We start from the raw sequence: 268,803 nt of genomic DNA on the forward strand, positions 1-268,803 counted from the left end.
AAATAATGTATTGTATTCACTGTGAAATGTTTCTGTAATACTGAAGGAAAGACTGTTTCTGAAAATTGTAATTTAATTAGGATTTGTTATCTCATGAATTATTCAGAGAGGTTCCTGAGAAGAAGACTTTGATATAGTGTTTTCCTAGGGATGTAAAAGAAATAATTAAAAAACTTAATCAAATCTAATTGAAACTGAAGAAGGAAAGCAAAATCACAAGAATCAGAATGGAGCAGACAGGATAAGGTACAATGCTAGGAAACTTCCATGCGACTTTGAACTGTGCTGTTTTGTGGTGGAATTTTAAACTGGAAGTAGCTGTTTAGATATCTTGTTCATTAAACCAGTGCAAGTCCTATGAATTCTGCCATCATGTAGATGATTCTGCCAACAGCTTTGGAAGAAATAAACAGGAAATCTTCACGCAAAATGCGTGGTTGTGTAATGGAGAAGCCAGAAGAAACCACCACCAGGGAAATGGAAGACAAAAAATCCTTGGTTTTCCTCTGTGTTTCACTGGCAACATGCACCTAGGAACCTGGATGTGGGGATTAAGCCAAAACAGGTAAGACTAAATGCTTTAAGATCCCAGTGTAAACATTACGGTCTTAGCCCAGCACCTCAAAAGAGGTGCTGGATCAGTGTGTCAGTTTTCTAGAATTGCTTTTATGTGGACAAACACATATCTGTTTAAATTATGTCCTCCCAGGCAGAGGGTACTGCAGCTTTAAAACTGCAAGGAAAAATAGCGAAATAGTCTTGCAGTCGGTTTAGCAGTAGATGTGCACCTATCAAGGAGTTTTTTAAATAAGCAGGTGCTGTCATTAGAGACCTCTGTGTGGTGAATGCCAGGTGGATGGCTGTGCACAGAACAAGGGAAACAGCTTTTTCTTGTCAATATTTGGTGAGAGAGAGCTGGGAGAACGCCCCCTCCCTCCCCTGAAGTTTGCATTGCATTGCGAAACCCTGTGAATTCCTTGCTAGCAGCCGTGTCAGTGGCACAAGGCAGTGCCCCAAGCCTGGCAGGATAATCTAAAGGGAATGCAGCTGAATTGTGATCCTCTGCTATATAAAAGGGGGCGGGTCACTCTGCTCGTTCCAGCTCCTTTTCTGTCATTAGGGCTGCTGGAGCACCAACCACATGCAGCTGGCACGCCTCTTCATTGCCTCTTATATAATACGGGGTTTCACAGGGCACCAATGTACAAATAAAGTCAAACATTGTTGAGGCAGACTCCTTGTGTTACTTGTGCTGGGCTGGTGCTCACTTTGGGCTGCTCTCACAAGGCTTATCTGTGGCCCTGTTTGAGTGAAGTTTGGAAGGTGGGCAGGATGGCTCCCAATGAGGCAGGAGATGAGCTTGTTTTCTTTGTGAATGGTAAAAAGGTAAGGAAGATTCCAGCTTTCTGTCCAGCTTGCTCCTGAATTGATTACTTACTTTTCTGGTCATTTTTTTCCTCCTCTTAAGTTTTCTGATAAGAATATGTGTTCCATGGCTTTTAAATATTAAATTGTAAAGACTACATATTGCATTGCTAAATGGCTTTCTCTCTTCTTTGACTTTACCTTGTGAATTATTCAAAGACTAACACAATTACATAATATTCCTTTTACATTTTAGATTTGTTGGCATTAATTTACTATAATTCTGATGTAAGTACTTTTAAATAAGTATGCACTGCTTAATATAGACATTTCTACTAGAAATAATTTCAGTATTTACAACAGATCTGGAAAATTTAACTCAAATGGAAGCATTCATATATAATTCATATGCTCAATAAGTAATTCTAACATCTGGTTTTTGAAAGGGATTTAGAAAAATGTTTATTCCCATTAACTGATACTGATTCCTGGCAATCACCTGAGAAGTGACTGTGTCTCACAAGAGGCTGGGGTGCTCATTGCACATGATGAACATATTTGAACAGCTTGTCCCAGATCCCCCTTTCCTCAGTTTGGACTTTGCCTGGCTAGCAAGGCAGCCTTGCCTCTTCAAAGGCTTGTTACAAAAGTCAAAGCTGACTCTTTGACCAGCTACCAAGTTAATTCTGTTTCTGAGCTCAGCTCAGTGCTGCCTTCCCCACCTTCCCCTTGCCTAGACACTTGAACTTGTGCCAAAGCAGCTTCCTGCTGGGAAGAGGAGGGGACAGGGTTGCTTATCCATTGGTGTGGAGCCAAGAGTTTGCAAACCTTCCTTGAGCACTGCTTAGGGGTAAATCAGGTGGTATACTAAGTTTAGGCTAGACAATTAATTTTTTAATCCCTTGAGGGATCACAAAATACTCTCAGTTGGTTAAAAAGCTCTGTGCCCTGCTTTAGAGACTGGCACAGGATTACTATACATTTTGCTTTCTTTTGGTTTTTCGCAGTAGTTTAATCTGGATGAAAGTGTAGCTACAATTAGGGGTTTTAGTTCTGAATTTGTATCCCAAACTGGATTGGAATTAGAACTTTCCAAGGTACTAGTGGATTTGATATTAATGTTTTGTTTTATTGAGACATTAACAGTTTACTGAGGAACAAAGATTATCAAGTGTGCAGTAAAATTTAGTCATGAAGTTGTTAAATGTAATCTGATGTAGAGCCCAGGCTTGTTTCTGAGGTTTCATAGAGAAGGATGACAACTAAAGCTTTGCTCACACAGATTAGTAGTGGTTCATATGTGTTAATTGACATATCAGCTGTTCATTGTTTTTAGAAAGAGATGAAAACTTGAAGCTTCAAATTAATTGTAACTAGCTAATTGAGTCTGGTAATTAAAATTGTGGCACAGGATGGTCTGTGAATTTTATCTGGTGAATTTTCTGCTGTGGCGGATGCAGGTGGCACACCATTAACTTGTCTTCTTGCTCTGTGAAGTTTTTGTAAGATGCCTCCTTTGTGAACCTCAATTTGTAGAGGGTGAACTTGGAGCTCCTTAGGTCTTGCATTAGGAGGTTGCCACAAATGTTAGGCAATCCAGACCCTGATACAAGCCAAGTGTCCTGTCTTGTTTGACTTTTTTTTTTTTTCCTCCCCTCTGGTATGCCCTAATGAGAGAGAATTGTAGTTCTGATGCCAGATCAGCTGAGGTTCAAAACCAATAGGCCTCTCATGGTAGGTATGAAGAGTTTATAAACAAATTCCTACATGCAGTCACAAGTGGTGCTTCAGCACTGGCTGGTGCTCAGTTCTTACAAGAGCACTGCTCTGTGTAAACTGTTAGAAAAGTCCTTCTTCCTGGAGAAAGCTTTTTGCTAACACATGAGAATGTCTCTTAGTCAAAGCCCAGAGCTGGCCTTGTGGGTCTCTCTTTTATACACATGGGATGAGGTGGGGAGGGGGAGAAATGGCAGCCTAGGCCCTGAAGGCCATCAGCAGAAAACAACCTGTTCATTTTGGATCTTCTGCCTGTCCTTGCTATGTCCTGCAGGTAATAAACCTGCTGTGAGTGATGCTGGCCTTGTTCCATTTCAGCAATTTTTATGGAACTGCTGTTCTTGTTTACAAAAGCCATTTCTCAGAGCTGTGTGCATATGTAAAGGAGTTTATCATAGTGTGATCTTGGCAGCGTGGCTTAAAAAAAAAAAAAAAAAGTGATGATTAATATTACCAATGTTACCAACTCATTTGAATGTCAAAGCTCTCTCAGCATCCTTTCCCACTGCCTCATTGAGCAGGCAGTTCTAGTAAAGGAGCAGATCTCACTTGCTCTACCCAGAGCCTCCAGTGGCTTTTTTTTTTTCTATTCCTTTCTTTGTGTGTGTTGCTAAAGTGTCTCAAGTTACAGCCCGACCAAATGCAGGTTTAAGAGAGAGAATTAGACTCACGGGGCACTCTGATCTTTGGCAGTGTATGTGGAGTTTATTGGGACATTGCTGCACATGGAAGGAGTGGTGGGAAGTGCCTGCAAGTGCAATTCTACTGAAACAGCAGGTAGAAAGAGGGCAAGGGGAGAAGCAGGCATTAATACCTTCTCTCTGGTGACCAGTGGCAGAACCTGAGGAAACAGCATCCCTCAGGGGAGGTTATGAAAAGGTTTTTCACCCAGAGGGTGTTTGGACACTGGAACAGGCTCCCCAAGGCAGTGGTCACAGCACCAAGTCTGACAGACTTCAGGAAGTATTTGGACAATGCTCTCAGGCACCTGGTGTGATTCTTCCGGTGTTCTGTGCAGTTGCAGGAGTTGAGCTTTGGTTTTATTGGGTCCCTTCCAAGTCAGTATATTTTATGATTCTAAGGTAGGACATGGCTCTATCCATCTGGGATCCTGACTAAATACTCCAGCTGATTCACTGCAAAGAGTGTGGTAACATGGCCAGTGGGAAAGGTTATTGCTGTGTGAATTCATGCCAGCTTGACATTGCAAATGGGCTGCTGACATTCTGTCACTGTACAAAACAATGTGATAAGAGGTGGTTTGTAAGACAGGGACATGGATTGCAGCAAATTCTTCTCTCTCACATTAGCCCAGTCTGCACTGTTGTCAAGGAAAAGTCTCCTTTGGAGCAGCTGAGCATACTTTACATTCAGGACTGTTTATTTTCAGCACCTGTTTACTTCACTGGGCATATAGCTTGGCACACTACTAACTCAAAGTTATCTTAATAGTCTGCCTAGACTAGAATGCAAATCAGCATGCTCCATTTAGAGCTAATAGTGGCAATTTTTCCTTGGCTTACAAGTCTGTCTCATGCATATGTAGCATGTAATTTTAGTTTAAACACGTGGAGTCAGTATTTCTATTTCTATTCTGAATGCTAAGGGAGGATCTATGCTGGAAGCCACTTTAGATCTCTTACCACTTCCAAAGTCTGTGGGTATTTGATTGCTGATGGGACCAGCTAAAATACTGGATTTTTCTGAGCTTTGTGAACCTCTGGGTTCTATATAAACAGTGACTTATGAGCCTTCAGTGTGCTGGTTTAAAACAGAACAAAATGTTCTCATGACCAGTAGCAAATTTACATTGCATGGTAGTATTCAGTTTGTTCATCTGTGTTCTAATCCTTTTTCCTAATAAATTAATTTGAAATCTCTCATTGACTTCAGGAATAACACACTGACAGATTTTAAGGTCCATGGGGACCTTTACATGTGTCTGGTCTGACCTGCTGTGTGGCAGTCTGGTTAAAACCTTTCACTTTCTCTTCTTGCAACTTAATGAGTGACCAGAGATTAGTGATTGTATGGGAGCTTGTCCTTCAGGAAAACACCTTCTTCTCATTTATAGATCCCAACTGATGGAAAATTTAGCATGTTGTTTGGTAAACTAGGAAAGTTTGTTTTCGCTTTCCTTCTATTCCTCTATTTACCTTGTTCAACTACTGTTCCCTTAATCTGAAAACTCTCTAACTTTCTGGGAATAATAATTTAAATATTATGCTTTGTGTTGTAAAGGCAAAGTTATCTGAATTAGCGAGAGGTGGGTAGAGAAGTTGGAAAACAACATATTTATTGAGATTGAAGTTTTGTACATAAAATTATGGGGAAGTGAGCTCAACATTTTTCTGGACTAGTCCATGCACTCTAAAGGTGTAAAGAACTGCTTCAGAACCTGCTCTTGTGGTACTTACATGCACAAAGAACTTTAGGGCTAGGCTAGGCTCCCTGCTGAGGTGGATCTGAGTATCTAAAATTCCTAGAATCAGTAGGCAAACAGACATGTAGTACAAACACAGCAGTACAGAGTAAATTTGTTGAGAGTCATTTGACTGTCTGTGCCATCCTAACATTTTCAACAATGTTTCTTTCTGCATTTGATTAATAATTAAGCTGCCAAATGCAGAAAATCCAGTTTTAAATTGTTGAAATATGGCTGTCAGTCTGATTCAGCTGCAATATAACATTTGATTAAAAAAAAAGACAAAACAAATTACCAAACAGTAATTACCAAAATGGAACTATTTCTTTAACTGCAGTATCTGTTGTCTATCCTACAACCACAGAAGGCAATGGATGGAATTCAGTTTCTTTCTGTACAAGGACACTAGGGGAGGTGAGCAGGAACTGTGGTATTGAGCTGTGATTTATATTGTACTGGGCATCAGACAAGACATGTTATCCCCACCCACAGGGCTTTAAAATATTTAAGAACAAATTACAGCAGGAGATTGCAACAGACCATTGGAGGAACAATATGTTGGAGGACAAACCAGCATCAACAACAATGAGCAAAAGGCAAGAACAGCAAAAAATTCTTACTCTGTGCTCAGCAAGAGAGACTCATCAGCAAGCATCCTCTCACCAGGAATCTGAAGTGAAGAGAAATGACTCCTTGATCTCTGATGTGTGAGATTTGTGTGAATCCAGGATGTTCTCCAAACTCTTACCCATATCTCCCTCAGATGCCTAGTCTCGGCCAGAATTGCAGATATACAGTCCCAGTGGAGTAGTTTGAAGTGACTGAAGTAGCAATCCAGGGCTGTTGGCTAGAACAGAGTAAGGGTGTGGATTGTCTGGGACGTGGTGGGAGACACTTTCTGATAGAGTTGAGCAAAGCTTTGGATTTGGGACTTCACACATTCTTACATCCCTAAAAGTACATGGAGATGAGTGGTTAAATGAAAAACGAAGGACTAGGCCTGTCTTTTATTTTCTGCTTCCTAAAAAGAAGCCAGTGGGCCAAACTTTTAATTGCTTGCTTTGAGTACATAACCAAGCACTTCTTGGACTCTTTCAAGAAAACCTCTTGAGAGGTTTTTTTTTTTAATATAAGCACAGAGTAGTCTTTAACCATTCTGAAGTTTCTTCTCTGTGTCTGGCTATCTTGGAAGCTGCTTTGGAAGGGTTTGCAGTAGCCATTGGCATAGACATGAGGAAGAAACTCAGTGTGACAGTGGGAGTTGCTGGGGCTGGCTCTTTGCCTGTGGAATGGCTCTGAAAGGCCATTTGTCCACTCGCAGTCACAGGGATGTTTGGAATTTCCTTCTCATGTCTGTTTGCCAAGGTGCTGCAGAGGGATGTATGGGCTTACTCTGAACTGGATGATCATGGAAGAGCCACTGCGTGCTTTTGTTTGTTTCTATGTGTCCACGAGGTGAGGGAACAGCGGCACTCTGCTCTGAATAGCGGCAATGAGTGCTGCATGATCTACAACATGACAGTCCCAAACTAGAATGGACTCTTTCCTGTAGATCCTCCCCAGTGAAGGAATGAGACATGCAAAAAGTGACCAGTTGTGTTTTGTAGCAGCAATTTTATCAGTTAATTCTAAACGAGTGAACTCAAACAGGAAGTATGAACCATGTCTCTTTAGGATAACCCTGTCACGTGTCAAAGGCATAAAACTGAAGCAGGACAGAGGCTGTGAAGGCTTCTTATCAGTGAAAAAAGAAAGTAAAAAAATTACTTGAACAAATGACCCCTGTTTCAGTTTGCCCTTCAAATTTGGAGTGATTAATTCAAATAAACTGTAACTATTGTACTTAGGACTTGCATAAAATAAGAGACAAGAACATGATTATATTCTGGCACACAGTGAATTTGGACAAGTTTCTTGAGACTTTATTAATAACAGGAAAAGGGGAAGACAAAGCCTGTGGCAAGGGCAGAACTTTGATTTCTGACCACTGGGCAGAGGTTAAAGTAAAATGTTTTATGTCTAATGGATAACTTCTAATAGTATGGATGGAGGTGGCTCAAAATATGCAGCAAAAATTTCTCCTTTCTTGGAATTTTGTATTCCCACATTTAGGATAGCTACTTTTGTAATACTGATTTATTTTAATGCTACAAGGGAAGGAGAAACTTCAGAGGATTGGTACTTGCTGTCCATCCTGCTTCACTTGTGTTGTCACATTACAATTTCCACTGTTGGGTTTTTTCTCTGCAAAACCTATTACAGATGCTCTTTCTGTCATTCTGTTTATCTGCTCAGTTTCTCTGTTTCTTCCAATAGTAAAAGAAAGGACAGAGTTCAGTTATTCAGGGTCAGTAAAGAGGAGACACCGTTTGGGACATGTCAGGAACTCAAGATTTGAGTGCAAAACACAGTTCTTTCTCTTCTCACTACAAAGTCTCTTTGCTGTTTTTTGATGAAGGGTTTTTTCAGATTTGTCTCAATGTGCCATGACTGAAAAACTCAGATGTATGTAATGCATATACTTCCCTCTGACACAATAAATTCAAGGAAACATTGTGTCTGGGTACATGACCAACATGGCTGAAATAATCAGTGATTTTTGCTCCCTGCTTTGGAAAAGAAGTTGCAGAAAGGCCAGCTTTCCCCTTGAAACATACTTATCTATGTTGTAAAACATTTTGTGTTTATCAATATCTTTCCCTTCTTGCAGGTGGTGGAAAAAGATGTGGACCCAGAAACAACCCTGCTAACTTATCTACGAAGAAAATGTATCCAGTGCCAGAAAATACTGCGGAAGGCCTTAAATGCCTACAGCACTTCATAATTGTTTACTGTTCTCTCACTTCACTACTGGGTAGAGCTTTTGCATAGAGTGTAAGAGGGAGAGCTTTGCATTGTCTGGTATTTCTTGCTAGCAAAGATTACAGCTGCTATTCCAGGCTTAAACAATAACAAATCTTAGATTATATACTTTACATGATTTATTAATACTTTAAGGAAAAACCCGTAAGTTCACAAAATTATAATAAGATGGAAAGGAAGCAATAATGAGATGGCAATAAAATTGAAGGAAATTTAAGTTTGTTCCACACAAATGACATTTTCTGGCCAAAACATCATATTGGCTAGCTAATATCCCATAACTTGATAATTCTGTGCTGTTTATCAGATGTCTCAGAGGCAGGGGTTCCTCCCCACATATCATGGGTGTGTTCACATGAGCAGACGCAAGCAGTCACATTTCACCCCTGTTTGAAACTCGTCAACTTGTGAGTCAGAACAGCTGCAGGAGCTGAGTGGCTATTACTGTGATGACCAGGCTGGCTGTACCAGGTCTGGTTCCATAGGTTTCATTCCATGTTTTCTGAGTTTTTGTCTGGCCGGCTGGGTGTGTACATCTGCCAAACTGTTCACAGCTGTGTTGGTGTACCCATACCATGCTGCTGTGTTCCATTTGTCTGGGAGCTGAAGGAAGTATAGGGACGTGAATCACACTCCTCTTGGAGGTTTCCAGCAGAGCTATCAGCAGCTCTGTTTATCTGAGTATACCATAGATGGATAAAGGTCAAGAGGAGATGTAAGTGGCATGACTCTTGTTCCTAGGTGTGCCTGTCTTACTGCTAGAACTTGTGTCTAAGCTTGTAGATAAGTAATGCAAATAACTTTGTAAAGAGAGAATCTGAGCTCTTCAAAACCTGCTGATCTTCTACATGAGCATTCTGTTTAGGGTCAGACAAATACTTTGGGAAACATGTTTTATTGAGGCAGTTTAGCATTGTTGTCAAGAGAAATGTTGGATGGTGTGGGAAAGCTGTATTTCTGCTCAATGATTGTATGAAAAGCAGTGGTGGCTTTAAGGACATGGTTTAATTGTGGACTTGGCAGCATTAGATTTGCATCAAAGACATGGTTTAGTGATGGACTTGGCAGCATTACATTTATGGTTGGACTTGGTGATCTTAGAGATCCTTTCCAACCTAAATAATTCTATGATTTTCTAGAAACAGTCAGTGCCCTACTGTTTGCAGTGCAGTCAAGATGAATTGAGTTCCCTCTATCACAGTGTCTGTTGCTTTTCCAAAGGCTGTGTGATATAGGGAAAGGCACTTATTATCTCAACTCAGTGTGTCCATTGCCAATGAAATTAGTTGAGTTTTACCCCATCAAAAGTCTCTCAGCATTGGCCAATCCTCATTGCAATAAATAATAGTGCCTAATTAGCTTCTAATGAGTGAAGGAACCTAAGCAGAAGTGACTCAAGGAATTATCTCCTGAACTCCCTTTGCAGAACATTTGATGTAATTCCTGATTTTAAAGCATGACCATGAGCTCAGCAGTCTGTGGAGGAATCTGCTTAAGCCAGGCCATACACTCTGTGAGCTCCCAGGGGTTCTGTGCATCTCCATGAGTTCTGGCTCTCAGTGTCTCCCTCCTATGATTTTATGGGACCCAGGCTCCTGGGGAGTGTGCTTGGCTGGTTTTGTCCCTCTCAGTTGGCAAGCTGTCAGAAATGGGGTGACCAGACCATGACTTTTGAGATGCAGGTAGTTTGTGAACAGTTCAAATGCAGCTCCCAGCCAGTGCTAAACTGTGTAACTTGTAGGCCTTAGATACTGCCCTGCCTGGGAGCCTTCTGGGTTGTAGGAGTCATCAGGTGTAGGAAGAAGTCAAGCCCCATCGCTGAAAGGTGATGAAAGAGGATGTCACGGTGTGGCTGCATGCCTGAACAGCTCCTGCTCAGCAATTGCCAGTGCTTGATCTCCCTTGTGTCATTTCCATTTCTGAGTCATGGAAGGTGAACGGGGACTGTTGCAGTTGAGGATATTTTTTATTTCTAAGAGTGTGTTGGAGTGTGGGCTGAGTCCTTATGAGGGGTTTGGGTGTTGATCTCAATAGTTACATGCCCAGGTTTTGAAACTTCGCTTATATTAAATTATTAAGCAGAAGAAATGAGTGATTTGCTTCCAGCAGGAAACTATTGCTCAGCCTTGATTGATGACTTGAGCAAGTTCCTGCCAACACTTTTTGTTTTCCTTAATTCCTGTTCTCTCAGTGGGCCTATGTGGAACCAAACTAGGCTGTGGAGAAGGTGGATGTGGTGCTTGCACTGTTATGATATCCAAATATGATCCCTTTCGGAAGAAAATCCTGTATCCTTTGCAATGTGAACTCTGCAACAGAGAAATAAAATGGGGACAGATCCAGGTTCCTGACATACCAGACATGGTACTATTTTTTAAAAAAAAGTTATATAATGAATGTTTCTGCCAAAACATAATTTTTCCCTTTCAGAACATAAGCTCAGAAGGCTAAGATATGAAAGTATTTTTCTTAAAGCATTGCACAATGTTTATAAGGAACTATTTCTTTGTGCCCTGCAATATCTGCACTGATTCTAATGTAACTTTTTCCTGTGACAAACTATATAATGGTTATTTTGATAAAATCTTTATTGTATTATGACAATAATCTCATTTCTGTATGCCAGCAGATACGAACTTTTTTCTCTACTTGTACTGTAACCTTCAAAATTTCCTGAGACAAATTTTCCTCCTGTTCTCACTTTAATTAATTGAAAGGGGAAACAATGGAATCAAAACCAAGGGGAACTCAGAGAGAATGAGACAGAGGCAGGCCTCAGTTTAGTTTTACTGTGGGGAACAGAAAGCACTGAAATCTTTAATATATTTGGAATAATGCTTGGCGATACTATAACTTGGATCCTCTGTGTGGTTCTGCTTAATAACATGGCCATGAATAAGATATCTTTAGGGTCATTATTCTGTCTTGATAGAAATGAAATAGCTACATTGTTTTGGCAACATTATTCTTTTACCTTCAATCTAGATTTTTTGCTCATGTTTGCCATCTAGAAACAGCTTTCTAGCTAAAAGACTGAGAACTGCAGGCTCTTAAACTCACAAGCGTCCAGCTGCACGATATTTTGGTATTTGTAGTCTGCCCCTGCAAATTATGGGTTCTTGTATGGGTGCTGTATTTAACATGCAACAAGAATGTTTAAAGTTGCTATATCTAGGTGAAATCCTATGCCCAGATCAAACTGTAAGGGAAATTGATTAGAACTTTGGATGCCCGGGTGCTGTAGGATTTGGCTTGTAAGTAATTCTTGTATCACATCTACTTAAGTGCTCCTATTGTGTCCACTGCTTCACTGCTCCTGTTCCCTTTTTCCTTTGAGCAGCACTGTCAAATGAAATGACCTTAATGTACTGTTTTAGCCACCATAGTGCCAATGCTTGTCTCTTCCCTATCTGTGCCCTGCATCACGTGGCTGTAACTACTGTTGAAGGCATAGGAAACACAAAATCCAGGCTGCACCCAGCCCAGGTAAGCTATTAATATTGGTAACTTTAAAACCCTCTATGCATGTCTTCTTTTGCTATTTAAACCTGTTCCAGGACACTGGGACCTCCACCATAATGCTAAAGCCATGAGGCTGACTCTTCACATGAGCAATCCATACTTGCAGGAGTGGCTAAGTGGCAGAATCAAACTCCTGAGACAATGCTACAGCTCTGTTCTGCCCCTAACAGGTTAACTCATGCTATCCTGGCTGAATTGCCAATGCTTTTGTCCTTGGGCTGCATGACTGTATTTGGTTTGCATCCTGGTCTGTGAAGGCTGATGTTGTGAGGAAAGCCAATCTAATGACCTGGAGCTAGGAAATCTGGGACAGGTTTGGGCTCTCCTATGGCCTTCCATGAATGACTTTGGTTTCTGATCTTGCATAGTTAGGAACCCTCCCTGCAGTAGTGAAGTAAGTTTTGGTTCAGTGATGTTTCTGGAGTCTCAAAATATTCTTGGTGAGAAGGAGTGACAGGAATGTGCATCCTTGCTCTTCTAGCAAGGTGTTACAATGCGGACTTGCCTCTCTTTGTCATAGACCTGCTTCCTTAAGGTAAACTGTGATTCATCTCAGTTTGCACAGTGGGTAGGACTTGTGCTAGTATCTGAGGGAGTAAACAACAAAGTGAAAAATAAGTTTGATGTGCATGATTGGATGGCAGTCAATCTGGCCCTTGTTCATCTTTTCTCTCCACCCACCTGAAGATTCTGACAGCTAAGTTTTGAAATTCAAACTCAGGTCTTGGCAGGTAGCCCAAACCTTCCTAGCATGGCAAGGTGAATCTGAATCTGAAAAATTCCCGATCTCCTTGGAATCTTCTAGTGGCCCTCAGTCACATTTTGAGTTCAAAACCTAGGTGCAAACTTTCCAAGCTGTTCTCCTCTTTGAAGGCTTTCTCACAGATTAATTGACCAGAGAACATGTGATAATCTTAGCTCCTCTGTGATACTGGGTTTTGCTTTTAACAGAAGTGTAATAGAAACAAGCAAAACAATGAATTCACCTTGATATTATGGGCTAATTGTGGTTTTTACTTTCTCTCAGGAGAGAATAGCAAAAAGTCATGGGTCCCAATGTGGCTTTTGCACTCCAGGTATTGTCATGTCCATGTACACATTGCTTCGGAACAACCCCGAGCCCCGCATGGAGGACATCGAAGATGCTTTCCAAGGTAATATTCATAGCCCTGCAGGGGTGCAGCCTGTTCTGCTTTTATTGCATCTGCTTCACCCAATGGGATGGAGGTGCACCATTATTTAATGTATTTTGTTAAAAATAGCTGATGGTGGTGAGGTTAAGAAGTAGCTTTTGCACTCAGAGGCCGGCCAGGTGCTATGAAATGAACGTCATAGTTTGTAAGCAGGGGCAAGTGGCCTAAGTCTGGGATTAGGAACCCACTAATCTTAACAACAGACCAAAAGGTGGTCTGTCATTGAGGGGCATGAAAGTGTTCTTGTTTATTCATTGTTGTCACAAGAGCCTGCAGAGGTGACAGAGAACATGTCCTTGAGTCAAGGACCAAGACAGGAATATGCAATGATGGAGTGGGGCAGAACCCAACTGTGTAAATCCTGTGAGAGGCTGCTGTTGTTGCTGAGGTTAGAGTCATTACTGTACTTCCAGCAGTGATCTGAGAGGAATGATGATGCAGGAGAAAGCAATCTCTATGTAATTCAGGAGACAGACTAGTTGGAATACTGATAAAACTCACACAATTAAGATAAATAAATACTGAATAAGACAGATTGAATTTGTTCTAAATGAATTTCAGTTTGAATTTCAACACAAAGGAATGGTAGGGTTGTTGCAAGGTTCCTAATGAAATTTTGTTCCTCCCATTTTTTTTCCTTAGCTGTATCAAGATTTGATATGCTTTTGTGAGAAACAATAGAGTATTTTAAAAGAAGAGAAGTTTTTTAGCCAAATGACCCAAAATTCTTATCCTTTTGCTCTGGCAATGCAGGGAACTTGTGTCGGTGTACAGGCTACAGACCCATTCTGGAAGGATACAGGACATTTGCTAAAGTAAGTGGCTTCAGATGATATTTAAAAAAAAAAAAAACTGGAGAGTTGGCTGTCTTTCTCTCTGTTACTAAAATATGTCATGAACTCAAATGGGGAGGAAGGAAATAAATATGCTCCAACAACCCAGCTCCAACTCTTGACCTCTGTGTATGTGATTCATGTGTTAATAATTCAGATAGAGTAAACCCTTTACTCCCTCCACTTGCTGAGGACATGTAAATAAGATCCATCTGATGGTCCCTTTTTGGATCACAGATAATCAGGTTCTGTAATGCTTTTCTGTAAGTCTCAGAAAAACTCTCTCTCTCTGCATAGTGCAGCTTGCAAGCTGATCCTGGTGTAGACAAAGAGCGGAAGGTATGGTGCACTGGTAGGGATATGCTGTGGAGGAATCTGGTGAGGAATTTGCTTTTTTGAAAGGTCAGCTGCAGAGCAGGAATAGCTCTGGAAAGAAGCTGAAGTCACTATTTTATAGCTCTTGCCCAGAATTCTTCTGCTGCCTTGGGTGCGGTATGAAGCTTTGGCATAAATTTTCTCTAGTCCCTTTGTACCTGAAAGAGTGCTGGAGGCTGTGAAGAGGAGTAGGTCGTTATGTACTTCAGTGATTACCAGCTATCATGGGTCTACACTGGCACTAAATATCAAAAGGAAAGAATTTACAGTGATGCCCATGAATTTGATTTTATTATCCAGAATTGCAATCAACAAAAGAGAATACAAGCAGGAGTGAGATCCATTACAAATGGTTGATAAACCCAGCTGATAAAAGCCTACTTGGATTTCCAACAGGCTTTCCACAGTGTCTCACCAAAGGCTTTTAAAGACAATAGGGGTTAAGAGGGAAGATCTCTGTATGTCTGAAAGAGTAGTTAAAAGGCAGTAGAGGAAAAATGGCATATTTTTGCAGTGGAGGGGGAGGTCACTGTTGTGGAGTTGTGTTGGGACCTGTGGTGGGAAATAAGGCTCTTGCACCTACCCCTAAATGTGGTTTAAAAGAATGTGAGTAAGGATATGAGAAAATAAGCTAACAGATATAAAGTTTGGGTAGTGAAGGCAGGAACTGGCTTTGAGTAATTTCTGAAGGATTTCATGAACCTCAGACACTGGAGAATAGAATGGGATACAAACCAGAAAACACTGTCATGGCTCTTCCTACACTTGAGTACTCTGTGCAGTTCTGCTCCTCTCCTCTCTAACAGGGTATTGCAGAACAGAAGAGGATTCGGAGAACTGGAACAAGGATCACACCTGGGGCAATCTGACTTCCATACTGGGAAGCACTGAGTGCCCTTCAACGTGAAAAGGAGATACCAGGGAGAGGAAGGGACTCTACATAGCACAAACAGTAGTTTCTGTTGACCTCTAATAGAGATCAACAGAATTGTGATTAGAGGTGGAATGTGAACAGGCATCTGCTATTTCCTGCCTCTCCCAGTAAAGTATCATTTCAAGAAATGAATAACAGGAGTCCGATCAAAAACAAAGGCAGATGGTCTCTGTGGTAGAGTATTGGTACTGTATTGTATGTGCTTTCAGCCTTCTCTGGGTGTGTCCTCACAGCTCCAAAGCTAATTGTTGAATGGTCAGAATAGTTCCAAACCAGAACAAGAGGTTTTTCAGTACAGTGGGCACGACACTGCAGGATATTGCCTTTCATTGGCAAGAGGAACACCTATTGGTGATTGGCACCTTCCTTCTGCTTTGGATATTTCTCTCAAGAAGGGATCAAACCTACTTCATTTTCTCGGAATCAGATTCCTTGGAATCTGCACATTTTTTCTCAGAACAGTTTTTATTCCCACAGGACATGAATGGCTGTGGCAGAGTTGCCAATGGCACTGGATGCTGTCGTAGTGGGAAGGAAAATACCATGGTAAGCTGAGTGTTAAAACCCATAACCTCAATTTTCAATATAGCATTGGAGTTTTAGTGTGTTAACACTTTGGAGTGTGTTAGTCACCTCTCTGGCTCTGCTGTGGTGCAGATACTCAGAGCTCTATGAGCTGTTTTTGTTGCCTGTCTCTTGGAAAATGCCAGGACTGTGCATGTCCTGATGAGCATGATTGGCCATCAAGATGTGGGTTTTAAAACAGTGGTGTTCCTTCTGAGTCTGCAAGGAGCAACCCTTCTGTCAAATAGCATGGTGACAACAATGTGTGACCAGCTTCTGGTGCATTGAAGTGATACATCTTCCTGTGAAAACAGGTCTAAATTCCCCACTGTGACCCTTCCCAAACTTTGCAGTCCAGTGATGAATGAAGCAGTTTCCTCTCTGTTCCAAAACTGTAGAATTAGAATCTTTTGGAATATCTGGAGGGGAAAAAAGTTAATCACATTGTATGTATTAGCCTAGGTACAAAACAAATGAAGGAATGGAAAGAAGAAATTGGTGCTTAAGGTAGCGTGAGTATAAAATAAATTTAGGAAGCAGAGAATATAATGAAATGCATTACCATAAATTTCCAGGGAGTTTCTGGGGATTGTTTTTTAGGACAATGTTGCATGGAATATTCCAACATTTAAGACTGCTTGGAGTCTGTTCTTTCAAGCAGTTTATTAATGAAGAATGTTAGTGCAAATTTCTGAAATCTAGGGATTGATATGAGGACTATATTCTGTAAAATTTGCAATGTTCTGACTATGTTTAGAATAGCTGAAGTGTACTTTTTTTCTTCTTCAGAATGGGGGCTGCTGTGGAGGAAAAGCCAATGGTCCAGGCTGCTGCATGAATGGAAAAGATGACAGTGTGGTAAGGTGCCTCTCAACTAGAACTTTTCCCTGTATTTCTGATGCTTTAATGTCTTTGATCTGGCTTGTTGTATGCCCAAACCCAATGCTTTTATTTTAGCAATATTTATGCAGAGCAATTTAGACTAATTTATATTTTACGGTCGGAAGAGCATACCTCAGAAAAGGTATATTTGACATGATTTAACATGCCAGTGTGAAAGGGATGTCACTTTTGATTGACTAAAACATATTAGTGTGTTCAGGGTTGAGGATTCTGACAAGACATGCAGGAGAATTAGAAAAATATTACTGGAGAACCTTAAATGCTGACTCAGGTGGCATCATTTTGCTGTGTTTGCCATATTTTGCTCTATGAAATAGTAACAGGGATTTGAGTTGAAAGAGGAATGAGTTATGGTTATATGTGGAGAGCTTTCTCCTCAGTCATTAGCCATTTGCATTTTTTCTGTCACAGACAATGACATCCTCCAGCCTGTTCAATTCTTCTGAGTTCCAGCCACTGGATCCTACACAGGAGCCAATCTTCCCACCAGAATTAATGGTAAGTTCATTCAGAAAGAAATAGTAGTGATATGTTGGTTTAGTTGTTCTGTGCAAGGTTTGAGTGACTCTGTCCTGAGGAAATGGCAGGAAAAAAATGGCTGCTAATGAGTGAAAATGCAAGGGCATGAATCCTTCCTGTTTTATAAAACAGAAGGTGTTTGAGCCAGGGTGGTTTAAAAGAAATATGCAGGCCAGGTGCCTGCTCCAGCTGTCTGGCTTTCTTTCTGGTTCTCACCATATGTCTCTCTGCTCTTGGGTTGCCTTCCTTCCCAGTCACTGCCTGTCCGGGGGTAGAACAGAAGCTAAAATCCAAATGTCGATTTACTAGGTCAGATGTGAACTTCTGCATTAAATACACATATAGCTGAGCATGTCTCCCTGTGTCCCCTTTATAGCGTAGGAAGAGAAGTAGGAACTTGTGGTGGTTTTGTATGGGAGGCGTTCACAGAAGTGCCGTAAAGTTTTTAGCTACTGGAAAGTTGTACATGTTTTCGTGAAAAACAAATATTAAAGATGAAAGAAACTTGGGAATTTTTTCTTTCTTTTCTGATTGGTAAAGAGGTAACAAGGGCTAGGCCATGGTTGGGTGGTGTTTGCTGCAGGCCCAGACCCTTTTCCTGGGGTTTCTGCCCCCATTTGGTTTTTGGGTAGGGGAGGGGAGGCCACAGAGCTGATGTTGGGCTGTGGCTGCCATTTCTGACACCTTGATACTGCTGAGTGGGACTGAACTGGACCCCCTGGCCCCTAAGAGCAGCCCCAGGCTGGGCTGGCTCGGCAAGGATTCCATCACCATTAAAATTCACCCACAACCACCAGGCAGGGCAGAGGAAAGGCCATCAGGCTCCCCCTGGCCACATTTCCCACCACAAACTATCAACCCCAGCCGGGTCAGATAACCATATACAAGCCCTGAACAAAACATTAACTCCTTCAATGCTTCAATCCTCCCTCGAGGGAGAGAAGGAAAAAAATGCAGACAAGGTAAAGGAATTCACAGAATGACCCGGTTGGAAGAGACCTTAAAGATTGAATCCAACCAACAACATGAAGGCACCGAAGTCAGTGAAGAATCCCCAGATAGGAGAAATGAGGAGATACTTTTAGTTTTAGGCTGAAATTCTCTTGTAAAGATATGAAAAAAGACTCTTTTTCCTTACAGCACATAAAGGTATAGAGAGATGAAAGTATTCAAATTGTAGATATTGAGCAAAGGCCTCCATACTAAAGTAAGCAAATGTTGAAGTAATTGTAATTTTATGAAAAGTTTAAATGGAGAAAGAGAAAAAAGTACTAAAGATCTTGTGCCCTTAAGAAGAAAATAATTTCAGAAATAAATAATGAGAACTTTTGCCTTTAAACAACTAATTTTTAAAACAGCGCCCCATAAATTGACATGGCCCATAAACACAACTGTGAGAAAAACTTGTAGAAAATGAGAGGAATTTCATGATTGCAGATTTCTCCAGACAGCTGCTATTCATAGAGAGGACCGCAAGGAAACTGTTTTCTTGTAGAGAAGTCTCAATAACATTAACAAAAAAGACTTCTCTCCCTAAGTAAACTAAAGAAAGACTATTTTAGAAGTAGTAAACTGATTTTGTTTCTTTACATTGTCATTGGGAAAGAAGAGATTGTGGGGGGAAGAGAAATGCCTTAAAGGTTTTATTCTAATTCTTATTACTCTTCCTTTTAGTTACTATTAATAAACTTTTCTTCATACCCTTTTAATGTTTTAAACCTACTTTGCCTTTCTCCTAGTCCTACCTCACAACAAAAAATGAGTACACTAATAATTAACCAACACTAAACCCACCACACTCTTTAATACATAAACCATAAAATCTCAAATTAACAAACCAAAACCACTACAGGGTAGTATACATAGAATACGTATCTCAAAGAGTTGTCTTTTCAAAAAACTCCCCTCACCATAGTAGGATTAAAAGTTGGTTGGCTCACAATGACATTAAAAGTTAGGTGACATTAGTTTCTCTTCATGTTTCATTCCTGTCTTTTTCAGGGATCCTCCCTGCTAAGCAATGTGTCCCAGCCAGGAATCTAATCCAGCACATGATGCATCTACAGCTTCCTTCACATTTAACAACTGAAATTCAATCATTAATTCTGCTGCTGTACCCAGCTTAAATGTGTCATAAACTACAGCATGAGTAGGTTCTCTTAGACCATAGCATAAGATAAATTCAGCTTGAGATACGGCTCCTCTGTTTCTTCTCCTAGATGTTCTCCTGCCCAAGGGTTGATTTCACATTTTCTTCAGTCACTGGGTGAAGTTGTTAAAAAGGGAATCAGAACCTGGCCTGGCAGGTTAATTGCAATTCATCAGTGCTAAAGCCTAACATTTTTGGATTGAGATGAGAATGGAAAACCCACTGAAGCAACTGGAGCCATGGGCGTGTGCCAGAACCTTGGTCAGATGGAGCTTGCTGGCACTGATCTTGCTAGGGAGATGTAGCAGCAGGATGCACCTGGCAGTACCAGGAAGGGAAAACTTTTGTCAGCATGACTTTCATGACTGCTAGCAGAAGGATGGGAAATGGCAAACTGCCAACAACAGTGTGGATATCACAGCCCCCTGACAGTAACTCCTCTGATATGGAGCCCAGTGTGGCACAGGCATGGGCAGTATGTGAGCAGGGATTCTTGGCTCGATCTAGGGGCTGAGCTCTCTCTGAATTCCCTCTGCAGACTCAGAGTAACAAACAGCAGAAGCAGATGTGTTTCAAAGGAGAGCGTGTGATGTGGATCCAGCCCACAACTCTCAATGAACTGGTGGCTCTCAAATCCCAGTACCCCAGTGCCAAACTCGTTGTGGGGAACACAGAAGTGGGTAAGAGAAAGAGCTGATGCTTATTATGAACAGTTGGAAAACCTTCCATTAAGTATTTTTGAGAACAGTGCAAATGGAAACCTCTTTCATGTCATAGCTTTTAAAAAGCTATTTGTTTTCAGGTTGTATGTAGGAAAATATTTTCTTCTCAGGTAAATTAATCTCACAGTGAATGTTTTTCTCCATTCTTTGTTGTGCCAGGTGAAAAAATGCTAATCCAGATCTCCGAGCCTTTGTGCTGTTTTGTGTAATTTTGAGAAGAGGGGAGTGACACAGCATAAAATGTCCCCATAATCAAATGAATTCAATTGTGAAAGCTGCATTTTGAAGGACTTTTCAGTGAGAAAACTCTCAAGACTTGAAATCTTACTGCCTTCTCACACCAAATAGATACCTTTGCAAACATAAGTGCTGATGAGGCGAGTTGAGACATATTTAGTAATTCTGTTGTCTTGAACACTCGTTCATGAAATAATTACTAAATATTGTAGGGTTTATTGTATTAATTTTCCTTTCTTGAAGGATTATGTACGGCAGTAGCCATGTCACACAAATACCAAACAGTATCTTTTCCTTAAGGTATTGAGATGAGGTTAAAGAACCTGCTGTATCCAGTGATAATAGCACCAGCATGGATCCCTGAAATGAATGCTGTTCAGCACACTGAAACAGGTGAGCAAAAAAGAGGCAGAACATCTGTGAGGTGAGTGGGGACTCCATGGAATAATAAAGAGGGTGTGAAGGAAAATCCCTAGATTAAAGATTGTTTTCTGTATGCATTATACCTTTCCCATGCAGGAAATCAGGTGACTGATATGTAAAAAAGTGAGCTGGGGATATTTAGCCTAGAGAAAAGGAGGTTCAGGGGTGACCTTATCACTTTCTGCAACTCCTTGAAAGGAGAGTGTAGCAAGGTGGGAGTCAGTCTCTTCTCCCAGGTAATAAGTGACAGGATAAGAGGAAACTCCCTCAAGCTGTGCCAAGAGATGTTCAGATTGACATCAGGAAGAATTTCTTCACTTGAAAGCATGGTCTAGCACTGGACTGGATTACCCATGGAGATAGTGGAGTCACCACCCCTGGAAGTGTTCAGGAAACAACTGGATGTGACTTTTAATGCTGTGGTTTAGCTGATGTGGTGGTGCTCAGTCAGAGGCTGGACTCTGTGATCTTTGGAAGTCTTTTCCAACCTTAACAATTCTATAATTCCATTGCCTTTAGCTTTGTGATGGAAATGGGTCAGCCTTACAAATAGAAGTACCTAGGACAATTTAATGCATGTGGCCCAATGTCTGGTAGGATGTGTGGAAACTGGAAAGGGAGATGGAGTTCACTTCTCAACGGACAAACTAATACCTAAAGGAGGCCAATATTGTTAATTATACACTAATGCAAAAGAGTGGTGTGTTACTGTCATGTGGGAGACAGCACCAGCATGAGCTGTGGTTTAAAAGTGAATTTTGTTCTGAGGATGTGATGTTTACATGCAGTGCATTCTAAATAGACTGGTGTAACTAAAGGTCTTATTGAGCTTAGTGGCATCTAAGCTTTGCAGACACAGTAACTGTCCTTCTCTACCTCAAACTTTTGGAGAACAACAATTCGTTTCCTTTGTTTGTTTACAGGGGTCACCATCGGCGCTGCCTGTACCCTGAAGTCAGTAGAGGAGGTGATGAAAAAAGCAGTGGCAGACCTTCCTCCGTACAAAACAGAGATCTTCCAGGCTGTCCTGGAGCAGCTGCGCTGGTTTGCAGGGCCACAGATCAGGAATGTGGCTGTAAGTGACTCAGGAGCACCAGGGCCTGTAGTTAAAAGCTCAGTCTGAGGAGCTGCCCTGCCTCAAGCAGTGTTGGTGTGCTCCGTGCATCTCACAGTAGAATCTTTGCAAACCTTGGGAAAGAAACCAGCGCACAAAAATCAGCCCCAGAAAGTGGTGGGGTCTCTCAGCTGGTGTCTGTGCTGCACTGATGTCATACATCTAGCAAGTGAGGGAAACATGGCAGTTGTCCAGGTCTTCCATTGCTGTTATCACCAAGTGGGGGGAACTGTAGTGAGATTTGACTAATTTAGCAAAAAAGGTTTTTAGCGTGCTGGACAAACTTCAAAGAAGCAGGTGTGCATATATTGCCGTGACAACTAGGGCAGTCACAGTGTTAATGTATCAGATCTGGCAAATTGTCCCCTAGTTTTAAAGGGGAAGGTGTGTTCAAACTCCATGTGCTCTAAGAAAAAAAATATCAAGCAAGCAGCTAAACCAACCTACCAAACAAGAACTTTTGCTCCACGAGACACTGTGCCCATGCATTTGTTTTGGAGCCAAAACCTTTGGTTCCTGATTGTTACTGAAAATACCCTTTTTAGTTTCATGGATCCTCCCTTAATAGCAGATACAGTGATTGAATTTTGGCATGGTTGTGCATATGAGGTTTGAGCATAAGGTAGTCTTGATGCATTTACAAAACACTGTTCTAAATCTGTTTCAGCCAAATGTTAATATTGTCTGAGACAGCATCTGATTTCGTGGGGCTTAGGTTTTCCCAATTAAAGACCAAAAATTGCTTAGATTTTTAATAATTATCTGATGCGTTATTTTCACTCTAGGCTATTGGTGGGAACATAATGACAGCAAGCCCAATTTCTGACTTAAATCCTGTGTTAATGGCAAGTGGAAGCAAACTGACTTTGGTATCAAAAGGTAAGTTACTTATATTTCCCTGTGGCACTTAGGGGAGTGGGATAGTCAACAGCCCTCTGCCATGGGTTGTTAGGTCAGGCCAGAACTTAAAAGTGGAAATTAACATTATAAGTCTGAGTCTTGTGTTTTCACACTTTTTGAGCCTGACGTCCTAAAGCTAGACCTAAGATTGACTTCCTAAAGAATTTTGAACTTCTGTGCCAGATGGAATCTCTGGTACTGTGTATACACTTACAGGCATGTCCTTGTGAAGAGCTGGTTGAAGATGTGTACTAATGAAAAATAATAGGTATTAAATAGTTTCTGTAACTGTCATACTTTTATCCTTCTGGTTTATTCAGATAAAGACTAAAACTTGGGTTTTTTTTCCTAAGAAGAAAGCCAAGCATCTCAGTTTTTATTTGCTCTTAGGAAAATTTTTTATAAAGAGGATCCTTTAAGTAAGTGGATTGTCCAGTCAGTGGACTGAGTACTTATTTGTGTGCAGTCTATGGAAAGGAGAAAGAGGGGGATTTCATTAGAGTGTTGGAAACTGGCTCACCTGGAAGCGAAGCTTTAATTAAATAAAGAAGGAAGGAGGTCTCTTTGGTCAGTTCATGTGCAAAGAAAATTTAATATGTAGACAGAAGCTGTTATAGATTCCATAAATACCAAAATAAATGTGAGAGAGATTTTCCTGATTTGGTGAGAGTGGAAAAATGAAATCAGATATCATATCAAGAGTGATTTGTGTGGTTTGAAGGCTTTTCTGCACATGCTCTTGCCATTCATAATTTATTCACCATTGATGTGCCTTTGCTCTACAGAGGGCAAAAGGACGGTCACGATGGATGAGAAGTTTTTCACTGGCTACAGAAAGACAATAGTTAAGCCTGAAGAAATACTTCTCTCTGTTGAAATACCCTACAGCAAAAAGGTAAGTTTGTAAGAAAAAGCTTTACTGTCTGTGGAGCTAAAATGCTGTTATTTAAGTGTTGTTTTCAAAGTTAGGCACCTTTTTCCTGACCAACTCCCAAATGCTTATGTAGTCCCAAGTGGACCAGGAAGCAAGTGAATTATTTGGAGAAAATTCAGCAGCACACTATTCTTCACAAGCAAGGGGAGCAGGGCTCTATGATAAAGTATGGTAAGCCCAAGAATTTTTCTACTGCAGGGAAGAGAAATTTCACTTTATTATCTGAACCTTTTTGAGTGCATTTGGTAATGATGAAAAGTGTCAAAATTATGTTCCCAGAGGTAGAAGTTCTGCTTGAAAAGCAGAACAGAAAAGGTTTTAGCAATTTCAGATGTAAAGTGAAGTTAATGTGCCAAAGATTCCTGCTTAATTCCTGTAAGCTGATATGGGAAATGAAATGGGGAAGAGTCTGTATGGATAAAAGGGAAGTTCAGTTTATGCATTCATGTCTTGCAAGATGTAAACCACAAGGACTGACTGTTAGGGCATTTTGGCTATGTGGACTTGCAACTTCCAATGAGGCTGCACAACTTGCTTCAAATGGAACAATGACCACTTCTTGGCTGTAGCATCATAAACCACAACTGATTCAGTGCCTAAGAAGTAAAACTCCGCTTCTTCCTTTAGGGCTGAGAACATCAGACTGTAATTTTATGCTTGTGAAGGTGCTTACCTTCTTAGAGGTTGTGGCTCCAGGTCATAAGATGCAAGGATTTGCAGTATGGTGATGCAGTTTCTTTATAAATGGAAAACACTGATTTACTTGAAATGCCATTGAATTATGGGAGAGAACTAATAAATCCCTTGTCTATCCTCTGAATTTTTCCTATTTTACTACTAAAGGAACAAAATTATTTTATGGTGGGTTTTCCATCTATTTCTGGGCAATCCTTCTTTGGACTTGTCATAAGAGTATCACTTTTTGCCAAAATGAGAAACATGGTTGAGGTTGCCAATGGAAAACACTGTATTCCTCCATCTATATAACAGCCTCATGGCAATTTCACAAAACAAACAAATGTTTACAAGCAGCCCTAGGTTATATGCAGATGATTGATCTGAAAAACTGAAACAACTTGTGAACTCTCAACTTCATGGTTTCTCGGCTGATCTTTGCTCACAAACAAGGAGGCTGAAGTTCTTCAGGGCATGTCTGAAGGTGCTGGCATGTCACACATGTTTCGTTTGAAACTGATGTTATGCCTTGCATTCTTGGAACTTGTCACACCAAGGGTAAGACTGGCCAAACAACAGAAAGAATTAACATGCTCTGTCTGCCAAGAGACCCAGGCAGGCATGTGATGTGATGGTTCAGTTACCTACAGTCCAAGTGAGAAAAGGTCATGAGTGCCTTTCCTCCCACAGGATGCTGAATGAAGAAAATTAAGGTGTCCTGTGAGGAGTGAAGGCAATAATGCCCTCTTGTTGCAGTCATGTTATTGGAAATCTCTTGATTACACAGTAAGAGGAGGCTGCTTTTTTGCCTTCTTGAAAGCCAATTGTTTTAACAAGCAGAGTGGCAGAATGTCCTTGCTGGAAGGATGCTATTGATGCTCCTCTGCTATTATCTACTGCCTGCTGAGTAATTAGTTGAATTCAGGAAATGAAGCACACCCTTCAGTTATAGCTGCAGTATCAAGCCCTTGATGCACAAAAGGGGCCTCTTGTGAAACTGTTGCCATTGTCAAGAGGAGAGAAGTTGTTCTATCCAATAATGAAAGGATTGCTGTCCACTTCAGATTAGAAATTATTAATGAAGCAGACTGCTGTGCTGTGTGGAGTCACTTGGCTGAGCTATTAGAGAAGAAACTTGTCAGAAAGCTCTCCAGAAGGGCAGTGCAAAGACATCAGATCTGATTCCTCTCGTAGTCTGCAGGGTGCCTGAACAGCAATTTGTCCTCACCTGCTGTACAGGCAAGAGGACTGACCATGGTGTGACTCCAGGGTGTCACCATAAAATGGTGCATCCTGGTAGAGTGTTAATCTCATATTTAGAGCTACTCTTTATAAGAGAGCTGCTGAGTTTTGTGCACTACAGCTGCTGGTGCATTTACAAGAATTTCCTCGCTCTGTGGAGACCAGGATAGTAACTGAGAATTCTATTTCCTGTAACAGGTTAAATTTTATTTTATTAATTAGTCTGGTCTACTCTAGAACTGAGACACATTTGTGATTACTGATTTCAGCTCTTGCAGATTTCAAAGACTTCTGAAGGAAAGGGGTTTAGGATATGGATTTTACTGATGAGACTTCTAGTTTAGCACCCTGGGAGGAAGAAAAACTTGCTGAGAAACTGTAATTTTGTTTATGCACAAACAATCTGTCTTGGTTCTTCCTCTTGAAATATGGAAAAATGTGACAGGCACGAGCAGATCTCTGTCAAAGCTTGTTTCCCCCACAGTCCTAAGTTTGGTAACAACCACTGAACTGATACGTTAGAATTAATCATTGAATTATATGAAAATAAACAGTGCTGCCTGAACAAACACATCCTGCTTGGCTCTGCACAATGAATCAACCAGATACTGTTCCCTGGAATAGCTCATGCACATAGAGATAGGTTAAACAACTTGTCCACATTTACACTCCAAAGCATGCCAAGGTAGAGGATACAGAAATATTTTCCTGTTTTTCAGGGTGAATACTTCTCAGCTTTCAAGCAGGCTTCTCGTCGTGAGGATGACATTGCTATTGTGACCTGTGGGTTGAGAGTCCTGTTCCAAGATGGCACAAGCCGAGTGAAGGACATAAAACTGAGCTATGGAGGAATGGCTCCTACCACTGTCCTGGCACTAAAAACTTGCAAGGAACTCACTGGCAGGTAGGAATTTTTCTGTGATAAAAAGACTGTCTAATGGAACTGTGCTGATTTTACAGGAGCAGTTTAAATATCTAAAACATCCTAAATTCTCTCTAAAAGTACATCAGAGGAGGAAGGGAAAGAAGTATAGTTATGCTTCTGCAGCAGTGTGTTTTGTCTAGCACCTTGCTTCCTCCAGTATGCCTTACCCTCAAAGATCCATGTCATTCTCTTATTCAGAGAGCCATTTTCTTGCCGAATTCACTCATCAGTTGAAGTGGACAGACGCTAGATGTGTTCATGACCTACAAAATTGGGTTCATTTAAAATTGGATGGAAAAATCAGTGCTTTTATCATGCAATAGCTTTGCCATATCTTTAGGGAAGGTAACAGGAGCCCAAGGTGAGAGCAAAGCACACACGTGCTATGAACAGATAGAACTGATGGCTGTTGCTTGACAGCTCATGGGAACAGCATGAAGCTGTGTCAGGGGAGGTTTAGGATGGATATCAGGGGAAAAGTTTCTTCACCCAGAGGGTGGTTGGGCAGTGCAACAGGCTCCCCAGGGCAGCGGTCACAGCACCAAGCCTGACAGAGTTGAAGAAGCATTTGGACAACAATCTCAGGCACACGGTGTGACCCTTGAGCTGTTCTGTGCAAGGCCAGGAGCTGGACTCGATGGTCCTGATGGGCCCCTTCCACTTCATCATATTCTGGGATTCTGTGTCAGAAGAGTTAGTCTGCCCTGGTGAATTTAGATCTGAACAAGGTCTCTGTGTCACCTTTGTTCCCTTGCAGAGACTGGAATGAGAAGCTGCTGCAGGATGCCTGCCGCTTACTGTCAGGTGAGATGGATCTGTCTCCTTCAGCTCCTGGAGGCATGGTGGATTTCCGACGCACACTCACCCTCAGCTTCTTCTTCAAGTTCTACCTGACAGTCCTTCAGAAACTGAGCAAGAGTGGTACTGTGAGTGTTCCTTGGTTAGGCAGATTTGGGGAAGGAGAACCTCTCTGTACTGCCTTGGTGGGGAAGGCATGGGGAGGGTTCAGATTTGAGCAGAGTCCTGCCTGATGATAAAATCAATGCTGCAATAGCTGCCAGAGCTGCTCTACTGCTTGCATGACAGTGACTTGTTTATCTTCCCACTTGCTTCCTCCTGGCACCCTTCCATTGTGGTGGAAGGGTGTAGCTCTGTGGTTCACAGGATGATTCCTGGACTTCTCCCCTTTGCTGCATTACAAGAGGTCTTGTGGCTCTGTGGTTGTTCTTGGCACAGAGCATGAGCCTCGTTTGCCTTTAACTCAGTAGATTATGGATTACCTCAAGTGGGAGATGGAGAATGGAAAATATCCTGAGCTACTAGGGAATGTGAGAAAGGACTTAGAAGGGAAGGTGATTTTCTTTAATATGTCTCTGGCAGAAAACTATGTGTGAGCCTGTCCCTTCAAACTACATCAGTGCTACAGAGCTATTTCACAAAGATCCCATTGCAAATGCCCAGCTCTTCCAAGTAAGTAGCAGCTTTCCCAAGTAAGTAGCAGTGCCAGCATGACATAGATGCAGGCTTTTCTGTAGCTCAAACTGTGCTTATCTTCTTGTCTCCTTGAGTATGGTCATCACATAAACTTTGATAATGCCATGCATGAATCTTGTATTTGGGTCTCAATCCTTTCCTCACGTTAGGATACTGTTCTTTCCTATTATTGCCCAAGAGAAGCCCAAGCTTTCTCTGTTGCTGAGGGCTTTATAAAAATTGCTTTTCCTCCTGTACCCGGCTATATCCAAACTGAAACTCCCCTTCAGCTTTACCCAGTTATAGCCTGCCTTTCTTGGCATCTCTCAGGCTTCACACTCGGGATGAATCTTCTTTCTTATTTCTCTGTTAGTGAACCATTCTCTTAAGCTTTGAGAGTAGAATAATTTCAGAACTTGAACTTTCTTATGCAAGATGTGAAATCAAACCCTTCCCTTCTGTAGCAATTTCAAAACCCAAACTACTTTAACTTCATTCCCTACAGCTCACCTCTGTGTAGTCACATCTTGTGGCATCTTGTTTACCTTCCTTTCACACAGGACTGAGCCCCCATCCCATTCCACATTGAGCAGAATGTCTCACAGTGCCTTTTGCTCTCCCATCAATGCTTCCATCTCCTTCTACCAAGCCAGCAGTAGTCAGCCATATGTTTTACTGCAGGAAGTGCCCAAGGGGCAGGCTGTGGAAGATATGGTGGGCAGACCTCTGGTGCACGTTTCAGCAGCCAAACAAGCCAGTGGAGAAGCTGTGTACTGCGATGACATCCCTCACTATGAGAACGAGCTGTACCTAACGCTGGTGACCAGCACTAAGGCCCACGCTAAGATCCTGTGAGTGTCGCTTCTCCGTTCCAAACGTTGGAAGCATCCGGTGCCCGGTGGCTTAGAAAACATCAATCTGTCAGGGTGTGGGTGAGGGAAAGGTTTTGCTTAGGTGGGAACTCCAGTTCTTTGCACGTTGTTACACGGAGGCGAGCTCTGTGTGTGACAGCTGCCTTGCAAGTCTGCGTCACTGGGACTGTGAGGGAACCAACACCAAACTTTGGGCTTTGCTGAAGCACAAAAGCCCTCAGCCTGGGCCAAACTTTTTGCATTTCCCATTTCTTATACTCAGGAACGCAGGATTAAAAAGGAGCAGGGTAGGAGAGCACACAGAGGTTGGGATGTCATTTTAATCACTAACCAGAGTATGCAGCTTGAAGATTCTCCTCTCTGCCTGAAAAATTAGGTTATAAGATGCAATTCTACCAGCTCTCTTGCTGTTGAATCAGCTGTGGGCACTGGGGTTTGCCTTGCATGGTGCTTGCCTGCACTGGCTCTGATCAAGCCCTGCACAAAAGTAATTTGTGAATTGACTTCAGCTGTGAGGTGTAGCCCTGTTTGTGCTTGGCTGTAGCAAGGTGGACAGGTCAGTATTTGGAAGTGCAGCTGTCTCAGAAGACATCTTGTCTATCCAGGGCATGACTGGTACCTGATTGATAACAGTAGTGAATAACCAACTCCGAAAGGCCAATCCTGGCAGTAAATGCCATCTACATTCTCATCTGAATTTTAATGCTGTCATATTGCAGGACTGGCTGCCCCCACAAACCCTAATTTTGTTTATATGGTGATGGTTCTGCAGGCTCTCATCTGCCCTCAGCTGCTTTGATGTGGGACACTCTGTGTTACACTGGCTCGTGTCATCCTTGCAATGTGCTCTTCATTCCTTAGGCAACACTTCCTGCCTAGTTAGGTTCCTGTCCAGAGCTTTCCCATTGTGGTGTGGGCAGCATGGTGGTCATGGATGCGCAGATGTAGTAATTGACTCCCAGGTTATGAAAGAAACTGCTCTGTTATTCATAGTTAATTTTTAGGTGTTGCAATGTGCAATGCAGACACTTTAAGTGGTGTTACTACCACCAGGGCAGATGGAGAGATAGAGAAGGCATCACATCCATGCCTGTGACCACAACATGCAGTGTTTTCTAGAAGTTGCTGTACACATTCTCTTGCATTTACATTGTGTACACATATTTCAGGCTGCAAGCCTGTAGCATTCTGTAGAGGAAGTAGTAGAATATTTAATCAGGGGACAAAAGTATCTCAACCTATGATTTTGGCAGTCAAAATATCGACTCTGAAAATTTCCACTTCATCCAAGCCAGATTTTGAGCACCAAGTGTAAATCAGACACCAGCTGCCTCTGCATTTGTAACTAAGGGAAAAGTGTTAGGGGGTTGTTTCTGAGCTACTGCTAGAGAAACACAGGAAAGAGAACTTCCCAAAGAAAAATAGCATTTTGAGTTCCTGCTGTCTAGGGGTTCATGTGGGAAAGTTCATTCATACATTTAATGTCTTTTTTTAAAAGTCTGTGGCTCACTGGAATGTATTAACAGCTGCTTTCAGGCACAGTTTATATCAAAGTTTTAGGAATCTAAAGTTGCTGAAAAAATTGCAGCAATTTACAGAAGGCAATAAATCATTCAGTCAGCAAAATCAAAGCCTCAGCTCTTCTATTTACACCTGTTTCTCTGTAAAGCCAATCTACAGAATATTACAAAAGGATCCTGAAAGTCTTTTGTAATATAGTTTTACTAAGTTCTCCATATAAAAATTAAATTATATTGCCCTTTTTTAGTTATTTTGTCACTGCATTTTAAATCTATGTATGATTGAAGCAGAAAAGCATTTTGGTTAGATACTTCTTTTGCTGATTACCGAAGAAAGCCTTTCATGAAGGTTTTTGTCTTTTTGAGCATCACTTCTTTTGCATCCCCTTAAAAGCCCTGAAGCTTCCTTATGATTGATCCTCTCCCTGACTCGCCCATGGCAGATGATACATGTCTGCACTTAAATTTCATATTTATCCATTTCTTGCCTTTATGGCAAGAATCATGGCAGCTAAGAAAACAGTGGAGGCGCAGCATCACTAGCACCAACTCATCATCAAAGAATCTTTAGTACATGTGGCAACTGGATCATGTTCAGATATGTCTTAGGTAAAAGATGTATGACATAGTCCAAAGAAGCAGGATGGTGATCAGTCTCACAGTCAGGATTAGCATTTTCATATAGATCCCAAATTATTTTAGTCTCATATGTTATGCTGTCACAGTCTCACATGATATTCATGTGGCATAGCCAAACTCAAGGAAATACGGCCTGAATTTGTATTGGAATCTCATAATTGCTTACACAAAGAAAAAATGAGAAATAACACTGTCTCTCTTTCTTTCCTTAGTTCTGTAGATGCATCTGAAGCTCAGAGTGTTCCTGGGTTTGTGTGTTTCGTCTCGGCCAAGGATGTTCCTGGCAGTAACATCACTGGCATCGCTAATGATGAGACTGTCTTTGCTAAGGATGTGGTATGTAGCTAAAAACGGCCTTTTTCAATCATGCTGCTTGGGATATAGCACTTTTCATACTGTCCAGTCAAGTCCTCTACCTTATACAGAGATTGTTCTAACTGCACTGGGGTCAATAGAAATCTTGGTGCCAAATTCAGTAAGGCCCAAGTCCCTTTGCCCTGTGCCCTTCTCCTGTTACCTCCACAATTCTTCTCTAAGCTGCAGCCCCCTGGGACAGGCTCACTCTCTCAGCTGCTGTCCAGATTTGCTTGGGATTATTTTCCCTGGGCTGTTTTTTAATGGACTAGTCTGAACAAACTGCATAAAAGGAATAAAGAATTATCATGAGTCTCTCATCACTGCAAACACACACCGAAACTGATGGTGGGTCCCAATCTTGCCTGTAGGTCACCTGTGTGGGTCATATCATTGGTGCAGTCCTTGCAGACACACAGGAACATTCCAGAAGAGCAGCTAAAGCTGTGAAGATTAAGTATGAGGAACTTCAACCTATTGTCACAATTCAGGTAAGATGGCTCAGTTCTGCATCTGCAGTTGGCTTGGGACCCCTTGCTCTCTAGTTCTGTTCTCACACATGTTGTTACTCAACCCCACGTTTTGTTTGTGTTTGTGGGTGCAGCAGGATACTGATGGAAGGAATAATTTCTGTATTTAAATATAAAGAAGGTACATCTTTGGTGCTCTACTGATTTAGAGTACATGAACTTTTCCTGTGCTATTTAAAGCTGAAACAAATAAACCAAGCTTGGGGAGATAATATTGTGCTCAACAGAAAATTGTTTGAATAAACAAGGTTACTGTGAGTTACATTCTTACCCACAGAGGCTTGCTTGTAATATTCTCAGGTGTGACCCTGCTGGCTTCATTGATATCCATTCCCTCTTCATTCTCTCATTTATAACAAGAAATAATAAGGTGTGAAAATGTCTTTTCTAGCTCTGTCACTGCACTGCTTCTCTGAGATTTCTGCAGACCACTTGTCTAGTTTATAAGCTGATGAAATTAATGTTTGGGAGTTCATTTCCTGCTGTGAACTGTATGGACACAGTCCTTAAGTGGTTTTTCTCAAAGCTGAAGAAATTAATATCAACAATGTATGATTATTTCATGCTTTTTTAACTAGAAAATTTGCTAACAAGATCTCCTTATGAGATATTAAAAGCAAATGATAATATCTACACACCATTCATTTCTAGAAGTGAGAAAGGAAAATGTATGAAGCCATTTTAGTGGAGAAATTAGAAACACAGAATTCTAATGAAATGTTTTTAATATTTCATATCATGTATTTTGTAATGTGAATTGTATTCATGCAAGTAGAGTTTGTGCATTGTCTCGTGCAGACATTGGTACTGTCATCTGAGGACACAGATTTTGGGTTGTTTGTGTGATTTGTGGACTAACAAACAACATGTGAGACCTTTGCCTTTTCTGAGGCTTTTAGTTGTTCATTCAACCAGGGAACATGAGAGTTCCAAAAACATGCTGGCTTTTTTTTTTTTTTTTTTTTGGTTTTGTTGCTTGATATTTGGTAGGGGGTTGGTTGTTTTCATTATGGAAAGCTTCAGTTTTGGCAAAAGGAAAACGCCTTTGTTAAAATTCCCTTATATACTTCCCTGCATATTAGCTCAGAAGTTAACTACTTCTGCAGTTCTTATCTGAGAGGTTTCATTTTCTCTTTCTCTCTCCTTTTTTTTTTTTTTTTTTTTTTTTTTTTTTTTTTTTTTTGGTTTGGGTTTTTTTTTTTCCCCCTTTCTCCCACCTTATGGGCTACAGACAAGAGTTAATATAAGTTATAGCTCTGGTGGTTACTGACCTTAAGGTTCTGGGTCCACAATGTCAAATGAGTCACAAGGAGTACCTTAAGATTGTCCAGTTATGGTCGTTGTGAAATTGCTTTGTTGCCAAAAGTTATTTTGTATTGCTTTTAGTTAAGTCTCTTGGCTACTACCTTAGAAAGTGTCTGATAGGTTCTTGTGCTTTTTATCTTGGATATTTCTTCTTCAGTTAGAGAAAGGTTTGATTTCATTCCACTGAGACAAAAATGTCATTGTATGATTCTGTCTCCTAGGAAGCGATTGAGAAACAATCTTTCTTTAAGGATATAAAGAGGATTAATAAGGGAGATGTGAAGAAAGGATTTGAAGAATCTGATCACATTTTGGAAGGTGAGAATAAGCATTAAAAGTACTTTTAAAATAGTATTGTTTCTGACAAAAGAATTCAAGCTGTCAGCCTCCTTTTTTTGCATATGATACTGAGAATAAGGCTTGCAGGACTAAATTAATTCAATATAAAGTTCTAGACTGATATACAAATTTTGTTGTTTCAAAGGGACCTGGATGTTGCCAGCTGAGCCCCCAGAAAACACTCTTTTTTTTCCATGAAAGGACATGTTTTTCTTGAGCAATTATTCTACAAAGTGATTTTTTTTTTTCCCCTTTCCTGAAATTCTTCCCTGTCCAGACCATAGTCTGGCCTAAATCTTATAGACAGCCAATTTCCTTTAATGTGGTGTATGGCTGTATCTTAGGCAAATGGGCCACAATTAACAGATCAGGGCCATGACTGAGACAGGAGATTGCTTCTGACATTTAATTGTGTGTAGCATGATTGGAAATTGTACCCTCAGCACTGCCAGGTAAGATGTCCTGGAAAGAGCCTCATGCAGTGATAGAGAGTTGATTCCCAGTTAGATCATCTTGAGGCATTTTGGGTTTCTATTTTTGTTCTCCTGTTTCAAAGTCTGTAACCTTGTATTTTATCTACTCAGCTAGACTATACTTGAATTATTTTTATTCTTATCTCAGTGGTGTTCTTGAGGCAGTCTTGAAAGGCACCAAATACTGCATTTTCAGAGATGCTGGATCAATGGCATGGTGCACAGACTTATTTTTGAAATGCCAGCCACTTATGTTTTATAATTAAGATTTATAGAAAGTGGAAAGGAAGCCTGTCTGGAATTTTCATTGTGTTTTGTTGTTTTGTTTTGAGTTTTTTTGCTGTTTTTTAAACATTGAACCAGAAGTGTCAATTTTAGAGCAAGTGATATCCAGTGCTGGGCAAAGCATTGGGTTGTCGCTTAACACATGTACAGAAGGCAGTAGATTGAAGACAACATGTGATGGGTGACACCTTATAACACCAATTTTCTAGGAGAGATGTACCTTGGTGGTCAGGAGCATTTCTACCTGGAAACTCACTGTACTTTGGCTGTGCCAAAGGGAGAAGATGGTGAGATGGAACTCTTTGTGTCAACCCAAAACCCAATGAAGACACAGGTACTTCTCATTAACCTGGTGCCTAAAAGGCATTTGCTTCTCAGTTTCAGACTAGATGAATGGTTGTTTTATAGTTGCTCTTATTTTATTCTTCTATTAAAAACCACACAGGCTTAGAGCTGGGTATGGGATCTATAGTCCTTATCCATCACGCTGGAGTCCTGAATCTCCTTCCAGCTGACAGATATTTCTGTTGGTAACACATCTTTGTTAAGAGGGATTACATGCTTGGCCCTTTCTGGAGAGGGTCCCAGCTGCTCAGGAGACACGATGCTTGAATGACACATCAGAAAGAGAGGTGGTGAAACCACTGGCTGTACACCAACTCTCCCATTCCATGAGGTTGGCTATTGGCACCATGCAGTGTCCTTGGCCTGTTTACTGGCTCACCAAGACCATCCAAAAGTCTCTCAGTGCAGTGAAGGTGGTATGGATGTCAAATCCTGTTCTAAACGTGACCTGTGTCTTGGTAATCTCATCTTGTGTCAGTCTTTTCCTGAATCTGGCCCTGTGTGCTGCAGCACTGTGCCTTTTCCCCTCAGAGATCAAATGCTGGGCTTATTGGCTCCAATTGCATCAAATCCAATATTTGTACTGTTGAAATGGTTTCAGGAAGGCAATGTGTTGGCATTTAGTTCTTAACACCAGCTGAGCTCCCTACATGTTCGGTTGTTTTGTTTTTCTTTAGGAGTTTGCTGCTAATGCACTGGGAGTGCCTTCAAATCGGGTTGTGGTTCGAGTGAAAAGAATGGGAGGAGGATTTGGAGGAAAAGAGACTAGGAGTACTATTTTGACATCTGTAGTAGCTGTTGCAGCCTTCAAGTAAGTTTGGGTGTGGAGGAAGAGGTATTTTTTCCTTCAGACTGTCCCAGGCTGCCTCTTTCTGGAGCACCATTTCTGCTGGAACACTTTCAATACTCTGTATGTCTTCTTACTGTACAACTTATAGCAAGCTTGGGATTTCCCAAAGGAGGTGTCTAATGGGTTCTTAGCTGGTAGGAGGGATTGAACCTGCCCAGAGAGACTAAGTTTATGTGGGAATGTCAGCTTTTAATAAGAAAGGGGGAAAAAACCTCCTTATTCTTTACTCCTTTGGTGCTCTGAAAACTCTTGGATCTTAATTTTTTTGCCTTTCCCCCTCACTTCATCCCAAATCATTTTGAAATCCAGCACCAGCCTTTTTTTTTTTTTTTGGTTTTTTTTCCTGTTTAATAGAGGTATGAGAATCTCTTTGTTCAAAACTCTACTATACCAGTCTTGCATCATTATATGTCTCCTCTTCTGCATACTCTCTCTTGGGATTTTTTCCTAGGAATGGTGGCAGGTCTTGGAACCCACACTTTTAAAACTCCTAAAAGCTCAGGGAATTAACCTAGGCTGCAACCATTTGTAAAGAGAAGATCGGAAATGTGTTCCTGGTTTCAGGAGTTTTGCTGTGGGCTCATGTTTAACTGTGCAGGTTTTGGGTGGACATGGCCTCTGAGGTGACATTTCTGCCCTGCCTGTACCCTGCCCTTCGCAGTACTGCCCTTGCTGGCAGAGCTGGAGGGATCTTGCAACACAGCAGCAGTTTGATACAATACCTTTGGACAAGGACAGGCAAAATTAAACTCTGTTTTTAAATTTACTTTATTTTTTTTCTGTTCTGAGCAAACAATCTGGTTTCTTGAATTAATCAGTAATACATTTGCATTCTTTTCTTTATCTCCGCCAGCTAAACCACTGTTTGACATCCTACAGGCTACAAAAATAACATATATGACATTCGCTAGGTACTGGTACAACCTGAAGACAGGCACTTGGAAGGCAAAATTGTTAGAAAATTAAGAACCACTCCTACTCCCTCCCTTGTTTTCCTCCTTGGTAATAAATAAGCAAATAAAAAACAAGGTTAAATTGAAGGGTAGTTAGTACTTAGCATTATTATATAATTCCTATGGCATTGTCTTTTTCAAAGCCAAAAGAGTGCCTTGAGAAATAGTCTGGAAAACAGTGATTGCTCAGTTATTAACATCTATCTGTAAAAGAAATTATGCTTTTTTTAATATAAGAGTCTTTGCAAGAGTTTTCACAAACAGGTCCCAACTTTGGAGATGTTTATTTTTTTTACTCAGTCTTGCCATTTTCTTAAGAGTAAAATATATGAACCAAGCAGTTTACCCTTAACTGTCCATTGGTACCCTGGAAAGACAAAAAGCCTTGTTCTGCAAGAACTGTATTGTGCATTTCAGGCTTTGCCTAAAAGCCTGTGTTCTTTCACAGAACTGGCCGTGCAGTGCGGTGCATGCTGGATCGAGATGAGGACATGCTGATAAGTGGTGGGAGGCACCCCTTCCTGGGGAGGTACAAGGTATGAACACACCTGAGAAGGGTCCATGTGGTCTCAGTGCTGTCCCCTGAGACATCAGAGAGCAGTAAGATATTGTGAAAAAACACTGCTATGGTCGTTTCACTGCTGATCTCCCCTGCTGCAAATGGGCCAGGTCCGATGGGCTGTAGCATTTTTCCTGTTAAAGTGCTACAGAAGTTACTTTGGCTTGGATGGTTCCCTTCTTGTGACCTCAGCATAAATAACTCTGCCTTCCTTGTAAGCAAGACTTTGACCCTGCTGACAATCATATTTCTTTTAGAGGCTCGCCCATTCCTGTAAAGCATCATTTACACAGCAATGTGCTTGGTTAACTTGCATTCTGTTTCAATCCCCCTCCAACTGCTGCTGGTTTTGAAAGCAAAAACCTGTTAAGGAAATTGTGGCTGTGGTAAGCAGCCAGCACTAAATTTAGAAGAGTTCTCTGGAACAAGATTGACACATGCATGAACCCTTTACGGGGGAACTTCCTCAGCTGCTGGCTGTGTCTGCTCCATGCTGCACTGGGGACAGTCAGCCCTCTTTGCCTGTGTGAGATCCATTCAGTTTTTGGAGGCAAGCACAAACCAGAACATTTTGTAGAAAACTGATTACTGAGGAGACACTCTCTTGACAGGTTGGCTTCATGAAGAATGGGAAAGTCAAGAGTCTGGAGGTGTCATACTACAGCAATGGGGGCAACTCTGTAGACCTCTCTCTTGGTGTAAGTAAAATTTTCTGTTGGCTAATTAAGCAGAAGGTGTGTTTCCGTGCAGCCTTCTGCTCTGCCTTCAGAGAGCTGTTGTCTACAGCATTGATTGCACATGCAGCTCTTTGACATGACTGAAAACAGATTTTGAAGGGCTTTTGGAGCTTCTACAAATGCTCTGTGAGCCAACTGACCTGCCTTGGCATGTGCCACATAATTCTTATGGATGCTGTAATAACTTAGATTGAGCAAATGGGTCAGGAATGTTTGCTTTGCATTACAGAGGGCTGTGATGGAAAAGTTGTTGCACAATGCAAGATGGCTGACAGATCCCCAGATCTGGGGAAAGATAGTTCCTTGGGAAAAGAAGCATCCCATTCAATAGGTTGATCAGGGCAGGGTGCCTAAATCAATAAGCTTGTAAAGGACTGGCTAAAGCCAACACTGTGTTCACAAGCAGTAATGACAAAAAATGGGCCCAAGTTCCGAGTTTGTCTCCAAGAAGTTTTGCACTGATGAGCAAAAAACTCTCCTTTTCTGTCATGTGAGTGACCAACTCAATAGCCTAGTGTCTCTCAGGTTTATTCTAGCTCACTTTCTCCAGTCTGCCTGGTTGAGAGCACATACTATGTAATTGTCTTTTTGACTGTGTCTGAATCAGGGGACTGGAAATTGCTCCATGTAGAGATAAGGTTTGGTTGTGTGTAATGTCCTCTCAGTGCTGTTGCTGGAAGAGAAGTCTGGAAACACAAGCCAGAAAGAAGTTCTGGCCCTTTCCCAGTGTGGACAAGAAGTGGATAAAGATCGCAAATCTTGCAGTTCAGTAGTTACTGAAAATGTTTATTTCATATGTTTGCCCTTCCTGCCATAGCCCAGTGCTGAGTCACTTTTCCAGTAACAGATTACTCAATATAGTGAAAAGAAAACTCTGTTTCTTCCTGACAGATAATGGCATTTACAAACAGTTTGACTTAGCATGAGCCTAGGGCCAAAAAAGGACTTTGAAGCTCAACCTGTCCCAGAGCCATAAGAGTCAACAGAGAAATGTGCTTATTGTCCTGTTCAGGAGGACACCACTTGACATTCCATTGTACCTGGGAGGCAGTTCTGGCTGCACTTCAGTGCTCATCCAGCTGTGTTGACTGCACTACTGCAGGGTGCTAGAGAAAGTGCTGATTGTAAATTAGCTTCAGTGCTTCCAGTCTGGTTTTGGCATTGGTGAGAAATCTGACATCCAGTTAATGTAAAGTGTGTCCACCTCCATTCCTTTTCTTCACTAGGTAATGGACAGAGCCCTGTTACACTTGGACAACTCCTATAACATCCCCAATGTCAGCAGCATGGGCATCGTTTGCAAGACCAACTTGCCTTCCAACACAGCCTTCCGTGGCTTTGGAGGGCCCCAGGGAATGATGATTGCTGAGTGCTGGATGAGTGACATTGCTCAGAAGTGTGGCCTGCCACCTGAGGAGGTACAGACCTGCTGACACCTTCCAGGGTAGTGCTGCCTTTGAACAAGCTCTGAGAACTGCATCAGCCACACAAGATTTTTAAGCATAAGAACTTTTGCTTCATTTTTGCTGGGCTCCCAGCAGGATCTCAAACTTGTGTGACAGGATACATTCTAGCATGGATTATCTTCTGTTTAATTAAATTCCTTGGTAGCCTCAATTTTGTAACATCTGCTTTAAGGATAGATATTAAAAAGAAGACAGTCCAAAAGAACCAGGTACTTTAATCTTACTGACAATGTGCTTTAAGTCCCAATCTCTGAGAATTTCCAGCCTTAAAGTCTTAGTTCATGTTTTACCATAACAGATGTTTGTTAATTGTTCTTCTCCTTGGCTCTTTGTAGAAAGAGCAAAGGAGTAAAATCAGGAACCAACACACTTTAGGTCTCATCCCTCCTTGTCTGAAGCATTAAACTTAGCCTGTCCTTTCTGTGTCTCTTTGGGAAGGTGAGGAAGCTCAATCTCTACCACGAAGGAGACACAACTCATTTTAACCAAAAGCTGGAGGGATTTACTCTAGGAAGATGCTGGGATGAATGTTTGTCCAGCTCCAGCTATCACAGCAGGAAGAAACTGATTGAAGAATTCAACAAGTAGGTGCCCTGGAGCTGTCTTGTCACTGGGTGTACCTGTTGCCTACTAACTTCTAAAGTTCTCTTAGCAACTTGAGTGATGTGAAGTCACACCTTATATTTGCAGACTGTCTTCTAAATATTTCTCCTTTTGAAATCCCTTTATGCTCACTGGCAGAGGAAAAGTCTATCAGTGAGCTGGTAGCATAAATAAGGCCAGAATCAGACCTAGCATGATGTGATTTTGTAAATGAACTGTAGCAAAGAAGAGGGAGTCTTTGAAGTCCAGCTAGGAATTTCACATGACTATCAAGGCAATCTGTTTATGCTTCCCTCTGCCTCATAGACTTTTTTAGTTGGTTTTCTATATACAACTGAACAGTTAATAGTATGGACAACTGCTTCTATAATGCTTGCAGAAAGCATCTTCAGTTGCAATTCTTGTTGGAACACACAAAGCCTTTCTTTAATACAAATTAGTGATTAACTCAGTCTATATCAGAGTCAGGTATTTAATTTCCATTTGATGCACAGTCAGAGGGAAGCACAGTATTGATTTATGATAAAAGGCTCATGCGTATGTGAATAATGTTCTTTCCTTGCAGGCAGAACCGCTGGAAAAAGAGAGGCATGAGCATCATTCCTACCAAATTTGGCATCAGTTTCACTGTCCCATTTCTGAACCAGGTCTGTAAATGTCATTTGCCCTTTCACTAGAGAAGCTGGATTTAATGCTGCCTCCCCCAGGCCCTCCTCAATTTGTACCAAGCTGGAGCTTCTTGAAGAAGTAGTAAATTAGTTAAGAAAGAACACACATTTTTCAAGCCAAAATGAGCACCACAACAGTTTCCAGTTTATATTGTCCAAAAGACACTACAATATAGCTGCATTTCCATGGTATTCTGTTAGGTTGATTTACCTGCCTTTCTCAATAGTAGTAACTCCTGTGCTCCTGTGTAGGAGGTGATTTGATGGACTGTCAGTGGTGGTTGAAATTTGAGATGAAGGGTACATCTGTGTTTCACAGGGGCAGGATTGGATTACTTTACCTGCTTTCAGAGCTGAAAATACTGACTGGGGTTTGTTATGTCATTGGAACTTCTAGTGAGTTGGTGAGACTAAACCAAACTCACCTCAACTGTAAACAAGTGACTTCAGTTGCACCAAATAACAACCTTAGTCTAGTTCTAAATGAATTCTCTCTGTAGCCTGCTAAATACTCCACTAGTTAATTTATGATGATTAATGTTCCCTGTTGTAGGCTGGAGCTCTGGTCCATGTGTATACAGATGGCTCTGTGTTACTTACACATGGGGGGACTGAGATGGGTCAAGGACTTCACACCAAAATGATTCAGGTAATAATGAGTCTGGGCTTAACTGAATAAGTCATCTTTTCAGGACAATTACGCTCTCCCTACAGTATTGCCTCAGGCACCTTGACACTTACTCCCTGTGCATGCAGAGAGTAACAAATTGGACTGATTCCTCTTCATTGTTTGAGCAGCAATGCTAGATTTCCAGAGTATTATCGCAATTGAGTATTAGAATTAGATTCTTCAGTTTAAATCTCATTATGTAAATACTGCAGGTTATGCTTACAGTTTAACTATTTTGGCAATTTCAGTTCACCCCATAAAGGTACAATTTCCATCCATTTTATACAAAAATTAATTGTATTGAAAACATATATTTCTGCATATGCTAATGCTTTTGTAGTTAAAAAGGCTCAAGGGAGTAACTAACATTCCTTTGGCAGGAAAACGAAAGAAAAATTTCATAGGGCTTTTGAACTTCTGATTCTTTTAACTGTTGAGAGAAGAATTTAGTCTCATAATAGGGTAGTGAATGTCTGTCATTGTGGCAAAAGTGTATGTGTTCACACACATTCAGTCTGTGAAATTCAAATATAACAATGTTCTGGCTAGTTCTCAGTCACTGGAACAATTCAGTCTGCAGATCTGCAGGGAAAATGAAGTTTATGGTGGGAGAGAGTAGAGGTTGCAGTGTGGGTCCTGGCAGTGCGAGCAATGACAGGCAATGCTCATGGATAAGAAGCGCTGCTTACCAAATGTTTACCTTTGCTTCACAGGTTGCTAGCAGGGCCCTGGGAGTCCCCACCTCCAAAATTTACATCAGTGAGACCAGCACAAACACTGTCCCAAACACGTCCCCGACAGCCGCTTCAGTCAGCGCAGACATCAATGGAATGGCCGTCTATGTATGGGAGCTGAATTATTTAAAGGAGTGGGTTACAAGGGAGGGCTCCAGGACATGAAAAGTTGGCCTGTACTTATCTGTTGTTGCTTAAGGAAAATAACCATCAAAAGGCAGTTCCAGTGTAAGGATGTCTCATAAAGTTACCTGGCATAGCTAGCAGTGGCATTAGATTGTGAATTCCTATATTTTTTCAAGTTATTCAAAACTCTCCTTCACTCCTTTGGCAGCTCTAAAATTAGAGTATTTGGGATTGCTCAAAATGAGCAGAACAAAGCATCCATTTAAATAGCCAGCTTCAAAGTAATTAATACAGCCTTATCTATAACAAATGTATTTTGCTGCATGTATTAATAGCAATTGGTTTGAGAGCTGTGCTCCACAAGCTCTAACTGTTGATCAGCTCAGAGCAAATGTTCTGCTGTAGCACTGGCATGGCCATGGTGGAGTTACCAATGCATATATTTGCTGGGTATGTGATTTTTCCATTTTAAAAGAAGAATATGGTACTGGTCATTCTCAGTTTAAAAGACAAGGGGAAGTGAAACCTGCAAAGTAAAATAATCAGGCTGTTTTTATTCTCTGCACAGCTTATTTGAGTAGGTTGAATTTTGGGAAGAATTTTTTTGTTCTTTCAGTGTTAAAGGATCATCTCGTAAGCTATGTTGAGCGGTCCTGTACAGATGGGGTACAGATGAAGTTAATGTATAAATGAGCAGACTTCTTATATTTTGTGTCATGGTCCAGAAAGTTCTGTGCTGAATTTGGGATTCCTTTCTGCAATCAGTACAGCCACTCTCCTTTAAAATCCTTTTCAGGCAACATTTCTTCCTATGTAGGAAGACATCCATTAGTGAGCTTTGTTCCTTTTTATGGGTTGCCAAAATCCTAAAGGCAATATTGATTTAAATAGAAGGTTCTTTGAAACTCTTAGAGGGCTCTTAATACCATAAGCTGGCTATTCAAATCTTAAAATATTTCTTCTCACTCTCTTTCTAGAACGCATGTCAGACTATCCTAAAAAGACTTGAGCCAATCAAACAGTCTAATCCCAAAGGATCCTGGGAAGATTGGGTAAGGTGTTTGTATCTGTCATGAGACAAGTGGACATTGACAGAGATTGCTTTAATTGGCAAACCACGTGTGCAGGTGTGTCCTCCAGGCCTTCTGCACCTTGCTAGCATAGATTTGAGCAAAGACAGTGTGAAACACAAACCTGGCACAGATTTCCAAGTAGTTAAAACTTACAAGAGGTCATCCTCAAGACATAATTTATTATTTTAACTGAGATTTCTCCACATTTTGGGGCCTGTCTACAACAAACTTCATCAGACAAAAGTCTTGAGTGGTTACGTGTATATTTGTAGTCAGGCTACAGCCTTGGACAGAAAAAAACCTGATTTTTAATGAAGGGATTCTGTAGCATAGACAGCTCTTGTTGAGCTGCCGTTCAGCCCCTATCATGCTCCTTGTCTGCAATATCTCTGTCCCCTCAATGAGAAGAGATGGAGGGAGCTGTAAGGCTCTGTTCAGAGCCAAGCTCTGCTCTTCATCTGAGGAGTTTTGACTTTGGGATTTGGAAGTCAGGATAGAATTTCCCTCACTAAAGTCAAGATGACCTGTCAATTTAACCTTTGTCCCTGAGGCTAAAAGTCTAACTTGTAGCTGAGAGACAAATACAAGCAGCTCTCATCCTCTGCCAGTGTTTCAAGTTCTGCCCTTGGTAGCTGCTGATGGGGCGGTTTGGGGAAGCAGCTGCAATCATGTTTGGCAGTGCTGGAGTTGGGTAGTGTGACAGCTATCTGTCACTGGACATTTTCTACTTGAGGCCTCCTGGAAATGCTTTGTGCAGTTATTTTGAAGGGCCTGGTTGTATGTTTTATTGTTTTCAAACTCTTGTTCATGTTGCCAGATCAAAACCGCCTATGAGAGCTGTGTCAGCCTGTCAGCCACAGGGTTTTATAGGTGAGTGAAAATTCACACTGCAGAGGCACTGACTCGAGTGCATGGATTGCATCCAGGGAAATTCTGGGAAGATTTACAGCCTTCAGCCCCCTGTAACTGCTCTAAATTAAAGCTGCATTCCCTTTCCTACCTGCAAGTGGTAAGCTGAGGTTAACAGTCTTCTGGCTGGGGAGAATTGATTCCTGATGGAGCACAGCTCTGAAGGCAAGTAAATCTGGAGTAGATCTGACTTCATTCCAGCTGACCTTGGCCTGAAGAGGCATAAATGAAATCAGAGCTTTACCTGGGGCTCTGCTCTCTGTCAGCCTTGTGGCCTAGTTTTGCACTAGAACCACCATGGAGGATAAGAGGGGACAAGGATTGTCCTTGAGGAAAATCCTGTCTCCTGTGGCATAAGCAGATACCTGCATTTCCAGTGTTGTTCTCCCACTTCAGACTCTTGCTGGACCCTGTGTAGTTGTGAAATGAGGCACTTCTTAGTCAGCTTTACTGGTAGAGGAAAGCAGAGATCCATCATCTTTAAGGCAGAGGGGTTGACATTAATAAATAGCTATAGTGTTTAGAAAAGCCCATTTAGGGCTAAAATACACTATGTGTTAGGTTTTTTTGCATCCCTGAAACATATTTTTTCTAACCAAGCGGCTTGTCAGCATTTTAATAAACCAGTTTTCAGATAAGGTATAAATAGTCAGACACAAAATTGGCCATGAACTGTGCTTAAAATCAGTTCTAAGCTTAATAGAGTTTCTGCTTCAGCTTGACTATGTTCTGAAGTTTAATGGCCTTAAAGAAACGTTCAGCTGCACTCTAAAGCCAAAGGATTTTCCACTGGATTGGTAGATAATAGTCACCACAAGCCCTGAGATTTATGAGCAAATGATGGCTAAAACATTTTGATAGTTTCAATCAGATTTTGGAATACAGAGTAGATTTAGCAGATTTCTCTTTATAGTTGTTTACACTTCTAATTTCTGCATGGGCTTGACAGAAGGAATGAAACAAAAGTGAATAAGGATTTTGATAAGTAGCAATGTAGTTGTATTTTTTTTTTTCATGGAGTTAAATGTGGTTTTGTTTCTCTTTGTATTAAGAATTCCTGAAGTTGGCTACAACTTTGAAAAGAATGAAGGGAAACCATTCTCCTACTTCAGTTATGGAGTTGCCTGCTCTGAGGTTGAGATAGATTGCCTGACAGGTGACCACAAGGTGAGGGGTCAGCAGTGAAACAGAACAAATACTGGGTGTCAGCCCATTCCTGGCTCTGTCATTGGTCTGATGTGACCTTCAGCAAATTTCTTAACTCCTCTGTTCCACAGTGCAGCGATCCATGAAGTGTAATAAGACAATAATTATCTACCCTGTGGGGATTTGGAGCTTAATGAATGATTGCAGAAGTTATTGGATTTGCTTGAGTAAGAGATAGCAGCACTGTGTTGGCACAAAAGTACAGAAACATCCTGGAATTGAGTTAATCATTAAAAGTAACACTGAAGGCTTCTGGAAAGAAAAAAAAAAAAATTAAAACAGGATCTGACCTAGTTGGTTATGCTGAGCTACAGACCACTGATACCAGCATCTTGGAATTAATATTAACTGGGTCCATTGGACCTCTGAGGAAAACTGCAGTGAGTTCCTTTGAATTACTTTTGGGGTGAACTCAGATTAAAAGTCAGTATGAGAAGTTCAGCTGAGATAAGATTATGTGGGATAGTGTTTGGATATTCTTCCTCACTCTTCCAACCATGGACCAGTTCCAGAGATCTGTGCTGATTTACCCTTTATTCCTGTTTTTTAGAACATTCGCACAGACATTGTTATGGATGTGGGTACCAGTCTGAACCCAGCCATAGATATAGGACAGGTAAGTGAAAAGCATTGCTACTTCCATCACGTTAAAGCAATCACACTGCTCTCAAGCTTTTCTATTTATTATCACTTTCCAGGTTGTGCCTTTGCAAACACACCCTTTTTAATTTGGTACAGAATTACATAGGGAAATATTTTGTTAGGGTTTAGGGATTTTTGGCTTGGATAAGACTGCAGGATATTGTTCAGTTACCACCCCATTGATGTTTGCCAGGCTAAATCCCACACCTGATATTTATAGTCCTATCTGTCAATATTAAGTTTGTTTAATTTAGTGAAAATTCTCCTGATTAAAGAGTTAGGGTAGTGGATTCTGTATTCCAGCTGCTGCTGTGTAGAAAGTTGGACCAGTCACTTATCTTGCAAAGTCTTTGGGCAGGCACAAGATTACTTCAAAATTTTGTGCAGTAATAATCACAATATTTCTTAGCAGATAAGGGTAATAAACCAGGGTTGTTTGACGGACCAAGAGATGAATTGTTAGACGTATGCTTATCTAGCCATCTTAGCTAGCTGGCTAACTCTAGATGTTGATATGGTGTAACTCCAACAAAACTGCTGCAGGATTTGGGATGACAGGAGAGCATGAGTTGCAAAGCTGTGCTGTAGCTAAAATGAAATTTCCTTGAAAGTGATGGTTTTTTCTGAAAGAGAATTTTTTTTTGTTTTGGAAGTGTTCAATGGGAGAAAGGGGTTTTCTGTCTTTGTGGCATGTCACTTTAGGTTTGGGAGTTGAGAGATGAGCTAAATGGAGCCTGTCAAAGAGGCCTTCAATTCCTGTGTCCTTCCATGAATTGCTGCAGGGGATGTGGGGGCAAAGTAGAGAAAGGATGTGGCATGAGTGCAGGAATACAAGTACACAGAGATGGGTCAATGAATGCTTGTGACTGCTCTGGCTGTCAGATACCTCAGTGGGCACAGAGAACAGAGCTGCTTTGTGCAGGGTTGTTCAAGCACATCCTCTTGTCATAATCTTTTTTCTCCTAAAATTTACAGTAGAAAAAACATGCAAAGTTTTTTAGTACTTAAATGGATATGGGAGTGTTTTTGCAGGTGTCTGTCCTGCTGACCTGATAATATGCAGCACTTAGGAAAGCATTTATACTGAAATAGAAGGCATAAAATAGTTTGTCTTTAGATGTTTCATCTTCAGTCCTTTTAGTCTACTTGTCCTTTGATATATCAGCAAGTTCAACTCATTCGATGTTCACCTGCCTGGGAAGAAATCAATATTTTATCATTGATTCCCCCCCCCCCTCCCCGTTGCTTCATCAGAAGATTCCTGTCCTGTGTTTACAGAAAATCTGTTTGCGTGTATTTGTAAATTGCTTCAGCTGCCAGGGAAATGCAGCCACATTTATGTGGGAACACAGGAATTGTGCAAAGATTGTTCCCAGCAGAAGGGACAAGGGTTTAGAGATAAAAAGTGGGATCTGAGTCAGGTGGAGAGGATTGAAAACCCTGGTGGATGTCATCACTGTTTGTCCTTGTGCAGGGAAAAACAACAACAGCAGAGAGACTAACCTTGTTTGGATGTGTTTGTAGATAGAAGGAGCCTTCGTCCAGGGCATTGGGCTCTTCACCATGGAGGAGCTGCGTTACTCTCCTGAAGGGAACCTGTACACTCGAGGGCCTGGCATGTACAAAATCCCAGCATTTGGAGACATCCCAACAGAATTCAATGTGTCCCTTCTCCGTGACTGCCCCAACAGCAAGGCAGTTTACTCATCCAAGGTACGCCTGTGAGGCCTGTGGGCCTCTTACTGCCTCATAACACTGTGAAGCTGAGTGGGATAAAGTCATGATCCTGTGTGTCTTAACAGTTCACCTCATCATGCTGTGGTTGCTCTGAGGTCAGGATGTTTTTCTGTTTCTTATCAGAAATGTGTGTACTGTCCTTTGTAGTTAGGAAGAACTGAAGTAACCTGCACATTGCTGCCCTGGTTGTCCATTAGACAGCACTGAAGTGGCTTTGTTGTGTGAGAAAGCTTGTTTTCTTCCCATTTCTTCTTTAAATGGACTGAAGGTTGATTTAGCTCAGTCTTTCCTCTGATCACACCAGGAACACTGGAGGCTGTTTTAGCATCATGTTTCCTCACTAAGCACATCTGGTTGACTGAGGTTCCCATCTGGAAGGCAAAGCCTCACTCTTGCTTGTACTCTGTCTAGGCTGTGGGAGAGCCACCTCTGTTCCTGTCTGCCTCAGTGTTTTATGCCATTAAAGATGCCATCTACTCAGCGAGGAAGGACTCTGGCCTGACAGAGGGGTTCAGGCTGGACAGCCCTGCCACCCCAGAGAGGATCCGCAATGCTTGTGTGGACATCTTCACCAAAATGGTAACAGCCCCTGGTCTCACAGTCTGCTCCCTGGCCAGCCTGCCCACGGGGAGTGGGCCTGGAAGTCACGGGGGCCCGGGGCTGGGATTAGGGCAGGATGGGGAGGCTGTGTCCCTGCTCTGGTAGATGGGTCTTGTTTTGTGGGTGTTATCCTTCATTTGACTTGCCATCAGCTGAGACCCAAATCCACAGCCCAGCACTGCTAGGGCTCCCACTGTAGGGAGGGCTGCTGTACAGCATCTCTGAAATTCAGTCCATTCCATTCTCCAAGTGTTGGGTGTGGAACAAAGGCACTGACTGCTTGTCCTGATGCTCCTGACTATCATATCTCAGAATCATCCCATATGGTGAGGGCCATGGTGTGACTTAGTGGACTTAGTGGTGTCCCTCAGCAGGGGAGAGGGAGAAAAGTGTTCCTTCAAATACTCCCTTCTTCTGAATGTTACAGCCACAGGAGTCTCCTTAGAGCTGTGGACTTGATCTGAAGGAGTGCAGGAGTTCTCCCTCTCACTGGCTTCTCTTGGGCTGCTCTGTCATAGTGTTGTCACAGGGCTCTGTAGTAGTCAACCATCAGGCCTCTTAACAGAAGTGCCATGAGACAGAAATCTCTGTGTTTGGCAAAACTGGGATAGGAGCACCTATCTTCACATGTACAAAGTCCCCCCACCTGAAAGGCAGCATGGTGGGACATGCTGAATGCTGGACAGGACCCTCATTTGTGGCTAATTCAAATTTTTTTTTCTCTTTATAGTGCCCTTCTGCTGAGCCAGGGACCTTTAAGCCATGGTGTGTGCGTGTGTAGGAGGAAAGCTTGAGGAGCAAACTCTGCTGAAACGGAGCTTACACCAAAGGAACCACAAGGCAGTAGGACTATAATGGACCAAAAAAACCAACCTGTGTTCATATGGCTCACCCACTGATTCACGGAGCTTTCACATTTAATTGTCCAATCATTGTTTTCTCTATAAGAGGGAATTGCTGTCAGATTATAGCTGTGATGTAAATTCAAATGAAGAGTAAGTTGAAGGTGATGCTATCCAGGTGTAATTGAAAAATCTTACAGATTTCATAAAAATTGCTGCAAGGATGCTTCTTACCAGCCAGTGTGAAATAGCAGGGTGGTTGTTTCTTCTTTTTCCTGCTATGGGGAAAAGATGTATCACCTTGTGATGCTGTGCCAAGAAGGACTCAAATATGTTCATCCCAGACATAGAGTCCTCTAGCTGAGATGGTGGAAGGTGTAAGAGGTGCTGAGGGCTGGACCCTGCTGTGTCCCCTTTGCACACAAAGCCAGCTATATTCTAGAGGGAAATGAGCAGGACTTTTGGTGTTGGCTAATGAAGATGGTCTTACCTGTGTAACAAAAGTGTTTCAGAGGAAAATGTGACCAATAACTGATTTACCCGAAAGATCAATGACTGTTGCTTTGTCTGCACCTGGGCTTTAATGAGATTTTTAGTTCAAGTGCTACCTTGTCTTCTCTGATTAAAGATAAAAACTAAATATACCAAGAGTACTTACAGCAAGATGCTGCTTTGTTTGACACAGACTTTTCCCATCCCACACCTACACATCTCTCCCATCCTTTAAATAGGAAAGGACATCAGAGACCTTGGAGTAACAGAAATTTGCTCATTGATGTTCTCAAGGTAATTTATACCAGCCTAAGCAAGGGGCACGAGGAGGTTGGGCACAGCTGGGGATTAGCTAGCTCTGGGTGCCCTCTAGGGTCAATCCCTTGCTGTCATGGCCTTGCCTTTTCAAGACAATTCTTAGTTTTGCTGATTGTAAGAGAATGGATACATTTTGCTACAGGGAGTGCTTGTCTGAAAAATGTGCTGGCTATGTGATGACCTGGTGTCATCTGAATTGAATATATTTTTCATGTTGGATTTAGTGCTGGGCATCCCTCCTGACAGGTTTTGTCACTGTCAGATTCAGCACTGGAGCACCATGTTATATGTGTAGATGGTGTCAGCCACATACTGTGCCTGCTTATCATTTGCAAACTTTTATCTGTTTTTCTGGCCTACTGCTTTTTAAGTATGTCCTTTTTCTCTTTTTGCACTCCCAGGGCCATCAAAAAAGTATGGTGCAAGAGGATGTTACTCCTTATATAAAATTTTGCTCACATACAAACTTCTTAAAATTGGCCTTCATCTTAGAACTGGACAATGTATGCCCAGTGTGAAGTATTTTTTTAAGCACTCCAGGGTATATTGCTTGGAAAGGTGTAGATTTATTTCTCAACTCGAAATATTATGGATCTACCATCTAGAAGAAGGGAATTTGTATATGTGAGTTGCTGGAAGTATTTTGTGCCTGTTGGGATTGCTATGTAATTGTTTTATTAATTGAAATATGATGATTGGTGCTTCTTAAGTTCTGAGGTACTGGGCAAGAACACAATTTTTTTTTCCTGAAAGTTGGTAATATGTAAAAAACTTCTTAGAGAAGAAAATGTGATAATTCATGTGCAGGAACATGAATTATGCAGCTATTGGAGCCTGTGTGTCCACATTCTTGGGTGTCCAGGGAGGGATGCAAAATACTAAGTCTGTAAGGTAGATTGGTATCAGCTGTTTCTGTGAATTCCACCTTGTGGGATTGCTGGACATGCTCATTGAGACCAGGATGAGAAGAGATGCAAAGGTAATGTGTGTTAAAGCCGAGCATGGAGATGCAGGCAGAGTGGGGATACCCAGGAGCTCCCAGTGTCATCCCAGGGGAAAGTTGCCAGTGTTCATGACAGTCCTGCTGCTTGTGATGGTCCTGGGAGATGTTGGGATGTCACCAGCAGGATGAATAAGAGCTCTTTCTCTCCCTGGTTTTGGAGTTTTCATCATTTCAGGATGGGTTTGTGAGTGTCTCGCAGTCACAGTGACTGCCTGGTCAGGTGAAATTTTTTAAAATTAGACATACTAAGTCTGTTTTGCTATTTGCTTTGTGAGTTAATTGGAAGTGCATTTGCCAAGTTCTGTGTACACGCAGTGGTCAGAGCAGGCTGTTCAGAGCAAACCTGTGGAGCCAGTTTTGCTGCAGCATCAGTGAGCCACTCTTTCCCAAGCAGCAGCCCTGGCCCTCATGCCCAGCCCAGTTTGAGGCCTCCTGATACCCTTACCCAGCTGATGGAGAGAGGAAACACTTCCCTTTTGGGGTGCACTGGAATTGAATGTAAATTAAACACCTGGGACGGCAATGGTATAAAATCAGAGTTGCAAAGTAATGACAGCAACTGACTGTTAGGGTGTAGGGAAAAGGGAAGCTTGGAGGCTAATAGCAATTTAAAGAAAGATCACTGTGCTACCTGTCTGTGCTGTGGGACTCTAAGAACATGAGGCCGAGGTTTTCATGTCACCTCTCAATGTCTGAACATTTCATACATTGAATTCCTGTGGAACTAAGTGCCTGGCACCTTAGGAAAGGACTAGGACCCACTGGGGAGAGCTAGCAGGAAGAGGAGATCTCTGACCTGAGGCATGCTCTGCACTACAAAGGTGTGGGGGATCAGCTCTCCTGCCCTGAGTGCACAGCACTGTCCCCTGCCAGGTGCTGTGTCCCATTTCCTCACACTACATCTCGCTCTGTGGGGTCTCAGCTCGCTGTCACTGGAGGGAAAGCTACTCATGAAGAGAAAAATGTTCCTTTTCTAGTACTTTCCAGTGAAATAGAGCATGGATGCAGGACTCTAATTTAATGACATATAATTGGAAATTTGCTGCTTTTCTTTTTCCAGAAGTCTATCCTCAGAAGAGGAACTATGCCATCTTGCTAGACTGTAAAGTATTGAGCACAATAACGGCTCTTCAATAGCAATTACTGCAGCTGGAGAGTGTGTGGGAGTGTGAAAGGAGCCTTGCTGATCTCCTGTTTTAATACTATTAATTGCATGGCCTTCTGTGAGAGAGGGAGGCCAAGATTTTGGTAATTGTTTTAGGTCAGGTCTAATCAACAGTTTTCACTAACATTCTTTAATGAGTGCTGTCAAAATGGTACCATGAATGTATGTGGAATTCTCTGTGAATGTCATAACATTGGAAAATAAAGCTGCTAAATACTCTGGAAACAAGTTTGCTATGGTCAGAGTCTGGCAGGATTTGAAACCTAGACAACTCATCCTTGGTGTTTGCTTGACAAAGGTGGACCCTCCCTATGGGCTGTGAGTCAGATCAGCTCAGTGACCAAGGCAGGGAGAGGGCGGGTGATTGCACTGGGCTGCCCAGCTGGATGAAGCTGTGAGCCAGCTGGAGAGATTGGGCCTCTGTCTGGCTATGCTGGCAGCCAAGTCCAAAAGAAAGCAGTCAGTCCTCATGCTTCTCTGCCAGCAGGAGCCTGTAGTAGCCACATCCTGTTTTCCATAGCAGCACAGTGATGTGTTCTGATGCTTCTAGCCACCTCCACAGGGCCCACCAATTGCTGCCACAAGGTGGGAGGCAGTCTTTCTGGTGCTGTGGCTGGTACCTGATCCACACTGACACTTCCTTGTCTCAGGGATAAGGCACTGAGCTGAATGCTGGCCTTGGCCCACTGGAGTCAGCCCTGGAAGGAGGGGAGCCAAACCCAAGATGTGTGAATGGAGCAAGCATTGGGGTCCCATCCCCAGGGGACCCACACATAGGGGATGAGGCTGTAAAACAGGAACCGTTCACACAGAACAGAAAAGACCAAATGATGGGCTGGGCTTTACCCTCCCTGAGCATGAAAAGAGTGGGAACATTGCCAGTGATTCCCCAGCAGGGTCTGCCACCCTGTGTCATATCTCAGCCTCCAGCTGACATGCTCCCCTGGGAGCATTTCTTGTATCTGAGTGGGAAGATTTGTCAGGAAGAGGCCATTGCCAAACCCCTTGGCCCAACATGGAGCCCAGAAAAGGAAATGTCAGCATGGGCACAGCATGTGTGATGCTACAGTGGTTTGCAGCAGGTCCAACCCACCCTACCCCAAACTGCTGGGTTTATCCCATCGCAGTTCAGTTCATGCAGTTTTCCAAGTCCAGTGCCACAAGTTTCACTAGTGCCTGCTCTTGTCATGTTTAAACATGATTCAACCACATTGATCCCCCATCCCTGGCAGTGGTGTGTCTCAACTCTCTGATGGGTCTTTTGGACTGTGACATGGAAAACCTCACTGCGAGCAGCTGGGAAGCAAAGGCCTGTCAGTATCTTGAAGCACTTGCCTATGGATTAATGCTCCCTGAAACAGTTCCTCAGTGTGGGCTATTTCTGCCAGGTCTCCACGGTGCTGGGATGGTCTGACAGGAAACTGCTAGAAAATGGGAAAGCAGCAAGGTCCCAGCGGTAGAAATGAGACAGCCGCTTCTTCTGTTGGGCAGACAGCTCGCTGAACATCTGCTCTGACAACCACCTGTAGGTCCACTGCACCTGGCTGTCGGTGAGCTCGGGGAGGAGGCTGCCCGCAGGCAGCCCAGCCCGGTGCAGCAGGTGGCCCAGCTCCTGCCTGAGGAAGCCAAACATTACCACATAGTCATACTGGATGAGGCAGGGCCGGCACAGGCTGACCAGTGGCTTCCAAGCCATGCTGCCGTTGTGCGTTCCACTGTCTAGGACTTCCTGGACGAAGCTGCTGAAGGATGGGCTGATGCCCATGCCTTGCAGGAACATGGCGATCAGCCTGTGGAAAGGGTCCCTGACAAACAGCACTTTGGTGTAAGACCCCAGCATGGCCTTTATCTCTGTCTGGTTGAACTTGCTCAGCCGTGTCTCCTTAGTGTGCAGCTGGTGGTAGGGGAGCAGCACTGGCAGAGTCACATTTTCCTCCTCTAGCTTCTCCAAAAGCTGATGCCATTCCTCCACCCCTGCTGATGGCACTTGGCAGTAGAGGAGATCCAGCTTGGTGTTCACCCTCAGACTTGGAAGCAGGGAGGCTCTCTTGTCTCGGTTGCTTGGCAGTGTGCTGACTTTGCCTGCTTGGCTGCAGAAATCTCTCAGTCTCCTTTTCCTGAGCTGCTGGACGTGAAGGAAGGTGTCCAGTGTCAAAGTGAAGCCCTCCTCTGCCTTGGGGGCCAGGTCACCTGGGGAACAGCATTTGGAAATGCGGGTGAGGAAAGTACACAGTGCCCCGAGTCAGACCCCGAGCACACAGTGCTGTTGCAGGGTCTTCTGCAGTTACTCCAGTGAAACGATTCAGCGTGGACAAAATGGGTGGGAGAGAGGAGGCCAGCCCTGTCTGGCAAAGAGCATGGCTTTGCTGGGAAATGGGTTTCTGACCCCATGAACATGTGAGATTATGGACACCCAGACCCCCCTTTCCCCAAATCACCATGCCTGAGGACTGCTCTAAACCACACATTTATTCCACAGGCCTAGTTCTCTGGTAAATCACAATTTTTGCTTTTAACTCCTTGCTTGCAGCTGAACATCACAGAGGTGAGTTTACCAAAGAATCAAAAATATTTTGAGAGACCGGGCAGTACTAAGTTGGTTTGTAGCTACAAATACATGATGTCCTGCAAACCCTTTTGCATCTGTTAATAGGTTAACATCAGCTACCAAGTATATGTGAATAAGGGATTATTCTTAATGGCTCAGGGTGATTTAGGGACCCAAATGACATCATTTCTTGCATCACTCCCATACGTAAATTTTTTCTGTTGTAGATAAAAAGGCAAAAGCAAATAAAAGGCAAAAGCAAATAAAAGGCAAAAAGCAAAGAGAAGTGAGATGACAACAAAACAAATATAAAAGGCAAAAGCGAATACAAAGACTCTATGAGAGTGAGTTTAATTTCTCAAATTTCAGCTTTGCTCTTTTTTTTGTCTTCTTATTTTTGATGTGAAAAGGCCAGAGAGGGTTTGAATGGGGAAGATTAATGCCTGCCTTGTTGGTTTATTTTCTTTAGCAGCAGCACATCTGCCTCATCTGCTCAGCGCAGGCATCTGGCAGCCCTGGGAGACAGTTTGATGGTATGTTCTGTGTCCTCGGGAAGTTAAATATTTGGGGAGGCTCTTGTACAGAGCAGCACAGTTAAAAGCAGAGAAGCACAGTTAAAATTAGGCAAAGGCCATCAGGAACACAGGAAGAAACACAGTGGTGCCTGAAGCTATCCCGAGCTGCTCTTAGACTCACTCAGCCCCAGAATGACAATGTCTAGAAAATCTAGTGATGACTCTGCCCTGGAATGATGGGAACTGGAGGGGAACGATGCATTCTTTAGGCAAAAAATGCAATAATCACTAATGCCCCTGCTCCCTCCTGGCCTTCACAACAAAACAACATAAATTTTTCTAACAAAAGTTTGGGGAGTTCCCTCCAGCAGCCTGACACCTGTTTTCCCCACCACACCTGAAATCAATGACCCCACTAAGAACATAAAGCTTCAGGCCCCCACAGCAAGGGCTTTCTCCACAAACACCGTGCCAAGGGCGTTTTCTGTCCTGTAGGCATTTGCCCACCCAGACCCTCTGGAAGAAGCCCCAGGGCACTTCCCCCACGGCCCAGAATGGCTGCCGGACATGCAGAACCGCCGTGGGCCCCAGGCCTTACCTGCGTGCCTGCGGGCCGGGGTCTGGAGCAGCAGCCTCCAGCTGAGGAAGGTGGCGACGGCCAGGGCGGCCGAGAGGCCGAGTCGGGGAAGGAAGCGCATTTCTGGGGTGTGCTGGGTGCCGAGCGCTGCTGAGCAGCTCGGGACCCGAGGGAAGGGTGTTGGGGAACCTCCTGTTTATTTAAACACACCCAGCCGGAGCTGGGTTAAAAGGACTCTTTGGGCAGCAGCTCGGCTCGGGCAGGGAAACGGCCTGAGGTACAGCAGGTGCCGCCTGCCTGCGTTCACGGCGTGAGATTTTGAGGCAGAATCTGCCTTTTTGTTCGGTGTCTGTGCCATGCCAGGTGACAGTGCTGTGAGGAACAGGCCCTGCATCCCCACTTCTGTGCAGGCAAAGATGTCCCTGGTCCCCTGACACTCCCTAATCTCCGCAGCTTTTGGCACCGAGGGAGGGAGGCACTACTCGGGAACGGTGCTGTGGGGACCAGCCGGGACTGGGACTGGGGTGAGGAAGCAAGCGCTGGGCCACGGGCCCTGCCTCTGTGGTGCTGGGGGGGGGTCTTTTAAGCTAGCAGCTGTGGCAGGGGAGGTGACAGGGCACAGCCAGTGCCACAGCCAGTGGCTGGTCGATGATGAGCCACGGACTGGAAGTTCTGAACTGCTCTTTGTGTCCTTCTGCTGTTTACACTGGGCAGTACAGAGGCCTCACTATACAAAAAAAGGGGGTGTGAGCTGCCATGCAGGCAGACAGACGCGCTGCTCCTTCCTTTCGCCAAGCAGCCGCCCCGTGGGATGGGAACCCACCTGCCAGGAGTGCTTGAAGGCTGTGCCACGGGCGGATTTGCTCTCTTCCGGACAGCGTGGCTTTCCCAGCAGAGGGTGCTCTGTGCCCGAGGAAGCCCTGCCCTGCCTTGCCCGCCGCTGGGGGAGGCGAGGGAGGCGAGCTCTGCCCGCCCTGCCCCGCTGCGGCTTAGCGGATCAACTTCACAGCTGCGCTCGCCACGTTTGTGCCTTTTAAAGCCTTTCTACAGCGAGGAGATGTTTCCTCTAGGTCTTGTGGCCAGACACTGCTGCAGGTGTCCCTGCAACCTGTCCCCCAAATCTGGGAGAATCCCGGTACAGCCAGAGCTGGAAATATTCGGGGGCGGGTGTGAATGGCCATAATTTGCTTATACATTTCAGCAGGGACTGTCCCAACCACAACGCCAGCGAGCCTGAAGTGCAGCTGTAACGTGTAGTGTGAAATGCAGCTGATTTTTATTTTACAGTCATAAAGAGAAAGCAAAGAGACATTCTCTGAGGGGCAGAAAGAAATATTGGAAAACCCCCTTTGCTTTGCATTGCAAGGAAACTGAACTTCCCAAGTTACTTCTGGGTTTCATCTCTCCTCCTTCTAACTTGTATCTGCCATTTAAATGGCGATTTTTAAATTATTTTTTTTCCTCACTCCTTGGGATTTCTTTTGATTTTTTTTTTAAGTGCCAAAAATTTTTATCAAGTGTCTGTAAACTTACTGAAACTCACTGCTGGGCTTCCCCTGTTTGCCTTCCATTCACCACTTAGCAACAGCCAACAAGGTTGAGACTGCAGTTCTTGAACTGAAAGGTTTCCTGCTATATGCTTGTAGGGAGCCAGCAGCCTTTTTTGGGCACAGAGGCTGAGTCAGGTGTGGAAATGCATTCACATCCTACTATTTAATGCAATTGTACAAGGGAATTAGTTGGGGAATTCATATGGAGCTTCCCGTAATTTAGGAAAACCCTCACTGCCATGAACGTGAGAAAAAGCCATTTCTTTTTCTTTACAACAGCAGTAGGATTGGCTGAATAAGGATTTCCAGATTTTTTCCCACCGGTATCTTGAGCAACATTGCCTTGGGCTCCCTTTTTCTCCTCACAGGACGCAAACCCTTTGGAGATACAGGTTAACAAACATCCTCCTCTTCAGCCTTCCCACATTCCTCCCACTTCCAAATTTTGCAAAGTATTGTCTTGTGTGACCATGACCCGTGGGCACTGATGTGAGGGTTCCCCCCCTTGTTCCTCCTCATGCCTGCCTTGTGGGAATGTGAACTTTGCGATGTGATGGCAAACACTGCCTCATTTGGCAAGGGATGTTTTTACACTGTGAGGAAAGGAAGAGTGGAGAGGAAACCTTCTTATCCCTCTTCTTGTTTGGAAACTTGCATATGACATCTGTGTTTTGCAAGCAAATTCAGGCTCATCTCTCAGCAGAAATGTGGGAGCAGTTGGAGGAGGAACAAAGTTCCCTGCTCCCAGAGCACCATGTAACGTGGAAAGTCTCTGGTCTTTGGGAAGGATGGTCCTGAGAGCAGGGCTGCCAGCCTGCTGGCTGGGAATGCATTGCACTGAGTGGACAAGGATTCCTTGAAAACAACCCAAAAAGTCAAGGGTGGGAGTGAGTATTTGTGAATAAACTGGGGGTTCTGCAAGTGGCCTCTTTTCCATCATATCTCTGGGTTCCCAGAGCTCCTCTTTGTGCCTGTGGAGAACCTTGGCTGCCCAGCTTGTGAGCGTGAGGCACACACCCCATCACCTACCCACAGGGCTATCTTACTCTCAGGGATGAGGTTTAGCACTTTAGTGCATGAGCTGGAGCCTATGTGGAAGCTTCAACTCCTTCAGTCTTATGGTCAACTGAGGGCCAACTCAGCTGCTTTCTTGTGGGATTTGGGATTTTCTTCACTCTAGCTCCTGCCAGATGTGGGTGAGCCCATCTGCCCAGCACACTGAATCCATCTCCATCTTCTCCAGTGCTTGCATTCAGTACTGCCACTGTTAGCAGTGGATTTGGAAGGGGGACATTTGTCCTTGTGCATTGGACAGGGAGACCAGGCTGGCTTTGGGCAGGCAGGGAGAAGCCAAAGGCTGCAGGGACTGTCCCACGCAGCAGCATCCTGGGACTGAGCAGCACTGGACCAGAAATAGTTATGCAATGTGGAAAGGAAGGGAAAGCAAGTTCCCATTGCACCCAAGGAGTGGAGCAGGTAGGACAATATTTGGAGTGGTTGTACAACTGTGGCACTTCCTGTTTTCCTGCAGGCAGGAGCTGTGATTGTCACTTCTTATTCAGCTCCTCATCCTGGGAGGAAGACAGCATCAGGCTGTCCAGGGGCAGCAGGATGTTTATGTGGTAGGCTGAGTCAAGGTGCTGCTTTTAATACACCCCAGAGCAGAGTCATTGGGGAAATGTACATTTTAGATTTCTTCTTCTTCTTTTTTTTTTTTTTTTTTTTTTTTTGAAGGCTCATGCATGAACATCTGAAGTGCTTTGCAATTGCCATCGAGCTGTGTGGCCGAATGCCAGTTGAGTGTCATTGTTTTCTAAGGCTATTACACAAGGATTTTACAGAGTGCCATGAACTACTGGTAATTTAGGGAGGATTCATCTAATTAGTGATGCTGTATTGAGAGGCTTTGCTTAATTATGCCATAAGCTGTCAAACTCTGCACTGTCTCAGCCAGGCCCACATCAACCAGAGCACCTAACGGTGGTGGGGAGAGGATGAGGCAGCCACACAGCCTCTGCCATGTGCCCATCCAAAGGAGCCCTCTCTCCCTGCTTTATTAAGGATAAGGGCATTTCCCTGGAAGGGGGAACCAAGGGACTCAATGAGACTCAACATTTTAAAAAATATGGGGTTTGCAGCCATTATCTCTCTGCAGTAGCAGATGGGAATCCCATGGGAAAAAAATAGCCTGTGTCTGGATCTATGTATGCAAGGGAAGAATGCTCATGGGACTAGTGGCCATCACATCCATCCCATCACCTGCCATGAGACCAGCAGCCATCCATCCCATTGCCTCCATCCCATCAACTGCCATAGGACCAGCAGCCATCGCCTCCATCCCAGCATCTCCTCATGGAGCTTTGTGGTGCCACCTGAACAGCACAGGATCTTTTACGACTACCATCTGTTTCTCCAGCCAGATCTCAGCCTTGCTTTGTGTCCCAAGCTCCTCCTGGCCTTTCTCTCTCTTTAGCACTGCATGGGAGAAACCCAAAGTGCTCTCAGACAAACCAGGCAGTGTCCATGCATGTGTGGTAATTTGGAAAATCTAGTCCTTCAGCTTTTCTTTCTCATTTGTTTTTTAATGTAAATTTTGTTTCATGCAGACAGCTCTGCTCTTTGGACTGTTCTTCCCTTTTGGATCCAAGTAAGAGAGGGATCCTGAAAGAGCCCTCAGGAGCCACTTATGCACCCCATTAACATGGGGACAAAGCCTCTGCTCAGCCCCCAACTTCACAGAGATTGGAGAGTTTTTACTTGGGTGGCCACAGCAGCATTACTGGGGGCAGCACAGAGGAGATTGGGGTCTGAAACATCTAAAAATCTCCTGAAAAAGAGCTGCTGGTGGTGAAAAACAGGATGGTGGGAAGAAAATCTCTGTTGTCATCACCCACTGGAACCAGACTTTGATCTCCTGCTGTGGTCCCTGATGGGAGGGGAGGTGTGGGCTGAGAGGAGATGGGCAAAGGAAGAGGGCATCTCCTGGGATTTGGGTTGTGTCTCCCATGGGTCCTCTTTTCCCGAGCCACAACTCTCTCACTGCAAAATGGCTTCCCCAGGCTTCACACCCCATACCTGCCCTGTTTTTTTCAGGAGAGAAGCACTTTTGCTTTGTTTACAGCAGCATTTTTGCCTTTTTGTGTCATTTTTTGTGCTGCTGCCTGATCAGGTGAGGAAAGCTCTCACCCATGTCTGCTGCTGGACATGGGGGGATGGGCTCTCAGGCAGCTTTTGACCTGGGACTGGCTTTTGCTGATGCTGCTGAAAGCTGAATTTGTCTGAGAGTGCATGCAGACATCTGCCCACTGTTCCTAGCCTCTCCCAAGGGAGTGGTGCCCCATGACACTGCAGGCTATCATGTTTTCTTAGTTGCTGGTTGTTTCTATTATTCATACAGCAACTCGTTAAATATTCAGAGATCTCTTGACTGTTTTTTCAGTGGCTTGTGGAGGAGGAGGTGGCGGCATGGCTCGCTGGGGCCACCTCCACACCTGGTTTAGTAGGATGCTATTTCTGATGAGCGATGTTTTCGGGAACTCTGGAGCCTATGGCCCTGACTCCAGACCAGAAGTGGCAGGGGGAAAAGGATTTAAGGTCTGTTTGTTTTACTTTTTTGTCCAGACAATAAGCCAGCAAATACTCCCAGATTGTTTATATTTGGATAAGGCCACTCGTGTCCTGTGAAAGGAAAATGACACATCTACTACTTCTCCTGGGGAGAGATGGTGTGGGACAAATGGACTCCTGGTGTGGCTGCCAGAAACCTCTTGATGCCACTGCTGGGATGTGTGGGATGGCGTTGGCACCGTGGTCCAGATGGGGAGAGCATTGCAAAGGCACAAATGCCTGTTTTTTCTCTGTTGGTGGCATTAGTTTGGGGCCAGATGCACAGGATGGGTAGAGCTTGGTCCCCAGTGCCAGCCCCACATTGCTGCCTCCTTCTCTCCCACTGGGATGTGGGGCTGTGGACACTGGCAGGTAGCCTCATCAGACTTCCCATCCAACAAGTTGTTTTTGGAGTCTGTGGGATGTGAACCACAAATTGAAATTCTGCTTTCCTGTGTTTTTCACAGAAGCTCAGCCCCTCCTGGCATGGCACTGCAGGGGGGAAAGACACGAGGCATGGAGGTTTGGCTGCAGGGCTTTGGGCTGGCTTTGCTCAGCTCCCACCATGCCTAACCAGGACATCAGGTGCCTGACCCCCCCAGGGACACCCAACTGGTCGTGCCTGTGTCCCTCTATCTGTTCTGGCTCTCTCACACCTTCCTGCAGTGAATGGGATTTAGCAGCTGCAAACAGGACTGGACAGAGCCAGTGAGGCAGCCCCATCCTGGGACTGGCAGAGCCCCCTGCCTCAACACGAGCCTTGTTTGAGCACAGGTGAGCACAGGATTTGTTTGAGGTACACCACAGCATCCCCCTTGTCCTGAGGTCAGGTCTTAAGGATTTTGGAGCCTCTTGCCATTGTCCAGCTGCATAGAGCTGAGGGATGCTCTGCCCTCATCTCCTCTATTCCAACCCTCTCCTGCGAACCAAACGCATACCTGAGGTATTTTCACAGGAGCTGAGCGGTCCATCATGGCAAGTCACAACATGAAGGTTCCAAAAACTACCCCAAAACAGTTTCCCCCTTTTTTTTTTTTAATTTGTTAAATCACTCACTTGCAGAAAGCACCGCCTTCTTGTCCCCTAGGGAAAGGTCAGGCAGCAGGAAGAACAAGTGAACTTGAGGCACTATGGCCCTGCAACAGGTCAGGTCAGGGAAGAGGAATTTTCTTGGCTCACAGAGGCTTGGCAGCTCCTGGGATGGCTCTGCTGGCCTCACCCTGGGCAGGTGCTGTGAGAAAGTGCCAGGAACCCACAGCTCCACTGCAGTCTGTAACTCCAGCTCGGTCTAACACCCCCTTTCTTCATGTCAAAATTGGTCAGATTTCTTTTTTTTTTTTTTTATTTCCTCAGGGTTATTTTTTACCTAAAAGTGAAGAAAAGAGAAACCTCTCTTCCTATTGTTTTTTTTTTTTTCCACAGAACTTTTGGAAGAAGTAAGAGGGGAAGTGGCTTTCCTCCTTCATTCAAAGTTGGTAAATGCAGCCAAAATTTGCCTCCTTCTCCTCCAATTATTTTACTTCTATTAGTAAATCTTGCCTGCCTGTAAATTAGGCATTCTGCATTTATTTTCATTCTGTGGAAATAACCAGTCCCCAGCCTCTCCTCTCTATTTGTCTCCCCATGCATGCTGAGGTCCATTTGATTTAAATATTTCCAAACAGGCTGGAGACAAGAGAAGCAGCTTCTTGTCACCTGAAGCACCACATTTCTACAGAATAAAAACATGATGTAATGAATGAAAAGGCCTGGAAACACTGAAAAACCACTCGAGAAGAAAAAAATTGTAAATGAGCAAATCACCATCATTTCACACACGGCCACAATTAAAGAAGCAGCAGAATGCAAGGTGTGGGAACAAATTGCATTTTTGGAGCTCTTTGGAAACAGATTTCAGATGCACTGTTGCTAACTCTTACCTAAGACCTGGCAGCAGGTTTTGCCTTTGGGAGCTTCTGACCCCAGCTGGTTGCTGCACCCTGGTTGAGCATCCTCTGCTCATTCTCCTGATGAAGATGAAGAAAGAGACAAAGATGAGTGATGGAGGGGTGGCTCCCTTGGATAAAACACCCCTCAAGCAGGCATCCTCTGCTTGCTTCAGCCTCTGAGGGAGGGCAAGCTGGCAGGGAAGAGGTGGGAAGGTTCTGCACAATCTATGCCATGTGGATGTGACCCTTAGGGACGTGGCTTAGTGGTGGCCTTGGCAGTGGCAGATTAATTGTTGGACTTGATGATCTTAGAGGTCTTTTTGAACATAGATGATTCAACAATACTTTCACCAGCTGCTGAGTGTTGGGATCAGTGTGGGAGTGGTGCCCCAGCCCATGGGGTTTAAGTGGAGCAGAGCACTAAAATGCCCCTGAGACCTGGTTCTTGGGTACTCCTGAGGCTTTTTTTGGAGTCTTGGCTGGTGGTTTGGTGTAACTCCAGCACATTCCCACTCTCTTACTGTGAATCTCCAGCAGCCCCTTTGCAGAAGACCATGCTGATGTCCCCAGAGAGCTGCCAGTGCCAGCTGCCTCTATAAATACCCCTGGTATAAATTCAGAGAGCTCAGTCCCTGGCAGGCTCAGTCCTGCCTCTGATCATGACGTTGTAGAGTGCTGGGCTGGAAATTCACAGGCTGTAGAGCACTGCCACAAGAGAAACAGCTCTTAATGCTTGTTAGAAAGCTTACATTTCCCTTTTCCATTGATTAATAAAAGTGATGGTGTGGTGGTTCTCTGATACTTCAACATCTCCATTCCCTTGGTCTTATAGAAGTCAAATATTTCAACTTTTGTACCAGAACAAATCATTTTTAGAAAGCCAGCTAAGGCCTGTGTGCATGCCGAAGTGCTGCAGCTCCATGGCAGTGAGCCTGGGAGCTGGGCTGAGTTGTCCATGTGTGGGTCAGACCTGTGGTTGCACTTTCCCTGTTTCATGGAGGAGTCAGCAGGAAGCTTCCCATGGCTGCAGAACACATGGTAGACAGCTCTTGCCCCGTGCCCTGGGCAAGAGCAGCAGTGCTATTTTTTAGGCTGACCTAAAGGGACATTTCTTTACTGGGCTGTCCTTGCCCAGACTGATTTTCTGAATCTTTTCACATGATGAGGTCCCCTGAGAACAGCCCCCGTTGGATCCAAACCCATGAGAGGAGGAGGGAAGCCTCTCCAGCCTGTGCCTCTCTGACAGCTCCCTGCAACCTTAAAGAGTGTCTTGGGGATGGGCTGCAGCCAGAGCTGCTTTCAGTCCTGACTGCCACATTTTTGACATCCACTGCCCCACTGAGAGAATCAAGATTTATTCTTAAAAGGAAAAAAACCATGCACTTTTCTTCTTTGCAAGGAAAACTCTCACTCCCTTTTCCTCGCTTGCCAACAAGAACGGCTTGCTGGGGGTTGAGGGAAACTTCTGCTCAGCACCAGGCAAATGCATGAATTCCTTTCCATGTTCCTCTTGGCACATCTCCTTTTAGCAGTTGAGGACTTTTTCCCTGGTCACAGAGAAAAGCAGGCAAGGAGAAAATAAGAACCGGTGGGCAGCAGAGCCCTTGCCAGTGCTCTTGCTTTCCTAGTGACCCTGGTGGCTTTGGAATAAGTTTTTGGTGTGTGAGTATCCCCCAAGGGCAGACATAGCTGAGAAGAGTGATGCCTTTGCACTACAGGAGACTGGTAATTATTGGCATTGGGGCTCGAAACAGCCTGTCCTGACATCGTCACGCTCCCGTGTGCTGCGGTACAGGAGGGGAGCAGCCCCTCCAGGCAGTCCACATGTGCTGCCCCTCCCTGCAGCTCCAGGGGCTGTTGGGGAGTGTGGGTGTGCTGGGGAATGTGGGAGCTGTGTCATGGGGGAGTGGGAAGGGTGGGAGGAATGACTGTTCCTGCTTATATTTATCTCTCGGTTGATGACCAGGCTCACAAAGCAGCATACGCCTCCCCGGAGCCCGGCAAACTGACAAAAATCTACCTGGGAAGGATGCAAACCCAACCCCCCCCCTACTAAAAATATGCAGGCAAATAGAGATTTTCCAAAACAGAGTTCTGGAATGCTAAACTTGGTGGTGATTCATCGAAGGAGGGGGGCACAGCTGCTTTATTTTTTTCCCTGAAGGCGAGCAGGAACAATGTAAAGCCCTAGTGTTATCCAAGCTATCCCCTCAGCTGGGCTGCCGTGCTTTGAAGCGCCCATCCATAACCCCATAGGCACCGGCTTCCCAAGGCAGACCTGCCACAAAAACAGGAATCCCTTATCGGGCAGCAGGAAATCCTATTTTTACATGAAGTTCAGAATAAAAATAAAAGGGAAATATATGCTCTGTGGGTGCAGGCTAAAATTAAACCTAGAGCTTCTCCTCTGATGGCTGGCTCCTGCTGCTCCCAGGATAGAGACTCTGATGGTGAGCAAGAAGGATCCTGCTGTCCCTGGCTGCTCTCAGTGGGATCTGCTCTGCTGTGGGGCTTTTCTCCTCTCAGTGAGCTCTATGAGTGTGGCTTAAATGAATCACTCGCCTTGGATCAGTGCTGTGGCCAAGGCATGTGCCCTGGACAAGCGGGAAGAGGTTCCTTTGCCTCTTCTTCATGTGGCTCCTTAACATTTCTGCATTTCTGAGCCAATTCCTTCAGTTTCTGACTGCCCTGTAAGCTTCACTGCCCTATGCCCAGCCCAGGCACAAAATTTGCCTGGGCAAATTGACCAAAATTTCTGCATCCAGGTGGTACCACAAGATGTGCTGATGCATCATGAAGGTCTGTCTTGACCGAGTTTCCAGCTTTGGGTCTGCTCCCCCACAGGGAGCACATCTGGTCTGGATTTGAGCATTGCTTTTCAAAGTTCTCTGGGATCTGTAGTAATGAAACAAACCCTAAGCCACAATCCCCAAACCTTTTCCTTTCCTGCAGTCCAACACCAAATTGATTGCCAAAAACAGCACTGTGGCTGTGTGTTTTCATTACCACTGTGATTTGTACAACAAATGCAGCCCATTTGCAGTCATGCTTCTGTTCTTCGACATCTCAGGCCTTTGCCAGCTGAAGCCACACTCAGGGCTTTCCTCTGGGCTGCACCAGCTTCACCAGCTCTCTGGCACAGGGTGGTACTGAGACAAATCCCACAGGGACTGTGAAGGTGGTGGCCCTGATGGCACTTGGTCAGCATTTCTGTAAGGCAACTCATTTCAGAGTTTCCTGTATTGGACCTCGGACCAAAAGGCTTTTTGCTTGACTTCCAAAGAGCAATTAAACTGAATCCAGAAAAGTCACTGGGTTAAATGCATCATGAGGTGCAGACCTCTTGGCTGACCACACTGACCTTTTATGTATATGTATGTATATATATATATATATATATATATATATATGTGTGTGTGTGTGTGTGTGTGTGTGTGTTCAGCCTACCTCCTGTCTGCTTTTTTTTCTTCAACAAAGGTTCACTCTGAGCCTTTGGCTACAAAATATATTGTAAAAGGTTGTTTGCTTGGACTAAGTATTTGAGGGCATCTTCAACCTCCATCTGGAAAGCAAATCCCAGTAAATATTGAGCAGAGCAGCCTGAGTTAGCCAGACAGCTGCAGGTGCTTTAGCAAGGTATTGGCTTCTCAGGTGCAAAGGAGTTTGAGAGCAGAATTTCTTTCACCTGAGGTGGTCTCCTCCTAATGAGTGAAATTACAGGAAGGTTTGAAAGGGTGGATAGAACACGGTGGTCTTGGGTTGCTGCTGAGAGCCAGGCTGTCTAGGAGGAATAGTCCCTGGAGAACATGTAGGAAAATTGGGGAAGAAGAAGGAGGGTGAATGAAGAGAAAGCATTTGGTGATGGTTTTGGATACTCTGGAGTATCTAGGGCTAGAGGGAGCTGCCTGGGTTGTCTCAGCTGCGGTGTCATTTTTAGAAGATGGCTTTTTGGTTTTGGGAGAAGGTAGAGTTGCAGCATTCACCACTGCTCCTGTTTGTGGCTGGCCTGGACAGTTGCATGTCTTGAAATTTAATGTTGCAGCATTGTTTACTTTTCTTCTCATGTGCTGAAAGGAGTTTATGTGGAGAGCTCTTCTCAGCCTTGCCAGCTAATATAGGCAAGCAATTAAATTGTTTTGGGCAGCCCTGTGTGTGAATGAATGTATGTGGCTTACATGCAGTGGGAAGTGAATGTCTGAAAGCCCCCCAGAAATGCAGGTCTGTGATCTCTGCTCCCTTGTGTAAGTGCTTCCCACTTCTGCTGTTTACTGTAAGATGAAGTGATGAAATTTGGCTTAAAGGAGAAGTGATGTGAAATGATGCCCAGTCTGATTTGGAAGAAAACAGTGGCTGCTCTTCCTCCACAGGGTGCAATCTAGTTTGAACGTCACCATGTAAAATTATCTTGCTTATTCTTAAAAGGTTTTGTGCTGTAAAACATCACCTTGCTGTTTTGCCCCTTCACAATCACTGTAAAAACTGTCTAGGCTGCTCCTGTTATGGAAAAGGCTGGAGGGCTCTAGCCTGGCCCTTGTCCTTCCTGGTGTAAGGGGCTACATAGTAGAGGACAAATAGAGCATTTAAAGTTATTGTTATTTAGTTTTCTGAAGTGGACTATATTTTCTGGCTGTTCCTCTTTCAACGAGAGGTGATTTTGGGGGATTAAATGTTAAAATCCTGTGTGGTACTGTGGTGCTCCTGGGGGATATCGTGTATCCACATTTGATGTTGTGTCAAGCCTGTGCAATGCTTTTTCTCTTACCTCTGAAACAGAGAGGCATGTGGAGCCAGGGAAAATAAAGGTATCTGTGAACAGTTTTGGGTTGGGATGGGGACAGGTATGTGAGAGAATCCTCTGCCAAAACCCCTTAGATGAGAGGTTTCCTGAGTAAGGGCAGCACCTACAGGGAAGGGGTAAAAGAGAGGTATTCCTTTATTTGATATAGTCTGTTTGTCCCAGGTATTGAACTTATGGTCTGACCCCAGGAATTGGGAACAGCAGGTCCAAGAGGTGCCCTGAGGTGAGGAAAGGAGTGGGCTTCCCATGGAGGCCTCCAGGATCCCTGGGCTGCCGCAAACACAGGCTGCTACCAACACGATGTGTCAGGAGAACTCGCTGGGGACTTTGGGGTTCCAGATGCAAACCTGTGTCCGAGGTCCCTCACATGGCACAGAGCCGGTTGGCCCTAGGCAGAATGGGCTGCCCATGTGGTCACTCTCCTCAGGCATGCACAGGTGCCCAGAGGTGACAGGAGTCATGACACCACAGTAAGAGAGGTAAATGCAGAGTTTGTGTCCCTGAAGATTTTGGGTTTTTTTTGGTTTTGTTTTGTTTTTGTTTTTTTTTTTTTTTTTTTTTTTTTTGTTGTTTTTTTTTTTTTTTTTTTTTTTGTTTTTGTTTTTTTTTTTGTTTTGTTTTTTTTTGTTTTTTTTTGGGTTTTTTTTCTGTTTGTTTGTTTTTTTGGGTTTTTTTGTGACAGAAACTGTGAGTGTTGCCAGAGTGCAAAATGCAGAACCTGAGAGGCAAAAGTGCAGGGCAGAACTAAAGGTGGGCTCCAAGACCAGTCCATCATCCTGAGGCAGGGACGGACTCCATGTGCTTCTCTCACCTGCTGTCTCAGCCAGTGTACTTTAGTTTCTTGAACCTGGTCCCCATTTCACATTCAGTAAAAAAGAACAAATTTTGCAACAGAACATGTTTAGGGGAGGAGGGAAAAAAAAAAATCTGTCATTCCTTCCTTTCTGAGATGTTTTGAGAGTCAAATTTTTATCAGAGGGGAAAAAAACCCAACCCAAGACTCAAAACAGGAAACTCTTATCAGCTTGCCAGGAAGCTCTATTGCTTTGTGGAAGTGTTACCCTACGGTCATTGCTACTTTCAGTAGCTGTTTGTGAGTAATTTATGGCTTTAAGATGGGCGTCAATCTTCCATGCAAGCAGGGGAGAGGCCCTAAAGCTGGAAGGAGTAGTGGTAGGAATAGAGGGTGGAGGGGAAATACCAAGGAACAGGATTTGTATTATCTCACTACATATATTTACAATGATAAGATTTTCATTGTCTTCTGTAGTAAATTATGATCCTGTTTTTGTTCTGTATTTGGAGCAGGAAAAAGCAAACCCGTGTCTTCAAAAAAATGCACAGGCTTAGTGTTCAGTGACTGTTATTCAGCAGAAGTAATCGAGGGACTTGGGATAATACGTAACTTCTCGGCAGGGGAATTTCTAAATTACTGCCTTATGGAGTTCTGTGTGCTTGACTTCTAAATGTGTGCAGGTATCTTTGTGTAAATCATATAAAAATTTATCTAAAACCTATTAAAGCTTGTCAGAGGGGGTTGTCTGGTTCTCTTCTGTGTCCCAGTTTTGGTGTGCCCATCGCCAGCACAGAGCACTTGCACTTGTTCATGTCCAGAATAATTTATTTAAAAACAGTGTTCCTGCAAAGTGTTTTTGGATTTAAAAATAAAGAAAGCAGTGTTAGGCAATATATTAAGATGTATCTGAAAACTCAGTGTGTATGCACTTAATGCAGAGAGATCAGAAGCTTCTATCCCAAACCTGCCAGGTAGTAGTATTGAACAGTTCTGGCTCTTGGCCTGGTGTTTATTTTTATTTTGCCTTTTTGTGCCCTGGTGTGTCTGTTCTAGTGCATTATTGCTGTCACTCCTGTAGTCACCCAACACAATGGGGATCTTTCCACCAGAGGCATTTTGCATCCCCCAAGCTGTATGGAGCAGGCATGATGTGGAGAAGGAAGTTCAATGCTGCTGCCAGGTTATCACGTTTGTCATGCTGACTGCTGACTAAAGTGCACGTTTGTCTCTTAGTTTGTGCTGGCTCTTTTGCTTAAAAATAAGCATTAAACTTTTGTCTGGAAAGCTGGGCTTCTGGGCCGTGAAGAGAAAAAATGATTTCTGAGTGCATAACCCATGACCAAATTCTTAAAGGCGTTTTGGCAGCAGGGCTGTGCAGAGGAGGTGGGATATGTCCTGGGTAAGTTCACTGTGCACCACCAGTGATGCAGAGCTCATTTCCATGGGCTCTGGCCTTGCATTTGGAAACACATCATGGTGTGCCCAGGCTTTGGGAGTATGGGGACTGATGCTTTTTTGGGGGAGCAATGCATTTCTTGGCATGTCTTGGGCCGTCTTGTGGCTGGAGGTGTCCCTGTGAAACCAGCATCAGGGAGGTGAATCATCTCCATGCTTCCATCTCATCACAGTGAGTGCATTTTGAAACTGGCTGTGACCACTGGCTTTTGGGCTGACATCCCTCTCTTAAAGCAGATCTTTTAAATACAAAGATTCACACTTTTTGTTTTTTCACCCTCCAGTTTTTAAATGATGGTCTTAAACATAACACTCTGTGTCCTGCTCTTCTGGGAAATTGGGTTGTTCCATGATTGGTTGAAGTCTTTGGCCAAGCATTGTTGATACACAAAAGTACAGCATCCTGACTGCAGTGGTGTGTGAACCCATTTTTCTCCTTTAATATGCCCTTATATTTATAATAGGGCATTGGAAAACATTTCTCTGAAACTCAGTAAGCAGTGGCCTTTCTTACTCATTGGACTACATTCAATGTTTGCACTAGCACTTCATTAGGAAATAGATAGCTATTTGCTGGGGCTGTAAAAAAAATCACTTTTCCTCTCCTTGTACCTTATCTTCTCTTCCTGGACAAAAGTCAAGAGCCTCTTTCCTCCTGCCCCTTCCCTCTTGTGTATACAATTGAATACATATGATCCAAGGAGTATGATATGCCAGGTATTTTGCACACTCATCTCTGGGGAGCTGATAACAGCAGCCCATCTCTCTGGAAATCTCAGCCTCTTGGCTGCTCACTCCTGCTGCGGTCAGCAGCCTCTTGCAGGGCCAGGAGGTGCTCACTTCCCTCATCCTTCCAGCAAAGGACTTTGGAGCAGACGATGAGGTTGCATCTGATGCCTTGAGGTGCCTCAAGAATAATTAATGCTGTAAGGTCACTGACACGTTTGGTGGCAGAATTGCAAACTTCTAACCAGCATGGTAGGGGCCTTGAAAGACATTTCCTTGGCTAGAGGTGGGGAAAATGGGCTGCTTCTGACCAGCTCTGGAGATAGTGGGAAGCCAGGTAGGAAGATGGTCTGAACTTCCTCTTTTCCCAGGAGGTCTCCCAGTGGCCCCGGTGATCCCACCAGCCCTGTGTTGTCCCAACTTTGGCAGTCTTTCCATGTAAATCACAGTTCTGACATTCCCATGGCAGTGAGAAGCTGGCCAAGTAAATTCCCTTCAGGGACAAGGGAAAGGGCTGGAGCGGCGTGTGCCTCTCAAGCTGTAAGGATGGCCCACGGCTCTCAGCAGGACTGCACCAGCTTTTGTTCCCCTCTGTCCTCCTGAAAGGAAGTGGTGAAAGGCAGCCAGGCTGCCTTTATTTCTGTGAAATGGAGTGAAATGAGTGAGGCGACCCATTGGAAGCAGATCGTTAGAAATATTAGTGACCTTGCGTGATCTCTCCAGGGCTGGGAGAGGAGCAGGTGGAAAGGCCATCATGTCCTTGTTTGTCGCGTTAGCAGTTTATCATCCATGCTCTGCAGGGCTTGTTTGTCTCCCTTGAGAAGCAGACATCCATGTTTCCTGCTGTGGGAGAGCAGCTTCTCCACAAGGGTTGGACAGGCCCTCCACAGAGGCACAGCCTGATTTCAACAAGCTCTAGTTGCACCAGCCTGTCCTGGCTGGATAGACACAGCACCTTAGCCAACTTCTAGCAGGTTTCCCATGTTTTCCAGCCCCTTGGCACCCTCTTTGTGCCTTTGTCAGCTTTTGTTGAGGGCTGTGCTGGAAAGTCACCTCTGCTGTGTTGCTGGGACCTTGCATGGACAGGCTTTTTTTCAGAGAACAAACAACAACACTCTTGCCTGTCTAGGAAGGCTTTTGGGGTGTCATCATAAGCACATTTCTTCCCCCATACCAAAGTGCACATTGGATGAAGATTTGTACTTCCCCAAACCCCACGTGGGAGAGGAAGGACAGAGAGTGGCCTTGAGAAGCAGAATGTCGCGTTAAAAAAAAACACAGCTGAGAAAAGCCACAACCAAAGCCCAAGACTGCTCCTTCCAGGTTCTCACGAGAGATGTGAAACTCTGCCCCTGGGTCTGTACTGAAATACTACTAAGCCTGAGATGATGTGGTGCTTCTGGGGTTTGACTCAGCTGTCTACAGGATGGAGGCGGAGCAAAAAGCTGTTCAAGCATAAGCTTTGCCACTTCAGAGGCAGCATGTGGTCTCTTTTCTGTGCTGTTCCGCTGAAGCACTGTGCTTGAAGCTTGGCAGAGTCCTCCATCCTCACAGATACGGGGAACAGAGGCTGGGAAAATACTGCAGGGAAAGGTCTGGAGCAATGCAATCAGCAGAGCTTAAAGGAAAGTTTTGCTGCCATACCTCACTATCTCATCAGTCTCCATTCCTGTGAAGTGTTTACAGGGGGGGAAAACCCTACCACCGTAAAGGTCACAGGGTTGCACAGACAGCTATGGCACTGTCAGATCCATGGACTGTGGTTTGGTTGCTGTGGGCCTGGGTGTTTGAGGCATTCATTCCCTTGTGTTGCACAGCATTGCTGTACCTGATGGCTACAGCTAGTAAGGCAGAGCACTTGTCTAGAGAGCTGATTGCTGGGTATGCCACATACTGCCTGCCTTGGGCTGAAGCAGGTTTGGCCCAGGCCTTAAAAACCATGTCCCAGTGTGTCATCACTACTTTGAACCACATGGGTTTTTTGATTAATGCTTTTTGATTAAAACATGTGAGACTTGGGGTTGCATTTACTGCTTGCATGACTTTTTTTGAAAAGATCTCTGCTCCTTGCAGAGATGCAAGACATCTACGGGCAGTAAAACTTCTTTCCTGATTGTTTTCCCAGTCACTGGATTTTCTATTGCCCCTGAGCAGCCTATAAAGCTCTAGACTAGCATTGAATAGCAACCAGTAGATCACCTCCTTTCCCTTTCCAAGGCTGTTTAATTTCAGGAGGAAGAGTGAAGCGTTCAGCAGCTGAGAAGGAAGAAGAACTTTAGGTGTGCTTTGCTATTTTGTGTTGGTGGCTGCTGGTGGGACCTGGGAAAAAAGCCACCAGTTCTTTTTATAGTTTAGTTTGCAAGCTGTGTTTCTTGGCAGAGAAGATGATCATTGGTCTGTTTTTATCCCTTTGGCATGATGCGTCATCAAAGATAACATTAATTAGAGAACTAATCTCCCTTGGTGGCAAATGTTGCAAGTTCTCTAGTTTGCCAAGGGTTTGTTCTATGCTAGAACTGGATTGAGGGGTGCTAGTTGGTATGGAAGCTTAAGCTGCTTATCACCTTTCTGTGCATGCAGAAGAATTGAAATTCCCAACTTGGCAGATGAAGGAACTCTTTACTGAGGGACTGGATATTGAAATTCTAACTAGGGAACAATTCTGCTTCTGAAAACACACCTGTGAACTGCCAGCTTGGACTGCAGCGACACTGCAGTTCTGATACAACTGGAGATGCCTGTGCTGTGGGACGTTGAAGCTTTAAAGATGGTAGGACGCAGGGAATTCCTCCTAATCTGTTGTGAATGGCTTAAATGTGGTAGGTAGGCAGGCAGCAGACTCTTAATTTTGATACTTTTCCACTGCCTTTAGTGGAAGTGGAAACTCTGCCTTGAAAACTCATGGCTGAAGATCAGAAAACAGCCAGAGAGCTTTCCCTGGGAGCTGTGCTTCCTACTGGCTTCTGTGCTGCCATCACCTTATAAGGAGCTTCTGTGAGCCTCATCTTGTTAATAAATGTGTGGGGTGGTGGGTGAAAGCTGTTCAGAGAGAGCTGGCGTTTGCTTGCAGGGAACTTGTGCGGCGTAAGGAGAGGAATTCCATGAACACACCCTTGGTTTGCGCAATGGCCCAGGCAAGGAGGGCGATCTAATGCAAGGCCTATAAATATCTCCCACGTTCACATCTTCTGCAGGCATTAATGAGGCCTCGCTGACAGCTGTTTACAGGACACGTAAGCAGCTGGAGAGGAGCCCATTTTAAACCTAGCAACTCGTGCAGTGTTTGACAGCGAAGGGCTCAGTAGAACGGGCATGCTGAGGAGGATGTGTGCTGTACTCAGCAGGGATTTCTCTCCCTTCAGGCACCGAGGAATTGTTTCAAAGGCCTGCTTTAAATACTGGATTTGTTACTCTATCAGCAGTGCCTAGAGGAGCTGGAAAGCTACACAGCAATTGACTTGCCTGCACTAGCCTTGAACTTCTTCGCATGTTGAGATTCTATGCTAAGCCTTATTTTTCCCCCACCCTTGGACAGACTAACAGACTAGGAGGAGAAGGGAAAGCACAAGGAAGGAAAGGGAAGACCAGACAATAATAGATGCTATGCTATGTTATGAAAACTCCACAAAAATAACTTGGATGTTACTGGTCAAGGTGCTCCTCTGGAGTAATTCAGTGCTGCTTTCCATGAGTGTTCCCACCCATGTGTCAGGCTTTGAAGGACTTGAGGACTTCTGCATCTAGGAAGGGCTTAAATAGTCTATCGTGTCCCCTGATTTACCAAAGCCTGAATGTGTAGCCACAGCTTCTCTCTGTAATAAGCTCTATAATAAAAGGAACATGAGATAAACAATAGCGGAGGTGGAAACTATCAATGATGTAAGAGGTGTAGCGTGATCTGAGGTGATCTTCTAGAGGAGCTTGTCTGCAGTTCCAGATATGCTTATAGGAACACTGTCCCTCTCTGTAAGGTCAAACAACCCATAACTTCTGCTCACTAACCAAAGGCTGCTGTCATATGGACAAAGCATTAAGGCTTAATAAGGGGAGCAACTTAAAAGAACAGTTCCCAGACTTAAATCTGAATTTCATTGTTGTATGAAGTTTGTATTGGAACTTAAGGTGATGGAAAAACTGATTCTAACCTTTTCTGTTTGATTAAAAATCCCTCTGAACTTCAGCATGCTGGCTAAATTCCAGCTCCCAGAAGTAATTGCCTTTTGCTAAGCTACTCACCTCCTGTGAAACCTTATTCAGGGAACTTAGTGTAATTATTATTCTTCCCTTCAAATAAATGGTTGTATAGCACTATTGATCTAATCTGCCTGTCATGTTCCACAGTAGAGAGAATTTCATTTTCAAAAAACTCATATATTAGCCCATATAGCATGTAGGTAGAGATGTTTCTGCTCTAGATTCTTCCCAGAGAGAAGACCAAATGCAGTTCCTACTTAGAGGGGTAAAAAAAAAAAACAAAACCTTTTTGTTCTTCTGACCCTGTGAAAGCTCTTCTGTGTGAGGATGAGTAGAGAAGGACATGAGAGGATCAGAGAAGTGAGTGGTAGTGGTATGTTCACATGATAAAATCCCCCACCCACAGACAGCAAATGAATCGGTTCCTCTGTATTACCTCCTGGGGAAATCTTGTTTGGTAATTGAGAACTGCTCTTGGAAAAGGAAGCACTGTTGGACACAGATAACTGCCTTTGGAGAGTGGCTCTGTGAACTGGCAGGAACATGCACTGGCTGGAGGCCTGTGTGCAGTGCCTGGAGTCCTGGTGGGTTTGGGAAATCACATCCTTCCACAGATGTGGGAAACAATACAGGTGGCTGGGATTGCCCAGGGAGTCGTAACTTGGAAGGGAAAAGGAAAAAAGGGGGTGTGTGCATTTGCAGCTGCTATCTGGGAAGAAGATGGAGAAATACACAGACCTTCTCATGGCCATAATGGAGATACAGGATTCCATGATTTCTATATAGAGAACAGCGTGTTTAAGGTTTGTTGTGGGTCTTTGGTGTTTTAGTGGGATTTTGTTTGATTGTTGTTGGGTTTTTTTTTTTTTACTTTCCTGAAGAGCCTAGCAAAAGTGAAATGTGCTGGATAAAGTTATCTGACTAAAGAGGACTATTCATAACCTGCCTCTCTGGAAACACAGCCTCCCTCGCAGCTGTCCCATTCTTCCCTCTGTAGCAGGGTTGCTTTGTCTTTTGTCCTGCAGGCAGACCCTGGTGCAATCCTATTAAGTAACGGTGTGTTTGTCACTGGAGTGCTGGTGTTTCCTCCTCTCTCCCCACCACGAGTGGGGAAGCTGCACTCTGACAGTGCCAAGTGGTTCCTGAGGGGTGTTGAAAGCAAACCTCACCCAGCAGTGCTGCGGCAGTGCCTCGTGCACTTGACCTGTGCAGGCAGAGCTTTCTGTGCTGCTGTCCTGCTGGCCCTTCTGGGTGAATCCTATGGGAACATCCTGGAGAGGCTGGCACAGAGACAAGAAGAGCAGAGTGTACGGAGCTGTGGAATGTGCTGGCATACCCCAGCCACAGTGCGGGAATAACTGCTGCTACCAGCAACACAGGGAATGTTTCCTGTGTAAGTGAGCCCTTCTTTGAGGTTAGTCTAAAGCACAACTGCAGTCAGGCACTGATAACTAACCTACCACCTACAACAACAGGCCAGTGGTTTGGCTTGTGACCTTGTATGCACAAACAATCAGGCACAAATTTGATTGCTGCTAAAATGAATTTTTGTCTACCTGAGCACCTTGCTGGAGTGTACAGGGAAGACTACTAGAGCTCACCTTCTCCCATCCCCTTTGAGAGAACCAGTAATGTTCTGCTTTTCAAGGAGTTAAATTTCAGCATGACATGGCTGGCACAAGCAATGTGCTGTATGAGTGGCCATCAGACAGTTGTGCCCACACAGAGGCAGGGCTGATTCACGGTGCTCTGCTAATCTCAGCTGGAGTCCGATGGATGCAAATTCCTCAGGAAGACCTGGACAGCTGTTGCAGATGTGTACTGTGATGCCAGTTAAATTGGGAGTTACTGGGTAGCTGAACTGGCATGACAGTTTGCTCAATTTGCATTTATTGCTTTTGCTCTCCACCCTATGATTTCCTCCCACCCCTCTGTCATCCTGTACAGATGCTAAATGGAAACTGCCAACTACTACAGCTCATACCCTTTCTCCAAATGATTCCCCAGGACTATCCTAACTGCTCTCCCTGTCTTACTCCATGCCTCTCACTGTCCCACTCTGGGGATAGCTATCACTGTCATGAACATCTACAGAAAAGAAAGAATAAAGAGAAATAGAATTAGTCAGTAAGATTTAAGACTGAGGTTTTTTGCATCCATTCCAGATCTCGATAAATTCGTAGCATTCTCATCTGTGACTGGCAGGAAGGAACTCTTTCAATATATTCTTTTTCCTACTGAAATGTGGTGATTACCTCTCCCCTATATTGAACAAGATGAATCAGTGGTACAATTCCTCTTGCTTTGGCAAGTATGGAGGTTGTGATTCAACTGCCAAGAGAGAAAGATGTTCCAGATGTCAACCAGTCATTCAGCAGTGCACACCCCAGTCCAGCTGGGCTGATCTGTACATGCACGTTAGGGAATGTGCATAAGGATAATCTCCTCCCTTTGCTGCACTTACAAATAAGCTTTTTTTTTTTTCTTTTCAGCTGCATTTCATTTTGCTGTATAAAGAAGTAGACAGATCTGGCCTTTCGTTTTTAATAATGTCTTAGGACCAGGGTACAAAAAAGGTTAATGCATTAATTTTTAAGACAAGTGATAAATGTACTGCAATAAGCACATTCTACATACACAGAATATATTTCTCTATATAATATGAACACAAGAGATATAAAATAAGTTATACTTATCTTGATTTTTCATCACAGTAGGAGCTCAGCTTATATAAAGTGACAACAGGATTGGAACAACACACTGCTCCAAAGCAACAACAAAAATCAGAAGAGTGCGCGTGCACATGTGTGCTTAGGCAATGAAATAGGAAATTGAGGGATTTCTGCTAAAATCAGGTCTTGAAAACAAAACTTTCATAGAGCATGAAAGAAGTGGGGAAGGTCTCTTGGCTCAGGGTGGAAATTCTGGAGGGGATCAACTGTAACTGTGTGGTGAGAAGAGTGTGTGAAGGCTGACATCTTGTCGAAGTTTGTGGAGGCACAGAGCAGAGCAAGCTCTGCCCAGTGCCCCTGTGTGTTCTGCCCTTGTGATGGATCCACCTGACAGTGTGGGGTTTTTATCTGTACAGTGAGAATGGGGCCTCGTGGCTTTCACTGTGCACAATGAGAGCTAACACATCACTTCACAGGAATCACTGACACCACCACTGTTCAAAGAGCAAACACTACCCATTGGCTGTGAAATGTTGGTGAGCCTGGAAGCGGTGTTCCTCCCTTCCAACCCACCTGATGTCCACCTCTAGGGCCCCCTCCCTCTGCTTCCCTTGGAGTGTGGTTCTCTTGGCTGTGCCTGCAGAACAAATCTCCTCTGGGGACTGAATAGGAGGTAGTGATGACTGGGAACTCTGAGTGCCTGTCCCACAGTGAACAATGAGGAATTCCAGCTGCCCAGTTCAGAGCTCTTTCAGATTTTATTGATGTATTTTTCTTTAAGGACAGGGGAACATTTATAAAACTTGCATCTTAACGGTGAATCAAGCTTCCTAAAGTTCTTAACTCTGGAGTTTAGTATCTAGTATTTTAGTGTGGGCTTAGGTTAATTACGAAGTGCTCTTTATTTTGGCCAATAGCTTAAAGACCTTGTGGTTTCTCTTAGTCTCCTGAATTTTGCAAGACCCATTAAAAGGCAGAAGGTGCAGCCAAAGCTCAGGAGTGATACTGGCAGTTAGCAGATTTCTATTAGTGCCTATTCCACTCTCCAAAAATGCAGCCCTATTCAGGTTTTCTTCTACTCTTGCTTAACAGAGTCTCCTAGTTTGTGACAACCTTTCTTTACCTTCATATTTACAGACTACACATTAGAAAGCAGGGACATAACACTGGAAGAGTTAATTGCATATCATGAAGGATTGGACTTTTTTGTTCTGCTTTAGATTTTGTTCTTCATACAGCAAAGTAGGTACAAATCCAAATGTGATCTCACATCTAAAGGTATAATTTAAGTAAACATGTTTTTCTAGATCTTTTATTTCCCCCTTCACTTTCCCTCTCCCCTGTAACCTTCCTTTCACTCTGTTATTTTCCTTTTGGATGGAGGGAGGAGATGGGAAGGGAGTTCATTTGGCAGCTCATGACCCTCCAACTTGACTTTAATGAGATGATTCGCCAAGGCAAACTCCTCATCATCCAGCATGCCATCTTTGTCGATGTCAGCCAGTTTCCAGATCTTGCCCAGCACGGTGTTGGGCAGCTTAGACCTTACCATCTCCTTCTTGGCATTGGCACCAGTTATTTTACCATCGACAGGCGAGAGCGTGTAGAAAATCTCATCGTACATGGGCTTGTCCCTGGCCACCACCCACTCGGCGTCATCGATTCCTTCTCCGGCGCCTTCTCCGTAGCCGTGGCCGAAGGGACCGTGCAAGGTGCCCTCGAAGGCTCCTCCCTTCACCATCTGGGTTGGCCGCTGGGACTCTTCCTGGCGGACAAGCACCATGAGCTGGGCAATGTCGTTGGCCAGCATGTCTTCCACGGTCTCCAGCAGCTTGCTCTTCAGAGGCTGGAACTTGCTAAAATCCTGGGCTTGCAACTGATCCTTAAAATGGGACAACACAGCAAGAGGTGAGCGACATGGCCATATATGGTGGAGTAATGGTGTACAGCGGGATGCCTGCCTGCTGCTCGGCTCACAAAACCCTGCTACTGCAGAGGAGTGGGGAGTTTGGCATTCCTTCCTCTAACAGCCCTGCTTTCTGCAAGGGAGGGGGGGTCTCCCTGGCCAGCCTTGCTCTTACTTTAATCCTCTGAAGTCCTACAGAAAATGACCAAATAGTTCAAGGCAAACTGGTTGTGTGCTCTTGCTACCTCCTCCAGCCAGTGCTCTACATTCCCTACCTCCTCTGTGCTCTGGGAAAGAGATGCCACCTGGCAAAAGACCACTGTACTCATCACCATGCAGTGCATCTTTCAGATGCCATCAAGACAGTAGCACACCTGTAAGAGGTGGTGAGCATGTCTTTTCAGCATGGCTTGGATTCTGTAATTTCACAGCTAAGCAAAAGGGCTTTGAGTAGGGCCTGCAGAGAACTCTCTTCTAGCTGCAGAAAGACCTACAGCTTTATCTTTCACCCTCTACTCCTTAAATCCACACTATTCACTCCAACTGGATTCATACAGTTTTTTTTTAACACACATTTTAACAAGCAGTGAAGGAGATCTCCTATTTGCTACACCCCATAGATCTCATTCCCAACAATTTAGGGAGAATATATCTTCAAAAATAGGCAAATGCTGTTTTCCATAGGTAACTAGTAGCAACCTCAAGAGCTAGAGCACAGAACAGGTTTTTGCTAGGACTGAAGCCACACAGCAATGCAGCAGTGTCCAGTATTGCTTGAATGTACAATACAAGGCTCTGATCCAAGGTCCTTTGAAGTTTTTGACTTGCGTGAACACTGGGCCAGGTCTCTGCTCTGCAGAACAAAAAGCCTGCTTCTCTGCTTAAAATAGAAAAGGGGCTTTAAGTTTGCACACCTTCCTTTCTCTCTTTCTAGAAACAAAGAGAGAAGTAGAAGACAAATATAGTTCTTGAGGAATGTGGCATATGTAGCCTTTTCAGGACACAGCTTTCCTTTTATTATAAATTGCTTAGGCCTGAAAAATCTGCAAATGGAACCTGGAATTAAAAATAAAGAAAAACAGAAGAAATCATTTGCTGTAAAGTGCTATTCAGGCAAAGATATGAGAAATGAATGTGAAGCTGTAATGCTTCACATGAGCTCTATGTGTAAGAAGTGCTCATGCCCAAATATAGCCTGTACATATTTAAAGGCACATTTCAACATTACAGCAGGCTTTTCCCACAGGTGGCAACAATCAATGTCTGCATGGCTCTGTTGTATTCCCTGCAGTTACTCTAATGCTCTTTCCTTGGATGTTTGCCAGGATGCCACTGCTTACCTGCATCTTTCTCAGATTAGGGAAGTCTCCTGGCGAGATCTGATGCTCCCGTTCAATTCGGGCATAAATATCTCCCAAGTTATTAACAAGCTCTTTCTTTTTATTGTCTTTCCCAAACATTGAGGGCATTTCCTTCTTTAGGGAACTGATGATGTAGGCATGGACCTGAAGGGAATTAAATTATATGGAATGAAGGCAAATGTTAAATAGCACATCAGAAAATTCTTCTCAGCAGAGTATCTGTGCTTAGGACTTGACTCCATCTTGTTCCACCCTGAAGAGCAACCTAAGCTCCTCAGCTTGACTGGACCTATGGATTGTTATTCCAGTGCTAAATGCTCAGCTGTGTGCTCTGTCTGTGCTGAGACAAGGTGAAAACAAGGTGTAGTCCTGAGCATACAGACAGTGACATTCAAATGCACTTTCTGGAGGGAGTGGTGGGGCTTTTTTTCTTCCACTGGGCATGGCCTTCAAGGGAACAGTCCCTTTCCAGTCCAAACATATAGGTTCAATGTTTTAGTATGAATACCAGTCCTTAACTTATGCAACATTGTGGCTTTTTTTTTTTTAATGGTGAACCACGCATTTTTTCTTGAAACGAAAACCCTTGCACTGAAAGCTTTTGAGGGATCTTTTGATCTCTTTTCTCAATTGACGTAGGGCTCTTTCCTGTATTTTTAGGGGCTTCTTTCAGTTTATTTAAAATACTCAGAGATACTACAGGCTTATTTATTGTTTGTGTGAGTCTCGATCTAAGTCAAGTATCTCTCTTGGCTAAGAAAGTTTAAAGCAAAAGACCTAGAGCTTATCAATTTCCTTGGTGTATGATTCTGATACACTGAATTGGTCCTAATTCTCAAGTTGTTACCACAGAGCAACTCCTTTCCAGATCCCTTCAAGTGCTACCTGCTTTGATCTATAGTTACCTTCCTCACTTGGGCCTGCCATGACTGACCCACCAAACAAAGGAGTTGTTTTCTTCCCATATTGGCATAAGGCTTATATGCTGTGCCTGAGTTAAATGGGATGGAAAAAGAGTAGGATCCACCAGCTCTGCAAGCTCAACTGGCCAAAACCACTTCTCCATAGGCTGCATGCTGCACTCAGCCCAAACTGAATGCTTGGGGCTTCTATGCCAACACCTACCTTGGCCAGCCGTGCTCGCTTGATGAGATCATTCAGCTTCCTCAGGGCTGCGTTGCGGGGCAGGCTCTGGATATCCCTGAACAGGTCCTGCTCCTCTGCCTCAAACAACTTGCGGTTGTCGGGGATGAGTAGTGGATGGGACCAGAAGGAGCCGATGTACACTCTGATGACCTCGGGAGTGTTGACGATCTTTCCCAGGGACCACATGAGGGCACCGTACACCCGCATCAGCTGCTGAGTCTCTATCTGGTCGGCCTTGTTGAGAACAACTCTCATCTTGTCCTCGTGGTTCTTCAGGGCCTTGATGACCTCAGAGAATTCATCAGAGATGTCCAGCTTGTGAGCATCAAAGAGGAGAATGATGCGGTCAACCCGCTCTGCGAACCACTCCAGTACAGCAGCGAAGTCATAGCCTGCAAGGGGGGGAGGAAGAGCAAAGATGCAGCAAACATGGGAGTGTAGAGAGCCTACCTGCTGTACTCAAACTATATCTGTACCTAACTGAGGGTAAGCTTGCAAGGAAGTAGAAGCTTGCAAGCTTCCCAGTATAACAGGTAGCTTGATAAGGAGATGAAGCTTTGTCCTTCATGTGGAAATGTCACAGCACACAGTTAAGGACACCTCTTGTCCTCTCCATATTAAGAGATCACCCAAAGAAGTCTTGAACTTGTGCTCCAGATCTTCATTCAAATGCACATCAAGGAGCAACTGCTACTGCAGAAATTTTGTATGTGGAAACAAGAGAGGTCTAGTTTGTGAATGACTGGCCATCAGCATAGCCTACAAAGAAAGCTGGATAATTGCAATACTTGCACCCAGACTGGTTTGAGATGTGTATCTCCACTGCTTAATAAATCTCAGGTCTTGTCTAGTTGTGCAAGACTAACTTTGTCCCATCCAATTCAAAACCCAGCATGCAAATAACCTTCCTTAGCAGAGTAATCATCCTGTCATACCTGCTGCATGTGCACAAAGCCAAATGATTTGTGTTCACTTAGCCAAGAGCTTGACGCTTAGCAGACAGCATTGCTGTGAACACCAGAGGCAAGCACAGGCCAGGAACAGTGGGTTCAAATTTCACATGCCTCAGGATTGCCTCTATTATTAAACATAATAGATTCAGTGTCAGACTGGGTCCACCTCTAAGCAGTACAGGACATACTAAATAGTGTGTGGAGAAGTTCCTAAAACAATAGTAATGACAGCAACAAAATTACCTTTTTTCCTAGCTCTATGGCATTTTTTATCTTACTTTAAAGTCTTGGTGAGAGACTGGTTTCCCCCTGCTCTGTCAGGCTTTCCTATGCTGTGCAACATTTGGGGCTATCTGAGTCACCAGAGTGCTGCACTTTGTTAAGGGAAATGAGGACAGAGCAAATGCTATTTGCATTCAAATCCTTTAATATACTATTTTAATCTTGGCTTTCATGAATAAATACATGATAATTAGTTTGGTGCTCTTTCCTCCTGGTCCCCTTTCTTTTTCTTTCTTTTTTTCCTTCTGTCCTCTCTAAAACCTGGAGGGCAACCAGTGCATCCCAATAATCAGACTGGAACTACAGAAGGGGAGGATAGCTGAGCTCTGATCTTGCTTTTTCATGCTGGCCTTTTCTTACGTATGACTTAGCAAACTGGAGTGAAATCCTGGCTCTCATGTCAGGAGAAAAACCCATGTGAACTTTCTCTTCAGCTGGATAAACTGGTATTAATTTTTTGCCACTGAGAACTTTTATACAACTTCAAAGTGTTATTACTGGGCAGTGTTCTGCTTTGGTCAATTATAGTTTGTTCCTTACAGGAAAAGGGGGTGGCAGAGTGTGGGCATGTGAGGTGTGTGTTCTAGGATGTGGATACTTTGTCCTGCTCTCTTCTATGGGATCTACAGAAATCTCAAATGAAAGACAGATATTTGTCCCACCAGTGTCCTTCTGCTCACTAGGACATGAGTGTCTCCTCTAACAAGAGCAAGCAATGCTGGGCCCTGGCTCTTTGCTCAACTACCTTTGATGCTGAGAACTTCAGAGAATTCAGAATCAGTATTAGCTTTGACAAAGACCTTCTGAGCATTCAATATATTATACAGATAGCTGCATATCTTGCTCAGTCTGTGTGTCTGACCTCAAACACAGTCACAAGTCAGTTTTTAAAAACTGAAATAAAATTGATCCTGCTCGCTTTCAGATATTAACAGCCTATTTTAACCTTAGGTGCTAACCTCAGTTTTTTAACCTCAGGTGTTCTGGCTGCAGGGAGCTCTGCTCCACTTCTCTAACTGCAAATGTGCTGCAAAAATCAGTGTGCTGACTCCTTCCTAACCTGTGCTGGGGGTAGTGGCAGCAGAACAAAGTCGCTGCTGATACCTCACTTCACTTGGCCTGGGTTCAGCCTGTCAGCTGTCCCTCTGCAAGCAGATCAATGGGTGTGCAAACAGGGACCTCCCATGCCCCCTCAAACTTTGCTAAACAGAGGATGCACAGACTTGATGTTCATGTCTGCCAGGGCTGGAAGTCATCTGGCATGGCGGGACAGTTTATTCTTCATACTCAGAGCTACACAGCTTGCTTTTCCATCATGGAAGCAGTGAGTCAGGGTGACTTTATTTGGAGATGTTTGTGCATTTAACCTTGTAAAATCTCATGGACTGGGATGTATTCTTGTCAAGCTGCCACATGTTTGAATTGTACCATAGCTACTTCATTACTTACAAGTCTTTTTCTTGGGAGAATCAGGTGGAAAACAGTCATGCTCTCTAGGCTACCTTGTAATGCTATAGTGATGTCCTGTCACAGATCATGTGGATGGTTTCCCTCTGACAGTAGAGGAACAATCACTGTTACACTCTCTCTCTTGTGTTAATAGGGGCTGGAATGAGTTAGGGAAAGTGTCTGCACCTGACACACAGTCCACCTTGCAGAGATTTAGTGAAAGTGGGAACTGATTATTTAAAAGAAGGGAAGTATAGCAAAAAAAGTGTAACTATAGTTTTGGGGACTACTACTCTCCCAGCTGAGGACCTGGGAGACTGACCTTAGCCTGGGTCTCAAGGTTTGTCCAAAAGTATCTTTAGGTGCTTAGCTCTCATGACTTTTATCCTGTATCAAGCCTGCATCCACAGTGGCACTTAAAAGGTATCTATTTCCTGAGCCTCTCTTTCCAATTAACAAAAAGAAATGTTGCTCTACCCAGCAAGAAAAGGAAATTAATATCTGCTCAGACACCTTGTGTATTCCCAGCTACTACAGTAACATACAACGAATCTTGAATGTCCCTGTGGACTTCATTAAATGTCTAGATTGATTAGCAGACTTTTTTTCCTAGCTTCTTTGCTTGCTCAGAAATATTCTCCTGACAGCTGTCCTGCATATCTCCATTAAAGAGAGAACAAAGCCCTGGAGAGTAACACTAGCTGTTGACTGCTCAGAAACATCACCATGGACTCATTTACATCCCATGCTGGGACAAAAGCCCAACCCACACCCTCCCCTTGTATGTCCCACTTGCTCTGGCTCTGGGGAACCTCTCCTGTTGCTGCCCAGCTGAGCAAAAAACAAGTCTTGTGTGTGCAGTGCTACTGATCTCAGCTGCATTCCTCTGTATGGGGGTTCTTGGTAGGCAGACATTTAAGTGTATGTATTCTGTTCTTAAATGATGGAACAATACAGAGAGAAAGAAGGAAAAATTATCCCAAGTGCTGTAAAGTTCCTTAACATGCAGCATGATGTGGGACAGAGCTCTGTTCACAACTGTCTACTCAAGAGTCACTGACTGTGGTGGTGTTTTCACACACAGTGCCTAGAGAATTGCTACAGATGTGATTCACAGGGTTGACTTTGCAGTCTTGCTTTTAGTGTAGAATAGGTTGTTACTAAAGCATTTGGATAGCAGGATGACAGTGTAAATGGCTAAGGGTAAGCTATTAATAAAGGTGTTTAAAAAGAAGGTCTTAGATTAATATTGCAACATTCAGTTTGGAGCTTTCATTTTTGGAGGGGTCTTCAATGGCACAGAGAACTTGGGGCATTTTGCCTGGCTCTAGCCAGAGCTGGAGGTGTTCAAAACCTGGAAACATGAGGCTCATTCTGTAACTAAACTTAAGCATTACAGCATCACTTTGGTTTCTTCCCTCCTGCCCCTTTTTAATTTCACAGATGCACTGGGCCTGCCTCTTTCTTCTGGCAGTTTATTACTGTGTGAGCTTAGACCAAGAACTGATCTTCATCTGCAGTCGAAGTAGGAGTTTTCCTGGTGTCCCTCGCTCATTCCACTGCAAATGTGTTATGTCTCCCTGCGCCTCCCTGTGTTGTAGGGTGTTGCTAAGGCCTCTCACAAAAGCAGGCAGGCACTATCTCAGCTTTGGCAGTGTTTCAGGGATGGGTGAAGCTGTCCACAGAACTCAGCGTGGTTTTATTGTGAACTTACAGAGTGGCTGGGAAGCCATCTGCTTGCCAAAGCTGCATTAATGCAAAACCATTATTACAGAGATGTTCAGACAGAACTGTAAAGGGAAGAATTTGCTGTTCAGTAATTCCTGTCTGTTGTGCTTGCATCCTTGTTGAAAAATATACTGCATATTTAAACATTCTCTAACATCACTGATGCAGCTTCTTTCACAACCTCCAGATAAGGTGAACGTGAAGAGAAAATTAATCCAAATCATACAGTAGTAGGAGGACAAGATGAACACGATAACAATTTTATTCCATCAGATGTTTTTTTCATGGGACAGGTTTCTTTCTGACAACACGAAAAGGACTCAACAGAGTTAACACAAAGCTGACAAGTCAGCAGGACTGTCAGTGGGTTCAGACTGCAGAGAAAATTATCATCTTGCAGACACCCTGCCACCTAGACTCCATAAGGCAGGCTGGCCTAATGAATTCTTGTCTGTGCAGCATTGGAATACCTGGCACCATGCATTTCACCAAGATCTGGCAGGATTATGTAATTACATTCTGTCAAGTCAGATCAGGCATGATACAGTCTTTATGCTGGCTGTGGGAAGATGGATGATACCTGACCCAGCACAAAATCTGCCTGGCTATAAGATTTTAAAGCAAATTTGAACCAGCAAGGAGTGGGCATGCACTGGTTCAGCATTTCTCACCATGTAGCTACACTGGTTGTTGGTTTAGGTTTGTTTAGTTTGTTTGTGCTATTTTTCTTTTACTGGTAGCAAGTGTACTAGTGATTTCCTGTCTTGTGGAACCACAGCCACAGGTCCTGTGGTTAGTGGAGTTCAGGTGGGGTTGAATGGAAACAGTGAGATCAAGAAGTGCTGAAAACCCCAAAGCTGCTGCTCTGCACCAGATATTTCACAGCTTGCTGTCATTACTGCTGTAAACTGTGCTGCTGCTTTTAGCAATTTACTTCTTTCCTGCCGAATTTTAGTCATGGAAGCTTCCTTCTCAGACAATCAGAGCCAGTCTCCCACTTGACAAATAGGGACACTGCCATAAAACTCTGCCTTACAGAGTGGCACAATCTGGTAAATATTTCATCTCTAGATAACACCAGCTTTAGAAAGATGAGAAGGAAGCTCCTAGTGACTGCCTAGAGAGGGAACAGCTCTGGGGAGATGAAATGAAATGAATGCTGATTTCAGCGAGCTTATGACTTAAATTCTTGTAATTGAATAAGAGAGTTTTGAGGCTTAGTCTAACTGATCACATCAATGTCCTGCCTGAAAGTCCTTCAGCGTCTAGGGAAGAAGACTTATGTCATTGCAAAACAAGCAGGCAGAGCAGGCTGGGCACTGGAGACAGACAGACAGAGCACACTGGAGGGGGAGAATGTGCCAGGAGGGGCAGGTGTTACCCAAATGTGACAGATGGCTGTGAGCAAAGGAGAAGGAAGGTCACACGATGGTCAGAAGAAGAAAATGAGGGGAGGGAGGAGGAAGTTACACATCCCTTTGAGGACACACAAAGTGAGTGGGAAGCTGGGTTGGGTGGCTGTTATGGTGTCCTAGAGAGAGAAGGGTGCTGGGTAAGAGTATCAGAGAGGAAATAGCTGGGACTGGGTGCAAGAACAGTGATTTGAGCAAGTTCTCTCAAGGTGAGGAGCTAGTGGTGCCAGCAAGGAGAGGACCGAAGTGATGACGGAAAGAAAGGGATGGGTACTGGATACACCACACTGCAGCTCATCCTACAACACCTTTATAAAAAGCTGCCATACTCCTTTCTGGAAGTGGCTGCCTCCCAAGGGAATATAAAGAGATTCCAGTAATGCATATCTGTGGGTGTGTTGGGAAGTACACAGAAGGCCTTTGGGATGAAAAGATTTCTTTGAATGTCGCATGCCCTAATTTCTAGAACAGGCCCCAGCTTGCCAATCACTTCTGCCTGTGCCTATACTCAAATAAATAATCTGTCCTGGACCTGCTGATTCAGAGCACTGGGAGCTACATCTTCCTGCCAGTGCTCCACATTTCTTCCTCTTCCGTACCAAGAACTAATGGAAACATTAAATATGTTTTGGAGGCTTTAAGGTTTCCAAAGCAAAGGCAAAAGGACTCAAAGCACAGCAGGTCTCTGTTCTGAGCTAGCAATAATGCTAACATTTACATTAACCAGTACCTGGAGTGCCAGACTGTGTGGCCTTTTGCTTTCATGTTGTTTACTGCAAGGGCTTCAGGGTGGGGAAGAGACTGGGAGCCTGATGGGGATCTGGCTTTATGTCACTGGAAAGTCAATGAAACCTCACTAGGTACCATTCAAATCAGGTGGAGCAAAACTGAGGAGAGCATTGTCCAGAGTTAAGTTTCTCTATACAAGCCTGTTTAACTCCTGTGTATACACAGCCAGACCTTGTCCCATCTACAAGTTTTTATCTTTCCCACTTGTGACAGATGGGCCTGAGTGTTACCTGGTACTTGGGCCAATTCTGAAAACAGTTTCTAGACAGATTTTGAGACCTCAGAAGGTACCTGAATACAGGCCAAGTTTTCCAGAGAAGTCAATGCATAGCAGTGTTGATGTGTAGCTGGGATTCCAAGGAACTTTTTTTTTTACTATAGCATCCAAACATAAAATGAATTCTCCTGTATACATACTTTAAATTTCAGGAGAAATCATGTTTGAAAAGCTGGCCTGAAATGGCTACCAGTGACTGACAGCTCCCAGGGACCAGGAAACACATTCCTTCTCCATTGTTACTCAGGATGCTGAAAGAATGCATGATGGACATAAATAATGCAAATTGATGAGATGCTGATGGCATGACCATCTTCCCTCAATGCAATAGATACTTAGAGTATTTCTGGAGTGCACAGTGAACAACAAATGGACAAGCTGCACAGCTGTTGTAAAATTCAGACTTGTTTAGTAACACAAATTAAATGCTTGCTGTATGTTAACAGGAATAGAAAAAAGCACAGCCCTTTCTATCTGTGCAGCCATTTAATCTTGTTCTTTGCTGTTATATTTTCTGCTCTTCCAGTTCTGGAACTGCAAAATATATCAGTATTTCCAACCCTAATCATGGAGGCAGTCCCTCTCCCCGCCCCCAGTACCAAACAAAATAATGGCTTGGCTTTCTCAAACCCCAAATATAATCTTGACCTTTTGTTTGCATACCGCTTTCAGGTCAGAAGAGTTAGGCTCATGGCTTCACATATTTCTAGAAATAAAAATGAGAACTGTGCAGATTTTCTGCTCATTTTTGTGCTGTTTTTAAGAGGAACTGCAGAACAGCATGCCTGTAAGAGCTGAGCATTTCAGTGGAACAGTATGTGTTAAGTGAGACTGTGATAAAATCAGGCAGGTTGGCAGAGCAGCTGTAATGGAGGTGAACTGGAAAGTCAAAACTAACCAGTGCACTTTCACCCTCCCAGGCAGAGTGAAATACAGAATATAAGCAAACATCACCAGTGGGGAGTATTATAGCAAATATTTGAAATGCCTCCCTTTTAGAGGCTTTCAGGGTGGATGCCTTTAGTTTATATCATGCTGTTGCTAGCACACGTGACAAAGTTCCTCAGAAAAAATATTTTTTGTTGCCATTGTACCCTAAACAGTATTGCATAAAGTGGGAGAACATCAATTCCCTTGGTGTTTGCTTTTCCCTTCCAAGCATGGCTATTTGAGACACAGCCAGGCTTGAGAGCTCTGCACTGCCCAAGACTGTTGCTATTAGCATTTTTCTTCTTGCTGTCAGACTGGTGAGTGATTAAATGTCCCTAGTGCTGAAGCTGCTGGTCATTTGGGAATTTTGATTTCCCAAGAGAAGGGTGAGGCGGGTGGGTAGGGTTTTATCCCTTGGTTATGGGATGCTTCGGCTGCACTGAAGCCAGCAGAATGGAACTGAGTGGAAGGCTGGGAAAATACAGGAATAGTGTATACTGGAAAGCAAGCCAATGAGGAATGATACTGCCAGTCCTTACCTCCTGGCTAGGACCTTGTGGTCACTGCTAACACAGGAAAGGGAGAAGGCAGCACACAGAGAGTGAATAAGAAGTGCTCAGGATATATGCAGGAAGTACTACCCCAAAAGAGGGATCAAACACAGTTTGGCCAAGGTGTCACTGAACTTGGCAGACTTGGATCTGCTCTGCTCAGGGCAGATGTAGGTTGAGGCAGATGGGCAGCAGAGCGTGCAAGGCTCAGCCCCCAGGGATGGCACTGTCACTGAAGCACATGAGTTCTTGTTGCCAGGTGGCTCTATTAGCAGGGCAGACTCACAGAGTGATGAATTATGAGGAAGTCCTCACTCCTGTCCTGGCTCTGCACGACCTCATCTGTGGTCCTCCCCTCTGTCCTCATTTATTTCAGTACAGTCATCCCCTCCTCATTTTCCATCCCAGCAGGCAGGCCTGAGCTCATTAGGTGACACCAGAACAGTGCTTTGCAAGTGGATGGCATTTGTATCATTATCAAATTGTCAAAGCAGACAAGACTGTGCCGCTTTGGTACAAACACCTCCCCCATGGGCATCTCTGCAGCTTCATGCTCCCCTAGAAACAATAAATAACAAAAAGGACACAGAGCAAGGGGCAAGGCAATACAATCATTAGTTCTTTAAACATGGACATAGATTCATGACCCAGTCTGTAAAAAAGATCAGAAGAGAAATGGCTGCCTTCCAGGCAAGAATAATACAGAAGCAGTGAAGGACAGGATGCCCTGGGCCAGGACATCCTGGAAACATTTCCCACAAAGCCTGTAAATGACACCTGTTCATCCTAGGGAGTCTGGCTACCACACCTATGACACTGTGGGTGCCTACCACAAAGTACTGCATGAGTCAGGAGCTCAGTAGGTCAAATCGGTGCAGGCAGCTCCTTGGCTGCACTTTTTACAAGGGCCTGAGAGCAGCAGCAGCTGCTGTGTCAGTGCTGGTGATGTCATTGCATGTCAAAGGGATGTGCACTTCAGCTATGATAGATTGCATCACCCTCAATTGCCTGATAGGTCTAAACCTGCAGCTCTGCTACTGGGAAGCTTCATGGGCTGCTCTGTGGGGGAAGGGGGCTCTTTATGGTCATGCAGTCCTGGAAGAGAGCCAGTGCAGAGCTTTGTTTCCTGGGATTATACAGCATTCCTTGCAGCAAAGCTTGGTAGCCATTTGCAAAGCCCAGCTGCTGGCTGTAGGAGGCCGAGTGCTGCTGCACTAACACCAGCACCCTGTGCTCATGCACACACACTGGCTGTCAAGGGACTGTCAGATCTGTCATCTTTAACAGCAACAAGGCAGTGAATTTAATTCACAGTTGAGTTCAGACAAGTGAAATGCTTCCAAACCTGGACTTGGCCCCTGAATCAATTCTTTAAACCCTGTTCTTTTGCCCTGCTCTTTGAAACATGGATGTAGTAACAGGGACAGCTGCTATTTTGAAATTCAGGCGTATAAGGTGGCTGTCATGGATTGCTAAGCTTTGACAGCGTGGTATTCTGCTAAGCTGACACTGTATAGATTAACTAATGCTCCTGATGTCTAATGGGGAGGGAGATGGACTTGTGATGTTCCCAGTGAGAGGAATTTCCTATTTTTAGAAATGCTGCTGGTTCTCATGGGATGGGAAGGCTGGGAAAGCCTGCCACATCTTTTACATTTTTACTTTCCCTCTCAAATGTATGACAGAATGCTGCTTCACTATCTACTCTCTTCCTTGATATTGCATCCAAGGTACCCCAGTCTGAGGGTCTTAGAACCTACTGCTAGCAATGGGGGTAAGAAAAGCATTCCTGTTCCAAGCAGTTAAGAAACTTCAAAGTCTCTTGGAAAACCTCTGTCAGACTCCCTCCCAAGTGAAATCTGAGCAGGCTGGGAAGGTATAGAAGGAGCAGAAGAATTTTGTTGTGTCAGCATTTTTTAGCCCTGTCTTGTTTTCTGCCTAGACCATGTTACTGCTCTCTCTGCCTCCAAAACCAACTTGCTAATGAGGTCAGCTGGCTTGTAAGCATGGTGGCAAAGGTGTCAGCCTCACCACTTTTTCCTATTCCTCTTCCATGGGAGCTGGGAGGTGACTACTCCCTTTCAAACACCTCGAGATAAGCTCAAGCCAATGCCTGGCAGCAGCCCTTCCTAAACACAGGCACCTCAGCACTCTTTGGACTCTTCCTGTAGACAGAAATTGCTGGAGCTGTCCCAGCCTCAACAAAGCCATATTGACCTAAACCAGATGAAGATCTTGTCCTGTATTTATTGCAAGGTCATCTGACCTGGCCCACATGACCACTTCCAGTCTGTCCCAGATGTAAATGGTGACAAAGCGAGGTCCCACCTACACTGTACTTTTAACTGTTGTGATTAGATCAATTGACAGGTTGTGACAGCTCCCTTGTCTGGCTGGAGACAGAGCAGAGCAAATTCCTGGGATGGCAGGATGATCAGGAGATGGCTGTACTCCATCTGGAGTTGCCTCCTGGCAAAAGGGTCGAATGACCACACACTGTAGTCACAGGGCCAATGTGCCAATTTTCTGCCCTAAGTGCACTTAATTGCACTGGGGGCAGAGAAGCTGTCCAGGAAGAACCTGTTCCACATGCTGAGACAGGCTTCCACTTCTGCAAACATGTACAGCATGCAAAAATGTACAGAATTGGGACTCCCCTTTAGCCTCCTCAGCTGTTTCCAAATGTTTGCAGAGGCATTATTGGCTTGGGTTAAAGTACACCAGTGACTTTTGTAACAGTGCACAGCTGTGCTATAAGCATGTTCTGGCACTGCTGGCATTTATTAGAGTAGCTGCAGAAGTATAGAATTGTTAGGTTAGAAAAAGATCTTTAAGATCATTGAATCCAACTGTAAATCTAGCACTGGCCTCAGCCCATTGATCTGTCCCATCCATTCAGATCCCTCTGCAGAGCCTTCCCACCCTCCAGCACACCATCACTCCAGCCCAGAATAGTGTCATCTTCACACTGGCTGAGGGTGCTCTCACTCCTCTTGTCCAAATCATTGATTAAGATATTAAACATGACTGGCCCCAGTGCTGAGCCCTGGGCAATACCACTTGTGACTGGCTTCCAGCTGGATTTAACTCCTTTCACCACCACTCCTGGCCTGCCCATCCAGCTGGTTTTTCATCCAGGGAAGGGTGCGCCCATCCAAGCCATGAGCAGCCAGTTTCTCCAGGAGAATGTGAGGGAAACAGGGTCATAGGATTTACTAAAGTTTAGGTAGGCAATATGCTCAGCCTTCCCCCATCCAGGAAATGGGTCACCTTGTCACAGCAGGAGATCAGGTTGGTCAAGCAGAACCTGCCTTTCGTAAGCTTGTGTTGCCTGGCCTGATCCATGACGATGATCAGTTCCATGACTGCCAGCCCCAAGGTCAGACTGACAGGCTCTAGAATGGGGCACCAAGACCCACTGGAAAACTGACAGAGAAATTTTTGCAGAAGGAGCAGCAAGAAGTGCCAGTGTATTCTGCAGGAGGGTATTTTTAGTTCTGTAAACAGCTGAAAAGTAGGAAAATGTTGCAATACATGTCAGCATTTGAATTAGTGAGGAGGTTTGGAAAAGGGGCTTGAAATGGGTCCATTTTGACTCACCTATACCTTCCTTTTATTTTTTATTTTTAATAACAAAAATACTTCCTCCTAAGCAAGTTTCTTTCACTGTGATAGTTGTACAGGAGAATTGATTGCTTTCAGTGGCATTTTTTGACTGGAAAATGTCTACACTGCATAATAATTTTTTTTTATCTCCATAACACTTTCTGCTGAGGGGAGGAATGCTTGCACAGCATATTTTTCAACCTTCTCATGAAGGCTGGCACACCTTGGAATTTCTGATCCCCTAGCAGTGCAGAGGTCCATACTGAAAAAAGTTAATGTGAGGATTTTTTTTTGTGAACTGTAGCTGTGCTTTATTGACACTTCTTTGCTAGCTAAGGTTCCTCTGGTGGAAAATCCCAGCAAAACAAACAAGACCTGGCTCTGTGCGAGGTGGCTGCTCAATTAAAACAAAAAAAGAAGTTTCCAAGAAAATTTTCAATGCAAAAGTGTCATAGAACAATCTTATGGGGCAGAACATGGAAATATGGCCTCAGTACTTTGGGGTGGAGGCCTGTGCTGCTGAAACTCAACTGTGCACTGTTAATAGGCAGTGTGCGTGAGAACTGATCTCAAACCTGAATGCTGAGATTACTGCTCTTGGCTTTCTTCCAATGAAATGGTGCATAGCTCCCAGCTTTATCTAAGGAACCTTCCAGAAATGCAAGCTATGCCACCATCACCTTACAGAGCAAGAAGGTGACCACAGAGGTTAGGTTTAAAGTATAAAGATGTTGCCCACTTCAGAGGGTGACTCTGAGAGTGACCTCAGAAGTTCACTAAGAGACTCTATGCTATTCATCAGCTCCAGTTACAAGGGTCTGTAGTGACAGGACAAGGGGGAATGGCTTTAAACAGAAAAAGGGTAGGCTTATATTGGATATTGAGGAGAAATTCTTTACTGTGAGGGTGGTCAGGCAGTGCCACAGCTTGTCCCGAAAAGTTCTGGATGCCCCATCCCTGGTAGTGTTCAAGGCCAAGTTGGATATGGCTTTGAGCAACCTAGTCTAGTGGAAGGTGTCCCTATCTATGGCAGGGGGTTGGAACTAGAGGATCTTTAATGTCCCTTCAAACCCAAATTACTCTAGGATTTTATGATTTAGTGTCCACAGGCTTTCCAGATTCCCTCCTGCAATGAGGAACTTGAGTGCCAATGGTTCTTAAACCCAGTCCAGTCCTGCACTAGATTTAGGAAGCCTGGCCAGTGCAAGAAACCAGGTAGATTACAATGGTGGCCTTGGCTATGGATCATCAGTAAGCCACTGAAAGCAATTGGTTCTGCAAAACAGATAGGTATCACTTGACTCTGATAGAAATCTCTTCAGCAGGGAAATACTGGACTGTGACACAGGTACTGCTGACCTTGTCAGCAGCCTTCCCTGAAAACATCTAAATTCTTGGCAGGAGATTAACCATGACCCTTTGGTCTCTATTTGCAAAGAAATGCTGTAGCTCTGAGAGGCTCCCACCATTGCTTTTATCCACAGCTTGTCTAGTTTGAAGTGGAAATCATATAGACTTCCTTTGGTTTTCATTCCTGTCATTTAGAAGAGAACTGAACTTGGGACTTACCTCTGCTGATTCTCTGCTTTTCTCCAGAAAGGATTCCTGGCGTATCAATGACGCTGATGCTCTCTAATACAGGATTAGGTAGCTGGGCACAGACAAACCTGTGTAGAAAATAAATGTGGTTTAAAAAAATAAAAAATGCAAAACACAAGTCACGATGTGCTGCACATCACAGGCAGCATGGGACATGTCAGATTCTGATCTCTCAAGTCTTCCATTGGAGCTTAGAGCTATTGTTCCTTAAAGAAATGAGAAATAAACTAGAACTAAACACTTTTCTCTGTTTTGCTGCCTCTGGAACATGGGTCTCAATCATGACCTATGACAGACTTTTTATACAGGCTGGCCCCCAAGTTGTGAATTATGAAAATATTTGGGTTTTTGTTTATGTGCTGTTTAGATTTTAACAAGAAGTGGTATTTGTTTTTCTTTGGTTAAGTGTTCCCCTGAAGAGTCCTGAACTCAAGTGAACTGAAATAACTTGCTTAAAAAAAAAAAATCAGCAATTCTGTAGGACTTCTGTTCTCCTTCAAATCTGTCTTAAAAAGACAAGAAGTGTGCCATTATTGCACCATGGAAGTAGTAAAGCATAAGCAGCATGAGATCTCAAGAGCTGGCTCAATCTATCCTCTCGCCTCAAGGCAGGATCAGTCAGGTTATTTGTCTAAAGTGTTCTTCAAATCCCTAACAATGCAGACTCACCAACATTTGCTGTGAGTCTACTCCATTACTTAATAACCTTTACAGTAAATCCTCTTTTTTAATGTCTAATCTAAATTTCCTATGCTATAATGCCCCTCAGTCACAAACACAATTGATGTGGAAAATTATTTCTTTTTCCCCTCTTGTCACAATGCACACTATTGTCACCCTGCTCCCCTCAGTCTTTCCTGTATAGAAATCAATTTGGTGGCTATTTATTTCTTTTTCCTATCTCTTCCACTTCTCTCTAGCTGCCTTTCCAGCTCGTTTCTAAATCCCTGAAGACCCTTGCAGCCTTCCTTTGGGTCCTCTCGAACTGCTTCACATATTTCTTCTTCAGGCATGATGCCAAAAGCTGATGTACTCCAGCCACAGCCCTGCTAGTAGTGAGCACAGTGGATGGATTGCTCCTTATCTCTTAGACTTGACAGTCTGTTTATACATCTCAGTGACAAGTTTGCTTTTTTAACAGCAGTATGGCATTGTTAGCTCACATTCACTTTGTAATTCATGCTTCCCCCTCTGCAGCCCCATTTATGTTCTTTAGCTAGTTATTCCCCATCCTGTATCTATGCAAATCACTGCCTAAGAAGAGTCACTTGTGCTTTGTGGGCTGCAGCTCATCTATTTCAGTTGCTAGTAACAGCAAAGGACACTAAAAGCCTATCTGCTTCCATAGTTCCTGGTAGCATTTCATGGATAGCCTTTTTGGGATGGCATTCCAGGCAGCTCTGAGTGTGTGTGTGTGTACATATGCATATTAATAGTGTGGTGTGACATCCAGGCACAAAAAACATGTTACTGTGGGAGGAGGCAGAACCACAGAGGATGGGGGTGGCACAAGGACCACTCAGTGCAGTCAAGGCAGATGCAGCCCTGCAATGATCTGATGAGTGTCTGGTTCTGCAGAAGCCCCTGCACCTCTGAATTCCTCCAGGCTATGCCACAACCCAATTGTTCTACTCGTGGGACTCCAAGAAGATTCTGTTAAGAGTGAATGCTCATGGGGTTAATGAGTGTCTCCTCCCCTAAGCTGTCAGCTATTTCAGACCACATATTACAGCTTCCCACATCCCCAGCTTGGCAGGTGGCAACAGGGAGCATTTCTTAATGTGTAATACCTCATATCAAAGAGGGGGACTGGCTTGATTATCCTGTTGAGTGCCGGGCACAGCAGCAGAGAACAAAAGGCTCAGGAGGTCATGTTATTCCCTTGTCCTGCCAACCCAGGTTTGCTCTTCATTGTTACAGCCCTGAGTACTCCTTGTAATATTAAATGGGGCAGGGGGATTTTCCACCAGTTTCTCTAGGAAAAGTACTCCACAGGAGATCTCAGATATAAGGTCAGAGGCCAGCATGAGTGAGTGCTGGCTCTGGCTCTTTTGGCAAAGTTAAGGCTGCTGGCCTCCTGTTGTGCCAGCAGAACTGCAGGACCTCAGGGAGCTCGACCTAATTCTGTTTGGGGCCATATGAAGGGAAGAATGCTGTGCCAAACTAGAGTTTCACTACCTCTACAGGCAGAGCATAGGGCTGAAGGAACATGTTATTTACCTCTCCAGCTGTTCAAAACCAGGACTGACTCCACCTTAGCTTCCCAAAACAGACTTTGGGGATGGGGAAATTCTTGCAACCTAGTCAATGTGATATGGAACTTATGGGCGAGATTCCTGAATTTGCTCCAGGCCCTTGGTGCCAAACAAGTCTTCCTGATAACAAAGTGCAACTTCTCATCTCTCTGGAATCTTCCCAGAGGTGGGGGTTGGCCAACAGAGTTGGAGAAAGGAAAACAAACCCTTCTCTCAATGCCTAGGAACAACCTAGGGCAAGAAAAGCAGACAAGAGACAGGATTCTGCAGACCTGCTATCCTCATTTCAGCCCTGGGCAGCCCTATCTCCCAGGTATGGGCAGATGCTCCATCTCCTGGGAATGGAGGGAGGATACAGGCTCCAAGCAGCATAATTTGCTTGTCTCCTAGCCAAATCCTGACTGTACCAGTCTTCCTTTGCTTCCTGGAAAGCAGCAGATCCCAGTCTCTGCTGGAGAATGAGTCCCAGGTAAGGGTGGATGCTCACTCCTGGAGCAGCAGGCTCTGCACCCCACAGGACACAGTGCTGTGGGCTGCCACCTCTCAGCCAAGACCAGCTTGGCCTGTGTGAATGCTACTGCCTCATGCTGCTCTGTTCCCTTCCATTGATGCTTATAGTCAAGTGTTACCTTTAACCATCCCTGGGCAAAGCAGACTTCCCTATCTTATCTCCGCTTAGAGGTGTGGCCCCTGCAGATTAGCTCCCTTCTGCAAATTTCTTGCTCACAGCCTCCTAGCTGAGGTCAGGGCCTAGGCATATATGTAGCAGCAGCAAGGTACGTGCAAGGCAGAGATAGCTCTGCTTGTCCCTAGCCCAGAAGCCAGGCCCACTGGAGAATAAGTGTGGGTGGCTTGATCTGGTCCAGTGGGTGCACCTGGACTTACATCTGCTAAATTTCTGGCCCTCTGAGTCAACTCTTCCGTGTGTTTAATTTCCTAATTAACTGAGCATTGGCATCTGCATTTTCAGCATGTGATGCTCACACAGCTGAGCCAGTCCCCCTTAGCATGTCTTCTCTGTCAGTTTAGAAATCATTACTCCCTCTTTTTTCATGTCAGCAAGAGAAAGATGTCATTAGCTGCTGTGGCTACTCCCTGCATTGCTAGAAGGACTGTACTTATGCTGCTGCTGAACCACTGCTGTGTCCCTCTGCCCAGCTGCCTGCACAGGCTTGACTCTTTCCTCGGGAGAAGGAAGAGTAGAAGAAGCATAACAAGAGCACAGCATGATACAGTGAACTGGGTTAATGCATGCAGAGATCCCTTGCTGTATCAAGAGCAAATTGCATTCAGGACACATCCATCAGGCTAGTTCAGAAGTGTTTGCTTTTTTGCCCCCCATGCCTGGCCTAATGTTCCTTCTCTGCAGTGAACTGTCTGCCAGCTGTGGCTGTTCTTGGCTAACAGCTGAGCTGCTCTGAATTATGTCCTCTTTATCCATGATCTCTGCACTCCAGGCAAGAGGCCTGTTATTCTTTTAGGACAAATGACCGTGCTGCCCTGGCGTGCGGAGTGGGCAATCACCTGACCTAACTGTTGGTCAGGTGCAGGTGTTCTGGGCCCTACGAAACAACTAAAAAAAAACTTCTCAAAGTCTCTCTGGTGAAGGACCACGTTGATGTATTTGAATGATGCTCCTGTGCAGTGATCAGATACTGCTTCCTGTCGCGCTGGTACTGTGAGGTTTTCCGTACAGCAGTGACTCCAGCTAGGTCCCTCTCCTGCCAGCAAGTTTCTCCCCATGCTTCTCTGCAGGCTCTTTCCCTGCCTCGCTGCAGCCTACACCAGCACTCCTGTGGTCAGTGCTGACAGGAGATGCTGCACCCTCTGGACAGTCATTCTCTGAACTTGGGAGATCAGATAGGAGCCAGAGCCCAGCCCAGCTTTCCTGGCTGTTTGGCTGAGCAGCTGCCATGTTTCCAGTGTCTCCCACAGTGTGTTAAGGGAAGGCGTCAATGATGGGTGTAGTCAGTTTGCTGCCTTCTGCAGCACAGTTTGTGCTCATCTAGGATATGGGTGTGCGCTGCAGGCTTCCTGCGAGGCCTAGATCCAAAATCTCCCTATGGTTGGGCTGGGTCTAAGGGATGGAAAGGTTAAATTCCTCATGTCACAGAGCCTCTGACTAAACACCCTGCTACTCTTTTTTACAGGAAACACATTAGAGCAGCCATCAATTTGCACCTGATGTTGTATGTATAAAGCATGGGAATGGAGAGAGCCTGGTTTTGATTACAAATGGAAGAAGCTAGAAATACTGAAGCAGGGGACAACAAATGTAATGAAGATATTTACCTCTAGTCTCCTGTAGGATAAGCTTAAGCTGTGATGTCATTTTTGTTTTGTTTGTTCAAGTAAAATGAAGGTTTGTCACAGTTGAATTTATCAGCCCTTCAGCAACTGACTTATGTGCATCTGGTAGGACTGGACTAGTTTGCATCAGCCATGTGGACGGGAGGAAAAGAAGTGCCTTATCCCTTTGCATTACTTGCTGTGCTGCTCATTAGGTTCTAACTTTACTCTGCAGAACAAGAGAGTTCTCAGGTACTGACCTGTTCAAAAAGGCATTGCCAAAGGCGTTGAGTTTCCTGAACGGTTTTTTGGGATCCACCACCAACGCATTTCCAGGAACGATCCCTTCCACATCTCCTTGCATAACTGCTATAAAGGAGTCAGTTGTAGGCTCTGGTCCAATCCTCATCCCTGGGAAATCCTGCTCCAGCAGGTACCTGTAAGTGAAAAAACAGGGTGTGGGCATGAGACATGAGCTGCTAAGTCCTAAATGAGTTGTACTGAACATTGGAGTGCAATTATGAAGCTCAAGAGCATGGAACCTTCTGAGACTATTTTTAGCACTGTCACTCAATTGTTTGATAAATGTCTTGGTAGCTTTTCTACTTAGGATCTCAACATTGAAAGCTCATTTAAGGTGGATTAAGAAATTAAGATGATTATAGCTGCTGGGAAGAGGTTCTCATTGTGTTGCATCATTTTGTGTACTTCAATCCTCAAGACATTTGGAGCAGACTTAGCATAGCAAAGTAAAAAACAGCAGTTCACCGCAATCACAGAGTTAATCCTACTACACACTACTGTTAAACCACTACAATCCTGAAACCCTACTGGCTCTTGGTGTCAATATCAATTACTTTGCTGCTGCTCATTTCAACAGACTCAAACAACTAATGTGCTTAGCCATCAGTCCAAATCAGTTGCTTGAATGCCAACTTCTCTTGCACTTGACTGAAGTCTCAGTCTCTGTCCTTGTGTGCTTCTGAAATGCAGCCTCAGGCCTGCACTACAAACTACTCAAGCATACTGAGCACTACACACGTGCGTGGGGGAGTATATTCCAAGCTATATATCAAGCTAGATAGCACACTAAGTACAGCATCCCTTACTATTTCCTGAAGGTAGTTTGGTAAATTTTGGGGAAAGATAGTCACCCATGGGGGTTGTAGGGCTTTGAAAAGGACTCTGACAGCATATCCCAACTGACTGTGCCAAATTCAGGATGAGTCAATGGTGTGTGCATGGGACAGTTCCCTTTGGCTCATAAAGGGACCTCCTATACTAGGGTGGATAGATCCCATTTATCGAAACCTTATGAAGGGTTTTCTCAAACTTTCCTATAAAAGTGGATCATTGCTTGAGAAAAGCAGACTGCAGGTAGCGCTGGTGTGTGCCACCTCTCTGGCTGGTGATTACAACACCCCTTCCTGGCAGCCACAGCAGCTCCTCTCTAGCTTGAAGCACCTGAGAACAAGGAGGGGTTACTTCTCTCCCACCAAGGGCTCTGAAAACTATCACCTGAATGTTCTTGGTTCAATTCCCTGGGAAGCTCTTTACACTGCTCAACTACTTGCTAGGTTAGAAGCCACTTGGTCAGACTTTGGAAACTAAGCTTGTGCCTCCTAGATGGCAATTCACTAGTCCCTGATAGACATTGCTGTCAAGCCAGTGGCTTTATATAGATGAGAATTCACTGAATCCATAGAAATAAATCTTTGCATTCACCCCACACAAATACTAGAGAGAAAAGAAATAGGCAGTGTTAACAACTGTCAAATATAGTAAGTGAAGGGCTTTTGAGAAAGGCCCCTTACTCCCGGTGTCAGGTTGCAGCCTTGCTGTAACAACCACTTTTTTTCTTTTTTAGAGGCTTGAAATGCACGGGTAATATGACAACTTTTGAGCAGAAGTAAAAATTAGTTGGGGGGGGGGGAGTTGTTTGTTATTTATAGACAAAGCTTCCCAGGAAAACTAACCAAAAGTCCTGTGTGGAATAGCAACTCCTCCAGACAGACTGTTTGAAAGAATTTTATCACAGCTCCACTCAGCTAATGTTTCAAAGCATTTCTGTGTTTATTTCTTGTATAAGACTTAATAAAACACAAAACGAAAAATCCCAACAAAAGCACAAAAGAAGCAGCTACACACCAATGTTATTGCCTTATGTGCAACAAGTGGTAGGAAACCAGAGAGATGAAGATGTGTACTGCCCACTATCACAGCATTTATTTTAAGTGAGGCCTCTCTGGGAGATTTGGGTGCATTGTGCAGCAGGGTGTCAGCAGCATAAGAATCTCATTGTGCAAAGGACAAATACAAGGATTTTATTGACACTGCCTGATGGGGGGAAGGCACTTCTGCTCAGCAGTGACACAGCCTGCCCTGGCTACCAGAGGCAAGCTAGAAAACACATGCAGTTGTCACACTTGTGGGGATTTCTGGGAGAGAAGAGCAAACAACAGCTGTGGAAAACACCAACCACCAGCAAGCAATTTCCTTTCCCAGTGCTGCATGCCTTAAGCTGAGCTGCTGAACACCTTCAAAGGCCAGGGGGGGTGACTCCCAGCCAGGTTAGGGAAGTCTGCAGAGTATCCTAGGCAGGAGAGGAATAGGTTTTATATGCCCAATCTGCTTTTTAGAGAAATGTCTGGAGTCGGTATGTGGCTGCAAGCATTATGCTGTTTGCCTATTTCAGGCCTGTTCCTGGGAAGGGCCAGGGTAGGAAAGCTGCGTTACTGCCAGCCTCGCTTGGGGTCGCCTTTCCCAGGTGGATTTGGAGATGGGTAAGGAGAGGCCGGGCTCCCTGGGCAGGAGTGCCGCAGGATGTGGGGGAAGGGGCTGCCTGCCCGTGATGAGTCATGCAGGAGCCCTGCAGGATGCCGCTGAGCATGGCAACAGAGGTGATGCTGAGCCGAACGGGAAGAAGGGCAGAGCAAGAGGAAATGGTGACAACTGCCTGATGCAGGCACAGATTAAAGGTTCAGGGCTGCAGAGAGGTGGTCACACCAAAGCTCTGCGTGTAGCCTGTGACAAACTGTGGAGAGGCCAGGACGTATAAATTATTAGCTGTAGGAGGAAGGGGGGGCTGCTACACCAGAAAAGCAAGCTATGTTGACAGTTAGTAGGGCTCTAGTAGGCTTGTTTATTTTATTAGCAGGATGGCTGGACTTGAGCCAGGATTATTTTTAGAAATTACCAAGGAACCTAAGTTAATTAGGAGAGTAATGTTCTGTCCTGTACTCCCACCCTCTTACAGGAAACATAAAAAGCAATAATGTTATAAAGGCAGGCTCCAGTGAGATCCTGCAGTGGCTGTCACATATTCCCAGGGAGAGGTGTTGCCTTGCCCTAACCAGCACTGACTTTCAGCCCCCAACTCTGTGGAAAAGCATCAGCCAAATGTATGCTGAGGAAAGAAATGGGAGTGAGCACAAAGAGATGATACAGCAGGAAGCAGGAATGGAAAAGCTGCATTAGCAATGCTACACCTTTCACATAGCACAGAAAGGCTCAGTTCTGTGTCCCTGCAGGGAGAAGAGGGAACAGCCTGGTTCCACTGAAAACAAGCTACGCTCTGGTCTCGCTTCACTGGCTTGGACCCACACAACTCACCTCCCTCTTCCCTGGCTCAGCCTCTAGGACTGTTTCTCACTGCTGACCTTGACTGCTTTTTTCTGCCATCAGCTCCTGACGAGAGAGCAGCCTAACTGCAAGATGCTGCAGCTTAGGTGCTTCGGAGCCTTGCACTTCTTCCTTGTTCCACCTCAGATCCCCCAAAACAAGCAAAGAGGTTTGGAAGACAGACACTCCTTAGGTAGGTGACTAAGGGTCATATTTTTTTTTTCTTCCGGTAAGGTGTCCTGGGATCCAGGTAAACCAGGACTGAGTTCATTCCATATGACTGCTTAGTGGCATTAAGTCATCTCCCTAAATTGTATGGCAGTACAAGCAGTATGCAATTTAAGAGTGGAATTGATACATAAGGATAACCCTAATTATTCCCCATCCTGACAAGATTGTGGACAGAATGTCCAGAGGCTGTTTCTTGCTTCACCCTACTGCTAAGACATAATGGTTGTCAACCCTCCCACTTCTTCCCCCCACCCCCTCTAACTCCTCCCTGCTCTCAGCTTTAGCTCCCACTTGCCTTCCCACAATAACTAATGGATGCTAATCTGGTGCTTATCCCAGCTCTTTAATGAGCAGTGCCTGCAAGCTCAGGATGGAAGCTTGTCACGAGCAACACGAGGTTTTCTGGCCTTTGTCTGGGAACACACTGGAGTAACAGACTCTCACACTTCTCCTACTGTTAAGAGACCCTGGGGCTCTACTGAAGTTCTCAACTCTCACCTTCTTAGACACTATTTTAAACAGAAGACTTTTCCTTTCTGGAAGGCTCATTTGGCGCCCCAGTGAAACAGAAGCTGACGAAGCTCCTGGTCACTTTTGCTTGACCATCATCTCTGTAGGCTCATCCCAGCCATGTGCCCGGAGAAAACTGGGAGAAGAGGACATGAGGACGAGTGAAAAGCAGCTGTCAGAGGCTCAGATCCACTTGCTGGTAGCAAAAAGGTTGTTGCTGCCATCCCACATGAGCAAAGACTCAATCTTCTTTTGCCTGGAACATGCTCTAGGCACCCAAACTTCCTGCAAAAGGAGCTGTGGCTTACAGAAGGAGGACTTCCCTGAACAGAGAGGAGCAAAGGCAGGAAGTCTCTGCTAACAGCATGCAGGTGAGACTGCAGGGAAACACTGACGCTGACAATCCAGAGGAAAGAATTAGGAGGAGATGCTTTAGTTAGACAGCCTTATCAGGAATTCGGCAATTCCTTGTGTTCAGGCTCTGAGTGTCTGTAACCCAGAGGACAGAAAAAGCTTTCCAAACAGGTTTGGTACTAAGTCACAGAACAAAGATCTGAGGTGGAATCAGGCATTTCTGCTATCCTCTCTATTCTTCAGAGGAGTAACTCCCTTTGCAAACATGTGCAAAATGCTTTTTTGGGTCTTTTGCACCCCTTCACCATCCACCTGACCTGCCTTTTAACTCTCAAACTTTGTTTGCCAGGTACATGCCAAGGTAGCAGAAATGCATTCTGTTCTTGGCTCCTGACCAGGAAATTTAGCAGCAGGAATATTACAGCACATAAAAAAAAAAAAAAAAAGCCCCTGCATTTCTCAAGGTCATTCCTTTAAGAGGTACAGTCAATTTGATTCACCTCTCTCTACTCTCTGCAGTTCCCTCCTTCACCAAGAAATACTGGTAGAACAAAGGGCTGGCTGCCTGTGGCTCGCGTCCAGATTTACACTGGGGTAATTCCACAGATTTCAACACAGCCACACCAGAAACAGGCTGGAATTTAACGCTTAGCTTATGAATCACATAGGAAACACGGACAGCGCAGCTTCAGCTATGATCCCAAGGGAAAGGCTGCTGCAAGTTGAACTAGCAGCATGGCTGAACAGAGATCCCTGCAACGAAGTCCAGCGGAAAAGTTTAACCCTCTCTGCGACAGTTTCACATCATCGAAATGAAAGAGCTGCTGGCAGCTGCTCTTTCTTTACAGTTCGAAAGGAACTTGCTGCTCCCAGCACCTCGCCTGAGCAGGACACAGTTAAAACAGGGCTCTCCTTCTGGAGCCCTGAAGAGGGGCAGGTCTCCCTGCACACATGCTTCTCTAAGTGGGTTCTGAGTGTTGTCTCTGGGCCAATGCAGAAAGAGACAGACACACACAAGCGTGTAAAAGTGACGACTGCAAACCGAAGCACCCCCTTTAAAGCTGCCTCACCACTCAAAAGCTACAGCAAATTGAAAAGAATCGCCATTACAAGGGTCAACCCGGGCAGTGCAGGCACGGAATGACCCGCGCGAGGCTTCCCAAAGCCTTTGTACTTTGAACGGCCGGGAGGGCCCCAGTGACTCACATCTCCACACTCCTGCCCTGCCTGCACTCCTCAGCCCTGCCCTGGGCTACTTTTTGCCACGTCGGTGTTTCATGGGACATCTTACACCACCCTGTGTTTGCGAAAGGATGCTCTGCGTTTGAGTGGAGGTGACTTTTCAATGAAAAGCTGTTGAGAGGATGCGAAGGGGATAACAGAAAGGGCATCAAACGATAGCACAGGTACCAGAGACACGTTCTGCCCCACCTCAGTGCCCGGTCGTCGAGGGTGCAGGCATGCCTGGGAGGGGGGCAGCAGGCAGCGGGATTTTACCTGATGAAGGTGGTCTTCCCAGTGGAGTACTGCCCCACGAGGAGCACCATGGGCTTGTTGTCGAAGTCGGCATCCTCCAGGGCGGGCGAGTGGAACTCGTGGAACTTGTAGTGTTCTTCCAGCGGCAGCAGCTTGGTCTTGTAAAGCTTCTTCAGGCCGTCGCTGACCGTTTGGAACACCTCCGGGTCCTTCCGCCGACGGTCGTCGGTGCCCAGCCAGCTGAACATCTTGTGGCCTCCTGACGCCAGCTCCGCGACGACCACCAGGGCTGGGCTGGCTGCGAGCGCGGGCTAGCCGCGCATTCCCCTCAGGCCGGGCGGGCCTCGCTCCGCTCCGGCGCCCACCCGCAAGGGCCGTCCGCCCTCACGCCACTTGCGCCGGCGATTTCAGCCCGAAAGCGGTCCCCGTGGGAGGCTGAAGGAGCGGTTCGTCCGCGCAGCCCCGGCCAAGCGGCACCGGCGGGCGCCGCCTCCCTTCACGCCGCCGGCTCCCGGCGTGGGCATGGCGCGGAGGCCCGGCCCTCCAGGAAAGGGGCGGGCGCCGGAAGCTGGCCGTTCCTGGCAGGGGCCGCCCGTTCTCCCCGGCGGGTGAAGCCGCGCCGGGCGCCGCCATGTTGGACAGCGGGGAGTGGCCGGGTCCCGCCGCGCCCCCTGGGGGCCGTTGAAGGGAGTTTCAGCCCGGCCGCCATTTTATTTCCTTTTTCGCCTCGAAACAGACCTTAAATAGACTTTATTTCCTTTTCTCTTCGAAATAGACCTTAAATGAACGGTTCACTGAAATGAACCGTGCGAGTGCAAATCTGAGAGGGAGCCGGCTGCTCCTGAGCACTGCCAGCCTCATCTGGGTCTCCAACCTATCACAGAATGGGTCAGGTTGGAAGAGACCACAGTGGTGGTCCAACTTCCCTGCTCAAGCAGGGTCATCCCAGAGCGCATGGCACAAGATTGCGATCAGATGGTTATGGAATACTCCGGTGAGGGACACTCTGCAGCCTTTTTGGGTAGTATGTTTCATGTGTGGTCATCAGCACAATAAAGGAAGTTCTTCCTCATGCTCAGGTAGAATTTCCTGTGCATCAGTTTCTGCCCATTGCCTCTTGTCCTATTGCTTGGTACCGCTAAGAAGAGCCTGACTCCATCCCCTTGTCAGCCCTACTTTAAATATTTACACACCTTGATGAGGTGTGCTCAGTTGTCTCTTGGACTATTGTTTCCCCAGCCCAGTGATTGGGCTGCACTGCTGCCCCTCACTTCATGGGGCTCACAGCTCTGGTTGTGCCTGGAGGAATTCTTCATCTAAGCAGATGAGATGGGCAAATCATCTACTGTCCCAAATTCTTTATTCCTGTAGCAATGAGGGATGACAGGACCGCTGCATAGGTTTTCTAGGAGTAGCCTGAGGATCTGCATGTCCTTAGGGCTGGCCATCAGCTCTGCTGCCAGGCTCTCCTCATCTCCACTGTACAGCTGGGTTAAAGCAGGATTTTTTTTTTTTCCCTAAAATATCTCCTAAAGGCATTTTCACTTCAGTCTATCCCATGGGTCCAAAAAATGTGGCAAGAGGCACTTTTGGAAGCAGTCCTGCCGTGTGGCAGTTCCTGCCCTTTCCCAGCCATTTACAGCTGGGAGGAGCCCACACCTTGCATAAGCAGAGTAAGCAGAGGCAACTCTGCATTAAAACTGTTTCCCCCCACCCCCCACATCCCCCACAGGAGGGGGGACATATGGAGGCTGTGTGGTCCTGTGTGCCTGAACAATGATCCAGGTCCATTTCTATGCTTTCTACTGCAGGAGAAGACACTTTGCTTGTTCCCATTGTGTGATCCTAGGCACTCATACGCTCTCTGTCATGACCTGACCCAGGTGGTGCAAGCAATGACTCCAGGGACCAGTTTTCTTTTTCTGGAAGAACATAGCAGGCTGACTGTATTTTCTGAAGATCAGACTTTTCTGCTTTCCTGCCAATGCCTAGAGCTGAAAGTGGAACTGATGTTTTGAAACCTCCTTAAGACCAATTTCCCTCATTTCTTTAGTTTTATAAATAGAGCCTTTTGGCTTTAAGAATTTGATGACTCCTTTCCAGTGAAAACTCCTGAAAATGAAAGGCCCCATAGAATCCAACATGTTTTGGCAAGAATTACTCATTTTGTAGGAAAAAAACTCGCTTTCATCTTCTAGATAGTTCTGCCATTTAAGGGCTGTGCTCCTCTGATGGCGCTCTGGCATTTCTACAGCTATATATGGAGTCTCTTTGGTGCTTGCTTGTATTATCCTCAGAGCTGAGTAAAGGCCAGACCAGGAAGCCTTTGATTGTAAATCTCCCCAGGCCACCTTGGTGCCCTTCCTGAATGCAGCAAATGGGGAGCAAAGCAAGTTTTCTTTTGTGCTGACTGTCACAGGTATGGCAGAAGCCCAATTGTTCCCCATTTACAAGGTGAGGATATTAATCATTAAACTTCACAAGTCATAAATATGTATATCGGATAGCTAAATGGCCAAAAAAAAAAGAGAAAAATTCTTTACCTTGGCTGAAGAGAGTCCCTTTCCTGTGGATTCACTATCTCCGGGGCAGATCACAATGAAATTTGACAGTCTTTATAGACTTTCTGTAGGTATCTCACAAACATTACACATTTTTGTTTATTTTTCAGTCTGTTTTCTTAGCCATTTGAGACTGACTTCCTCAACAACTATCTTTACCTTGAGGTGTAGAGCTTGCCAAAAACAAAGGGAAGTAAAATTAGGAAAGGAAATTTACAGTGTAATTAGGTTTTTCTTTCTGCCAGAATCAAACTGAAAGTTTTAATCTCTTTCTATTCTTTATTCATTTTAATTTCTTAAACAGAGGTGTTTTAATGGATGGTTTTCTATTGGATAGATTGGTCTTATGGTGCAATCTTTATTAAGTGGAGGGTTTTTTTAGTAATTTACATTTTTAAACTATAGAAGCTCTCTCTTGACTGCCCTCCACAGAAGCCACTCTACTGCAGTGTTCAGAACATATCTCTGTCTGATATTGGTGGGGATCTGCTACAGTTCTCTACTACAGAATTTGTCTTTATCATTAAGATATGATGGATTTAACTTTTAGTTCTGTAATTTCTCAGTTGTGTCCCTGCTTTTGGTAACAGGGCTTGCAGTCAGTTAGCTGGATGCTTACCTTGACCAGGAGAGAGGGGCTTGCTGGAAAAACTTCACTTCCTCTTTGATGAAAGTCAGTGAGGCTGAACTAAGTCATGTAGTATTTGCATACAAAATGAAACCCGGGATTTTGGGGGCAAAATACAATGTTGTAAAACTGAAACTTGTGAAATGGTGACAAATGTGTTTGCTTATCTGCAGCCTTAGGTTGGACAGGTTTGCTTCCTACAAAAGATCATCTGAGGATGGGGATATTGAAGTCACAGAATCTGAAAAGATGTGGTGACTCAGACGGTTTCAAGAAGCTTGTGGGAGCAGTGTAGTTCAGTAAAATTAACTTCCTGCCAGTGCAGTTACTGCCACTGTTTGCCCATTACCAAGTGTGAAACCTGAGGAGACGGTGTCAAAAGTTCAGGTGCTGATGGGTTCAACAGGGAATAACCAGGGTTGTGGGAAAGGAAACAAGGGAGAGGAAGGAGCAGCAGCCCCCTAGAATGAAACCAAATATACTAATTTGATAACTAAGGGAAGGAGAGTTTCCTCTGGTTCAGCTGGATCAAAATTCACAACTGCCTGCTGGTGCCATATGGCCTGTGTGGAGACATAAAATTGTCTCCAGCATAGTCTGTTCCTTTCTTCGCTCATTGCTTTGCCTTTGCAACTCAGAATGCTCCTGCCTTCCTCTCCTGTCCTCACTGCTCCTTCATATTCCTCTGAAATATTTCCCATTACCTTTCTCCTACCATTTTTTGGGTGTCTTGCTACACACACACATGCACATATACATAGTGTTTTTCCCTACCCTCCCTATACTGCTCTTAGCCCCTCATTGCCTGAGGTGGAACGAGGTGCTGGTACCCAGAAGTGCCCCCAAAAATGGGGAATGTGGGGCTGGATAATGTACATCCAATAAGTGGGAAGCATTCTTGCTTCCAGAGAGCTTCCTCCTTAGATCTGTTTGACAAAGAAAGCTGCTTGTATTGCACTCAGGGGACCTGACTGATGGGATGTCTGTAATAGTGCTGGAAAGAAAAATCCTCTGAGCCTTTCGCCATCCTTGCAATGCAGAAGCTTGGTCTATAACACTTGAATGATTTTGTCCATCTCTGCCGTAGGACATACACCTCCATCAAACTTACATAAATGTTCTTTGTAGAAATTGGTACGATTAAATGATTGACAAAGTGTCATGTCCCCGTCTGTTCTGAGAAAAGATGGGGGCTTTGAGATTATTTCCTCTCTGAACTTTTTCTTACCGAAAAGCAGAAATCCTGTTAAAATGTATTAAGACACAGTTGAACATATCTTCCTGTTTTACCTTGCCAGTGATTTATGGAGAGACGTGGATTTTTGTGCTTTGAATAATCAAGTGACAAACTAAACAAGGAAACTGCTGTCCACTGAAGCAATGGGTGAGTCAAAAGGTAGCCTGCATGATGGGCTCACCTGTTGTTTCATGTCTTACATGGAATATTTTGCATTGAGATCTCCAGAATTTTCTGTCATTGCTCAATATGTTTTTTTTCCCCACCTCCTGCTTCTACCACAGTGTTTGATAGGTTAGGACAGGCTCTTGGGGTTATGTATGCAAAGCATATATATACATGCACATAAATACACACATAGGGAAAGATGACAAATATACTATTTATGAGCAGCAGGCATCATTGCCAGTTATCCTTTGCTGTGAGAACACACCTGGAGAAGGTAGGACATCAAATGCCAAGTGCTATGTAGAGGGATTTGGTGGTGGCATTTAGCAGTTATCTCTGGCTAGCACAGAATTAGGATTTTCCAGGGATTTGAAGGGAGTGTAACTCTGTCACCCTGTTAAGATGAAGCTGTCCTCTGGGATCAGATGGGGGTATTAGTTACACAACGCAGAAGCTGCTGCTGTGCTGTTCTTTGGAGGTGTTGAAGGGAAAGGCAAAAAGTTTGTATCAGCAAACGTGGGAAGGATGGGTGTGATGTAAAGCAGCTAGATGAGCCACATCAGCTGTCCTGCATGTCACAGCTCCAACGCTTCTGCCTGCCAAGTGGTTGGCAACACAGGCTGGTGTTTTAGCTACCCCAGATTTTATGCACCCTTGTTCTCCCACTTTTGCTGTTTGGAGTTGGTTTGGCTGATACTCTATCTCTTAAGTATTCTGCAGAGATGAGAAATTTCATCTGTCATTAGAGGGAGTTCTGGGTAGTCAGAATATCTAATGACTGGGATGCTTACAAATAGGATGTTGTAAACTTAAGTGCTAAAGCACAGATCTTGAGTAAATAGGATTTTCATATTTCCACTGATTTTGACGTAGCTAGGACAATTTCCATAGCAAAGGACAGGTATTTTAAAATCTTGTCCAGAGTCTTTAAAAGTGAATCTTTGGTCAGAGAGGTTCTGAAAGCCATCCAGGCATTTTTGATACAGACTTTTTGTTAAGATCAATGGCAGCAGGTTTGCTGCTTGCCCTTGAAAATCTCAGCACCAGAAGGTGCTCATCAAGTTTTGGGCCAATAATCTAAGCACAGGAAATGCAGGGGAAGGTCATCCACCTGCCTCTATATTCATTCATTTAGTGAGAAAACATAGTTCATTGCTTCTTTTCAGGATATTTCTGTTTGCTTTAAAAGCCCACAGGAAGACCAGGAGTCAGCCTTGAGGATTTTTTTCTGAAATACAGCTCTCTGTTTAATCAAAGACTAGAGGTTGTACCTGCAAATGATGTTTTTATACTGTTTTGTTTAGAGACTAATAAAGATTAACAAGGCTTAATATACTCACACTATCATTTTGACTAATGACTACTAATTTCTGTAGCTAATGTTCTGCTGTATTACATGAATGGTTGTAAAAAATGGCCCTGCATCGTTTGTTCTGCTCACCCTAAAATTTATTATTTTGCATGCAAACATTTACAACTCTGTTCTACACAATCAGGAGCAGCTCCTCAGCCCAGATTTGGATTGTCTTTGTTAAATCAGAAGAGCTGAGCTCTGTCATCCCCAGGTTTAGCCCTCAAATTGCCCACTGTCCAAATGTTGCCTGAGGTAAATCCTCTTGTAGAGTGAATAAGAGGCTCTCAGAGAATGAATTCATGGTCCAGTTACTCTTACAAAAAGTGAAGGATTTTCTATGGATTCTTCAGCTTCTCATTTCAAGACTTAGGGATGAGGCATTTAAGATCTTGAGATAGCTCAGGGGAGATCATAGGATGCTAATTCAGTGGAAGGACTTAGATCAGATGGTAAATATGCTAACTAGGGGAATGTGCAAAGAATAGAGATCAAATCCATTTAACCTACTGCCTCATGGCTTCCCTCTAAAGCTTTTAACCTCTGTCTGCTACACTTGGCTGCTTTCCCTTAGAAATTTTAATTGCTGGAAGAGACATGCTCACACTCTGCTCCACCTGTGCAGGAGGACTGATTCAGTCTGGCTCAGTACCACAGTTGAGTGGAGTACAGGAATTTACAGCTGTACCTGGTGTCTGCTCATAAACAGGGCTGTGGCCAGGCAGAAAGTTAAACACAAGGTGGAACACCTGCTGTCTGAGAAGTGACTGCTCATGACACATAAAACGCTTCATTGCATCTTTTGTTTGAAAATTTCCAGGTAATTTGGAAAAGAGTTCAAAACAACACACAGTCAGGTTCATCTGGGAGGTTTTCAAAACATACAAAGTAGCATCATTGACTCGACATGCTCTGTTACAGTCAGGGTCGCTGGTTGAATTTCTTGAAAATAAGACTACATGTTCATGTGCTTTAAACCTTCATTTTTGAAAGCATTGGTTTTTTCATACTATCTTTGGGTTTCAAGACCTGTATATCAAACTCAATTCTTTTTTCAAATAAATTCTAGAGTGAAGTGAGAACTGGTGAAAAGTTAAAATAGTTTTAACTTAATAGGCACTGTGAATACTCTGCACTTCCAAAACCCAAGTCTCGAATATTTGTTCTTCACTGTAGCTCAAAGTGTGCCAATTGCTCTCCACTTCTTTTCCTGGGGAGCAGCAGAATGAGAAATTTTTCTTCATACATGTTTTGTCTCCGTATGTAAAGTGCAGCTGGTCTCCAGGCTGTTTTCTTCCTTTGTTTTCTCTTAAATACGTCTCTGTCTGTTGCTCATGTAATTGCAGTCGTGAAGGCCAATGGCTGTAAAAAGGGAGGGTTTGGGGGGAGAGACAGCATTTTTCATCTAGAGAAAAAGTAAGCAAGTTGTCAGGCACTTAAATTCTTTTTCAGCTCTGAAATGTCTACAGTACAACAGAAAATTGAATTTTCATTTCCAGCGTTATCTTTTGAAGATTTTCTCTTGGTTGCCCTTGAGGGTCAAGCTTTGTGGATCACTTGTAGAGTGGGTTTATAACAAATGAGGGCTCTGTGTGGTTGAACAGTACAATGTGTGGTTGTTTGTTTTCTCACAGGGACTGCTGCTGACCTTCAGCTTTGATGGGAGTAACAATCAACTGGTGCCTAACTGAGACCAGCATCCTTGGGTGCCTGGGGCAGGGATTTTGAGTCCCAAAGAGCTTCCTCTGTGGGGCAGCCTTCCAAATACTGTATCATTATGGCATGCGAACCATTTCTTTAGCTTTGCATCCTGGTTAGTTTTTTCACGGTACTAACTGACTGTACTAACCTTTTTAGCACCGATGGAAGTGATTTCCCTACTGAGATTTTAGTCATGATTTCTCCCAGCAAGGGGTGGTGCTAATCTTTTACATTGCTGCTAATATTAAAAAAAGGCCTAAGACATCACTCTCTGGTGTTTTTAATGAGGGGATGAGAAACATCTGTCTTGAATGTTACAAGGAAAAAAATACTTCAGCATGCAATTTCATGTGTGAATCTGTGGTATTCAGCAAGATGGAATGTGAACTCCTGGGGAACATCATATCATTCTCCAAAATGAGGCAAAAAGGGCAAAATAACTATCATAGGAGTGAGAGTCGTGGCTTTCTAAAACCTAATGTGTTCCATTTTTCTGTTAGTCTTTGTTTTATCTTGTTTTTTTTTTTTTCTTTTTTTTGGGGGGGGGTGAGGGGAAGGGAAATAACTTCATGCTAGAATGTGATTGAATATAGACTGTCATTCATGTTTGCAACATGTTATGAAAATATCCTGGAGAACCTAAAATAGTGCAGAGAGAGACATAGACTAGCCATGTGTGTGGATTCAGAGCTCTGGTAAAAGTCAGTGGGGTCACTCGTCTTGATTTCACTCAGATCTACAGTGATATTAAAGCCTTGAAAATGCAGTGGTAAGTGCTCAGTTAGAATTGGGTGAGCCCCCACTTCTCCTGGGAATGCCACTGTTCCTACCCACCCCTGCTGACTAAGAAGAAATTTTTAAAAGCCAGGATTAAATTTACTTTTTATACTTATTTTAACTGTCAGGAATTCTTCTGAAAAGACAGCTCATCCAAGAGAACCAAGATTTTCCAGCAGAACTGTGCAGTGTGAGATCCCTCCAGAATCCTCAGTGGAAAAAAATTATCCTGGTGTTACTGGAGACATCAGCATGCCTTTTCTGCTGTGCTTGAAAAAAAAGAAGTCACCTGTGCCTTTAGGCAGGAGTATCTTTCAAAAACACACCGCTCCCATCCAGCAGAACTACCAGGCTTTGCTGGAGTCATGCTTGAAGAACAAATGCTTGTTCACAGACGACACCTTCCCTGCTCACATCAGCTCTATTGGAACAGGAGCGCTACTAAAGAAACTGCCCCGAAATGTACAGTGGAAGAGGCCACACGTAAGTGACTTTCAGTGAGTACTGCATGTAAGAGGATGATTACAGATGATAGCCAGCAAATAGTTTTAGCATTGAACAGAACTACTCTTAGACTTTAATTTAGGTGTACTTTAATGTCTCTGGGGATTACATTTATTGCATCAGGTGCCATTTTGGAAGCTGGGGTACATGGAGTCTCATAATTGCCTTTGAAGCATTTGTTGCCCAAAATCATAACCAGCCTTGTTCCGTTTATATTCAGTAACACTTGGAGCAGGCAGGGAGAGGAGGCAAAGGGAGCAGGGAGAGTTGGTTTCCTTGGAGCTCACAGCTACAGTGATCTCACTGTGATTCTCTGGTGACAGATGAGATCCTTTTCCCCAGAGTTCAAGATCATGACCTTTTAGAAGATTTCTGAGTTTCCAGACAATTCTTAGCCATGACCCCTCTCTCCCATGGACCTCATACTGTTATGATGCTGGAGGCTGCTGCTTTCCCAGACAGGGCAGGTGTCTTATCCTCTTATTGGGCTGTTTTTTTTTTTCCCTGCTTAACTGTTTAGTCTACTGTACTTGGAATAATCTTTCCCCAGCTCTCAAGGCTGAGCTTCTATCACAACCAGTGACTGAGCATCAGTCTGTGAGTTGGCTTTAGTTTTGGGACCTTTGTTTTTTACTTGTGTTCACATTTCCAAGGCCTTTGCTGGCATTCCAGGCTTAAACTGAAACATCAGAACAAGAGACACCCAGGTGCAAGGGCTGGTCACAGAGCATGTTCTCCTAACAAAAGGGTAGATAACAAGTGTGGGAGGCCAGGACAGGGTCCTGGCACAGTTAGATAAGGCCTGTTACTAGCAATGCCAGTTCTGCTATTACTGAGCCACTGAGCAGAGTATTGACAATCAGATCCTCCTGAAAGCAACGTACAGAATTATATGAGAATTTCAGAATTCCTTTATCTGTAGGGAATTCTGCCAGGTAATACCAGATAGCATCTCCCAGCTAAGTTATTTTCTAGCTGTCACATTTTGTGAGATTTAAACAATTTCTCTGAAGGATTAGGTTTCTGCAAAAAAAAAAAAAACAAAAAGGGTCAGCATGAGTCCTGGCCTCTGCAAAGCCCTTCAAGTGTCTCTCTGTCCCTCAGATATTGGAATGGACTTGAAACCTTCTCTGTCTCTCAGTGGCCTATTCTGCTGCTCTGCTATGATTGTTGGGGTGTCCTGTGTAGGTCCAGGAGTTGGACTTTATGATCCTGATGGGTCCCTTCCAACTCAGCATATTCTGTGATTCTATGATTCTAAAAAAGCCTTGTGAAGAAGGCTGCTGTTTGCTCTGGATGCCAAACTTTCTGAGCAAAGACTCTCTGAGAATGGATGCTGTGCATCCTTCAGTCCCTGTGCTGCAGAGGAGATGCTGAGGTTCTGCCATTCAGCCTGCAGGCTTGTAGCTTGCTGCATCTATGAGTGATGGCCTGCAAACTGAACACCCAAACTCACCAAGGGCAGGACTTGGTGTCTAATTACTGTGATTGCCTTCTGAGGGAAGCTGTTTCTTTGCTACTGCCTGCAGGGGAAGCCAACAGTGTGAAACTTAGCTTGAGCAATTTCTGGGTCATTCGAGTAAAATATAGTTTTGACACTTAGGTTATTAATTTAACCCCAGAGGCACTTGTGAAGGGAAAAAAATCACCACATTATTTCTCTCTGTTCAATTATTCACAGACCTATTCTTGTCACAGCAACAGGAATTCTGTAGCAGCCATCAGTCTGTAGCTCTATTGTCAGTCAAGCTGTGGAGATGTCAGCCAGGTTGGGTGACAGTTTATGCTCTGCCCTCATAACCTCTTTTGGCTGGCACTTGTGTGGCAGAGCGGGACTGGCAGGTTTGAAGGGTTGTCTTCTAAGTATGGTGTCCATGGGAAGCCATGATGATGCATCTGAGCACCAGTGACTTATGCTGGAGACCAAATTCAATGTAGACCGAGCACAAATGTGTGCCCAGGCTGGTGTCAGGTTAGCCAGAGCACATAACAATAGATTTATACCTGAGACAGAACAATGTCTGCTGGAACAAAGGACTCTCAGTATTTTAAAAGCTTTTACTTTTAAGCTAAATCAGCTCATGTTACTGGCTTAACTCTCTTCTTCTTCTTTTTTTTTTTTTTCCTTTTCTTTTCATTTTGTGCTTCCCAGGCTTTGCACAAAAGTCCTGTATTTTATGCTGCAAACAGAAAGCAGCTTGATCTCTGCCAAGGATTGGTGGGTAAGGAAACTCCTTTGTATAAATATCTATGTATTCTTACACAAGATAACATTTTGCATGGAAGTTTGAATGTATAAAACTTGTCTTGGAAATAGAAGGTATCCATCTCCTCTCTCCACTTGGCATGGTGTGGATGAAGCAATCATTTACTGGCATAGGCTCAGTAAATAAGCTGGCAAGCTTTGAGATGGGATTTGAGGCATGAGAGGTGTCTCCACAAGCTGAAATCACCACTGTGTGTTGTTTCTGCCCATGCTAATAGGAAGTGTTCCTGTGCTCTTACTGGTCTGTGGTGTTGCTGCTTGACAATTGAAGAGAGACCACAGAAGGGCCTTATATTTGGACCTGTATTTGTACCTATTTGTTCTCTTCTCAGCCTTGCTGTTAGAAAAATAATTTTAAGCTTGTGTTGTCTAAAAAGACTATACTGCCGTCTGAAAAACAGGTAGAGGTGGGACTAAATTAGTTTTTGAGTGCTTTATGTCCTTAAAACCAAAGTTTGTTAAGTACAGTATCGCATGTAAGATCTACTGGAAATTATTTTCTTTTCTGAAAAGCTAATGTTTTCAAAGAAAAATGGAAAAGTTTTTTTTTTTCAATAGTGTGCTTTTATAGAGAACAGAAAAAAACCCACACAATGTTGGTAAAACACAGAATGTTTCTGTTGACAGTTATTGCTTGCTAAATTTCTTATTTAACCAAACAGCACCCAAATGAAAAGATCATGAGATAACAATTTCTTATTTAACCAAACAGCACCCAAATGAAAAGATCATGAGATAACAATTATAAACCCATCATGGTTTGGCTAAGTAAAGAACATGTCTGGATCATATAATTTTGTGTGTATGATTTGTTATAATTGTAAAGATATCAGCACAACAGCTCTTCTGCTGGGATCTTGGTGGCATTGCTGAACTTGGCTGAGAGCTCTCACTTTTCAGCCAACTGCATGTGTCTGTTTGTCTTGGCGCAGAGAACTGCTGGTTCCTGGCGGCCCTGGGAGCCCTGACATTCCACCAGGACATCTTGGCTGCAGTTGTGCCACAAAACCAGAGCTTTGAGAGGAAATATGCGGGCATTTTCCACTTCCGGGTACAGCTGCTCCCCCAGATTGCAGGAGATCCTCAGATATCCTCTGCTGTCTTTTGTGTCACACCCTTAGATAATTTGTACGTGGTTCCCTTTGGTCAGGGGCAAGTGGCCAGAGGATATCCCAGCCTGGAGAGGAGCCCATCACCCCTCCCACAAAGTAATGCAGGCAGTGAATCAACTGCAAGCCACTGAGGAAACACCTCTGCTTGGCTGCTCTCTCCAGCCATGTCCTACCCATATTTTAATGCAAACAAAACTCTTTTTCAAGAGTGGCAACAGTCAGCAGGACCTGAGCACATCAGCTCCAATATTCTACCCCTTTGCCCACCTCTTGGTACAACTCTGCTACCCTGCAGTTAGGAATTCCTTCCCCAGAAGTCCACCTGTGGCTAATTTCCCTGCTTGCTCGTTTTACACCTGATAAATGCTTTGTTTTCTCCTCTGGCTGGGTGGGGTTGAGGAACTGGCTCTGTGGGTGAGTCAGCACATCCCACTGACCCACAGCTGCTTGTTCTGTACCCACAGCTAGGCTATCTTGCCTTTCCTGTTGTTTCAAGGGGAGGTCCCTTCCAAGGGAAACATCAGCTCATTCCTTTCCCCTGACAGTTCTGGCACTTCGGGGAATGGATTGACGTGGTGGTTGATGATCGGCTGCCCGTGAATGAGGCTGGGGAGCTGCTCTTTGTTTCCTCAGTCTATAAGAATGTGTTTTGGGGAGCCCTTCTGGAGAAGGCATATGCTAAGTAAGTGACTCATTTCAAGTTATGCAAATAGTCTCTCTAAAATATGTTGGTTGGTGCCTATGCAGTTTGTTCTTGTTTATAAATGCATTTCCTAGGCCTTGCTACATTTGGAGTGTAGTAGATGGCTCTCATCTATCTATTATTACACACACAAAAAAAAAAAAAGCTGCCATTGCAGTAGCTGATATCAAACCAGGCCCTTCAGTTTAAATCCAAGGGTTTAGGTGAGAAAACAGCCCTATTGTGGGGGATTGTCCTCTGAGTGTTATCATTGTTTGCAGTGTATTGGCTAAGGCTGATGCCTTCCTTGTAAATATCACAGAGTGGAACACCATAGATAGACATTTTCAAATGTGAATGATTTCCAAAGCCTCCTTTAATGTATTATCAGTGTGAGAAACCTCCAAGAATTTTCATTTTGGAGGTCTGCTGAAACATTGCACTTTGTTTTGCTAGATGCTTTTGCTCTCAGGTCCCTGAAGCTGAGGCACGTCTCAAGTCACATGGCATGGGGAGAACAGTGGCTTCTCTCCAGGGTGTCTATCAGCACAAAGAAGAAAGCAGCAAGGCCTAACTGATGGAGTTTGTTAATATTTGGCTGAAATAATCTTTGCAGAGCAGGGAAAAATACTCTAGTTAACATTGAGAGAAAGATCACACAAAGGTGAGAATGTTCAGTTATTTTCATTTGGTGTTAGTGTTAGAATGAAAAGACTAGGCCAAGTTGCACTGGAATGATAAAGAAAATCAGATTAGAGACTGAGCTCTCAGGACAGTGTTTCTCAAGGTACTATATCTTAAATACAGCACAGTGCCTGGTGATAAATTCAGGCAACATTCTCAAAGGTAGAGTTATCAAAGAGTTGTGATGGGCATGTTCTCATTACAGTGCAGTCAGGGATGACAGCTAATGAAGAGTCCCTTTCAGACTATGGCCAGTCTTGGAGGCAATTTTGTAGATTCTCCTCTTCCCAAATACCAGAAATTCCCATAAAATAAAAAATGAGTTACAGCCTTCCTTTTGCTTTTTGCACACTTTCTTTTATGTTTTCATTGGCAACCTGTTCTCAACCTGTCATCTGTGATGATAACCCAAAGAATATATTGATTTTTTTTTTTTTTTGCTAGACTCTATGGCTCCTATGAAGATCTGCAGATTGGGCAAGTTTCAGAAGCCTTGGTGGATTTTACAGGAGGTGTCAATACGAGGATCAAGCTTGCAGAAGCTCCTCCTGATCTGTGGGATATATTGACAAGAGCCACCTACAGCAGATCTCTCATGGGCTGTCAGACACGTTTAGGGGTGAGGCTTGGAGTGACATCAAATGCCTTTACAACCAAAAACTTTTCCAGGCCCATTTCCCTCTGCTCAGCTGGTCATTGTGACTCAAAATGTATCAAAGCTGCCACACGTGGCTTTCTGTAAAAGTCACATTCTTCATGTTAAACTTTGCTCATGGATTGATTCCCTGATGCTCTCAGCTCCCTGTTGTTATGTTTAGGAACTGGTTTATCTATCAAAGAAATTCTATTAAATAGGGATCTGCTGCATTTTCCCAATTTTATTACATAAACTTTCCATTTTTACAGATGGTGCAGTGAGGTACAGACACATACAGAATAAAGTTATAGCTAAGGTAGAGACATGGGTCGTTCAGAATATGAATTAAAGTCTTGGCTTCCAAGCTTTATGCTACCACCTCAGCTGTTGGAAAACTACTTTTCTGAAAATCAAAACCTAACCTCCTGGACTTCCTTAAAGTGACATGGTCTCTAGCTGAAGACCCACAATTCAGGAAAGGCCATTAACAATCAACCTTCCAATTCCAAGCATACTGAAAAATCTGGCTCTTAGGAGGTTCCATTTATTTATTTATTTTCAGTTCTTCTGTTACTTTGAAAGTCATTGCTTACACAAGTACAAGTCTCTGCTATTGGTATAAGTCTGCTGTATGAGTAGGGATAGAATAAAAGGTTTATTTTCCTTCTGTTTCTCTTTCTTGTATACAGACAACAAAGGTCCTGAAGAATGGGCTTGTTGCTGGCCATGCCTACACAGTAACTGGTATTAGAAAGGTAAGACCAGCCCAAATGTCCTGGGTCCAGGTTAATTTGGATATTAGCAATTCTTATTGCATTCATAGGTTCAACCATTGATTAGAGCAACTATAATATCTCCTCCACAATACTCTTTTCTTAGTCTAAGGCTAAAAGAGACTGTGGGCTTTGTTAAGATTCACATTTTAAGTGTGTCCATTTTAATTTGGAGGCCTTGATGTAAAGGGTAATCATTGTGGATCAGTGTATCTTTAAGGGTGGGAATGATTCATGGAGCTATGCTGAGACCATCACCTAGAAATTCATCTTAGCTATTAAGAATGAAAGGACTGGCCTTTGGGGCTGCTGGGAGGATGTGCTGAAACTTGGGGATGTGCTTTTTATCTAGGGTAAAAAGCCTTCCTCTGAAACTAGTGGAGGGGCCATAGAGAAGTAAGGATGTAAAGGCCAAAATATGAAAAACTGCAGATAGAAATGTGGGTCAGGGGTGTGGAGTAAGGGAACTGACCTGTGCTCCTTTGTAGACAGTGCAGGGGGACCCCACTAATGTGCAGAACAATTGCTGGGAGTCCCCTTAGGATATTTGTCTAGAGGTAAGTGACTTGAAAAAATACATCCCAAAGGGTTGGAGCTTCTTCCTCCTGAATTGGTGGATGACTGACTATCTTGTCCAGCCTCAAGAAGAGGTTGACAAGGATGGCAAAGACTGTGTGGGGCTTTGGACATTTTGGTGAAAGCATGTTCAGTACCTGTAGCAAGAGGTACTAGGAAGAGCAGGAGAGATGAGCTGAATGAGGCATATCTGTGTCTCCCACAGGAGGAGCAGGAGGAGTTTATGTGTGGAATTTTTCAACAATGTGTCTATCAGTCTGGCTCCTCTGATGACATGAACAGCCAGGCAGCCTTAAGGGACTGACCGAGCATGTGGAAACAGTATGAAGTCAGCTGTTCTGCTGTGTGCTGTCAGCAAAGCCCCTACTGGCCTCTCCTCCCACCATGGCATCCCAGTTCAGGAAGCATTAATCTGTGTGGTCACCCATGGGGGGCTGCATTGTGCCACTGCACTGGGGTAGGACTTGGTTTTCACATGAGTACAAAATGAGCAGGTGTTGGAAAGGAAGAGGAATTTACAGTCAAGCCTTTAGATTAGGAATTCTATCATGTCTCTGGTTTCAGTTTAGAATGTAAGATGAAGCACCTTAATCTCTTTGTTGCTGGCATTTAGAGTTGCACGTTCAAAGATTTTTATCATCATACTTGCTGGCATCTATGAGAACAAACAAAATTGTTGTTAATATCTGACATAGTACAATGATATAAACCAGATGAGAACTGCTGAGACCTTGGTAAGCACAATGTTACTGTTTTCTGCAGGTGACCTGTCAATATGGACCAGAAAACCTAGTGAGACTGAGAAATCCATGGGGAAAAATTGAGTGGAAAGGAGACTGGAGTGACAGGTGAGTTACAATAGGAAAGGTGTGACACTGAGCAAAGGAAAGGTTTCTTGGAGGAAGGATGCTGCCATCTTCAGGCATGAATTAATGTTGAGGGCAGCAGTAAGATAACACTTGCACAGACCTTCTGGTGTCAAAGCATTGACTCCATAAATTTATATGTCTCCTATGTCTCCAGCAGACAGTGCTGCTGTAGCTAGCCTCACTTCACACATGCAGCCTCAATCAGATCAGTTCTACTTCTCCTTTTACTAATGCCAGAGGAAACATAATATGAACATGAGACGCTGACCATCTTGCTGCAATGTGGAGAGCATGCAAAGGGACAGATAGCTGTGCAGGAGGCTCTAAAAAAACCCCCATGTTTCAGGACACAGTTGTTTATCATGGGAGGGCCCAGGAAAAATCATCCACAGGCTGCAAGGTGTTGGAATTGGGTAACTAGGAAGGAGTCCTCTCTCCTGGCTGCTCGGGGAAATATAGTTGGGCATGAGATCAGAGGAAGCAACTAGCAGAGGTAAATGGGCTCCATATTTGCATCTACTTGATTTTTTTTTTTTTAATTGGGACCCATGAAAGACAGTGGTTTGCATTCTAGACCATGGGCCACTGTAAACTTTTGTCCTGTTCCTCTTTGAAGTGGAGCATGTTTCTTGCTTCCAAGCTTCACTTCATTCCCTGCACAGGCTGTTTGCTGAGGCTCAGGGCATAGAAAGGGAGGAAGAGTAGAGAGGTCATTGGGAATGTGAATGGCTTTCACCTTGTCTGCAGAGTAGTAACTTCTCTGATGCATGTCTGTCACATAATGACAACACACCAGCTGTTCTGCTGAAGAGCATAATGAGCAGCATACTGCAGGCCTGCCTTTGAAATGACTCCCAGCTGCCTCTTGTGCTGGCCTAGTCATTCATTCATTATGCCAAACACTCTTCTTATTATGTCTTCTTTAACAGAAAATTAGCCAACAAAGCAGGTCTCGATTTTTGTATTTTAAGTACTTGGAAGCTGTGTGTTCAAGTGAAGGGAGTGGCTGATGGAAATGGAACATTTCTGGCTTCTACTGCAGAAAACTGGACCCATTTAGCTACATCTCATGGGACCCAGGGTGGAGAGTCTTGTGTGGCTGAAGGCATAGTGGGGGATAAGCATGGAGATATGTAGAAATAGGATTTGGCCTCTTTTTATAGAGGAAAGTTTTGTCCTCTGCCTTGAATTTGTGGCCACATTTGGTTAGTCACCTCATGTTTTTCCCCTTAGCTCTTACAAGTGGGAACTGCTGAGCCCAAAGGAGAAGATTTTGCTGAGGAAAAAGAAGGATGATGGAGAATTCTGGTAATGACACAGTCTTGCTTCTCTCCTCTCTGGCAGTAGCCCTGGGGCTGCATCTGGAGCTGAAGCAGCACATTGCCACTTAGGCCAAGGCATAGGCATAGGTAATGAGCTTTAGAGCAGCCCGTGCTCCTCAGCTTGATGCTGTGACGAGGAGTGGCTGTGCTGACATGGAATGCACTATTCTTCAATGCAGGAGTGAGGGAGAAGCAGAGCATTGCTAGGTCTCCTGGAACTGCTGGAGGTAAAGGGCAGCTCCAGGAGCTTTTGTCCTGCCTTTTTTTTTTTTTTTTTTTTTTTAACCATAGCTTCGGGAAGTTCTTGTTTGTCTGCGGTTTCTCCACAGCTTTTGCCACGAGGTGGCAATGTTGCCGCCCCTGTAATTTCACTGCACTCCCTTTGCTGGCAAGATTATTTTATTCTTTGTTTCTGCTATCCTTTGCTGAAGTTGTAGTCGTGCATTAGCTACTCCTAGATGCTGCTGTAGAAGCAGACGTTCTCTTCTTTACTGCCTAATAAAATATGAGCATTACCATATGTAACACAGAATGGTGCAGCTTCGAAGTTCCCTGCTCCCTTTTCGTTTTATGAGCCATATGGGCTAAACTAAACTGCTGACAAGATGTCTCTCGGTACTCTTTTCCCAGGATGTCTCTGCGAGATTTTAAGATTCATTTTGTAGATCTGGTGATCTGTAAATTAACTCCAGACCTGATGAGCCAGGAAGATGGGAAAAAGTGGATGTACTCCTTGAAGAGTGGGAGATGGGTTAAAGGAAGTACAGCAGGAGGAAGTTTGGGATTCTGTAACGGTGAGGGGTGCTCTTTTGGATAACTCTGCTGACTCAGTAACCAGCTCCTTATAGCCTCTTAACATAAAATTGACAACAGAAACATGCCCTTCCTGTTTAAGCCTCCACACAAACATCAGAAATAAGCAGCTGAAGAACTTTGACTGGCTTCTGCTGTCAGAGAAGATGCACTGCTTGCAAACATAGGGCAGTAGGCTGATTATAGCATGAAATAAGCTTTAGGATCCCAGGATCAATTGCCAGTACTGATCTGTTCTAGGGCATTAAACTTGTGTGTTAAAATTTGCATCCTCAGCAGCTCCAGGGAGTATGTTTTAAGTAAAGTGAATAAAATAGTCAGAGGCTCAGGTCTTCTGGAAGCAGAGCAGGTGGAGTATAAAGTCAGCTAGCCTATACACCAGGGATGAGAGAGGAATAGTGATATATTTATAAACAAAATGAGCATGTAATTGCATGTAACTAGAAGTATAGTTCCTTGTTCCTGGGTGTTTTCTCCTGTCTTAGATAGTAGTTGCACTGCTAAACTTGTAAACTGCACCTTAAAATCAAATTCCTGTGGGGTGTGAAGATCCAGACAACCTGTGACCTATTCAATCCAATGCCAGGCATCATGTGGGAAGCTGGCAATCAATTTTGTAATGGAAAATTACATCAAAATGTTTTTCTTGTTTTACTTAGGCAACTTTTGGATGAACCCTCAGTACTGGCTGAATGTATTGCCAGTTGAAGACAGTAAGAAAAGCCTAAGTATGTGCAGTGTGGTTATATCCCTCATGCAGAAACACAGCACCAAACACCGGAACCAAGCCACTCACCTTTTCATTGGATTTTTACTCTATAAGGTGCAAAGAATTGCTTTGCTTTTCTTGCTCTCATCAAACAGGAGAAGTTCCAGCCCCTGTAGATTGTAGTGCTCTGCAGGACAAGAGTTTTTGTTGTGTGTAGGGTGATCTCTGCTCTTTCCTCCTGCCTGTGCCCAGTATCCTCACACATCAGGGCTAGGCTCCCTTGGGCTCTGTGCCCCATTTGCTGCCTCTCCACCATGTGTCACCCTGCAGAGCAGTGAGAAGTGCCTTTTGCTTCAAAGCACATTGGGATTTATTTTGCTGCCTCTGAAGGAATGTGCAATAGCTGGAAGAGGGTGCCAGGAGTCCCCTTACTTCGGGGTAGGAAGAGCTCTGCCCTCAGGTTATTTCCAACCATGGTAAAATTGTGCCTAAAAAGTGCTCCTAGTATGATATGGCATCTGCTCATGTGTGCATACTGCTAGCTCCCCATGTATCCAGAGGTGAGTGAATATCACTAGCAGTGAGAGTTTCCTACCTTCAATTCTCTGCTTATCTGAGTACCTTGAGGGCCACTCTTCTCCCTTGAACAAAGCCACAGGTCTTGTTGCTGCTGTAAGCTTGCACAGTTATGGAGAGGTGACTGTGGGGAAGGGTTTTTGGGTGGAGGGACTGAGGTTTCTGAAGGCAAAGACCTCATATAGATGTTTCTAGCTGCTCTGCTCCTCAGGAATGATTTGGCTGTGTTTGGTGAGGCACAGAGGTCCTGACTGACAGATGTTTCTTTTCTTCCTACAGGTGGGCCTACAGGTGAGTCCCTTGTCACCACTGCTGGCTGTTGTCTGGGGACCTGGGCTGGCACAGCTGTTAAGACAATGCTGAATGTGGTGTGTTTGCCTTTGTTCCTTGGCTGACAACGTGTGACAGTATTTGAATTCAGCAAGGCACCGCAGCAAGATACTACTAATGCAGAACCATCCTCTGACTCTACTGAAAAGCAGCCATATCAGGACACCTCATTGGCCTTGAGAGTGGGCATTAGTTGTTCAGCTTCTGTCCTGGGTCTTCAAAGGTATTATAAGTAGCATCAGCCTTTACCTGATGAGCACTTCAGCCTTGCTGCCGTTATGGGATGGTGCCCCAATTCTTGGCTGTGTCGTGGGAGTCAGAGCTGCCTTTCTGCTGCCTTCCAGTCTTGGCATGAGGTGGGAAAAGAGCCTGTGCCCTATGCGAGTCAAGGATCTCCTAGGGAGCTGTCTGATGGTACAGGTGTTTTCACCTTCTTCAGGTCAGCTCCATTTCTAGCATTTTCTTTATCCAAGAGATAAAGGTCCCTTTGGGACCTGAGAAAGGGCCTTGGAACTCAAATCCTGATTAAGTCCTGATTTTGGCCGTGACCTCAGAGGGCTATTTAAAACAGGGAAAGATTTAGCTCATATTGTCTTTAAAGGGCGTATCTTCCACTCTGTTACTACTCAAATGAGATTATACCTCTTAAATGAGAACCTGGCAAAAAACTAGTTTGGGTAGCACAATTGTGCTCCAAGTTATTGTAGACTCAGCATGGTAAAAGATGCCACTCCTTCCTGACTTGAGTATCTTGGGCACTATCAGGGTTACCTTCAAGGTAAACTTTCTAGCAGAGGGGGTCTGAGTGTGACCCTAGTACAGTGCTCTGCCACACCTGAGTGGGAATGGTGGCAGCCAGGACTTCAATTTCAGGTTTGTAGTGGTTGCCAAGATCAATGCAGAGAGATGGCAAGCTGAGTGCATCTAAGGTATTGGAACTGCTGTCAAGAGAGTATTGACTGGAATATAAAAACTTTGAATTTAACATAAGGGGCATGAGGAAGAGTAACCCTGAACCCTTCATAAGAAAGATTGCCCTATTAGTAAAAAAAAAACTGGCAAAGGAAGAGCAATAGCATCTCCCCATGAGGCTGCAGAGTAAAATGACTAAATGTTTTGAGGAACAGCCAAGATCAGAAGGTGATAGTAGTTTTAGCTAGCAGGATTATTTGTTGGGCTTGTGTACTGGGCACTCAGTGGCATTAAAATTAGTTTCATGTTGCCTGGATCAACACTTTATCCATCATCCTGTGGTGGAAAAGGGCCTGCAGAGCAAAGAGTGCCAGACAGATCAAGGACACTTGCATGAAGTCAGGACGAGGGCTTAGGTTGCTTATGCAGTATGCTCAGATCACAGGTGTTCTGAAAAATCCTCTGTTACCAGATCCCTTGTGCAAAGGACAAGCTGGGGAAAAAGTACGTGGTCCCTTTGGGAAAAGAGGTGTTCTGGCTAGTGAAGGGCAGTCTCTAGAGCAGTTTCTGCCTGCAGCCATTTTGGCCCATATGGCAAACTTTTGCAGAAGCCACATTGACAGGAACAGCTTCTCATCCCCAGTTCTTGCTGCTGTTCCTTACAAGTAGTGTTAGTTTTTTTTGTAAGTTGCAGGAAGCACCGTCTTTTGTCATATTAGTATTGGGCAAGGGTGCTGCATAGTAAGAACCACGATATCCTGGCAAGAGACTGAGTCCTTTGGGCTCCGTTACCTGCTTGTGCTGTAAAACAGGCTGAGATGTGAAGGCAGGTTGGCTGTGCCCTGCCTGTGAATCCTCCACACCTTTTGTCCATGTGTTCAGCTGGGGCAGAACACAATTCTCTTACCTTTCTTCCCTGAACAGTACCAGGAGAGCAACAGAAAGCTGCCCCCACGTTTCTTCACCCGACATCAGCCTGTGAACAAGCACCAGGTTTTCCTTGATGAGCGGGAAGTGACTCATGACTTCCATCTGGAGCCTTGTGTCTACGTGATTGTCCCATCCACCCTGGAGCCTCAGCAAGAGTCTGAGTTCATCCTGCGGGTCTTCTCCAGGAAGCACATTCTCCGGTGAGATGCTGCTGCCCCTCTGCCAGCACCTAATTCCCTGGGAAAGTCTGGTCTTTCTAGTCTAATGGGGGCAGCATAAAGACTTAACTCTGCAAAAAGCAGCACAATCTCTTTCAGAGAAGCTGGCTCTGGATTTCTCCTGCCATAGTATTCTCAGTGGTTGAAGCACTGGTTTTGGCCTTATCCTTTCAAAAATGGCTGAGATAGGCCAACACAATCCTTGCAGTGTGCTCATGTTTTAGACTGTGAGAAGGATAAGAGCTCCTTAGGTTTTTAGCTCCATTAGTTTGCCAGGAACTTCCCAGAAATGGGTGCTTTGGCTACTTCAAATGCCAGCAGTTTTTGGGATCCTGTATGGATATGAGGCTTTGCCTTACTGCAGCTGTAACACCAGAGAATAAAACACACAGCAAGAGCAGGTTGGGGCCCCATCCGGGGAAGAGGAATGACACCTGTGGTGAGACAAACACACAGCTCTGAGGTCTGTCCTTAATGTGTCTGCTTTTTTAAATCTCCAGGGAAATGGGCGGGAACACGAGCTTCACCCTCTCTAAGGTGAGGGGAGTGGGGGGTTCTGTGGTTCAATCTACAGTTCTGAATGTTGGGTTTTTCCTGTTGCTCTGCCCTAGAGGAGAGGCTGAGTGAAAACGTCAATGCTTGTGTTGCAGCACTTGAAAGCACAGCTTGGGTTTACAGACAGAATCCTTTGGACTAAGGGGACAGATGCAATCAAATGTTGAGGACAGGCAAAACTTTAGACAGCTTAGTTGTCCTTTTGTAAACTTCTTTTAATGACACCATTTTGCTTGCTCGACAGTCTTTCCTGTTCATTGGCTTTTTGGAGACTCATGGTCCATTCTTGCACTTCTCCCCATCCCTTTCAGGCTTTAAACATTTTGATGACATTATGGGACCTTAGCTCTACTATTCCCATGCAATTGCCTAAAGGTTATTTTCAAAAGAACTGGTCTCAGTGGCAGTGCATGCACATCTGCAGCTTGTGCTAGGGAATTTATGGTATAGTCTGTTCCCCTGGCATAAACAGGGCCTTTCCTGCTTTCATCTCCTCTGTTGGACTGTACAAAGGAGAACAGAGACCCTTCCCTCTTCTTGGCACATAGGGAGCCCCATGCTTTGCACAGTTTGGGGTGGAGTGAGAGGAATGTTTCTCCCCACTAAATGTTATCTGAGTATTTCTCTCCAAGAAATAGCAGTTCTGTGATGTAGGGAGGTATCTTAGCAGTGGGATGTATTAGTGATGTAACACTGATTGCAGTGGTGGGCAGACGATGGAAGGGACAAGGAATGGAATGCCATGCTGGGAAAGCATCTTTAATCATTTGGTTGACAATATTTTTCTTCTGCAAGTTAATGGATTTTTTGATACCTTAAAGGAAATTGTTGATAGGTATGAAGGCAAGATTTGGGAGGATTTCTTCACAAAGCATTTTGAACAGGTAAGTGCTTGCATGAGTAAACTCCTTCAGAGCTATTGTGTAGCTCTGTGAAAGTAAAAGCATCTGGATGTTCAAGGGAGGTCTGTGGATGTGTGGGGAGCAGAGAGGGACTATGGAGAGGAGGTTGGACTCTATGTACAGTGATGACTCCACGCAGCAAATTTGCCTGTGAAGTTTAGCAATGTTATAGCACTGAGACAGGCACACTTCTCTGCACAACAGGGTGTCAATGCCTGGAATTTAATGTGAATGTGACAGTATCAAGAGGCTCCAAAGGCATTAGCAAACTGATGGGCAGAAAGTCCATAAACAAATGCTAAAGGACTGAGCAGTATCCTCTAAGGTCACTTTTCCAACAGGGAAACAGCCGAATGGACTACAGAAGCTGACCAGGCTCACATGCTCTCCTTAAACATTAATTCCTATTGCCTGTATTGGGGACAAAGTGATGGTCTGTGTGGATCCATCCTACCCTTTGGGGCATTCACTGGGGAAAGCTATCTATTAGAGAACACCCTGAAATATTGGACCTTGTCTCACACTTACTTCATCACAGTTGGATGGCAACTAACCTGTTTTGAGGTGTGAAATAGATATTGGGTGTCCCATCATCTTTCCCCCCTAATTTTCCCACTGAAATATGATCCTTACTGTGAAAGATTATTTTTAGTGATTTCTCAGGCCTGATTTGGGGTGGAGCTGACCATCAGGGATCCCACTGACTGTGGTGAGGGATGCAAGCGTTTCACCTTTCAGAAAAGGTCACTGCATTTATTTAGCATCATACCCTGTATTTGGCAAACACAATTTCACAAAAACAAATCTGCCCTTTTAATAGGAATATTTTGAAGGAAGCTGTTACTAAAAACAAGGAATGCTTTCTCTTTTTGCCCCTTGTTTAAGATTTTGGTTTTGAGAATGGTGTGGCTTTGATGTGCTAGAAATTGCCACATACTGTGAGTTGCTGGTCCTTTGCTGTCAGGACATCCAAGTACACACAGAGGCAAAGACAGATACTGCCATTTCTGAAGGCTTTACCCTGGCATGTCTCCGTGATCTGAAAGCAGGCTTTTATTTTTGAAGAGTGACATTTAAAAAAATCCTCCAAACAAACCATTGTCACAGCTGCTAAAAGATTTATAAACTTTAGTATGACAAGGGTGGGATGGAGTCTCTGCTTTGAAAAGTTTAGGTAGAAGTATTCCAAAGTTTCCTTTCTTTTTTTTTTTTTTTTTTTTTTTTTTTTTTTTTGTTTGTTTGTAAATTATAAAAGGGGAATGTTTGAAGCAGATCCCTTGACAGTGTGCTTGATGGGACAGATGGCACCAGGGCTGAAAGGCCTGTATCTTCACTTAGTGGAAATCTGCCCTACTGCACTGATCTGTGTGAAGCCCTGAAAACTTAGCCTCGAGCACATTGCAGCCCTTACAGGCTCAGAATCTTGTCATATTCAAAGGGAGTCTTTTCTATCGATTTTCACAGTGGCTGGAGTGGGGCCAGAAAAGCAGAGAATGAAGATGGGGCATGCTGGGAAAACAAAAGAGGGAGAAAAGTGATTTAATACTTAGGAAAAAAAAAACCTAAAATTCTCTCCTATATCACAGAATCCTGAAATAAATGCTGTTCAGCTCCAGAGGATCTTGAATAATATATCTTGGAGAAGTAAGTGCTGAGAAATAATGTTTCTGTAAAATAAACCCTCTCAGAGAAAAGCCTCAGCTCCTGTATCCATTTCTTGAATTCTGGGAAGAGAAACTGGCTTCAGTCTGACTGAACTTACTCTTTTGATGCCATGTTAGATTTCCAGAGCAAAAGGATTTGCTGGGGTGTGAATCAATATGGCAGAAATGTTATAAGCAGAGCTAATCTAGTTTGAATTTCAACAACTGAAATAATGAGGGAGGAGAGCAAGCATGGATGCAGAGTCTTAATTTGGCCTCCAAACCTAGCTTGACCTCAGCTTTGATTCTGAAACTGTATCTCATTTCAGCCTGTGCCACTGCCTCAGTTTCAGCAGCACCAAACTAGAAGATGTGGAAAGACTGGTCTGTAGGAATTGGTGTGGTGGAGGAGGGTCTTGCCTTGACTTTCATGTGCTTGCTCCATGCTGGTGTTGCTATTTACTCTTCCCTGCTGTGCATGCATAGGGCTGCCCCTTTCTCTGTGTTTGGGGGACAGGATGAGGTGCAGGTGGCCTCTGTAACCCATGCTTGTGAGAGCCAGGTGAGCCCTGAGCTTGTCTCTCTCATGTGTGACATCCACTCTGCTGGGGGCAGCCCAAAGCACTCCACAGGCTTATAATTTAGACCTTGGTAACAAATAACACTACCTGGGCAGCAGTGAGGCATTGCAGTGGCTGTTCTCTCTGAACAATGACAATGAAATTACAGATATAATGATGAATCCAGATCTTTTTCCTGGTTTCTTCAGTGGTAACAATCAATATGCAACATAGAAAATGATCCGTCCAGCTATTACAGGCAACAAAGAAGATGATCAAAAGAGTGATGTGATGCCTTTTTCACTTAAACTGAATTTGATATTACTCTCTTTTCTACAAAAGTGGGCAAGGATAGTTCTTCTGTCTTTGTAAACTGACCCACCAGGCACTGTCTTATCTGTGAGAAAACAATATTGAACAGGGAGTCTTTACTTTTAATAAATTATTAATTTTAAGAATTATTTTAAAATCTTTACAGTACTTGGTTCATATTTACTAAACAGGGCTATTACAATATTAAAATTATTAAAGCATCTTGACTTCCTGCAGAGAAGGGATTGGTGAGTTATGATTCTGTCCCTTACTCAGTGGAAGGTGCAGACCAACTGTAATCATGATTTGCAGTGAGATTAGAGCCTATTTCTGTTACTCTTCAAGTTATATATGAACCAGGAATGCTAAGCTTTGAGGCAGTATCATGTTTTCAGCAGTGCCTGTACTTTTAATTATATTAACAGAGCTGGCAGCGTGTCTGAGAAAGAGAGGGAGAGATGCTTAGTACAAGGGTTTCAATTAATCTGCAGTGCTGTTCCCCAAAGCTCTTCAGGTCAAGTGACTTTTCTCAAGGTCATGCAGTAAATTCTGTTTGGGATTAGAGCTTTGGATGTCCTTTTCCTTCCATTTTCTCTAACAGCTGGAGATAGTGTACCATATTTCATTCTATATTACATGCCTGCAGGGAGCTCATATTGGATTTTCTGAGACTAGTAGAATCCATCCTGTTGCCTCATATTTTTATCATCATAAATGATACATCTTCTCAAGTGGGTGTAAAGTTTCACAAAGGCTTTGGGGCCTGACCCCTCTCAAGTAAGGGGGAATTTTGTGAGAGTCCATTTTTCTGAGAGATGTCTACTGACTCCTCAAAACATTTTTTTTTTTCCTCTCCAGATTTCCAGAATTTTCGCCTCAATTTCAGTCTGGATTCCTGCCAGGGTATCTTGGCACTCCTGGATGTATCCTTGTCATGAGTGATGCTTCTGACTCATACAGTACTTTACCAGAGCATTTTTTCTTGGGCCAGACTGGATGTTACTGTGATTTCTTTACCACCAGGACATGGCCTTGCTTATTGAACTTCTCACCCTCCATAATAACAGTTCAGCTGTGACAGACTGGAGCTAGTTTGGGAAAGGGTTGACTCCTACCACTTCTAAAATCAGCAGCCAGGTTTTCTTTGACTTTAGTGGGAGGAGGATCAAGTCCATAAATAGGCACGTGGGCTAAGAAATCATTATCCTCATATTATAATTGCATGGATGTTAGAGTGGCTGCAAGTTTTTTGGTTGTTTGGGTTTTTGGTTTGGCTTTTTTTTTCTTTTTTCATTTTTTAATATATATAATGGGTGCTTCCTAATGTTTGAGATGTTCTGACCTTAATGTTCCCACTAAGCTGAATGCCACTGGCACACTGAGTATCCAGGAATTCAGAGTCCTGTGGAAAAGGCTGCTTTTCTATTTGGTATGACAGTAATTTCTAAGCCCCCTTTCAATATCTCCCTGCTCACAGTCCCTTTGGTGTCACCTGTTGGGTTTTGGGTGGTTTGGTTTGTTTAAAAGTGCTCCCTCACCCCACAGGAAGTTTTCCAGAAGAGAGACACCCACAGACCAGGAAAGCTTGACCTTGTGGAACTGCATGCAGCTGTACAGGAGACAGGTGAGCCCACAACATATTTTGGCAAGTCTCATCTTCTTGCTCATGAAAGCTGAAGAAAAAGCACAGGGCTGGGAAACATCTTGATAACTGTGTGGAGAGCTCAGAAGGAGTGGAAAACATTATAGTTTGCATGGCCTTGGCAATCTCTTCTTTCTTCTTTAGCTGGGTAAACGCATCTGAAAATTATTTTGCCATGGGACGGGCTGCCCACTCTTTTCTCAGTGTGGTCTCGCACTGAGAGTTGTCTGAAACAGAAGTGTCTGACTATTTCAGAACCAATTTTTGAACCCCTCCTGTATGTTGCTAAGTGAATTTTAAAAGATTTTGTAGGGTTGTGGGGATGCAGGAGGCCAGATCTAGCTTGTATTAAATTGCTGCCTCTGCTGAAAACGACAGCTCAGGGACCAAACCTGGAAATGTGGGACTTGCATGGAGGCTATATTGGTGCCAGACTTCACTAATTCACATGCAGTGTCTGAGGCTTGGTCTAGAAATGGAAGATGATCCATATGGGTCCAAATACCGGACTGAGCTCTGCTGCTATTACTGGGGGTTGTGTGGAGGCTGGAGTTCAGTCTTGTAGCTTCCTTTCCATGTTTACACCTTAAATATAATTCATCTTTTTGGTGCACGTTCACCCAGTTCATCTGAGTCAGTGAAAGCATAGTGAGAAACCCAGGCAGACCTCTGCTAAAGCAAACTAAAATCCCAGACCATGAATAGCGAATGCTTTTGTTCTTTGCAAATGCTGCTGCTGCTTGACATTGGGACTGATGCTTTTTGTATGAGCTTCCTCTGGATTTTCTTTTTCATCTCCTTTCCTACCCTCTTGAGAATATTGCTCTTAAACCCAGCTGCTGCTATTACCCTCATATCCCATGAGCAAAAGAGGCCTCTTTGTATTTTATTTCAACTCTGGAAGGACTGTAAGTATGGGGGAGCAGACCTGAACCCTTTTAAATTTGGAGAAGATATTTTTGTGTAGAGATCTCATTTAGGCTGGCTAATATTTGATTATTTTAGGCCAGGCTTGAAAAACAAAGCTGTTGGAGAAGGGATGAAGACCACTCAGTTGTGCCATCTCATTCTGTGTTCCTTTTTTCCCCCCCCATTTTATGTAGGCATTTCACTCAGCAATGAAGTCTGTAATTTGATGGCAATCAGATACGGTGACCCTGACTTACAGATCAGTTTTGAGAGCTTTGTTTGCTTCATGCTTCGAGTGGAGATCATGGGAGGTGAGGCTGGTGTTCTGTGTCTGGCCAGGCAAGCTGGGCTGCCAGCTGAGCCATGGCCCCTCTGATGCTGATCCCACTGGCAGTGGGAAGTGGGAAAATTGCAGGACTGGATTTCTGAATAAAGCAAGAGTAATCAGTTTAAAGCAAGGGACAGATACAGAGGAAGCTAAGCTCTCTCTTTACCTCCCTGCCAGTCCCTTCCTACAGACATCTAAGCTGTACATATCAGAGTGATTAAGCTCTCTGCACATTTGCACTGGCCTTGTAGGAAAAGGTAGGCAAATTACAGACGAAAACGACTTGTTTTTCATTAAGAAGACAGCCTTGAAATACACCTTTGCCAGGAAGAAGAAAGCTTTGAAATATGTCTTTGGACTGCAGTTTGATGATGAGACAGCTGATACTCAGACCATGCTGCAGACACTTAGCACATGTCTCATAATTGTAGTGGGTAAGGTTGGGACCCACCAGCATTTTGAGGTTTTACAGATGGATGGGCAGACAGTAACATGCCTGACTTTATTCAGTTGCTCCCAGTGTTCCAGCCTTTAGGGATCTCCCAGGGACAGAACAGAGAAGCTCACATGCACTTGAGAACAGCCTACAAGATCTGCCTTTGGGGTTTTTCCCAAGACAGTGCCTTGGCTGTGGTGATCTCTTGGCTATCAGGTTAACACTCCTTATTTACTTCTTTTGCAGAGGCCTTTCGCAACTTAACACAAGATGGCAAAGGGATATATCTCCGGAAATCTGAGGTAAAGCCCATCCCCTGACTGTCAGATGCAGGCCCCTTTGCTGCATGTGGCACTGCATGTTTTATTCTGTAGCCTTAGAAAAGGTATCTTTAACTGACCACTTACAGGGCAGGTTACAAACAGCAAGGAGACTCAGGCTTCTAAGTCTGCTTTATTATGGCTTCTATTTCTTCTGGAGGTAGAATATCTCCAATGCCCTGTAGTCCAGTCCAGGTGAGAGTATGGCAGAGCTCTCACAGGGATGGATTATTTCAACCCCCTTTCCGTATTATTTTCAGTGGATGATGATGACACTTTATTCCTGAAGCAGTGCTGTAGAGGAAGAGACAACCACACCTGTACCAGGACGAGGAAGGCTGCCTTGTTTCAACTTTTTACTTCATATGAAAAATCTTTTCCTCAAGCAGACTTAACATGATAACCACAGACTTGGTGAACTCAAGTTTTACTAATTAACATATTTATTTTGAGTCCTACTTCACTTCAGACAACCCTACTAAGGAGAGACCATTGGATGCCAATTACCACAAGTGCACAGTGTGACACCGTGGAGCATGGCTGAGTTGTTGGGGTCACCTGCTTCATGCTAATGTAATGCTGCTGTTATAGGCACACATTGTGGCAATGCCCAGAGGCTGTGCTTGGTGATGGGGCTCTTGAATCTGGGAGGGAAAAAGCCCCTGTCCTGAGTAACTTGTCACCTGATAGAGGGATCCCCGTTCTGTAGCTTCTAGGCCCATGATAGAGAGCTGGAATCTGTGGGCTTCTGAGAAAGAGGGGGCGGAGACTCACAGAATGAATGAACAGTCTTCCCTAGCCCTGACTTGGAAAGGTGATCGCAAGTATTCAAACCATCTCTTTTGCTTTTACAAGTTAACATAGCCCTATTGAAGTGGCCCTAATTTGATTTGACCAAGTGATGAGCTGAGCCTCCAGCTGTTTGTTGTATCTTGATTGTGTATTTATTTAAGAAAAGTGGGTTTTCTCTGCAGATTGAAAAGTACAGTACAGTGAAAAGTAAACTGATCCCATATTAAGAGACTGGCAGGGAATGAATGTTCTCAGTAGGATGATACAGAAGCTTTCTGATAAAATATTTGGATATTTATTTTCTATAGGGTGAGTGTGTGTGTGTGTACTTCTAAAGTATGCAGGAAAATGTAGGTTGTAGCTAATTAAATAGTACAACTCAGGTGCGTGGTGGCTGTGAGCAGCATTAGAGAGCATGGTATAAGTGGGACTATTCACATCAAATTCCATGAGAGAGTTACTTGATGCATCTGTCTGTAGGATCCTTTTCCACTTTCTTACCATTCATTTATTTGGGCTGGAAATTTCCACCCTAAGTGACTGTTACAATTTGCTGCTTTGATTTTTTTTCTTTTTTTTCCCTTTTTTGCATTCCTGCAGACAGCTCAATTGAGGCTCTTTTACAGTGCACAGCCTAGTCTGAGTCTGGGTGCTAAATGAAACAGAGCTCCAGTGGGAATGAACATATAATGAAAGATCACACTCTAATACCTTTGTAGGAAGGAGTTATATTAAGCTTGCATAGGCAGCCTTCCCTCTGGCTTTTTGTGACTTTTTAGGTGCTTAATCTCATAAATATTTTTTCAGAGTGCATGTAAGATTCAGGAATGAGGTGGACTGTGGATAAGAAAGTAAACATGGGCATGACTGAGCTCAGGGATGTGCTTACCACTGCACTGAGGCCTGAGCAATAGCATAAGCATATTTATAGAGGAACTCCTTTGCATATAAGTGTTCCCAGTCAGGAGGCATTAAGCAGTAAAAACAACAGCATGCACTTTATTTCCCAGAACAGTCTGTTTCTAAGCAATATCATTTTCATCCAGTTTTTATGAGAAAACTGTTAGAACCAGATAAATAGATGGCTGTGTTGGTACTTGTTTATTACAGATGATATATCTATCATCTATTGGGAGCGACCTGCTGTGGAGTCACAGGGTTCAGTGTCTGAATCAGAGCAGGTTGGAGGGAGCAGGGACACCCAGGGCCCCTGGAGCAGCCGAGGGCTCCATGTCCCACTGGGCTCCCAAAGAGGCTCCGTGTCCTGCCGGGCTCCTGAGGAGGCTCCATCAGCAGCTCCCTCTCAATGCACGTCCCTGTTTCCTTTTGTGATTCACAGCTGAACATGATGGTGCAAACTAAATTAGCCTGATTTAATTTGCACTCAACTCAGCAGGGGATGTTATAAACACTGATTTACTGTGTGCAGGAGCAGCGTTCGAAGAACCAAAAGTATTGGTTAAGGGAGCATAGGTCCTGCTTTTCTCAGCATGTTTTGGAAAGGATGGTCCCTGGCACCTGTGGGAATGTCCAGGGGGATCTGTGTGAGTGCAGAGTGTTCACAGCAGACTGTGTTGGACATGATGGGAGGGAAATCTCTCAGTCCCAACTGGGTTTGTTGCACATTTAAGGCTGGGAGTGTGCTGGATGTAGCTCCACCACAGGCTGTGTGCAAAACTGGTGCAGGACACCCAGTTTCAAATTGCAGTTCATTTTACTGTTGTACACATTGTTTTTTCTATCAGATTTTGTACTTATTTACTTCACACCTCTTTAATGCAGAACAATGTAATTGCAGGGAGATTATTTTGCTATTGATTACTTGATCCAGGAAAGAAACAGAATTCATCCATGCCATGAATCACTAAGCATTTGCAGCAATAAACTTTATTGAGCCATGTGACTTGCTGTTACAGAATTGTAAAGAATCTTTTACTGGAATGATTATACCAAACCATGTACAATTCAAACTGAATTATCTGGCTCACAATAAAATGTTTTTGGCAAGGGCACCTACTCGGACACTGTGAAGCTTTTATATTCCTAACAGAATAATGTTTTCTGGGCAATTCTGAAGATATATTACTCCTCATTTACAATGTGCATTGTGAAAAAAATGGTCTGAAATGCTGCTGAAGGATGCATTCGTTTGTAACCACAGCATTTACAGGGATGCTGAGCTTTGCAGTGGGTGGTATTGCTCTAGCAGAAATGAAAGAAAAGTGGGACTGTGGCTTGAGACTAGTATTGCTAATAAAAGTCCTTTTTGAAAAAGGCAGGTGCAAGAATAGCAAATAATGTCTGGAGTGGGAAGAAGAGATGGATGGTGAGGTATATTGTAACAATAAGGCTGAGATGAAATTGAAAGGAACTAATCAACCCTTTGCAAACAGAGTCTTCAGCTAGAGCTTATTGCTGCAAATACACACACACACCTGAAGTATTTCATGTTTCCTGGATATAGTTAGTGTGCATGTTGAGGGTGCAGTCGGGGTACAGCAGATAGATACCAGTCAGCCGCACTGCTCACATGCATTCTGCATAGTCAGGGCTTCTGTCTAGATGGCAACAGGACAGGCTCTACTCTCAAGCCTAACAGGACTCTAAAAGATCTAAGACTTACAGGAATGACAAGCATAGCTGGAGAGGTCGTGGCTACGGTGAAGAGCTGTGGCAGTTTTAGGCAAAAAGGGGAAGAGCTGTCCTCTGGGGACAAGTAACCACAAGGCAAATCACCTCAAGATCATGGGCTCTTGCCCTTAGGCAGCTAGAGATGACCACCCTAGAGATACCAAGCTGGCCCAGGTTTGAGATAGGCAGAAATACTCAATCTGTGTGTTTCTTTCTGGGTAATCAATTAAATGCTGTTGAGACACTGCAGTGTAATTCTCTGTCTGAGGTCACATCTCACCTTTTACCTGTTTTACAGTGGGGTCACCAGGACTTCTGCCTTACCTAAAAGCACATTGAATCCTTTGCTAAGAGGTATTCTGTTCATGCAAATGGCTACTGCACTATCACAGCTGTCCAAGCTGTGTCAGCAGACTTTGATCACACCACAAGATGATCTGTGTGGAATGAATGATGTTGCTTTGGTTTTGATTATTAAGCAGTACATGTAATCCTAATTCCATGACCCACAAATGGACCTCTAAAGGGCAAGGTGTCATTGGACTGGCACCATAAAAATGAGAACTTTTGGAGCTTGTGGAAGGAAAAGCCTGTTTCCAGGGGCAGATGGTGCCTGAAAACTGTCCACTGAGCAGAGTGGGTGCAAAGTGTCCCACTTTGTACAGGGCAGTGATGGGAGTGAAGAGACAATATGGGGATATGGAGTCAAAGCCACTGCTAAATCCAAGTGTCAACCAGTCCTCAGTCACCCACTCTCAGTTCTACAACCCACCAGGAGACTCAATTCTGACAATGGGATTTCAAAATTTACAAACCTAAAGTCTTTTTTTATTTCCTCTGTGAGCTGTTCAGGTCAATGTTTCTTGGAAGACTGTGGAGACTTTTCTCCTAAAGCTAGTCCTGCTAGACTCTGGTTGAATGCAAACCTGTGCTTCAGTGTGGAAGAGGGTGAAAAGCTAGAGTGTGATACAGAGGAATGATGCTTTCATCATTATTCAGAAAACTGAAGGGCAAAAATTCCCTTTGTTATTATTTACAGTGCCAAGGGGAGAAAGATCAGGTCCCCAGGGTCATGGCTGCTATGTGACACAAGAGCAGGACTTGCTGTTTATTTAGAAAATAAGTACTTCTGCAGTTCCCCAGGGGAGTGATCTGTATTCAGCCTGAGGCTCTGTTAAGAGATAAGCTTTGACCCCTCAGCCTCCTGAAGTCCTCCTCCCTTTGCATACCACAGCATGGCTGCTCTGTAATCCTCCTACTGCTGGGGGAACTGGATTTTTCCCATAAGCAATGCTTCATTCTTGTTGGCATCCAGGAGCTCAAGTTATAACCCCCTCCCAAGGTTTGGGTCTTGGCAAGAAGCCAGTGATCTCTGAGAAGTTCTTTGCACCTCTCTCTCTGCACATACACCCCCACATATTCCTGTGAACCTCATGCCACCTTCCTTTAAAACTGTTGCAATGCTGTGGTAAAAAAGAAGACGAAAAAATTTTTTTTTTCTCCGTTCCCTGCTCAGGGAGCAGCTCCTAGCAGAATGAAATGCTAACGAGTGCCTTTGCCTTTCCTTCCTGCTGTGTCTTACACTGAATTAGACCTGAAAAGCAGTATCACCAAGCTTGAAGTTCAATTTATCAGTGCAGTCAGGATTGATTTGTTACACTACCTATTCTGGGGAAATGAATGTCTCCATCGCGCTCCCTTCCAGGGCAGGCAGACCTTTGTTTTGCTCACATCAGCCATGTAATGTAGGAAGCTGACATTCCACAGATAAAGGAAAAAACCTACAAAATCCTGACTAATTCTACCCAGCCTGGCAGTGCCAGAGAGTGATGCCACTTGCGAAGGATATGCTTGGCATTGTGGTGGCTGCAGATACCAGGCAGAAGTGCTTTCTACCTGGGCTTATCTGCTACTTTTTTTGTTACTGAATAAGTGTTTAATGCCATAAGTGTCCTAGAAAATTATTCTTGGGTGAATTACATGTCCCCATTATCACTATTAATGTTACAGCTGGACCATCGTGTTGATCCTTGGAACTCAAATTCACAGTAAGAGGTTGAAAACGAACTTGGTTTTTGTACAAATTTTCAGCTGTTGTGTGAGACAAGAAAAATGAACTTTGCTACTGCTGTTGAGGAGGAAAATTTCCACTCATAATCTAGCACAGGGGATCTCCATTAGGAGAGCAGCAATTATAAATCCAGTTTTTTCTTGCAGCACATTTTGATGGAATATTTGAAATGAACATACAAATGTGGGAATTGCATTTTCAGATTCAAAAAATCCAAAATGTGATTGCTATGAAGTGTTACAATTTTAAAACACCCCTTTTTTTTCCTCCCTGACTTGTCATGCGCACATCAGGTGTGGAGGGAAGGGTTAAAAGCTAAGCACCCTGCAAAAACATGCAGAGCACTTCATGCTCCTGGAAATGTGGCTACAAGGAGGATATCTATAGCTGGTGCTCATTAAGCGAGGTGAAATGAAAGAGGTAGTTGCTCTAAAGTAGCTTTTTTTCTTCAGGTAAAAGCAGGATTTCTTTCTCATAAATATGCCGCAGCTAGACATAAATGACTTATTGCTTGAAAGCAGCTCTGCACTGCTGAAGAGCTGGAGCATAAGAGTGAGAAATTTGGTCTTAAGCTACCCTGAGTGGGTGCTTTCAGCCTGGCTGCTGGCAGCAGCAATGCTGTTCTTTGCCTGGGCTGAGGCTGCTGAGGGCTCCTGCCTCTGCAGCTCAATGCTAAGCTTCCAGAGGATGCAGGAGTGGGATTATGTTTGTGATTGTCCTGTTACTGCAGTCTCTCCCTTTCCACAGCCTTCTTCAAAACCAAAGAGTTAGTTTGAAATGCTGCTCCAGAAACTGGAGCCATGCTTGCTCTGTAAGTCCTTGGGTACAGGTCCCCATTAATGGAGTAGGTGTTTTTTTGTGCTCCTTGGAGTACCCACCCTTCTTGACCCTTCTCTGCAACTTGAGTGTTTATTGCAATTTACTGTGTTTCCTTTTAAAAGGAAAAAAGAAAACAATATCAACATTACCCGCTCTTCTAGCTGCTCCTTGATCTCAGATCTCAGCAGAGACATAACCTAGTCTTAAAAACTGTCTCCTACTCTTAGGGCATAGGTACGCATGTAGCAAAAGACTAACACAGATGGCTGAGGTGTTCCCCCTGATCCTCTGGCCAACATTAAATCCAGCCATTCATTAGCTCCAGCTCTGCAAACTGATGTCTGAAATCCTGCAGGAACTGGCTCATGTTGGACCAGGTGTCCCAGCACCAGGGTGTGACTGTACCCAAGGAAACGTGTGGCACAGACATTGGAGGACTTATTTTAACTTGGAGCCATGCTTGTCTCAGATCCCTTTTCTGAACCCCAGGTAGTGTCTGTGCTGAATGCATCCCTTGTGCACAACTTCTACCTTTCAGTGAGGCTGGGGAAATGTCAGCCTGATGTTAAGATGCTTGTCCTCAGGGACTCTGACTCCTGGCCTCCCAACACTCACCAGGCAGATATGGACAAGAGAAATAATCCTGAGCATCTCCAAAGTAGCTTGATCTGAAGGGCTCATTATTTTTGAACAGCTGAGTTGAACATTACTGAGAACTCAATTTCCATTTCAGCTTGCTTTTCTACTTGTGCAGGGCAGAGTGTGGGAGCAAGGCTTGGGCACTTCACAGCCTCCTCCAGATGGATCAATATTTTCCAATGTGTGCAAGTTTCCAAGAGTTTAAACCGCTGAGTTTTGCAGAACTTCAGTTGTATCAAATGCAAAAAAGAAAAGGATACTCTATCAAACCAACACATAGCTAAGCACATAAAGAATTTAGGGGATGAATTAACAGAAAATTATTCATATGCTGCAAGAATAAACTGCTGAGTCCAGTAGAAGGAACTCCCATTTATTCTTTATTTTTATTTTTATGGTTTACAAGCACTTGGAGATACAAAATGGCAAGAGAAGTTTGGTGGGAAGGCCGTGTGGAGGTGCCATTCCTCAACACTACTCTTTAAATTATGAAAAATGTTGCTTTAAATCTGTAGAACATCAAATAATTTCTGTCAGTTCTGACCACCTAATGGAGCTGAAGGAAGCTGAGAAGTCCACATTACTTTGCTGAATTAAGGTGCCAGAACCTGAGCTAGGCACAGCTGTCACTGGAGACCTTACTCTGACAGAAAAGAAGCCCTTCCTGCTGTGAGGCAGACATTCTTCCTTTCTCAAATTATTTAAAACAACCAGAGGCAACAGACCCTCTGGTGGCCCATGCGATCAGCTGAGAATGTTTCTCCTCAATGACCTGGCATTTAGAATCATAGAGTAATTTGTATTGGAAAGGACTTTTAAAGGTCATCCAGCCCAATCCTTCTGCAGTAAGTAGGGGTATCTTCAACTAGACCAGATTACTCTGAGCCTCATCCAACCTGGCTTTGAATGTTTCCAGGGACAGGTCATCTGCCACCTCTCTGGGCAACGTGTTCCAGTGATTCACCATCTTCATTGAAAAAAAAAAAAGTCTTCCTTATATCTAATCTAAATCTTACCCTCATTCAGTTTAAAGCCATTCCCCCTTGTCTTACCACTACCTGTTCATGTAAAAAATCCCTCTCCCACTTTCTTGTGTGCCCCCATAAGGTTCTGGAAGGTGCTCTGAGGTCTCCATGGAAACTTCTGTCCTCCAGGCTGAACAACCCCAGCTCTCCCAGCCTGCCTTTGTAGGGGAGGTGCTCCAGCTCTCTGAGCATCTTCATGGCCTCCTCTGGACTCAGTCTGACAGGTCGACATCCATCTTATGTTGGGAGTCCCAGAGCTGGTTCAGTACTCCAGGTGGAGTCTCATGAGAGCAGTCTCATGAGTAGAGGGAGAGAATCCCCTCCTTGGACTTGGTGGCTTTGTTTCCTTTGATGCAGCCCAGGATGTGGTTGGCAGTATATGAAGAGCTGCCTTTAGTTAACAAAGCCCAGAGAGAAGGTCTCCTGATTACTGGTAAAGCTGCTTTCCTCAGAGGCTGTAGTGGCTGCTTGTGCCCTTCCCAGGCTGGGTCCAGGAGCTGAGCTGGCTGCTTTGCAGGCCAGAATGGCAGGGTGAAGGTCCTGCAGCATCACCTCAGACTGCCTGTCTGTTCTTTGTGTGAAGTCAGTGTTTTTCCTTTGGTGAATAACCCTGGCCTGGGGATTGCTACAGTGAGGGATGAGGCTGTTCTGATGTTAACAAGAGGTGGTTGCAGTGGGATCAACCCCTTCTGCATTGCTTGGGTAGGAGGGTGAAAGTGAGCAGGCCATGGGGTACCACAGTGAGTGAGGGGTGGGCACACAATGTCTCCATCAGTAGCCTGGCTCTTGGGTGCTGAAAAGGATATGCTCACCTTGCCCTATTGCTCCCAAACTGAGGCTACTCCTGGTTGCTTCTGCACTGTGCAGGGGCAGCCAGTCTGGGACCCCAGCCTTTCCTTGCATTCAGCACATGGAGGAGGGTAATTAAAGGAGTCATCCTTCCAAGTCAGGCTTTTTGTACAGCTCTTCAAACCTAGAAACCACTCCTTTTTCTCTTGGCACTAGGCTCAGCTTGCTGAAACAAAGATTAAAAGCCTGGATTCCACTAAAGATTCTTCAGTGGCAGCCCAAACAATCTCCCTAGAGAAGATTAACTATCCCCTGCACTGAGGGGAGTTTGAGCTTTAGCAAAATGGACTGATGAGAAAAACATAGGTAGTACTGCAAAGATGAATTTGATAAAGGTGGGCAGAGCACAGTGGAGGCATGAAAGGCTGGTTAAGTGTTTGCTTTTATGTATAGCTGAGTTCTAGGTCTTTAGAAAAGACTTAATCTTTTCTATAAACAAATAACACATTCATTTACATGAATAATCCACATTTCTTATGCAAATCATTTGCCTGCTGCTATTTCTACTGAGAATAATATTCAGTATAATTACCACATTTATTTAGTGAATCTATTTACATAGGATAGCTCTCTGTCCATGAATGCTCTTCACCAGAGAGGCCCAAAGAGCAACAGGGGAGGCCAAGCTGCCAGTCATGTATGCCCTGTGCTTTCTATTTTTGTTCCCATGAAGCATTCTGGGACCATTTGAGATGTCTGGGCAAGAGCAGAAGGATGCCAGCATCCTGCCTCCATCCGAGGGAGAGCACCTGCTGCTAATGGAAGGCAGCTCTCCCCTGCTCACCAGCCTGCTGTTTGAGCTCCAGCTAACTATAATGAGGCAAGGCACTTTGAATAATAACTTTCCTTTGGGTATAAGGCTATCTTAATTTTTTGTGTGTTTAAGTTGGTAATTGCCACAGAGTTTGAAAATCTTCCAGGTTTTACCACTCCTAATTATGTTCTCATGCATATGCATCCCCTGCTTGTGCGCTCATTACTGCGAGGAGATCAGAACCCCGAACGTTGGAGCGGTTCCCTCCAATTATCTTCCATATACAGAAGTTCCTGTGAAAAACCTCTCCTGCATGGGATGGCCCAAGCTATTTGGAGAACGTCTTGCTGTCCAGAGCATACATTTTGCTCCAGGTGGTAAAATCAAGATGGGTTTCACCCCTCACGTGTCTCGCGCAGACTGCTCCTTCCTGGGATGTCTCCTTGCTTGTAGCACCAGCAGTTGAAATACTACTTCAGGGGAAGTTATTAAGGTGTCCTAATGGAAAATATTTCAAGTTTCTAGGGCTCTGATTGCCTCTTTACCTGCTCTGTTTGCATCTATTGATCGTTCCGGTTCAACAAGACCCTCTGGGACTAACAAACGCTAACAGGTTTGAATGCATTCATGAGGTTCTATGCTGGGAAAGAAAAATAATGCTGTTGGGCTTCTGACTTGTTCTTGCTCAATAACAGCAAAACAAATGTGTGCAATTAAACATTATTTTGTTTTCTAAACAGCAGCCTTGAAATTTTGTCCTGCTAGTAGGGGAATCAAGCTGCTGCTTTGCTGTCTAACCAACAGCAATGATTTGGTGATGGGAAAGGAGACGTTAATCCACCTGAGCACAGTCAGGGTAGAATACCATTCCCTTTTAGATAGGTAGGATTTCTAGCACCATGTGTGTTTTTGTGTAGGAGATCACAGTGGATCCTATGAAAAGATCAACATGGAGCAAGCACAGACATTGACATTACTCACTCTTTTTGTACAGACTAACTGCTTGTTAACTAATTGTCAGGGAGCTGTTGGGTTAGTAGTTGTCAGCCCCTTGGAACTTTTGTACTTAGAGGGAGGTAGCCTGATCAAATAAAAATCACTGTCTTCATGCTTAAAGCATTGGATTGTATATGAAGAAATGTCTATTCCTAAACACTTCACCTAAATAATGGGATTAAAATCTTAAGAAGTAAGGTGGTGTGTGACTCACTGTCTCCAGTTTTTGTATCCCTCTGGAGAAGGGTGAGATAAACAGTCAGGAATTTTTTCTATGAAAAGTTTTATAGGAGGAAGATGAGGGTAAAACTTTCCACCCAGCTGTGAAAATTTTCCTTCCCCAGAATTGCCTGGTGCAATATTACATACTGCCAGCTGTGTTAATAGATGCCTAGATCCCAGTTGGCACTGGGCCATACTTACATATCCCAGAAATAGAGATTTAATTCTGAAGTCTGCTTAACACCTGCACACAAAAGGACAGAGGCATTAAAGGTGCTTTAAGGACAAAGCTTTATTTTAGCTAATGTGTTCTCTCACCCATCACATGACTGTTCTTTATTCTGTTGAGTGTCACCTGTCCAAACCACAATTATGGGCTTCAATGTGTCTGAGAGACAGTCCTGCAGCTGGCTAAAAGGGACTGATTTAGCACATTCAGAGCAACAAAAGGGTTTGGTCTGAATTCTGGCAAGGTTCTCTGCTTTTAGAGATGGATGTGGGGGAGGGGGTGTGTGCATGTGTGTGAATGCACACAGGAGAAAAGCTCCTTGGGAGGCAGGTGAGCAGCTTTGCTTCCCTTGGAAGTCCCAGCAGCACTGGGGTCCCCCAGGAGCACGTGTTTTACCAGAGCTGTGCTGAGAACTGCAGGGTGCCCAGGACCTCACAGGCTCAGCTGCTGCTGGTAAAGATTCACCTGCCCTGTGCTCTGTTTATTGATTTTTTGCTGCAACTTGGCCCATAAACTCTCTGCTGCCTTTGGTCTCAAATGGCCTTTGTGGCCATTTGCTGTGCCTGCCACTGGTTGCTGGTGCAGTGACCTGGAGCTAGGCAGCTTACCCTACCAAACAAGGAAAAAACAGGCTATGGGATCAGCAGTCATTGCTTATCCAGGGGCTTTTTCCAGAAAATGGGAGAATCAGGAGAGACTAACAAGCACCAGAGACATCTGGGGACAGACAGGATCCAGAAAGCTTTATTGTGGCAATAAAGCCCAGAGGCAGGGCTGATCAAAAGCAACCAGTGAACAATACTGAAGGTGGTTTCAGTTGAAGAGCACTGTCCAAGGGAACTGTTCTTTGCTAAAATGTCCCTCAGTCACACACTGAAGTTGATGTGTCTCCCTTCAAATCTCCCATTGCTTTTCCCCTTGTTTCCACACCTGCTTAGACTGGCATCATTGGGCACTTGGAAATGCTGTGAGTAAAGCCTGCATGTAGTCCAGAAAAACATGTGCTCCACCAAATGGAGACAAGGACTGGGGAGCATGGAAACTAAATACAAGTGGGTGTCCATTTGATTGCCGTTGCTGGAGATGGAAAATACCTTGAGGTAAGCAAGAATTTCCCCCAGCTTTCCTCCAGTTTTACTACATAGAAGTCTTTGCAGTTGTTCCAATGGTGGGGGAGCTCAGTGCTGCCTCATCCATCAGTGCCACAGACACTAGCCTGGAGGTGGGAGTCTGACTTGTAGGAACTGCAATGACTGGGTGTGTGCTCTTGCCCATCGACTCGGGAAGCAGCTTCTGTTGCTGCAGCTGACTTGATGAGAGTTTCAATTAACAAATGCTATTAAAGTAGCTCTCCTCTTTATTTTATTTTTTTTAATGCATAGCATTTCCTGACAGCTTAAACATTTAATTAACTGGAGATGCCATCGTGGAAAGTTTGCTAGAGAAGAATGCTTGCTGTTTAATTAAAAGGAAAAAAAAATCCTTTAGAGGTACTGGAAGAGATCTGCTTGCAACACTGATAGAGCAAAATGCCTGCAGGAACTCCTGCATTTCCCTTTCTGCATGCAGCAGTAGGTGAAGAGGTGCAAAATGATATCATCACCCCAGAGGAGGAGGTGAGTGCTTCACAGCTTCAGTTTGACCCTCCCATTTAAGCTGCAGATGTAGGACAAGTTACAGTTCTGTTACCTCAGCAAGGGAGAGGAGACAGCCAATAAAAAGTTTTTGTTCTGTTTTTTTAATACTTAAACTTACAATTATCCTGGTATTAGGCCAGAGCTCTCTCTAACATTTTTGGTCTTCTCCAAGGGCACACAGGAAGAACATTTTTCATATAAGCACTGGTCTGATTTTTTTGGCTTCTGTTACAACACAAAAACAACGGCAGATCTTGCCTGCCACAAAAATGACTGCTACTGTTCACATTATCTTCAACAGCCATCATGGAAGCTGTTTTTTGAGATGACAGGGTACTGCCTGAGGTGGCAGAGAGCCTTTGCTGCCCTCACAACGCTGAGGGCTCTGTGAGATGGTAGCTGTAGGTAGGAACCACCAGCTCAGCACACACTTGCACCTCTGCAGCAGCATTCCATGGGGCCACAGCATGGTGGTGTCAAGTGCTGCAGAGTTGGGGACCCCCATGGCAAAGCAACAACCTCCCTGCTCCTGTGCAAAGGACTTCTGCCCTTCCTTTCCTCACACTGACCAAGTGAGGCTTTTTGAATAGCTACAGGTTGGAGAAGCTTTGTTCACATATAAAATATAAACCTGGAAGTCACTGACATGACTGTTCACATTTGAAGCACAGCTCCACCCATAGAGGGGTATCAAATGGTTCTGAGTCATCTCTGGGAGCAGGCTGGGGCTGTGGGGTGGTGCTGAGCCAGGGCATGTGCTGGCTTGTTGTCCTGGAGCTTTTGCACCCTGGCTGGCATCTCTGCTGCTGGTGACAAGGGACAGCTGGGCTCCTGCTGAAACAGGCCAATGCTCAACACTTGCCAAAGCAGCTATTTGGGAGCACAGTAGCACACCCTCTGCCAGAGGTGGGAGAAAAACCTCTGAAAGAGCATCTTCCCCTGAGCCTGGAGCATGCACCACAGAGGCACCACTGAATGAAATCTAGCCCCCTGTATAACCACCTGTTGCCATGCTGATCCTTTCAAATATTGATCTCTTATTGCAAACAAACACAGTCTTTCTGATATATGTGCTACTGCAAGTAGTACCTCTTCATGGAGATGGTGCACTGCTATGAACAGCACTGAGTGCTGGGCTACCCCAAGCCACCAACTGATCCAGATCTTCCCCTGGCAGTGGAGCTCTCTGTTCTAGAAGCCCCTTTCAATCCAGAGCTCAGTGGGGCTCCTCCATCTTACAAGAACCTCCCATGTTCAGTTGAGACTCCTCAGTATCCCCTAGTTGGGGGTGGATTTTCATCTTTTCCTCTGATCACTTCTTGACTGTATCTGTTTAAGCCCCTTTCAACTTTCTGAGAAAAAAAAAACTGCAAAGTATTTGTGATTCTTTTGGAAAAGAACCACTCTGTGAATGGAATCTCAGATGTGAACTGAACTCAAACCCAAGAGTATTCCTAGTAAAAACTGCACTGAAGCAGTGTCCAGCTGGTTTGTAGACCCAGTGGGATTAGATTCTCTTGAAATGTGCTTTACAGATGTCCTTGAAACAGCAAGGAAAGGTACTTTCCCCTTCTACCCATTCCTCAAAAGACCTGAAGGGCCACCGTCCAAAGTTGTGGTTGTGAAGAGTCCCCCTCCCACTCAGAAATCATGTCTTATTTTTCATGAAACAATCATTTTCATCAGCTTTTCCATGCTGATACCAACAAATGCCAGCCACCCATTTTCTAGATTGTTTTTCTGTCTCTGGCTGTACTGCCTGTAAATTTTGTTGTGTTGGAAACAGGTAATATGTTATGGACCTCACTTGTGAAGCAGCTGAGATTGGCAGATAAAAAATTAAAGAAGTGGGAAAGATATGGGTCAATAATACAACAGAAGATTTTTTTTATTGCCGTGTTTTTAATGGAATTGCAGTAGGATTTTTATACAAATCTCTGAAAGTCTACAACTTCAAATAACTCTGAACCTCCAGATTTGTATTCTTGCCTTATTCTTGTTTAAATAGCTGTTACCATCATCTGCTTGATATATTATCTGTCCCAGCACAGAGGCACACTGTCAGGAGGAATATGCTTCCTTGGGAATGACGCATTGCTAGAGCTCCTCGGGTCTCCTGCCTCCACACGCTCCTGCACAGAGCGGGGAGTTGTACAGCGTCCCCCTGCGGCTGGGGACAGTGCCAGCAGTGATGGCAGTGCCAGCAGGGAAGCATCGAGCCTTTCTTTGTCCGTTCTCTGCCGGGCACAGCGAGTTATCCATCACGGCACCGAGCCCTGCCAGTGAAGCTTTCCCTCAGCAGAGGGAGTTGTTTCTCAAGGTAATAAGAAAGCATTATCTGATTGCATTTTTGTCAGGTATGTCCTATTTATTACCTTACCTGTAATCTAATTTGTAATGTATTTCCTTGATATTTTCTATACTTCCCCTCTGTATTTTGTAATCGCTTCCCCTGAAAGTCTGACCTACAAAAAAGACAAGGTTTTTAATCCAGCTTTGAATGATAACACCCTCCAGGTGCCTTTATCTGGAAAAACTCTCCTTGCACAGAGGGAGGTCTGGTAAGAAAAACTCAGCACCCTCTGAAAATGTGTTCGGGGAACACTGTTTAACAGCAGCCAAGGTCCCTTTGTCCCAGGCAGAAAAACACCCGTGGCTATTTTCTACTTGTGGCAAGGTGATCTTTTTGGTCAGAAAGCCATTCCTGATCCAAAGGAGGTATGTGAGAGGTAGAAACCAGTCTGTCCCTACGGCAGGAAGGCAAGAAAACAACTATAAGCCATGTAAAAACTACCACTGATGTGACTCAGCTGCTGAAAGCTGCTCAGGTGTTTTACCTAGACTGTCAGGAAAAAGCATAAGGCAACAGTTTGGGGAGAGAGCAGCACCACCTAGGTCCCAACTAAATTGGGCAGAGATGTCTCATGGTGGCAGAGTTGAAGTGTGATGGTCCAGCTACCCTGAAAACAGGGCTGAGGAAGGTTAATTGGCATGACAAATGATGCACACCATGGGAACAGGTTGCATTTTCAGGTTGTGTGGGCTTCCCATGTGACATCAGGGTGGTGACTCACCAGGGCATGAGCCACCTTTCTGCCCTCTTCCCACCTGGTTAGTTCTTCTCCTGCTTGGCCATAAAACAAAGTTCAAACTACCTGCCTGCTGGACCTGGATTTCCTACTTCTGGAAAAAGTGTTTCAAAGTCACACGGCTTTAAAACAAAGAGAAATGTCCCTTTTTGTGGATGCTAATGAATTTTTTATCTGGGCATCTTTCTGTGAATGTTAGGCCTGAGAGGCATGGATTATGTTAGGGAGAAGGGCTTATTGAGCTCTGGAAATAAATCAGAGGAGGACAGAGGATGAAGATCGCAAATGATAAATTAGCAAGTGACAGAAAACAATTGCAGGAAATAATAAAGCCAGGAGAAGTGTGTGGGAAATGCATAGGAGAGGTTGTTTACAACATGTGCATCGGACTTTCCAGCATTTGAGATCTTATCTCTATTTCATTCCATATGTTACTTTATGCATGGATTCCTGTTTTTATGGGGTTTGTTCTATAGTTTTTGTACTAACATGAATGACTCACATCTGCTCCAATACTTGATTTATTCTCTAATGTCTTCTGCAAAGGTTTGCTCAGCTCATGTAATACTTGTCAGTGGCAAGATCGGAAGAGCAGCTTCAGGCAGGTGAGCAGGGATAGCTGGGTGAGACAGCTCTTTTCTAGAGTCCTACCCTGTAGTTGTGTTAGGTGTTTTTTTTTCCTCCTCAGCAACGTCTGTAATTCCCACTTTGGCTGCCCTGTGTGGACAGGCCTGCTGTGCTGGGGCTGTGTATGTTCCTTGTGCCAGCAAGGAACACCCCACGGGACAGGGATGATGGCTGAGGCTCATCCTTGCAGGACCGTGGCCCAGTAATGCTGCTGCCGGAATACCAACAGCTGATGATTATGATTTTATTTTTTAAGTGTTCTTGACAGCTCTGGAGACACACATCTTCTCTTCCAAATCCAGTAATTAAATTCCACCTACCTGAATTCCCCCTGCTGTTTCAATTGGTTAAATTAATCTTCCCATCATGTCTGAGCCTCCCCTGTGTGTTGTTGAACGGTGGCCTCCTCTCGCCCCGGAGTCGGGCGGGGACCGGGACCGGGACCGACCCGGGCCAAACTCGCAGTGGCGTTGCCCTGCCCCACGCATCCCTTCGCGTGCCAGTGGCCCCGACTCACTGACGGAGGCAGGGCAGAAGGATGGGCGTCCCCGCTTACACATAGACACCCCCGCGCCCTTCGGTGTCCCCATCCCAGGGGCTGCCTCCCCGCCGGCGCGGAGCGGGCAAGGCAGGGCAGCAGCTCCCCGGGGACCAGTCCGGCTGCCTGCGCGCTGCACCTTTCCCTGCCGAGCGGCTCCGGCTCCAGCCCCTCTCCTCCCGGCGCCTCCTCCTCCCGTTCCTCCTCCCCTCCCCTCCCCTCCCCTGCAGAGCATGCACAGCCCGGGACTCGCGTCGCCGGCTCCGAGGCGGGCGGGCGAGACCGTCCTCTCCGCCAGCCCCGCTCCCGCTGCCCCCCGAGCTGTCCGCGGGTCCCCCCCAGCGCCTCCCGGTGCCCCCGCCGGACTTTTCCCTCCTCCCGAGGATGAGGCGGCCGACGCGGCGGCTGGCGCTGTCTCTGCTGGGGGTGCTCTGGCTCGCCGCCCTCCTCCTCTTCTTCTTCGGGGCGCGGAGGAAGTTGGAGGCGGCGGAGCCCGAGGGACACACGCCGGAGGTAAGGAAGGGATGGCGGGTCCGCGGCTGCTCCGGCGGGACTTGGGCGCGATGCCGCCGCCGCCCGGGGAAGAAGTTCCCGGCGGTTTTCGGGACCCCCACCCCATCGCGTTCCCCTTCAAGTTTGGTACTGGACCTGTGCCTTTGCGGGGGGCGGGGGAACGGACACTGGGGTCCTTTCCGTACCCCCCGGGCTTGGCTTTCCTCTTCCCCTCCCTCCGCTTGGTCTCGGACAGCGGCAGCCCCAGCCGCTCCCCCGGCCCGCTTCACCGGGTGCTGCGGCCGTCGGGGGTGCCCCGGCCGCGGGTGCCGCCGGCGGTACCGGCCCTTTGTCCCGCCGCCAACTTGGAGCATCCCAGGCTCCCGGCCCTGGGGACAGGGGGGACCGGTGCGCCCCAAGGAAACGAAACGCGTGGTTCGTGTCACTGGTGGGGAAGCGGCGGCTCCTTTCCTCCGTGGGTCACGCCGGGCTCCCGAGCTCTGCCCTGAAGGAGAAGGGCTCGGTCCTGTCCGGGATGAAACCAGAGGGGAGCAGATTTGGATGGTCCGTGTTTGGCGTACGCGGGTTGGGCGAGCCCGGTTAAAGCGCGGGGGCTTTCGCGGCTGGCTGCGGTGGTAGAGCAGGCACGGGCAGGGCTGCTGCCCTGGGAGCCCCGGCCGGGCTGGGACGAGGGTGCCCGTGCAATCGCGCCTTTCTGTGTCGTGTTTGAGCCCCCGGTGTGACAGCACGGCAGAGATGCGAGGAGCATCTCGATCCACACAGGGAATGAATCAGAGTAGTTTCACTGCCCGACTGAAAAGCAGGGGAGCTGCGAGCAGCTTCGGCTGAACGAGGTCCCGGGTTCTCTCCGAGTCCGTGTCTTCTCCTCCTCGGCTGAGAGCGGCTGGGGCTTAGCTGAGGGTTAACTTTCCAAAGGACATGGATTAGATGCTGCTTAGTTGTACAGTTGTAAATCTTGAATTAATTAATCCGGGTTAGAGCCCAGCGCCTGAAAATACACTAAGATTGGGGTTATTGTGGCAGAGAAAGGGTGTGAGCCCTCACCCCCATTTTTTTGCAGCAGTGACACCCAGCAGTGTTTGGCCCACAATATGTGACAGCTTTACGTGTTCGCCACATCTTTGGAGAGCCTTATATATGTGTCTGTCACCTCAGCAACTGAATTAATGACCTGATTGGAAAAAAAAAAAAGTCAGAACTCATAAAGCTTACTTTGATTTTTTCATCCTGAGGAATTATTGGTTTTCCATGTTTTTTTTTTAATAAAAATGAGGAAGTTTCTTCAGGCTTTTGTAAATCTTTCAATCCTAGAAGAAGGGAATGAATCTATGTGACTTCAGGCTCCAAAAAGACATAATTATCTATATGTTTATTTATTTATTTAAGCTAGGGAAGGCAATAAATAAGCACTGAAAATAAATAAGGCACTGAAAACACAGAAGACAAGTGCTTTCTTAACTAGAACTGTACTTTAGTGTCGGAACTGTGTTCGTAAAGATTGCAAAAAAAGACCTCCCCTGTTTGACAGGGGCTACTATAATCTCATTGAAATGAACTTTGCTTCTCGCTTAGCAGCAGCTGCCGCTGAATTGCTGCCATTTTGCAACGCATTTTGACTTTCTGCTCCCATTCAAGGTTCCCCCCACCTCGGGGTGTAGGTTGCTGATGCTGTTACAGGTTGGTCTTGACTCCCGCAGCAGGTGAAGGGAACTTCTGCCACACAAGATCTGTCCCCATGTTTTGAAGCTGCCACTGCCAAGTTGCCATAACTCCAGCAATTTGACTGCTTAAATTGCCTCTCCTTCATTTCTTCTGAATTTTCCATCCAAACAGTTGCATCCCCTTGAGATCCATGAAGTGCAGATTGTTTTTTATTTTTTAATGCATTACATTTTTTGGCTTCAGAAACTGATTTGGAGCAATGTGATTTATAAGCTGCTTGTGAGCATGGGGATGTGGTGTCCCTTCAGTTAACGCTTCTGAACTGCTGCAGAGCTGACTGGGGTACCAGAGACAGGAATGCTGTGGTCCAGAGAGGAGCCTGGTGCTGTGTTCTGTTGCCCTGGCCAGTGAGACTGGCTGCTTCTGATGAAAAGTTGAGCAGTTAAGGGTTGTCCTCCCAAATTCCTCGGGAAACAGGAGGAGGTGATGGATTGCTAACAGCAGCTCAAACATTTTAAGACAGCTACAGAGGGGAAATGCAGCAAATCTACATAAACTTTCCTGGCAACATTTTCCAAGCTGTTCCCTCCCCTCTTCTCTCCCAGTTGAGTTGTATTTCTGTGGGTGTGGGCACACCGTGTATCTTGCCTTGTGTAGGTTTAACCTTTAGACCTTTCCAGTTAGGCTCCAGCTGGTATTGTGCGTGCCTGTCCCCTCCAGGGCTCCCAGCACACATGGATGCTGGAAGGCCACGGTGCCCGAGCTCCCTGGCTGGCTGTGGCACATGGCTTGCTGAGAGCTCACGGAGCTGCTGCCCTTGGCTCCACGGATGCCCATCAATCACTGTTATTTTGGTCACTGTGCCCTGCTTTACCCCAAATCCTGAGCCAGGTCCAGGCCTCCGCTTCCCAAAGGAAGGCTTGTGGTGTTTTTCTTGCAGTCCTATGCTGGAGTGGGCAGGGTCTCCAAGGGGCAGGACCTTGGTGTGAGGGGTACGATGCTTCCTTTGCCCAAAACGTGCTGCTGGCTTGGCATCTCAAGGACTTGGTGAAGGCAGGCGTCCAGGGAAGGTCTTGCAGCAGTAGCTGAGCTTTCCCGAGCAGCTCAAGCCCAGCGAGGTGGGTGCAGCAGTCTCTTGTAATTAACTTGGCTTCACCTTCCCCTGTAATTTTTTCCCCTGTATTCCCCTGCAATCCATCTCTATGGATCTCTTGCTGCTGCTCAGTGGCAGGCAGGCAGAGGTCCCCCCTTCTTGCCAGCCCTTGCTTCCCTCAATCCCTGTCACCTCCTTTCCCTCCTCCTCCTCCCTGCTGCCTGCAGCTGCTGGTGGTACATGCCAAGGCAGCAGCAGCAGGTTGAGGCTGGATTTTAGGGTGTGGGACTCGCTCCTGGCTGTGAGGTGTAGCAACCTTGCAGGGCTGGTAAGGTATGGAAGAACAAAACTGGTCATGTTTAGGACTATGAAGTTGTTCCTGGGATAACTTCGCCAGTCCCTCCAGTGCTGTTTTTACCGCTGTTGTTTGGAGTTTGGGGGTTGTTTTTTCTCTCTTTTCCAAGGGGCAGATCAAGCCCTCTTAGTGTCGTAAGTAACACTCGCCCTTTCGCTGCCCTTTATGCAGTCCTGTGACTTGGCTGGGAAGAGGAGCCATAGCAGGGTGCCTGCCCTTGCCAGGGAGCATTACCCGGCTGGATGCCTGCTTAGCAGCCATGGGCTCTGCCTGCGGGGACACCGAGCCTGATGGATGGGGGTGTGAGGACACAGGGCTGGCCGGGGTCATGGATCAGCTGGGACTCGTCGATGCCTCCTTCCTTCCCTGCCTTTTGGTGGAGGGTTTCCAAACACTTTGCAAGCTTTAATTAGTTCCAGCCTGTCTCTTACTTGTCCCGGCAGTTTTCCAGCTGGATAAACCAGGACCCAGAGAGGCTAATTGAACTTTGTATCCTTCTGTCTCTGGTGGACTCCGGAGGAATTGGAATAGTTTTATTGTCTTGGAAAATCCGGCTGCCAGTGACCCACCTGAAGTCGCCAGGGAGGCAGTGGTGGGGCTTGGCATGTGCTCCAGTAATCCTCGGCTCATGGCCCCATCCTACTGCCTGGCATCTCTCCTGCCTCCCTCTGATCCATCCCACTGCTCTGCTTTGAGGGGGGGACATATAAACTAATAACTTAATTACATTAAGGAATAATGAGGGGAACTGATACGCAGGATTAATTACAAGCAAAATCCCACATTAATTGTGAGCAGTACTTGTAGCTGGCTCTGCAGCAGTGCTTTGCTGGTGTGCTGGCTCTTGTGTCCTGTGCCAGGCTGTGGCTGGGGATGTTTATGAGGGGGCAGGAGATAAGTAGGTGTGTGATAAGCCCTTGGTCAGCTCATTTCCTCCACCTGTATCAGACAATAGTGGCTGTATGGCAGAGCCCTGCAGCAGGGAGAGGCTTTCAGGAGTCTGGGTTCCCACACTCGGGGCCAGGAGTGTGTGCAGGAGGGGCAGGAAGATAGTTTTTGTTTGGTTTGGGATTTTATTTCCCTTCATTCCTTCCTGCGTGCAGGCTTGCTCCCTCTGATGAATGGCTGAAGCACAGCTGACAGCCTTTGGAGGGAAAGCGGGTCTGTGAAGGGCTTGACTGCAGGAGAAAAGCTACAGAGGAAAAGTTTCCTTTATTAAAAAAAATGACCTGTTCTGCTTGACTTGTACTAGTGTTTGCAATGCAACATCTCCTTTCTGAGTGTGCTCAAATGCAGCTGGGGGATGGCTCCTGGGAGATGTGGAGAAGCTCAGCAGCCTCACTGCCTGCTCCACTGCTCAGCACCCTGCAGGGTTGGACCTCAGTGCAAAGGGACCCGTGCCAGCTTTGTGCTTATGTGCCTTGCACCAGCCTGTGCTTCCTTCTGCATCATCGCCATCTAGAAAGCCTCAGCACCTGGAGCTCAGCTGACAGTCTCCAGATATTAAATTCCTGTCAGTTTTATAGCAGCAGAGCCACTTAACAGATTAAAATAACTGTGTATCCTGCAAAAATTCAGATCTTGACAATTAAGGGATTGGAGTAGCAAGGCTGTTTGGAACAAAAAAAAAAAAAAAAAAAAAAAACAACCCAAACCAAAACAAAAAAAAAAAAAGAGTAGGAAAAAAAAAAGAAAAAAAAGAGGCAGAGTGTTTAATACCCAGGAAGCTTGCATTGGCTGGGGACATGGATAGGTCCAGGATGTGAGAGAAGGGGAAACTTATTTCATGCTTTGTTGGTGAAATCCCACTCTGAAATCTCTAGGAGCAAAACAAGGCTTTAGGCTTTCTAGAATGTGCACAGCTTTGCTTGTAAAGAAGGTGTGATGGAATCCAGTCCCTCTCTCTCTTGCTTGTGTGTTTAGTGCTGGACAAAACGGAAAGCCATGTCCAAGCGACCTTCATCTGTAGGATCAGGCAGGACAGGTCTGGTGGAGCAGGGATGAGGTGAGGAAGTCACCTCAGTGGCTAAACCAGCTGTGGACAAATGGTGAGCAGCCTGCCTGGTGCACCTTGATTAATTAACATGCCCGCTGAGCATTACAGCGCTCCCTGGGATACCTGTGGAACAATAACCAGTCAATGAAAACCCTCCTAATTTTTCACTGGTAATTGCAATGAATGAATTTTGCCTCCATTACATTCTGGTGGAGCTCTGTGTTGCAGCTGTGACTGATGGGGGCATAAATATTGATTGAACAAGACCTGTTTGCTTTGCAAAACAGTGAGCATTGGAATGTACAGGTGCCTTTCTTAGCTTGGTGCTTTTAAAAGAAGTATCAGGGAGGGAAGGAAAGGAGGCAAGGATTCTGCTTCTCTTCTGGTAGGAGTATAAATAAATTTCTGTGCAGGTGGTACATGTTTTGTTGACAAGAACTGTTGAGCACCAGAAGATGAAAAATACTTTTTATTGTGCTCTGAAAGGATAAAAAGAGTTGGAAGAGTCCTGCTGCTTCACTATGAAGGAGTGTTGGAGATGGTGATGCTCTGAGGGTGGGTTGGGCTCAGGAGTATCATGGTTTCTCTTGTAAACTGCTTCTCCTGTCAAGGTCCCTGTAGAGCACCCTGCACATGGAATTGCTGCAGGCTGCAGCGTTCCTCTTCAGCTGGTGTGATGTGGTGTGGCATCATCCTTTCCTAGGTAACAGGGAAGGGCTCAAGCCCTTGCTGCTGGGTTTTTAGGAGGACTCAATTCTGGCTCACAGCCTGGAACCCTTTGTGACCTTTAGGGGTAGGCTTGACAAAAGTCTTAACTTTTGAGCGGGGAAATCTGCAAAATCAGCTCTGTGTCTGGATGCCAAGGCTTCAGAGACATAGCACATATGTTGAAGTGTCTCCATGCTTGAGAAAAGTGCTGACTATGAGGGAAGATGCTTTGTCCTATTTATCCTTTCACCACCTCAGATATGCACAGAGTTGGATTGTTTACTCAAAACCTCACTGTTTTCTCCTCGCTCTTCCTTTCCTTGATAAGAAAGCATCATCCTGATTTATTTTGATGGGCTTATGGCCCAGGGCCTGTCTTGGCTGGGTTTACTGCTTGCTCTGCTGAGACATCTCTTGTCCCTGGCACTGCAATGTGACCCGTGCCTCCCCACAGGCAGGGGACTCTACACATGGGATGGCTGCAGGATGAGAACTATAAATGGCAATGCTGTGCCTGGAGAAGGCAGGTCCTGGGGAAGGCTGGTACTGTGACTAGAGGACTTTTGTGCCTTCTGAAGCTGAGAGGTTGGTTGTATGTGTAGAGACCAGGGCCAAGCATGGAGGGCAAGCTCTTGAGCTGCTGTGGCTCCACAGGTGTGAGCTGGGCGAGCTCCAGCATGGGAAGGGCACTGCCAGGAGATTCGGCCTTGCAAATAAAACTGTCTTGTGATCCCTCATGAATGTGGGTGCAGTGTTACTGTCCCTGGGACAATAGCTGACAAATCCCTGGGAAGCTGAATATTGGGGGTTTTGTGTGCCCAGTGTTTTTCTTGGGTCCATGAATGTTTGTGTTCTGTGTGCACAGCTCACGGGGCTGCCACTTTGGTACCTCTGGGTGTGTTTCTCTGTCCTGTAATCTCTTTGCCAGTGGGAAAAGCAAGCTTGGAAGAAGTTGTAGAAATGCAAAAGCAACGTACTCCGCCTGGGAGAGTCTCATCTGTGAGGGCAGGCCAGCATTTGGTGCAATAAAACCAATTAAAGGGAATGAATCTGCGGAGAAAGCAGAAGTAGGATCTGTTTAAGGAAGACGTTTGCGTGAAGGAGTAATTACGTGCAGCCTAACGACAAAGGGTGCAGTGGATTGACTATTAATTGGAGTAGCAGGAGCGGGAGATTGCTGGCATTAGCTGTGTGTTTCTTGCTGGCTTCCTCCTGTTTAAAGAAGGAAGGGGTGAGGAGCAGATGATGGGGGGGAGTTTGCTCTCAATCCACTTTCCTGTGCAATGAAAAAGCCATTTCTCCCCCTTGCTCTCAAAGCAAAATGTTCAGATTTTGCCAGCGATGTTTAGTGTAGTTGCTTACTAAGCTGCAATTAAATTGGTTTCCCACCCTCTTTACCCTTTTTGGTTCCAGAATCTCAGCAGGAATCAGTGTTACAGGAAGAGTAAGCCAAGGAGGAGATCTTGAGCCCCATCTTCTGCTCATCTAAATCAGTATTGCTCCACTCTTCATATGTATTTCCAGAGGAGCTGGGAAAGTGAGGCTGCCTAGGTATAGGTTTTCCCATATAGCTGCTGCTGAGGTGGGGAGGGCAGCTCTAGGTCAGGCTGGATCTGTCTGTAGGGTACCTGGAAGGCCTCCTGCTGTGGGATGGGCATTGGGTGTCCTGGGAGTGGCTGAGGCTCTGGGTGCCAGTGGCAAAGAGCTGCTGGGAGGAGCAAGAAGGAGGATTTCTTGTCCTTAACCTGTGCCTTTGGTGAAAATGATCAGTGGTGAGAGGTTCAGCTGGAGTTCACCCCTTTGATCATGGTGGCAGCATTAGTTGTACTAATAGTTTGCCTCAGTCCCGCTGTTTGGAAACCCCTTAAGCACCTTGGTTAACCCTTCCTGCAGCCTGACGGAGTGAGAGGTGTGGTGGTCCTTTGTGGGTCATTGGAGAGGTATTCGAATAAGGGACGATGTGCCAGTGTCACTTCTCCACAGGAGGACAAGATGACATGCTGGATGCTGTACTGTCCCCAGACAGTAGGTATGCAGATGAGTGGTGGCACTGGGATGGTGTGGCAGGGCTTGTGTCCCCCGCCAAATTCTGCCTTGCCACAAATAGGCAGAAATTAGTGATGATTTACTGCAAAGCAGCTCAAGCTCCAGCTTTGTGATATTATTTGGAGGAGCAAGTGAGCTAATGATTGCATCTCATCTCTGAAAGTACTGCGGGAAGTGCAGTGCCAGGAGAGAATTGATTCAGAAGCAAAACAGGTTCATTTTCAGATCAGGCTGAAAGACAAGGGAAAGAGAGATTCTCCTTTTTTTTTTTTTCCTTTTTTTTTTTTTTTTTTTTTTTTTAACTTTTGTTTTTTTCCCCCCTCAGTCTCAAGTGAGACTGAAGGTCTTAGCCTTTCCCTCTTTGGTTTTCTTGTGGAAACATCAGCAATAAACCTGATTGGAAAATGATACGAGGAGAGCAGGGTTCATGTGGTGCAAAAACAAATGAGCTATGAAATCACCCTCTATTCTCCAAACATTATTCACAGAGCCAGGAAAATTGAGACAGATGATTCTTTTTCTTTTGAAGCCACTGAAGGAGTAAGTCCAAAGGATGTGATTTGGCCCATGCCAGGAGAGAAAGGCTGCTTTGTCCTGGCTTTCCAAATAGCTTTGCCTGCATTTAGACACACACCATTTCCTCCTCAAGGACCACCGTCGGCATCCGCCAGTTACAACCACACCTCATAACCCATTATGGAGACACATGGCTCACAAATAAGACATGAATATGTTCAGTGGTGCAGGCCTTGGCTGCAGCCCCCCCGGGCTGGATGGAGTTCGTGCACATCTTTTCTTGCCTGTGTGTTGAATTTTTAGTTGCTTGTTGTTAGGTGAGATGGAGAAAAGTTGAGAGGGAGGAGTTACAGGTGTGAGCAGGCTCACTTTCAATGCCTGGCTTAGTTCTTACAAAACGGCGATTTAAAAAGAATATATTTTTATTTAAATGAAGTTTTTTCATCTGGGTCTAGGTAATCTGCTTTACCCAGTGGGTTGATTCAGGATAATTTAGGATGGAATAATATCCTCTGATATCCTTTGGGATCTGCCTTGGGGGATGTTTGGGATGCAGCCCTTTGCACTTTGACCTCGCCTAGATGAAATGCAGAACTCGGGGTCTGGTTGGGGTAGGCACATGGTTTTTCCGGCGAGTTGGACAGTGGGAAGACACTGGGAGCTGCTGGAGCTAGTGTGTGGGAGCCAAGCTGGGAAGGAGACTTGTGTAGCATAGTCCTGCCTTCAACAGGAATGGAGCTGGATGGAGAAAGAGCTGGAAGAGTCGCGGCATTCATAATGCCCGTTGCATTTTCCTGATGCCATAATACAGTGTAATTTGGAGAGAGGCAGACTCAAACATGCATTACCCAGCCATCTGCTGCTGCCACTGGGATCCAAATGGATGAATATACACATAGTGCTCGGAGTTAAACCGTGTACGATGTGTGGCTGCATATGGTTTGCTCTTGGTGGTACAACAAAAATGCTTTGTGAAGAAGAACCTCCTGTCCTACCCTCCCATCCTGCAGGAAGATCTCTGGCTTAAGTCTCTTCAGAGTAAAAAGAACCAACCCCTGTGCACCCCTTGGGGATGTGCCTTCAGCCCAGCAGTGTGCTGGCAGCCATGTCTGCTGGCCATGGCATGAGAGGAACTGATTTTGGGATGGAGACCACTTGCAGAGGTGATGTGTGAAGGGTTTGGTCAGGAGCACTAGAAACAGCGAGAAAGTGAAATATCTGAAAATTGAAATTAGATTTGTAAGTGGTGAGAAAGGGAGTCGAATTATGACAAAAGTGTTATGTTGCCTGGTGACGTGGCCTGTGTTACTGCACCTGGGTGTGGATGTGTCTCCTCAGCAGGGACCTCCTGGATGCACCTGCACACTCAGGAAGCACAGCGTTTCCAAAAATCAAGCATAAAATATAAACACAATCTGCCTTGCGAGGTGAGAGTGAGCTCCAGCAGGCATCTGAATGCTGGGGAAGGTCATTCAGATGTTGTTCTTCACCTGAGGCACCGCGGGATTCAGCAAGGTGAGGACACCTTCCCTCCTCAAGTCAATGTCAGCAAGGGAAAGACAGTTTCAATTTGGCCTTTGCAAGGCAGAAGCTCTGCTCGCATGGGGGGAACAGCAGGAAATCGTGTTGGTGCTTTAGGGCACCAGCTGCTGGGATGTGGAGGGCAATCAGCCTTCCCCAACAGGCACAAGAGGTGTTCCGGAAAATGGGATTTCCTTGCTCTTGGTGCCTTGCTGCATCCTCGGGACCACAGCTCCTGCTGCCATCATTGTGGCCAAATCCTGACTCTGTGAATGAAAGAGAAGTTTCATTCACAGAAGTGAAGCACATCTCTGCTGTGTAACCAAACCTTTGCACATCTTCTGTTTACCCAGAGCATTGTGGTGGGACAACAGCCGTAGCACTGGGGCAGAGCTGGTGCAGCAGCAGGTACAGACCCAGCACGGGGATTTGCCCATGTGATAGCTGGAAATTAACTCATTAAATAAAGTAATTTGCACCTTTTAATCTCAGTGATTCCTGTGTGTGGGCACTTGTATTTAGGAGAAGAGCTTATTCTGCTTCAATTAATTTATATCAATATGAACTGAATAATTAAAGGTGTGAATGAAAGGCCAGGTAGCTAATTCCCTTCCCTCTGGTGCACAGGCTGCACTGAGATAACCTGGGAGAGGGAGCTCCTGGCAATGCATATGTTAGTCCAGCCAAAAGAGCCAAACAGCCCTGAGTTTCTATATGTAAATATCAACTGGGATCAACTAATTTTTGATGCTGATCTCCTTGTATTGATCTTGGTTTGTGCATTGGCACCAGCTGTGTTGTGTGTGGCTTTGGGGAACCCAGCATTTCTCTGTCTGAATGCAGGCTTGGCTCTCAGGATGTTCTCCCCATCTTCAGGCAGAACCAGGAGCCATTACTGCATCTGAGAGATAAAGCAGATAAATTTGCACTTTTTTTCATTGTTTCCAGAAGCTGTGTTTCAAGTCTGTAGGCCAGGAGTGGCTGTGTTTCACAGGTGTTTCATTACAGTAGGATGCCATTGATAACTGGCTATTTTTGCCTCAAAATCACAGGGAACTTTTCAGAATTGTATTAATCCAATGAAAGAGTAAAAACTTTAAAAGTGTAAAAGCTGGGGACATTTCTTCTTTGAGAACAAACTAATGCTTGACCTAAAAAGAATGATATATCTGAAGTCCTGTGGTGCAGCTAAACTCATGCCATGCTCAGGATTTCTTCTCTTCCCCCAGTAATCCTTTTCCAGTGCATCAGACAGGTACAGGACATTAATTTGCTCAAGCTCTTAACGTTTGCTCCATGTTACAGGGAGCCCAAATTCCACAAGAGGAAGCCACCCAATTCATGCCAGTGTGTGCTTAAGGGCTTTTGCCACGTGGGATTTGGTGTGGAGAGAACGTATGAGGAAGACAGTGCTCGCGTTTCCGTAAGCAGGGCTGATTTCAATCCTGTAAGGACCACAGGGAAGTTTGATAATCCAGCAGCATGGTTCAGTGCCTTCCCTTGTGCTGCCTGGCTGTGTTCTTGCAAGGAGACACAGTGTGATTACAAGGGCAGTTAAATGCCCTTAATATTCACGCTGTTGGAGGGAGCATTACTCCTGCCGGCTCTGCTGTCTGCTGCTGTTTGCAGTAGCATCGCGTTGATGATTAAATCACCAATGCCACAGTGAGTAGTGTGTGAAGCCCCTCCAGCCAGGAGGGAGATGCAAAGGCAGAGTTAAATCCCTTCTGTTTGTCCACTTCTTTTTTTTTTTTTTTTTTTTGCTGTCTCTTAACAACATTTTTTTTAAGCAAACAAAGCACAATAGAACAGTTTGGAGCCATGAAACAAGATGGGAAATGAGCCCCTTGTGGAGAGGTTAAGAGAACAGGGCATGGGCACTGTGAGGGGAAGGAGCTGGAGGGCTCAGGGCAGCCCATGCTTAATGCAGCAGTGCTTGCATGCTTCTTCTCCTCGTCCTCTTTTCAGTCATAGATGGGAGAAGCAGCAAACTGAGTAATATGTATTTGTGTGTATACACTGGGATGTACATGGTGGTGCAGCAGAGCAGGGAGTGGCAGGGGGTGCTACGATTGTAGTGTGGGGAGGCTTTAGGAACTGAAGCTAGGGGCTGTTTTTTATTTTTTTATTAGAGAGCCCTGTTGTATCCTAACCTCTTCTGGGTGGAGAGCTGCTCCCACTTGGTGTTGGTGTTGGGTTTGGAGAGTGTTTGTACCCCATCGTGCCTGAGCCGCTGCCACAGCTCCCATGTCTGGCACTGGATTGCAGCTATTTCTCCAACAAAGCCTTGTCCCTCATGTGCAGCCTCGGTTGCCTCAGACAATTTTCAGCATGACAGGTATTTTAGGGAAAAGAGCCAAAAGCAGATTGTTGGCACCCTGTTCCGTTTGTTGGTCTGCTCTGCATCCCTCTCTGTCCCCCAGGGCTGTGTTCGCACTTCCTTGTGTGCCTTCCTGCTCAGCCGCAGGTATCACAAGCAGCTGGCTTGTCTTGGAGGGGTCCCCACATTTCCTATTTGGCCCTAAATGTGCAGTGTCCATCCAGCCATAAAGACTTGGATTTTGCTTATGGGGCCAGGGGCCTAGAAACTTCAGTAGCTGTTTGGGAGAGAAGTACTGAGCTGAGCATCCTCAGCTGCAGGGAAATGCTGGGGACTTTCCCAAGGCCAGCTCCCGGTGGCACTGCAGCAGCCCCCCTTTTTTGCACAGGTATTGCCGGGCAGGAGGCTGGCACCTCCACAAATGACTTGTTTCCGTGGCCTGCCCTGCCGGTGTGGGTGAGGAGCCCTGACAGGGTGGCCATTAGCGGAGCTGTCGGGCAATCGCTCCCCGTCGGTTTGAGTTAGGGAGAGCAGGTGCTGGGAACGCCTGGCTGGGCGCCGGCACGAGCTGCGCTCAGGGTTCGCCCAGCCTCCATTGATTTCTGAGCTTGTCACGCTGTTCATTAGGAGAGGGAGAGCAAGCGAGGTGCTTAGCAGAAGTGCTCCAAGTCGATCCTGATGGAGTAGGTTTCTCCACTGCCTGGTTAGGGGCAAAAAAAAAAAAATCTTGCCCAAGTCTCCTCTGCTCATAGAGTCTTCAGCCTCAAACCTCCTGTCTTCCAGGAGTGTCTGGCAGGATCTGCCTTGGCACTGCCCTGTCCTTGCAGACTTACTGTACTGAGAGGGAGTGCAGAAAGTTGTGCTGCTGGTGGGATGATTTTGTTCCCTGTCCCTCCCTCTTGTCCTTCCAGGTTCCCACAGCTGGGTCTCTGTTGCATGTGCTGAGCTTGCTTGTGTGTCTTTTTCATGCTGGAGCTGCATTGATCGAAGCAGTAAATCAGCTGGCTGGTGCTGTGGATATAAATGATGGATGTAATGAACCAAGGGGGAGAAGAGGAAAAAAAAAAAGGAGGGGAAAACAGAAGGGAAAATTGGGAAGAAAACAGCATATTCAACAATGGATGGCCTATGAGATGAAATATCTGCCTTGGCCAAGGCCCCTCAGCAAAGCAGCATGGTCCTAGCAATGGCTGGAGGTGCTGCAAGGGGACCTGCTGGGGGAGGAAAAGGGGGTTTCCATGCATGCAGAGCTGTGCTGGCACCCCACATTCCCCCTACACTTGCTGACAGCAGCTAATGGATGGTGGAGATAAGGATGGAAGCTGGTATCTGCCATGTGGGCTGCACCACAGGGCTGGACAGAAGGCACCAAATGGAGCTAAATCATAGGCCAATTTATAGTCTTGCTGGCTACAGCTGCAGGGAAGATTTGAGATACTATTGTTTGAATGTCTCTGCAGCTCTTAAGGTTGCAACCCCTTCATTTGCTTTCTGCCTTAGCTGGGTTTCCTTTTTTTTTTTTTTTTTTGAGTTTTAAAGCACTTTCTTGCTGGTGAAAGGCTGAAAGCCCCCAAGGCTTAAGCCTTCTACTGATTTCAGCAGTTTCTAGGTCTTTGAGCTGGCTGTACTCTGTGTCTGAGCCCTGGCCCGTGCTTTGGGGATGTAGAAGGAGGTTTGGAGCTGAGTCAGTGGTATCTCCACCTGTGGGTTGTTATCCAGCTGAACAGAGCCTGGCGGCTCCCCATGGGCCACAAACCACATGTTGTGTGGCAGTGATTTAAAGTCTCCATCATTTAGAGACAAATCAGTGATAATGAGTCTCTTTTTATAGAGAGGGACTTTGAGGCACGGGAAGATTTAATGGCAGACGCTCTGTAAAATTAGCTGCTTAGCTAACTTTAGCAAAATCTTGGCCAAATTAACTAAAAACGAGCTAAATTCAGCTAAAATCGTTGGAGAATTGTCAGTCTGGATGGAGGAAAAGCAGAAATTGAAGGGGAAAGTGAGGCGCTAGTAGCACTGATGAAGTTGTAACACCAGTTGGTAGTTCAGGAATGTGCCCCTGCCTTGGGTATGCTGCTGAGTTTTGGGTGTCTCATTGGGATGGGTCCTGGGTTGGAATAAATGAAGGTGGATGATGGGAAGTTATTTGCAGGGAGATAAGTGTAATTGCCTTGTGGACCTCACTGCTGCCAGGCTTTTGTGGCTTGAAGCACTTGATGGCTGGCAGCAGGACGATTTGATGCCTTCATGGTCACCCTCAGCCACAGCTTTTGTAAGAGGAGGAAAACGAGATGGGGGAAAAAAGTGTCTCGTGACTCAGGATGGTATCTTGAGGGCAGAAAAATGGGGAAAAGCATCACTCCTAAGGGAGCTTTGTGTAGCTGTCAGTGCAGAGAGGTCTGTAACTTCCTGCCCTGTGTTGGAGGCAAGGTGCCTGGATGGATGGGTCGGGAATGATTCATTTTCTAAGGTTGGGTATGGAGAAAGAACAGGGCTATTGTAGTCTTGTGCCCTTGGAAGTGAAATACGAGGAAGGAGAGCTGAAGAAAAGCTTCTGAAGTGGCTGAAGGAGGAGGTGGAAGAGGGTAAGATGAAATCCAATTCTGTGAGCCTGGCTGTTGGCCAGGAGGATGTGGTGAACTTCTGCTGTGTGCCTCGGGATCTGTCATGACCAGGAGCACTTAGGAGCTATTTTTCCTCCAGCAGAGCTACATCTTTCTGCAGATGTTAAGTTGACAGAAACAAGATGGATTGTTGCAGAAGTACAAAGGGCTTGGATGTACATTTTTCCCTTTATCCCAATTTATTTTTGAGATAGTTTAAGCCCCATGGAAAATTATCTCTGGTAGAGGATCTGGTGATGTGCTAGTGGCTTTCTGGATTTTGGCTTTTCCCAGAGACAATTCCAGTGGACTAACCAAGGGTGTCAGTGTTACTGGCCAGCAGTGGTGAAGCCAATCCATGGGGTCCCCATCTCCTCCTCTATTAGCTGGAAAGCTTATGGATCAGGAGGGACTGGAGTTGTGGTTTCGTGGATTGTGCATGCTGGAGCTAGCTCTTATCTGCCCAGCTTTTTTCAGCCCTTAGAGCTGGCAGAGTCATTTTCTCAGAGTCATTTTTTCCGAGTGGTGCAGAGTCAGGAGGGCACGAGCCAGGGGAAGCCATGTGGAAGCATCCCTGCCTGCAGCAGTGGGGCTGGAGACCACAAAGAGGGACCTAAGGTAAACCCCAGAGCCTGCACTCCTAGGAGGGGTGACAAGGAAATGCAGAGCTGTGCAGAGTAGTGCAGGGGTTTGCTCAGCATTCCCAGTTGGCTTCTGGGACAGGAATTACTGTGAGGTTTTCAGGAAAGTGGTTTTGGGAGAAACATGTAGAGGGAGAAATACAAGTAATCTCTTAGTTTGCAGACTGTTCTGATAAACTGATGTGTTCAGGAGTGACAAACAGGTCATGCAGTTTTTGTGCTTCCTCCAGAAATAAACAACCCCTAAATTCCAAAACCCAGCACCATGCCATTTAACATGGTGGGTAGGGCAAGGAAGAAATACATCCCTCTGTTTCATTCACTTTCATCAAATATGTTATCAAGGAAGCATTGTTTAGTTTAGGAATTTATTTCTCCTCGCTGGAAACCCTCCACTGACAGCAGTCCCTGTGCTGGCTGGGCAGAACCTGGCAGAGGGTTTGGCAGTGCTGGCAGTGTTCAGCATGTGGGTGAATGTGACACATGGTTTCAGTTCAGTAGCACCTGTCCTGGGCAGGGTGGGCTTGTGCTCCATCCTAACCTTGATCTTAGTTTTCCTCCTGCAGCTCCAGTGTGCCCAGTAGGAATGTGGGGCAGCTGGGACAGCTCTCACGAGCCATTGTAGTTTTTTTGGGTTTGTGGGTAATAATGAGCTGCCATGGGAAATAGCAGTTTCTTTTAAAGCAATCTTCTCTATGAAAGTCCCCTTGAATTTAATGAAGACTTAGAAAGTTGTTCCTGCAATTTTTATGCTGGCATATAGATATCCATAAAAGAGCCCTCCCGTAAATGGAACAGAAAGGAAACCATTCATTTTAGAGTCTGTGCATTTATGGATTGATTTTTACAGAATCCTATTAGTTTCACTGCCAGTAAATGACATGAGGACTCTATTTCAAACCAGACAATGTCAAGATACAGAGATGGGCATTAAATATCATCCCACCTGTTGCTGTTCAGCTATGCTGCTTGTGTCTGAGCAGAATGTAGTGGCAGAGGCCAGGAATGCCAAGTCGATCTCTTCCAGCTCTTTGCTTTGTAAAATCATTAGGAGCCACGATAACGTAAGAGGCTGACATTACACTGGTTCAACAGCCCATTAAATATATCTGATCATTTTTGTGCAATGCTTTCTTAAAAGCAAAGGAATACTCTCCTGTAGCTGTTCGTGGTGCTGCTTTTGAGAAAAGAATAATTTATTATGCTCCTCTTAAATAAACAAGTTAGATACAATGAAAGAGACCCCCAACCCCATAAACCACAGACTACTACTCTTCCCCAAAATGCAGATAATTTCTAGATTTTTTTTCCTCCCTCTCTGTCAGGTAGAGGACAGAACATTCTCTCCTAACCCAGAGGGCTGCTGACAGCCTGGCTCTACCTGCCCATTTTACACTCTTCTTTCACGTGATGTTTGAGCTGCTGACAGCCAGATGGTTTCATAAACAGCCACCTCTCTTTGGACCAAGGGTAGCTCACCTTCCAGTGTCATTACTCAGCTCTCAGCTTATTAAAAATGAAAGCAGGCTATTAGTGTAATTTCCATTTCCCCCCTCCCTGTTTAAGCTCTCTGCTTTGTGCATTCCCACTTGATTTTTGGCATTGTGACTTTGTTGGTGGGTGGTTTTACTCTTTCCTTTCAGTTCCGGCTGCATTTGGTTTGTAGAATGTGGGGACTTTGCAATTAAAACCAAAACTGATCTGCGCACATTGAAGCGAGGCAGGAAAAGCAAGAGGCTGACACTTTGAGTGTGGCACAGCGAGTGGGAGACATTGCTTAGCCATGGCCATGCCAGTCTCCTGCTTGGCCAGAGCAAATCTGGGATGCCTTACTGGACTGTTTGGAAAAGGCAAAGTAATGTGGAAATCATATATGTATATATCCATATTTTCCTATATATAGGTTTTCTGTAGCTGAGAGGGAAGAGGTTGTTGCCAAGATCAGTGGTGTAGCCTCAGATGCCATGTGCTGTTTAGGGAGATGATGCTGCTGGTTCTCAGCCATCTGATCACAGACACAAAAATGTGCTTTGGAGTTGTTTCTCCTGTTTTACCTTTGTGGGCTGACCAGGTCACCCCTGAGCTGATGCTGTTGTTGCAATGGAGACTAGGAGGATGTCACTTCAGAAAGAGAAAAGGACTTTTTGAGGGTCAGAAAAAAAGAGAAGGATGTTAATAAAAGAGCCTGACCCTGAGCTTCTCGTCTCCCTGGCTGTTAGGCTGCTGCTCACATCCTTCATTCACTGTGTCTTGCAGGCTGTGGAAGTAGAGACCTGTTGGGATGGACCCTGGTGCCCCAAATCCCTGCTGTCCCCCTGCCCACGGCAGGTACCTGCCAGCACAGCCTTGCCAGGAGTGTTTTCCTGCTTCAGTGTTGGGGAGTGGTTTCTAGGGTTGGAAGAGCACGTGGCTCTTTCCTCCCTGGGCAGCCTTGGGCTTCCCCAGCGGAGTGAGCACAGAGCTCAGCTGCTCTGCCTGGGGGCTGGTGAGACTTGTGGTGAGCCAGCTCAGCTCTGAGCTCCCAAAAGTGCAGCAGATGCTGGAAGCTGTGTTTGGTGTGGGTTTGTGCCAGGGCACCTTTAAATTGCAGGGCTGAGTTCCTGGCAATAATAGGACTTGGCTGTAACATCTGTAGCCTAAATTTCATCCTGTCCCAAGGCTTCTGAGACTAGCTGGAGCTGTATTTTTAAAATTAATTTTTTTTTTTAATTGGACTGTACCCAAAAAGCTGCCACATACACCTGCAGCTCTGGGATAGCCCAGCATCTGGGCTAACAGCTTATAGCATATACCCAGTGGAATTACATCCCATGGAGAATTTCAGGGTCTCTGTGGGCCAAGCAGTCACTGTTCCACTCTTCAGCTGTCCCATCAGGACATGGAGAAAGGATGGGGAGGGCTGGGTGAGGCTGTGCTGTGCTCTGGAGGTACAGAGCAGGACACCTTGCACTCAGGTCACTGGTCAGTGCTCCCCAGTGGGAGGTCTGGGAATGTGGCCTAGAAGCGTGGCAAAAGGTTACTTTGCCACTTACTTTACCCAGTCTGATGGTGAAAAGCAGCTCCCTGGGTAAGGCTGTAATGAAAGTTTTGCTCAAAGCAGGGCTAAAATCCCATTTCTTTTGCCCTTTAATTATTTAATTTATTTTCTATATTTAACATGCTTGCTCTTCATGAGTCAACTGAATTTTCATGTTCTTCTTTTTTCTCAAATATTTATCTGTGTTGGTGGAGGGAACATTTTAAAATGAGCTTCTCAGAACTTGCCCTAGATGCCCTAGTGTTTCTTCTGGCTGCTTCTGCTACGGAGTGGTTACTTGCTCCATATTTCCCACGTTTTCCCTGCTGCTTCCAGTGCAGATAAAATGTTAAATCAAAACACAACGAAGAATTTTAATTTTATTCCTCATCTTCACCACTTGGGAAATAAAAGGCTGGTGGGCTTAGCCTGGTGCTGGCAGCTGAGCCCTGCTCCAGTAGTGCTGGCTGCCCATTCCTATTTGGCATTGCTGAAGCTGGGCAGGAGTGAGGGATAAGCCACAGTGAGCCTGCTGGAGCTCAGCTGTGACATGTGAAATAGCAGAGCCCTTGCCAAATGCCCTGAGGGGAAAACCATCTTGTCCTGGTGTACCAGGATCCTGGTGCCTTTTAGCAGCCTGGATTCATATTTTAGAATAAGGAGGCTTTTGCTGCTTTTCTTTTTGTAGTCCCATTTAAGTAGGGAGGCAGAGTACAGGACTGTTCAACAGCCTTTCCTGGGTAACTTCTGAGGACAAGCAGGGTGCTGCCATGGGAATTGACAGCAAATCCTGCCTGCTTTTGCTCCCTGCCATCTTGGAGAGCTGGAAGTGGTGCAGAGGGGGGGACACGAGGTGATGGCTGCTCTGCAAGAAGTAGCCTTAGGCTACTCTGTCTGGGATGGAGGATGGGGGTTGTGTTGCAGATCTGGAAAGTCATTTATGGCAGACAAATGGTGGATAGGAAATAGCTCCCATCTCTTCCTGGACAAAATCTGGGATTGTCAAAGAAAGTTGGCAGGGGCCAGTTCAGTGTGCTGGGACACAAGCTGCTTGTGGAGCCCCATACAACTGCATTTTCTGGGTGCTGAAAGTCTGGCTGGGTTCAGCAGTGACTGGACAAGAAGCATGGGGAAAAGGTCCAGACAGGGGTTAAATGACATCTTCTTTTTCCCCTGCTCCTCTGAACACCACTTTCCTCAGCTCAGCAGTTTGAGAGCTGGGTGGTCCAGCTGGATCCAGCTGAGCCCCCTGCTAGTGCAGGCAGCTGGGCAGATGTTTCTGTGCCTGTCTAGGACAGGGAGGAGGCTGCATCCCTGCTGGGGCTGCTGTGCATCCTGCTCAGGAGCTTAAAGCAGTGCTTCCCAGGGCCAGAGCACAGCACAGACCATTAGTCTTGCTGAGTACAGCTATGATTGTGCTTAGCACTGCCTTCCTATCTCTCCTGGCTGAACCGTAGAGCACTTTGCAATGATTAATTCAGCATGAAACTCTTAAGTGAGCATTATTGCCCCGTGTTAAAGCAGACATAAAGGTCGCTGGCAGACCAAGAGCAGAAACTCTCTGCCATACAGATGTTCACCAGCCTGGCAGTCTGTAGCCACCAGTAGGTCCCACTGGCCTTCTTTTGTCTCAGCGCTTTTTTAGGTGCATTTTGTTGCCCTTGAGACGTTGTTCCTTTTGCTGCAAAAAAAGGGGGATGGATTCAGATGCTGAGCTGTACCCAGTAGTTCGGGATTAAAACTCTCTTTGACTGCATAGATGAAAAGTCTTGGCTTGTGTAACCGGTTATTTCTGGTGCATCTCTCCAGGCGTCTGCCTTGATGTGGGCAGCAGCAGCATATGCTGCCGGCTGCGGAGGGACCAGTACTGTCACCATCTGTGTGCAGGTTTGCTGGGGCAGTGGCAAGCATTGCTGCTCGGGCTCTGTGTCCCTGCCTTTCCCAGGGCCGTGCATGAGCCAGGGGCAGGTCATCCAGCTCAGTGCCTGTGGTGCTGTGTCCAGAGCTCTTCACGTCTTGTGAGAGTTTTTTCTTCTTTGGGCTCTAGCGAGGGTATAAAGATTATGAGACCTCTCAGGTGGAGCTTGTTCTCTGAAGGTGAAAATTTAAATCAAATATAAAAGCAGTCAGGTGGGTTTTTTACAGCCATGAGGACCAGTGCTGGTTGAGATGTCTTATACACAGCTGATAGGACCTTTACCCTGGCTAATGTGTTTTTGGGAAAGATAATGGAGTAGCATGTCTGCTGCTTGGCACATCTTCTCTATCCACATGATTTCTCTTCCCTGAGGTAGTGTGGCTTTTGCTTGCTCCAGCATACCTCTCAAAGCCTGAGTGTACTTCCAGGCATCTTCTCCCTTATATTTGAAGACACACTGTGACTGGTGCCGAGGGTCGGGGTAGCGAGGGGAGATAGAGACAGGCCTGGAGCTGGAAGAGAAGAGCTACTGGAGTGTGTAAGGATGGAAAAAGATCTATGAGAAAAAACAAGCCCAGTGGATGCCTAACATTAAGAGAAGCAGCATCACCAATTTAGGCCTTGTGCTTTCAGGACCATCCAGACAATAGAAGGTTGTGTTTTGTCTCTGGTTACACAGGCCCAGCAGGGGTGGAGTGAGACACTTCCCTCCAGCAGCATGAGCCTCCTTTGCAGTTTCTAGTCCCCTGGTTTCCACCAGGAAGCCCAGCTGGAGACATGGTTCCTCAGCAAGGAGATTCCCTTCCCATGTAGCTGTGGCCCATAAGGCACTGTGTATCCAAACCTGCAGGCAGAGAAGCTGCGTTAGCCAGGTCTCAGCCGTATCCCTCCTTTCCTTGCCTGCCTGGCCAGAGTTTGCCATCATCTTATTTCCCTCTGGCTGGAAATACTGACTCCTCATTTTCTTGCAGCTACTGCCAGGAGCAAACACAACCTCATTTGTATTATCCCATGTCTGATCGCACCTAATCCTTAATGCAGCTCTGCAGGCAAGGAGAGCATGTTGCTGCTGGACCAAGAGAGATCAAAGGCATGTGGGTTGGGATGTGGCCCAGATGGGTGATGGGGCTGCCTAAATGTGGGTCCAGCCTCTGCTCTCCACTACTTGTGTCGCATGGGAGACTTCCCTCTCTTCCCATGGCTTTCTGAGAGCAGGGAGCTTTGCTTTCAGCAGATGGTGCCCAGCTGCTGGTGGAGCTGATGTGTCCACCCAGCATGAGATGCTCTCCATGGAGGCGAGTGTGGGGCTGTTCCAGAGCTGACTCTCTGGGTTCAGAGATCCTGGTGGTGTTGCCTATCAATTTGTTTCTGGTAGTTGGGTGGACAAGCCTTGTGTGGTGACACCTCTGTGCTGCCTAGGCCAGTAAGTGGAACACGTGTTGTCTTGCCACCCAGCCGTGCTGCAAGGAGCTGTACCGTGCCCACGACCATTGCCAGTGTCCAAGCCTGATGCTGCCAAAGCGTCAAGATCCAAGAGATTTAGGGCAGCTTATTTCTGCCTGGATTTGAGCTTTGCTGCTGGCTTGTATTGGGATTGCTCTGCTTGCCCACATGCATCTTGTAACAAAATGTCGTCTACAGGACTGCCCTGGTGTCTGCATGAAAGGGGATGAGGTTTGGAGGTTTGAGACAGTGAGAGATCTGGCAGGGCTTACTGTTTCCACAGTGTGTGGAATTGTGGAGCTTAATGGGTGCATGCCATGAGCTATACTGCCTCGGTGGAGGAAATCTCTTCCTGTATCAGACAAGGGGACTGGTCCAAGCCCAGGCAGGAGCTGCTCACCAAAACTTCCATACTGTGTTTTCGTGATTGAGGAGTTCTAAAATGCTCTCTTCCTTATTGCAGTGAAAGGTATGTTTGTATGTGACAGAGACAATAACAGCAAAGCTCAGTGTTGGTTTCTGGTTTCCATCCAGATCCCCGTGCTCTTGGATGTTTTGAGTTTGCTGCATCAGGAGACTTAGCATGGGTTTGGTTTTTATGATGTCCGTGCTGCAGCTTCCGTGCCCAGACGTGGCTCTGCTCAGGGTTTCCCCATGCAAGCAGCAGGGCTGTGCTGCTGGAGGATGGCCAGAGCCTGGAGATCTGCCTGGCCAGGCCACACCAACCATGTCCTGCTTCTGTTTTTTTCCCATCCCCAGCCAAGCCTGCATCAATCCAAGGCACAGCACTTGAGGCTCCTGCAACGCCTGTGCTCATGGCTGGCCAGGACCCACAGTCCTTCCCCAGCAGGCTTGATTATTTTCAAACTTGCTATACCATCCTAGGGTGCATTTCTCACTAGCCAGCACTGACTTTTTTATTTCTATTACTGAGCTGAGATAGAGGAAGGCTGGGCTGACACATATGCTCCAAATTATGCTGCTGTATCTCTGGTGCTGTCAGTCATGGTGTACCCAGGCCGAGGATCTTGCAGACACTCCAGCAGCAGGTACCTAAGGATCAAAGGTTTAGATCCATTCTTGCTGTCACAAATGTTTTATATCTAGTTTCTCCTTGAGGGGAGTTGGGGGGAGGATGGGCTGGTACATCTGAGGAGTACACACACCCTGGAGCATCATTGCTGTGACCTGAGCTTCATCTCCCTGCGCCTGTGTGTTGAGGACCAGCTCTGGGCTACAGAAACACCTTCCTCTGCAAAATGTGTGTGTTGAGATGAGGACATGGGTCACCAGTGCTTTTTGACAGGGAGATGGTGTCTGACAGGCGGGCACTGGTAGGTCCTGAGCTCCAACTGAGCCCTGAGAGTTTGCCCCACAGGTCAGTACCCCACAGACTCTGCTGCCCCTGCATCTTCCTGCATCATGTGTGTTAGGGCAGCTCTCATGTTTCCTGGTGATGCTTTTAAATCTATTGGAGAAGTCGAGCTTTCACCAGGAATTTCTCCACTGCTACCACAATAGCTGCTTGGTATGGTCTGGACTGGGCTGGGCTGCAGCACATCACTGCACAGTGGGCATATGGCAGAAAGGCTCTTTGCAAGGGCTTGGGGCATTTTGGTTAGTCACCAGCAAGGATTTTCCTCTGCTCTTCCCATTCTGTTAAGAGTGAGAGGTGGGAAAGGGGAAAAAAAGCCCTTGTACTGGGACTGCTCAGCAGAGGCCATGCTTCCACCCAGTGGGAGCCTTGTGACTTAACTGTAGGAGCAGGGAAGCTGAGGCATGGTTGGGGGGAGTCCAGGGCTTTTCCAGAACTGGAAATCAAGTGCCAAAGTGGGGACTTTGGTCTGATAGCATTTCTTGTCCTTGCTGAGTGCCTTCCTTGGAACAGGTCGTGCCTTGGTGCTGTCTTGGTGCATCTCTGCTCCCCAGAGAAGTTAGCTGTCAGAGGGAAGGGGAAGGGTAAAGCTGGTGGCTTCTTAAAGGCAGCTAAAGCCATGCATGTAACTATCCTTTGTGTTTGCAATTATTGTATTTTTGTTTAATACCTATTTTTATGATATATGTGGTTTTTATAACCTTTCCCTCCCTTGGAGACACTTCACGTTTGTATGCTGCTGTTACTTATCACCCTTCTTGTTGCTGCCTGCCTTGGAAAGGTGGCTGCTCAGGGAAGGATAGTAGCATTCATTTCTACAGCTGTGTAAAGATCCTCATGGAAGCAATTACCAGATGGATTACCCCTAGCTTTGCTGCTGTGAAAAGGCCATGTTGGGTCAAGGATGCTGACTGTATTAACAGCACGATCCTTTCCTTCTTGGGAGGAGTGGTTGGGATTAACCTCCTCATTTTTAAAGGGCTGGGTTCAAAGCAGGATGTTCAGAGCAGGGATCTGCCTGGCTGGCTCCTTTATTCTTCCCTCCCTGTTCCCTTTTCCCTTTCCCCTGATGTGCCCTGTCCTGGGCTGTCCTCTGGCATGTGGGAGCCACAGCTCCACGGGAAGGGGAAGACCTTCCCTGACCTCTGAGATGCTCCAGCTCTTTGGTTTGGTAGGAGTTTTGGCTGTTGTGCAGGAGGATGAGCAAAGCTCAGCTGGAGACTGAGTACAGCTATGGGCTCCTAAGTACTAAATCATCTGCTGCTCCTGCTGAAGCCTGGGAAGTCTGGTTCGACCTTCATGGCTGGGAAGCAGCTCATGTCTGTCCTGAAAGGCACAAAAGGAAAACAAAACACTGTCTGTCCCTGTAGGACCTCCCTTTTGCCACTTTATTTACCCACCATTGCTCTGGGCTCTTCTCAGTATATTTGACCTCTTGTGATCCTGGGAATGTGCTGAACCTGGCTGGTGTGGGGGCACATACGGGGTGTTGCCTTAATTTCTTTCCCAATTAGTGCCCTTTGTAATTGGTGATGACCTTTGGGGAGCAGCTCCTGCACTCACCCACACACCAGCCATGCAGCTAGCAGAGGATGGCACTGAGTGGAGGCAGTGGGCTGGGGAGGGGCTACCTGTGGGGCACCAGTTAATGTGGCAACATGGCCCCAGAGATGCTCTTTAGCATCTCCTGGCACCCTGGTGAGCCCAGAGAGGGTTGCTGAGGGGATCCCCTTTGGCAGAGGGCAAAGGCATTTTTGGAAATTAGCAGGTGGAGAATGATGGCGAGAGAGCCCAGGGGAGCTGTGGGTATCCCACTGCTGATGAGAGTGGCAGTGGGAGCACTGGTGAGGGACTGTTCCCATCAGCTCAGGGGACTTGGCTTGGGAATTGATGCTCAGCTCACTGTGGGGCTGCTGCCAGTCCAGATGTTTTCCACTTATTTGGGGTTTTTAAAACCTGAAATCTTAAAAAATAAAAATCTCAGTGAAAGCAGAGACTCTTAACATGTATTTTGTCTGGTTTGCCATCCAGAATTACTGTTTGTAAACCCATTAGAAGGGTTCACAGGTGCCGTGGACTTGGGATTGGCATTGCTCATTCTTTTCTTGGGGCTGTGGGAAAACCCAGAAGACCATTTTTGGATAGAAACTTGGGGAGACTGATGCTGCCCAAGCACAAACAGTTGAACTGAGAAGTCCTGCAGCATCCCAGGAGATCTGTGGGCAGGCATAGGAGGAAATGACCAAAAATCCTCTCCATCCTTCTGCTTTGACTCCCAGCACAGACAGAGCTGGGTCTTCTCTTTTGTCCAGTCAGCAGCTTGGTTTGTGCTGACCTCCTAAATATTCAGCTCATTATACACTCTAACGTATAAATAAAACAGAAGCAGGCAGCAATATTCTCCAGGAGGATATAATCGGCTTCCTTTCCTCTTTAATTATGCAGGATTTGTCTCCATGTGTCAGACTATCCTATGGGCTAATTTATAATTTTAAAGAGTTAAGATCTGTGTTCTTTATGTAGTGAGACTCTTATGAACACACCTGATTTTGGGCATCCAAGATGAAAGAGCATCTTTCTAGGTATAAATGCAAGGAATTTTGTTGCTGGATGTTGTTTCTAGAGGTCAGTGGCCTGCATTCCTTTCCATTGTCACAGAGAGGTACGAGGTTCTTCACTATGCTGGAGATGGTGAGGGTCACCATGGGAATTCCTGGGCTCTGTCTGGGGCGTGTGATGCTGGCTGGCTGCTAGCATGCATTGCCTGTCCCTCTGTAGATAGAGGATGGTGGATGGTGCTACAGCCAGTGGATAGGAGCATTGTCCACATATGGAGCTCTGGCTCTGGCTGCCTGTGGGAGATGTGGATATATTTTAACCTGGCACCACTGCCAGTGCAGCAGTTGCTTGCTGATAAGTGTGGTGTGAACTCTGAGCTGACTTGTTTTCTCCTAAGGGAAGCCCTTGAAACAAAATTTGGCTTTTCATCAAAGCAATGAATCCGTCATCTTTCCCTCTATGCAGCTTGGAGTCCCCTGCTCCTGATTTGTGAATAAATTCCCCATTTTGGTGACGGCCCTGGCCATCCATTTTAAAATTAAAGCTTTGGTGCCCTTACTGGAAAAAGCATCAGTAATTCTCCAGTGGCTTTTCATGCTGTTATATTTGGCTGGTAACTTGAGCAGATTTAAGCCTCTGGAGGGTGTTTCAGACCATGTTTACTACAGATACAGACAAGAAGATACACAAATTGCTGGTTCTATCTGTGATTGACTTAATGGTGCCCCAGATTCCTTAGCCCTGGATCAGCTGCTTGCACTGACTCAGTGGCCAACAACCTGAGCTGATGCTGGTTGAGCGTAGGGATGATAGGAGGAAATGCTGAAGAGCCTTCTCCAAGGCCTTGAGGGGCATGTTTCCATCCAGGCTGAAGTTGCAGCTGTACTTTGTGAGGGTCAAGTCTTCTTCCAGTTCTTGAAGGTCGCATCTTCTTCCATGGCCCCTTTCCAGCCTTTGTCATTCCTGTTGCCCGATGTAGAAGGTGCCTTGGTTGCATAAACGTGTGCGTGCACCACAAGAGAGATCCAGGCTCTGCCCACACAAGAGGTAGTGAGCAGCAAGGGCAGAAAAAGTGGGGACAGTGTGGTCTTGGCCGCAGGGCCAAGTGAAAAAGTGGAACGCTAAAAGGTCCTCAAGGACTCATGCTCCCTGCTGAGCCAGCAGAGGAGGAGGAGATACTCCATCCTCTGAAGATGGAGCAGAATGCCTGTGGATGTGCATGAGCAGGAAAGGGTCAGTGGCAATGAGAAGCTTAATGTGAATGTTCAAAGCTTCTCCAGGGACCCCAGCTCAGGGCAGGCTTTGCTGGAGAAGTGCTTTGCTTTAATTAGATATCTGTATTAATATTTTATTTGATTTTTCTTTTGTTTTGTTCTTACTTCCCCCGAAGTGGGGTCAGAACAGACTCAGATAAGAAGCTTTTCTTTGAAAGACAAAAAAAATCACCTCCAAGCAGGGGGAGGTGCTGGTCTTCCTTAGAGCAGGGTGGGATCCTGGATCTGCTGCATGTCCCCATGGGGTCGCAGAGGAGCTGCCACCAAGGTGTTCATGCATGTTGTGCCCAGGTATCAGTGCAGGAGGAAGAGGAGTTTCACAGCCCTCAAATAAATGAACTGGAGCTATAATCTCCATGGGTCAGAAAACTAATTAGGGCAGATCATGGTCGGCCCGAGCTACCTCCATTCCCAGTGTGTGATTTGTGTCAGCACAAAGCAGGGCCACTGAGCTAGTGAAGCACATAAGCAAGTACTTAACTTCAGGCATTTAAACAGGGGTTTCTGTTGGTTCCTACAAATGCCTGGAGTCACTTAAGTTTGTATTTATATAAAGTGCTTGACTGGCTTAGGGATTGTGCAGTTTGGGGAAGGAGGGTAAGAGGAAAGAAGTGACTTCCAGGGTTGGTGTGAATTTGATGCTGAATGGTACACACTGGAGGATGTGATGCAGGATGAGTACAAAGCCTGTTTTCCAAAGACCCACAGCCTACTTTTGCCACCACCACATCCTTTTTGGATGGGACAGAGACTGGCTGTGGTGCTGCCTGTCTCCCCCTTGTATCCTAGGACTGAGGCCATCAGGATGCACAGCACTGCTCGCTCAGGGCTAAGCCGAGGCACTGGGCTCTGGGATTGAGAAAACTACACCAAAACTTGATTGAAGGATCTCGTACCTCACTGCTCCATCTAGGTTATTCAAGGATGAGGCAGTCTGACACTGTCCCACTTCTTTTCCCTCTGATGCTGCTGACCCTCTTAAGTGCATGTGCTGGCACCAGGGGACAAGGAGGGATGAGCCCTATTCTGTTTGAAGTATTATAATCCTTTCAGATGGCATTAGTGCCTGGGCCAGCAGCAGCTCTATAATTGAACCTCCTGTTTGCAGGGGCCCTGTGCTTCAGTGAGACTTCTAAATCTCATTTGTAAAATGCCTGGTTGCAATTCCTACTGAAAGATTGCCCTCTGCCTCCAGTGCCCTCGAGCCTGCTGAGCACAAGGGTGTCCTCACTGGCAGAGGAGTGACACAGCGTGACCAGGCAGCAGCGTGCTGCATGGCATCTGAGTTTCCAGAGCTTTCACATGTTTATTGGACCTTGTGATAGGCTGATGTAATTTTTAATCTTCCCCTCCCCTCCTGTTTTTTAATGCCTGAGTCCCAGGGAATGGGCTCAGTCAGGCAAGTGCTCAGTCAGGTGTTATGTAGGGATGAGATTTTTCAGGGAAAGCTAGGTTTGAGGGGGAATCAAGGTAAAGGCACATTTGGCTGCTGCCAGACTCCTTTGGGGTCATCTTTGTACCTGCACAGGCAAAACCCTTTTTCTGGCCAAATGGGTTCCCTGGAAAGCCCTATCAGCTCTGCCAGCCCCCTGGGCTGGCTTGGGTTTGCTGCCTCTTGAAAGGATGCTCATGGCACTGGTCCGATTCACTCTGGTCTGAAAGCAGACCTCAGCAGCCCCAAAAGGAAAATGGCTCTTATTTTAGCAAAGGCTTAAGTTCTCTATGTTAAAACAGTGCCACAAAAGGAGAAAGTGAATCAGAATCTCCCTTTGGCTCGCACTGCCCACTCCCTGTCTTGCTGGGCAGCTGGAGGCTGGCCCTGGGGTGGTGTGACCTGCCTGTCCCCAGTCACTGCTGGCTCCTCTTGGGAGGCTTTTCACCTGACATGCCCTTTCAGTGCTGGGCTGCCTCTGGGTGCCCAAAGTGCTGCCACAGCTGCCCGTTCCCTGCCCAGTGTCCAGCCTGGCCTGGCCTCTCATGCCCTGCCAGGGCTGCCTGCCGGGGGACGCCGCGGGCCCGCAGCAGCCGCAGCCGCTGGGCTGCTTGTTCCTCCTTCCCGCTCCACCGATCCCTGCTGTACTGTAATCACACAATTCTTATGCCGTTAAAATGTCATATTCACAGAAATCCACATAAACAAGGCATTAGCAGTTGCCAGGAAATTGTAGTTTTACTGCTAATGACCCATTTTCCCCCCACAGCACCACTTGTTTTTTTCTTAAATATTATTTTTTCCCTTCTTTGTTTCTTTGGTATTTTTTTGTCTTGTTTTGTTTCTGAGCTGTGATTTAAGAGGCAGATGACAAATTACATCTTTGCACTGAGAGGCTTTTAATCTTTAATGTACAGTTACAGTGAAAAGCTGCCTCTGTGCCTGCTCTGGGCTGTTTGCCCTAAGCCAGTGAGGGTGATGGGTGGTTTTGGAGGAGGTGCCTTTAGTGGGTCATTTTTTGGGGGGTGCTTTACTGAAATGGCAGAGAAAGCTCTTGGTGAGGCCTGCTCTTGGCTGGGTGCTAGTGTGAGATGGAAGCTTCTCTCCACAATCAGTTTTGTCCCTTTCTTTTTGTGGGTGTCCTTCTCCGTGACCACCCCTGGGTACTCCCAGTGGTGTTGGAAGAGACAACACTTGTTTGCCAAGAGCAGACAGCCACCCCTTGGATATATTTTTCTTTTCTCTCCTTCTGTTCATTGAGTGTCTTGAACTCTTTTAAGTGTTGACTGTGTTTCCTATAATTAATACCAGTCATTAAACTGCAGTGTTGAAAGAGAAATTACCTAATTCCAAGAAAAAAAAAAAGAAAATTTATTACTAGTACGTGAGAGAAAATGAATAGGAAACTTGGAGAGATGAGCCCTGTAGAAGATAAATAGAAAGGCAAGTGGAGTATTGACTTGATCCTTTTCTAGTGCAGGGTAATTTGGCCTCTAAAGTGAGTTAGATCATAATAAATTAAATTTAGATTTCTGCACATCAGTTAAATAACTCCCAAGACAGAATTCTGGTGTGGGGAAGAGGTGATAATACGTTGTGGAAATATTATAATGAAGACCTTATCTGGTAACCTGTAACCAATGTGCTGTCCCTGGGTGAGCACAGGGGATTTCTCCTGATGCTTTATTTCTCATTCCCTGTCTTGGATCAGGTGCAGGTGAGAAACAGGTGAGTCCCTGTGTGCAGGTTGGTGAGGTCTCCTGTCTCCTGCTGCTTGCACAGGTGGGAGCTTTTCATGCTTTCCTTTCCTGCTTTGAGCAGCTGTGTTTTGCAGAGGTCAGTGTGCACCTGTGTCTGAGCTGAGCATTCTGCTCCAATTTCAGTTACCTTTTTAGGGAGGCATGGGATGGAAAGAACACCCAGAAGATTTGGGTGGGTGATGTAGATCAAAAGCAAATGACCAACCCCCAGTATCTACCTGTGGCTGAGGAAGTGAACCCAATCCCTGGTCTTGTTTTGTGGCCAGATAGGGATTAAAATAACTCTTTAATCTCTGGCATCTAGTTACTGTAGATCTCAGGTGTGTATTTAATTATTCAGTATTTAGTACCCATCCCAGTGATAGCTTTCCTCAGCCCAAAAAGAAGAACCTGGGTGAATCAAGGTGGGCTGATGTCTCTCAGGTGGAGATTGCACAGGAATATTAATTAGTCGCTTTAGAGTAAACCAGGAATGCAACCCTGGAATGCAAGGTATATCCAGAGCAGGATGAGAGGTGAATGCTGCAGGGTAAGGCAGTGGCAGTTGTCCATTTACTGCTGGGACCCCACCCCTGGTAACAGCACATTAGTGGAGTTAGATGGATGCTGGGAAAATGCCATCCCAGACTCTGGAGGACCACCTTGCCATGTGCCAAGCCTTGCTTCTGCTGCCTGGCCAGAGCATTGCTGCCCTTGTAGCAGGTGCAGAAACTCCAGTTTTCTTGAGGGAATCCACCAGCCCTCCCACCTGAGCCATCAGATTCTTGTCCAGCTGCACCCTTCTAGCTGATCTAAGGCTATTGGGTGTAACTGACATCACAAAAACCAAAACAACATATATACACACACACATCTTACAGCCTTAAGTGCTGTGTGGCCACTTTTGAAAGCCATCTCTCTTATTAAATTTGATAAAACCAACTTTTCTTTTTCTTCACAGCATTAAAATTTAGGGACTGCAGCTCCGATGGTTGTTTCAGCAGTGCCAGGCCTCCTGGGGTCATCGTGAAATCTTATAAACATCAGGCTGTCGCTGGCTCCGCGATGCAATCGCCTCACTTTTCCCTGATCTTTTACTGCGGTGCTAAATCATGTTTTGCAAGATGCCTTAGAAAAAACCCAACATAAACAGCATTTATCACCCTGTGCACGTCAGCCCTCCCGAAAGTCCGCAGCTGGGTTATGTGCGTCCTCCTCATAAAACTCCTGCAGGGACCGTACTGGTTTCATAACTTTCTCCCAGCCTTGAATAACTTTATTCCAGTCCTGAATAACTTCCCCTCAGTATGGCTGGTGACTCAGGGGTTTCTTCTGATCTTCTCACACTGGGGTGGGTGCTGGAGGAGGTCCTGAGAAGGCCATGGGGTCACACCAGAGGAGGATGGATACAGCCCTGTATCTGGAAACCTCTGCATCCCTGGAATTTCTTGGCTGTTGGGAGTGCTCATGTCACCGTAACCCAGAGCAATGTCGGGCATTCTGTGGCTGGAGGTGCCTGGCTTGCTCCTGTGGTGGTTCACTTGCAGGAGCCAGTGCTCCCTCCTCCCCTTTCTGTGACTACAAAAAATGCACTGCCAGATGCGAGTAAAATCAATTATGGGATAAAAATCGCCCTTTTCAAAAGCTTCATTTTGCACTATTAGCAGGCAAAATCGGCTTTAAGATGGTGTGAACTGAGGAGGGAAAAAAAAAAAGAAAAGCAGAAGAAAAGATCAATTATTGGATAAGATCACAATTTTCTTTAGGGTTGAGATGTCTGTAAATGTTTGCATCTCTCAGTGTTACAGGTAGGCCGAGATCAAAGAGCTTGTGCTGCTGTAGCAATGAGATCTTATCGGTGCTGTTTTGTACTGGCTGCCTCAGACACTGCCAGAGGATGCTTAAACCCCTGACAGCTTCTGCTGCTCAGGGATGCTTCAACTCCGACAGCACTGAGCCATCAAGAAATGCTTACCCCCCCCCCAAGGTTGTTGAAGCTGCTGGGTAACCCCAAAATGTAGCTTTTCTGTCCTTCTGGAGCGAGGGGGACCACACAGGCACATGCCTCCCTGCTCTTCTCCCTGCGGTAGGGCTGTAGTCTTCAGTGGGAGACGTGTGGTGGCAAAGATGGACTGAAATTGGGCTGGGAGCATGATGGTCCTGTTGCTGGAGCTGAGGCTAGGATGTGGCTGTGGAAATGTGGGATTACTCCTTTCCTTCCTGAAAGGTTATGGGGGCAATGGGTCATGTGATGTAAAATACCTTTGTTTTTTGCCTGGAGAGAAATGAAAACCCTTACAAAAAGTTTGTACTCTTATGTTTTCTTGAGATGGTGCTGCTTGAGAGGGGCATCCACCAGAGACCTGAATTCGGGTTCAAATTAGTCATTTTAATTCAAATTGGAAGTTCTCTTTGACATATTGTTTCAGGACATAAGGACAAAAAATAAACCCTGAAGACCTCATGGGACTCCTCGTTAGCCTGCTCTTGCAGCGCCTGCCCGAGTTGCAGGGCTGACCGATGTCCGGCGGGGCTTGGGAGGACCTCTGGAGTGGGGTCAGGTGTCCTCCGGTCTCTCCTGTCTCTAACGGGGCTGACTTTGTGCGCACAGGAATCGGACGTGGACTGGGACGACCTTTGGGATCAGTTTGAAGAGCGGAGGTACCTGAGTGCCCGGAGGTGGAAGGGCGGCGAGGACCCGTACCGGCTCCATGCCTTTAACCAGCGGGAGAGCGAGAGGATCCCCAGTGACCGCGCTGTCCGCGACACCCGCCATCACAGGTTCTGCCTCCCCCTGGCTCCTCCTGGTCTTCCTCACCAAACTTCGTGGTGTGGGGCGTGCTCATGTTCCCCTTCAGGGTGCTCTTGGGATTGGGTCTGCCTGGGTTGTGTTTCTGGAATTGGGTCTTTCCCCTTGCTTGATTTCTTGGCATGTCCAGAAGTCTTAAACCTGTTAATTGAAACCGTATAGATTATTCCAGAACCATAGGGAAAGGAAGGAAAGGCCTTTATTTTCCCTTCAGAAAAGCAATGGGTTTGCAAGAGCAAGCCTCACTTATGGGCAAAGTCTTCACTGGTGCTGGGAAGTCTTGCTCTGCAGATGCAATGGGGTGATACAAGGGGGATAAAATAACTGTTGAGCATTGAAATTGCTCTGCAGAGAGAGGAGTGGGGAATAAGGGATAATTGCTGAGTGAGGAGGAGAGAAGGGTAAGAGCTTGTTGGGTTGCTAGCTGCTCCAGCACCACTGAAGGTCAGAAATATCCTTTGGTGCCCAAAGGAGATCTTGGGAAAGGCAGGGAGGATTGCAGCAACAGTTGCCTTGTAGACGGAGCTGCACTCCCCTGTCAGTGTGAGAAGGGTGGGGTGGGAGTTTTGATGCAGCTTTGCTTGCTGAGGTCTCAGCTGTAGTATCCCTCTGGTTGTCTTTCCAAACTCACTGGGGAAGAGCTGCCCTTCCTGCTGAAGGTCAATTGTTAATTGTTAGTTTGGGGTTAATTGTTAGTTTGCTGGATGGGGTGATGCAAGGATGTCCCGGTGGTGAAGGAAAAGCTCTCAAGGTCTCCTCAATGCAGTTTTCCTCCTTGTCCTCTGACAACTCAGCGTATGCCTGGCTCCTGCTGTCAGTCACCAGTCCACAGCCGGTGCAAGCTCTTTCCATGGAGCTGTGCCTGGCATTATGTCCCAACTTGCTGGCAGCAGCTGTCTCTACTGCCTTGTCCTGGGAGCCCTTTTGGGGAAGTCCTGCTCTGGTGGAAGCTCTGTGCTGGACCCAGCCATGGCACCCTGCTGCCCGTGCTGCACCCTGCTCCCAGGTCAGTGACTCCACTCCTGGCATCTGACCCAACTCTGAACTTCCCCTATTCCAGTTCAAATGCAGCACTTAGGCTGAAATGCTGAAACAGCACAAGTTCCCCAGCCCTGTAGCAAGCCATGTGCTTATTTATTTATTTAGCTTCTTTTTGTTGTAAGGACCAGATGCTCCTTTCTCCGGAGAGGAGCTGTCAGCCCTGACGGACGCCTGTTATAGCTGAGCAGAGAGCGAATGTGCTATTCCTGGAGAGAATTAATGCCAGGGATATTAACCATCTGCCCTATTAAAAGGGAAGATTGGCTCGGTTGCCCCTTGTCTACCCTCACTGTGCGGTGGCAGCCACCTTGTTCCTGGGCGGGCAGATGTGGCACTGAGTGCTCCTGTGAAAGAAAAGTTCTCATTAAGGAGGAAGTGAGGGCACAGCACGTGGGAGGGGCTGGGGCTAATTTAATTTGTTTCCAATTTCCTTAACCCGGTAATTGGATTCTGATTTATTGAATATGCCTGAGGAATGCTGTGGATGATGCACCATTAGCCAAGCATTAGAGTAGCCACAGAGGAAATGGAGCTGCCGGCAGATCTGGGGGAGGCAGGCGCAGATGGAGAGGATGGAGGAGAGAGAAGGATCTAGGATTGGTGGTTGAGGGAGAGGGGAAAGTGCAGAGCTGAGCCCTCTCTGGAAAAATAATCCTTACTTACAGCACAGGTCCTGGGAGCTGCAGGTGGTGGTCAGGCCCTGCCATGCAACCTGGAAGCTGGTCTGGAATTGTGCAGCAGAAATGTGTGGGAAAGCATGGATAAGCATGGCCTGCTCTTGGAGCAGACAGAAGTTCTGGTGGCTGTGCAAGAATGTATAAAGGGAATCCAGCGTGGTACTGACTAGATGCCTTCCTGTGAAGGGGAGAGCAGGGTTGTGTGGACCAGGATGTTGTGGGAGAAAGGACACCCACAGTGCTCCTGCTGCGTGTCCTGCTGGAGGCTGTGTTTAGAGGCTTGGTTTCAGTGGAAAACCTGGATTAAGATGCTCAGAGTGAACCCAGAGAGTCGGGCCTCAATTCTACTCTAGCTGACTTTGGGGCAATTGAGGACCCCACACTAAGGGGCACCACTGTGCCAAGAGGCTCCTGGCCGGCTTGTGCAAGAGTTTAGGAGGCTTTGGAGAGGGTCTCATCCATCATTTCAGCTCATTGCCATTGATGAGCAACTTCTCCTTCAGCCTCTCAGTGAGATGTTGTGCTCTGCTCTGTGACAAGGTTTTCAGTGTGTTGGCTCTCCATCCTTCATGCCTCTGTATGACATGTGGCAGCACTGAGATGGACCTCCAGACCATGGTAATGCCCAGAGACCCACACACTGGATCCTAATCCTAGGGACTGGGATGTGGGAATGCTGCTCCTTACAGATTCTCTGTGGGGTGTTTTTCATTAGGATGGTTGCAGAAAGTTTCCTGGTGTTTTCTCTGCTAATCCAGCCAAGCATCTGGACTTGCCAGCGATAGCTGAATATACAAAATCTGGCAAGGACTGAGCAGCAAGCTCCTTGCCAGGAGGTTATGGAGAGGGCAAATACTTTCAATGGGATGGGATGTGGCACTGACAGCCAGTTGCTTAGCAATGTTTGCTGGATTGAATTTGTTTTTAAATTGCAGCCAGTGGAATAGTTTCAGATGGAGAGTAATTGCAGTCTTCCAAGAAATCAGAGCAGGAGAAACTGTGGTGGCTCTCTTTGCCTGCCTCTGGCTAGTTCTGCAGGGCTATGAACTTTAGCTTGGTTTGTGGGTGATTTCAGCCAGGGAACTGTCGTGCTTTCTGTGGACTACCTTGTGTCACTTGGCCTGGGAAATCTCACAGCTGGAGCATTGCTCCTGGTGATCTTCTTGTGTTTCACTGCCATTAACTCCATTCCTGGTTGTACATTGACTAAGCCCCTGGACCACGTAAAGGGCTGCCCTTCTCCAAGGGGAAGACCTTGGATGGTCCTGTGGTGGTGCATCCCATCCCCCCCAAAAGTCAAGGTTAAAACATCCCTGTGATTGCATCAGCAGACCGGACCTGGAGCTTGGTGGCACATCCAGACTGTGCACAGCCAGCTCATGCCTCCAGAGTGGGTGGCTAGTCTCCCTCCACCATGGTAGCCACATGCACTTGGAATTACCTCATCCCCACATCCCACCTCCTACAACTCCCACCAGCAAACTGCGGGACCGAAACGGCAGCGAATGAGTCAGTGCCAGGCGCGAGCATGGGGCGGGGGGAGAGGAGCTGAGCTTTCCAATATTGCTCAGCGGCTTGGAAAGCCGACAGGGAGGACGAGTCGCCCCCAGCCAGAAGATTTTGTCGTGATGGCTCCTGGGCTTTTTCCATCTGTGGCAGACAGCTCCTGGGGAGGCTGGTATTCACCACGCCAGTGCTCCATATGTTGCTTGGGCTGACCTCCGCCTCCCAGTGCTCCGCTGGGTTTGATGGATGTGCAGATGCTGTTGTGGCTGCCAGGCTCAGCTGGGACTGCGCAGCACAGCCAGCATCGGCCTGAGCGGGGGTTTGTGCTGGCTGAGGGTGGCAAAGCAGAGAGGGGAAATCAGGGATAAGGAGAGGAGATGAGAGGCTGGAGGAGAGGTGAGAGCCTCCAGCAGACTTCTCCAGTTATTGCAAATCATGTCAGCCAGCTTCAGGCATGTCCCAGTGTCTGTTTTCCTCTATTTGTTTTGCTTAGGCAGTGCCGGTACATGTTTAGTAGGGCTGTTTCAAGAGCTGATAAAGCAAGAAGGCTGAGGATGTAGCCCTCTCAAATTCTAGCATAAGACTGCATTTTTGAAGTTCCCTCCTTCCCTGAGTCACAAGTGCTTTACAAGAGGTCCTACCTACCCAACTGAAGTTTAATTTTACAGCTGCTTAGGGGTGTGTTTGTGTATGTGCATGTCTGAGATAGAGAAAGCAGCTGCTAAGATCAAGTTGTGATTGAAACATGAGGCTGGCAGGGATGCTGCAGGCATGAAGATCAGGTGTTGCATTGTCTGCTGAAGGTGAGAGCATCCTGGCAGCCCAGAAGCTAGGTCCTGCCAACTTGTGCCCCCTAGAAAAGCTCTGCTGTTACAGTGTGTCCTATTCTCTTTGAGGACAACAGCACACACTCTTAAGATTTCCTCCAGGTTTCTTCTCTTAAATCCCTGTGCTAAGCCAGCTGGAGTGTCCCTTGGGTAGGAAGGCTGCTTAGGACTGGTTGCTCTGCTCATATGGACTGTTTTTGGAGGGATGGGAAGATGCAGGTGATGCCTGTGAGGTTTTCCTAAGGCAGAGAGCTGCTGTCTTGTATTCTCAAGGTCCAGAAATGCCAGGATTTCAGCCCTCAAGCAGGAGCATTACACACTGCAGTGCTGTTTTGACCCATTAATTTCAGCTTGTATCCCGAGGGTGCAGAGCTTGCACATTCCACGTCGCGGTGGAGCAGCTGTGGTTGGGGTAGGCAAAAATACCTGGCTGGGCTGAGTGTGGGGATGACTGGGAAGAACAGGTGGTCCTGAGGGTCACCTCTGCTGGCTGTGGTACCTGTGTACACAGGCACCTGGGGCTGAGTGTGGCTCTCTGCCCTTCCCTGTGTCCCACTTGGACACGGCTGGCACATGGCATGTGGGAGCGCCTGTTGGCATCCCTGTGCAGATGACAAGAGGGCAGCTGTGGCACGTGCAGGCTTTGGAGTGGCTCCGTTTTTGGGTGAGTTGATGATTGCCCAGGAGTTGCAAGCACTGAGAATATGGTGATGTCTTCCTGGGAATGAGGAGTCGAAGGGGAGAAAAGCTGACAGCACTACCTTCAGTTTAGCATGTTTATGATGCCCTTGGATTTCTCACATTGCCTTGTCTTCTTCCAACTTCCTTTCCCTCCAGACCAAAACCACTTTGAGGTTGTTCTTGAGGTGAACACTGGGTCTCAGCAGCCATAAATGTATTTTTTGCCCCACATAGGTGTTTAAGCATTTTATCTTTCTTGCCTGGTTTCTTGAGAGTTCCCAAAGGAAGAACTTGATGTTTGGAGACCAACATATATGGAAAAGCCCAGACACAACAGAGTGTGGGCTCTGCTCTGCTGTCCTCAGTAGTATGTGAACATTAGACCTGCAGAAGCAGGCAAATCCCTAGGGTCCCTAGCAGGTGACCAAACCCACTTTGAATTTGAAGGAAGGTTTGTAGGGGCCTAGATGGACCTTGCACAATTGAAAGCAGAACCAAACCTGTAGATTTTTGAGGTCTCCTGTTATCTTTCACTTTGCTGACTTCATACATTTCTTACTTTGGCCTCTGGACTGTAGCTGGTCTAATCCACTTTCCTGTGTAATGCAGACTAAGTCCCGAGGGATTATTATTTTTAAAATGCGCTTACTCAAGCAGTGTCTCGCGAGTTGCTGGCTTGGGGTGTGCTGTGTGGTAGACCAGGGCAAGAGGTGGTGTGGGCAGGGGTGCATGTGCTTGTGGTCTCCCTGTGCCTGGTGCTGCTGGGTGCATCTGCTTGGGGCAGAGGGGTGGTAGGGCAGGACTGAGCAGAGGAGCCTTGAGTGCAGTGCAGATGGATGGACCCCTGCCCCTGAGGCTGGATGAAGGAGGGAGCCAGGTGAGGAGGATGGGAGAGAGGGAGTGCTCAGTTGCTGCCACATCTCTGGACCTGGCATTGGTGAAAGCTGGAGGAGGTGTCCTCGTGTGGCCAGGTGTCTGTGCTGCTGGCTTTGCTCTGTCCTGTACCCTCTTGTGTGGGTGCTCCTCCATGAGAAGTGATGATGCCCTGAGGGGAGAAGGGTGGCAGCACCTTGTGTGAGCTTGGGGTGGCTGGGTGTGAGAGGTTTTTTCTTGCCTTTGGGTCTCATTATTAGCTGCTGGGTGGCTGTCAGCAATGTCCTGAAGAGTTTTTCTGTCGCTTGATCTGTTCTTCCAGCTGCTACTCTGTTTTCTGGGCAGAGCCAGGATATTTGTCATTTCATTGCAAAATAAGATTTAGCACATTTCAGCAAAATCCTGTATGTGTGAGGGCTGTCCAGATCTTTTGCCTGCAAAGCATTTTGAAATGCTGAAATAGCTGGGTAAGAGAAGATCTGGGATACCCCTGCCTTTGGTCTTGGTCTCCTTATTTCTAGTGACAGCAAGAGCAGAGCATGACCCTGCAGGTGAGCAGGTACACAGATCAGTGGTGGAAAACACATTTTACACAAAAGCATTTCTGTTAGGAAACAACATGATTGCTTTTTTTCCCTGGACACCAGACCCCAAGAGGTTAGCTCCCAGCACTGTGTTTTTCCATCACCTCCTTAGGCTGAGATCTCTCGGGATGAAGATATGAGAACAATCCTTTAAGTAGAGTAGGGACTGGCTTTTCCCTTTGAGATAAACTAGAACTGCCTGCACTGGTCAAGGTCTTGGTTCTGCCCTTGATCAGATGGCTTGTGTGGCCTAAATTTGAAACTTTCATGCTTATGTGGAGTGCTCACCTCACACAGTGGCATTTGCACTTGGTTTTCTGGGTGAATTTGGACTTGAAACTGCAAGGGGGTTTTAGGAACCATTGTGTGATCAAAACACAGATTGTTTTCAGGTAGCACAGAGAACAAGGAGTATTGAGACTGGCAATTCTTGGCAGCTAAGCAAGGAAAGCAAGACAGTTATTAATCAGAAACTGGCACTTAATAAAATCATAGAATAATTTGGGCTGGAAGAGACCACAGGAGGTCTCTGATCCAGCCTCCTCCTCCAAGTTTGGTCAGCTCTGTAATCAGCCCAGGTTTGTCTCAATGCAGAAAGCAGTGAGCCCACTGGGACTCCTGCCTCTCAGGCTTGCCCCAGCATTTTGTAAAAGCTGATGTAATTTAAAAACCCTGGTTACAGCATATGGAATTTGTAGTCTTTTCCCCCCAGCTACCTGTGTTTGTGAAACAACTTTGAAGTTCCTTGAGGTGCTGTCATCTCCTCTTTTTATATTCATCACTTTCAGGTGATTCACTTAACTACCACACTCATATATCTTCTCTGGCTTAACATTGCAAGGCTTTGCCAACAGTGGGGTTGAGAAAGGCTTGAGAAAACTTGGTCAAAGACAAAAATCCCATGGAGTCTTCCATAACTCCATTATGTTGCTTGAAAGTGTACAGAAATATTCACTGGACCATTTTGGCACTGCAGAAATCCAGTATTTCATGCTTTCCTGCTTCTGCTGGAGATGGTATCTGGTACAGGTGTGGGAATACCTGCATTGAGGTGCCTCTTTCTGATTGTTGCACCTTCTCTTCCTGGAGAGCTGATGTAGAAGTGTGGTGGGTCTCTCTGGGGACTCACCAACTGCAAACTGAGCTGGACACGCACAATCCTGGGAAATGACTGTCCAAGTCCCCATACTGGGAGTATCTGTGGCCACCCCAGTGTCTGTGACATTTGATTTGCTGTCCCACGTTTTTGTCCGGTGGAGGTGGAGGGCTCAGCTGACCTGATGGGTTCTGAGACAGGGACTGGTGGCTTCAGGGAACAAAAACTGATGAATGCAGTGATCTTTTTTCAAATATCTTTCTACGTACTGTCCTCTTTTGAAACTTTCTGGGTTTGTGTTTTTTTTTTTTTTAATGTGGTAGAGGAAGAAAGAGTAAATGAGAAGGGTCTGCGTGAAATGGGATTATAGTGGGTTTGAGCACTGAGAGAAGTTGCATTCCCTGGGAATAGCTGCCCATGTCTCAGCTGGGATCTATCCTTGGCCAGCGCTCGTGGCTAGACCATCATCCCAACATTCACTTGTCCTGAAGAACCCGTTCTTCCCTCCTCGGATGTGAGAGGGCTTTTGCCATTGCCCACGTTGGATCTTCCCGTGCCTTCCCTGGGAGTTGGTGTGCTTCCTGGGCATCATGGACACCCAAACCACCCTGTGTGACTTGCACAAACTTCTGTGGAAAGGAGAGAGACTTTCAGGCACCGAGATCCCAATCCAAACCCAGATACCTGAGGCAGCCTATGGTACTGCTCTGTGCCCTCCAAGCCCTACCTATTCACTCCCTGGAGCTAGAGATGGTGGGTTGGGTCACTCAGCATTGCCTCCTTGGCAGGGACACAGGATCATTGTCACCACCAGTCTGACTGCATCCCAGGAAAAGGAGCTCCTGCCACCCTCTTGGTTTCAGAGGTGCTATGTCTTCCTCACCCTGGCAGTACAGTGGCTCCACTCAGGTTTTTGGAGCACAGCTCAACTGATCCCAGGTTGCAAATTGTGCCCTGGAATCATGGGCTCTGGCTCTGGATGTTGGCTGTCAACAAGGGGCAGGAGCTGAGGTGAAGTGAGATGGTGCGGTTTTGTATCTTGAGGGGCTGCCTAGAGAAAAGGCAGGCTGAGGAGCTTTCATTAAAAATGGTTCTGGGAAGGAATGCTGGGGCTGGGGGAGGCTGGTGTTTCTCCAGGAGCAGGGTTGGTTGTGTTTTGATTGTGTCTGCTGTAGGGAGGTGGCAGATGTGACAGCACTTATTCTGCAGTGGTGGATTTTTAGTGCTATCTGTCCCCTCTTCTTTTTCTTGCATGAGAAGGATGAGGGTAACTTGAGAAGCAGCTGAGGAGTGAGCTAGGCTCTCTGAGGAGCTGATGGAAGTGTATAGGCAAGTGTTTGGGATGCAGGAGGATGTGCCAGTTAAGTGGTTGTGTTACTCATTTTTTTTTCTGGAGAGCAAAGCTACTTCCATCTGAATGGGCTGTGCAAGGAGTGTGAGTTATGGCACTTGTCTGCACAGTGAGCAGAAACTATTCCTGAGCTGTATTCTTGGCTAAAAGATGTTTGCGGGCCAAAGGGGATTGTCAGGGTGGGTACTGGGGGACTCTGTAGGGATTTGGTGTCTTGGAGTCTGGCTTCAGGCAGTGGGGATGACTGGACTGTTCCAGCAAATATCACAGTATAATACTAAATTTCTTACTGCTGAGTGTTGTTTATCCAAGTTGTCCCTCCTCCCAGCCCCTCAGTGCCTTGCTGAGTGGGAATAGCATCAGCACGGGACAGGCATCCTCCCAAAGAGAATCTCAGGAGCTCATAGGGGAGCAGGCACAGCTTCCATCCCAGCTATTCCTTCCCTGAAGAATACCTTTATTTTGTGTTCCTTGTCAAAAATTGCAGTTTCAGAGAGGGGAAAAAAAGCTGAGAACTTCCCTCTCCCCTCCCTCTCCCCCACAAAGTGATGTATTTCTTTCCCCTAAGTCATTTTGGCTTTGTTTCCCTATGAGACAGTTTTGATTTCTTTTTGGAAATTCCCCACTCACCCGTCCACTGCATTTTGCCAAGAAAAATGCATGCACAAAACAGTTCTGGGTCGATTTGAAATGACCCTTCCCTCGTCCTTTCTCAGTCCCTCCATTTTCCCTGCTTGCATCCCAGCCCTGTGGAGAAATGTTGTGCACTGTACTGAGGACTTCCGTGCAGGCACTGGGGGAAGCTCCTTCTGCACAGTCCCTATGGGAATTTACTTCAGTTGTTGATTCCCCCATGAGAACAGGTTTGGTTTTGGGATGGAAGAATTAGGAGAGCCCATGGGATTTCCCTTTTGTTGTGCACACTGGGGTGCTGGAGTAATAAGGGAAGAGAGTGCTTGGGGAGAAGGGATTGGGACTGGTGTTCCAGTGTCAGTGCTGTTGGCTGAGTCACAATGCCTTGGTTTTTTAAAGCATCCTTGCACCAGAGGGCGTGGAATGGACAAGAAGAATGTGTACAGGCTTTGAAGAGAGGGGTTTGCCTCTGTTAATACCCTTTGGCAGGTTAGTTTGTGTTGAGGAGTAACTGCTGGTGAGATGCACTGTTAGCCCAGAGTTGAGCCACCGTCTATCCATCAATACCACGTGTCTCTCTCCAGCCTCCAGTCTCTTGCTCAGTCCCTTGGGAAATGGCAGAGCTACTACTGCCAGGGCTAATTATTCCTCAAGACAGAAGACATGTGATAAAATATTAACCTTTTTTGAAAAACAGAGCCCCAGTTAATTAGCTCCACTTTTGTGACACATTCACCCAGAGATAAAAGCTCCTTCCCCAGATATCTGTCTGTGGAGCAATGATCTTTCTGCGTGTCCCTGTCACGATGGGGGACACAGAGGAGTGGAGGAGTGAGAGCTGGGAATTTAATAAAAGACAGTGACCTGCCAGTCACTGCGCCCTGAGGACGAACTGCTCCATTTCAAGGTGAGCAGTGCCTGGGTACAGGCACTGCTGCTTTTGTTCAAGAGCCTGAAGCTGAAAACAGAGACAGAGTGGGTGGTGGGATCCACCTCGCTGCCTACCTGGGCTGTGTCTGTGTTGTCAGTGCCACATCTCTGGAGCTTGAGTTTGGGGGCTACATGGGTAGGTAGGGCTCAGTAGAGCTGAGTGAATAACAGGGTTTCAGTTCTTTGGCTATTTAAGAGAAAGAAAAGCCAGGAGATGGCAATTTCAGGATAAACCAAAAGCAAAGCTGTTAATGAATCTAAAAGTAAAAAGGCAGGAAAACTTAGAGCCAAAGAGATCTGTTTTTTTCATCCTGAAAAGGGAAAAATTTCATTTAGATCTCAAATGTTTTTGACACTTTAGTCATGTAAAAATGACAAGCTGTATTTAAAAGCAAGTGATTTTGAGTATCAGATGAAAAGTACACATTGGGCTCCTGAGGAACAAACGATGTGCTGGAGTGGAAGTGATGCTGCAACGTGCGTTGGCGGGTGCAGGAACCGCTGGTGGGAGGCAGCCACTGCACCAGGGAGAGGCTTCTTCCCTGTGGAGGGAGGGATGGGGGTCTCTGACAGACCAGGACTGACTGCAGACCCAGCTGTGGCCCTTGGGGTGGCTGTACCAACATCACTTAGTCCATGGGGGCACAGGATTTCCTTTTTCAACTCCAGGTACCTCCTTCCCTGCAACAGACTGAAAGGATCCTGGGGTTTTTATAGGGAAGAGAAAACCTTGCCCATCTCAGTGCCCTTCAGAGGGTGCACCCACCTAAACCACACCGGGGCCCAGTGATGATTTCATGGTGGCCGTCCCTTCATCACCAAGTGCTTCAGCATTCCCAGGGTGCCATTGATCATCCTCTGCCTTTGACTGCTGTAATATATTGACCACTTGTCTTATAGTTATTATGTGCCATCGATTACTTTGATAACTTGCTCCAAGTAATTCTGACAGAATGAAGTTGTTTAACTCTTGTGCTTGTCTCGCTATTTCTATTGACCTAGTATGTTTATGGAGGCTGAAATCAAAGTCAAGTATTAGTAAGCAATGGAACTAATTCTCCAAGACTTGCTCCTGTTGATAATTAAGGCCATGAGACAGTTTCTTCCATCAAGTTCTTGTTTGTTTTTTTCTTCTAGCCAGAACCTTAAGTTCCTACTCCATCAGCTGCAGCAAAAGAGCATTTTGTTTTAGGGCCATTTGGGTGGATTTCTGCTGTAAGCACTGCAGATCCCTACATGTTGGAAGTGTTCCTGAGCTGTCACAGCGTGGAGCTGGGTTTGTGCATCCCCAGCTGTGACTATGGAGGTGTTTCTGCTTTGATTTGCCACATGATGCCAGGAAGCTCTCTGGTCAGAAAGCGTCCTCCTTAAGGATCCAGGGTTCCAACCTTCTGAATGTAATTTCAGGTTTTTCTGGCTTCTAAAGATCTTTAATAATGGACTGGTGGTTTTCCATGGAAGTGCAAGGTACCAGATTTTGGTTTTACTTCCACCAAGTGAAAAACTTTGCCATCAGCTCTGGTATTCCAGTAAAATTGGCATCAGTTTAAAATTCTGCTGAATGGTACTGGTTTTGCTTTCTTCTTTTCACTTTTGTTGGCTCCATTTTTCTTTTTGCCTCAGTTCTGAGGAAAGAAGGGTGGAGGGAGTCAAGAAGCAAGACAGACCCTGAGTCTGTGTGGAGGGCCCTAGAAGTCTGAATTATTTATGAGCTGCTTTGAAAATCAAGACACACAATCTGGTTTAACTTGTTTTTAAAGGCAGCCATGCTATTCTTTCTTTCCTTCTTAGTAAATTCTCATTTTTTCCCTCCCCTTTTCTGAAGACAAAAACCCAGCAAATTTTTAATGAATTATAAATGCATCTTCTCATCAGTTTCAAGGTTCGCAGGCAGCAGCACATCATGTGCACAGAAGGTTATTTTTGCCTTCTTGCATTTCCCCTTTTCTTCAAATTTAGTCGTTTGATTAATTTTTTAGATACCTATCTTGCAGGGAGAAGAAAGAAAGAGACTGAAAGAGGCAGTCAGTTAGAGGAAATATGAATTGCACACTAGCCAAATCCAGCACTGCTTCAAGTTCCAGAAGCTGTGTAAAAAAATGTCCTTCTTGGTCAACCCAAGGAGACTGATCTCAGGTCAGCCAGCGGTTAAGTTGCCCCAGTTTGCAGGACTCTAGTCTTTTGTGCATTTTCTAGTATTTTTGTGGGGAAGGTGCAGTCTTGGACAGGTTCCTCTGGACATCTAATCTACAGCCAGAGGTGGTTCACAGCCCCAGCTGATTTTTCCTGAGGGCCTACTTTACAATTTTATCAAATTACATCTAGTTCAAGCCTGCTGAATAAATCCTTGTTAGGTCTGGTGCTAACCACCAGTGGGTGTTTGTTGCAGATGTCCCTCCTTATCCTTGCTGAAGCCCTTGTACACCCTGAAGTCATCTGCTCAACCAGGGATTCCTCTCTTTGGATCACCACTGTTTCTCCCAGCCCCAGCAGCATCTGTTGCACGCCACCCTAGGGATTTTTCAGCCCCTTTTTGGGAGTGCAAACCTGAGGGACATGCCAGTCCAGCACAGAGAAATCCTACTGACCTTTCTCAAGGGTATTTTTTTACTCTGGCAAGCCAAACTTGAGCTGGCATTCCCTGCAATCATGTGGCACTGCCAGCTGACATCTGACTCCGTGTCCTTTCTTCTTTCCTTCTGGCATGACTGCTTTCCGGACTGCTGAGCCTTCCAGCTGTGTTTTCAGCCTCTCTTTGCTCTAGCCTTTGCTCTGGTGTTTCAGTAGCACCAGCCTGCCCACAGCCATGGCCAGCCCGAGGTGGACCTGCAGGACCAGGTTAGGCACAAGAGTGTCTGTAGCTGGTGGCAATTCCTGCCTCCACTGCTTTTCCTGTTGTGCTGTGAAAGTCACACCTGTGCTATGAGCTGTCACATCCTCAGGTTGTGGTGTATCCTGGTGGAGCTTAGAGGCAACACCAGAGGGAATCCCAGAGTTTTGTCAGTAGGTTTTTGTGACAGACCTGACCCCACATGCAGGATGTGCCAGCAGTTGTCTCACTGCTCACAGCTGTGCCCTGCGGAGGCCCTGGGTGCCGTGGTGGTGCTGGAGATGCACAGACCATGGCCAGCCCTCTGTTTGGCAGCTTCTTCCTGACTGAGGAGGGACAAAGCATACCCAGAGAAGGAGCAGGAGATGCTGGCATAACTTGGGAATGCAAAGGAGCATTTTGAAGGTCTTCCAAAGCTGATTAAAAAATATTTTGAGGCAACATGCGAGAGGGGTAGCTTGGGGAGAGCCAAGAAGTAGCAAGGGTATTGATGGGACATGAATGCCATGAAGATCACTTGACCCCTCTGTGTGCTCTAGTCAAGCGGATTCTGAATTGTTGTGTCCCATTTATACTCTTGTATGAGACTGATGCATTGACTGTGGTGTGAACAGCACTTCTCGGATTTTCCGTCTCTGGAGGTCATCAGGTAATGATTTTTTGAAAGGTACTCTGCAGTCAGGCACAAGTCACTGGACTTAATGCATGGATAACTGCGAAATGCAGAAATAACTGGGAGAAATGCCAGGGGGCTGTGTTGCCCAGAGGTCAGGTGAGGTGGTGCACAGTCCTGTCCAGCACTGCTGTTCGTAAACTCTATGAACTTACTAGATTCCATATGAGTTGGCACATACATTTTATAGGTCTATATCAAACCATATCCAGGGTTCCAGTTTTTAGAGTATTTTCATGGAAGTCTCCTAGGTTAGTTATTGGGAAGAAGTTCTTTACTGTGGAGCACTGGAATAGGTTGCCAAGAGAAGCTGCGGAATGTCACATCCCTGGAGGTGTTCGAGTGTTGCATGGGATTTAGAGGAACATGTTCTAGTGTAAGGTATCCCTTCCCAAGGGAGGGAGTTGGAATTAGATGATCTCTAAGGTCCCTTCCAACCCAACATAAAATCTTTCTATGTTTTTATGATTTATGATTTTTGCTTTAGGTCAAAGACAGGGCTTAGGCACAATAGTTTTCCACTGTTGTGTATGCCACCCTGAGAGGTTTTCCTGGGAGGTATGACCAAGGTGCCTGCATGTCCTGCCATCCATCCCTACTGGTGTTCAGAGCCTGAGTATGTTTGCTATTGGCCAGGACAGCTGGGGCTGTAATCTTTTCCTTTCCACTGACAACTCTTTCCTTGCCTGTGGTGTGTAGTGGCTTCGTCTCTCACCAGGGCCGTAATATTAATTTTCCTCCATGGGAGTAATTTTTCACACCTTGGGGAATGTCGTCTGAAATCAGCGTGGTTTGTCCATCAGGGCTGGTGTGAACCCATCCTGTTGGTGATGGCAGGTCCCTGTCCTCTGGGCTGATGTGAGAGCCCTGTGGCTGCAGAGTGCAGACAAACCCAAATACCCTTATTTTGGACTTGTGGTGATGAGACTGTGTTCTCCCATGTGTTTCCAAGGAGAAGAGAGGAGCCAGCAGGGAGGTGAAAGATGGCGTAGCTCTGCCTGATGCAGCTGGCTGTTTGAAATAAATATGCAGAGAGTGCTTTGGAAGTGGTGAGCTGTGTTGAGGGAGAGTTTGGACTTCATGGAAAACGTTAAAAATTTAAAGCAGAGTTGTTGGCAAGTGGTGGCTGTTGAAGTAGAGCAGAGGAATGAGCAGAAGCCTGGCAGGAGGAATCTAGGGGAGTTGGGATGAGGATGATCATTTATTGAAGGAAGTTAATGAGGCACAGGAGAAGGTGAATGTAAGAGGTGGGTTTTGAGAGACACAGCACAGCGCTGTGGACATGTGATGTACCCTTGGCTGAGCCTGGGGGCACCAGAAGAGGCTGTGGAACAGGGTCCATCTCTGTTCACACTGTCAATCATCACCATTGTGCTCTGCAGCTGTGCTGGCAAGGTGGGCTTTGGTTCGGTGAGGGGCACTGTGAGTGAAATTTGCCATTTTAAATGTAAGATGGATTCAGATTCCCTGGGAATGGGCATGTGCTGCCCTGTCAGGAGGATCTCTAAGGATGCAGGGGCAGCTGTGTGTGTGAAGGCCACCAGCCTGTGATACCCCTCTGCTCACCAGCAGCACAAGGGCTGAAGAAAGTCAAGAAAAATATCTTGAGAAAGGGACTTTGGAGACCTGAGGACAATGCTGGATTGTCCAAAGTTTGGGACTTTGCAGGAGAGCTTTGCAATTCCTGCAGTGAGTGCAGGGCTCTGGCTGTCTGCTCCATGTCCCCACAAACAGGCACTGCATAATTTATTCCTGAGCTCTTAACAGCACATTGGGAACATGGAGACAGACATGTGCTGAAGGAAGTATGACAGGCAACCTGAAGGAAGTATGACAGGCAACCAGTCCAGGCTGGGATTTTCCAAGGCTGATTCCTAAGGTGTTTGTAGCCAGACTATCCCTTTCAGAACTTCCTGATTGTGAAATTATTTCCATTTTGAATGGAAAAAAAACTTCAATCAAAAAGTGACTCTTCCCATCAAATCAAGTTTGACTTCTTGCATGAGGAAATAAGAATTGTTCTCCATCTAAATGCTCTCCCTGGGGTTTTTAGGGCAGGCCAGCCTGGCTTCTGTCTACTTTTACTCCATCCAGATGATGAGAACCTGCAGAGCAGCCTGGCATCATTCCTGCTTGCACTTGCTGTGCTAGGATTGCTCCCCAGTCCTGCTGCAAGGTTTCAAAGCATTGAACTTTAAATGGCTTTAGCCAGTGAGTTTCAACACACTGCAAATACAGGCAGTGCAGTTGTTACTTTTTTTTTTTTTAACAATCTAAAAAAACCCTCAAACTTTATTTGGTTTCCTGAAAATGTTGCCCTCAAACTTTATTTGGTTTCCTGAAAATGTTGTGGGTGTTATTTTTGGTTTTGTTTTGGTTTTTTTGTTGGCAATTGGGTGACCTATGAAATACCATCAGCAGCACAAAACATTTATCCAGTGACAGCCTGAGGTAGCACAGGCAGCTTTTAGTGGGTTTATTTTCATTATTACAGCAATTTTAGGGCTGCATGCTGCAATTTTCACTTGCAGTGAGGTATTAAATTGAAATTACCCCAGATGTAATTGTCACACAAAATAATTCTGGACATGCTGGATTTAATGCTTTTCCAAGCTGTAGTTTTTATTACCCAAGTAAGTGCCAAAAAAAGACACTTGTACTCCTTGTACTCAACAACTTAAACTGAAGTCTGCCTTCTGGGGACCCAGGATGTTTAGCTGCAGTTACACTGGGGGAGGAAGGGAAAAAAAAAGGGACTAAGTGGAGGAAACTTTGGGAGGGCTCCTGTAAGAATAACCCATGGGTAGAATCCTGGGCAAGGGCAGAGTCAGAGCCATAAAGCATCAGGAGGAGGAGCACTGGGAGGAAGATACAGCAGCTCTGCCTCACCCTTTGCAGGCAGATTTTGGAGAGGCAAGTCCCAGCTGTGGTGTAGTGCTGGTCACAGAGGCGAAGCAAGGCTGGAGGTCCATAGCAGCATCATTCCCGTCCTTGGGATGTGACAGGCCTCACTAGACAGAAGCCAGGGATGAATTGCAGCTCTGGAGGTGCCCATGTGTGACATTCCAGCTTCTCCCACACGCACATTGCCTGGTTGGGCCGGTCTGTGTGTCAACATCTGGAGTTTTAGAAGCAGGTTGTTGCTCAGGAGGAGCCTGAGGCAGCCTGCAGCAGCCCCAGCACTCCCACCCGTGGGAGGCACAGACACACCCAGCTCCTGCTTTCTTTACCAGCTCCTGGGCTGTTGTAATAGCATAAGTAAAGTATTGATGACTTTGTATTTTCCACTCTCGCTCGTTCTTTGCCAGAAATAGCTTCCCTTGTTGGCTCCACAGAGCCCTGCTGGAAGTGGGTGGAAGGACACGCATCTGGGAGCGGTGTATAAATAGCACAGGGAGGGAGAGCAGCTGCCATCGTCTGTCCCTGCAGCTCCGCAGAGCAAACGGGAGCTGAGCCTGAGCGTGGCAAAACGGAGCGGCAGCAGTTTGGGATGGCTCGGCTGGAGTGGGGTACTGGGTGATGCAAGGGGCCACAGTGACCCAGAGAAGCAGCTCAGGGCATGACCTGGTGCTGTTTCATAATTCAGAAATGCTCTGTTTTCAGCATCCCTGAGATGCAATTTTGATGGATGAGGGTGTTGTCGCACAGGGCAACGTTGCTGAACTTTCTCCTGCATATGGAATAGCTATGCGACTTTGGCGTCCTTTGGGGATGGACCCAGAATTAGAATTGGCTCGAAGGTGGATTTTTGGTGGGGATGAACAGGGGAGTAATGAGAAACCTGCTTTTGGTCAAGTTCAAGCAGGATTTGGAAAGGGTTTTGAGTGAAACAATGAGAGAAAGCAGCAACTAATTTAGCATGAGCTTGCAAATATTTTGTCCCACCCAAGATACCATTTTTCCTTATCTTTGGAATTGTTTCTCCTTTTGAGCACTCTTGTTCACTTTGTAAATAATCAGAAATGCAATTTCAAAATTAAAACATGGAAAACCTTGTTAAAAATAGTATCTGGAGCATTTTGGCATTTGAGAGGAGCAACATGCTGTTCTGAATAGCATAAACCAGCAATATCTGGCTGCTCTTAACGTGCTTTCTCCTCTCCATCTCCAATTTAATTTTTCCATCTGTTTTTACTTCACCTTGCAGGTACTGTGGTCCAGAATTTTGGGGGAGCAAACTGATGGTTTGTTGGAAGAGTGGTTGCTCAGTGCTCTTTTCTGCCACGTTTGAGGAAGGTAGTGGCAGCACCTGGGCAGTGACACAAGAGCAGACAAGTGGCATGTGGATGGCAAGGGACAGGATGGCTGTGATGGAGACCTACTGTTGTGTCATCTTAAGGGACTGATAGGGCCCTGGAAAGGGCAGCATAGATGTAAGGAGTTATCTGGATTTTCTGAGTTGGGAATATATTGGTGTTGGTCAATAAAAGCCACAAATTTAATCAGCTAAAGGTCAAAGTAATTACATAGTCTGTGACATTTCCTCCTGGGAAGGAGGCAGCAGTGGCTGTGGTTGCAGCTGTGGGTTTTCACCTTCTGAAGGGTGGCTTGGACAGCTTTAAATCCCAGTCTTCCCTGTAGTCTGGTTATGCAATTAAGGCAGAATTAATAAGGAAACAATTAATATAAAAACAAGGCTTGGCTTACATTACAACTGGCTGGTGGGAATTGCTTCCTCAGGAGTCTGGGAGTGAGGCGGATGGGAGATGGAACTGCAGGGATGCTCTTACCTCTGTGGTGCCATGAGCCAGGGGGATGAGAGAAGCCCTGGTGGGTAGCTGGGAAGCACTGGTTAGAGGAAAGGACTACCAGCTGGGTGCCTCCCTTCTCATCCCTTCCCATTAATAACAGGTAAGTCCTTTGCTGCTTTAATCCTTGGTAGCTTACTTGGCAATTTCTGGACTCCTCTAGAAATTATTCACACAGAAAAAATCTTATTTATTTCTTTGTAATAGTGGCTGAAGACCATTTACTAATGGACTGTGCTGCCTGTGTTGATGAAGTGAACTCTCACTTTGAATTCCAGCACCTGAACAGCCTTTTCTGCTTTCTCCCTTCCCAGGTGTACGACTTTGCGCTACAGCCAGGACCTCCCGCCCACCAGCGTGATCATCACATTCCACAACGAGGCCAGGTCCACCCTGCTAAGGACAATTCGGAGGTAAGAGCTCCTGGGCATCCCTTAAAAGAGGGTCAGTGGGCCAGTGGTCATCAGGAATAAAGGCAGAATCTGTTTGCACTCACCACAGCAACAGGACCAGACCTGCCAGCTGTGGTCTCAAATGGTGACTGAGAGAAATTAGCCTGAAAGTTGTTCTCTGAGAAGTAAGTTTTACAGTGGGGTGCTCAGAAAAGTCAGGAGCCGTGCTCCCTTTGCAGGGTCTAGCATGGGAAACTCTTGAGGGATCATCAGCAGATTAGACAGAGTCTGGGCTAAGAGCTTTTATATCCAGCTGGGTATGAGTCCTCAGCTGTATTTTGTCCCAGCCCTCTAGAGACAGCTATCATTCTACGGATATCTGCTCCAGTGCTGCTCTATGAGCTTCTCCAGTGCCCCATCGAGTGCCAGAAAGGCTTGCTAATTGAGAAGCCCTAATGACACACATGCAGACCAGATTTTCAGGGATGGTTTCTGTACTCCTGCAGCGACACAGTGGAGCACTCTGGGCATGTGGCCATTCCTTCATTTGTCGGTTTGTTCTTGGCTGTGTTTTGCTGTCATGGATAGACTGAAGGCTTCATTTTCACTGCAGGCTTTTGGAATCTGTGTTTAATCCCAGTGTGTGCCTTGAACCTCTGCAGGTTCTCTTGTGGGAAGGTCTGGTGAGGTGTGTCCAGGTCTGGGCTGGTGGGTTGCTCTGTAGCAAGCCTGGGAGTGCTGTGCTCTGTGCCAGTAGTGCTTTGCAGCTACATCTCATGTGCGCTTAGTGAAGGTCTGTGTCCCGCTGCAAGTCTTGGCTTTTAAACCTTGGCATCCCCAGGGACCCCTTGTCGTTGCTGGTGCTGGTCAAACTGGAGTTGCTTGTTAGGGGGAGGCTTCAGCTGTGCCCTGCTCACTGTCATGTCTTTGCTGAGCTTTTCTCTCAGCATCCTTCTTCAGGTGAGCGTATCCAGGGCCACAAGTGAGTTTGACAGTCCTGAAATTGAATTCCTGCTCTGCTTTATGGTTTCATGCCCAATCCTGTCTCCCTGCTTCACACTCAGTAATCTGTCACCGCTTTCTCTCTCTGGCATGTGTGCATTTTGGGTGACACTAATGCTTGGTGCTGTGTACCACCTCCTTGATCCTGGGCCTTCCCTTTCATTTTTACAGTGCCTTGCATAAGTTTGCCATTCTCCAGAACCAATTGTATTTGTAACAGAGGTGGCAAGTGCAGTCCTCTAGCTCCTGAGATATAGGGGGCTTATAACATGTGAAGTGCAGGGATGGATTTTAACTTCATTTCTCCCCATAACTCAGCACCTGACTGTCCTGCCAGATGTGATCATGAGTGATGTTGTCACATGGGAAATGTTAGACCCATGGTACAGCTCTTAGGCCTGGATCCTTCATATCATTAGAGAACTGTTTATTGCAGTGTTGGCAAGGTTAGAAGTACAGGTACATTGAATTTTTACTTCTTCCTTGAGGTGATTGTCCTTTGAAGTTTCTTATTTCCGGCATAGAAAGACTTTCTTCCTTGTTCCTCTTTTTTTCAATTTGCTTGACTTGATTAATTGGCTTTACTGCCTTCCTTACCTGGTCGTGTGTGATTTTCACCCCAGCTTTGCCCCTTTGCACTGCTCCTCCTCGCTTATGGGCCCTGGCAATTCCAGTGCTCATGTTTTATCTGTGGGGAGGTTTTCCCCAGCTCTGGGGACCCTTCTGAGCCCTCTTTCTTGTAGGTTCATCCCCCAATAGTTCCAGAGCCCCACAGAGCATCCCACTGAGCTGCAACCCAGAGGCAAGCCCAGGCAGTGAGGAACTGAGATGACAACCTTGGGTCCTCTCTCCTCTGTCTGTCCCTGGGCTGAAATGCTGAGTTCTCCTGAGCTGACCCTCTTTTTTCTGGTCCCCATGGTTTGGAGGTGGCCTTTTGGCATCAGGCTTCACCAATTTCCTCCTGGATGCAGTGCCTAGAGGCTTGCTTTGATGCAACCAAGCCTGGGGATACTGATCCTTGGTGGCAGGCTAGTGACTTGGCTCCTGCTCTATTCCTCTCTAGATGTGTTATGCACATATTGTTCTGGTATCTTGGATTTTCCAGCCTCATTGCAGAATCAATGTTCTCAAGTTAATCTCAATTCTCAATGTTAGTCGCCCTGTCAGGAGCAAGAAATAGGACAAAGGGACATTCTTGGCTTGTCCAAAGCCATGGGTGATGGGGCACTGTCCTTGCAAAAGTGGCACTCCCTACAGGACCCCATGTAAACACAGAGGAGTGGCAGAGGGAAGTGCTGAAGGCAGCAAGGGACGGAATCGCCTCTGCAGAAGTGACCACATACTTGCTGAGCAGGGGGGATTTTGCTGTTCCTGCAGTTTTCCGGGACGCTTGAGAGCCTCAATGCTCCCCAAGTGCTGAGGCTGAGCTGTGCTGCAGGTTCTGTGTGTTTCAGGCTCTTGGTAGGAGGCAGCAACATGTGGCCTCCAGGGCACCCCTTATCCAGGTCATGTTGGGAGTGCTTGGGACAGTTCATTTATGGACGTTTTGCATTGTCAGTGTTATTGAGAGAAGCTGGTGGATTATGTTGAATAATGGATTCATTTAAAAGTTTCATGATCTTTTCTCTGACCATTTGCCAGCTGGAAGTAAAGCAGGGGAAAATAAAAAGAAAAAGTAAATTTATTGAAGGCTCACATCTCTGGAAATGGTGAGGTCAGCATTTATAAATGCACGTGCAACTGTGCTTGTGAATATGTACAACTGTTCAGGGAGTAGGGGATGGGTGTCATGAGAAGGGGAAATAGAAAATAGGAAAAGAGGACAGAAAGGAGGAGATGGTCAATAGCAAAGTAGCTCTGGAGATTTTTTAAAGGTTGTTTTTTTTTGGTTTTTTTTTTTTTTTTTTTTTTTTGTTTTTTGGTTTTTTTTTACTGTGTAGATGGTGAAGAAAGTATCATTGGGTTGTTTCAACCACCCCTCTGTGGTTCAGTTTCACATATTTCAAGCTCCAGGGCTCAGTGCCTAAAAGTGGTGAGAGTCTCCAACAGTGCATGAGATGGGACAATGTGAATAAACCCAAGGTGGGAAGGCAGGAGCAAGGGAGAAAATAAGCAATACAGAGGCATTTAAAATATAAAATAAAACCCCACCAAACCAACAATTTCTTCTTTCCTGTCTTTCCATCCTATACTCGCCCAGATTTAGCAAGGGAATCCTAATCCTGTCATGTGGTTGACCTGCTGGGCAGATGGTGAGACAGTCCCGTTTACTCTGCTGAGTGGTTTTTATTTATTTATTCTTCAAACTTGCAGCTGGGGAGCTCAGGGCAGGAATAAGAAAACTTAAATTATTTGCTGACAAACCAAAACACATCCTTTGGCAGGAGTCCTGATGCAAGTGCTGTGAATACCACATCAAATATTTAGATCACTAATTAGCAGAGTGAGTATCATGCCTTTCATTTTCCAGTGCTCATAGGTGAAAGGAGTGTCCTGGGCAGCCAACACCTCTCACCTTCCCCTTGTGCCACTGCCTTGTCTGCATCCAGACACATCTGAGACAGGGAGGTGACAAAGCCTCCTTGCTTAGGCACCATATGGAGTCTGTGCCATAACTGAAATGAGTCTGATTAAAGAAGCAAAAACAAGCCAGGTGTTGCACAGAAACTGTATAATTAGCACTTTGTGCTGACTATTTTTTCATTTCTTCTTTTCTTTTCTGCTTTTTGCTTAAACCCTGGACTTTTTTTTCCTCTTAATTTGCTAATCATCTCTCGCGGTGACTGAGTACACAGCCCTCCGTGCGCTCTTACCTTTTGATGTTAACATAAGAGAACTCTTGAATTTCAAAGAGCTTGGTGGGTATTTGAAAGAATAAAATGCGAAAGCTGCAGTGTAATCAAAGCTCATTATGGTTATTCTTGGTGTGATGTCTTTCTTCCTACATAATTAGCCATTTGGGGTTGTTGAAGCAGTTCATTTTGGTGGGTATTTTCTCTCCATACTCCGTCTGATTTCGATAATTGTGACCCTTGGCCCTTTTCATACTTCATTGTCCTCCCAAAGGTGTTTTTTTTTTTCCCTCCCAACAAGTCCTAATATGTTACCATGGAGAGAATTAACAAATTCATGAGTTCTCAAGGATCGGTGTCCACAGTCACCTCTCTAAAGCAAGTGGGTGATGACCAAAACCACACTGACTTGATCAGAAGGTCTAAATTCCTTCCTGCAAATGTTTTCCATGTCTTACATGGTCTGGGTGACTTTTACACTCATATTTATTTGGAGATGAAATTGCTGGATCCAGTGCTTACCTCTGGATAGGTAGAAAAGGATCCCAACAAATTCTTGAGGAGGATGGAAGAGGGACCTTACAATGAAAATTTAAGGTGAAATCCTCCGTGGCTATGTCTGTATAAGGTAAATAAATTGGAACAAAGAAAGTTTCAGCATTGTCAAAAGATAATTCAGCAGCAAACCTGTTCTTATTGGGGTGTGTAAACGCTTTCTGGACTGGAGGCATGAGCTTTCATTTTGATGGTAACAGGTCTTTTGGCAATTTAAGGGAGAAAATGTTGTGATCTTTGGTGCAGCAGAACTTAAAAACTGTTTTGATTTGTTCAAATATGTCCATCACTGCAGTATATATCTACCTATGTTTGATTTCAGGGGAAAAAAAAAATCTATAATAACAGAGGGACTTCAAAGCACTGTAATATTGTCTTCTGATTTTTCCCATATAAAAGGGAAAAAAAAGCCATGCACAGACATAAAGAAAGGAAAGTATTAAAAAAAATCAAAGCTGAGCAGAGGCACAAGTAATAGAAAAGCCGGCTTTGAATTTTTAAAAGTGCTTTTATGGTCTATCTGGAAAAAAAAAAAAAAAACCTGTAATGTTGAAAATGTGGAGGATTTGATGCCTCTTTTTCCCATCCTCCCTGAGGAGTGCTGCAAGAGGGGTGCTTATATTCTGTGTTCGCAGCATCACGTTAATAGAGCACCAGGCAGAAAACGCATTGGTGACAGGAATTTGGCTTTGCTGGGCATCTCTCTGTGCCTGCATCAAGTGGCCCCTGGCTTAGCAGCAGTTTTGGGCCTTGCTGGGGTCTGTGCACCGTCTTGCAGGGGCAATAATGAGCTGAAAGTGTGCTGAAACCAGTGGACAGTAGGTCCCATAGAGCCAGCCTCTGGACTGCCCTCACCGGGGTGAGTTGTTCACTCGAATTTGGGAAAGGTGTTGTGTGGTGAGTGAGTCCCACAAGGGATTTGCTGGCAGAGGGCTGTGATGGTACAGGTGAGGGGGTGCTGTGCCACCCACAGTGGTGTCTGTCATTAACCCCATGGAAGGGTGACAGTTCGTGGAGGAGACCTTGGAGACATCGTTCCCTCATGGGTCAGCATGCTGGCCTTTTCCCCTTGTCCCACACATGGCCACTGTTGGCATTCAGGGGTCATCTTCCCTGATTTATGGGATGGCAAGCCCAGGCACAGAGTTGGCAGCAGATCTGGGGACAGCGGGAACCTGCAGCTGAGCTGAGACTGGGCTGCACCTCTTCCCAGCCCAGGGCCTTAGAAGTAGTCCATTTTCTTCCATAAGATGTTCTCTGGCAGGAGATCCTCTAAGGCACTGAGTACTGCTTAAAGCCCAGACCTGAGCCTACACAGCCCAATGCTTTGGTTGAATTCTTCTGGCTGATACCAGCAAAAGCAGAATCAGCCTCTTCACAGCCACCTTCCCCCAGAGTTAAGCCCTGCACTGCCTTTCTGGCAGCCCGATCTACAGGGGAGACCAGGCAGAGGCAGGCCTTGAATGTTCCAAGTTTCCCGCTGCCTCCTCCCCTCCCACTCTCAGTGGGTTATTTATTTATTTTGCTGGCTTTTTTACAAGCCTGCTTCTTTCCTGCAGGTTGCACAGAGTTAGGTTTCCAGGCAATCAACACTTGTTAAATATTCCACTGAGCATGATATTGCTCTCCTGTCTCTGTCTACTGATGCTCGGCTATGGTAATTTGCTGAACTCAGCTCTGGCGTACGGGGATTTCTAAAAAATAACAAGTCTATTAATAACAATAATTTAAAAACACTTGACAGGTAGAAACAGCACATCTAAATTGTTCTCTGTGCCCCAAAGGGAGGAGGGGCGCTGAGCCACGTTTTCCCAGTACTTTGTTCAGGCTGTGAGAGTTGGAGAGTGTACCAAACTCTGCTTGGTACAAGCCAAAGTGTCGGGGTAGCCACAGCAGCTCCAGACTGTTGCTTAGGGGACAGTGGCTTTCTCTTCCTTCAAACCTTAGCATGCAAGGCATCTGAAGTGGGGAAAAATAATGGTTTTTGCCAAGATCCTGAAACTGGAAGAGGCAGGAATTGTCTTTCCAGAGAAAGTAATTCTTGGAAGTGATTTTTGAGGAACTCCGCAAGGATGGTGCTAGGCTTACCCACTCTGGTCTGATAGAAAACTTCCTTTTTTGAGGATTTCTGCCCAGGGAAAAGAAAACCAGCATGGAGGAAGGGTTAATTATATATGGAAGAAATTCTTTCCTGTGAGATGCTCAGAGAAGTTGTACATGCCCATTTACTTGAAGTGTTCAAGACCAGGTGGGATGGGGCATTGAGCACCCTGGTCTAGTGGAAGTTGCCCCTTCTCTGTGGCACTGGGATTGGAACTGGATGATCTTTAAGGTCCCTTCCAACCCAAACCATTCTCTGATTCTATGATTCTATTTCATGCATCTGCCTTGGGATGTCCTGTATGCCTTCCAAAAAAAATCTGGTTCAACTGTTTCCCTCTGCAGGGTTGTAATTCCAGCACCTGGAAGGGAGGGAGTACACCAGTGCAGGCAGAAGGCACCTGGCAAAGGGGAACCCCCTGGGTGGGGTGGGCTGCTTTTTTTGCCAGCTGGTTGGGTGGCTCCCAAGTCCCCTGGGGCTTCTGCCCTTTGTAGCTCTCCTTACTGTGGTTTGGGCCAGGGATGTGGTTTTTCCAGACTTCCAGGTGGGTTTTTTTGCAAGAGTTTTGAGAGACTGGGACAACCTGTTAATAAGGATCTGACAGGGGATCAGGGGCTGCAAGATTGTTAGGTAGTTGGGTGACTGCCCTCCTGTGCCAGTGGGAGGTCTGAAGATCTGAAATTTGGGGGGATTTTAAATGCTTTATGGAAAAGGAACCATGCTCAGGATGAAGGCAAAGAAGTTTAAATGCTGTAAAAGCTTGTACAATCTGACTGGCATTATCAAAGTCTAACTCAAGCACTTAGGAGGCTTTTGGGATGCTCTGGGGCTTCTTCGTCAAGCAGACAGCTTTGACCCTTTGCTGGGGCAGGATTTTAAGCATGTGCAATAGCAACTGCAACTCCATGTCTTACGTGTCAGGGTGACTTTTGCACTGGTGTTTATTTGGAGATGAAATTGCAGGAGCCAGTACAACCAATCTATGACCTCTGCACCATGAGAGAAAGGGAGAGAACAGGTCTAGATTTTTTAATAATAACAGTAATAACCCTTGGTGGCTTAATTAAGGGAAAATTGTAGCTTTGAGCCATGTTTCACAGTGTCTGTCCACATGGAGGGAGCTGTGAACCACATCCTCCAGCCTCTTTTTCATTAGCTGGGTGGGCTCCAACCCTGCTCTTATCCTCTCGGCAGCCTCTGAGAGACAATCAGCTTGTGGATAAAAACAGGAGTTGTTCTGCCACAGCTGTGAGCTATGTAAAGATGGGTTTGAGCTGGGTAATTTTCTCTGTGTTGGCCCTGCTGTCGCTGGACACCATATCATTAGCCCCAGAGGAGGTGGAGAGGTGACGGCAACTTTGCTGTAAGCCCAGTTAGGAATCTTGGTGCAATTTGGACAAAAAAAAAAAAGTGCCAGATTTTCCTGGCTTTACGTGAGGCTCTGATTTTGCACACAAAGGTGAGAAGGGTGAATCTCAGCTATTTCCAAGGAATACAGAGCAGTTAGCTCCTAGATCAGCCTACATGGAGTTGATAGCCAGGCACTGTAGATTACTGGGGGGGTAGTTTCTGGGTTTTTATCTAGTATATCCTTTCTGGAAATCCAAGCCTGGTCTTCTGTGCTTTGGCAGGAGGTCAGTTCCTTGGCTTTTCCACTCCATTTGCTGGGTTGTTAAGTTGGTCAAGCACTGTCATGGGTTTTCTCTCTTCATTCCTTAGCGTGCTGAACCGCACCCCAGTGCACCTCGTCCATGAAATCATACTCGTGGATGACTTCAGTGATGACCGTAAGTGACCCTTTTTCCCTGTTAAAAGCAAAGGGCCCAGATGCCTGTGAGAGACTGGGATTAGCACTGAGACAGGGGAGAGTTCGCTGGAGTGGAAGGAAATTTAAAACTCTGTAGCTGTGGGGAGCAAACCCTGCTGTGCTGGGTTAGCATCGCCATGTATAGAATTCAAATTCCAGGTGATCCAACCTCTTCTCACCAAAATAATGCAAGAAAAGTGCTTGGCAAATGGTTTTTATGCCCAGCAGATGTGACTGCAGTCCTTACACGGCTATATCCCACCACAGCTGTGGTGTGTTTGATCTGGCTTTCAGCTGCAGCCAGGAGCAGTTCTGGGTTGACACCACTGGAATTCCATGGGACAATGACAGTCTGACCCTCTTGACCCTATGTGTACATTCTGCATGCATTTATGTAGGTGGTCAGCAACTCTTGCTTTTTTTTTTTTCACCTTCTTTTTTACCAATGGAAAGAGGACTCCCTGCATGGGTTTTCCCATTTTTGAGGTGCACCATAAATAGCATTGTACACCACACAAACAGCCCACATCCTCCTACTGTTCCCTCCCAGTTAATAGCGTGGCTCAAGGGAAATCAATAGCTCTGGTCTCCAGTAGAAGGTAGCTGAAGCCCCAGGGGCTCCCAGGGAACCACCCCTGCTAAAGAGCTTGCCTAGTTGGATGGGAGAGTTGAAGATCTAAGTGCTCAAAAACACTGTCTCAGGCATAAAAAGGATGATAAACTGGCTGAGTGGTCTGTGGCACTTACGTTTCAAGGAGCTGCAAAATAAAGCTGTTTACTTGCAAACATGAAAACAAAGCCAGATAGGTTTCTTTTTAAAAAATCTAGGCTTTGCTCTTGGATGTTATAAATAGGCATTGCCTCGGAGAGCATTAGGGACAGATTTCACACAAGACCACTTCTTGGCATTGACACCTCTCTGGGAAGTTGCTGAAGCTAGGGGAAGGAGCTGCTGTGACTATGGTGAGCCCTGGAGCAGCTCCAGCACACAGGGCAGGCAGGCTGGGCAAGTCTGGGAACTGGCAGAATGGCTGTGATGGGGAAGAGGAACAGGTGCAGGGACTTGAGCTGCCCTGGAGAACAGCACAGCAGGATTTTTGTGGGTGAAGCCAGGTATTTGGCTAAATAGGCAAAGCACTTGCCTTCTGGGAAGGAGTCAGGTTTGTAGGAGCACAGCTCCCCTGTCCCAGCATGCCAAGTGCTGTGAGCCAGGGAGAAGGAGCAGGGCTTTAACTCAGCCCAGGGCACCAGAGGGGAGCCTGTTTCCTGTGTAACTTAGGGCAGCCCCTCAGCTACTCAGCGCTTCTCAGCTATCTGACATCTTTGCTGTGATAGTCTGAGCCTGCTGGCATCTGCTCTGCATGCATTTACATAAAATACATGCATTTGCATAATGCACTACACACACATGGTCAGTTTTTTCCCTGCAACCCAGCCCAAGCAATTAGTGCTTTTATCTCATGCCCAGTTGAGTCTCATTTCTCACCTCTCTCTGCCTGCTGACCTGTTATTCACTGGGATGCAGTTCTTCAGCCTGTGAGTTCCCACTATCCCCAGCAGATTTTCACTGTGAGTCTGTAGCCAAGCCCTGCCACTCCTGTTCCTCTGTTCCAGCTCTGTCCCTGAATTGTTAGGGGTGTGGGTACAGTGATCTCTTGCTGACAGAGATTTCTAGAAGGGGTGAAAGTACTCGAGGGTGTGGGTTCAAGGGTTGGGCAGAGGGGATGAGGCACTCACCTCTATGTTTATAGTGCTGAGGAAGATGAGGGACAGGGGTGAGAGCCATGAACGTGTTGTGAAGGTCATAGTGTGGGTGTGTAGAGGTGGAGGGGACTGTGATGGGTACACCTGACATCCTCCACTTTGCTGGGAGAAATCTGGGTGAGGAGAGATCCTAGGGCTGTGTGTGGGGTTGCAGGACCTCACTAGCTCAGATGTAGGTGGTTGTCAGGCCTTTCTGCCCCATGGAGCTCTTGCCCAGGGCATGAGGAGCACCCAGCTGCTCCACAGGGCTTTCTTTGAGCATCCTTTTCTCCTCACTGAAGGCTCCAGGCCACCACAGGAAGCTCCTGCCCCGCCAGGCAGACACGCATCAACAGCTTGCGCGTTGCTTTGCAGCTACCAAAAATAGTCATTTGCATTAATGTGCAGAAATTTAGATTCTGACCTGAACCACAACTTTTCTATGCTGATTTTAGAGCATAATTCAGCTGTTCTCAGTGTAAATCTGCTGAATTTACACTAGTTTTATGAAAATTGCTGCTCTGCCAGGCCCAATTTATGCTTCACGAGCTGAGGGCTAAGGCTGTTGTGACCCAGCAGTACCATTGCCCTAACAGACCATCAACCAGAACAGGACAGGGTCCTCTCCCTGCTCCCAGTCTCTCCTAGGAGTTCCCCATTTCTGCTGCCAGAGCCACTGGTGGGGGCTGAGGGTGACTTGTCCTCCCTTTGTGTCTCCCCAGCTGATGACTGCCGCTTGCTGGGCCAGCTCCCCAAGGTGAAGTGCTTGCGGAATGGACAGCGGGAAGGTAAGAGCTGCTTGCCCACAGCCCACGTGGGAAACACAGGTTCTGGGAGGTGGGACAGTGATGGGGCCACAGGGAACCTCCATGCAGTGGTCAGCCAGGAGGTCAGTGGCTCCTGAGAATAAAAGGGGGCCCTGATAAAAGAAAATGTGATAAAGAGCTGGGATTTGAAATGGATCTTCCCTTCTCTCACTGAAAAGGATGGGACTATTAAGATTTCCAGTGAGGCTCAGCTGTAGCTTATTAGCCAGAAAATTAGAACAGGCAAAACAAAGCCCCGGGTCTTATTTGTAAAGATGTTAGCTCTAATGAAAGAGAGAAGATCTGCTCCTGCTGCTTCTGTGGGATTTTTTTTTTTTAATAATTAATTATATTTGGGAGATTAAGAAGGACTATATGGAGGATGAATGCATGTCCTACTGGACTGCTGCTGGCAACCTTTGGAGACATCTCCCCATTCCCCATAGCCTGAATGTATGTTTCAAATCCTAGTTTGCGGTATTAGGATAACTAAAAACAAATACGTTTTTTGGTGCTGCAAATCCAAGGTGTGCATCCAGGTCGATGTTGGGTTGAGGAGACTGAGGAGTGGAAAAGGTTCTTTCCTCTGTGGATTCTTTCTACAAAGGATTTCAGCTCTGCAGGCCTGGTGACAGGGCGGCATCAGGCCCCATGGGTGTAAGAGACAGTCCTGCTTTGGCAGGAGATTAAGGGAGATCTCCATAGACCTGCAGCTCCTTCTCACCTTTCTCCCCTGTCTTATGGGGGTACATGTGTGCTCATCTCCAGCACTTGAGAGATCTGCAGTTATTGGTGCTCTATAAATCAGTCACAGTGTGGGAACTCAACCTTACCTTGCTGAGTACATCACTTAAACTGTATCCCCCAGGGGCTGCCAGGATTTGGGAAGGGCAGGGGTGGGTGAAGAGGAACATACCTACTCACAAGATCTTAAGAGTCACAGAGAGAGATACAGGAACAAGTCTGTATTGCAGGAGGAGACCTTGGCAAATTCCGGATGCTCCAGGCTTTGTTCATGTGTTCCCCTCTCCAGCTCAGAGGCTGTTGCTTAACCCCTCTCCCCTAGGGAATTTTAGTACGAAAGTCAGTGACCTCCTGCATGAACCTGATGTGTGGCTGCTCCCTGAAATCCTGTCTCTCTTCATCTGCCCATATGTCCCCTTGTATTGCCACTGTTTCTGCTTCATAAAGAAGTTCTGCTCCCCTTGAGTCACCTGTTTCTCCTCTTGTTTGATGTGTGCAGCAATGCATTCCCATCTCCAAATGATTCCAAATTCACCATCATGACCCTGATAAGTCAAGCACCTTGAAAAGCCAACCCTCTTTCCTTGTTGGAAAATGTGTTCCCATTGAGCTGCAAATCAGCAGTGCCCTCAGGGTGGGAGAGAGATCCGGGGATCACTGGGACACAGAAGGGGTCGCAATAGGAAAAATTAGTAGTCTGAGAAAAGCTTTATTCTGGTACAGGGTGTTTCTACCCTCAACTTCTCTGTCCCATTCCCCACTGCCTCACATCTGTGTTAGATTTGTTGCCTGCAGAGGATCATGAAAGCATTTGAGTCATGTTTTATCCCAAAAGGTGACAGCAGAATTAATTATGCAAACTACGTGTTGGCATAAATGCCATAAATCAGTAACCTTGGTGGAGCCATTTATTTCTTTGGGGATCTTAGGAAATGCTTGGCATACCTTGCAGTGCTGGAAAGGAGACAATGAGCCTGAGCCATGTTTTATCTGGATGGGATTTAGGCAGGTTAAAACCCAGGAGAAGCACGAGGAGGCTGGGGATGTTACCCAGCCATCTGGGCAGCAGCTGACATGGTGCGTCCCTGACCAGGTCTGATTCGGTCCCGAATCCGAGGGGCAGACGTGGCAAAAGCCGGTGTCCTGACCTTCCTGGACAGTCACTGCGAGGTGAATAAGGACTGGCTGCTCCCTCTGCTGCAGAGGATCAAAGAGGTGAGTGCTCCTGAGAGACCAGATTCACCCTCAGGGGATGCATCCCGATGTCCCCTTCCTCTTCCTCTCAGTGGGTGTGACCATCCAACCATAACCAGCTGCATGCAAGCATCCCAGTAAGGGATACAAAGAGGCCTTTGGGGTACAAAGTGGCCTTTTCTGGTCTTCCTTCACCCAGCAGGCAGGTGGGGTGTCTGTGTGACTGGGGGAGCATGAGGGTGGGTGGGACAAGGTGTCTCCCAGGGCAGTGGGACCCTGACTGGCAAGCACAGGTTGAGTGGTGATAGGGGAATACATGGGCAGTGCTCCAGCAGAGATTTTAATTAGGCTCATGTGACGATGATTTAAGGGAGTGATGGCTCCTTGAATAGGGGCCGAATTTAATTTCATGCAAATTAAGCGCTAATAAATTGATTTAATAGGATTTAAATTCTGCTGATTTTGGAGCAGACAAAGACATTTGCCTTTCTCTGGCGGCAACTCTCTTGCCAGACGTGCACACAGAGGCTGCTGGCACCTTGTCACTCGAGTCAGGGGAGCTCTGTGGCCGTGACCTGCTGGCAGCAGAGTGCTGGGATTGAAGCTTTCAGCTCAGGTGTGGATGCACCATCCTTTCCCTTCACTGTGCCTCGGTCCTTCACCCTTGCTACACCTCTGGCTCCTGATGGCAAGTGTTAATTACTCAGCAATTTTATAACTTCTGAGTTGCATAGACATAAGGGCAGCTGAGGAGCAAGGCAATGCTAAGGTGGTGGGTCATGGAAAAACCTGCCTGGCTGGTGTTCACTGTGCCCCTCACCTAAGGCATCCTGCTTTTCACACCTGCAGATGCGACAGCTGTGATGGCTGGGCTGTGCATCCCCTCTGTGTGTCAGCGATGGGACCAGGAGCAAGGGGGGCACAGCACCAGGTCAGGTCCCTCCACGTGGGCGATGGCAGTCGGTGCTGCTGGCCCTTTCAGCACAGCCAGCACTGGAGAGGTCCCAACCTCGGTTTGCAGGCTGGGCCACAGAGCTGCTGATAGATGGAAATGTGATGGAAATGGTCTGTTCGTATCATCGATCGTGGCTCCGGTGGAGTTACGAGAACACATGCTGTGATATCCCACTGGAGCCTCATGGCTGGCCTGTCCAGGGTGGGATTTACTACTAAACTTTACAGCATCACTTGTTCCTCTTTGCTTTTTAAAGGCAGGCATTCCTTGCTCTTTGCCAAAGCCCTGCTTGTACTTCAGTGAGGAATATCCAGAGCAATTTCCTCTTTCCCAGGCAGAGCTTTTGATGTGCTTTGTCAGGAGAAGGGCATCGAAGGCAGCAGGAAGGGGGCTGGCAGATTTGCTTTCCCACAGCTGCGGGATGGTGCCCCATATCCAGCTTCCATGGGGTAGGTGAGTGTGAATGCCATGTGCAGCATCACCATAGGAGTTTCAGTGCCTTGTGGTCTGAATGCAGCATCAAACACACACACCACCTCTGTGAACTCTTCTGGATTGAAATTTTCCCCAGCTGGAAGGAAGTAAGGCAGTCTGTAAGCTTGCAGTGCTGCTCATGCTGCCCTGACCTTGCCCAGTATCTTGCAGCCTCAGGCATCAGGGGAGATGTACTACAAAGAGTGTTGAGGAACCTGCAAAGCCAGAGGGGTCCCGTTTGCCTGCTTTTTAACTGCTCACAGAAGCTGCAGGATAAGGGCAGAGTCCTCAGTCTCCTTCTTCCAGGCCCACCGTACCCATCCTTGCCAGCCGGGTTAAGGTATTGTTCAGTGAAGTGTATGAAATGTTACTGCTGCCACCTTCAGGCTGTGCTCTAGAGGTGGGCTCCCTGTCCAACTGCTCCATGAGGATCAGCTGCCTAGGAGGAGCATTTTCTCACTCGGTTGCTCCCAGGAACAGTCTGTTTTGAGTTAATGTGCTTTAAGTTCCAAGCATATGAGTGGTGAGTGCCTCAAGGCACACCCATCACTTTTGCCACCACAGCCCAGCCACTCTGCTCTTTGCTTCTCTTATTTTCTCAGCCAGAGCAGCTATTCCTGCCTCTTTCCATGGTGGGAAGTGTGTGCCACCATGCAGCCGTGTGGAGGTGCCCCTCAAGCTCCACCTCGAGCTTTCCCAGCAGCTGATGATTTCCCACACCCGAGGCTGATGCTCACTGGTGGGCGTGGGCAGCACGTAACCAGCGTATGGATTTGGAATCAAGCAGGAAAAGCAAGCGATGGAGTGTGGGGGAAAGAGAGAGGGCTGGGGGATCTCAGCCCTGTGCCTGGGAGGGTGCCTGTCTCAGGGAGCAGCAGTGATGGTCAGTGTCTCACACCAACATGTTTGCAAACGCGTGGTTGAGCACATGGGCCTGGGCTCTGATTTTTACTTATGGAGCAAATATCTCTGAAGTCATTAATGATGCATTTCAACTGAGTAACTTTTCTAAAAATGTATTTATCCATCCCGAGGTATTTTTACAGCATGACTCAACAAGCTCGGCCCAAAACTGGATTTGCAAATGGCATTGGGATGAACCAATGAATGGTGACTCCCCACTACCAGCTCAAATACAACCAGTCTGGTGCTTTCCTGGGAAAAAGGAGACACATGAAGGGCAGCCTGCCTAATCTTTGCCTAACCCTGCTATGGGGCCAGAGGAGCAATTGTTGCCCTTTTTGTTGTCCATTACAAGGTCAGGATGTAGAGGCTGAGAGCCACGCTGCAGCCAAGGTCCTTCTCCAAGGCTGAAATATATCTGTTATCTTCAGGACCATTTTCAGAGTTTTTTCCTGTTAGTTTAGATCTGTACATTGCTGTGTTTGAGAATGGCATTGCAGAAATGAATTCTCAGGTTTGTGAGAGAGAATTGAAGGTTTGGGTGTTGTTAATATTAACATGCCCTGGTATGGGTGGGTAGCAAAAAAACCCAGAAAGATGAAACTGCCTATAATAAGATCGGGTACTCAGCCCAAAATAAATCATGGCAACAGCCCTGTGCTCTTGAGCATGCTGTGCTTTTCTTTTGAGGGTCAGAGAGACCTTAATGAAAGCTGAGTAAAAATATATGTTCCCAGGACATGGCAGGGAAAGTGAGGCAGGCAGAAGACAACACTCTTCAAGGTTAGCATCTTGCAGTAGTGCTCTCAGCCCAGATCTGAGACCATCTGAATGGGGGATTTTCTTACAAGACGTTGTGCCATGCAGTGAGTAGCACTGGAATTGAAACTGGGGGTGGCCATCAGCTAGCTAGAAGTGCTCACCAGTAAGATGCTTGAGGGGCAGGTTCTAAGTGAGTGGATGCAATCATTTCCCTGCACTGCTCTACACACAAAGCAGATTCTTTGCTTAAAACCTTCCCTCTAGCCTCAGGCAGTTAAGAGATGCTTGGCTGTGCTGAGCTATGGCAGCCTGGGGGGCACTGTGCAGCAGCCACGATGGATTTGGTGGGTTTGAAAGGCTCACCGTACTTGGATGTGGCTTGTGTTTCCCCATGCAGTACAGAGGTGCAGCAGACTTTGCCCTTTCAGTGAGATGTTTGACTCACAGAAAGTGATGGTGAGACCCCTGGCTTGACCCTGTTATGGAAATACCAAGTATTTGTCATGCTCAATTGGAAAATCAGCCCTAGTCCAGCTCCCAGCTCATGGCCTTTGGTTGCTTCTTCCTACAGCTGTATTTGAATTCTTTATCAGGACTAATTTCTAAAACAAAGTCTTTCCCCAGTGAGAGAGCAAGCCTGAGTGTGCTCAGATGCTTTGCTTTGTATAGCTGTGAAAAACAATTTGATCTGGTGAGGGTAAAACCTTGAAGTTTGAGCTATAATTGGAGTTTGGGAGTTTTGAAAAGAAAAAGGGAGATAAGAGACCAGTCAAAGCTGTCAGAGTCTCTTCCTCCTGTAGATATTTTTGTTCATAACTGTTTGTATAATCTCTTTGCCCATAACAAGATGTTAATTAAATCACCACCAACTATTTTGAATAAATCAGGTCTTTCTTTTTTAACCCTTTCCCAACTTCGGTAAAACTAAGTATACTGCCATAGTTGGTGCATTTAAAAAAATACCCATATTTAAGCTATTTGGCTGTGTTTTTCCTCTGTCATTTCAATTGCCTGTTTGTCACTTGACTTCTGAAATCCAGTTAAAGGTATTTAAGGGAAGTGAAAGGGGAATATTTTGGTGCATTTGTAAAAGGCAGAAGGAGCTTTGCATCCAGCCCAGCCAGCTGCCACATACAGGCACAGTCTGAGGAAGAGGAGGCAGTAAGGGACACTTGTCCCTGGCAAAACCAAATGACACCAGTGTTTCCAGGCACTTGGTGTCTCCAGGAGTTTGGAGCCCCTTGCCCATTTTGAATGGTGTCATCTGAACTCACAGGTGTTTTTGCATCTCCTTTGCAGGATCCCACCCGAGTGGTCAGTCCCGTTATTGACATCATCAACCTGGACACTTTTGCCTATGTGGCAGCTTCCTCAGACCTCAGGGGAGGTGAGTCCAAGCTTTGTGCATGTCCTGGGGGCATCCATTCCGTGGCGGGAGTGTGCACTGGCCTTTGCACCACACCTCTGTCTCCTGCTGCCTCACAAAAAAGCACCTGAGCGCTGCTCAGTGCTGCTGCTGGCTGCTCCCAGGCTGCTCCACACACAGGTGGGTGTGGCGTGAGCAGTGTGCTTGCTACAGTGGATGAGGCAGTCAAGCAGGAAAGAAGGGTCACGTCAAGGGCACCCTGGGCAGCGCTGAGAGCTACAGGAGGAGATGGAAGATGTCTAGGCAACAACTGGAGGATGCAAGTGTAGTGCTTGTATTAGTATGCCTGTGCTATTTGGAGCGCACAGTATCCATCAGGGCGTGCTTCTATGTGCACAGGGAGACTAGGTTTCAGCAGCAGCTTTAATTCTGACTTTTTCTGCCTTTAGAGCACTTGACTTTGAAATTGTAATGCAATGTGCTGTTTCTTGTTCATATGTAGTGGTAAAATATGTTAGGCATTGGACTTTTCTCTTGAGAGCTGCATCTCTGTGGCTTAAGTAATTTGAAAGTGGGGAAAATGTTCCATCAAACACAGCTTCTGCAGCCTGCGTTGCCTCCTAATCCATATCAATTTCTAATTTCCCCATGGCACTTCTCTACTCTGGTTTTAGGTTTTGACTGGAGTCTGCATTTCAAATGGGAGCAGCTTTCCCCGGAGCAGAAAGCCAAACGACTTGATCCCACCGAGCCCATTAAGTAAGTCAGGAGGGGGAAGGAAGCACCCGAGTAATGAGGGGCAGGACAGGCTTCTCATGTGACCTCACGCGTGTCCCCATGCACCACAGCAGTGTGCAATCTCTTCCAGGACATCTCTGAACTTCTAGTACCTCTAGTGAGCTCCTGGCTGGCCTGGGTTTTGCAGTACAGCTTCACCTTCCAACACTGAGGCCTGAGAATGCCACAAAGGTGGAAGAGGTGTATTTGTGGTTACTGGGGTTTTGGTAGTGCTAAGGATTATGGTTAGGGAAAAAGCCCAGTGCTGTAGCAAACTGCTTCTCTCAGTTCAGCTACCATTTAAAAATAAGGCAGTGTCCTCATGATAAACTTGGTGTCTAGTCCAGCCTTCCCAGATCAGCACTGATCTTCTGTACCTCACTGAAGACTCCTCAGAAATGGGGACGTGCAGGGGAGAGAGCAAAGTTGAACAGGAGAGGAGGTGCCATCTGTCCTCATGCCATGGGATGGAGGGGGTCCTTCATTCTGCTGGAAATCTCTGCTGGCAGCCAGCCTGGTGCTGGTGTCTGCAGCCCCAGCCAGATGTGAGGTGTGGAGAACCCTCAAGTGTTGGGGGAAGCTCAGGGCCTCAGAAGGCTCCCAGGGAAGAAAAGCACTGCTTCTCCATAGGATGCTGCTGTTAACAGGAGCTCTCACTTGCTTCCCACAGGCTGGCCTTGCATTCCTGATCACTCTGCAGTGTAGGGCACTGTGGAGATTAGCCTGGGCACAGCCATCACCCCAGCTCCTCCCAAGCCTATACTGAGGCATCCACACTGTCTCAAATTGAATGGAGATGGGACTTGTGCCAGCAAACAGCAAGTCTCCTTAAGCTATCTTCTGGGTCTGCCCTCCCCTCCTCCACGGGCCTTCTCTGTGCAGTTTTCTTAGCTAATCTGAAGAAAGAAAAATAACCCTGGTTTGAAATAAAGATCACACAGCTAGTGATGGCTTTTAAAAAGCCCTTCTGAATTGGCTCTGCCTTCCTCTCCCCGGTGGAATGGTGCTCTTAATAGGCTGGCTCCCGGCAAAAAGCCCGTCTGAGTGAATAACCCCTGAGTGCTAAGTGCATTTTTGATGCTGAAGCCTACAATCAGGGCTGTCAACTTTGGGCTTGTAGGAGTTGTGCTGACGGGTGCATTAGCCAGTCATTAAGTGCCAGGCAATTTATGATTGGCAGCAAAACACCAAGGCAGCTGAAAGAAAGGCTCAGATGCATTTTGGGGTGTTTTGTCCTTTTCTTGGTGAGAAGGTGATGTCCTGGTCATGGAAGAGGAGGCAAAGGGAAGGGCTGCTTTGGTGCATCCAGGTGCTGCAACAGTGCTTGAGAGTGTGTCCTCTTCTCCTTGTCCATTCTTCAGGACACCCATCATTGCTGGGGGGCTGTTTGTGATCGACAAGGCCTGGTTCAACCACCTGGGGAAGTACGACAGTGCCATGGACATCTGGGGTGGGGAGAACTTTGGTGAGTTGTTCTTCATCCTCCTATGCCTTGCTGTATTGGCTTCCCTTTCTGAGTCATGCAGGATGGATACAAGGTCATTTCAGACTTCACTTTGAATGTTCTGGGTGGTTTCCCTCATTTACATTCATAGGTTGTGGTCTTAGGAGAGCAAGAGATCCAGCAACCACAAATGATGGGAAGCAGGCAATTGTTGGTGCTTGGGACCGCCTGCCTTCCGTGCTGCTTTGATTTCCTCTAGGTAAATACCTTCAACCACACAGTTTTCAGCTTTGGTGTTACAAACAGATGAGAGAACACTATATGCACCCTTCTATTCCTTCCTGATCTTATTTTCTCCTTAATAAAGGAAAGAAATTGTCTTACTCCATTAATGACAGCATTTCCAAGCTATGAACGGAAGTGTCAGTCCCTCCTTGAGGTTGCAGAGTACCTGAAACTGTAGCTCCATCAGCATACAGCAAACAGGTGGCAGAGTACCAGGGCTCCTTATCCATTCCTATGTCCCTGGGTGGCTGAGGGCTGCTGGGCTCTCTCTGATGCTATCACTTTTCCTGCACCAAAAAAAAGGGTTGAGCTCACCTGAATTCTGTCACCTCTGGCCCTTATCATGGGACAAGGTGGACATAAAGAAATCTCCTGCAAGCACACTTGAGAGGGCACATAAAAGAGGCAACAGCCTGTCCCTTGTCCCCTTGTCAAGCAGAGCTGGATGGGGCTGGGCTGTTCTCCCTTTTAAGCTGTAGTGATGCTGTGGATCAGAACAATAGACTGTACCCAGGAAAGAAGGGGGAGGCACTCGATGTCAGGCAGACAGATCAGAACCTGGCTTTAATAGCTTGCACCTCTGGGGAGTGGGGCTAGCCAGGAAGGAAGGCTCTTGTGTCTCAACATACACAGCGATGCTGTCAGTCATCCAAGGGAGCAGATGCTGCTGCCTTGCAGTAATCCATCCGCTGCCTGGCACTGGTGTTTCCTTCACATGCCTTGTCCCTCTAAATATATTTTATTTATTTCTATCTTGTTATGCAGCAGGAATCTCACTCTTTCATGCTTTCTCTCTGTGGGAAGGTGTCTTGCCTCTGGACTGACCCAAAGTATCTGAGGGGAGTGGCTGTGAGGAAACCTGGGAGGGGAGTGGCAGCCCTCCCGCCTCCCCTGCTGGATCAACAGCCCAAACAAAGCATTGAAGAAGGGAACTAGACAGGAGAAGAGCAGGAGAGGAGCTGCCATGCTGTGCCTGACCTGCTGTCTGTCTCTGTTTGTCATATGTCTCTGACAGCAGCCAGCAGGAGCTGCTCCTGGGAGATGAACAGTGACAGGACAGCCTGCTCTTGGGGGAAGCTCCATCCTGGCAGCTTGTCCCATGCCCTGTAACAGCAGGCATTGTGCTCCTTATGCCTGGTTATGGCCCAGCCTGCAGAGGAGAAGTTTCCCTTACTGGTGCTATGCCCCAGGAGACTGGTCCTGACCAAACATGCACTGGCAGTGCTGCGGGGTATACCACGGCCTCGTGTGACAAAGGAAAGCAAAATCAAGGTTAACATTGCAACAACAAAGTGTAGGTCTGCATAGCAGCAGGGCAGATGCTAACTTGCCCATCTTCCTGGGAACAGAAGCATGTCTGGCTCACAGCTCCATCTCCTGCAGTTGTGGCAGTCGAGGACAGTGTGTCCCATCTCTCCTTTGTGCCCTGCTGGCCCCGGCCAGCTCTGAGCAGGAAATGGACAGCAGGAGCTGACCTGCTTGTTTTGGTCATTTGCAGTGAACCATGCTCTTCCTGGTAGCTCAGTCCTGAGGAGGTGCAGGACTCTGGTCCTGAGGAGCAGCGCTGCTGCCCTTAATGTTATTGATGGGGCAGCTGGAGGCTTCAGGCAGAACAAAAGTGAGCGTGTTTGGCTTTGAAGGAGGACACCGTAGGTGTTTTGCATCTTAAATTTACTGAATTCCCTGTAGATGAGCAATGGCAGGAAGGACTTGCAGGCTAGCAAGTAGTGCTAGAGGTATTTTGCTGAATGAGGGCTGAGTCCAGCACACCCCAATATGTACTGCTCACACCCCTCCTGAGGGTCACTTGGAGGGTCCATGTGCACTGGCAACATCTCTTGAGGGTCAAGGGAAGCACACTGTTGCTTCCTGCTCTCCCGGCTCCTCTGAGCTGACCCTGTACCATGCTTTAGTTGGTGCTTCAATTTGCCTTCCCTTGGGACACTTAGCTCTTGGCTGCGTGTCCGGAGACCTTGTTTGTTACCTGCCATGAATGGCTCCATGGGTGATCCCTCCCTGTGGAAACTTGTGCTTTTATTGTTTCTGCTGTACCTGGAGCAGGCTCTGCAGGATGCAGCTAGCCTGAAGCAAAGAGCTCAGACTCCTCGGCATCCTCATTTCAGTTCACAATACACAGAGAGATGACCTCTTCACTAGGCTTTAAAAAGACCAGGCAAGGACTGAATGGTGCGAGTCTTTCCCTTTCAGCACACCAGGGAGCTGCTCTTCTCCAAGGCCGAGCAGAAGGACCAAAGGAGGGGAAGGCAGCTTGCAGTAGCCACGCTGTGCTCCACAGCTGCTCAGCTGGTTGTCCCCTTGTATCAGGTGCCCTTGTGATTGACACAGCAGTGCCAGCAGAGTGGCCAGTGCTGTAACACACAGACAAGTGACAGCAGCAGCCATGTGCGAGAACCGAGAGCAGCGGCTTAGAGTGGCCGCATCCTGCCATAATCTCATTTCCCTGCAGCTGTGATTAAGCTTGCTCCCAATATAGCACCAGGACATGACACAAGGGCATGTTTTATTGGCCTCTTATTACCCAGCACTGGGGAAAGTGGTGAGGCTCCAGCTGCTGTTGGCAGCTCTTGCATGTAAACACAACAGTGAAGGGAAGGGGAGGGAATTTCTGGGAAGGAATACTGCTCTCTGCTGTGCTTTCCCACCCCTGCCATTGCTTGTCCCTGCTGCCAGGGCCAGCTGTTGGGGATGGGATCAAAGCCTTGAATTTTGGACACAGGCATCAAGGCAAGAAGGCTTTGCAGCTGTGTCAGCCTCCCCTTTCCATTAGCTCAGGAGCTGGTGGGTGTGCTGGGAGTGGGATGGGAGCAACATGAACCTGGCTCTCACCTCTGCAGCAGCTCAGGGCTGAGCTGTGTGTGCTCAGAGGGCTTTGGTGGTCCAGGCTCCAACTGGCCTTTGCTTCCTGAAGCTGTGAGCTGTTTTTGGAGGGATGGAAGCTTTGTAAGCCAGCAGTGCCTGCCCTTGGAGGAAGAGGAGTCCTGTTGGCACTGCCCAGTTCCTGCCACAGGTGCTTGTCTTGCCAGCATCCGACCTGGGGACAAGTCATCCTTGTGCTGGCATATATGAGGGGACTGCTGGGAGCAGAAGCTGACAAAGACAATGGGTGTTCTCCTGTCTTAATTCTGTAGTTAAATGAGGAAGGTGTGTGTGAAAAGGAATTATTAGTTTTGAAGTAGATACATGCTACATATAGCTCTGCACTGTCAACAGATGATAAAATAGGATTCAGAGAACTGCAGAAGCCTTTTCATTTTAATTTCATTTCTTTTCCACACTGGTTCTGTCTGAGCATGACTGTCTGACAATAGAGCTACAGATTCATAGCTTCATAAGCATCAGGACCAGATGGACCCATTAGATCAGCCATGCTGCTTACCCTTCCTACCTCATCCAGCTCCCTGCCAAGAGCTTTATAACTTCTGGTGTCAATTGTGCCACAGGCTCATTTTCCTTGAGAAGGGTCCTGTGGGCCAGCCATAGAGTCATTTGGAGTGACTGGAAGACATTTCCCATACTGACAGTTTATCCAGGGTTTTGGGATAATCCTTGCCACTGCTGACCTTTGCTTGTGTGAAGGTGTGTGCCTTACTTGACTGCAGCATTGGCACTCAAGGCCCAAGTACCTTGGCAGGGTAAGCTCCTGTCCATTTTGGGACAGGCGATGGATGCACGGCTCTCTGTTCACTTTGCAGGGTCAATGGTGGATTCATAAAGATAATGATAGTTGTAGTCATTAATGGAGAGAATTCATAGCTTCTCCTGCTGAACTTGAGAGCCCTTTGGAGGGAAGTGACTCTGAAATAGGCAGTGCAGAAGTAATAAGGGAGGCACAAAACTGGTGAGAGGATTCTGCAGTGTACGAAAAGGGACCTGCTTACAGTCTCACACTCACCATTGTGATTGCACCTGCTGTGCTAGAGGCAGGTTTCAAGTGCACCGACTTCAAACAGCTTGCAAAGAAGCTTCGAAATGCGCTTTTAAGGCCGTTGTGCCTAGGAAAGCCCATCTGGTAACTGATTTACCCCAGTTTAATGTTGCAGAGGATGAAGTAAGAGCTAAAACCAGGATTCAGACTGCTCTAGGACAGAAAGACAAAGTGCTGAAGCTTCTTCTCTTACAGAAATCTCTTTCCGTGTGTGGATGTGTGGAGGGAGCCTGGAAATCATTCCCTGCAGCCGTGTTGGGCACGTCTTCCGGAAGAAACATCCCTACGTCTTTCCAGAGGGAAATGCCAATACATACATTAAGTAAGTGCACTTGCTTTGGTTTTTTTGTGAATCAGCCTTGTAGAGGGGGGGTGGGGGGAGCAGAGAAGACAGGCAGGAAAGTTTGTTTGGAAAACTTTGAAATATCCTTGGGCTGGAATTTCTTGAGCTGAAAAAAATGTAACTCAATACAGCTGTCCCATAGGATTTCTCCAGTGTCGAGAGTATGACAGAAATAGGACATTTATATGGTAGCTTTCATCAGCACAGAAATGGAGGGACGTCCCCAGCACATCCCTAAGTGCTGGCTGCTGGGACATCAAATGGTTTAGACCTTGAGGTCATCAGAATACATTTATGATGACCTGAAATCAGGCTGCCAGTAACGACTGTCAGTAGCCAGTGACCTTAGCTGAGGGTTCAGTGTGGCTCAGCTGAACCAGAAAATTTGGTTCCCAGTGCCTCTCCGGGATGGGAGCCACACATCTTGCTGGAGAGGGTGGCTCTGTCTCCAGGCTGGTGTCCTCTCCTGAGCAGAGGCAGCAGTGGGCTGCACCTGGCTGGCATGGACACTGAAGGGACTGCCAGGGCATACCAGCTGAAGGGCACCTCTCCTCACACACAGGAACACAGACTGAATCAGGTACTGAAAGAGCTGCCTGAAATGGGCTAAGATCCTGGAAACATCCTAGGCAAAGAAGGAGGAAATCCAGAAGTGGGAATAGGCATGGGAAAGATGATCAGAGCAGCTAGTGAGGTCAGGAAGGATTTCCTCCATTTTTAGAGTGTGAGGCTGAACATTGTTGCTTAAGTGAATGACAGAGAAAAGCACTGGGGGCACTCAGAGTAAATGCAGAGTTGTTTCTGAGCTAACCTGCAGCTGTGAGTGCTTACACAGCAGGCTTTCCTTTTAGTGTGGGCTTCCCACTGTCAGAAGGAGCCAGCAGCATTTGTGAAGACCCAGGTATGTGCCACAGGTTACTGCTGACCCAGGCTCTCTGCAGCTTCCTCAGGCTTTGCTTGAGACAAAGGGGAGTGCAAATGACACCTCTCACTAGCACCTAGTGTGATTTCCAGCCCCACAGTGGGTGGAGCAGGAAGGGGATAGCAGTGACCGGCACAGGGCAACATCAAGGAGCAGGGCACAAATTTGAGAATCACTAGGAGGGCTCTTGCTTTCAGTAGTGAAGCAAGACCACTTCAGATGGGCCTGGGATGTGGCAAAATCTCCTCTGTCAGAGTCACTGCAAACCTGAGTGAAAAGGTGGTGCCTGCATTGCATCACCTGCAGGAGGAGCAAGGGGAGCTTGAATGGGTACAGCTCTTCTGACTCCCTGCCAGGCACAGGCCTCTGGGGACTTCGGGGACGTCTGTGTCATGCCTGGGTGTGAGCCTTGGCACTTATCCCCATGTTTCTTGTAAACTCAAATGAGATCAGGAAGCCACACAAAGGAGCCCTGCACACTGGGGAAGGTTAGGTACAGATGTAGACACTGATTTAGTAATCTCTTGAGCAAGAGCACTTAGACTATTGCCTTAGAGAGAGAAAGGAGGAAGCCCATGAATCAGCAAGAAACTGAGAATCAGTCAGGAGAAAAGTACCTGTAGGCATCAGGAGCTGGGATGTTATTAACCTGAGGGTATCCATCAGCCTTAGTGTTATAGTGTATAGACTGAGAAGAGAAGCAGCTCCTGGCAACCTGATGCTCTGCAGCACTTCTGTTTAAATAGAGGTGTTAGCAAAATATATCTCCACCTTTCTGCCAGATACTGGTTGCTTTTCCACAGAACCCCTACTTCAGTGTGAGAGACAGCTCAGGCTCCAGTGTAGTGCTGGCTTCATGTGCAGAGTAATCCTTTTCTGGGCACCTGGGGCTTGGCTGGATCCAGAGCCTGCCTACAGCACCTGCTTAGTGGTGTGGCAATAGCTTGGAGACACTGGCCTGCCTTGGAGGAGGAGACTGGAGGACTCCCCTGATCTGGGCAGGGACAGGCAGATAGGCACGGAGCAGGAAATCCATTTGCAAGAGGAGTTAGAGCCATCTGAAGCCAACAGATTTGCTGAGGTTCAGAAACCTTCTGCAGACACCTGGCTGATGTGGGAGAGTGGAATTTGTGCTGCAGTACTGTGGTAGGGCCACTTTCTCTTTAAGTTTTGAATGCTGAGGTTTGCTTCAATGAAATCCAGGAGTGCAAAGCAGGAGAGTCCATTCAGGACTGAAACAAAGGAAATACTTGCAAATCTTTGGTAAACTTTTCAGAGCTCCATCCCAGCCACTAAATAAAACCCTAGGCATTCCTGCCTTGGAGATAATGCTTAAGATAACCTTCAGTTCTGACTCTGGTGGATGCAAAGCATCCAGCTGTGTTTGAAATGGTGAATTCTTCATCCAAGCTTTATTTGGTCCCTGAGTAATGGGAAGAAAGGAGTACCTTCTGTAGTAGTGAGGGATGGGCTGGCTCAGAGAGGGCTTGGGTGAAGACCAGGCTGAGGGTGGGAGGAGGGCAGGATGGATCAGTTGGTGAATTCTGGAGGATGTCACCTTGCAGGCCCCCTTGGTTTCAGCGTGTCCCCTTGCCTCCCTCAGGAACACCAAGCGCACGGCCGAGGTGTGGATGGACGAGTTCAAGCAGTACTACTACGCTGCCCGGCCCGCAGCCCAGGGGAGGCCCTTTGGGAAGTAAGGATTCTTCCTGTTCTGCCCATGCCCTGCCTGGGCCCTGCCTGCTGCAGTGGGTGCTCACAGAGATGTTCCCTGCTGTGGAAACCCACCTGTGTTGTTTCTGTAGTGATAGTAAAATACTGATGATAGGCACGTGCTACAGCAGTGAGGTGGATAAACTGCCAGTTTAAATGCTGTGCTGGTTTATTCCAGTGAACTAAATCCAGGTGGGGGAAAACCCCCTCTGCCTCTGTCCTGTCCTTGGCATAACACAGGGCTACTTCTGATCCCATAGTGGAGTTTGGTAAGGAGAGTCCAGAGGTGTTGGTGGCAGCTGACAGGCAGGAAAAGCATCAAATTTTTGACCTGCTGATGCTTTATTGGAAGGCAGCAAGTGTTTGTGTGCAGGGAGTTTGACATTCATTCTGTGAGGAGTCAAAAATGCCTCCCTGTCAGGAGGACTGTAAATATTTGTGTTGCATTTCTCATTTTCACATGTTCTTCTTTGCCTTAGAAAGTTTCCTTTAGACTCCAAGGGGTTCTGAGTCCAAACTTGAATTCCTTGTGATGACTCTTCAGTTTCCAGGATAAATAATTTTAAGTCCTGGGACTCCCCTGTTTCCTCTGAATTAATATTCTCCTCCCATCCATCAGCACAGAATGAAGTAGCAGCTCTGTCCTCTGCTTAGGGTACAGAGAAGTTAACCTATGTGAAAAGGAGGTACTGGAGGCTTCTGACTATTCCATAAAAGCCAGCTCATAACCACCCCACAGCTGGAGGCTGGCCCAGGGAGGAGCTGGAGTTTTGAAAAAGTCACTGTACAGCATGATCCTTCAGCAGAAATTTTGTCCTGATTAATAAAAGAAAAGTGTTTCACTGTGTGATTAACTTCTGCTGGCTTACCAGCATGTTTCGGTGCTCTTGCAAATCAAGGCCTCCTGTAGTCCTGTAAACCAAGAGTAACTTAGAATAGCAAACAGCATATTTTAATTTCCCAGTATATTAATATGTTCAGGTAGGGGTTATAGTAGACAGCATACATTTTTTTACTAATAATTTTTAAATGACTGTGCTCTTCCAAGAACCTTCTCAGCTCCAGATTCCTTGTTAAAATGACAATATGTCATCGTGCCATTTTACCAAGTGAAATGGTAAGAGAGACCTCCAAAGAGACAGATCAAAACGACTGCTCAAGCTCATACAGAGAGAAGCAGAGCTGCTGATGCTCTTGCATTTGCTGTCTGTGCATTTCTGATGGGTTTCTGTCATCCTCCCTGCTTGGTGTGTTGGGCCTCACCTTCATGATTTCCATTGTATCTCTGTGATATTTTCTTCCCACAGCATCCAGAGCAGAGTGGAGCTGCGGAAGAAGTTGAAATGCCACAGCTTCAAGTGGTACCTGGAAAACGTTTATCCCGAACTTCGGTATGGATGTGCGATCTCCACCTGCGTCCAGCAGGCCAGTGGGGTGCTCCTTCCCTCCCTCCTGCCCCACAGAGACATAGGCAGGCTTTCTTCTGCCCCAGAGACATAGCCATCTCCTCCCTTGGGCTTCACAGAAGGGCAGAGGGAATTTTGTGCTGCACAGCTTGCTCACAGTGTGACATACTGCAGGGCTTTGGAGATCCTTGGGGGTCCCTTCCAGCTTGGGATAATCTGTGATACCCGCTTCCTCCAAGCTCTTTGCTGCAGGGTTGATGAGGGACAAAGCACCAGTTATTCCCATTTGCTCTCAGGAATTCATTCGATATCCTCCTGCCCAATCTGTGGAACAGGTTGTGTAGGGAAATAAGAGAATTTCCTTACAAAAGTATCCCAAGGCAAAAAATCCACCATAGCGTCTGCAGGGGTGTTTTGGTACTTAATGACTCCTACTTACTAAACAAGCACCTAATTTCCAGTCCTTTCACACTGTTCTGTGGCACTCAAGGCTTCTCTGTTGTGAAACCATTCACTGTAGGATTTTATGACTTGTATTCAGATGTCTCTGCCTTGCCTCTAGCCCAATGCTTTAGTAAATATTGTTGCTTTTGCACAGATATCTTTTAGTTGCCAATTTACACCAGAAACCATTGCATTAATTCCCCTGATCCCTATCAGGAGCCATCCTAAGAAAGGATGGTAAAATTCTGGAGATACCTTCAGGGACCTGCTGGTGCAATAGCTGAGTGCAGAATCACTGTGTGAAAAATGATGATTTATAGCCATTTTCTTACTTTTTTTTTTTTTTTTTTTTTTTTTTTTTTTTTTGCCACATGTGGCATTGCACAGCAGCATTCACGGGCAGTGCCAGGGCTCTGTGACAGTTTGTTGTAAAGTTCCCCTCTCCTGTAAGCTGAAGGCTGCTCACAGCCTACTCCTGGCTCCTCTGTTTGCCTTGGGCAGTTATTTATTTTTTCCTCTTATAAAGGTCAGCCATCCATCTCTGAGTGCTGCTTCTGCAGCATCCCTGTCCTCGTGCTGCTCTCAGTGCTTCAGTATTGTCAATATTGTGGTAGATCTTGCCACCCCTCATTTTCTGAAGGTGAAATGGTGCAACCTTACCCCACTGAGCCTCCCTGTGTGTGGGGCAGTATGATGTTGTTTTCATGCTGTTCCCACAGGATTCCCGAGGAATCACTCTATCAGACTGGGACCATCAGGCAAAGGCAGAGCTGCCTGGAGTCACACAAGTCTGAAGACCAGGAGTTCCCCATCCTGAGCTTAACTTCTTGTAACGGCAGCAAGGGCACAGTGCCAAAGGCACAGGTAAGATGTGTTGTGTATTCCTGTAATGCTGGATGGGAAGAAGCCGTGGGGGCAGCTTCACGATGATTTCTTAAGGTTGCTAAAGCTCTGTTGGAGGATTTACCCATTCTGACAGTGTCTTCCCTTAGGCAGCCTGTCATTAAACCTTGGCAGCTCCACCTGACCTTCGTGGAGGCTCTGGGCAGCCGCAGGGACTGGTGCAGGAGCCACAGGACAGTGTGTCCCACTCATCTGCATAGGAGCCTATGCTGAGCTCTTCCCACTGCCTAGGAACACCACACTGCACAGATCAAAGGCAAAGAGAATTATAACTTCCTGTCATCTCTCGGCCTTTTTTCTTTCAGAATGGACTGAGTTGCAGTGGCATTTGTAACTTCATAGTCTGCATTCTCTCAGTATTGGATTGCCCATTAAACTAGCAAGGATTTAATGAGGATGATCTCAGTTTTTTCAGTCTCATTGAGACAAGAAAAAGCTGTATGAATTGATGTTCTCAAAAGCACAGCCTAAGAGATTTTAGAGCCAAGAGCAGGCACATGTGCCTTGCTTCCTTTTTGGAGCAAGACACTGAAGATACATACAGCTTCAAAACTCACCTTTGTGATTTTGGGCATGTCAGTAAGTTCTGTGTTCCCATCCATAAAACGGGGAGGATAACAATCCTTTGCTTCTCCATGGTTGCCGTGAAATAATTCAGTAGGACATGGTGTGGTGTGCTTGCTTCCACTTGACTGTACATCCTTAACCCTCATGGTTACATATTCAAACCAGGTAGCTGTGCACATAAAAGGCCCAGCTTGGGGAGACTGCTTAAAATATCCCTGATTTGTGAGTGCAAACAAAGCATGTCATTATGTGTGTCTCTTTTAAATGCAGTTGCGTGCCTGTCTGTAGGCAGGAAATTAATATCTGTTTCACAGCATGGCAAAATCAACAGTGACTATTGGAATGTTAGTCAGTTCAGAAAATGTAGTTAATATAATTGCAAGTGCCACACAGTAACACTTCTTACAGTTTCATTGGTTTCCATGTTCCAGAATAGTTTTTTTTTTTCTTCCACTGCTACATGGACTTTTCACACAAACAACAAGCTGATGAGAGCAGGTCACCATGTTTTTCTAGCTATGCAGAAGAAAGGAAAAGTGTTGTAACAATAGCAATTTCCAATGAACCGACTGTTTTTAAAAAAAAATATCTGAGAAAGTCAGAATGAAGAATGCTGCTGCAAGTTAGCGTTTCAAAGTGAAATGGTATTGGTCTTTCTGAAATACCAATTTGATGTGGTATTTTAAAATAAGAAATGTCATGCCAACAAGTTGGATTGTTTCATTCCTACCAAACACATTTTGTTTTGACATTTCTGTGCAGTAAATTTTTGGAATTTTTCACGCCACAAACTTTTCATCTTCCTGTTCTGATTCTGCAGCAGTTTGCAATAGGTCAACACTTCCCACTGGATGGCAACTCTATTTCTTGTGCACATCCAGGACTAACTTTGCAAAGGAACAGAAAAATGCACTACAAACAGATTGCAGAATGACTGCACTCAGTACACAGCAGGAACAAAGAAAAGCCTTTCTTTTTTATCTTTCTCTGTCTTTCTAGTATAGTTCTTTGTTACTTGTACCCATGGAGAATAGTTCAGATTAAAGCAGGATATTTAAACTTTTATTGTGAATAGACACTTATATTTTAATGACTCAGTTGCCACAAGACCACCTGAACTTGTGGATGACGTGGGTGTTACAGTCACCAGGTTGTGTAGGACTGATTATGCAGCAGTCCTGAATGCTACTTGGTTTTGCATTTGATACACCAGAATAGAGCAATAATCTTCACTTTTAACATACTGAAGTCACGTCTTGTTTACCCTAAGCTTCATTTTGTGAAAAACAGGCTTAGCTAAATCAAAGCTGTGCTTCCTTGGCATTCAGTAAGTACCGTGGAAATACCCTGACTGTCCAAATTCTTTATTATAACTATTACAGTAGCAGTAATTCAGTTGCTTTGATTGCCTTTCTGTAGCTGTCTCCCTGCTGGGCTGCCCCAGCCCTTTTCCAACATTAGATGCACGAAGTCTTGAGACTGGGTGTGAGCAGATCTAGGCTGTCATGGTTTGAGGAGAGAGGTACAGGAGCTGTCAGATGGCAATCAATTGCTCTTTATTTTATGTTTTTCTAACTGTAGCGTAGGGGAAGGGTGTTGTGAGACCTCTGGCTACATCCATAGTTGGGGTAAATTGAGACGAGTACTTAGTGGTGAAATCAGACCTACACCCTTAGAAGGTCTCAAAAAACCTCCCTGGTTGTGTCTGGTGTTGGTCCTGAATCACTGAAAGGGGCACTGAGGTGCAACAAGACCCCTCATCTTTGTGTAGGAGAGCTTTGTCTTATCATCCTGGAGATCCACTTGGCCCTTTCCTCTCCAGAAGGCCTGGCAGCGGGCGGGGTGGGCTCTGTCCCTTGAGGTGGCTCTCAGAGGGATTTGAGGTGGTTGAGGACCTCAGGGTGGCTGTCAGAGGGCTCTTGAGTTAGTGACAGGCAGAGATATTTGTGCAGTGCCCATCCCCAGAGCACAGCAGACTCTGCCTGTGCTCCTGCCCACTGGAGCCTCGGCACTCCATGCCTTGTTGCGTCTCATTTGCTAAATGAACAGATTGATTTAGTTTTTCACGAGAGAAATGCATCTGAGGGAAAATAATTGATCATAATTTTGTCCTCATCTATCTAATGAAGATGTGAGTAGTGGGGTTATTTTTTTCAAACCAAGTGTCAGTTGGTATTAGTTCATAGAGTTTGGAAAAGACATCTGACTGGGATTTATTTAAGTCATTAGCAGCTTCAGGAAACTTGACATACTTCAGATAAAAAATCTGAAGATGCTTTGACCTGGATATAACACATGTGTAAGCAGTTGCTGCAAGAGGAATGTAAAGCTCAGGCATCTTTTAGACAAGCAAGGAAACGGGAAAGGCGGCAGCATCCGTTTCCTGGGCCTGCACCCCAAAATACCTGGAGTTTGCAGCTGAGTGTCTGCCATTGCATTTGAGTGGCATGACCTTGACTCTTCTTGGGAAGGAAAGGCAGTGTGATGATCTCCCTGGTGTGGCTTGAGGTCCTCTGTGTACTGACTAGATCTGCCCATTTTTTGGAGAGCATTTAGCATCTGTCAAAACTAAGTGACCCTCCTGAGACATCTCAGCCATAAACATTGTCTTCTGACCCTCCTCCCCTCAAAAGCCTTTGTTCTCCTCCATGGGCATGACCTGCCCCGACTGTAGGCTAGCTGGAGCTGTGGGAGCCAGGCTGAGCAAGCAGAACAGGGGGCAGCAGTGTCACCTCTGCACCCAGGTTGTTCTGGGCACCTCATGTACTTTGCTTTCCCTCTCCTGAGAAGTGTAGAAGTGCCAGTTGTATCCTAGGGTCTTTGATGAGAGCAGCACTTTGGTATCCTCAGGTGACTCGGGCAGTCGCATGCCTTGGGAAGTCCTTCTCTGGGATTTTAAGAAGATAATTGGATAATTAGATTGTTCCACCTTATTCAGAAACACTTCTCTCTTGCTCCTACCCCTGCTTTAGGGCACGGCTGACCTCTCACTCGGCAGCAGAGGCCTCGCTGTCACGGAACGCTGGGCTCCCCTGGGACTGCTCCTTCCCGGGCTGAAGGGCTCCTTGCTCCATCTGCCAGCCAGGCTATGCCAAGCCAAAGGTCACTCTTGAAAATAATTTGCTCAGTTCACAATAATGCTGAATAGCAGTGACAGGTGCCGGCTCAGATGATGCTAAAGCCTTGAGAAACAGTCACAAGCCTCCGATGAGGGGTTGGTGTTATCTGAGGCTTTGGAGGAAGGGGGTTGCTGGTTGTGCTGTGCAGCTGGTGATGCTCTCTTTACCAAGTCCATCCTCTTCCTCCTGGCTCCACCACCCCTCCATCTTTGCCTTTGAAAAGTCAGGAAATCTTGATGTCAGTTTTACCTCATAGATCAATTTTTCTTTGGTTCTGGATCAGCTCTAATCCCTGATGGCATCTCGCAGGCAAGTCTGCAGTCCTGAAGCCGTGCTAGTTCCTTGCAGGGCTCCTTAGGGGTACCATGGGCTGCTCCATCCACCACAACCTCTACTGTGTTGGCCACGTCATTGTGCCAGGGATTAGGAGATAAAGTAGTTCCTCATGGGAAAAAAAAAAAAAATCCCAACTCATAAAAATAAGGGAAAAGAAGGAGTAAGATAAAAATTTGTGTGGCCATGAGCATGTATTTTAACTTAAAGTCCTTCATGGATTCTGTGATGTTCAACTGACTTCCCTCCTCCTTCCCCTTCAAATTTCTTCATTTTCTGCATAATTTTCTTTGGCTTTCATCTAGGGCTGAAAGGGAAGAAGACATGATTAGAGTTGGATAAAACATTTTCAACAGGACTGGCTTCCATAAAAAGCCATTCTGCCGAGATAGATGAGCTGTGTGAAAATCTGTCAGCTGAGATAAAGACAGTGGAAGGACAGCCTGGGGGCTTGAGGGTAGGATCCAGTGTCAGCTGTGGAACTGGTGCACACATCCAGCTCTGGAGCCCTCACTTATGATGATGAACAACAGCTTAGGGAAAATGGTTATCACCACCCTTCCTATCCCATGGTCCACTGCTGGATGAGAGGATGGCTCTGCCTTGAGAGGACGTGAATATTCTGAAGATTTGAACGTAGCCTGGTCTGGATAAAAAAATAATGGAGGACCTCTATTAGGAGCAGTCTTCTGTAAGATAATCTCAGTGAAGATATCAAAACAAACAAACAAAAAGTCCCATGGCCTGGGTTAGTTGGAGAATTCAACATATATACAAGTTATTATATGCAATATATATATTGTATATATGTATATGTATATATATTATATACAATACAAAGCATTAACTGGCTGCTGCTAAGGAGCCTCATGGGTTCAGCTTCAGCCTTGTCCTGAGCTAAAATGACCAGCAACTGGTTAAAAATGTTAAGCAGGTTTTCAAAGCAGCTTGTAGCAGCGTGGGTGCCAAGAACAGATGTTGGAGCTTGCCCCATAGGGTTTGGTTCTTCGCAGATGCTGGACTAATTTGGTACCTGATTTCCCAGGCTGGTGGTTTACACAGCAGCTGACAGCGTGCAGGGTTGGGATATTTGGAATGTGTTCACTGTGGAATCAGGTGAACCCTGCTCCGTATGACAAAGAAAAGTGGTTGCCAGAAGAGTGTGGATTACAGCTTTGAAAATGAATGCTTGTTATGTACCCAGATCCTGGGCAGCTCTTGCTGAGGAGCCTGTGGGCAGGCTGTTCAGGAAGTCAGGTTTGATTTTCATGAGCTCTTGGGGAACAGTGGGCTAAGAAGCACAGAGTATGAGGATCACAGTGTGAAGTCCTTGTGGAGCTGGGTCTGCTGTGCAAAAGCGTGTTTTCCCTTCCAGGTGACTAAAAACCTGAATGAAAATGGAATTTATATTCCCCGGAGTTAAATGCCTGTACCTGTCTGTTTTGAAGTTGAGGAGAGGAGTTAGAGCTGCTGGCAATGACAAATACCAAAGGACTGGAAGCATGTCCCTGCTCTAATAACTCATGCTAATGCAACCCGAAACCTCCACCATTCAAAGTCAGGGGTGCTGCAGGCATCCCAGCTCTGAGAGTAGGACAGCCATTTTTCACATTCCCCTCCAGCACTCAGAAAGGGTTGAAGTCTCCCAGGAGTCCCATTTTTCCAGCCCCAGCCTAACAGCCGTATGTTTGAGCACTGCCTTCCCCTCCACTGCCAACACTGTTGCTCACGTCACTTCTCATGGAGCTCTGATTTCTCCATAGCTGAGCTCCCAACTGTTCTGCTTCCTCTTTGCACTTTTTCTTTCTCAGCAGGTTCAGAGTTTTCATAGCCTGTACCTTGCTAAAGCATGTGCCGTGGCTCCTGGGGTCTCTTGTGGGAACCCTTTTGCTCCCTGGCCTTGCTGTCTCTGGCAGAGTTATTGCACTCTGATAATGAAGCCAGCCTGCTGTTGGTCCTCCAGCCCTGCTCACCTGCCCTGCCACAGCTCAGAAACCTGCTTTCCATCTGCTCCCACTGCTGCTGCTCAGAGCCATTTACACAGCAGGAGCTGATCCTGCTTTGCAGCCTGGATGGGAGCTCTCGGAAAGCCCTTGGAGCCCCACTCTTTCTAATTTCAAAGTTGATGCTCACAGGAAGTTACAAGCAAAACACCTGTTCCAGAAGTCCCTCTCCAGGGTTATGTAAAAGCATGGCTTGTGGTTTCCCATCAGCCAAACCAACTCTTGTCTGCTTGTGCACACACACACAAATAACAGGGAGATAGACATCCCTTGGCTGGGATCCTCTCAGGAGGTGCTCTTGGGTAATACGAGCACAGGTGAGTGATAGAAAATGTTCAGCTGGAATAAACGTTGGAGGAAATTTCTCTGGAACACTGCTGGGCTAAGCAGTGTGTCTGTACATCCATGGTGCTTTGTCCAGCACGTTTGCAAATCTTCATCAAACTATCAGCTGCTCTTCTTCTCCCAAAAACATCCAGTGGTGAAAAAGATGGTAACCCCCGAGATCTCCTGTTGTTTGGTAAGCATCACACAGGACAAAGAGTCTCTGCTCCTCCAGAGTTTATTTCTGGGGCTGAGAAGCTGATAAAAAGCTGGTGAACATGAAAAAGCAACAAAAGAATAAAACCTCCAAGACAACCCAGTGGAATGAGAGTAGCAATGGTTATAGCCAACCATTACAGCAAATGTTTGAAATTTGGTCCCAGTATCTTGATAGAAAGCAGATCTTTACCTCTTATTTTTGTGATATTTGGGAACAGAACCCCAGGAGTTGCAGATATTTGCTATATATCACCTCTTGTCTCCCAGTGACAGCTGCAAAGCATCTCTGCTGCTCTTCCCTGAAAAAATAGGATTGCACATTGTGTGGTTAGTAGTGTTCCTGCCTCTCTTCTGTTTTTTTCCCATCCTTCTGTTCTCCAACCACAGCCCAGTTCTGGCTATGAAATCTTTTGTATCATGAAACATGTTCTTCCAGCCGCTTTTGTAGGCATTTTCTTTGGTACCTGTAGTCCCTCAATGACAACTGCAATTCTGGGCAGGCTTGAAACATCCCACTGACTTCTCCTGATGCCTCTTGAAGTCAGTGAGGTTTGTGCTTGATTTTGTAAGGGGCAGGATCCAAGCCAAAGTGTTTGTTTTCCAGGTAAAAGATCAGAAAGAATCAACACTGCTCTCTCACCACCTTTCTTTTTCTTTCTCTGTGCAGGAATGGACATACACATACAACCACCATGTCCGCCAACAGCAGCTGTGTTTGTCTGTGTACACCCTCTTCCCTGGTTCCCAGGTGCTGCTGTCACCTTGTAAAGAAGGTGACAACAAGCAGGTGAGCCCTTTTCACTGATCCCCCATTTTCTTTGAAATTCCCTTTCTTTCATCACACTATTACTGCACATTAAATGGCCTGTGCTCTGACTTCATCTGGGAAGCACAGTCAATTTGGGAGTACAGACTCTGGCCTGTTCAGCCCTTTGCCTCTTAAATGAGTGTGTTGGTAAGGATGTCTATTAGTGAGGGTGGTGATCTGGATACTTCAATGCAGAAGTCAAACCCAAACTGGCAATTTAGTTCACATGGGCTGCCAGTCAGGCAGCAGATGCTAACATTTCCCTGCAGTTAATCACTGAGCTGGCATTTGAACCAGTGACCTGGGGAAAAAGCTGTTAGTAATATATTATCTCCCTGAAGGCAGGCAGAGGCCAAGTTAAATGAGTGTGCTTCTGATGGGAAAAATGCTCAGTGTTGAGCTCTGCCTGGTGTGGGTTTGGGGACCTTGTACTTGACAGCATCAGACCACAAAGGCTGGATGAGAGCTGTCCTCTTGATGCTGGAACAGTGCAGTAAAAGCATGGTGGGGAGGAAGCTTGTTCACCTGTTTTTCCTGTCATGTGTCTCCCCTCAGCGCTGGGGCAAAGTCGGGTCACACATTGAGCACATAGCTTCACGCTTTTGCTTGGACACTGAGACCATTGGGGACACCCACGAGAGCATCAAAGAGCTCGTCATCAACCCCTGTGAGAGCACAGCCATGAGCCAGCGCTGGGACATGGTGATGTCTTGACCTGCTGGAGGATGTGCGCGGCGGGGACAGGCACTGGGACGCGGCTACGCGCGGCTGACATGCACCAGATGGGGCTCAAATCCAAACCATCGGGAGTCCCTGTGTGCTGTGGGACAGGAGGAGAATCACTCAAATCAAAATGGGACACAGCACTCCAGGTGGAACAGCGGATGTTGACTGCCAGGCATGCAGCTGGTATTGGCCTGGTGATGGTCAAGGAGGAGGGATGGCAGAAAAACAAGCTTGAAATGTTTTAGAGGGGGACCGGGGCTCCTGCAATGGGCTGTACAAAACTTCAGCATGCACAGCGTTGTTTAATCTCCCTGGCGACGTAGGTAGAAGAGCCTTTAATGCCTAAAGGAGTCTTGGGCTGAGCAAAACAAGCATCTCAGTAGCTCTTGGGGGTTGAGGTGGGTGCACAAGGTGGGATGTGCCAAGGAATGCTAAGAAACATCATCAGGGATCAAGTGGAAGACACTGAATTATTTTTGCACTTTGCTGTGGATGTTTCTGTCTTCTGCAGGCAGCAGGAGTGGAGCTGTGTTGCACAATTGAATTGGTACCTGGTCCACGTCCATGTGGTGTATACAGAGGCAGAGCAGTCCTTGATGGCTGGGCCAGGATCAGAACAGCGAGTGATGGGGGAATCCTGCTCTGTGCTAACTGCACACGGTGCTTGTTGAATCTCCAAAGCCCAAGCAAACAGAGGATTCACTGCATGAGATTAAAGGATATACATTTCTGTCAAGCTGGGAGGAAAGGCAGTAATGTGATTAATTTCTCCTCTCTGAAGGCCGTGGGTCACTGAAAACTCCTCTAAAATTTTCCTATGTGTCTCTCACTGCTCTGCTTCAGATCTGGACTAATTCAAATTTTCACTTTTCTTCCATAAAAGTAATATTTTTGGTAATTGAAGGTAATTGTGTCATATTTCTCTTTCCCAGTTTCCAAACTACAGATGAAGGGACTTCCATAAAATGTTGCTACTGATGGAATGGTGAAGGTTTAATTTTTAATTAAAATTAGAGACTGCTCCAAGAAAGGAACTGGGTTTGCTTCCCAGTTACCTTGTAGCCCACAATGTAAAATACTGAAGAAAAGGTTTGGGATTCCCCATTCACACCAGTGAGCAGGGCATCCTGGGCCATGATGTTCCTCTCTCTCCAAGTCACTTAGCATAGCCAGACCAGACAGAAATTATTTCTTCAGCTTTTAGAGATGTCTTTTACCAGAGATCATGTCAGGTGCTGCCTCTATGGGGGAGTGAGGTGACTTCCTGAGGGGAGAGTAGGACAGATGACCTCAGGAGAGGTCTTAGGAATAGAAGACTGGAAGGTCCTTTCCAGCCTTTCAGGGCAGCTGTCACTACAGCCACAGGTAACAGGCTGAGCATCACCAAGAGCTGTGCACACAGCCCTCATATAGTAACAACTCTCAAAAAGAACTTCCACAGGACTGTCAGTGTGACTTGAAAAAAATTCATCATTTCTGTCTAAAAATGCTAGGATTTAGTGAAAATCCTATCCTTTGTTTCCTGTGCTGCAAACTGCAGGTGAAATACCATAAGCTTTAAGCCTTCAAGTGCTCTCAGCATCCCTTCTTGAATAAATTGCTGGCTTTCAGGATTTTACTGCCTCAGTTTCTCCTCCCTCAGTGCTGGGAGAAAGCCATGTGTATAAATCTTCCCGGCTTTAGAAGCAAAACTAGTATAGCTCTTTATGTACAAAAGGTCGCAGTGCAAAATGCTTTTCATGTGCTGCAGTGATTACTAACCTCATCAAGCTCCCTTGGTGCCAGCCTCAAGGGCTTCTGTTCCAAGAGGGCTGGAGCAAGCTGTCATTTCATGGTGGGAGGTGGTATTGTTTCCATGCCACCACTCTGTGAGGAAACAAAGGGGAGTACTTCAAATGAATGGACCCATTTCACAAAGGAGGGCAGTGACCTTGGGCTTCTTTTTAATTGAACAGGGACATACCACGTCTACTTCTCACAATGGTGATGACAGCTAGGGGTAGTAATTCCCTGTCTAGTGTTTACAAGGGAAGGCAGCTCCCAAGAGCCTGAAGCTTAACACGTTCACACCTGTACTGTGCCCACAGCCTGGCACTGCCCAGCAGCTGGCAACTCGATTCTGAAAATTCAAATTGCTGAACACCTTGGCATGGGTTTTGAAGTTCAGCACGTGGCAGGTACACTCTGAGGAGGACCTCAGACCTATCTAGCTTTACTGTTTTCTACCAAAGCTCAAAATCTCTTCTCCTGACAACCAAAGCTCTCGAAACTGCTCTTTGCCTTAGCAGAAACAGCTACCTCACTACATATGTGTGTGTCTGTGCTTGGGCACATGGACCCATGGGACCTGCAGGGATTTGTTCTAGGAAGGAGTTGTTTGACCAGCTTTGCAGCTCTCTTGCCTTTTGGGAAACACAAATGCTATAGCAAACCCCTCCTATTCCAAAACGTGCTCAGTGATCACTGTGAACATGTCTGGGGACAATGGAAGGCAGGCAGTGGAGAGGGGCCATCAGGCATGGTGGTCCCTACCAGAGAGCAGCAGCCAAGTTCAGCTAAGTCTTTTGCAGGCCCAAAAGCCACCACATACCTCACAGACCTGGGAAGCTGCAGCACTTGTCAAACTGGTGATTGTGTCTCACACAGCCATCAGCTGTAACCCTTAGGCTACAGCTTATTTCATGGTCCAGGAAATGATATTATCCCTATGGATCAGCAGTGTTTTCAGAGAAGCCTGAGAGTATCAGCCTGACTCCTGGGGAGCTTTATATAAAGCTGGCCATGGTCTGGCAGTCTCCAGAGTTAACCCCAGTGTGGCATTTAGCAAATCTGCTTAACACCCCTGCAGAGAGACCTTGCATCGTGTCAGGGAAAAGGTTAACTTGCTGCTGAAATCCAACTCGTACCTTCAGGTTTCTTTCATTTATTAAAATACACTGAAAACAGATTAACTTTTCTTGCTTTGTGTTTTTTCAATGCCTAGACAAATGATTGTCATGCTGTGAACAGGTACAATGTGACTGATTGGGATCTAGATGGGGTCCCATGCCAATGCTGCTTAAGCCCCAATGTCATTTGGTAGTAATGCTTTTTTGGTAGCGTTTTGCACTGAATTGAAAGAACATAAGATAAAGCAGAAAATATGATTCTAATCCTGGCTGTTGAGCTTTGTGACAGCCTTTATGATCTCCAGGTAAGTCACTCCTTGTGCCTTGGGAAATTTAGATTCAGAGCAGGAAACTCAAGGCGAGAACTACTACTGGCTTTTAAAGGGCCAACCAAGGCTATTCGAAAAAAAACCCCAAAACACACCAGAAAAAGTCAAACAAAGCACTTCCCCTCCCTCTCAAAGGAGATCCATGTTCCAATTAGAACAAATCTATCTGGTTTCATTTGGGCTGGAGAAGTCTTGCAGTCCTTAACTTGCTGCTTATGTGATTTCTAGGTGTCTTGTGCTCATCTTCTCTTGCACCAGTGCAGTACCACAAGGTAACAACACAAATCATCTGTGCACCTCAGGTTCACTTGAGGAAATCAGGAAATCACCTGAGGAACATGTCAAGGTAGTGATTTAGTGGTAAAGTGGAAACTGAATTCAAAGATCTTTGTTTATCCAGCAATGCAACAGCAAAATGGAGCTGGTGGATGAAGACTGGAGAACTGGTGATGGTTCAAGACAAGCACAGCCCTGAGTGCTAATCCCTTCTCCTGCTTCTAGGAGTGGCTTGGGATAGCTTACTTCATTTCCCTGCCACAGTTCCCCAACATTTTAGTGAAGACTGGGTGTCTTGAAGAGAGAAGAAGCCAAGGATTAGTTTTTGTTGCATGCAACACCAGCAGTACTGGCTGGCAGTCTCCATGGACCCTTTTTATCTGCCTGTACAGGCTCTGGTTCAGATGGAGTTCATCTTCTGTATAACAGCCTGTAAGGTCCTGTGGTTTAGATGGGTGACCAAAACAGTGTTGATAACACACCACAGTGTTTTAGATATTGCTGTGCCTGCACAGTGTCAAGGCCTTTTCCATCTCACTCTGCTGCCCTTGTGAGCAGGATGGTGCTAGGGGAGAGGACTGGGATGGGGGACAACTGGGACAGCTCCCCCAAACTGACCAAAGACACATCTCATACTGTATAATGTGACACTCAAAGGTAAAACTGGGAGGAGTTCTGCCCCAGGAAGTCTCTTAACTGGCTGGGCATCAGGCTGCAAGTGACTGCCTTTGCATCACTTGGTTGTTTCATTTCGTTTTCCTTCATGACTGTCTTTATCTTGACTCACAAGTGTTTCTCACTTTTGCCCTTTAGAATCTTTCTCCCATCCTGTTGGGCAGGGAGGGAGTAGGAGCTGAGCTGCCAGATAGGGTCAGCCCACCCCAGTGCCCTAAGCAGACCAGGGTCTGTGATGTAACAGGCTCTGATCACAACCCTGCAGTGTGATCTGCACTGCTCACATTTCTGATTTTAAAAGCTTCGGTGAAAAGCTGGGGGCTAGCATTGTTTGCAGAAAGGGTAAAGGAAGCAAAGTCAAGGAGGTTTCACACAAGCAACAGAAAAAAACTTCTGCTGCTCATTAATGTTCTGGCTAAATTAATTTTGAATGATCAGTCCAGCACCAGTTTTAATGTGCAGCTGCTTTACATGGCTGCAGAGTTAAAGGAACCCTATGGTATGGGTGTCCAGGTTATGTTGAGACTTATATGCTGAAATCCAGTGGCATTTTTCCAGATTTATGGATGTTTTCCCAATGTCCACTGTTGTTTCTCACTGGAAGTGCCTTCAGAACCCTGTAAGAATAAAAACCTGTTGCAAGCTACTGCCTCTCCAACTGAATCTAATTAAGTTTCAAATTGAGCTGCATTTTAGCACAAAGCTGACAAAAAGCAATACATAAATTTACAGGTAAGGATGCTCATTTTATTGAGCTGGGAGCTGTTTTGTTTTCTCTGATACTGCTTGGGCACTAAAGAAACCGAAACTGGTTCTGTACGATGTATAAAAGAAGTCATGACTCAGTTTCAAGGCTGAGTTTTGCATAAGCATTCGTGAAATAATTATCTATCAACTGTCCATCACAATGAGTGATGTTTCTCATTTTCCTGTGATTTACATGAAAAAGTGTCCAGACAAAGTGTTGCTACTGCAAAGGGTTAAATTCAGTTGTAAAACCAACCAGCCATCCAACCAACCAAAGAGGAGAAAAAGGAGGAGCACCGAAAGTTTGTATGTAACCTGATAGATGCAATAAAAGAATGATATTGTGAAATCTGGACTGTTCCCAGGGTGAAAGGCTTAGGAGTCTGCAAGTCAGTAGGAATGTAATCAGGGTTATTTTTAAGAGCCCTAGTGACTCGGAGTTACACCACGGGGACAAGTTTATAACACAGCACCTGAACAAAGTCCCCTCAGTCTACAGTTTTCTGAAAGAACCCAAGCTTCTGCACTGCTCCTGTGAACCAAGCTGTGCTCATGTCAGGTGTTCAACATGCACTTTGTGGTCCTGACTAGCTCTGGCCGTGGAGACACCTGATGATCCACGTGTCTGTGTCTCTGCAGCAGATAGATAAAAACCCTGCCTCCTTTTCACAGCTTTGGAACAGTTGTGTGAGCCTCTTCTAATGGAAATTGGCATCCTGGTGCTGTAATGGTGTTCTGGCATTTGAAATGTTTTCAGAAGAATCAGTGTTACAAGCACTTTGAGCAGTTCATGAATTCTGATCCTGCTGACAATTCCTGGATCATGCCCATTGATGTCCAGCCTATGTTATGTAGCAGAGATGATTGTTTTCTCTAAATGCAGTCACACCCAAAGCCTATGTGTAGTGTAGTCACAACCAGGTCCAAGGGAATTACTAACATCAGTTCTGACCCTCTTGGCCTAAGTCCACACAATTTAGATGGTTTTTACAAATTTTACTGGACTCCAGCAGCCTGAGACCACTGACAACAAGAACGTGTAGCAACGATCATCTCACCAGAAGCAGGAGAACCTGTGGTGTTGGGAGAGGGCATTTCTAATTCTCATACTGAGGCTGCTATGACCTCCTTACTAATCCTTGGGAGGTTGATCGGGGGGGGGGGGGGGGGGGGGGGGGCTGTGCAGAAGGCAAGGTGAAAAGGAGGTTTCCTGGAGTTTGGCAGTGGTGGGAAGCATTGGCTGACACTGCAGCTGATGGGGGCCAAGGTGGATGGGTTTACAAGATGTGGAGGTGTGAGGCTGGTGAGTTACCAAGGAGAATTCAAATTGTTTGAGCATGAAAACACCTGCACCCAGGGGTGCAGAGAGTCTGGGTGGACCTCAGATCAGCACCCTGCACTTTCAGGGGGGATTTATTTTGACTGATAACTGATCCAGTGCTTGAAATGGCTGCCCCAGAAGGCTCTAGGGGTTAAAAAGAATTTGCTTATCTGGTCACAACATACTTTCACTTCTGTTAATGGAACTGTTATTAGAGTGGCAGTGGATTATTCAGTGCCCTGGACGTGAAACCTTGATTTGGACAGGGCCTGTAAGTTGATAATAGGCATTGCTTGTCCTGTCTCTGCAGCTGTGCATTGCCAGAGTATGCATTGGTATGTTTGCAATGGATCCTTGGCGTGAAGGATCGCAGTCATTGCATCTTGAAATTGATTTTCTTCTACAGAAAGCTGTTTGAAGCAAAAACCAATTTGGTTTGTATAAACTACATTAGAGATAAGAAGATATCCCTCAGAGTGCATGAGATCACCTTAGAAGACGTTCTCACCCTACTGCGAGTAACAAGTCACACAATAAAATGAATTTCTTACAGCTGATCTGATCTCCACCCATCCGTGAGCTGGCTCTGAAATGAGATAAACCTATTGCCTCTAATTCAGGACAGGTGTATCATATTTCCCAATCACATTACAAAAACTAGGGAGGCCTGGTAGTGTTAACACTGAACATATAACCCAGGCAAGTGAGGCAGCTTTATCTACTTTGGGGGACTGGCCTCATAAAAGAGATCCTAAACTGCTCCCACTGATTTGAAAGCTGCTCTGTGAGGTTCTACCTGTACTGCTACCCAGTAAGTAGTGGCTCTGGAGGGTCATCTATGTGGCTTGCTTTTCTTTCTAGATAGATTTGGTGTCTTTTATCTCCTGTTGAACTCAGTCCTTCTGGTCTGGTCCTCATTTGGTTGCTGTTTGTTTAGGTAGTGTGGTAGCCAACCTACAGAAAGAGCAAAACAGAAAGTATGCTTTAAAGGGAAAAGCAGTGAAGGGAAAAAATAAGCACAACACACACACTACTTTTTTCTCCTTCCCTTCTCCCAATCTATTAGCCTCCTGTAATAGGTATCCCTGATGTGTACTAATCTAATTTGTAGGGTATCTAAGAGGTATCAGGGCTTGGGAAACTACAGTGGTGCTGAAGATACAGGTGGATTTGCAGTCCAACTCTGGGCTGGAGCCATCCCTCCTCTTCCCTAAGCACAAGGTTGTCAGCTCCAGTTCTAAGGCTGGGTGTGTTTTGTGGGTCATGAGTTGCTGTTTTCCCTTGGCACAAGTGTCAGGTTGGTTCAGGAGCACTGAGCAGTTTCTCCAAGCAGGAGCAGTTGGATTCCTAGCAAGAGCTGCCAACTCAGGTTGTCCATGAGACTACAGGGGAAAAGACTGTGGCTGACCTGGCCTGGGGCAAGCACTGGCTGTTCTGCAGGGAACAGGGTGGCATTCACATCTGGGCTTCTTGCTTTTGATGGCAGAAAGCAAATCTTCTGTTGGTTTGGCTGCACGTAACTGTGGAAATGAAAGGTGCCGTGTTCACTTATCACAATAATTAATGCGTTGTCAAAATTGCTTGAGAATACGAGCATCCAGAAGGAAAAGGAAAAATCTGTGGTGCCTCAATTGGATTTTGTAAGAATTTACTGGACTGGAGAAAGAAAAAGAACACGTTCTTAACCTGACTTCAGCTTTTTGTGGCAAATAATGATGGCAGAGCTGTGAGTGGGCAGATGTGCAGGAAGGGACTGTGTGCTATCCAGTCTGTGATTGGAAAGGGCAGCACTGAGCTGCCTTAATGAGAGGCAATGGATCCAGAGTTGAGCTCTGCTTGCTCTATCAGGTGTCCTGTATGCTCAAGTGCACAGGGCTGTGCTGGGTCCCCGGGGAGCTGTGGAGGCTCCATCAGTGCTGGCCATGGGGGGATGTGTGGTGGTGTGCTGTGCCCCCCTTCCCTTCCTGGAGTGACACTCTTGGGGCCTGATGCCAGTCCCAGCACAGCCAGGGGGAGCACAGGGAGTTAGTTACCTTTGGTGGGGCCCAAGGGAGCGAGAAGCCAGGTCTGTTCAGGCAGTCAGGAGTTGTTCCTTGGAGGCTCCTCTTTTTAGGATACCTGGCTGTGCCTGGAGCGTCCTGCAGTTGTTGGCATATTATCAGCTAATTTAAAATTACTCACACAAGCCCTTATCAGTACATGAAACCAAAGGGTGTTAGTGGGCATAATGACAAGGAAGGCTTTATGAACCACTTCATGAAGCCAAATCCTCAGGAGCTATTGAGCTGTAATTAGATTTGAGGATAATAAGATTTTTTTTCTTTCTTTCTCTTTTTCTTCCCCCCTCCCCCCCCTCTTTCTTTCTGGTAGCAAATCAAGGGAAAAATTGGAGCTTTCAGTTCATTCTTGTGTGTTCAGAGTGTGGCTGCAGGCTGTACTCAGTAACACAAAGGGATTACAACTTGATATCAAGTAGCCTGGAAGAAGTGTGAGCATGAAAGTACAGGGATGTGTTTTACTGTAGACCATGTGGATCCCTTGTGGATGTGGCGAGGAAAGACCTCCCAAGCCTTAGGAGCAATTAATAATGAAATCAACTAATAACAAGATCTGCAATGTGAAGAGAAAACTAGCCAGCATTTTGTTATGGGGAGAAAATGAGCAAACCAGCAGGGGACATGCTGATCATGTCTGATTCATGTCGTCTCTATAATCTCAGCTAAAGTTTTAACAGCCCGGGAAGATGAATTACCCACTCTAACCAACGCAGGGATCAGCATGGGGTTTATTAGAAGCAGGCTATCATTTAACAATGTCAGGAGTGTATTTATTATTAAGCAGTAGACTCCACAGTCTAAATGGAAAACCATCAGTCCTTCTTAGACACCAAACAAGGCATGTTCATAAAGCCAAATGGCCAATACATTGTAGTGCCTGAACACAAATACACAGTCTGCTTTACTGGACCTCAGGGCTTTCTGTGTTTAGCTACAGACTAACAAACCAAAGTGTTTGAAGCTACTGGAGGACAAAGCTGTACACCATATGCTAATTTTGACTCTCAAAACTCCCTGGTGACTTCATTCCAGTGAAGAAAGAAGAGAAAGAAACTGGAGAAAGAATTCTGGGATCAGCACAGAAGGATTGGTTAAAAGTTAATGCTTATGGGTCAGGGTACAAAACCTTCTGAAAGCAACTCTGCTTTCTTAAATACACGGTGTACTTTCAGCTCAGAGATTGCTCAGTCCTTCCCTTTTCCTGGAGCCCAATGCCTTTGTCCATTGAAGAAGAAGATCAATCTGTAAAATGTCTGGTAATACACAGTGAACATTTTGGTTTTATTTATTTACTACATTAAGATACCCAGTATGGAAGCATAAATAATACAGTTCAAGTAAACCACCACTTAATGTAATAGTATTTCAAGCTGGATTTGTGGGAAAGGCTTGGGGCTGGCCATATTTTCAGTCCAGCTTTGCAAATCCAGAGTATTTCTGAAACAGTAAACATACGATGCTCTCAACCTGTAGCATGGGCAAGGAACTCTTACATTTTGCAGTTCTGCTCTTGCTGCACAGTCAAACAGCAGTCACAGCAACATCTTCTGGTCTAAATGTGGGAAAGAGTTCCTGGGCACAGCCATCTGAGTGGTCTGACTGTGGACTTCCACAATTGTCTTTGAACATCACAAAAAAAAAATCTTTTCTTTCCAATTTATGAGGCCTGATTGGCCATATTTTTAACATGTCCTCCTAAAGGCCCTGTTGGGAGATACCTTGAAATATGACAAAGTGGATTTTCAAAATTTAAAGCCAAACTGTAGAATGAACTGAGAGCTGAGTCAGGGATGGAGCAAATACATCAGACTGATTTTTTTTTTTTTTTTTTCACCTATTTTTGTCAGCCATGTGGGAATACCTGGTTTCTGAGGTTTAAGCAATATTACAGAAATTTATTAACATTTCATGTCATTTTAAAATACTTAATTTCTCAGATTAGGAATTTGTGAACATACTAGACTAGAAATGCAGGATGCAGATTATGCAGAGTTAATGCTCAACTTTAAACCTGCTCTTCATCAAAAGTTGCTTTGTAAAAAGAAAAATGAACCAGTTGACTTTTCTGTTCCTCATTACTGTCTTGCAATTGGAAAGGGAAATACCAATTGTCCATTTGAATGTTATTTGCATCTCACTCTGAGAGATATCTTTTAGTCTGGGGCACGGATCTGGAGGGTCTTGCTGTAACCCGACTTTTTCAATTCTCTTCACCTTCAGTGTTTAATTTGTCCATTCAAATTTAAAGTCTTTTTGTGTTTCATTGCCATTTTCATCAGCTGCTTCTACTGCTGTCACTGTTCCCTGAATTCCCCATAACCATTATCCCTGATCAAGTCATAAAACCAAATATGATACCATATCCACAGGAATTATTTTCATCTAGGTATGATGAATACCTCTTGCACTGCAATAGCTTGGATTCCAGCCATGCATAATTTTTGCATTAATTATGTCATTACTGTTTAATTGCTGCAATTAGCAGCATCACTTCATCTGAGCCATCACTGTCATCATATGGCCTCCACATAATAGCAGGATCCCACCTGTTGGGGCACCCTATGCAGATGTATGGGGTGTCCATGTAATAATATCAAGAAGCTGTGCTCACCTGACCACAGGAAAGGGCGTATCTGAGCTAATACCTCTTCTTTGTGAAGGCACCTAAAACCCTGCAAGGTGACCTGCAAAATGGTGCCTCTCTGAAATGTTTCTTTGTCCTTTTTCTGTAGCTTCAGATGGCTACACAAAGTACAGGAAATATGGAATAATATCTCAACCTGAATTTTAAGGCACTTCATAAGCTCAATTTATATGCCAGCATGACAAGAAGTGCCACTTGGAGGTGATAGGCAGGTTGTTTAGGAAATGAAGACCTGGCTGGGACTGTGTGTCAGGAGGCAGAGTGATGAGGGTGTGACCACACTCTTCCAAAGCACTGTAGCTGGTCACCTCATGCAGAAAGGGATTTCCTTCAGAGCTATTAGGGTGATGTTTCTGAAGATTTGAGTGCTTCCTGCCACCTAGTGAAAATGTTAAATGGTGGATGACAGGAGTGTCATCTGGGAGTGCTTTAGGAACCCCCCACCTAAGCCCCTGCTGCATGTGCAGTGGGGGGCTCTGTGCAGAGCCACTTGTGGGTTTGTAGGACATCAGGGGACCCTGTCAGGATGAACCAGATGGAAGCATCTCACAGGCAGGGATGAGACCCTCTGTTTCCATCTTACAGCAAGGCTGGCCACAGCACAAATTGTTACACCTCCAGACCACATCTTTGCTATTTCTGACTTTTTTAAGGTAAAATTTTCAACATTGTTTCTTGTCAGTCTTCTGCACTAAATTAAAATCCGTCTGAGATAATGTCAGAGGGGTGGCAGTGCAGCAGGTTATTTGTTAATCCTACAGCTATAACACGTGGAAAAAGTTGCCGGGGCTAGGGTACACGCATGGTATTAGACGAGTACCAAAGTCTGCATTTCCGTTTTGCAGAGAGGGAAGGGCTTGTTTCCCAGAAGTAATCACTCTTCCAGTAACTTGACCAACCCTTGAGAGATTACACAAATTGAAACTGCGTTTTCTTATTCAGAAGCAAGATCAGCTCTTTAAGGCGAGTCATACTTTGTGCTGTGGTTGTTGGGCTCGGGAGGTTCCTGGATGTGTGACTCTCGGGTCTCAAATTCAGCGTCAAGCTGTCTGCTAACAGCACCATCAGCCCTCATTACCACACAATATCCATCAAGCAACAAGCCCTGGTATCTGTTTTAGCAGCAGGAGATCCTTAACCAGGAGAAGTGTTCTGCTTTAAGACATTCCCCTTTAAACAAGGGTCATCCATCCTGCCAAATGCATAAAACTCACTTTACCAAAACACTTCTTTTGACCTTTTGAATTGCTTTTACTGTGTGCTTCAGGAGCTTTTTGGAGCTTTTTTTTTTTTTTTTTTTTTTTTTTTTTTTTTTTTTTGCTATGCCCTGCTGGGAGTTCTTATGATTGTTGCATTCATTTGAGCTTGCTTACACAGACAAAGCTCACTCAAGCAAAATCACTGCCGATCACTCTGCAAGTGGGAATGATGATGAGGTGACAGTTATATGAGCTCAGTTTCATGGGCATAAACCATCTTCATTGGCTGGAAAAGCTGCCTTGGGAGGAGTTCAACCTCTTTGTGTTTGTTTCAAACACTTGGGAAAAAAGGTAGCAATTACAGAACGTGGCTTTAGGTCACGTTAAGTCACTCAGTGATGAACATTTATGCCACATATTACCAGCTTTATAAACTGCACTGTTCTGTGCCAGTGGTTACACACTGTATAGGTAATTGTAAAACAAACTCCATATTCCAATTGACACCCTTTCTAATTACATCTCACCTTCATTAGGCTATTAAAGTGATAAATGCTAGCAATTACATTGAACTCCAGTGAAAATCCTCTGTCTGTGGTGTGAGTGATTTGCCCAGGAGCCCGGTAGAATTCTACCAGTGGAGGGAAGCTCTGAACAAAACAACCCCAAAAAAGGAAAAAAAAAATTTTTTTCCCCTGAAAAACAGCTCAACTGATTAGAGAGTCTCTGACACCATAGTCCATGCCCAGCACAGTTGGATGGGGCTGATCTGCCAGCTGTGAGCTGCAGTTTCTTCTCATTTTCATTGGATCTCTGTAGGAGAGGGAAGAGTGAGTGGATCTGGCATGTGCTTCAACATGGCACAAGGTGTTCTCATTCAGCACTGGTGGCTGTTCTGTGGTTGTCCTTTGCACATTTTGGCCCTCCTGTGTTCTTGCACAGGAGATCTCCCTCACATGAAGGAACAGGATTCCTGGGATAGGCATGGATGGACATCTTTGCTCTGTGTGTGTGTGTGTAGGATTTAAATGTGCATGGTCACCTGTGTTCTAGCTTAGATGTGGTCCCTCCTGCATGAGCCAGACATGGGTGGGAAGACAAAAAGCTGCTTTCTGTCACAAGGATGGGATGTGGCACAGCCCTGGATGGTGGGGGAAGCCGTAAGGAAGATTCCCAGGTGTAGAGCTGCCCTGTGGCAGGGGTGCCCTGGCTTTCCTTCCTCCCTGGCAGCCCCTTCTAGAGAGTCAGGGAAAAGAGCTGGTGATATCTGGGGTTTGGGTTTCTCCCTGTTGAGTGATTTGGGGGAGCAGAGGAGATGGGAAGGGGCTTTTTTGCTCCAGTGCCTGCAGCACCTCCTCCCAGCCTGATGTAGGGAAGGAGTTGGGGAGACACCCAACATGAGCCTTTCTGTGTGGTCAGGAAGGGAGACAGAAGGTTTGGGATCACCCTGCAGGTCTGCCCGGTTTCCATCTCATAGGAAATTTAATTTTAAGTCCTCACAATGCTTTGTTATAGCCACACATGCATTTCAGTGAAGACAGCAGCCAGCCACCACAGCAGCAGATGCTTCCTTTCCTGCAGGGTTGAGCTAACCACGGGGATGGAGTGACAGAGATTTGTCATTCTTTTTTACTAAATCTTATAACTTCTGCAATTTTTTTCCTGAGGGTTCCTGCAAGGCAGCTGCAATTACAGCCAAGAGCATAGCCTGAGCTGGACATAGACTTGCCCAGCTCCTCAGGAATGGTTTCTTGGGGGCCAAACAACTGGGGCTTCCCATGAGTAACATATTTGCCACAGAAGGACAGCCAGAGTCACCTCCTCTTATCATTCCTGATCTTCGTATGGACAGATTGAGGGCTTCTCAAATGCAGTTGCTGTCTGAAATGATTTGCTGAATGCGGCCCTTAGTCATTTTTGATTTATGAATTTTTCAGTCTGTGAACACCTCAAAGTGAGGTATTTGAGATTCTAAATCCTGCCTGTGCTGATGTGTTGATTAGCTGGTCTGAATGCCTTGAGGTACTTGATGTGTTTCTATTTTGTGACTAAAATGATTGTGACCTTAAAATGTTTTGTGCTACTAAAAATAATAAGCCATTAAAACCCTTAGTAATTGGCCTGTGCCTTAAGAATATTATCCAGAGCTGGGAAGGAACAGCTGTGGGCTACTTATTGACAAATGATAGCAGTGAACCTTCCCTGAGCTTCTTTTGACAGGATTGCTTTTAGATCTATACATTTCCTTGCCATATCTGAGTATCTTGCAGAAAAACCCTGAGTAAAGCTATCACCATCTGTTTTATTATTTCTTCCATTATACCAGAAAAAGAGGTGAAAGAGGATGGTTTGTTTTGGTATGAATGCCTTCTCTAATAAGGACTGTTCCTAGCAAAGCTTTCTGCATTTCATTAGCTACAGGCTGGACATTGCACTAGTCTGTTGATGTGAAAATTTTGTGAGTTTTCACCCAAATAATAGAATCTCCATCTATTTCCAGTGACTCATGATACACAATGTGAAATCTGTTTTCTGTGACTATTTTTTGCCACTAAAATATTTTCTTAGAATACTACTTTTGAATATATTATTGCCAGTAAAATTATTTAGAGTGCATTTGTAGAAAAGTAGCATGAAGTTATCAGGAACCTGGAAGAAAAAAAAAAAAAAAAACCAGAAGAAAACAAGCCTTTTAAAAAGAGGAAAGATAATTTCTCAGGAAAACAATGCAGATATTGTAAGCCTCTTCCATTGAATACCAGCATGGTGACCTCAAACAGGGATGTACACAGCCTTTCTGAGCTGCTCTGCCATTCTGAAAGGCACTCTCTGCCTGCCACCACCCAGTCACTTCCTGGGGATGGGTTCTCAGGGGGGAAGAGAGAGAGAAATCAATGGGAGATGCCTGGTTCTGTGCAAGGGCACAGTTCATACCTGGTGTAACCTTCTGTGAAACCAAAGGTGCTGGTGTGTGAGTCTGGGGCAGAGCTCCTGTGGCCCTGCCCCGCTGCTTCCTAGGCCCCAGGAGTGCTGGAGGGTGTTTGTGGGTGGTTTACTGGATCAAGAATAAACAGATGTGTGTGTGAGTCAAACCAACACCTACCTCAGACAATGACAGCAGCACCAGTCAACGGATGGTGTTTCTGTGTTCTGGTGACACCCAGCTTGCTGCCCATGAGGAACCAACCCCAGGTAATAGTCAGCAGGTAGAGTCAGTGGACCTGGTCATTGCAAATATTTACTTTTCAAACGCTTCTGACACAAATTTTACTAAATGGCCTAGCACAGATGCAGGTGTGATGTAGCATCTTATGTTAAAACTATCAACAGAGATGCAGATGGAAGGAAACAGGGAAATGTTCAGGCATGTGGGCTTTTCTTCAGGTCTGAAAGTAACCTCAAAAGGTTGCTTTTGCTGGCTAGCAAAGCAGCACTATTATTTATTTACCAAATGGCAGTTTGCAGATGCCCATCCCCTCCAGCCTGGATCAGATGCTTTCTTTAGGGCAGAAAATAAGTCTGTGGCATGGGCACGTGGCTCTGGGCATCTCCTGTGGTATTTAGCAGTAGGGATGGAACTCAATGTTTGTGGCTTGTTCCTGATGTGGCCGTTGACCCCAGGAAGGGTTAGGGTGCTGCTGCCTTGTCTCAGATGTGCTCCAGGCTACACTGAAGTTATTGGATTATTCTGTCCAAGTCAGTGGCCTTTGGGTTAGACCCTGGAGCCAGCAGGCACATGGGCATGGTTTTATTCAGAAATCCAGGCCTTGGGCTAATCCCTGGTTAGAGAAACAAGATTTTTCAGGTGTATTTCCGAGATGGGCTCTTGAGTCATAAACAGGAATTAATTTTCCAACTACGTGGTTTCTGATTTCGCTTTAGATTGTCTCTCTGTGAATGTTTCACCAGTAAAATTTTTGCTCTTCCTGCTCCCTGTTGACTGAGATAGGAGGATCTAAACTGTCACCAGAAGTTGGCACAAAAAAACGTGAAGGTGGTGTGTACTTAAAAGGAGGGGGAGTTAAAAAAGTGGCTGCATCTGCACTGGAGCTCTGTGGCCTGTATTGCTGACCAGGTAACACAAGCATAACCAAGGCATAGAAATTTATTAATAGTACATAATTATTTTTATAATCACTTGGCTTTTCCACAGCCCATAACCGTGCTGATTAACAAAATACCCGGAGATTTATGAAGTCTGTTTAAAAAAAAAAAGTTAAAGATTAACTATTCTGAAACTTCCTTGGGCTTTTATATACCCAACAGTTAAAATACAGTAAAATTATTTTAATCGTTCCTCACCCTGACACGGAATAATTGTTTGTTCTTTCTGTTTGGGTTACAGAGATCTTTCAAGATCCAGTCGAAGGATCAAAGTCTTGCTGTTTGAGGCACTGTACACACATAATAAACCTGTGGCCCCAAAGAAGCTGCAGGATGGGCTATTTTTCAATTTTTGTCTCCCAGCAATGCAACGATGTCTTTTCCCTCTCTTTTTCTCTCACAGTCCAGTTATTTAGTGCAAAACCCATCTTTGTGATTTCCTCCAATGCTCTGTGTAGCCCATAGTTAATAGGACCATCCCCAGTGCTTTGGCAGGAGGATATAAAAGGAAAGGAGAAGAGGAAGGTAATTCTTTGTTCTGGGAATCCGATCCATCACAGCCCGTGGTATTTCCTGCTCAATCCCATTCTCTGTCACTCACTGGGGCTCATACTGGGTCAAACACATTAGAGTTGGATTCTCCAGCTCATGGCTACCAAGGCCTGCACTCAGTGTGCTGCAACAAGCACAGTAATTGAAATTCAGACTGCAGGAGAGAAAAGGCTTAGTCTTCATCTTAGCACATCACCCACTTACTTATACACAATTTTCTCCTGGATGCTGAAAACAAGGGGCTTGATTTAGTATTGCCCCAAAGTCTTATCCAATATTAGTAAAAAAAAAAAAAATGACAGTACATAAAGATCCCAGCAGTGATTGTTTTTAGGTTCAAAGTGTCTCAACTTTTTGCTCTGGAGAAGAAACTTTTGCTGGTTAACTGTGGCAGAGTCAAGGTCCCTGACTCATTCCTGGGAGTTGCTAGATTTGTGTTGCCTTTTCCATTAGTGAGTCAGGAGAGCTGCTTCATTCAGCTCTGCTCTACTCTCACTCTCTTTCTGCATCTCCCTATGGCTCACCAGCATCAGAGTAGCTGGAGGAAATCAGATGTCTGGGAGAGGGACAAGATTTTCTCACCAGGTGGGCTGAGGGGAGGATGTGGCTGCTTCTCCTTCAGCTCTTGCTCCATCTTAAACCCTCTCTTATATTAGTGTTGATATAGTGAGATTAGTGATTTGGTCTGGGATTTTCTAATAAGCTCACCAAATTTAAAATTGACAAGTTCTGTTTCAGAACAAGTTAAAATTAAAAATGCACCAGGAATTGAGGCACCATCATGTTGTTTTCCAGTCAATCTTTACTCTCCTGGGTGCTTCCCAGTGTGGTACTGTACTAGTTCTCACCTCAGTGGGAAGCAATCATTTCCAAGTCTGTCTCAGCCTATGGGTGGTTTTGCTGAGCCTTGTCCTCTCCTAGTGTCCCTCTTCCCTTTCAGCATTACCTTTTTTGCTGGATGGAATAATTTTCACAGAAGTCATCCTCTCTAAATAACCTGAGACTCTGCCCTTCTTTTTACAGTCTAGTATATTATGGCCCTGTTTCTGGCCTGTGACTGTTACCCATAGCCTCCAGTGTTTGACCATGGAATTAGACAGTTCAGTTCTTCTCTTCCTCCTCCCCCACGAAGAAGGAAGCATTTAGAAATGTAGCACAGTTTGGCCAGACAAGTTGAAGGCAGTGTCTGATGTGCTTCCTTAATACATTGTAGAATATAGATAATCAGTGAAGAACATTAGTTGAAATGTCAATGAAAAGTGACAGAAACATTCACTAGGGACCATATGCTGTTCTCTGCACTGGCATCTCACTCTGCATACATGGCTGTGAGCCCTAGCTAAGTGCCTTATCTAGCTATTTAAGGTATTTAATTAATACCTCAGATAGAGTACCAATCCTCATTTTTCCATGTTCTGATAGAGCAGAGCAAAGAGAGCAGCCCTGTTATCAAAGCACACCGTGCAGCTCTGAGAGGAGCCTTTCATCCTGACAGAAGAGCTCAGGGCTGGAGCTGCTCTGAGGCAGGAAAAGGGAGCCTGCTGGCAGCACAGTGTGGGGACAGAGGTCACAGAGCAGGGCCAGCCTGGGGAAGGTGGTGGCAGCTGCCATACCCACGCTCCACGGGCATGTGACAACCGGGTGGAAAAGGAGAGCAGAACACACAAGCCCTTTCTTTTCAAGGGAGCTGCAGTGATGTGCTGCTCTGTTAGTCCATGCAGGTCACAGCTGGCCCCCCACAGCTCTTGGGAAGCAGAATTTGGGGAAAGCAGCTTTCTCCATTGTATATTTGAGCCCAGGCTGAGTCCTGATGCTGTGATGCTCAGGATGGTTGCCCTGGGAGGGCACCACTGGGCTCTGTGCCTCAGATTTTCCCCTTGTGCTCTACAGCTTCACCTCTTGACCTTTGCTTCTCTTTCAGCTTGGATGGGATTCAGTCCTTCACGTGTCCTAGAGCACCCACCAGAGCCATGCTGCAAAGGGACAAATACTCTCTGGTTCCAAGTCTGTACAGTTATTGGAAGTTCATCCTGGTAAACCCCTAAACTCTTTCTATACAAGATCTTCTTGTTGCCTATTTTTTTTTTCCTTCCTCTCTTGCCAGCAGGCCTCAGCAGCAAAACTGTCTCAATTGCTGGAGGAGACCGCTTCTGTCTGGAGCTTTTCTCCATGGATTTGCCACCCTTCCTATGCCTTGCAAATCAGAGGTCATATTCTCCTTTGGTTTTGGGCTGAATAAATCTAGTCTCCAGACTAAGCTGAACAGCTTTCTTTATGGGCAGTGCTTTGTTTTTTACTTGTGTCAGTCAGATGAGAAAGCTCAGATGCATCTGGCTACAAAGTCATCAGGATGAGAAAACTCAGGCTGGTGATGTTTTGGTGAGGTTCTTTGGGAGTTTTTACTCTCTGACCCTGTGATGTTGGCAAGTGCTGATGCTGTTATAAAAGCTGTGATATTACTCTTATTTTGGCCAAAATAATTCTTGGAGAGAGACCAAATGGGCCTCAGGTGAGTGGGATGCAACGTGTGGACTACTTTTTTCAGAGGAAAATCACCAGGTTTAGGTACCCTGAGTATTCCAGGGAAACACAACATGATCCTGGGAGCCTTGCACCATCCTCCCTGAGCCTACAAGGAGAGCTGCCTGCTGTCCTGTCCAGAAGGCAGAAAAGATCTGTACCACTCTTACCTAACACAATAACTGAGGTGAACACAATTTTTTTCTGACATTACCATCAGGTCTGTAGGTATCTCACCATCCTCTTTCAAAACAGCCTTTCTTTTTGAACTGCCTGGGTACCCTGCAGGTGTGCATGCTTGGGTTCTACTGCTTCAGGAGAGGTCACGTCTGCTGGATCAAGGGAAGATGAAGCTGGAGTCATCAAAAACATACGCTTTCTCTTTTTTCTAATCTTTTAAATTTGCAAGAATTTGGTGATGGATTGTTAGTTTAAAAGATTAATTCAATTTCTCCTTCTATGCCATTATTTGTGTTCAAGCAATGTCCAACACTGTCAGCATCCAGCACAGTTGCTGTGTGAGGGAGAAGTTCCCCCAACAATTCTCAGAGGACAAGGCCAGGGTGTCATGTCTGTGGCTTCTCATGGCCTCTCTACCCTGGAACTTATGGCCTTAATTCCCCTGTGATGGTATTAGGGTTTGCCATCGTTTAGCTTCAGATCCCTCTGCGCTGATTTGGATATGAACCCCATTTTCAGGTTTCAATATGTGCTACAAGACATGGAATCCCAGAGGAGCTGTCTGGCTTGGCTCAGGTTGCAGCCCTGAATTTCTCCAGGTGTTTGGATATCTTGGGGGAGCGAGAAGGAGAGGTGGACAGCAAGGAGGAAAGGTGGAATGCCAGCAGTATACCCTTGTTGGCACCTCACAAATGGCAAGATGTCAAGGAAGATGAAGCTGTGCTGTGCATGTGGTAGTCAGCAAAGACTGAGGCAAGGACTGGGAACCTCAAATGTTTTTAGTAAGCTGTCAGAATGATCTGCAGGCCAAGGATTCTCCTTTAGAGGATGGCAGGAATGTTTCTGGAAAACAAACAAATGTGAGACTATCACAATCTGTTCACACCAAGACAAAAACAAAACAAAAAAGCGTAAAATAAATTTTCTCGTACCCATGGGGCTTGAAAGAAGCTGGAGGCAGAAATGCCAAATAAGGGCTAATGTGCTGATGAAAACAAGAGCTTCATTTTGATGTGCCTTGCACAAAGGGCTATCACTGGAATCCAAAAGCTGCTTATGAAGAGGTAGATGAAGGACATCAAGGAGAGAGGAATTAAAGTGCTCCTTCACTTTACCTTTCCAAACAGTTGCTAGCAAGGTTTGGTGAAGCGAAGCAGCAGTGCTATGACCAGGTGGGAGGCTGTGTCACTTGCAAAGACAATATCATGATGGCTCTGTTTAAAAAATGTTTTGATGTTATTCCTGGTGATAGGATGGGCCTGTTCTCAAGGAGAGTTTCACTGCGGGCTGCTGAGTGGGCAAACTTTTGTAGAGGTTTTGTAGAGATTTGGTATTCAAAGTGCTACTGTATTCTGTTCCTCATTCAAATGAAAAATGAAGTCCAAAACTTCTTGGGAAATCACATTCTTAGAAATAATGTCAGATCAAATGCAGAGAGCTGTTGCAATAACACTTGAAATCTTTTTTACATTGCAATGTTAAACCTTCTGGATAATGCAGAGATGAGCCTGAAGTGATGGGGTTTTCGTAAGTAAAAGTTGCAACGATTGCAAGATCAGAATGGAGCCCAATGGCATTATTGAAATGTTTATGTCTTTCTCATGGTGAAAATTCATTGTTAGTGTCTTTCATGTTTGACAGAATTGCATTTTTCTGAAGGAAAAATATTCCACTGGGAAATTCTAGTGCTAATATGGGTGTCAGTAGCAGGTTGCCTATTTTTTTATTTTTATTTTTATTCTCAAAGAATTCCCACTGTGGTTCTGAAGTCAGTGGATATTTCTTCTGAAAATAGGGCTCTGGAGAGAGATATTTTTCAAACCAAATCCCCCCTCCCCCAAGTGGCAGGAGGATCTAGCTCTGTGGATTCATTATGTACTGTTAAGCAGCTGCTACATTTCACTCCGGCAACAGTTGTACTTCATTTACGAGCAAAATGATTCATATGTGAATGTGGCAAAAGTGCTGCAGCTCGTGGTGAATTTGCACTGAGAAGCAGCTCGTGGGTGAGGATTGGGTAAAAACAGATGCTGAAGTAGGACTTTGTTACTTGCCTGATAATTTTTACAGTCATAAAAGTTTATGTTTTAGAAGGGCAGGTCCTGCCAGAAATAGGAGTGCATAAACACAGAGCAAAGGAGCTTGTTTATGACTAATATTAATCATAGCTCCCCTGCATCTGTGTAAGAGAAGCAAATAAATGGTAACACTTGACCTATATACAAAATTATGAATGAGGAAATGAAATGGATTGATAGTATTCTTACATTAGTCTCATAATGCAAAAACAGTGGGATGCCCAATCACTGCAGCAAATGTGACAATGATTGAAGGGTGATTCCTCTTTTGCACAAAAACTATTTGTGTTCACTACCCTGGAAAATTTCCCAGCCTGTTTCTTTTATTTACCACAGTGTAAATTAGGAGCCTTTCTGCTAAAAAGAGAGTGATCTTCACAGGGGTAAGAGCAGCAGAAGTAAGAAATTAAGGCATATGTCTGAAATGTTGCAAAAAATAACAGTCTTAATACTTCAATGCAGAAGCTCTGTGGGTGGAGTGAGGAGAGTTCCCTTTCCTAAGGCCAAGGCTTCCACTAGCACTTGGGCAAAGTCACGCAGCTCCTACCCAGACATCCTTGGAAGATGATGCAAAACTCTCTGCCTCAGGCATGCTGCTGGCTACTGTGCTGGTTTTAACTGGCTTAGAGTTATTTTTCTTTACAGTGGCTGGTGTGGGGCTATAGTTTGGATTTGTGCTGATAACAGAGATGTTTTTGTTATTGTTTGGCAGTGCCTGCACACATCAAGGACTTTTCTGCTCCTCACCCCACCCAGCAGTGAGTGGGCTGGGGGTGCACAAGGAGTTGGGAGGGGACAGAGCCAGGACAGCTGATCCCCACTGGCCAAAGGGACATTCCACACCACAGGGCATCGTGTTCAGCAGATAAAGCTGGGGGAAGAAGGAGGAAGGGGGGATGTTTGGAGTTACTGATTTCCCCAGTAACTGCTATGTGTGATGGAGCCTCTCTTCCCAGGAGATGGCTGAACACCTGCCTGCCCGTGTGAAACAGGGAATTAATTCCTTGTTTTGCCTTCCTTGGGCACACAGCTTTTGCTCTGCCTTTTGAGGCGTCTTGTCCTCAACCCATGAGTTTTTTCACTTGTACTCTTCCAGTTCTCTTACTGATCTGGTAGTGGAGGAGTGAGTGAGCTGACAGCTGCTGTTAGACCTTGACATCCATCCAGAACAACAGTCTACCCTCAGGAAAGCCAGGCAAAGAGGAGATATAAGTGTTTAGTTTAAAATCTTTTTTAAAAGAGCCTCTGTGTCGTGCAATTTTTTGTGTGTATTTTTATCCCAGGGTAGAGAGGAATAAAGATTCACTAAATTCCAAAAGTCTGTGATGCCAAAAATCTGTGGTGCCAGCTGAGACCTCACAAGCCATGTGGGCTTCACAGAAAACCTGGGTTCAACAGCACTTATTGGTATTTGCCCTCTGGTGCCAGTACCCAATGAAAGAGGAAGCTGTTGGTCCTTTTGTTTGGGCTTTACCAGCCCTGAGGCAGTGCCTTACAGCGCAGAAGTGGTTTTGATTTTTCAGTGATCTTTCAGCATCTTTTGTTCCTGAGTAGATTAAACTGCACATCTACCCTTAGATGGATTCGTGTCCCTGCTCTGCAAAAGCAACCTTTAACTGGGGGGGGAGTTGTTGGCACTTGCCACAATCTCACAGGGTACCACTGGAAGAAAACACTCCTGCTCTCCCAGTGCACAGCCCTACAGCCCTTTGCACTTTACTCAAATCCTTCTGGGTTCTTTTTTTTTTTCTTCTTTTTTTTTTCCTTGCAGGTTTCCACAGATACTTAGGGTAGCAAATAATCCCAAGACTCATTACTGCACATAAATCCCTCAGCCTTCTGGGCTTCCTTCTCTGGAGCCACTGCAAAAATGGACACATCAATACAGCCTTCTGCAGAAAAGCTGACAATCTCAAAATGGGCTCATGCTGCAATAACTGAAATCTCCTGCCAGGTTGGTGATGGGGCTTTCTAATCAACTTTGCAATGAATATTTCTTAAATCATGTTAATCCACCATTTAAGCAGAGATATCAGTTCCAGACAATGAATCCCCACACCCGGAGGGGGATATACCTGCCGTTTCCCCGGAGAGGAGGCGATGAACAGCGCGCCTGCTGTCAGAGGAGCCAGCAGCGATGGCATTTATCACCTCACAGCTCCTTCGCTGCAATGAAGGAAATCTTTTCTTCTGCTGCAATCAGCTTTTATTTATGTAGTGGTTATGGAAAACAGCTCTTAAAGGAAAACTGCACCTGTTTTGCCCTCTGAGGAAGATTTTGCTCTAATTTACATGGATACATTTCCTATTAGAGTTTGCTAAATGCTAGGGTCTCATGAGGAAATGAAAGCCCTTAAACGCGAGCAGGCAGAGTGCAGTACCCAGCTTTCAGACACACAGAGCTATAGTAAACACTGATGAAGAAGATGAACTGTCTTTTTCATGAGCACTTTTATGTTCTCATCTCCCATAGCTCCTAGGAACCAGCTGCTATGTGAACTGTTGACATCCAGCTCAAAGAGACTGCAGACCAAACAGAAAGTCTTGGGGAAATTCCTGAGCCCAGGTGATTGTAGGACTACTTTGGATAAGTAAAGTGTGATAGATTTTATGCTGTTTGTTAATCAAATCATAAGATATTGAGAAATCTATGCTGTCTATTAATCAGATGACAAGATATTAAGCAATTTTGTGAAACTTGAAAATGCTATTTTCAACAATTTTATGCAATTGGGTAACCAAACCACAAGTGCTACTTTTAACCGCAAACATTTGCAATAGCAGCAAGCCTAATACAGACATACCCAAAAGGATTGTATAAACTAAGTTGTAATGCATATGTGCCAGAAGAAGGTCACCCACCAGGCATGCTGAGGAAGACCTCTGCCTTCATCCCCTCGACCACCAAGAGGCAGAAAACGACCCCCAGCAACAGGAGAACACATGCACAGAGTACAAGAAGAAATGACACGTAACCAGGAGAAAGAACTGTATAAAAGACCTGAGTCAAAAAGGGGAAGTTACATGCCGTTGGCAGAGCAGGCAGCTCCCCGGCCACCCAGTGCTGTTTTGCTTACTTGCCGCTTGCTTAATAAATTACTTGATTGATTAGTACCTAAATTGGGCTGTTGGTCATTTCAGTCTATAACATAAAGAACTATGGATTGATAAGTTTTTCTGTTAATCCCCAAGGTGAACTTCATGAACATTCACTGCAGAGTAACTTCTCATTAACAAGCTGTGGTAACTTGAAAAAGAGAGGGTAATTTCTTGGGTCTTTGCGTCCCACTCCAGCTCAAAGTAGGTTGACTTCTGAGTTAGGTGTTGCTGCTTATGTCCTTGTCCATGTGAGTATCTCCAATATCTCTCTGGGCACCTGTGCCTGGGCTTAGCCACTCTGAAGATCTTTTTTATCTCCAGCCACGTGTAATTTTCCTTGCTGCTTGGTGTGCCTGTTGCCTCTGCCCATCTGCGGTGCACCTTCAAGAACAGCCTGTCTCCACCTGCTCTGGAACTTTTTGTATAGTGGGAGAGTGCAATTAGGTGTCTCTCCTGCCTGTGCAGCCACACTCTCTGCTCTCTTCTCTCATATCATGTACTCTAGCCCCCTGACCATCCTGGTGTGTTTCTGCTCGACTTACTGCACTTTCAATGCCCCTCTTACACTGGGCAGCCCCAAACTGGGTATAGCACTGCAGATATCATCCCAAAAGTACTGTGCAAAAGGGAAGGGTCTCCTGCCTTCACCCACTCTGCTGCAACTTGTACAGCCCAGGGGGCTGTTGGTTTGCTTTATTGCAAGGTTACATCACTGTCTCTTGTTCAGGTGGCTGTGCACCAGGACTTTTATTCAAATACATGCTTGCAGGCTGTAGGAATACACTTAGGATTGCTGCCAGGGAATGTGTCCCTGAAAATGTGCTGCCCCGTTGCCTTGAATTTTGGGCCTCTTTAGGCTGTCTCAGTTTGGTGTCCCAAAAATAAATATTTCCACATTTTTGCTAGATACTCTTTAATTATTTGGCTTTGGGCTTTAGCAAGCATAAGGGAGGTCAGTCCCTTCCAAAATAAAAGGATAAGTTCTACTTCCTCAGGCAGTCCTGGAGGAAATGAGCTGCCCAAGTGAACTGATGTGGAATTTAAGTAAGAGCCCAGCATAAATGCTAACAGGCATTGGCCTAAAAATATCTGCTGATTTTGCTGCTGCAGAAAGAATGACACGCACCTCTGATAACTTGCCTTGTGGGGAGTCCTGCCAGGCTGTGCCTGGATCCAGAATGATTACTGCATTTCCTGGTGGTTTGAGGAGGAGAAAAACAGATGAAAGGTGTA

At 45.7% G+C, this 268,803-nt stretch overlaps 5 protein-coding genes and 1 long non-coding RNA gene across 6 annotated transcripts; 3 read left to right on the forward strand and 3 right to left on the reverse strand.

Moving 5' to 3' along the window:
- Positions 1 to 1,208: 1,208 nt before the first annotated feature.
- On the forward strand, positions 1,209 to 49,746 carry XDH (xanthine dehydrogenase). Its single transcript, XM_053937904.1, has 37 exons — positions 1,209 to 1,386; positions 8,277 to 8,334; positions 10,620 to 10,716; positions 11,806 to 11,914; positions 12,978 to 13,104; positions 13,897 to 13,958; positions 15,763 to 15,831; positions 16,639 to 16,707; positions 17,164 to 17,250; positions 19,959 to 20,100; positions 20,680 to 20,772; positions 21,726 to 21,877; positions 22,702 to 22,795; positions 23,602 to 23,711; positions 26,387 to 26,571; positions 27,350 to 27,518; positions 27,973 to 28,062; positions 28,747 to 28,916; positions 31,309 to 31,432; positions 31,822 to 31,941; positions 33,507 to 33,603; positions 34,592 to 34,716; positions 35,405 to 35,538; positions 36,979 to 37,066; positions 37,701 to 37,787; positions 39,053 to 39,244; positions 39,731 to 39,876; positions 40,461 to 40,542; positions 41,117 to 41,212; positions 41,947 to 42,075; positions 43,071 to 43,145; positions 43,984 to 44,036; positions 45,128 to 45,242; positions 45,832 to 45,897; positions 47,448 to 47,636; positions 48,072 to 48,239; positions 48,991 to 49,746. The coding sequence occupies exons 1-37, from the start codon at positions 1,333 to 1,335 to the stop codon at positions 49,039 to 49,041; spliced, it is 4,074 nt and encodes a 1,357-aa protein (XP_053793879.1). The 5' UTR covers positions 1,209 to 1,332; the 3' UTR covers positions 49,042 to 49,746.
- Positions 49,747 to 52,401: 2,655 nt separating this feature from the next.
- Positions 52,402 to 56,273, reverse strand: LOC128785390 (carbohydrate sulfotransferase 9-like). The gene is made up of 2 exons (XM_053937906.1): positions 55,742 to 56,273; positions 52,402 to 54,270 (listed from the first exon to the last, which is right to left on the reverse strand). The coding sequence occupies exons 1-2, from the start codon at positions 55,839 to 55,841 to the stop codon at positions 53,456 to 53,458; spliced, it is 915 nt and encodes a 304-aa protein (XP_053793881.1). The 5' UTR covers positions 55,842 to 56,273; the 3' UTR covers positions 52,402 to 53,455.
- Positions 56,274 to 77,303: 21,030 nt separating this feature from the next.
- On the reverse strand, positions 77,304 to 106,696 carry EHD3 (EH domain containing 3). Its single transcript, XM_053937990.1, has 6 exons — positions 106,192 to 106,696; positions 100,239 to 100,415; positions 95,405 to 95,502; positions 81,838 to 82,250; positions 80,692 to 80,856; positions 77,304 to 79,327 (listed from the first exon to the last, which is right to left on the reverse strand). Exons 1-6 carry the CDS (start codon positions 106,416 to 106,418, stop codon positions 78,800 to 78,802), a joined length of 1,608 nt encoding a protein of 535 aa, XP_053793965.1. The 5' UTR covers positions 106,419 to 106,696; the 3' UTR covers positions 77,304 to 78,799.
- A 389-nt stretch (positions 106,697 to 107,085) lies between these two features.
- CAPN14 (calpain 14) lies at positions 107,086 to 139,003 on the forward strand. The gene is made up of 22 exons (XM_053937991.1): positions 107,086 to 107,164; positions 110,658 to 110,743; positions 114,722 to 115,076; positions 117,250 to 117,319; positions 118,296 to 118,414; positions 119,021 to 119,157; positions 120,286 to 120,460; positions 121,168 to 121,233; positions 122,590 to 122,675; positions 123,930 to 124,004; positions 124,649 to 124,812; positions 125,491 to 125,666; positions 128,283 to 128,488; positions 129,007 to 129,043; positions 129,883 to 129,945; positions 131,550 to 131,607; positions 133,337 to 133,401; positions 133,839 to 133,907; positions 134,024 to 134,102; positions 135,224 to 135,340; positions 136,040 to 136,095; positions 136,374 to 139,003. Exons 3-22 carry the CDS (start codon positions 114,846 to 114,848, stop codon positions 136,398 to 136,400), a joined length of 2,076 nt encoding a protein of 691 aa, XP_053793966.1. The 5' UTR covers positions 107,086 to 107,164; positions 110,658 to 110,743; positions 114,722 to 114,845; the 3' UTR covers positions 136,401 to 139,003.
- A 14,371-nt stretch (positions 139,004 to 153,374) lies between these two features.
- Positions 153,375 to 245,957, forward strand: GALNT14 (polypeptide N-acetylgalactosaminyltransferase 14). The gene is made up of 15 exons (XM_053939593.1): positions 153,375 to 153,544; positions 186,376 to 186,545; positions 205,338 to 205,436; positions 213,585 to 213,652; positions 216,138 to 216,203; positions 218,059 to 218,180; positions 222,553 to 222,640; positions 223,294 to 223,378; positions 224,758 to 224,861; positions 229,267 to 229,393; positions 231,940 to 232,032; positions 233,357 to 233,440; positions 234,619 to 234,763; positions 242,035 to 242,154; positions 242,731 to 245,957. The coding sequence occupies exons 1-15, from the start codon at positions 153,416 to 153,418 to the stop codon at positions 242,887 to 242,889; spliced, it is 1,659 nt and encodes a 552-aa protein (XP_053795568.1). The 5' UTR covers positions 153,375 to 153,415; the 3' UTR covers positions 242,890 to 245,957.
- On the reverse strand, positions 239,034 to 244,742 carry LOC128786359 (uncharacterized). Its single transcript, XR_008430256.1, has 4 exons — positions 244,663 to 244,742; positions 243,453 to 243,603; positions 241,558 to 241,666; positions 239,034 to 239,128 (listed from the first exon to the last, which is right to left on the reverse strand). It is a non-coding gene; the product is annotated as an uncharacterized LOC128786359 (long non-coding RNA).
- Positions 245,958 to 268,803: the final 22,846 nt, after the last annotated feature.

This window comes from Vidua chalybeata, chromosome 3 (assembly GCF_026979565.1).
Source record: "Vidua chalybeata isolate OUT-0048 chromosome 3, bVidCha1 merged haplotype, whole genome shotgun sequence".
Classification (NCBI taxonomy): domain Eukaryota; kingdom Metazoa; phylum Chordata; class Aves; order Passeriformes; family Viduidae; genus Vidua; species Vidua chalybeata.

Bases quoted from the DNA above. Each gene is read 5' to 3' on its own strand.
- XDH (XM_053937904.1), top strand. From the start codon at position 1,333: ATGGCTCCCAATGAGGCAGGAGATGAGCTTGTTTTCTTTGTGAATGGT. The intron at 26,572-27,349 runs GTAGGAATTTTT...GTTCCCTTGCAG, and splicing joins TGCAAGGAACTCACTGGCAG to AGACTGGAATGAGAAGCTGC. The intron at 37,067-37,700 runs GTATGAACACAC...CTCTCTTGACAG, and splicing joins CCTTCCTGGGGAGGTACAAG to GTTGGCTTCATGAAGAATGG.
- CAPN14 (XM_053937991.1), top strand. From the start codon at position 114,846: ATGCCTTTTCTGCTGTGCTTGAAAAAAAAGAAGTCACCTGTGCCTTTA. The intron at 131,608-133,336 runs GTAAGTGCTGAG...TTTCCTCTCCAG, and splicing joins GAATAATATATCTTGGAGAA to ATTTCCAGAATTTTCGCCTC. The intron at 133,402-133,838 runs GTATCCTTGTCA...GTTCCCACTAAG, and splicing joins GTATCTTGGCACTCCTGGAT to CTGAATGCCACTGGCACACT.
- LOC128785390 (XM_053937906.1), bottom strand. From the start codon at position 55,841: ATGCGCTTCCTTCCCCGACTCGGCCTCTCGGCCGCCCTGGCCGTCGCC. The intron at 54,271-55,741 runs GTAAGGCCTGGG...GCTGTTCCCCAG, and splicing joins CCCGGCCCGCAGGCACGCAG to GTGACCTGGCCCCCAAGGCA.
- EHD3 (XM_053937990.1), bottom strand. From the start codon at position 106,418: ATGTTCAGCTGGCTGGGCACCGACGACCGTCGGCGGAAGGACCCGGAG. The intron at 100,416-106,191 runs GTAAAATCCCGC...TTTCACTTACAG, and splicing joins GGGAAGACCACCTTCATCAG to GTACCTGCTGGAGCAGGATT. The intron at 80,857-81,837 runs GTAGGTGTTGGC...AATTCCCTTCAG, and splicing joins AGCGAGCACGGCTGGCCAAG to GTCCATGCCTACATCATCAG.
- GALNT14 (XM_053939593.1), top strand. From the start codon at position 153,416: ATGAGGCGGCCGACGCGGCGGCTGGCGCTGTCTCTGCTGGGGGTGCTC. The intron at 232,033-233,356 runs GTAAGGATTCTT...TTCTTCCCACAG, and splicing joins CAGGGGAGGCCCTTTGGGAA to CATCCAGAGCAGAGTGGAGC. The intron at 234,764-242,034 runs GTAAGATGTGTT...TTCTCTGTGCAG, and splicing joins GCACAGTGCCAAAGGCACAG to GAATGGACATACACATACAA.